The 288,358-nt window shown below is 41.0% G+C and overlaps 1 protein-coding gene and 1 long non-coding RNA gene across 6 annotated transcripts; one reads left to right on the top strand and one right to left on the bottom strand.

The window, feature by feature from the left end:
* Positions 1-63,121: 63,121 nt before the first annotated feature.
* On the bottom strand, positions 63,122-87,866 carry LOC128852930 (uncharacterized). 4 transcript variants are annotated; one of them, XR_008451074.1, is made up of 4 exons: positions 87,790-87,866; positions 84,383-84,581; positions 76,680-76,834; positions 63,122-66,563 (listed from the first exon to the last, which is right to left on the bottom strand). It is a non-coding gene; the product is annotated as an uncharacterized LOC128852930 (long non-coding RNA). The 4 variants fall into 4 exon arrangements; XR_008451073.1 differs by lacking the exon at positions 63,122-66,563 and adding an exon at positions 70,812-70,997; XR_008451072.1 differs by lacking the exon at positions 63,122-66,563 and adding an exon at positions 71,609-73,499.
* On the top strand, positions 87,712-283,008 carry BRINP3 (BMP/retinoic acid inducible neural specific 3). 2 transcript variants are annotated; one of them, XM_054073473.1, is made up of 8 exons: positions 87,712-88,053; positions 104,980-105,265; positions 196,851-197,041; positions 208,089-208,279; positions 227,201-227,306; positions 230,033-230,269; positions 251,187-251,409; positions 281,526-283,007. In XM_054073473.1, exons 2-8 carry the CDS (start codon positions 105,030-105,032, stop codon positions 282,640-282,642), a joined length of 2,301 nt encoding a protein of 766 aa, XP_053929448.1. In that variant the 5' UTR covers positions 87,712-88,053; positions 104,980-105,029; the 3' UTR covers positions 282,643-283,007. The 2 variants fall into 2 exon arrangements, with proteins under 2 accessions (XP_053929448.1, XP_053929449.1); XM_054073474.1 differs by lacking the exon at positions 104,980-105,265 and having other exon boundaries at positions 281,526-283,008.
* Positions 283,009-288,358: the final 5,350 nt, after the last annotated feature.

Below are 288,358 nucleotides of genomic sequence, written 5' to 3'. Positions count from 1 at the left end.
GTATTGTTGAATTTTCATTAATTTATAGAACCCTTAGGCCACTGGAATAGCGCTAAAATCCAACAACAGACTTCAGAGCAGCTTTTCTGGTTATATCATCAATGTCACATTTAATTTATGTTTATGCCTTGTAATTAAAGCTCTTTTTTTTTTTAATTTTCCATATTTGAAAGTCAAACTCACGTGTTCACATACTTAAAAATTCTCATTTGCAGCGGGTTCAACAAAGCATATTGTTAAGGAGCCAGAAGGTTTTCATATAGAACCTCCAGCACTCTCTCAGGTTGTCATTTCCAACAAGTTAATTCTTTCCGTCCGGGATCTTATCACCTTGCTACTTACTCTTCTGGCCAGATAACTTCAAGCATCTCATGCAACAGAACTGAGCACATGCTCTGCCGGGATTATTACATTATCTCCTTCGATCACTACCTGTTTCACTTCTATTGCTGTAACATTTCACAGTGCTGTAGAAAAGGTTTGTACTTTTTCCCATTAGGAATCCATCAAACGCAGGCTTATTTTTCATATTTCATATTAGTCAAATCTGAAAATCCTTTCCACCACTGCTGGTCTTGAAGGACTATTTGCTTGGAAATACTGCTAAGGTGTTAAATCCTCCTTACGATTTTGGGGGCAAATATATGTTTTTATAGAGGGAAAATCCAGTCATGCAGTAGTTCTCTATAAAGGGCTGCAAGTACCGAACGGTAGAAGCATGTGTTTTCCACGAGCCTGATCTTGTGGGAGAGAAGGAGAGGTAAAATCAAGTTAAAGGCCAATAACAACTGAAGTCATTTAAAGCTCTCCTAAAGTTTTATCATATAAGTGATTTTAAAAAATATATATATAAAAAAAAAAGACTACCCATGTCTCTCAAAAAGACAATGAACATCCACAATGTAACATCCACTGCTCTGTAACTCTAGCTTCTGTTTGGTTTTTTATCCCTTCTCTTTTCAAACTAAATCTTTCAGAGCTTGTTTCTAGCCTGATCTTCGTCAGAACTGGGCTTGTGCTCAGTGAATTTTCACTCTGAACATTGTGTGGTGAAACCTGGACTATTTTAAAAAGAAAACCAAATTGCTTTTCAACACAAGTTTGGTGTGAAAGATTTATAATTCATTGTTTCCCTTCCTCCAGTTTCCTGGAACAACTCATACCCTGGTGGTAAAAATGCAGTGCTGAACAGTGCTGATCAACTCACATGAGCTTAAAGCTGTTTTTCTGTCGGTCAGCACTGGCAATTTGGGGCTAATTACTGTTGTTGAAACTTCCCCTTCATCTCTTTATCATTGTCTATCAAACGGATACAGATAAATCTGTCAATTTTTACCAAGTAGCATTCTCAATGAAGAAGACTTTCTCTGAAAAATTCTGATCACCTATAATTAAATGTTAATAAATCCTGCTAATGTAGAAATAATAATTTCAGGACAGTCGAACCCACTTGCAGAAACAAGACTTTGATTATGGCCTTCTGATTTTTGGGTATCTTTTCAGAACCAGTATCTTCAGGCAAAAATAAGTAAGAGGGAAAAAAAAGCAACGCTCAGATATCCTAAAACTAAATTATTATATTATCACGGTCTCCCTACTGTGTTCCTTCATGAAGTAAAATGCCAGTTACTGGGGGCTTTATCCACATTTGAAGAAACTACAGAACAGCTGAAGAACAAAGAACAAATCAGAATCTGTCCAAAATCTGAGTAAGAAACAAAGCCAACTCACTTATTGCCTTCAACCGTAGATATTCCAAAGAAGCCCCAAGGAAAATGCTGGGTAATCTTGCCAAAGCAAGGTCAACATGACGCAGTAATTTGGCCAAGAGGGCACTCGCTTTAGCAGGAGGCAGATCTTCACTTTATCTTCCAACAAACCTGAAAAGCCTTAGGCAAACTGCACTGAAAGAGGTAACCACTGCAATATAAAAGAGATATCCTTCTGCAATCTAAAATACCATAGAATTATCTTCGTATTAGAAGTCTAAAAGTAATTGCTTCAGGTATGGATTGGTCAAAGGCAAGAAACCATGACAAAAGTAGAGCACATGTGTCCTTTAAAATGGTGGAATATCATGATGACAGAATCCCTTCCCTCGCCCTGCTGGTCCCACTGCTTTGGATGCAGACCAGGAGATGTTTGGCTTTCTGGGCTGTGAGCACACATTGTCAGCTCATGTTGAGCTTCTTGTGGACCAGCACCCCAAGTCCTTCTCCTCAGGGCTGCTGCCAATCCATCCTCCACCCAGCCTGTAACTGTGCTTGGTGTTGCTTTGACTCAAGTGCAGGACCTCGCCCTTGCCCTTGTTGAACTCCATGAGGTTTGCACAGCCCAAATTCTTCAGCCTGTCCAGGTCCCTCTGGGTGGCAATCCCTCCTTCTGGCATGTTGACCACGCCACACAGCTTGGTGCCATCAGAAAACTTGCTTATTCTCTAATAATTTAATGGCACTCATTATTTCATTTAATTTTAAGTAAATATTAATATTCCATTACTACAAACCGAAAACACAAATGCAGCTCTCATTAATGATTAATCCAAATGTGCCATTTTGTGGACTTGTCATTAAAAGACCTTTAATCTACCTAAAACCTCATTGATTTTTTTTTCATTAATTGCTAATGCAAGCTTCTTTGAATTTTGAGTTGTACACATACTTCTTTAATGGATGAATAAACAGCATTAAGCCCACTGAAGCCAAGACTCGTGAGATGGATGGGCTCCAGTATAATGCAAATAAGCAAGATTTTTCCCCTGGTCTCTATCACAGGATCTATACAAAACCAAAAGATGAACTGTCTTCAATTCAAAGACTGTTCTTTGAAACAGATAACAGAAAGAGAAGTGATGATTCTGCTAACATCAGTAGTCTAAGCTCTCAATCTTTACAGAGGAATGGTTAAAATTTAAACACAAGCACACGTATATCCATGATAATCACCGATGTCCTGATCATTTACTCATTTATGTACACGTAAACAAAATTAATATATACACTTTCCTCTTTTGACCTGCTAAAGCCATTACCTTATTTACATAATCAAATTACTCTGTGACCTATTTTATATCCTTTTTAATATTTTAGAGGTACAGAACAGCATATTAAAAAGAGTATATAATTGTATCGCTGAAGTAATATCTAGAAAGAATATTATTCCATTCAGTTTTTTAATAAAACAAAAATTATTAAAACATAAGTTAAAATTCTTTATACATTACATTTCATTATAATGAATATAATATAATTGTGATAAATTATATTAAAATCTAAATTTTAAACCTCTTATTATTTCAAGTTCTATTCACTGTGCTTTCTTAGAGCTGCAGGATAGAAAAACCTTGACTTCAGCAGTAGAAAGGTAATTGTAAAATTATACTGAAGAACTAGCTATGACAGGAGATAAAAATTTTAGTTTTACAAAGGGAAGAATTTTTTTTGGCTCTTTTTTGTGACTTTACCATACGCCTGCACACACACTGCTCAACTCACCTTGTGCTTGAAGATCATAGAATCGTAGAATAGTTTGGGTTGGAAGGGACCTTAAAGATCATCCACTTCCAATCCCATGTGATAGGCAGGGACACGTCCCACTAGATCAGGCTGCCCAAGATGCTCCATACATCTCTTGGTATTAGCATTTTCAGTAGTGAAGTAATACAGCAACATCAGCTGAAAGCAGTGTGGCTCCTACATTATTTTTAGAGCCCTTCTCCATCGCTTCTGCAGTGATCCTTGTGCACATCTGGCATCACTGGCCTCCGAGGGCTCCTTGTTAAATACACATTATTTGTGCTACTTGGACTGTAGTTAAATGTTAAATGACTTTCCTGAGTTATCATCATAGCTATTGGTGCTGAAAACTTGTCTTCTTTAGAGGATAACAAAAATTTGGCTTCATGGGATCAAAAGATCCCATCTATACTATTAGTGGTCAGTGGATTCTCTGGGACTTCAATGGTATTCAAATACCATTAGAAAATCAGATAGAACATAACTTCACAATGGTCTTACATTAATTACTGGGTTAGTTCATTGTTTTCTGAAGTGATTTGGTCACCTTCATTTAAACAAAAACATCCAGTTCTGGAATCCTCAACATAAGAAGGATATGGAGCTGTTGGGAAGGGTCCAGAGGAGACTACAAAGATGATCAGGGGGCTGGAGCACCTCCCATATGAGGACAGGCTGAGAGAGTTGGGGTTGTTCAGCCTGGAGGAAGACTCTGAGAAGATCTTATAGTGACGTTCCAGTACCTGAAGGGGCTTCAAGAAAGCTGGAGAGGAACTGTTTACAAAGGCTTGTGGGGATAGGACAATGGGTGTAAACTGGAAAGGGGCAGGTTTAGGCTAGACATAAGGAGGAATTTCTCCATGATGAGAGTGGTGAGGCCCTGGCCCAGGTTGCCCAGGGAAGTTGTGGCTGCCCCATCCCTGGAGGTGTTCAAGGTCAGGTTGGATGGGCCTTGAGCAGCCTGAGCCAGCGGGAGGTGTCCCTGCCCATGGCAGCGGAGGGTTGGAACTGGGTGATCTCTAAGGTCCCTTCCAAATGATTCTATGATTCTATCATCACAAAAGCATTCACTTGACTAACACAAGGAGAAACACATGGAGAATTTGCATGCTAATTGGTGAAAAAGCTGTGATTCTAACAAACAGAAATAATAATTGCATTACAAGATGTTGCATTAAAGAAACTAAAAATTGCATCTTCCAAATATCGTATGATAAAATATTGCATTCAATGGATCTGCTGTTTTTCTGTGCATAAATAATACTAGCGTTTTTTAAGGTATGATGTTCTTATTCATTTAAAATTATTTTCAATCAATGCTAGTCAGTCAACTCTTTTTGACTAAACACAACTAACAAAACTAGAAGTGCAATGCTCGAACACAGATGCAGCTCTGCAACTGAAATTTAGCCTGATCCTCTCTCCTTGCTGTAGCATTTACATGACATGCTGATTCCACACAACTGCAGCTCACAGTCCAACTTCTTGATTTTACTGTCAATCCTATTACCCCCAATCCTTAATTAAGTTACTGAAGTTATTAAAAAGCCCGTTGGTTGCAATGGGCTTTTGAACAAATGTTGAGTTCACCATGAAAATCATGAAAATAAAGTCTAATCAAAGTCTAGAATGATACCAAAAGTGCATTTCACTAATAGCTGAGCAAAAAGGTACAGCTCATTAAGAGATATGAGGTGAAAAACATCACTAAAAGTCAATGGAAACTAAGAGCAGAGCTAGAAGAGACAGTTTTGACTGCTCGCTAATTTTTTTTTCCTATTGGTCACTGAGAGCTGGAGGAATTTATTACAATTTTGTAACTTCAGAGAGTTGTTCCCAAGGTTTCATTTTCCTCTGTGAAAACCACGTGAAATTCTGAATCTCACGTCTCTAATAAAGATTAATACAAAGCCTGCAAAGAAATGAAAGCCAAGCAGATCCATTTCTTCTTTCAGTTGCGAACTTATTTTCTTAACTTCTTGATTGGTTCAGTGTGAAACCTGATATGAGCATTGCAATTTCTTCCTGAAGTCTTGAGCCACACATAAGTTCAGACTACAGTTTACCTCCTTCTAGCAATTTTCTATGTGATTATTCTTACTTTAGTTGGCCTGTTTTTATTTTGCTTAGTGTAGTGTGAGACAGGGATGTTTGACTGTAGAGCAAATGATATCAAAATTACCGGTTACTCTATCTTTTACATTCAGTTTTCTTCCTCAGGGCAGGCTGAACTGCTCTCCCATTTATCTGTTATGAAACTATGTGCATGGACTATGTGGATAGTTGTAAATAGCGAGAAACACAACAAGCAGAGTATCTGTGTAAAACTCCATTTATTGGGTAGTCTTTTAACTTCTCCCACTTTGCATCTGCCAGTTATTAATTTGAGGATATGTCTTCTGCCTTCTCATTGTGGCTGAACCTTCGTTAAGAAATTATTTCAACGATCACTGATCTCTGAGATACTTAAAAGCTACTTCAAAGGCTTACACTCATTTTAGTTATGAGTGAAGGTATATCCTGTACATATAAACTAAATTTATGAATTATGCTTGTCTATTTATGTCACCTCAAATACCTTTGAGTTCAGAAGAACTGGCTCAGTTCGTACTCACTCCAAACACTTATTGTGCAGAAATTATTTCAGTTAGAAGGGTGCCGTGAAGTGTAGAGGAACAAACCAGTGAGACACTTAATTCTTTTTGCTAAATAATGACTGTTTCATCTCTCACTGGAGGAAATACTTTTTGTCTGTAATTCTCCTCATCATACAACAACAGCTAATTTTGACAGGATGATCAAAGAAAATCAAATAATCTTTTAAGATATGTACACACTGGAATGTAAATGCTCTTCTGGTTTATTCATCTTCTTATTTCTGTGATTAGAGTATCAGGCTGACTGGCAAGTTTTGACTGAGAATTACCCAAATTAATTTTATACATAAATGTCCTGTCCTAAACAAAAAGTTTTATCAGACTCTTAGATCATGAGAACTTTGGAAGCTCGTTCATAGGTATGTCCTTTATTTCTTACTCATCCATTCATGAAAACTGCAATGGATTATTCATTCCTCTGGTTACCAAATATTCGATGCCAAGCATCTCTTCTGCTAGTGCAGAGTTAACGTTCTCACATAATTGATTTTGCTGCAGTTACATTGACGTGAAATCAATATATAAAGAAACAACCCAGATTTCCATTCCATCCATTCCACACCTTTGGCATCCTGTCAGAACTTTCCTTTTCAAATACACAATGTAAGTCGTGCCTTTATTTTTTTTTTCTTTTTTTGCCTCCTGCTCTCCCTTTTATTAAAGAGGCTACAGAAGAACTCACCACAATCTATTTTAATCTTGCTTCCAAAGTAAAATATACTGTAGAAGGTAGGCAAAGCGAGGTTTTTCCTGAGAACATTGGATACTATAGAACTACTCTGCAATGTACGTGCAAGGAGAACAGGCGGAATTTATAGCTCACTGTTGCCAAGCCTTCTCTTCTCATCAATGTTTAGGGAGGTTCTAAGCACTCTCTTAATGCTTAGCTTATAGAAAGAAAATCATCCCAAGCAAATCAGGAATAAAAGGGTCAAAAGAAGACTATAAGACAGCTTTTTAATAACTAACATCTTATTTAAAACTTAAAGATGAGAGACTCCCATCCCAAACTACAGAAAACAAGAGAACAGAAAATAAAACTTTCAGAAGTAACACATGGCTGAAATATAAAAAGCTTAAATTAGTGAATAGAAGCAAAATATATGCTCGGATGACAGAAACCTTTACCTTTTAAGGCTGTAGGAATATTTTGGTGGAGTGGCTTGGGATTTTGTTTATTTGAGTTGTATTGATCTGGGCATGCCCACCCTCAGATGAATTCCAGCCAGTCCTGGCATTAGAATTTAAATCATAATTTTATATCAACAACCACGGTAGGAAAACAACGATGTCATAATTGTATATTTTGAACAAGCTTTTTTCAGAAAGTTTGTAATCTAGATAATGTTAAGCAAGAAATGTTGCTTTCAGCTGTGTTTGCTAAGTCAGACTTTTCTCAGACTTCAGGAATGTCAGGAGCATCGTGAATTACAATAGTTACTTTTACTGTGGAATGTTTTATATAGCAACAGTTCCCAAGAACATGTGTCTTAAAAAGAAGTTTGAAGACATTAATAATATTATATTAACACCTCTAAATCATTTGCTATCTAAGGACTGAACTGCAGTTTAACAGCCTACGGCATAGTCATGGACCATTAAAATGTTCTCAGAAATGTTTAATTATTCATTAGTCATTAACTCACACCAATTGTTCTATCAAAACACTAAGTTTTTCACATAAACGGTGGAATTTCTTTTCATTTCACTATTGTAATGTCCATTTGGAAATGTAATGACTTTTTAATATTTAAATCTGAAAATATTCTCAACTGAAAAAAAAAAAAGGAAAAAGGATATAATACATTGTTAAAACCTCTTAAAGCAGTAGTTTTTCCATATTTCTAGTAGTTTCTAGAATGATGGTTGTGTCATCCTAACTGCACAGAATACTGTCTCAATGGACTCTCTAGTGAATAACTCCAGTCTATTTTAGACCATCACTTAAGTCTCTTCCTGTAGGCACCACGTTCATAATAGTTTGTTTCCTATCTCCACTGGCGGGTTATGTGCTGGATTCCTAAGTTTTACCATTCATTGTAGAAGGGTATAGTCTTTGATAATGTGTAAATGAATGGAATAATACATAATAATTTCTTTTTATTTGCAAATACGAGGTCTTTTCTGCCTGCTTTCAGGGCAATATAAAGATCCACAAAAGCAGAAAGCTGCAAGAATCGATAAAAGCTACCCATCTTTTTAGGCTATGTTGATCTCCCAAAATACTTTGAATAAAATTAAGTCTTCTTATAGCTACATAAACCTTCTGACTGTGGCAAAACCCAAAGCAGATTTCGAGCCGTTGGTGTCACACTGTAATCAATGACATTGGGCCAGGGTTTTAGCTGAATAGCAGTGAATTCCTTTTCCTATCTCAACTGAAGAGTCTTTGTAGCCTTTTACAGCAGAAGCAGGAATATCTCTATCATTATGTTTTATTCCAGTTATCACAGAAAAATATGTTTATTTTCTTTGCTCAGATCTTGTGTCGTAGGCAGTATGCTCCTTTTAGAATGTGACCAGGATCCTGTCAGCTCATTTTTATTTTGTCCCACAACTGATAATCTTTCCAACCTTTCTGAAGTAGTCGTTGTTGTTTTTCCCTACAGAGTATCATTGATCTAGCTGACATTTTTCTATTCTGTCTCCTACAGTTTAATGGATTCAGTCCTTTTTCTCATGTTCTACTTTTCATGAATTCAGATTTTTTTGGTTTTTTTGCTGTGTACTTTAGCTTGGTTTATAAACTTTCCTGAGTTACACTATCTTCCAGGACATTTTTATTGTGTTCTTCCTCTATTCACCTGTTTTGTCATCATTTTTAGTTCTAGAATTTGTACTAGCTCCCACGTAGGCAGATACTCCATCATTATCAACTATTTCTTTAGGCATAGGTCTAAGATTTATGCAAAGCAATATTTCCTCAACTTTAGCTACTTCAGTGTTTTCACTTCTTCCTTGGAAACACACAGTTTTATTCCTGTTAAACAAAGGTTTGTAGCAGACTCACTATGTGACTTTTCAACACAAGTTCCACTCGTCATCTGCTTGTATACACACAGCACACACAGCCCAAACCCAAGGATTTAGTTCAGCAAGGTACTGACACTTCTACTTTAAGCAAACAAAACAAAGCAACTATAGACAAACGGCCCAGATTTTTTAATTTTTATTTTATTTTAAATTGTGTGTCCTTTTTTTTTTAAACCAATCTAACACAGGTTCTCTGATAGATCTTCAGTTATGAATTATATGGGCAGTCTGACCCAGTGGGAGGTGTCCCCGCCCATGGCAGGGGGTTGGAACTGGATGGTCTTTACAGTCCCTTCCAACCCAAACTATTCTATGATATCTGCAGATCATGTGTTAATGTAATTGCAAGTCCATAATCAGAAATACGGGAAAACGGTGCTTTTAAACTTTTCTAGCATTTTGCTTGTGTTTCTTCTGACTCAGTCTTGATATACTGCTTCCATCAGTATCAGGATCAACCCCCCTCTCTTTTCATACAACAAATAACTTTCTTTTACCTCAAAGCTTCAAAACGTCCCAACTCAGAAGGGAACATTAACCAGTAAATACAAGTGATCAGGGATGAGACCATTCACTTCCTCTGGGCTATTCTCTTTCATTACACACATATAGAAGTCCATTAACTTGGATCCACCACACAGTAATCCGCATCCCTACCAATTACCCTGAGATTTCTAGTATGGAAAAGCTATTAGAAATCCAGGCAGAAGTCTCACAATCCATTAGAAACCTCACTCTCAGAAAAAAGACGTAAACTGTAACTACAGCAAAAATGTAATTGCAAACTGCGCCTTTCAGCATTTTCATTTGTTTGTTTTAATGAATTCGTCTTTCCTAATAAAAAAAAGGCATCAGAAAATTTCCTGAAATGCATTCTCCTTCCTCTAGCTAACAATATCTGACAGTGAATTATTGATGTTATAGCATCCTACTGTAGTAAGACTGGAGCTGGAGCATGTTGACACCTACATACGGTGTGTTCTACAAACATACAGTTAAAAACCAAAAAATCCTAAACAAAAAAACCCAAAAAGTCATTTGGAGAATGATTAGAATATCTACGAATAAATATCTGATGCTATAACATACATGCAAAGAACCTTAGTAGGCAAAAGACTTCAATTAGCCAAAGTCAGAAAAAAAGTGTAAAAATTTCTGAGAACTGTAGGCTTTAAGTCAATTAATTGCCGTATAAGTCCTCGTTAGTGTGCCCATCAGATTCCATGCGCAAAGTATCTATCGCTATCAAAAAAAAGCAGTTATATTACAAAAATTCCAGACTGGTGTTTTTTCCTGTTTCATCAATTTTCTAAAAAAAAAATGCTGGTTTTTTTGTTGCTTTATTTTTTTTTTTATGTCTGAGTTTCACTGTAAATGTGAGCTAAATATAAATAAGAGGTAAAGTCTATCTTTGATAGACCACTATCACTGATCACCAAAACAGAGTTTAACACAAGTAAATCTCCCTGGTCAGCGGATATTACTGTTTTTTTCTTTCAAGGCAGTGTTTAAAGCTCTTGAAAATATAAAAAAATATATATGTTCCTTATTACACTTTTCTCAGTCACTGTGTTAGAGTTATTTGAGCTTCTTCCCATCTGAAGTTTTCCCTACAGAAAAGCAGGTGTCCTGTTTTGGGCTGGGACAGAGTCGATTTTCTTCTAAGTAGCTGCAGCCTATTAGGTTTATTGCGAGAATAAAGTTGATAAACATATTGTTTTTAATTGTGGTCAGGCAACGTTTATTTTTACTTAGCATTGGTATTTTAAGCATTATCATTATTCTTGTTTTTTACTGCTTTATTAAAACTATTTTTATTTCAAACCAGGAGTTTTCCTTTCCTTTTCCGATTCTTCCCCTGGCTGGGGTGAGGTGAGAGAGTGGCTGCCTACGGTTTATCTGCCAGCTAAGGGCTAAAATGGGACACTAGATAATCATTTATTTTTTTATAATTCATTAGAGTGTCCCAAAGGATCTGGAACTTTTCCAGATCTTTGTTTCGTTTCTACATTTTTGGCAAAAGAGATAAAAAGGGGAAAATTTTATGCTGGAACAATGCCAAGAGTAGCCCATTCAATCAAAATCATGTCTCGATGCAGAGACTATTAGTCGGTCATACCCACATTCTCTCTAAATAATTAACTTGTAACACAGAAACTCTGAATTTTTGGCATGTCCTTGAGTTGCTCACTGGGTATGCTGCTCATATTGAATGGAAAAATATCAGACCTATTTTAAAAACTTCTAACGATATTGCATTAAGCTCTACATTAGACTACAAAGTGTGTAATCTGGAGATGAAAAGAATTAAATTAAGTTGCGCTAATCTTACTTGTTACTTCCACTCTGTAATTCTGCATGCAGTGCAGTCATGAAGACTGGTATGAACTTCTCCTTTCCTGCACACAAATTGCAACTCCCGCAGCATCAATAGGTAGAAAATATCCAGCAAATAAGAAATGGAAATACAAAAAATTAGCCATCATAACAACAAATGATTTGATGTGTTAACATCCTCTGAAATTACCTCTAAAAGTGAAGATCAAGTAGCTGTATTGTAGCCAAAATGCCTCTTTTAACACAGAATCATGGAATAGTTCGGGTTGGAAGGGAGCTTAAAGCCCATCCCTGGGCAGGGACACCTCCCACTGGATCAGGCTGCCAAACACCTTGAACACCTCCAGGGATGGGGCAGCTACAACTTCCCTGGGTAACCTGTGCCAGAGCCTCACCACTCTCACCATGAAGAATCACCTGCATCAGTAAGAAGAGCAGATAAAACTCTCAAGTACCCCGAGATGAAGCTTCTGCAAAGTCCTGTGTGTGGGGAGAAATGCCCCTGCAGCTGGGGGGTGGCTGCCTGAGAGCAGCTCTGCAGGAAAAGACCTGGAGGGAAACATGTTGATCTTGAGCCTCCACAGCAAAACAAACCAACATCGTAGAATCATGGAATAGTTTGAGTTAGAAGGGACCTTAAAGACCATCCAGTTCCAGCCCCCCTGCCATGGGCAGGGACACCTCCCACTGGCTCAGGCTGCCCAAGGCCCATCCAACCTGGCCTTGAACACCTCCAGGGATGGGGCAGCCACAGCTCCCCTGGGCAACCTGGGCCAGAGCCTCACCACTTTCATAGTGAAGAAATTCCTCCTTATGTGCAGTCTAAATCTGCCCCTCCCCATTTTGTACCCATTCCCTGTCATCCTATCTTGGCCTTATTGAACCTTATGAGCTTCTCAGAGTCCCACCTTTTCCAGTCTGTCCAGGTCCCTCTGGATGATGTCCCATCCTCTTGGTCTGTGTTAGGCAGAGTACTGACTGCTGGTTGAGAACACATCTGTATGAGATATCCAGGTCTGGACTCCCCAGTCCAAGAGAGACATGAACATACGCGAGTGAATCCAGGGAAAGGTCCACACAGATGAATAAGGAAATGGAGCACCTATGAAGAGAGGATAGGGGAAGCCTGGAGAAGAGAAGGCTCAGGGAAAATCTTATTCACATTGATAAATCCTTATTTGAGAGAACAAAGAAGATTAAGCCAGACCCCTGTTAAAGTTGCCCAGTAGCAGAGCAATGAGCACAAACAGAAAAACAGGAAAATCCATCTGGATACAAGAAAAGAGGTGTTTTGTTGGGTTTTTTTGGTTTTGGCTGCCCAGAGAGGCTGTGGGGTCTCCACCTCCAGAGAAAGTCAAAACCCATCCACACATGGGACCTGTTTTATCGGGTCCTGCATGAGCAGAGGATTGGGTTAAAGAGTCTCCAGCAGTCCCTTCCAACCTCAAGTATTCTGTAACTCTCCTTTTCAGGGATATATTAGAAGTTTTCAGAGTTTCTGTCAATTCTTTTCCTCAAACTGCATGAGGGCAAAAGATTTCATGCTATAAAATAGCTCTCTAGTAGGGGAACATAACATTTTTCTATCACAAACCAGCATGAACTATTTTTGAGGACATGACACAAGCCTTCGTTGTGTAAAGGCAAAAATAACGGTATTTATCAAAACTATATTGCATACCAAAATGCTAGGCAGATCAAACCGGACAGAACTAGAGCATCTAAGCTCTTTGTGCTTACAACTGCTTCGTTTTTGCTGTATATGAACCTTTGGAAGACTGAGCACTAAGAGACACTCAGAAAAGGAAACTTTAGCTTGAAAAGCTTCTGTGATCTGTGAGACCAAGTTTCAAACTGCATGGTACTTCAGGCTCTGCGTTTGTTACATTTTCCTTAAGTCACATCTAAATCAATTATTTTCACTGACAAGATACTGTGTTTATGGCTTTTATGTTTTTTAAACTGTGCCCTTTTAAAAAGAGGAGAATATTTCTAGTCATGCATTAGCATGATGAAAAAATTGCTGTTTCCACGCTACAGCAACTTCTGTGTCCTTATATTTTATTAATTATTAGAGCAACTAAACAACATTAACTTGCACAAACGCACCACGTGGAGAATTATCTCAGCTATTTGAAAGTAAAAGAAAGTCAATTAGTATTAATTATTAAACATTTGCCCTTCAAACACCTGCGGAGGACTCTGCATGACCTTCTCTTGGTGCTATGACCTTGTGAGAGACAAATGTGCACACAGTAATCTTTACAGATGCACTGTGTAAGAAAAGAGAACAGAAAGATATTGGTAGAAGAAAATATAGCTTTTTGCTTGGAGATACGTTATGTAAAATATAGATGAAAGGTAAACAAGTGACTGTGGATTAGCACCTAAATAATTTTAAGAAGTCAGTGACAAAAGGATAATGGTTGAATTGAATCATCAAAAGTAATATTCAAGTGATTGATGCAACAGGCAGGCCAGGAACTGTGATGTAAACAGAGTATGGTAAAAAAAATCTGGGGAACATCTGAAAACTCGACAGAAATGGCCTTTAAGAAAATAGTGGAAATGTCATTCATTCCAGAGTGTGTGCTCAAAAGACAGCTCTGAAAAGGAAGGGTATTTTCTTTCACTGTTTTCATTTTATTTCAAAATAGGGAAAAGCTAAGAAGGTTGAAGACCTGAAGAAAACAAAAACTCCACTGACATTCACGAACTAAGAAAAACTTAAAATAATGAGGACCTAGTCGTGCTCCTAATATCTAGGGGGGGTTGTTTGCTTTAGCTTTACTTAAAATGACAGCCATCAATAAGGTTGATGACAGCTGTGGTGGAGGCAGTCCTATGGTTATTAAAGAATTCTAGAACCATCTAATCTATCTAGGAAATTTTTATATGGAAGTTGATTCACTGTGTTTCTTAGCTGTTGAGTCTCATATAAAGCAGTGCTTTAAACATAACAAGCTATCATCGATTCTGTGGAAGCAAAGTATAGATAGGTGCCTCTTGTTAATATACGAACACCTAATTAGAGCTATAGTTTATACACAATCTGATGTGTTCCTGGCATTAGACGTGGAGTTTTCCTAAAAGCTATCCCAAGGATCGCCAACCTTCCCAGACTAGATGAAAAGCTAATGACTGTTCGAGTGAGGTCCCCTTGCCCTGTCTATAGTCACATTAATCAGCAGCATGGCTGTGCTAGCGCAGGAGTATTGGATAATTCAAAACACATGGCTGGGAAGAAATCAGTCAGCAGGGAATATCTCAGATACCAGCCAGTAAGATAAGCAAAGAGGAAATGTAGGAAAAGTATTTTTTGGTCCTTCAGTCGAAGATTATTTTCTTCTCTGCATTACAAGACACGATTTACTTTGTCAATAATACAAGTATTTATAAAATACTCATCAGGGAGTAAGACTAGATATCCATAATTGTTGAGAAGTGGAAATTACTGGTGAAACATGAATTTCAGATCCACCAGCAAATGTTTTCTTGCAAACCACCTTCACGTGTTTATTGTGTGTAGGGTTTTGCAAATAAACTACATTTTGAAATCTCAGAGACACTACCGAATTGTGATTCATGCCACACCACATTGATTCTAAATAGCAAAAACTCCCGTAGGAAGTTCTTCAACATAAAGAACTGATTTTATTCTGAATCTTCTTTGAATTATAATTGTAACTTCTAGTCCTAGTCCCAAAGGTCTACTTGCATAAAGATTCAAAACACTGAGAAATAGCCAGGGACTATATACATTTCAGCAAGTATATGTAGGTGAAAGAGTCTCTTGGACCTATAAAGTAGAACACCACTAAGCATGTTAAATTTATATTTTCTTGCCTTGAAACCAGATATAAATACACAAAAATAGCAGAAGTAGTGACTGTAAATATATATTTTGGCACCTTGTAGCTACGACTTGAATATTCCTTTGTAAGCATTTTGTAACATGGATATATAGATAATTATAATAGATAAATATAGAAAGAACATAAAATGCCTAGAGGACAAAGAGAAGCTAATGATATAGTCACCCAAACGATGCGTGGAAAACGTGCATGTGTTAAAATCTCCAAGACAATAACAAGGGATTGCATACAAGCGGGCAAGATACCTGATGGAACCAGAATGGACACTGCAGAATAAGGAAGAAAGATGCATAGCAAACCCAGAACAATTCCCATTCCTCAAAATAGAAGAAACAACGTTGGGACCAGACAAGATCACCTCTTTTCTTTTTAGAGGGTGATTAAACTAAATAAAATAGCAGTGATGAGAAAGAAAGATCGGGAAGAAGAAAAGGCCTGCTAGGATTCCACCTCCCTTTGACCAAGAGACCTCCAGCTTGATGACTTTGACCTTGGTGATTAAGATCATTGAGGACCACGGAAGCCTTACAGCATCAGCTCACCTGTATTGTATACTCACAGATAATTATGGATAAGCTTGATAATTGTTTGATGTGGTAATTAATCATTAATCATGGGTGAGAAAACTAATCGTTTACGATGGGTATGATTAATTATTATGGATTTAGTTAAGTGCTGTTTTGAAGTTTGAAACTGGCCTGGATTTTCAGTCTTTTAAGCTGTCAATCATTGTAATCTCTAATTCTCTGATACAAAAACCCCAAACCCAACACAAAACTGACCTTACCCTCCATTACATAGATGCATTTATAGATGCATATTCAGGTAGAACACAATCCTGTACACAATATAGTATCATTTCCTGAAAATACATAACATTCAGATTGAAGTGCTTCTCTTCATTCCCATTTTCATTGCAGAAGAATAAGAGGCGAAAGTAGAAAACACATTAGAGGTAACTGTGAGGTCTTTTAAATATGACATCATAAAATTATTTGATGTGAGGGATTTTCAACACACTATTAATGACAGAGAAAGGGAAAAAAAAATCAGCAAAATTATCAGCCATGCCTGATACTGATGCTACTTTCTCTACAGCAAATAAATAAATTATTCTCTTATCATTAAGAACTTCACCATATATTACACCAGTGTCCACAGAGCTTAATATAGATGCCTTGACCTTTTGCTAGCGTAATTTTGGTAACTCATCAACAAAAGGCATTGGGAATGTGTGTATAATTACGTGTTACTCAGCATATAAGTTGTGAAATTGCTGTGGCAGTTTCCCATTTTCCACCTTATGACTTAAGTACTCTTTATGAGACTAGTTTGTGCCATTAATCATGTTTTGATATGCACTTAAACTGTACTTCGACTTTCAAGTGTTACAAGTAGAACAATTGAGCTGAAGAGTATGGATCACCATATGCTGTCACTGCAGTACAGCAAATGCTCAGTACAAATTCTTTAATAATGTCTGATAAGACACTCCTAAGTAATTTTTGAATATTAGTGGTTGCAAGTGCCTTGTTTTATTATAACAATTTCTCATATGTTTTGGAGAACAAACTCTAATTTAATATGATTAAACATTTCTTAATATTGCAGAATAATCTCCTGAATTGTGAAAATAGAGACTTCATGGTTGAAGTAGCTCTATAAATTAGAAAGGAAAACAGATTTGTCTCCATATTAACTGAGTTTAAACACCCTTTGTTTCTTAAAACAATATCATCTTAATATACTCAAAGAGGAGGTTGTTCCTGCCTTCTCCTCTGAAGCTCCATTACTCTTTAGCTTCTAGTGGGTACATTCTATCTCTTCTCTTCCACTTCCACAAGATGGATATGATCTCAGAGCCACCATAGCAATTTATGCCATGAGTTCCTATTACTGAGCTACTAAGAGGAAAACAAGCAGGTGAAGCTGGAGAGGGCAGGAGGGTAATTCTTCAAAGCCACTGCTTAAAGGGTTTCTCTGAAACAAGAGCCATCTCCTGCACATACCGATTTCCCAGTACCTGAAAGTGACCTACAAGAAAGGTGGAGAGGGACTATTCATAGAGGCTTGTGGTGGTAGGGTGAAGGGGAACGGGTATAAACTGGAGAGGGGCAGATTTAGGCTTGATACAAGGAAGAATTTCTTCACCATGAGGGTGGTGAGGCCCTGGCCCAGGTTACCCAGGGAAGTTGTGGCTGCCCCATCCCTGGAGGTGTTCCAGGCCAGGTTGGACGGGCCTTGGACAGCCTGAGCCCGTGGGAGGTGTCCCTGCCCATGACACAGGGGTGGAACTGGATGAGCTTTAAAGTCCCTTCCAACCCAAACTATTCTATGGTTCTATAATCCTACATATCCTGGCCCTTCACTGAACAGCAAACCCATCAGCAGCAGGACTAATTATTTCAAGCTGGAACTTTTCAGCCATCTCTTCAGCTCCAGGGTATGGCTCTGTGTTATTCTCCAGGTAGGTAGCTATGTTGACAAATGCCTGTCACTAGGAGCTACTGAAATCTCCATACAGTGGAGCATTTCTTAATTTTACAGGCACAGATGTACAGAAAAATCTTTGCATTTAGTGATGGAGCAGCAGTCCCCATGTTTTATTTTATTATTCCTAGACCATAATAAAGACCAAGGTAAAAACAACAAGAATGCTACCAAAAGAATGTTGCTGCATTTTTACTCCTCTTTTACGTGCTGAGAAGAAAAAGGTCTCTTTATAAATCTACCAGTTACTGGAAATCAGGACTAATGCTCCTCAAAACTCTGTTAGCGTCTTTAAAGCAACACAATTCCTCTTCAAACTTCCAAACCTTTTAGAATCATATCAATATTTCTCTTCAGTTAGGAGAGTTAGCAGCGTACTTTTGAAAGGAAAAGATGAGATTCTCAATTGTCGCTAGCTCGAGAATTCAGAGATTTAAAATATCAGCTAGCCAGTCTCGTTCAAGGTGTGCAGTAATTTCCGTAGCCATGCCATTAGCTATCATAGTCTCAGTAGTTTAGAAAAACAAATTTCAGTCACATCTATTTTTAGATTTATTTTTATATTGTCAACAACAGAGAGCAGCAAAAATTTCCTGATTCTCTTTCAGATCCTGTGTTTGGTTTGTGTCCTTTCAGATGCTCGCAACAGCCCCAAGATGGCACTATGCCATAGAAATATTAAGAGAGAAGACTCTGAAATTACAATTAAACTATGGAAAATAGAAACAACTGCAGTGTTTTGTAGCATTGATAAAAATAGGATTGAGTGTGCATATTAAAATGAGGGTATACAACGCTAAAGCATTGCTAATATCATTCAATTAATGCAAATGATCAAATGGTATTTTCACTTAGATTTTTTTTTTTTGTTTTCTTAATAAGAAGGCTATTTTATTATAATGAATTTGAAACTATAGATCACTTCAAAGGGCCTGCCAGTGCCACTCACATTTCTCTGGGTCATCACTGTAGTAGACTAATCAATGTTAACTACTAATTTGATAAAAAATATATATTTTCTGGACAATTTTCTCCATGTCATATAGGTGCCTACCCGGCCAATTAATCCAAAGTGGATAAATTATCTCCTGTAATTAGTTATGAATCATTCAAAATCTGATTGTGGTCTGTATGAAGCCACGCTTTCTGATAAAATTATTGCTATGTGAACTACGTAACAAAAACGTGTTTCTAGGTTTCTGTCATCTCTTTTTAGTTTTCGACTGGTCACAACATAACATGCATATGGATTAAAACGTGTCTTTAAAACCAGAAGTGTGATACATAAAGACTTTTACAAGTGTAAGAAAATGATTTCTTCCTGCTCAGAATGGTTTGTTACAAGACCTACTGATGAAGCTTAAAGAATAGATGCATTCACAAGTGCAGATCATAAAAATGGGTATAAAAATGCAGATGAGCAGAGTAATGACAGCCTCCTTCTCCATGTAACAAAAGCAGAACAACGTCACACTGCTTATTCATTACAACCTGGTTCAATGAGCTACTCAAGCAGGCATGCAAAGTCCTTGCCTTCATTCACAGAAATATCTACACGTTTAAAGTAATATTATGGCGGGGAAAAAATGGTTAGGTATTTCATTAAACTGTGTTTCGTAAACCTCAAATGCATTCCTTTGTCTGGAAACATCTAAAGGTTCCCCAGAAAACCATATGTTATCAACATTCCTAGAATAAAATATTTTTAAGTTGAGCAGTTAGGTGTAAAAAGGGGAAACTGAATAACATCTTTCTTATCCCATTATTCTTTTTAATAAGATATTGAGTCTCAAGACCTATGAAGCCACTGTCCTCAAAAGCAAGTTACCCCTGCAGTGGGATCAAATGCATTACTTTACGTGAGTTCAGGATATTCTTCAAGTACATAGCAACAAGTTGTTATGCTACTATTGAAAGAGTTTCTCCTTCTTCCTGGATTTTACTTCAGGAAGGCGTAATAAAAAGTAGGTAATTGTTCACTGTAGACAATGACAAGACATCGCATGGAATTTGAATTATTCACTCGGTGAAAGGCTTTGTGACAACAGACAAGCAGAAAAAGAGATCAGCATGTCACAGTAGGTGACAGCACATTTTATCTGCGTATTTGGAGGATGAAGGACATAATTCTAAAGTACTGAATAGAGCAACATAATCACTCACTTTGAGTATCAGTGTTATTCTAGGTAAAACTGAAAGATAAGGCAAGAGTTTATGTTAACAATGCTTTTACTTCACAGGATCAGCTAAATTTCTGTTTGGTACTGAAATTCATGCAATGAAGGAAAGGCAAAAGAGTAGAAACCAATCTAGATCAAGCCTGACACACATATAGCCCAGGGCCAGTAAGAAACCACAGTCTATGTGCCACAGAAAGCACAAGAGTAGGTTTTAAGTGTATTATTTTTCTTACAAATACCTGTATCAAACTTAAGAACCTGAATTTTATCTTAAAGCCAATTGCTCCTAAAAAAAAACCCAGCCAAACAAAAAACCCCCAAATCCAAAACCCACACCAGATTATCCACTCCTTAAATTTAGACTGATTAGGGAACGTAAATTTTTACATTCAGCATGAGACTTTGATCAACCTTTTATTCTATAGATTTGGCTCAAAAATCTGCAGAGGCATTTTAAGAACTTTCAGCAGCTTATTCTACTGTCAAACCTGGCTTTTAGTAATGAAAGATGTTTAGTAGCTTTTCTGTACAGCCTTATCCCAGCTACCTTACCCACAAGCAGCTTAGCCTGCCAAACAACCACAGCAGGTCTGAGCCTTTTGGGACACACACCGTAACCAGATGTGTGGCTTTGACACAAGTGTTTAATGCTTATTTCCAGGCATAACGCAATAGGAAAGGTACCACTGGACAGGTTCCAGGGTCTCACTGATCACCTTGGATAATACCTGAGCACTCAGTGCACATGAGCTCTGCACATTTACTGAGCTTAGACATCCACTTTCTGGAACAGAGAATGCTTTCCTAAAAACTACTGAGATCTCCCTCTCACATCCACCACCTGTCTTGCTTAGACCATGACATCATCTGTAGCTTCACATGCAAAAAGGCAGGAGAAGACTGAACGGCTTCTCTTTGTCTGACAGGAGCAAACGTGCCCCCATGCAGGGTCAAGGCAACTGGTGCAGTCGGTGGAGAGAATGCAACAGAGCTGAATTGCCTTTGGCTGGAGGCACGCTCGTCTTGGGCACAGTGACCATGACACCTCTCAGCTGGGGAGGGGCTGTTTAAAAAGGCTTGTAGAGATAGGACGAGGGACAATGCCTATACACTGAAGAGGGGCAGATTTAGACTATATATAAGGAGGAATTTCTTCACTCTGAGAGTGGTGAGGCTCTGGCCCAGGTTGCCCAGGGAAGCTGTGGCTGCCCCATCCCTGGAGGTGTTCCAGGCCAGGTTGGATGGGGCTTTGAGCACCCTGATCCAGTGGGAGGTGATCCATGGCAGGGAGGTTGGAACCGGATGATCTTTAAGGTCCCTTCTAACCCAAACTATTCTATGATTCTATGTCACATAGCAGTAGAGACACATCCCCTTGCAGCTCCCCATAATACACACACTGTCCCCATGCTTTCCCTTGTGATGTAGCCCCAGTTTCTCCAGGGCCATGAATTCACCAGCCACCCAAGCAGAAGACCTTACCCCCACACTGTCACCCTCCTTGCATACTCCAGAGTCAGGCCTCTACATCCTGCTCTGCCTTTGCCCTTCCCCATTCTCTGTAGAGAGGATGCACCATTGATGACCTCGCGCCCTCCACACACGAGATATGGAAAGGTATTCCTTTCACATACACCTGGTAGCTATGGAAGTGAGGCAGCTGATGCATGAGAAATAGATTGGCATCCCTTGCGCATTTTTTTTTAAAAAGAAGGAAATGACAAATAAATAATAATGGTAATAAATATCCCTATAACCACTGGCAGACATATAACCATTTAGTCCCACCATACTGATTGATATATAAGTTATAGTAGGTTGAAACTCATCTTCTGTTCTGTGGTAAATCAATATTTCTGTATTTGTTTTGCTTCTGAACTGGCTTCTTTAATTTTACAAAGGCAACGGTTAAAAGGATTTCATTTGAGAATGTAAAACTTCATTCAAAATATTATTTGTCAGTTTAGTATTTTTCCATTATGGCACGTCACATCAGCAGTACAAGCATGTGAACAGCTTGACACATTTTACCCATCAGTGTCACAAATTCAAACCTATTAATCGCAAACAACAATCTGCAAAGACAGTTTGAAAAGGAAACAAATAAGACTTTTAAATCAGGAGGGACAATCTATTGACTTTGCTGATATTGTGGAAGCTCTCTACAAATGAATTTAAGGTAAAATATTTCAACTCCCATATTAAAACATATCGGGAGTTGACTCCACAAAATGGTATCACTAACATCAAAAAATTCTTTAAACATAATTGCCTTTAGGAATTTTATAAAATGTAAAAATGTTTTAAACTCTCAAAAAAGCCTTTTATGTACTTTCCCTTTTAGAATTACGTGAAAGGAAGTCTATTTCAATTAAACCAGAAATAAATAGTTCAAGTTAAACCCATTTTTACCCAGTCCAGGAAAAAAATAAATCTGTTCTTATCAAGATTTTCCCTAGTACTTCTATTTATTTGTAGTTGAATGGTTTTAATTTTGAGAAAAATCTGTCAAAAGTTTCCTTTAAAGTTCTTTAAACCAATTAAAAGTTAAAGAAGAGATGTGCCAGCTCTGGTTGGTCAGCTGTACAACCAGTAAAGACATTTTCATTGAGTCTAGAGCGCTCTTGTTCCACCTTGCCACAAGCAGCTGAATCAATCTAAAATACTCTCCTGTAAGCTTAGAACCAACGAGATAATTTAAACAGCATTGTCTTCCAAGTATTAAAGCTACTCATTGCTTCAACATTTTAGACAACATTGGCTGATATTAGTGCTCGGAGGCAAATTGTGATGTTTGTGAGAATCAGACTACTGGAGGATCCTGCTGGAACAAAGATCTCTTCAAGAACAGAGGTTTGTTTGTGCTTCCAGATAGGCTGTTGATGAGTAGGTATGGGGACAAAGGAAACGACCAGGACTCCTTTTGTGCTTACGCCTTCCGATAGCTAAAATTTCAAGGATAAAAACATATGAATGAAAGATTCTTACACTGGAGATGAGATCAACTTTTGTGAATTTCCAGGATCTGAAGCAATATAAAAGCCTCTCTTCAGAAGCTCATTTTATACAAAAGATCTACGCAGTCATCATTATGAACATATCATAAGCTAAAAACGACTGAATATTTTTTTCTTCTATGAATACCTTATGGAAATAAAGAGAGTAAGAAAAACAAGAAAGTTTGGGAGGGACTGTTTACAAAGGCTTGTAATGATAAGACCATGGGAATGGGTATAAACTGGAGAGGGGCAGATTTAGACTAGACATAAGGAAGAATTTCTTCACCATGAGGGTGGTGAGGCCCTGGCCCAGGTTGCCCAGGGAAGCTGTGGCTGCCCCATCCCTGGAGGTGTTCAAGGCCAGGCTGGATGGGCCTTGGGCAGCCTGAGCCAGTGGGAGGTGTCCTTGACCATGGCAGGGGGGTTGGAACCAAATTACTCTATGATTCTATGATGAAACACGATAATCAAAATTTGAAGAAAACTAATCAATAAACACAAGAAATAAGTGTTTCTGTAAGAGAGCACTATTTATACTTAAAATCAGAACTCTCAATGGAAAACCTACACTTTGTGAAGAGATCAAGAGAGAAAGACTAGTATGCTATCAATTATCTTTAGAATAAGAGAAATCATAGTAGAGGTAATAAATATTAGAAATAAGACTTGAAAACAATCATGAATAATAACTCTCAGCAGAAAAGAGAAGCAGGTGAAGGAAGATGCACATTATATCTTGAAAATGTATAGAAAAGCTAATGTAACGTAGAAGAGTAAAATAAGTTTTTGGAAGTGAATGGTTTGAGGAAAGCAAATGACATGGCACACAGCTCATATTGAGAAGTTACAGTAAGAGTATTTTCTTTTTAAAAGGGTGGAATTTTTCCTCTTAGAAATACTAAAGAGTTGTTCCTGGCTTTCCCTATGCCATACTGCTTCATGTCTGTTTATATAAAAATTCAGGCATGTAAATACCTTTCATATTCCATACATGATCCAGCCTCATGCCAGGGTAAGACCTGAGCCCTTTCAGGTTTGGCATTCAATTAAAGATACCTGCATGCAGGAATGAGCCACAGCCAATACGGACACACCGTGATGTGATTGGGATGACATTGAACAGCAGGTTACAGAATCTACCTCCCCTGAGACCCAGTTCTAATGGTTAGAAATACTGGGTGATATTTTCCCTCCTTCGCTAGTGATATAGCAACAATCAAAGGACAAGAAAGCTCATAGAGCTTCAAATGAAGTCAAGTTCAGCCTTGAAATAAGGCAGAAAATATCCATGTAATATATATATACAAATCAAACAAACTCTGGAACAAGGTGCCCAGTGAGACTGTAGAGTCTCCATTCTCGGAGATGCCAAAAATTCAACTGGATGAAGTCCTAGAAAACTAGCCCTAGTTAACCCTGCTTGAGCAGAGGTGTTGGACCAGGCAGTCTCCAGAGGTGCCTTCCAATGTCAGCAATTTTGTCACATCCTCTTTCTGAACTACATATTGATGGATAATAGTGGTTTCACTTTATAACCTCGCATATATGAATGCAAATATGACTTCATTAATTTCCCTTCACCCTCAATTAAAAGCACATTAAAAAGAATGCTTTTTTTTTTTAGAGGAGAAAGTGAATTTTGAGTCCTGAGAAGTCTTTTTCTTTGTACCAGAGGTGACAAAAACATCCACAAGTCTTCCAGAAGAGATCTCATGCATGGAAAAACATCTCCACTATGAGCTGTACAGACAATACTGACCAAATTTGCAGCACAACGTGCTGCTAATCTCCAAATGCTTTGGACTTCACGCAGAAACATGGGCTTCATTTATATATTAAAGATGTGTGCAGTAACCTAATAGGCTGCAAGTGTGAATTGAGTACTAATTATATATCAATAGTCTACCTCTAGTGCTCAATACTGTACCGAACTGCTTCTGCTGATCTGTCAATAAGTTGACAAGAACACTGTATTTCCCCACAGCTCTGTGTGAAAAGCCAGCACCTGGAGACTTCTACTGTCTCTTTCTGTTCCTTTCAATTTCCTGCCCGTCACATCTTCTGTGCGGTGGCCAGAGAAGTTTATGCAATATGAAATAATAGAAATTGGGTTTGGTTTTTTTTTTTTTTCAAGATATCTCATTAAAGACCAACACTACGACTGCTCTACTGCTGTTGCTCTGAGAATTGTCTGGTAAAAACTAGACAATATAGAAACATAAAAAAAAGGACAGATTGACAGAAAAAGACGGAATTTGGAGAAAGGCAAACTGCAAAAATAAGTAAAACACTGTTATTAAAGGGAAAGAGTCTGCAAAATTTGAAGAGGAGATGAATTGACATATTTCAGGAAGATACAGCATTACATAGGAAGAACTGTGTGGTAGTCACCTCGATGACCAAAAGCGTGAGATAACAACAGCTGGTAAGACAAGAGTGTGAGGTTCAGTGTTTGGATGGGAAATATGGGGCTGTCTTGAGGGGTTCTTACTACAAAACTGATCACATTAGAAGGTGGAATCTATGCGAGTGTGAAGGTGGAATTGGACCTTTTGGATATTAGTTATAAAATGGTACTGGGAACTCTGTAGGTGGTCACTAAGACTTTGTAAGTGTCTAGAATTGTTGTTTGTGTGTTGTATCGCTGATGGTGGTCATGGTTGTGTGGTTCTTGGTTTCTGGTTAACGGCGTGCCGTTACTAAATCAATATTCCACTTTAATCTGATTTAGTGTAATCTGCACAAATTGAGCAGCTTTTCCCTGCAAGAGTATGGAAGTTTAAAGTATTGACTGAAATTATGACAGAGTCTATGGTAGAAACTATTTGACAAGGCCATTCACCTGAAAAAGCATTTTTTGTTCCGGAGCAACTAACAGAAAACAAGGCATGAGGGACCTGCCAGTCCTGTGACTGCTTTCCATGTACTAAGAGACTTGAGTCTATTAAACCTACATAAGTATTGGTCATTTATTAGAAATGAATTCTTAATTGTACAAAGACATTTTTTATATAAATAGCAGAAAGCACCAGACCAGATTAATGACTAAGGAATTTCCTGCCAAACTTCTTATTTAATTAACGCTTTGTGGTTTTCACTTTAAACATGAGAAGAAAATGATCAGAAACTACTCAAAAGCTGTTTTCGCGTTGTGCAAAAATAGTTTTGCTTAATAATTTGATATAATACATTTTTTGTGTTTAAATATAAACTATATTAAAAAGTAGATTGTCATGCAATAGAACTTAAGATTCAAATTCTATCACAGAAAAAATATCCATTTATTGATAAATAAAATGCCTATAAATTATTATTCCATTACATTAAATGAAGTAATTATTTTCCACTTATTTGTTTAGATCCCACCAGAGCTGGGTTTTCCAGCAGCTCCACACAGACACCTGAAAATGTAAAACTTACCCAACAGTGTTAGGAACTAAACGCATGCAAAGTTGTAGGAGTTGGATTATCCCCATTCTACAGAGACCGATTGCGCAGGTAGGGTCTCAAAGGAGATTTTCAACACCTTTTAAACCACTTCTGCCTTGCAGTCTGACAAACTAGTCAGATGATTATAGAATCATAGAATAGTTTGGATTGGAAGGGACCTTAAAGATCATCGAGTTCCAACCCCGCTGCCATGGGCAGGGACATGTCCTGCCAGAATTATCTGGGTAACACAGCACACAGATAAAAGAACCAGTCCTGACTTTGGGCAACACCGATTCCAGAGGAAGCACACCAACATTATGAAGGTACCAGGTCAACACAGTGGAACTAAGGAACTTCAAAAAGGAAGCAGAACCCTAAGATCCCGCATTAAACACAGGTCTATCTTTTTGCGAAGAAAAGATCCATGCAGTTCCTTGCTTACCTCCAGTTAAGCTTTACACTGTTTGAAAGAGCTGAAGGCTCAGTCTCCCTTCAATATAAAAAGCTCTTTCGTACAAAGGTCCGGAAGGGACTCCAGTATATTGTGCAGTTATGCCCTTTCCAAAACACTTCCATGCAGAGCCCCTCTCAGGTGTAGACAGCCGTTGAGCCTGAGCAATGCCCCTTCTGCTAAAGCACAAGGCATAAAGATGTACAAGTAAAGAGGAAGAAGCATCACCTCCTTCAGCAACAAGAGAAGCAGAACCTTCTGATCCCTTTTTCAGTTCCTTTCCCAGGCCACCATCGAAATCCACAGGGCTAAAACCGAAAATTCTTTTCTCCAGTTCTTTAAATGAACCCCAGGCAGAGTTGTGGTGGTCCCAGGCATCCTGCCCCTAGGAAGACAGGTAACAGACAGTGGTGTTCTTCATCTTTTGAAGTTCAGCATACTTTGACAAGGAAAGTAAAGTGTAAGCGAGATTTCCTAATGGCAGGAGCTCCTCTTCAGGACAGCTACAAACCCATTTCAAATGTAAGACAATATCACAAGGGCAGAACAGAAAGAGCAATTTTTCTTGCATTTAACCCGATCCTTTTGGGGTTTTGCCCTCTTTTCCCCCAAAAACATCCTGAAAATGTTCAGCAAGGCTACAGAAGTGCTTCCATAAATGACAGTTTGTTGTTTGTCCAGGTGGATCACTAAAAGGACACTTTTCGGTTCTGAGGGCAGCATCACTCAGAGGAGTATCACACAAGGGGAGCCAACACATTAGAGCTTAGTCATTTGAAGGTCGTGTCAATCTCTTTGTGTTAAATCTCTCTCCTCAGCTACCTGCGAGACTTAACTTGCCTAAGGATCTGTGAGTACACTTTGCCTCTCAGCGAGCCATAATGCTAGAAGAGCTACAGCTTTAAAACAGGGTTTGAGTAAAATTAATTTATCTGGCATGCATATCTGTTCGCGTTATTACAGGATAAACTTCTCGGTCTCCACAAGCTACTTGGGTGACAGATCTCAAAGCCCAGACTTACAGCCAATCCGAGGCTGCCCCGGGTACAATCTCTGTCTCCGATTATGACAATGCAACAGGCTCTGTGGAGTTTAGCACTAAACATATTCTCTTTTCAGTACACAGTGAGCTGTTTAAAGTGATTAACACACGTTTCTACAAACTGGATTATTTTCATTCTCTTATCTAAAAGGGTGCAAGATAAGCTGAGGAAGTGTATTGGGGAGGGGGAAATGTTTTATGTATATTTCTCCTAAACCTTTATCACAGAACAACAGGGCCTGGAAGGGTCCTCTGGAGCTCATCCAGTCCAACCCCCTCTGCTAAGGCAGGGTCACCTCCAGCAGGTCTTTCTGGAGCTGGAGAGGCCAGAACTGGACACGAGACTCCTGATATGGGCAGAGGAGAGGGGGAGGCAAACTCCCCTCACCTTGCTGGCCACACTTTCCTCCATGACTCCAGGATACCCTTGCCTTTCTGGCCACAAGGGCACATTTATCTTCCCTGACAAGGTTCAGTGAGCTGTTGCTAGCCTGGTGACCTCAATCTCTGAGCTGAGAGGGGCAGCCTGCGCTACTGAAGCATGTTCCTTGTCTCAAATTCAGCAGCACCCTTGACATCTGTATCAACTACTCATCCTATACCTCTACTCGCTGCCAAGCTCTGACTGGTATCTTTCAGGCTCTCTTATGCCCTTTAACCATCAAAATCCAGTTCTTTAGTTTGATTCATTACGAAAGTTTCCAGCCCACCAGGTCTGGAGCCAGAAGCATTTCAACAACTCTTTAGTATTCATTCCATCAGGAAATTTATATCTGTCACTTATATTTGCTTTCTTACATCTCCTCGGATTTAATTTCATGCATTCTGATATATCGGGGAACGTCATACAGGAAAACTGAGACACATACTTCATTACACAAAACACTTGTAACTCTTCTGCTTCTAATCGCTGCACTTGATGTTGCAACCATGCTGTTTCACTAAAGACATGCACCTTTTGCTCCTTCACCTCTCTCCTGTTCTCAGAGACTCACAGTCACTGAGGTTGGAAGGGACCTCAGGGTCTCTAGTGCAGTTCAGACTGGGTTGCTCAGCATTCTATCCAGTCAGGCCTTAAAAACCTCCAAGGATGGAGAGGTGCAATCTGTTCCACTGTTTGCCTGTCCAATTTTCATGCACCTTGCCTCTGAAAAAGGCCCCAAAGCTGCTGTTTGCAGCGTACGCAGGAATGCTAACAAACCATCAGTGGAAGAATTTAAAGACAAAGTAATCACACATAAAATCCCACATATTTATATATGAAAATACACAAGGAAGCTGTTGAGGGCGACTACTAACACAAACGGTCTCTGCTTCAATGCCTTCCTTTCCTACTCTTCCCAAAGATTTACTGTTCTACAAAAGAATACATTCCGGGGATGAACCAGCAGTCCTTGTTTCCAACTTAGGATGAGAAGTCACAGGAAATGGTCTGAGATGCGAGGGGGGTCACAACACAACAGATGGCAAGTGCAATAGTATCGAGAAACGTGTGCATGTCTGCACGTTTACACATTTATCTTGTCATCTGCTCCTGAAATATACTGTACATAACATACACACACTCTGATCTACGGAAAGTCAAAGCAAATCTTTTGTGGAACCCACCCCAAATATTTTAAAATACATTATCTGGCACTTTTTGAAAAGATCTGTAGCTTCCCGTCGTCTTCACTGTTTGCGTCTTGCCTGTCATTGCTTCTCTATGCAGTATACTTTAAATATTATTAATGGAGAGTGGATAAATGGTTTTAAAAAATTGATAAAGGCTGAGTAAGCTTCCTCTGCCTGTTTACTCATTCATACACTGGGTAATGAATCAGCACCAATTCAGTGGGTAGTTGCATGAATTTTATGCAAGGTGCAACAAAACATGCATGCTGTACCAGAGATGCTTAATTATACAGCACCTCTGTGTTAATGACGTCTTCAGTAATGTGCTGCTGATATTTGATACAGTGGCTTTTCTATCTGGGATAAGCTCCATGGATTACTGGTATTGCACAGAATCCCAGAACAGGATGAGCTCTCTGGAGCTCAACTAGTCCAACCACCTGCTAAAGTGAGGCATCTCCAGAAGGTTCACAGGAACACATCCAGGTGGGTTTCAGTATCTCTAGAGAAGGAGGCCTCACACCGTCGGTAGGCAGCTGGTTCCATTGCTCTGTAACCCTCACAGGAAAAAAAAAAAACAACTTCCCAGGAACTTCCCAGGCACCTATTCACACCTGTTGCCCCTTGTCCTGTTATTCGGCACCACTGAACAGAGCCTGGCCCCCTCCTGCTGACCCACCAGATATCGATCAGCATTGATGGGATCCTCTATCTGCTCTTTTCCAGGTCTCAGACCCAGGTCCCTCAGCCTTTCCTCCTAAGGGAGATGCTCCAGTCCCCTCATTGTCTCTGTGGCTTCCACTGGGCTCTCTCCAGTCATTCTTGGTCTTCCTGGAGCTTGAGAGCACAGAATTGGATGCAGGACTCCAGGTGGGTCTTCCTTAGGGCATAGTAGAGAAAGAAGAGGATAACCTCCCTTGCCCTGCTGGGCACAGTCATCTTAGCACTGCAAGATTTAGAGACAACTTGGTTTTTGAAAACAAGGTATATAAGGAGTAACTACTTGCTATAAGTTTCACATTAACTATACATTTTCCTTTCTAATAAATATTTCCATAAACTGTTGAGGTATTGAAAAGCACAAAACTGAGTCTGAAATGCGATTTGAGAACCATTTTTACTGTTCTGCTAAGAATGTCAACAGTTATGTTAAAGCATAACATACAGAAATACTGTGACATACAATAGATAAAGTTTAGACTAGAAGATCGGAAACAACACAATTGATATCAACTGATGTATACTTTGTGCAGGGCGGCTCTTTGCAATCTCATTCTCCTGCATCTCTAATATTTTCAAAAGTAAACAGATGTATGCACCTTCACTGAAAACATAAGCTAAAATGTGTGCTCACCTGTATTTTTACATAATGGACAAAATGACTGTTTAAGGCACCAGAAGTTGTTTTCAGAAGAATGTAGGTTTTCTTTCCCAATCAAAAAGCAGTCTTTGCTCAGATTCAAAGTCTAAAGGCCACTGACACCCAGAAGAGCACATAAGCTTGTGTCTGGGTTCATGTACTTTAGGGAAAACTTTAAAAACAAGCTGGAAGGATCTCTTAAATTATAGCCTTCATGGTTTTTCAACTTTCTCTCCCTTTCTGTAGAAAATTCACTGTTGTGTCACACTTTCCTACTTGATTGGTAATTGTTAAGAATGTTATGAACCGAGATATAAGACAAAAGAGCTTGTGCTGAGCAGCTCGAGAACATCAGACTGAGGTTATCAGAGAAAGTTTCCTAACAGACATTTCAACTGCCAAGTTGTTTCCCAAGGGACATAACAGAAGCCTGGTACTAAAGCTATTGGAAACTGGCCATGGCAAAATCCTGGCACTCAGAAATTAAGGAAGACTCCTGCACTGACTCCCAAGGGGTCACTGGCTTTTGTGTTAAATAACTTGACTCTGCAGATAGGGTACAATTCACTAGCATTAATTATCTATCTTTTGCATAGAGATAAGAATTTAACCCATACCGTGGCATTAGGCTGAAAAGATGAAAAATTATATTAATGCTCATAACAACATCTCCTGACATTTTTGAGCTTCAAAGTCAGCATTGCATTAGTGTGCAAGAGCACTGAAATGCCGGTTCAGTCTTTCTGCACATTCTCTGTATACTCTTTGTTTATATAAAAAGAATATGTGCCGTACCCTGACTCGCATCATATATACGCATATGAAACGTCGCTTTGCTGTACAGCCAGAATCTACCGAAGCCGATGGGGACTTGCTGTTAGAGAATTCTACATCCTGAACTATTCCTTTTAAACCTCTTTCTTGAGCCAAACTATTTGTAGAAATCTCTCAGCATTGGTGTTTCTAACTATACCATCTGATATATAAAGTTATGATGTTTTGGCTTGCGCTGGAAGACAAAAAGGACAAAACTCTTATTACATCAGTTCCAAAACCAAAAACTCTGTATGGTTAGAGTTTACACTAAAACCAAGAGGGTAAACTTGATATATCATTTTGATTTCTTCATTGTCAAGAAGTTACTAAGCATTATCTCAGCTTTCTGTCTCTGAGAAATACACAGTAGATTATTCTTGGTAAATCTTTTTTAAAGCGTTAATTCAGTTTTTTTCAAGACAGAAAAAAAAAAAAAAAGAGAGGCAGAGGTCTAATTAATCCAAGTAGAATCCACTCTGCATTTGTGTTTTCACAATAGGTAACAGTTTTCATTGAAACAAGAAGAGAAGAGAAAGAATATTTAATCCTAACAACATCCAGAGAGCAGCAATATTTTCCTGGATTGTGGTACCTAACAGAGACAGATAATGTTATTTTACCTTCTAATGGAAAACTGCAGAAAGATAAAAGGCAATTGGAAAAAAAATTCTTTTCAGGAAGTGATAAATTTAACTCTCCTTAAAATATAGATAATTCTCCTAGCAGCTCCTTAAGAGGAATGATCATGTTTTCTGCTGCACTGACAATGAAAGGTAATCCTAGGAGATTATATTTTAGCAAAACATTGATCACACAGTTCAATATCTTAAACTGCATGTTAAACACAGAAGATGAGCCAAACAACCCAAATCTGTCACTGCTTAGTTGCTTTGGAAATCTGATGGGTTTTTTCCCCCCCTAGAAGAGATTAATGTATTTTTTCAGATGTTTATTGTGAAGCCATTATATCCGAGATCAATAGCAAGCATACAAATTTAAGTTTATTTCAATAGATTTCCCCCAATTCAAGTCTGATAAGCTAAGTCTGCATCAAATATGCTTTTACAAAACAAGTGTAGTACATCATTATAAGATAAAAAAAATAATGGGAAAGTATTTACACCTTTTGTTATAATTAGGGTCTACTTGGCCTATCAACACTTAAATGTACCACTGGGATAAGTGGATGAAGTTCCATAAAATGTCTCACCTACAGGCATGAATCCTAATAGGCCAAAAAAAACCCACGCGAAAAAGGAGACATTGAATGAGATGAAATGAAAAGGTGTGTTATTCGTGTTGTACAACCAACGGCTGTACAAAGATGATCTGTATGAAAATATAACAGGATTAAAGATGAAATTAATGGAGTGGTTTAATATGTCTGAAGGCTTAACGGATGCACTACCACACCTATTTTCTCAGCCTGTGCAATTGCAGGGCTACAATCTTGTTCAGATCATGGAGACATCGCAGGACGGCTCCCATGACCACTGAGTTGCAAATGAAGGATCCAGGCTATTTAAGAGGTACAGGATGGGAAGAGGAAGAGAAGGAGTTGCCTTTTATGTGAAGGCAGATGGAACGCATGGAGATCTGCATCGGATGGGTGAGGAGCCAGATGGGAGAAGACAGGTCAAGACGGCATTATAATGGATGACTGCTACAGGCTGCCTGACCAAGCAGAGACCCTCTACAGACAGATAGGAACAGCCTCATGATCTCAGCCCCCGGTCTTTGTGGGAGACCCGTCATAAATCTCAAGAAATAAGACACTAGGTGCCTAATGCAGCTACAGTTGCCTGGAACGCTGGCTAGTCCCCATCAGCCATAGGGGAACCTTGATTTACAGCATATTTAAACACAGCTGTCAAATTATGGGAAAATCCTAACGTTTCAATTGTTCTTCAATATTCTTTCAGGAAAACCAAACATTAAAGTTCACATAGAAGATGACAGCTTACAAAAATCCAAAATCCAAGTTTAAGCATTTTTTCATTTCTAGTTCTTCACAATTAATTGATGTTTTCAAGCTCCGTATAGTTTATAATAACAATCAGAAGAAGCTGAAATGTAGTTTTGTGATTAGGAAAACAAAGATATATTGAGAGCTCTGTGTGTTTATTTATGCTTTTGTTTATAACAGACCAACTAAAAAATATGCACCAAAATTAAATAGCTTTTTCAAGAGAACAAAAAAACAAGGGAGTGAAGTGTCAAGTGAAGTGTCATACTGTAGGTAAATGTCAACTAGCAGTCTGTTTCCACTAAAGTTTAAGTTTAAGCTCCTGCTTGAAATAGAATATCCTCATTCAAATTTGCTGACTACAGAAAAAAAATATATCCCCTTTACATCTGAGTAAGGATTTTTGGTAAAATGCAAGAGAAAACAGAGAAAACGGGTTCTTTGGACACTTAATGCTCCTGTCCACTTCTTTCACAGTCTATATGATCTTATTTTGTCTGAGTGCAGAACAAATATAAACACTTCTGATTAAATATTTTTATGTAAAAATGAGTCAAATGAATAACAAGTTTCTCTCAGAAATAGCAACACTACCAAATTCCGGCAGGATTGGTTCAGAGATGAGGTTCACAGCTAACTGGTGGTCAGTATTGTTCGACAGTCATAGGTTATACAGGGTTTGATACAGCAAGATGAGGCTGAGAAACATGATAACCTACGAGTTCTGACCCCACCTACAGCAAATATTTGCCTGGCTCCACCTGAATTTTTGGGAATAGAAAGACCAAACTTCCGTACTTTGCTGTGGCCGCGGATAGGGTTCAAACTACATCGCCAAACTACCCTCAGAGCTTATGTTCTCCTTGTTCTTTCTGTTGTTCCTATATCATCCTCTGGTTTCATTTTGGGAAGCAAAAAGGTGGCCAACAGCACACCTTTGGTATAGATTAGGAGGAGATCACTGAAAAATATGGGTATAACTATTAGACAGAAACTCCTTATGTTTTAGTACTTGGATCCTTTCCTAAAGTATTTCAGAGAGGAATTGAAAGGCTGAACAGGCTGGAAATCCAACAGACCCATTATAGGAGTAAACACTCTGGCTTAAATCTGAGGCAGTGTCATGTGTTGCCAGGCTTACTTTGAGGATTCACTGAATTGCTTCAGGGTCTTTTCTCCTTTTAAGAATATATATAGAGAAATTTTATAATCAGTTTCTGCTGCATTTCAGCCACTTAACAGATGCGCAGACTATGCTGGCTCCAGATCTTATCATCAATTCCCCCTCTCCCCTAAAGAGAGGACAAGCACCTTATTTCTGCCTGCATTAGCGACCACGCCACGGTCATTACTTGTCCCAGTTTGTCAGCAGTCCAGATTCCCTTCCGACTTGCTACTCTTCCCATTTAGTTTTGGATGAGTTTTTCACTTTTCTAATTCAGAATGAATTATGCTGACAGTAGTATATATACGTTAACAAAATAATGCATACGGGAATTAGAGGTAAGCCATATGCCAAATTCTGACTATAATTCTTCAGTACTGCATACTAGATGATATTCAGTGTTTTCTCCAGCCATTTAATATACTGTTTGATTTACTTTTGTTCACTGTTCTGGATACAGGAAAAAAAAGCCTCTTAAATGGAAGATGGAAAGAGAGCAATTTTAAATGTTTTGTAACTTTAAAAATGTTCTATTCAGCTTGGAACTCATATCAGAATAGAAAAGGATTCATCTCTATTTGTGCTAAAGGTAGTTTTAGCGCTTGTAGATGTATTTTCGTGTCGTTTATAAGACGGCATTCGTTTTGGGAACACTGGACATGCAAGCTAGAGATGATTGAGCAATAAGGATTCTACCAGTCATAAAAAGACAAGATCTACAAAAGCCACAAATATACACTTTCTGGCAATAATAGACATGGCAATGATGAGCAGCACCACCATATAACGATCTCCAAAGAATATGCAGACCTTCCCTCTATGGGAACTAACAACTGATAAATTCAGTCTATGACAAGATGAAAATAAGCCCTCTAGTCAACACACAACACTCCTAGCCTCTTAATTTGAAAAATCACTTTTCTGCACACTACATAAATATTAGGGTGGTAGTGCTACTAGTCCAGCTCCGAGTCTTTTTGTGATCATAGGCAGACAGAAAAAAGCTCCATCAGAGAGAAGACCTCAATGAGGAGAGACAACTGACACCTTAAAGGGCTTCGATTCAATTTTAGTTGTTTCCAGCCACAAATGCTCAATAGCAAGTAAAGGGCTGATTCGGCTCTTGCACTAGAGGGGAGCAGGCAAAATTAGCAATATGTGTTAAGAAGTCATTTGACAATTTGTTCCCTCTTGCACGTACACAGACATACAATTAAAGATTTTCCTTATTCACAACCAGGCAGCAATTCCTTGAATATTTTTCACATAAATATTTCCATCTACAATCCTGAAACAGAGCACCAGATTCACTAAGAAACACCAAATTTGGATCTAAGCATTCTGTCTCAGATATATTATTATATTAATATGCTCATATTTTAAAGTTTCCTTAAAAAAAACCCGCTCAGGATGAACTATCTAAAGTAAAGAAATCCTAACAGGTTAAAAGGACTGACATATTGCACCACAGGCTGACATATTCTTATTAAAAAGTAGCTACAGTTTTCTCAGAGGAAAGTTTATATATGAAGCAATGGAATAGGGAGATATAAAGTTTTCAATAAAATTACTGCATGCCTTGTTCTTTGGAGTTCTTTGAAACTACAATAACAATCACGTGCAAAATCAAATCAATATTCCAATGTCTCTGTAATTTTCCACAACCTTTAATGTAGTCAACTGAAATAATAATTTATCTAAAAGTTTAGAAGTAGAATAGGCAAAATATATTTATGAAAAGGATAAGGATCGAAGCTATAAAACCAACATCTATACTGGGATCTTCATGCAGCTGCTGAAACCCCGGCTAGTTTTTCATTTTATTACTGAGGGCAGAGTTAGCTGTAAAGTCCCCAACCACTAACCATATGGGCACATCCAAGCTGACACATATGAAAGATCTTCTAACTTTAATTGGGCCACTGGTAAGCGGACTGTTAAGCAACAATTAACTGTCTACTAGACTCAAGCCTAACTTCATCGGAAAAGCGTACTCTCACATTCGGAAAATACTAGGTACCGTACTTCTAGTCTTAAGCCATTTCTTTTCAAATTGAGTTCAAAACTTGACCCAGCAACAACCAAGTCCCATTTTTAGTGGATTCTACCCAAAATACAACAACAAATAAAAGTTAAATAAGTTCCAAAGTACATGTCTGTAATATGAAGGCTCACAAAATTGCCTGTGACGCCGATCTCATAATGAGCAGACAGTGATCATCCTGAGCAAACTAATCTGATTTGCCTTGCAGCCTCACAGTCCTTCTAGTTTAATCCTATTACAGGTTTTGGTTTTTTTCAATATTCATATCTATTATTTTGTCATCATATGTTGCTAAGCTACATTTGAGGATTCGGTGAATTATTTCTGTTTAGAACAAGATTAACATCTCAGCTGTAACTTATTTTATTTATGTATTTTTTGGTATTGCATCAGTCTCATGATCACTGCATATTTTTGTCTTAGGATTTTTGTTCTCAGAGGAAATCATAGCTAAGATATTGAACTGACTACTTGATTATTCCTCTTCAGCATTATGTTGTGGAAATGATGTCTAGTGAAAGCTGTTTCTTAAATGCAACTTTGGTAGAAAATGCAGACTTTGGAGCATGTCAGAGCAGGAGGAAACAGGGAAATAATTTTAAAAGCATAAATATACCCAAACACACCTTGGACTAAGGAAGTTCTGGCCAATACATTTAAAAGAATTCTTCATGAGCTAACAAGCTGATGAAGCTTTCTAGTGTGCCCGAGTTATTTGGGTGCCTCATATAAAGGCTTTGGAAGTCATATTATATTGTGTAGGCAAGCATATTAGTGAAGTAACAAGTACCTACATTAGAGTTTTGTTTCATTCTCATTTTGCCTGTCCTTTCTTGAATTAATTGATCACCGTACATTCATATATTTCTTGACCTCATCTGGGGTATTGGAGGCCTCATCAGGAATCCTCAACCTAAGGAGGATACGGAGCTGTTGGAATGGGTCCAGAGGAGGCTACAAAGATGATCAGAGGTCTGGAGCACCTCCCATAGGAGAGCAGGCAGAGAGAGTTGGGCTTGTTCAGCCTGGAGAAGAAAAGGCTCCGAGGAGACTTTAGAGCCACTTCCAATACCTGAAAGGGGCTACAAGAAAGCTGGGGAGGGGCTGTTCACAAAGGCTTGTGGGGATAGGATGAGGGGAAATGGGTATAAACTGAAGAGGGGCAGATTTAGACTAGACGCAAGGAGAAATTTTTTAGCGGTGAGGTTGAGGAGGCACTGGCCCAGGTTGCCCAGGGAAGCTGTGGCTGCCCCATCCCTGGAGGTGTTCCAGGCCAGGTTGGATGGGCCTTGGGCAGCCTGAGCCAGTGGGAGGTGTCCCTGCCCATGGCAGCGGGGTGGAACTGTGTGATATTTAAGATCCCTTCCAACCCAAACTATTCTATGATTCTATTCAGAGAGGATTATCTATTGATCAATTGATCATTCGAGTTGTTAATCTATTTATCAATATCCCATGTACAACAGAAAAGTATTATTTTCCTTTGTGTCTGCTTTCTTTTTTATTCAGTCACCTTTCTTATCCATTATACTTCAAAAACCACATAGCCTGAAAGCACAGTAAAATTAAAGTTATATTCTTGGCCAATACCGAGTATGAAAACACAGCATGAAAAGAAACTGTTGCAGAAGTTACCTTTCCTTTATTACCTCTGATTTGCAATAAGAAGAGAATAGTTTGGGTTGGAAGGGACCTTTAAAGGACATCTAGTTAAGGCCCCCTGCAACGAGCAGGGATGTCTTCAATCACATCAGGTTGCCCAGAGCCCCATCCAACCAGAACTTAAACGCTTTCAAGGATGGGGCATCCACAACATCTCTGGGCAACCTGTGCCAGTATCTCACCACCTCCTTGTAAAAAAAAATGTCATCCGTATATCTAATCTAAGCCTGCCCTCTTTTAGTTCAAAACAGTTTCCCCTTCTGTTGTTACAGACCTTGGTAAAAAGTCTCATTACGTCTTTCTTATAAAGTCCCTTTGTATATCAACCGGTCGCAATAAGATCTCCCTGGAGCCTTCTCTTCTCCAAGCTGAAGAACTCAAACCCTCAGCCTGTCTTAATGGGAGAGGTGTTTCAGCTTTCTGATAATCTGCATGGTGTTCCTCTGGACATGCTCTAACAGGTCCATGCCTGTGTTGCCCATAGCTCAATGTAGGTAGGGTCTCATGAGAGTGAAGTGGAAAGGGACAATCCCCCCTCAACCTGCTGGCCATGCTTTTTTTTTTTTTGATGCTGCCCAGGACACAATTACCTTTTAAGGCTGCAATGCCCGGTTTTTCATCCACCAATACCGCCAAGGTCTTTTCCTTAAGGTAATAGCTTAAATTCCTAGAGAACAAAATGACAACAAAAATTGTAGTCCATCAGCATCAGTTTATGTGTTTTCCGGGTGCTGAGGTGTTGGAAAAGTTGGAAGAAATTATTCCCGAGCAGGTTTATCAAGTTACTATGTTAGTACAAAGAAACTGCAGTAACCTTTTCTTAGGCTTTCAGCATATCAGTGACACAGCCATTGATCAGTGGCATAGCCATTGATATTATGACGATATCAAACCAGCCTTCCTCAGTGCATCACTTGGACAAATCTGCAGTCAGTCCAGAGCTTAAGAATTAATGTTGGCTCTAACAAGGGACCAAATCAAACATGGACAGCTTCCAGGAAAGCTTTTTCCTGTTTCCATATAGCGGACATTATTTACAGCTCCAACATGTTATACACAATTAGAATAGTAAATCTGCTTATTCACAGAAAGAATAATGGGTGCCAAGCAAATAGGGAGACTTACGGGTAAGTATTATATAAGCATTACTTTGCTTGGAACACAAAGATTAGATATTAACAAACTTTGTCTAATAAACTGGTTCCCTGAAAACTGTCCAGAGGATTAAATGCTAAACCTAGATAAAAATCCTGATTGAGAGCCTCATGTTTTAATTGTATAATACTTTCAGAGGACGGAGCAGTAGTAATAGTGATGTACTGTTGCTTTCCATTAAGGTCACATTTCAGTTGTGGGTATGACTGTTTCCTTTCTTCCCCTTACCCAGTTCGCAACTTTGATCATTCTTATACAATATATTAGTTGAGATTGGAAGGAACTTTTGGAAATAATCCAGTTCAACCCCCTTCATTAAGCAAAATCCCCAGGGCCATGTCCACTCAGGTTTTTAATATCTCCATTTGCAATGAAATAAACCCAAATCAACTCCGCTCCAAGTGTTTGTATGGCTTTATCTTTTCAGTTTAGTTTCAAACCATACTTCAAGAGGACAACAACTGTGTTTTGATGGTGAATCTCCACAAGCGTTAGTTATTTATAATTTTCACAAGCAACAACTCTCTAGATGTCAGGAATTGCAATCATACGTGACCACAGATACTACTGCTAATTTCTAGTGCAAAGTTAAAGTATTTCTGACATCTTTCCCTTGTAAGTAAAATGCAACTATGAAATAAAGAACAGATATCCAGGGCTAAAGCTATTTATTCCACAGTTAGCCATCACTCAAATGAGTGATTCTTAAGAAATTGTGGCAATTACACTATGTTCCAAGGTGATTTCAGCAAAAGCCCCTTGTGACTGCCAGTTAGCACAAACATGGGAAGGATATTCAGATAGCACAATTCTAACTCAACAGAAAAACACAACTTCAAAACTCAAATTGCAAGTCTGGTTTTATAGACTTTCAGAAAAACTGATTTAATTAAACTTAGCTGAAAGAAAATCACATTAGAAATACAAGAAAGGGATCAGGGGGAGATCAGGAAATCACCATGCTGAACTCTTGTCCCAAAATAGGATTTGTAGATAAAATAGTCATAAAGTATTTCTCCCAATTTAGTGTTAAAAAAAGACAATGATTCTAACATCAAAAAAATTGTTCAGGTATTAGAAAGGCCTAATCAATAAAAAGACCGCCGTCCAACTGTAGAATGTAGTTTTTCATCTATTTAATAATTCAGTGCTATAAAGCATCAAAAACAAAGTAGAAAACAATCTTAAAACAGTGACTACACAAAAAAAAAACATTAAAATATTAAAATTCACCAGAGGTTTGGGAGTATTTTTTTTTTGAGGAATATTTTATCAATGAGCAAATAGAAAACCATTTCCAAAAATCCTGCAGAACCATTGACGTAATTTCCTCAACTCGGTAGGACTATTTAACTTTATGGATCTGAAACCATGGGGTTACCTAAACTTGAATAAAATGTCACTTTCTGATATATGTGAATTATTAGGACGCAAAGTTGAAAACTGGAGAATTTTACAGGAACAAATTGCTGGTTTTATTATAAATCTATAAACTACCTCTGCCTTTTTAGCTGTACCCTGCCTCATTCATGTAGAATGCTTAGCTGCAGAGATACATCATTCCTTTTATTTTCATTGTAATGAGATTGTCAATGAACATTAAAAAAGGTTGCTTTCCAAATCTGTAACAGAAATAAAGCTAAGGAAAAACAGCATAAACAATCCCTTTTGTGTTTCCATCTTCCATCCCCTACCAGATCACTGAATTGGTTCTTGTATCTTGATCCCAGGCTATTGAACTGGATTACTATTAGAAAATGCAATTCAGTTATTTAAATTCCACCTGCCACCTTGGTGCTTCCTCGGATCGTATGTAAATACAAACAGATTCACATACAATCAGTGTTTTTAGGACTGCTGATACTCAGTTACATGAAATTGCAAAGCCACAAATTGCTGTGGATGTTGGTTCTTGTACATTCTTCCTTCCTTCCTTCCTCTCTCTTTCCCTCCTTTTCTCCTTCTACTCCCCACCTCCCTAAGCATTTAATTTCAATGACATAAAACCCAGTTCAGTTTTCAGCAAACAGTGATGTTAACAACCTATATCTCTACCAGGTATCTAGATTAGGAAGTGCATGCAAGTGACCATCCTCCAGGGAAAACATGACTCTGCGAGGTTAAATCACGCATGCTCTCCTTTTAAGCTCTCTTTTTTTAAGCTCTCCGGTTTACCCGCCACATAGTGAGCAGAAACAGACCATTAATATCATAGAATAGTTTGGGTTGGAAGAGACCTTAAAGCTCATCCAGTTCCACCCCCCCTGCCATGGGCAGGGACACCTCCCACTGGCTCAGGCTGCCCAAGGCCCATCCAACCTGGCCTTGAACACCTCCAGGGATGGGGCAGCCACAGCTTCCCTGGGCAACCTGGGCCAGGGCCTCACCACTCACACCATGAAGAAATTCCTCCTTCTGTCCAGTCTATATCTCCCCCTTTCCAGTTTATACCCCTTCCCCCTCGTCCTATCCCCACAAGCCTTCGCGAACAGCCCCTCTCCAGCTTTCTTGTAGCCCCTTCAAGTACTGGAAGGTCGCTATAAGATCTTCTCAGAGCCTTCTCTTCTCCAGGCTGAACAACCCCAACTCTCTCAGCCTGTCCTCATATAGGAGGTCCTCCAGCCTTCTGATCACCTTTGTAATCTCCTCTGGACCATTATATCGTAGTAGATTTCTTTTTAATGAAGGGAAAACACACCTCAAGTTTATCTATAGTACTCAAAGCTATCACTCGGATGCTAAACAAAGACTTCTTTTAAGACTACGTGTCATCCCTCAAGGAGTAGAAAGACAAAGACTTACTGTATTTGGAACTCAATTCTCCATCCATTTCAGCCACGTGGGGTAACGGTTTGTTACACATCCCAGTAAACTGCTGACAGCTGTAGAGCTGCAAAGCATGCAAGAAAAAATGAAGCTTTACTAAGTAAAAAAATCAACTTCTGAAAGATCTAATTCCACATAACTTACCTATGGTTTGTTGCAGCTGAATACAACCGTAAGAAGCTGCTGTAGGCAGCCTCCTTGAGAAGACAGAGCAGGCAACAGGTCCTCCCACCTTTATCCCTTTTGTGAATATACGCATATCCACGTGTCAATTAGGAAATGAGAGCTCAGTGGGGCAGAAGGGTTTAAGAAATTGATAAATAAGATCCATTTCAGACTTAAGGATTTTGCTAGATTGATGCTCATCAACAACACACATCGCCTGTTGTTGGTTTTTTTACTCAATAATAAACCTCAGCCCTACATAGTCAAACAATTAGTGATAAGGAGCCTTGCTCTGCAAAAGCAAAGGGGATGATGTCGTTGATGTTCTCTACATCCTTTGTTTGTATCTTGCAGGTTTTGCTGTTTGCAGGTGATTTCCTGAGCCCTATTTCTGCAATTGTATCCCAAATCTCTATTTTACTTCTTGTAGTTGCATATTATTTATACGTTTACGGTTGCCTGCATAACAAAATGCTTGAGGATGATCGTATTCTTAATAAAGCTATCCGGTTACAAAGTGCTGTCAGCGGTTATTGGGTTTTAGTGTCTGGTCTAGTTCTAAGGCAAGAAAACAATCATGCTCTAACGTTTCGCCCAATTCAGCTTCGAGGGTGCTGCGGGCACCTGCATTGGCTTTAGGCCAGTAGGAAGAATTTCCCAACTTCTGAAATGGTTCGCTGGAATACATTATGGACCTCTCCATAGTTGGACGCGTGTCTTCTTCGAAGTGAGAAGCCTGCTGTCACTGAGTGAATGGTGTATTTGTAGATCATCCACGTCTAGGACCCACGCATAGAACTTGTGGGAACAGAAGCCAGGTAAAAGTAAACACCTTCCTTATTTTGTTTCATGTAGAAAAGTGGTTAGTTCCACCTCATCTATATGATTTGAGTAAATACCCTGTTAATCTTCAAGGATACATGTGCAAACAATGATGGCCCAGACCCTGCTTCCATTAGCATTTTCAAAGGTGTATCATTAACTGGATATTAAATGTGTTAAAATTTATAGCCTGCAGTGTTCAAGTACAAGTAGAAATCAATTATTGTTTCCTATTAAAGTAGGAGTTATGGACTATTAAGCAATGTCTCAAATGGACCAAGGTTATTACGGAAAAAAAATTAATGGAAAACATTCTAACTCAATATGCTCATGAGCTCTCATAGCAAAAGCCTTAATCGTCACTATTTCAAAATGATGTAGCATTACTAATCAATACAGAGGTAAGAATGACCATCAGATTATATCAGACCTCTGTGTAATGAAAACTAATGAAGTTTATGGAGAAGTGACACATGTTCACACACTTAGAGATAGGCTAAAATAAATGAATTTGCTTCACAATAATATGTAATTAACTAGCAAATTGCAGGCTACATAAGACTTTCATTGCACAGCTCAGCTGCTTCTGTACAATGGACTTCATAGTAGTCTATAGTGCTCTCTAACAACTAATTGAGCTTCCAGGGAACTGGTAGAATTTAGAAACCGAGGTGGTCACTTACCACATTTTCAAACCTCAAGAGAGTTCATAGGAAAGCCAATTTAAATTAACTTTTCAATTAAGATCTTGAGACCCAGTAGTAAACGTATTGCTGAGATTCAAATATAATAAATATTTTAAAAAATAAAACTTTTTTTCCCTATAATTCTACCAGGGCTGTAATTATTCTTTCATTTTTAATCCAAATGCCACTTAAGGCAATTGAAAATCTCCCAATTGCCTTCTATGGACCAGGATCCGGCTCTTACTTTTGTTTTTAAATTAAGTTTTGCCTGGGAAAGAACATTGATATCTACTAAGTGGTGGCAAAATGAGTAACTACTGCTCAATATATATTTTAATATATAAAGTCTTGATCTACGTAAAATATTGTATAATACAGCTTTGTGTCCAGATAACTGAGAAGGGATAAAGAAAAGCTAAAATTGTTTTGCAAACCAAGTTAAACTGTTTTCAAAGACCTGTCTGTATTAAACACATTATTAAAAGGATTCATCATACTGGTTAGCTGAACAATTCTTTTACATGCTTTCCATCGATCAGCGGGAGATGGGATTCAGAAAAGCACATCACTTTTGACTTCAGAAGGTTAAAAAAAAGGTCACGTTATTTTAGTGAGCAAATGAGAAAAAGAAATTAGGAAAAAATGAATGAAAGTTATTATAAAGATGGAATACTCCCCTTGCAGCCCTTAACTGCAATATTCTAGCAAAGTTATCTGAAATAAAAATGAGTACATAGAGACCCTGCTCCTAACACGGTATCAAAAAGTACAGGGTGGCTCTATGGACTCTGGGTGCTCTGGCACTCATCCCTTCTGACTCGTGCAGTCTTCTCTTTCCAAGTTCTTCTCTCCCAAGGTGCTGTACAGGACGCTCAAATTGCAGGTGTGCACAGCATAGCCGTTGTGAACTGAATTCCTCAATTTTGCCAGGTCTATGGTATAATAACATCAGATACTTGTATAATTGCATACTGACAGATTTATACACTGGTGGCCAAGAAGGCCAATGGCATCTTGGCTTGTATCAGAAACGGCGCGACCAGCAGGTCCAGGGAGGTGATTCTGCCCCTGGGCTCAGCACTGGTGAGATCGCACCTTGAATACTGTGTTCAGTTTTGGGCCCCTCACCCCAAGAAGGATGTTGAGGCTCTGGAGAGTGTCCAGAGAAGAGCAACGAAGCTGGGGAAGGGGCTGGAGAACAAGTCTTATGAGGAGCAGCTGAGAGAGCTGGGGTTGTTTAGCCTGGAGAAGAGGAGGCTGAGGGGAGACCTTATTACTCTCTACAACTACCTGAAGGGAGGGTGTAGAAAGGAGGATGCTGGGCTCTTCTCCCAAGTGACAGAGGACAGGACAAGAGGGAATGGCCTCAAGCTCCACCAGGGGAGGGTCAGACTGGACATCAGGAAAAAAATTTTCACAGAAAGGGTCATCGGGCACTGGCAGAGGCTGCCCAGGGAGGGGGTGGAATCACCATCCCTGGAGGTATTTAAAAGATGGGTAGATGAGGTGCTCAGGGATATGGTTTAGTGGCAGATGGAATGGTTGGACTCGATGATCCAAGAGGTCTTTTCCAACCCGGTGATTCTATGATTCTATGCTAAGTAGACCAGTACTGTGTAACTTTCCACTGTTTTAAGAGTTCTCCTCACTCAAGAGAAAAAGATGCTAGAAAGCTAGATTTTTTAGAACAGTTTAAAGAAATTAAGGTGTTAAGTCCTTCAAATGAAATAAATGGTGCCTCTAGGGAGACCTGTGGGATTTTTCAGACACACAGAACACATGCTTACCTATATGGACCCTCTGCAGCAACACCAGTGAAGCGCTTAAAAATTATTTTCCCCTTTTAAATGCAAAGATTATGAGAGGAGAAGAGAACAGATGCACAGTAATGTTTCATGGTGTAGAAGAATTATAAGCACACGTGCTGCTTATTCTACAGGGACGAAAAAGGATGTGTCACAGGTTCAGCAAAAAAAAAGAAAGTTAAATCCACTTTGCAGGGAAGTAATCTCGAATGAAATAATTCAATCAATCCTATTAGGTATGTCAGGCAGGACTAGTCTGTGTCTTATTCCTTTCAGTTCTCCATAAGCTTAACAGTTCAATGCCAAACACACCGTGCAGCACAGTGTTCCTCCATCACCAATTTCCACTTTTCTGCAAACAGAAACAAGATTTTGTGCAAGTGTCTCTCTCCTTCCCTTGGCACAGCTACCAAGCTTCCTCCTGCTAGCACTGATTACCCTCCTTGCTGGACTGTGGAAGGCACTGACAGCTTTTATCACCAAGAACAAATAGCCCTGCTAATAACAGAGTCAGAAAGAAACTGCCTTTCTTTAGATCAGGAAAGGAACCTATCCCTTTCCGAAGCAGGTCAGGCTAATCAAATGAAATATTCAAAGAAAAAGTGTACGAAAATGCCTTCACCTTTACTCTTTATTTTTCACAGTGTTGATAACTATCTCTATAACGTATCATACCTGCATTCGGGTGATAAGTCAGTCCTCCTGCAGAAACCCGTGAAGGTATTTTGTACACATTTCTTTTAAAAGTTTTCTTTTGGAAAATAAAATGTCAAGAAGTTTTAGGAATCGTCGTGGAATCGTTGTGTTTTGAGACACTTATTCATGAGAACAAGGCCCGGAGAAACCTGATCTAATGTTCCAGTCAGCCGTGCTTTGAGCTGGAGGCTGGACTAGGAGACTTACCAAGGACCCAGCCAGACTAAACTAATCTGTGATTTTATGATTCTGCACTTAAAGAGTGTAATTGGGCAAGACACACATATCTTTAGAATTTTCTTTTACCTTAAAGGTACGCTGAATTTACCAAACAGATTTTATGACAGCCAGCATCGGCTCCTTTGGTTGTTCTTAGTTTGCTTGTTTCAGTCCTTAGGGCACAGGGGAAATTTGACTGAGTTTAAGAGCATTTCTGGTTTTCTGGAGGAGCTCGTATGTAGGAGAAAAGTGATTCACCTCTTGCAGTGGCTGTTTAAAAGTCACGACACAGATGTTCACAAGCAGGGGGATGCCAATCGTCTTCTTTAGACAACACAGTTAGAGAGTTCCTGAGTAAGACAAGGAGAGCAGTAGTTGATTCATGAAAGAAATGTAGCTGATCTAGACACTCAAACAAGTGGTTAAAGAAAAAAAGATGTGAAAACTTGACTAGCTTTCTCTCCCTTCCCACTGCCTTGATTTTTAATTTTACACATAAAATACCTTGGTATTTGACCTTTATTTGTCATGCTAGAAAGTTACATGGATGTGCCCCGCTCAGACAGAAGAAAACTAATTCTAGGAAGGGAGTGAGTCTATAGTTTCACACTGAATTTGGTCAAACTACTTGGCGACAGGAGTGGAGTTTCCCAGTACACACAGGGTTTTGTCTGTGTTGCTCAATTGCTCATAGACACCTGTGATTATATTTTTTCTACAAAGAGAACTATTGTTATATCACAAATGCTATGTATTCTTACAGTTTTTAGATCTCCTGGTGGTCATCCTCTTGCACAGCAAGAGCAGTTTTCAAACTTTGGCACGAGTAGCTCAGAAATTCACACATATGGGTCCGCTTGGAGGCTTCCAGGAGTAGAAGACAATACAAATGTTTAACTGCAGGCATTTTGTGAATACCTGCACTTGAAATGAAAAATAAATGGTCTGAATAGGGTATCAGTGGATGATCTTGCAGTTGTCCTGTTTCTCAAAAAACAACTAGGTGAATTCAATGACAATGAGTTAAGTTTTATTAAGCGCAGTAATTGAAGCACAGGGGTTAAATTTGTCAGATACGGTGGAAACACCCATTCACAAGCAGACACATGCTCACCTGCAGATATACTGGTCCTGGGTGCAGCCCAAGCTGAGTGCCTGCTAAAATCCCCTAGAATCAAACACCCCCAGTCCATTTTATATTTAGCATAGACCAGACCTTCAGGTGTCACAGAGGTGGCATATCTCGTAGTAGAAGTGGAAGATCCAAAGCTATTGTGTAAAAGGGACTAAAACAAAGATTACACAAAAAAAGATAGAAATTGCATACCAATGTAGAAGAATCAACCCATATCCTGTCCTCTTTTAATCTTATTTAATCTCATATTGAGTAATTAATTCAATGTTGTATTGTATCTTAACATTTCTCTACGTAATATCAAAAGCTTTCTTACCTACACATACTGTTGTTGGGAAGGGCTGGAAATCAGGATTACACTTCAAATGGTGTTCATACTTAGAAACACTGGTCTAAAAACCCTAAATGAAATGCAGTTTAAAAAGTGCATATGCAAATTGCTACACCTTGATGCAGACTATAATGGGAATATTAAAAGGGGGATGGCTAAAAGGTTTGCAAAGAAGGATCTGAGATTTAGAGAGTCTTATAGACATGCTGAAATCAATAGTACATTTCTGTTGTGAAGAGAAGAAAATATGCGATATGTGCTAAGGAATATGACATACCGAAAAAATAAACCAATCCTTCCACACTATTCAGCCCCTCTATGCTTAGGATCGAACACCTTCTCGGGGACAGGGAGTGAATTTCCAGAGTATTACAGTGTCAGTGAAGTCTGATTGGTCTTTTCAGCTGTCTAAGGCTCTCACTGTCTGAGTGTCTTGAGAAGCTGTGAGTAGCACTGTGATCTTGATGACCTGCTAATTAGGTGCCAGCAGCATCTGCTGTCTGTAGATCTCATCCTTGCTATTCATTCTCCTGTTTTCACACACTTAAATTCTCCCACATTCATACCTGCCTCAATGTTTCTGGTACAGCTCTCACTGAGGCAAGTTGTGCGGGCATATGCAGGATTGTTTTGTATCAGCTTGGCATAGATCAGCCATAGAATCATAGAATCACCAGGTTGGAAAGGACCCACTGGATCATCGAGTCCAACCATATCACTAACCACTTGATTTCTCGTGCAAAGAAGCACATATAGGCAAAGAAGCACATATAGGCAAAGAAGCACATATAGGCAAAGAAGCACGAACAAATAAAGATGGAACATCTTTACAGGCTGTGAAGAATGTATTTACACAAATGAATGAAGACCCTTGCACGTTCATCCCCCTCTAAGACTCTCAACATAAGGTAGGAGACTTCCAATATTTAGGAGGGAATAATTCAAATTTCATTGGAAATTTTCAGATATAATGCTGAACGTTTTGCTTGATTTTAAGCCCCTGAGATGGAGTCCCTTCCCGGAGTCTTATAACAATCAGTAGAAGATGTAGAGGGGAATGAAAACCACTGACTCCCTTTTATGAGGAAAAGGCAATGCTTCATTTTTTACAAGATATAAAATTGAAGATTATCTGATCTGAAATAATTTTGATTTGTGCCTGCTGAGGATCTTAATCATCAGTCATAGAATAATTCATAGGTTAAAAATGTGCAGATTTATCAATTCCTATATCCTGACTTACACTCCAATTGCAAAAATACAGTTCCAATTCTTAGACACATTAGTCTCTAACCAGAGCAGCAACCGTGCAGTTCCTTTGGTGTGACTGAAAGCTGAAGCTGCCCTGTTAACTCTGATATAAATGTTCATGTAGCATAAGACAGTTGGCACATACTGCCTTGAATGTGCCTCTGTAAAAGGTGATGTAGTTTCTATGTTGCTTTTAAAAATTTCTAAAGCGGCTGTGAATACTTTGGGATTAAATTCACAGTGCAATTCCTGCTTTAATGCTCTCAGTTCCAGCATAGTTTAACTAACAGCAAGATCCTTTTCCACTATATGCCGAAATGAAAAATAAATGTAGAGTAAAGATCAGGCAGAATCATAGAATCATAGAAACGTGGGTTGGAAGGGACCTTAAAGATCATCCATTTCCAACCCTCCCTGCCATAGGCAGGGATACCTCCCACTGGATCAGGACTCATCCAACCTGGCCTTGAACACCTCCAGGGATGGGGCAGCCACACCTTCCCTGGGCAGCCTGGGCCAGAGCCTCACCACTCTCATGGTGAAGAAATTCTTCCTTCTGTCCAGTCTAAATCTGCCCCTCTCCAGTTTATACCCGTTGCCCCTCATCCTATCGCTCCAAACCTTTGTAAACAGCCCCTCCCCAGCTTTCTTGTAGCTCCTTTAGGTACTGGAAGGTCGCTCTAAGATCTCCTGGGAGATTACTATAAACAAATCAAAGACACGGCCGAATTGCTTATGTCACCCTATACAAAGCAGCACAAGATGGATCTCATGGGGAGAACTATGGCTAAGAAACTATGCACTCATGTCCAGAGACAGATGCACATGGTACAGCCTTTCTAGGTTTTTACTTTCTGCTCAGTCTGTTTAAAGAGCATGAAGGTAGACAACAAATTTTTCTCTCAACGTTTAAAGTCAGATTCTAGATTTAGACTTGAGCCTTTTGGCATCTGGAATGAGGAAAACAGTTTTAACTCAGGATACAGAGACTGTTGTTATTTGTGCTGTCAGATTGTGGCATGGGATGGAAAGAATGTTTTCGTTCTTACTGAACATATGTTTGTAAATTAGAATCTGTGCAATTAGAAATTAGAAAAGTAAAGATTATAGGAAAAGCCAAATTTCACTCTCCTTGCTGATGAATTCCAGTAAGGCAACTAGTAAAGTACTATTTAGTCATAGAACATTTAAAGCAAACAACAGGAACTACATTAACAAAAAGCTTTTCTGCAGCCAATCATCTATGTCATACTTAGGGGGGGAAAAAAAAAGATTCAATGCTGCTTTCTTTCATGGAGTTATTCCAACACTGAAAGGTACCCATCGGAGTCAGTTGCCTTCTGCCTGGTCCTGCTTGGCTGTAAACTCTTTTTCCATTATTGGCCAAAGTGAAAACTAATAATCTTGAATACAGCGAAGTAGTTGTTTACAGATCTTAAAACAGGCTATATGTCCTCTATCCAGTGACTATTGACAACTATAAACTCAACTCAAAAAGTCAGGAAACAAAGTAAATCAAAGTTAAAAAAACCAAAACAATGGGAAAAAAAAATAGCAACCCTGAAGTAATTTAAAGGAGTAATTCTCATTTGAAAGGCAGCCCATCTCTTACAGCTCTACTGGGTTTTGATGCACAAACAACAAAAAGTTTGCTTATTTGTGCAAAGTTATCTTTCTTGTTATGATTTTACTGTATAAACCCACTTTTACTTCATATCCTTTCTGTATTGTTGTTTCAGCTTCTCTGAAAGGAAAAAAAAAAACATTAAAACATAACTGGATTAGCAATTAATCTCTTCATTCACTTTTACCCTCTTTAGTAGTTGACTATAAACAATATAGGCAAACTATAAAAAGGAAGTAATCCTTTCATACTATAGATATTCACCCTGACGTTAATACTTTCTTTTCTGTAAGAAAGAGTTCATATACATCTGTAGCTGAATGTTCTCTAAAACAAAGCAACTCGCACCACCAAAGTACATCTTCAGGCCGCCCTTATGGAAAGAATCAATCCTTATGTCCCACACCAAAAAGATAACACATTCCAAACAGTTCCTAATGGAAGATGAACAAAGCATTCTGATAATTCTAGGCCAAATTGTTCTAACTAATAAATAAATGCTTTATCTATAATTATTCTGAATGGAGTTGTTTTGAAAGCCCACAAGTAAAGAGGTAGGATAAAATGAAAAAATGCCTTCATTACATGCTAAACTAAGAAGAATCCAAAAATTGTCTTTATGTCCTTTCTATGGGTAAAAGTGCATTTGCTCCTAAAAACTGTTTTCGTTATTTTTTTTATTCTAGGATCAAAAGTTCTGATCTCTTTAAGCCAAACTCTGGAGGCCTCACCAAAAGACAATCAGGATCAAAGTCTGCCTCCCTGCAATGCTTCAAAAAGAGGAGGGCTAATCATTCATAACCAGAAAGCAGAGCCCTCACAGCAGAGCTCCGGCTGCTGCCTATGATGTATGGGGTTCACATGGGCAGCTACAAGAGAGTCTTGAACACAAAAAGCCCCTTTTAAGATTATTGTAGTCTGTAGAGAAAAATACAAAAAGATGAAGCGTTCACAAGTGTAAAAACACCACCCAGAAGTGGATTGAGTATAACTGCCATCAGGCTAAATGAGAAATGTCTTTTAGGTGTGCATCCCGCTATTGCATCCTATGGGTTAGAGAGGAGGAATAAAGGAGGAGTGAAGAAAACGTGTGACATGGGCAAAAGTGGGAGAGGCAGAGCAATATCATGTGTACAGGAAAAGAAAAGCCTTCTAGGTCCTCCTTGTGTCATGCAAGCATAGAAGATCTCTGAGAAATACCTTAGAGATGGACATTTCTGAAGTCCAAGGTACCCCTCAGTTTCTGCTGTGTTTTATTGCCTAGGATAGCACCATTGAAGGCCAAACATGACCAGAAATACGTTATTTACAGCATAACAACTCTTGAAATCAACTTTCATAAACTTGATTGACTCCATGGAGTTTTAAATTACCCTTAGAAATGCCTTCCTAATTTATCCTTTTCATCTTTGGATTCCAGGTTGGAGAGAAACTCCATGACTTCCAGTGAGTCTAGAAAAAAATTATTAAAAATATAAGTCAAGACATTTTTTTATATATATATATATATATATATAATTCCATTTCATCTTAACTAGTTATGAAAATCAGTGTATACATGTTCTTATTCTGCAGGAGACAGATTTTTGGTGAAAGAAATGCTGTGGTATGCCTGAGAGAAGGAGGGATTTCCATTTTAGATTTTTTTAGTGGTTAAAACAGACTAAATAATTGAACTGGACACCTACAGTTAAATATGAAATATTAATTCCACACAGTAATAAATAAAATAGCATCATTCTCAGTGGCCCTAATTACAAATAAGCCTCAACAATCTTCTAACACCACTTGTCATGCTTCACTAAAATGGTTCATTTGAAAACCAGTCCATTTTCATAGAACAACTGAAGCAATGAACTGCTCTATTTACCCACTTCTGAGGCAAAAAGAAAGATAACTTAACATCAGATATATAACCTCTTTTATTTATTTCTTTTAAATTAGCATAGAAGACACTTATGGTCCTGATAATCACAGATTTCATGGGAAAATAAGGCAACAAAAGGCAAATCTGCTGACTGCTCGCTGCGTTAAAGGGAGCTTCGCTTCATTTTGTGTCTCCTTTACTGTTCCCTTGATTCTGCAGGTAAATTACAGCAATCACCACCCTGTGGTAGTTCAGAGCAGGCAGACCTGATCCCAGAGAAGTACATCACTCTGGAGGGCTCCTTCTGAATGGCCCTAAACTGACTCTCTGCCCTTGAACCCGTCCTTCCAGACTCCCTGTTGGGAAAAATGGGCTAAAAGCAGTTGGCCTTACACTGCGAGTCCTGGGTTTAGAAATCTACCCAAGTATTTCTATCTTTTAGGGGCCTACAGGAAAGCTGGGGAAGGATTATTCATAAAGGCTTGTGGTGATAGGATGAGGGGGAACAGGTACAGACTGGAGAGGGGCAGATTTAGGCTTGATATAAGGAAGAATTTCTCTACTGTGAGAGTGGTGAGGCCCTGGCCCAGGTTGCCCAGGGAAGCTGTGGCTGCCCCATCCCTGGGGGTGTTCCAGGCCAGGTTGGATGGGCCTTGGGCAGCCTGAGCCAGTGGGAGGTGTCCCTGCCCATGGCACAGGGGTGGAACTGGATGATCTTTAAGGTCCCTTCCAACCCAAACTATTCTATGACTCTGTCTGAGGAGTTCCAAGTTAACTGTGCTGAACCAAGGACTCAAATTACAGAAAATTAAATTAAGATTTGAGGTGATTTTGCTTTTCACGCTCAAGCATCAAAGCCAAAGTAACAAAAGCATTGCAGCAGACAAGAAGCATTATGCCAGCACAGACCACAGAGGCCATTTCTATCTAGAAAGTCAGTATAGATTAAACAGTCTGTGGATTTAAGTTTAGTTTATGCTCCTCTAGATTAAGATGCGTAGAGCAAGATCCAGGGAGCACCTGTGCAGACCACCGCTTATGCAGAAACCTCTGCAGGCTTCGAAGGGCAAAACTTTTTGGGGGCACTGCAGTATGTGTCTACAGAAGCGTAATGATTCAGCAGAAACATCTGTTTCAGATTATGAAGTTATTCCTCTTTTTACTGACAAACTTTCTCCTTGAGCAGCAGAACCTGGCACAGCCTGTGAAGCAACCCGGCCAGAGGCAGGGAGGGACCTAAAATCAGGGACTTGTATGACAAGAGCTAGAAAATTAATATTGTAAGAGTATTAACAGGGTCAAAATCAGGACTTTGCCGTAGTTCAAATCACAGTGTAGCTGGATATGAGGGTTGCCCCCACGCCCACACCCTACGCACTTAGTCATTACCTCCTTGGTTGGTTGAGGAACTCCCCAGCAAGTGATTCAGGTTAAATCCGGAGGATTTCATGGTATGGCGTGACAGGATTGGTTTTGCTGGTACAACAGTTTGAAGAAATAAAAACGTTACAAGTCAAACACACTTTTTCAACTTTGCACAAATGGATAACAACATATTTTCAAAATGTTATCCACCTGAACGGAGAGTGTTTGGAGTTCTTGCTCTGGCAGAGCTCGATCAACTTCACTTTACCCGTGTGGTGCGTTTTTTTTAGTTCTCACACCTTCTTACATCCTTAAAGTCAAATATGATGTTCCAGGTGGATTGCACAGCAGTGGGGTAATCTGGCATTATTTCTGCCTTCCATCATGAGATGACTTTGACATATGCATCACAAAAACCATATTGGCACTTTTTCTTTCAGCTGGCATACTGCCTTACTGATGCAGATTTAATTTGTTGCCTTTTATGAGTTCTACTTTTCTTTTATGTCTCCCACGTCAACACTGAATCTCTGAAGTTTTGAAATAACTCTTCCTTAGGTGTATTAGCTTGACATTTTCAAAGTTCGCTCTCATTGTGTCACTCTTTCCTGGCTCCCAGTAGTGTTGGGTCCTTTTGCATTTCTTTTTCTTGTCCTTAACTTTCACTTTGCATGCGAGTGAGTGACCAAGGACCACAGCATTCACTCAACAGAGAGATGCAGCAGTTACGGAGAGCTGAAAACTGCCTTCTCAAAATTCTTTCTGCACTTAATCCTACCAGTCATACTGTTGCATCTTAAAAACAGCTGAGTTGCATTAAATGTAGTCTTCTATCAACAAATCTGGGTTTTTTTCTTATGATGTGCAGTTGACATACATGAAGTTTTCATATGTTGAGCAAAACATATGTTCTGCCTTTTGGTTGTTGTAAAATCTATTAATTTGCTAGTAAAAAAAGCAAGTTATTACAGGTAGACACTGTTATAACTGTACAGAACCCTTAAAATCAATCCTATCTTCTGACTGAGGTTAAGTAAAATTAATATAATTTTCACTATTTATGGAGCTGAAAAGTTTATTTCTCAGGAGGGAAATTTTCACTGAGGAAAAGGGAATACAACTATTGTGCGTGAGTTCAGCCAACAACACTAAGTAGTCTGTCTTTTGAAAACGAGAAGGCGTCAAAATAGAAGGAACTCACTGAACAGGGTTATTACTGCAGAGTATGTAAGGAAACACTTTATCTGCCAGTAGCTGGGATTTGGTGGCTGTACTCTTAGAAGAGATTCCAGCAAGATCATGGATGAGATGCAGGAATTACCATGAATGAAACAGAATCAGCAGTAGGAGAGAATCTGAGCAGCTGCGCTTAGGTACTCGATACCATTATTCTCGCACTGCAAGATTGATTCCATGGCTGGCTGGATTTTCCCCTAGACTTGTCTGATAAGTGATTTTCCTTCCTAGAGATGTATTTTGAGTTTATCTTTGTAAATATAGGAAAATTGTTTATCACGGCCTTGGCAAAACTCAGTAGCAGTTGCTCAAGAGAAAAGAATGACGTTATATTCATCTGCCTTTGGAAGTGCATGAAGTTCTGTAGTAGAATCTAATCTTCCCAAAACTGTTGTTTGTGTACAGTGCATTTTTCTTTTTTCTTGTACTTACCAGTCCCTCTTGTTCTCAAGTGCCTTCACTGAAGGCTACAAAGAACCTTCGTTGGGTTACTACTGTTTCTCAGCCTGACTCATCTCCTGCTATATAAAAATAACCTCTCTGAAGGACAGCCTGGTGGTAAAGGGTAAGTCTTTCAGTTTCTGTTAATATGGATATTGGAAACCTCTTATCACCAAACTGGGTTTTAATAAAGCAAAGGAAAATCCACAGGTGTGTGGCTAAACTCTTAACAAAGGCAAATCCCACCAGTGGACTGCACTTAGAGCTTTGGTTTGAGCTGAAGACTGAGTTTACTGTTTTGCTAGAAACACAGATGCTAGTGCTTCATCAAGAGTCCCTCTTACCCAGGGGTGAGAGAGAGAGTGGGATTCTTGTGAGTAGCAGCAGATGGCACTTCTGGCTATTTTAAAGCAGTCATATTAACAGATGCAATTGAGGAAAAACTGTGTGAAATTCACTTTTTTTTTTTTTTTTTTTTTTGTGATGTGTAATTTTGGACAGTTTTGTCAGCTGGTTTCTCCATGCTGTGAGAAACAGTAATTACGATTGTTGGTTAATTCTAGCTATAAGGTGGTCCCTTTGCTCAATTCTGATACTATGAAAAGAGCTTTAAAGGAAAGGGAAGCAATTCCGGACTCCTTCAAGGAATGTCTTAGGTATCTGTGCTGTGTCAAGGAGACCAGAACAAGACACACAGATACAAATTTCTTCTTTTCTCCTACCCCTGTCAGTCCAAATTTATAGTTTCTTAGGGTTTTCACCAGTAAATATTGTGTCAAAATGTATTAATCCAACATCTCTTTCTATCTGAGGCTGAACTGTGACTACATGTGTTTCAGAAAAAGTCTTTTGTAGGGAGGAATTTAGGAAGATGGTCCACAGTTCATGGAACTATTAATGCAAAATGGTTGAAGGGTCTTTGCTGGGAAGAAGCCCATGAAATGCTGAAAAAAGAAAGTGTTAATGAAGCATTGTGAATTTTCTCCTCTGTAAAAAAAAAAATCAAGACAAAATTTTAATTTCAGATTACATAAAGCCTTTTCAATACAAAGTTCAGCTCACGTTATTATTATTATTTTTGTTATTATTATCTTATTCAGTCATCTGTAATGTACGTTGTCTAAGTGACAAAGATGCACTGCCCTGTGATTAGTTCAGGGAATGCGCTCGAGCTTTAAGACTTTGTTATTCTTGCTTCCTGTCTTGCTTGAATACGTATGCAAAGAACTGACAGCTTGTTAATACATGACTAAGAGCATGCTCTTTTCTTCTGGCTTGCTCACTTGCCCGGGATAGCAAACACCGTGCCCCAGAAAATGCAGCTCTTATCATGTAACGTATGCCTGCCTATACTTGAGAGAGGAAAAGCGGCACAGATAGCTCTCTCAGGAATATAGGCAAGTGTATTATGTTCCATTAGTCTCTTTGATTTTATTCTCGCTTTCTCCAAGTGAAGCAGCCGTTGATACTGTACCTGTACTGACTTATAGCCCATTATACAGAGGAACCTGAGAAATAAATTTGCAGGCATTCACACATCCCTCAAACCACTCAGCTCTGAGATGCTTTACTCAGCATTATCTTCCCTGCAGAATCCATTAATTGACAAGGCTACTGAAGGCAGAATGTATGAGAAATTTAAGATACGAGAGGGAGGATTGAGGGCCTTTGGTGTCGTTGGACCGGTGTACAGACTTTCAGGCTCTGTCCCAGGGCTCTTTATCATGGGCTGCCCTGAAGCAGGAGCACCCTGTGGCTCGGTGGGTGCACACACCCTTAGAGCTGGAAATCTGGAAGCTCAGAGGGCACACAATGGACCATGCAATGGGTTAACTTACTGTTAACCATCTCATCACTAAGCTGAGCCTGACATGCTGCTTTACCACAGAAACTTTTAGCAAAAATCATCATAAAAGCCCAAACGCTCAAATACTCTCTGAAATCAAGTTTTACTCAAGTTATTTCAGCAAGAAAGGAAACAAATTATGAGCAGTGATCAACAAGTTAAAAGCAACAGCTTGTAAAGGCAATGTGTCTGATCATTACCATAAGAGGATAAATAGAGTGATTAAGAAAGATCCATCACCAATTGCTTTCTTATCATCATCTAGATCTGCAGTTGCTGGGGGGAGACCTTTCTTTTTTGCAGTGAGGATTTGGAGAGGCTGAGTCAGCAATCATGAAGCCCACACAGTGTGTCCACGCGTGGGTGAGGTCTCCAAACATTGCTGTTCAATACCATTGAACAAACACCTCACATCACCCTAAAAAGTGGAGTCTCTGGCTCCAGCTGCTCGCTGCCTCTCTTTCTCACGCTGTCCTGCACCAAGAATAGCACAGCACAATCACACTGAGAATAAAACACTTTCTCACGCTCCTACGTCTTAAGAATAGCACAGCACAATTCCACTGATCACAGGAGTGTGAGAGGTTACGGATGGAACAGCACACATAGCGATGCAGACGAATCATCCACGGGCACCCACACAGCTCTGAGGCTGGAGATTGGGCCCCGTTACTTAATTCACTTCTCTGACCCATGGAAGATTCCTGGGCTGGAGAAGAGCTGCCTGGAGGAGAAGGACCTGGGGGTGTTCATTGACAGCAACTGAACATGAGCCAGCAGTGGCCCAGGTGGCCAAGAAGGCCAATGGCATCTTGGCTTGGATCAGAAATGGTGTGACCAGCAGGTCCAGGGAGGTGATTCGGCCCTGGACTCGGCACTGGTGAGACTGCATCTCTAATCCTGTGTTCGGTTCTGGGTCCCTCACTACAAGAAGGATGTTGAGGCTCTGGAGAGTGTCCAGAGAAGAGCAACGAAGCTGGGGAAGGGGCTGGAGAATAAGTCTTATGAGGAGCGGCTGAGAGAGCTGGGGTTGTTTAGCCTGGAGAAGAGGAGGCTGAGGGGAGACCTTATTGCTCTCTACAACTACCTGAAAGGAGGTTGTGGAGGGGAGGGAGCTGGGCTCTTCTCCCAAGTGACAGGGGACAGGACAAGGGGGAATGGCCTCAAGCTGCACCAGGGGAGGGTCACACTGGACATCAGGAAAAAAATTTTCACAGGAAGGGTCATGGGGCCCTGGCAGAGGCTGCCCAGGGAGGGGTGGAATCACCATCCCTGGAGGTATTTAAAAGATGGGTAGATGAGGTGCTGAGGGACATGGTTTAGTGGCAGATGGGATGGTTGGACTCGATGATCAAATAGGTCTTTTCCAACCTGGTGATTCTATGATTCTATGCTAAGTAGACCAGTACTGTGTAACTTTCCACTGTTTTAAGAGTCTAATGTCTAATTGGTCTAAATTGCATCATCCATGGGTCACCTATATAATTTCAGGTGTGTTGATCAGGTCCTGTCCCTTCACATCCTACTTTTGCCTTTGTTGAAGTGAGGCAGACTTCTTTTTTTACAGTGATATAAAAGTATTAACATGTGTTTATGGCAGCAGTGCTTGCCTTAAGACCCCTGCCTCTTCAAAAAAAAAAAAGAAAAATGGGAAGTTAATTGAGTGCCAAGGAAGACTAAAAGTTTTTCATTTGAAATGTTTCCATGAGAAAGGGTGTTTGCTGCACACAGAAATCTAAGAATCATATAAATCTGAAAATTCATTTGAAACCTCAGCAGAGAGGCTAAGAGAAATGAGAGAACCTAATAGATAACCTAGTAAATTAAATGAAGAACCCGAGGAAAAGTTCTCACAAATGGAAAGAGCAAAAGCTTTAAAAAGAGCTTAAAACCCCATAATATCTATTTCCTCACAACTGCTTTTACCTGTAACTGAAACAAATCAGAGCCCACATAATCTGGCAAACAAATTTCAGTATTAACGATTTTCTCTTTTTTAAAAAATAGTCTTTCCATGCTAATTCTGGATCAGAATTATGAAGCATCCTTAGGGCTTTCTTGTATTTGTTTAATGTCAGTGACTGTTTAAATCTTCGTGGGGAAGTGAAAAAAAAAAAAAGTATGTTGTTGGTAAATGGGTAAACGAAGCACAAAATGGGTACATCTGTCCTTTTAAATCCTTTTTTGGTCAAAGACAACTAATAGAGTTTAACGGTCTGTAAAGCAAATAGAAGATATTGGAATCTAGCCTTACAGCTAATATTTATTGCCAGCATTGCTAGACCTGCCAGTATCTAAGGAGGTAAATACAATTTGGCATTGCTGCACTTTAATACAGTTCACGGCTAATTAGATTACCAGTATCACCGACAGGGCTAAATACTGCCCTTTTAACTATTTTTTTAAACTACAGTCTGTGTAGTATCTGTGTTTTTTAGGAAGCTACTTAATTTCCTTTCATTAAATACAAGTTTTAGAACATAACCTGAGGATGGAACTCGCTTTTTTTCACAAGCTATACGTGACCTATGGAAATATCAGCACTTTTTTACCTCCACTGTGAATTGTCAGCAATGGCTCTGTATTTTCAATACATATGTGCAAGAAAACATGAGCGCAGCTGTGGTAGCAGAGGCTCAGTGAAGGATCCAAAGGCTTATAGTAATTACTGTATTTGGGTTAGGAGACCACTCCACACAGAAGTATGGGTAGTTTTGAACTAAATGCTACTTTTCAACATCTATTTCATCAGTACTCTGCCATGTTCTGTTGCTCTGCAAAAAAAAAAAAAGAGGATACAATGATGAATTTGAAAGAACAAAGAAAGCAATAGCTGCATTTTCTTCTGGATGCTATGCATACCATTTATCTCAAATACAGAGAGTAGCTGAAAACGTAACGACTTCTGAATTAAAACTAGCTATCTCCTGGCCTTCCACAGGTGCTAGATCTTCTACTAAAAATTTAAGCTGCTTGTATACAAATGCTTTTCATGTGCTGTCTTTCTTCAGCTTTATAATATTAGTCTCCAGAGAGAGGAATCAATCCAGAAAGTGATGTATTACAGAAGATTTTGCCTGCCCAAATTACAGCAGGTACATTCACATCAACGGAGCTGTGTTTTTCTTCCCTCATCACTTTGCTAAGACAGTAAATTTTAAAATACAACAGTAGTATTTTCTCCTTTCTGAAGCTACACATTTATTTCGCACTGCCTAAAAAACACATCCAGCAGAGACTGCAGTGTTACAAAGTGTAAGTAAACATTTTACCACAGCCCTCTCCCATGGAGAAATGCATCAGAAAAGTGAAGCTTCATATCAAGCTCCCCTAGAATGGCCTGAACACATAATTAAATGATCCATTATTTTTTTTATGGTAGTTTAATTGATGGTATACTGCAGAATCAAAGAAAACATCAGACATTCATTCTCTTCACCTCTTCTTATCCTCTGTTTTTCACTGCTTGAGAAATGAAATGTGTAAAATGGAACTACCTATTAAAGACAAGCCGGCAGAATGGGAAGAGATTCCCTTTTATTTCCTACATAAAATCATGCCCAAGACAAAGATAAGGAGTGCCATAACCCTTGAAATATATTTTTTTATTGGCCAACTACAGAAGCGCAGGTTCTGCTTTTGAAAGCATAAGACCAAGCACCAGCATTTGAGTGACTTGGTCTCACAGAAACAATGCCTTACCCAAACACAAATTTTGTCGCTTTAAAGAAAAATACATGTTTTCTTCTTCTTTATTCCAGTTTTCCCACTGCCAAACTTGACATAGCAGCGGCATCCACTGTCAATGAAAGAAACCCTACTTTGTTCTGTGCATGTTGCAGTATTCAGGATGACAGAGGCAGGAGACATTTGCAGTAAACATTCCTAGTGACAGCCTTTCCAAACCTCTGCAGCCTTCCATTTCTACACCCCTTATCTATAACCCTATTCTGACTACAGGTGGGAACACAGATGATACCACCAGTAGAAGACTTCCCCAGGAACAGCTGAGTATTTATTTGCCAGTAGCCACTACAGCTTTGGCACGGAAACATTATTTGGTATTGATTTAGCTAGAAACATAATTTCAGCTTTAAAGTGAAAATTTGTGTGTATAGTCTAACAACTGAGGCTCCTAATTTTGACCAGTGAGTGGGGCAAACCTTGAAGCTTTCATCTTCGTAATCTGTCTCTCCCTCACCCTGTTAGCATACTTTAACATCTATTGATACATAAATAGATATTATTTATTAAAAGACTGCTTTACGATCTTATGGCATACATTCTATTTTTGTAGCAGATGGTACTTGTTAGTGATGCTGATCACATTTGTTTTCTAGCAGAAGATGTAACACTATCGACATAACAGCAAATTTAATATGTGAAAGTAAATTGAGTTCCTACATTCTGCATAGGAATGGTAAAGTCCCAGGAGATCTGGCCTTGTCGGATAAGGTACAACCTCAGACACACTTTTTTACAGCTATACTGCCCAAAACATTTGATCATGGCTTTCATCTTCAACTTTTCTTTCCCTCACAACAGCTTTGCAAAGGCAAGCTGCCAGAGATTATCAAATATAACTACATTGGGGATTCCACTTTTTCTTTCTAATCTATGTGCACCCTTCCCCCTATAACGTTTATTCCATAAATCCAACAAAAGATCAAGCTTTTCTCTTTCTATTTCCATGGGCAGTATTTCAAATGGACCTGAGGCTTCCCACTGCCTTCCCATCAAGCTGGTTTTTGTGGGCTATACCTACATTTAGGCATTTCAAACTTACAGATGAGAAAAAAGTATAAATAAGAATCTCACAAAAGCCAGAAGATAACAACTTGCATCCAAGATTGTAGGACAAGTCCAGAGAGCATTGATTTGCCTGTAGAAAGCTAAGGCAGTTGACAGCACTCCCTGGTGCCAGGTACAGGTTGTAGTGGCTTCAGCATCTCCCATCCCCTCCTTCCACCGCTGCTGGGTAGAAGGCTGTGCCTTGTAGGGGCAACAGTCCTACCCTGTGACTCAGAGGGGTGGTTGGTATGTAAAGAAAGCGGAAAATCCTTCTGTTTCTCTCCTGCTGTTCAGAACCCTCTCTACCATCTCTGCAAAATTTGCCCAGACTGCTGCAAAGCTGAGAGCCAGCTCTGCGCAGGGAAACTCTGCCAGAAGACAGCAGCCATCTACCGTTGCTTTTTCTCAAAGGGCTTTTTATTACTGAGAACAGGAAGCTTTTATTCCATCCCTTTTCCTTAACCCCTGTTCCGCTACTTACTGATCTTGGATTAGGAATTGTAAGACCTGAGAAGAAAACTAAGTACTCCTTTTGGAAATCAATTCCTTTTCAAAGGGAGGGCAGACCTCTACCAGTTTCCCTCTCAAAATCTCTAATGGCTCTGAGTTCTCCTAAAAAAATAAAGTGGATTTTTCTCTCAAGACAGTCTTGTTATGTGCAGCGGCAACTAGAGAAAAGTAGTCTATATAAAATTAAGATGTTTTGCTTCGGGATTATCTCTGTGCCATAAGTCTTTGCATAGAGGTTCCAGGAGAAGTTTCTTTTTGTAACCCATCATTTAAAGCTCAACTGTTCTTCCCCCACCATCATTATGCCTTTCATTAAGTTCTACTGCAAGAGTACCTTGTAAGACAGATCCTGAAATTTTTGTTAGGGGTGGATTTTACTGTTGAACTGCAGATTATGCCACATGCATACTCATCAAAGCTAAACCAGACCCATGCCAGAGAAGACCAATTGCTTTTTGAACCCATTAGCATGGATAGGTTATCTATAAGACAAATTTCTTTACTTTCCTAAAGTCCTTTCTCGGCACGACCTGGCTCTGGTGAGTTAGTAAAGTACTCCTTTGAGCTGATGCAGTCTTTTTTATTTTATAGCATGCAACAGCTACTTGTGCACATCTCAGTCCTGTCAAATTACTCTAGGCTACTAATCTCTGCCTTCATTTAGACCCTTACATGTTTGTTTTTCAATTAGCTGTTAGTGTATTTAAATGCCTTGCACTGGCATCTGTCTTTCTCTTTTAGGGTATTTTAAAGCTTAGATTTTTCTCCGAGGTCTCAGTTTCCTTTGCGCGTGCTGACAGGGTCTGGTTTCTCATTCCTTACGAAGCATTTCCTTTGTTTCTAGGGTTAGTCTAGGTACCTTCTGTCACAGATTTTTAATCTTTTCCAGTTTCGTATAGTCTTCATGTAATATCTCAAAAAGAAAAGCTCTGAGTATTCCACATGAGGCTCTTCTATTGCTTTCCTTGTGCATATTTAACCTCTGATTTATACATCTCGCTTTCAGAGACATAATACATGCTAAGTCTTTGTTTACCTTCCTGATGCTACCAGACATTGTGCAGATGGCTAATGCATTATCCTTAATCACCCTCAGGTCTTGCTACTGCTCTCTTTTGTAGATGGGAATTCTTATTTGTGCTATACAATTTGCATCATGTAGTTCTGGTCTTCATCTCCACTTCTCCTTACACAAGGGATAATCATATCTTATTGAGGACCGTGGCAAAGGGATGCTTTGCAGTATGGTTGCTTCCTTAGAACAGCAAGAAAAAGTTGCAAATGCTGTTTCTGCATTTTATACTCTCTTTCTCCCTCTTTTTTTCCCCCCCTTTTTTCATTCAGGGAAAATACGATGAGTCACTCCAGCTAATGACTCAGAAATCAAGTGCCTGAAGATGTTTGGGAATGTATTCCATATCCAGTAATACAGAATATAGATGTTTTATAGCGAATAACGGGCCTTATTAAACCAAGTAGTGCCAGGGGCCAGAGGTCCACTGTATATTTACGAGCCCAAAACTGAGTTGACAGGTTATGCTGAACTCAGAAGCCCTGCCAGAAGCCCTGTATTTGTGCCCCACACAGCCTGTATGATTTAATATTCAATTTCTATACACAGGAGCTGTCACAACATCTTTGTTTCTCTCCTCGCAACGCATTTTCTCACATAGGATGCCAACCACAGACTTAAGTAATCCTTTGTACAAGCTGAACTCTGAACTCGAGCTCCCTGAACACTGTGTTACAGAGCCCCGTGAGCAGCCCCGGTAGCCACCGCGCCCATGAGAGAACTGAGTGAGCGTTTATCATCTCTGTGGCCAAAATAATTCCAAAATCCCAGTTCCCAAACTCATTTGTTTGTCAGTGTGGTTTCAGTCCCTCTGACTGAGAAGGCAAGCAGGAAACCAGAGCAGCTCAAGCATAATAAGGGAGAATGTTTAAATGGCAGCTTGCTAATTCGTACCTCCCTCTCCGAAGCACCAAGACACCAGAAGAAATCTCCATTTCCACTTGAGTTCAGAAGGAACAAAACAAACCATTTACAAACAGCATGTGAATTGGCTGAGCTGTTAGGTCACAAAAAGTGTTCTGTTTGCAAAACATCCATTCAGAACCTCATTACCCCAAATGAGCTCCACCTGCACTCCATTATCATTGATTTTCTCCTTAACTTTTTTTTTCCCCCTCCCCGCTTCCTTTTTTGCTAAACTTTTATTTTAAAGCTAGGAAAATTTCACCTTATCTCCAATCAAGACTTTGAAACTGCAAGCAACAGTGTTAGATGAGCAAGTTTAAATTAAGGTTTAGTTTAGTGGATGAAACCCATAATGTAAAAAAGCTGTACATAAAACACTGTGCCATTATAAGTACTGGGGTCAGAGGCATATTGCTGTCTAAGTGTCTTCTGACCTCACTCAGCTCTCAGGCTATAGAGACATTTATACACAGAATGTATTAGTCATATTTTTGCCAGGAAACAAAACCACTTTCTCTATTCTGTTTCACAAGAAACTGATTCCTTTCCTCTGAATTCTCAAACAAAGCAAATGACAGTGAACAGAGACACCGAAGATTAACAAAATTCATGAGCTTTCTTCTCATCCCACTTCATTTCCCAAACACTTGCAGAGATGCTCAAGACACTGTTGTGAGAGACTGAAAGCATTTTCATTACACCCTGTTCTCTGATTCTGTGTTTTCCATTAAGGTTTTTTTTCCAATAAGCTATCCAAACTCAAAGGACACTTTAATGTCCTAACCGGCGGATATTCTTGTCTTTCAGCTTTCCACTTCTTTCTTACTCCTAAGAAGTTTGTCCTTTCACTCCCTTGCCTGTTGTGGTGTTCTACTCCTGCTCATTCACCCCTGTTTACAAACAGGTCCTGCTGTTTTCATGGTAATAGAAGTCAGTCCAGACAGTCTGTAAAGCTTCATAGAAGCATTTGCACACTGCAAGATGGAGGTGTTGCTTCTTCTAGAGAGTTTCTCAATGCATTATCATGTTTTCTCTAAGGTTTTCAAGAAATACTATGTGATATTTTTGTATTCCACTTAAAACATCAGAACTGATTTCAGTTTTACATCCCATGTCAAGTTCACTTTGAACAACGATCCCATACAACTCTCCAAGCTATGCATGGAACACTGTACCCTGGAAAAAAAAAAAAGAGATTTCCTGGGTTTGTTCAGCACTTAGATGAAATCAGGACATTTTGGGGGTCAATGGAAAAGTAAATAGTTAACAGGGTAGTAACCTGGTCACATAGATTGCAAATGAGACCCATGTGCCTTTTCTACTTAGTTAAGACTAAAGGCTCACATATAATTTCATATAGCCCTGATGTCTATCTGGCTACTATTCCCTGATTGTGAAGTCATGCAGGGAGCCCCTCCAAGACCTTTCATTGTGGAAATTCTGTCTGGGCTGGTATATCCCCACTGAGATATTTCGACCTTGGACAGTTTATAGAAGGCAGTATCATCATACTAACAAAGGAATCCTACGCAGCTCAACTTGAACATAATTGCATCTGAAGGGTTTGTGTGAGCGAGGGAAAGAGACTGCTCTCAGAGAAGATGTACAGGCATCAGCTAGTCGACGCATCAAGTACTTTTGATTATTAGCAAAACTATTTAAACTGTTTTACTTAAAACTGGAGTCCATACCCAGTTTTTGGGATCTTTCCTTGCAGAAGAAATGAATTTTTTCATTCATCCAAATACAGCTTTCCCTATACTTTACTAATAAGATTTTTACCCCGGTCTGTCTGAAGCACTTATATTACACACGCACAAATTCATTAATACAGGTTAGCTTTAAACCTGCCAATCAATGCAAATTATATCAAATGATATATGGTGGCTTATATATTTGGATTATTGCCACCACCAAATGAAAAAATATTCTACTTCAAAGCAGAGGTGACCCATGGCAGAGAATAATAGAAAAAGAGCCAAAGGGTTTATTAAATTTGACACCTAATCTTTCCATCAAGCTTATAAAAATAAGACTGTTCTGCAGTAGTGGCCTAGAGCATTAAAGTAGCACTGTTGCAAGATGCAGTGTTCTGAGCCGCTGCTGTAAAAATACTGTTTTAATCTAGATGGTGAGAAGCTAGTTCTTATTCATTTTGCCATGCAGTCCTGTGGTTATGATGGAGCACGCCGAAAAGCCGTTGCATTTAAGAATATGAACCATTGATGCAAGTCTGGGAAGATGGCTAAAAACATAATTAGAAGGTTCTTCACCTAAAAGCAAGAGGCTAGCGCTGCGGCATTAAGCATTGTGCCACTGATTTATAACACCCCACAGCCTTCCTTCCCAAGCGCAAGCTGCTCAGTCTCCGAACAGTGGCTACACAAAGCGCAAACCAAGAGTACCACATACCCAACGCACCCACTCAAAGGTTCTAGAAACACATTTAACATCAAGGGGACTCCGTGCTTATGGATTCCTCTCTGCAATGATGTAGTCATGGAGCATGTAAGTCTAATCCAGCCTGTTACCCTCAAATCAGGACTTCTATTGTCCCTTCTAGCATGGTGTGACTCTTGAATGATGAGCCTGACCACAGCGGTTCCTGTTGCTTAGTTTGGTTAAATCGCACATTTAACATTTGGTTAAAAGCACATTGGTGGGCAGTGGTCTGTCTTCCTTCTCAAACACCTCAGTTCCTCTAGGATTCCACCCAAGAGCGGTCCTAGGAGGTCCCATCTTGGGGCTGAGACCACTGGTGAAACCTTAACAATTAAAATATCGTGCGCATAAAGAAAAAATGCAGAGATGACAGTAAGTTCTGGCTTTAGTTACATTAATCTTTCAACTGCCTAACAGCCCAGATTGTCTACTTGCTACAGAAAAGCCTCATTAATAATGGAATGAGTATTATCATACAGAAAAAGTTGTTCCCAGCACCTCCTGCTTTGCTGTAGTGCTCCTTTGTCTCCTAAGGCTGACAGCCCTGGTGTTCCTCAAGGCTTAGGGAAGGGGAGGTTTATGATGCCTATGGTTCCTGGGAAGTTTATGATGCCCATGGCGAAGGCTTCGTTCTCCTCAGTTTTGAGGCTTTTATTACTAATAGTCTTTTTTTCTTTTTTACTACTAATGGTAAAAATTGTATCGATTGGGTTACAAACTGCTGAATAAGTTTAATTACCTAGTTTCAACTCATAGCACTTTTATGAAAAGCTCAGCTTTCACCATACTGTTTGGCACGTTGATCCTGTACTGATCTAAATGTTTTACTGAATTTCAATTGGTGTGTTTTTCAATATTTTAATTTCAGTACCTCAAGCGGGACAGATGCTCTGTTGGTTTAATCCACGTACTTCTGTCTAAGCCAATTAATCTGATATAATACCAGTGCAGGATTCTATCTACTACATTTTTATCAATCTACAATCAGGAAAAAAACCTCGACTATTTTTGCTGAGGATTGAGATAAGACATTCATTTCAAAGGCTTTCTATTTTTAACTGTCTTATTTTCTTCCCTCTTCATGGCTGAATTTTATGAGCTGCTGGATCTGTCAGCTGAAATGACAAATTTCTAACTTAATCTCTGTTAATTTCTTGAGATAGCTGAATGTTTAAAATAATGCATGTAAGTACAAAAATTACAGGGTTAGTGAGTCTGATTGCTATGCTGCTCCCATTCTAATTTCTTTTTCTCCCGCTCCTGTGGCAGGTATGTCCTATATATTGATTTTCATACCCTTTGACAACTATTGCATGACCTTAACATTGACATCTCATAGAGAATCTGTTTATCTTGGTTCCTTACAAAACTCTTCATTTTGATTGCCGGTTTTCACTTTTTACTAGTTTACAAATAAACTGGATTTTTAAAATAAACAAACAGCTGATTTTTGTGTGACAGCAGAGATAAGAGCTTAGGTGACTTTGTCTATTGTACTCAGCAAAAACATCTTCCTGGTAGTAGCTGGAGTTTTTTTTCTCTAGTAGGAAGTTATAACACAAACCCATATCTCAGCCTTCATGCCATGAAGAGGTCCCATTAATTTAAAAGCAACTCCCAGGAAAGGAAAGTCAAGTAAACACATAGTTGTGAGTCAAAGATATAATCGTAGTGCCTGCAATGAAGAAGTTGTCTATCTTATGTTTCTAACACTTCCTTTCAGAAACTATGATATAAATGAAATTATTCCTTTCTTACTCTGCTAATTCAGATGTTAATGGGTCTTTATAGGTATATACGGGTTAGAAAAAGCAGAACAAATATTTAAAACCAGAAGGGAAATCTGAGAAGTTACACTCCTGCTGAAGGTGGAGACAAAATACCCATTGCAAAGATATCGTTTGTGACCCTTTGACTTATTTTTCTTTCATAGAAGTATTTCCTGTACAGCTGGCTCCCCACAAGAAGCCACAGTTTTACTCTGGTATCCCATTTTTCCCAAAGCAACTAATCCTAACGAACAACCTACTCATGGCAGAAATGTTTGGACAGAAACTTGGAAAAAATATCCTCAGCTTATTCGAGATGGGCAGATGTTTCCTACAGTGTAGCACAGGGAATACTATGAGATTACTGGAGGGTGGTTTTTGTCAAGTTATACCAATACAGAGGAGGGAAAATGACTGCTACGTTGAAATTAAGCTGATCAACTACTTTGGAAAATGTATTTATGTTACAAAGAGCACAGTGGTTTTAACCCTGTCGAAGTCCAGCATAATGCTCAGGCTCCACCACAAGTTCTACACTCTGGGCTACAGCAAAACCAAAAGACTGAAGAAAACAAACGAGGAGGAGTGTGCTTATATGCTTTTACATAAGGATTAAACCCTTTCTGGATGGAGATGAGTAGTGCAGTGCTTAGAACATTTCCATAGCTTCCAGGAAAACGTCCCTGTGACTAGAAAGATGAAATTGCCGTTTAAAAAGAAAAGTCTTTGGACAACGCATTTATTTAAAAAATACAGAGAGTGAAATTGCGATGATAAGTGTCATGGTAACTCCTGTCATTTCGGTTTGTTCGTTGTTTTTTCCTGCAGGCCCAACCTCCCGACTGTCAGTGCTGCTTGCCTGCTGTTCACTGCCTGCTGTTCACCGCCTGCTGCCTTGCAGAGAGAACTCTCTTGCTGAATCCTACCAGGAGCAGCCTGGATATAACCACCTCAGGTCTGAGCCAGATGAGTGCAACCTGTACCACCCTTGTTTCCCTCCAACCCAGAAGGCCCCCACAAACACTGTCACGGTGCCTACGAACGTGTCGTTGTGTCATACTCCATTTGCTCCCGTATCTACTGCGTGTCACGCTGTTCAATGCCATTGTCATCAGCTGCGACATTGGCCTCTTGCAGTATCGGGTACTCTGAATTGGGAAACCTCAAAACAATAGCACGTCATAACCAAAACTGGGATTGCAGAGAAGCTCTCTATAAAAGCTATGGACGGTGCAGTCATGAGAGGTCGAAGTTCTAGCAGGGCATCCCCAAAGACAGGTAAACAAGACATGCTATCAACCTCCAGTCATATCATTATCTGGAATATCAATGAAACGGGGATTCTACAGGACCAGCACTTGTTCCAGAGGCTGCTTTCTGGATCATCTTTAATCCAATCCTGGGGGGAAAAAAAGCAACAACAAAAAGCAGAGCAAAGAACAAAAAGATAACTATGACTCAGTTTCCTCTCCATACATGTTGTGTGGTAGATACACTCAGTGTAACTCTGGAAAACACAAAGCAGATGAACGTGTAGGAACCCCTTCCGTGGCTTGCAGCATTCTCTCAGAGACCAGCTGGCTTTCAACCATTAGAAGTCCATCTAAATTACTGGATCTGTTAATGAAACAGGCCTAGTTTTAAGTTTCTGTGTAGAAACCAGCTCAGCACATCCCTGAACATCTCTTATAAAGCCCCTAAGAATCTGCACCCCTCCACTACAATTTTGTATGGCATTAGTTCTAAAGCAATTGCTTTACATAATCCAAACGCAGAAGCTGGGAAGACTGAATGCCAGCTGCTATACAACACGGAAAGGTGATAAGGACATTATGATTGTGAAAAAGCTAGAGGTAAATCAAGCACTGACAAGACTGACAGCAAACTCTAAGATTTGTCTGTCAATACAGGATTCCTACGTATACAGTGCATTGAGAAAACATTTAGTACAGGACAATGTACACATAAAGCTATTCCATGGAACATTCATTATTATCCCTAGGAGAAAAAAAAAACCCAAAACAACAAAACAGTACCAGAAGTGTAGAAACCCAAAGATTCAGGAGAAAATAATGAGATTTGTGGCTGGTTGGTGGCACTTATTTTATTAACTTGTCAGTGTTTCAGAGGTTAGGTTTCTCTGATCACTCTGTGCTTATTGTGCCTCCCAGAATGACGGTAGGCTCCTCTCAGGTCTCATAATTTTTGCTGACATCTAAATTCAATGAATAGGTGCCCTTGCTGCTTTTTTTATGCTCTAAGTAAATAAAACAAGGGATAACCGTTTGAATTCTAAAGTGAATCTGGTCACCATCATCACTTCATTGCACTTCGGTTTTCACTGTGGAGCAATCTTGGACCTCCCTAGTTGGAATCCTTATCAATAAAATTAAAGCAAGAGACTCATTGTGTGAGCAGTCAGTCCATAGCTCTAACTTGTCTAAAGTAACCTTACCCTGCCTCCTGAAACACGCACGGTGAGGCTTTCAGCTCCTAAATACTAACTCTTATTCTACAGAGCCCCTCCGGTTGTGCTACACTTTCTGGTAAAATAGATAGAGGAACTTCCAGCCCTCAAAGGGACATTGGTTTGGCATTTGGATGTCTCCAGACCACAAGTCCAACAATGACTACTCAAATGATGTTGGAAGACAGGCTTAGTGCCTTCGCTGGTGTGATTTTGCTCTATAAAACTAAAAGCAGTATGTACTGCATCCCTAAATCCTGAGCCTGCACTTTTAGCTCCAAAGTATTTGCCGTTTTGCGATTCCGTTCAGATCCAGCTGCCACAGAGAGTTATAGCCCCAGCCCCTCAAGTGGAGTGAAGCAGCACCACACGTACAGAACCAAGCTCGTGCTGTTCTGATTGCAAACTCAAGGCAGAGACCATCTGCTCTTTCCCTCGGACCAACAGTCCCCAAACTCAAAACCATGCTTCCAGAAGCGTGATTGCAAAGAGTGTTCTGAATCCAACCACAAAGGTATCCTGTTTACACGAATGTGAAAAACGTGAGTGAATACAGGCGCTATTCAGGTAGTTCTAAGCTGCTCAGTGGCAGTCCCTGTGCTCTGGAGGCAACTGGCTGAGGTTGAGGCATAGTTTTCCGCTTTGCATTGCCAGTGCATGCCAAAGCAGACAGTCCACTGCATGCATACAAGGCTCTGTGTTTTCCTCCTCTCTTTTGAAATCTTTATTCGTTGGTAGTGTTTGGATTTTTTTTTCTTAAACAGGGAGTGGAATTTACTTTCCAGTTTGAAATTAAAACAATCTCAGCTACCCCCTCCCTGAAAACCCCAAGCTACTCAAACTGCTGAGGTTTCCATACAAAGGAAAAACTCCAGATTTTCTCGTCATGTACTCGGTGCACCTCCCTCCCTCACTCTTGCCCTCACACAGGGAAAGAAACTCGAGACTGCTTTGCATCTTTTCCAGCATACCATGCTGCACTACATGTCCATGGTTTTACAGTAGCTGTCCTTTGAGTAGTGGCGCTTTATCCTTACAGTAATAGCCTTGTCATTTTCTTATAGGTTCAGTCTGGTTTGCACCGGACAGAAATTATCTTGCACTCTTAGGCTGATCTTTTATAAGGACTCAGAATAGAGGCAAATTAACAAAGCTGATAAAGTCCCAAGGAAAAGTCTCTAGTGCCTCCTATGGTGAAAGCTGAAGAAGCTGGCATACGAAGAAGAGGACCTCTTCTCTCTTGACTTTGTATTTAGTTCTTTGCCTACCTTGACAACTTACAGAATTTGCTTGCCAATTTTTTTCCCCCAATAATATATTTAAAATAAACTAGAACAGATTATCTTTCATTTGTGTATAGATTTTGGCCATATCTCAGGAAAGCACTCAGGCATGGGTTTGGATCCATTTCTCTTGAGGACAGCATATAAGCACCTGAGCAAAGAGAAGCACACAGGTAAGTGTTACAAGAGGCATTCGGTAGACGTAAAAATCTGAGCAGAACAAAGGTCTCTCTGCATCTAGCTGTAAGTTCACCTGGAAAGTCAATTCTCCTTCTGTTTTCCTCTTCCCTTTTCCTTCAAAGAAAAGATGCAAACAAAGCTGCCTACTTGTGGTGCCTTTCTTAAAATATATTTAAGAATGTGCAAAAATTCTGGACAGGTAGAGGAGTGAGGGAAAAAAGCATGAGAGAGCCCTGCAGACACCACGGTCAGTGAAGAAGGTGGGGAAGTGCCCCAGGAGCTGGGAATGAAAGAGTGAAGTTGAGTCCGGGGAACACCAGAGGGAGAAGGCACTCATTTAATTTTCTGTCTGTGCTTCTGATATCCCAAATCTGTTTCAACTGTCAATAAACTAAATTAATTTTCTCCCAGTATGTTTGGCCCATGACAGCAGCTGGTAAGTGATCTTCCTGTCCTTATTCCACTCTACCTGCTCTTTCATCTTACTTTGTCTGCCTGTCCTGTCGAGGGGCAGGAGTGAGAGAGTGGCTGGGTGGGCGTCTGGTTCTCAAGGTTAACCCACCCAAGTGCAAATTATTTCTATCACAGGAGATACATGGAACACTTTTAGTATGGTTCACACACAATACCTACCAGCTTTAGTGGCTGACAAATAGGTCATTGTGAATGTACTTAGAAATCTTGCTTTAATGATGAAACATCATCAAAAGAAGTTTTAAAGAAACTTTTCTCAAGCTACTCAGAGACTTACGTTTAAATATTTGTGATTCTTGATGTGAGGCAGAACTTACATAATTCCCTCCAGAAAAGGCTTTCTGTGACCAAAATAAGACTGTCTTTAAGACCGGACAGAGACATCTGTCGTCGCAGTGACACATTTTGGGAGAAGATTCTTTAAACAAAACGGGAGAGCATGTGAATAGGATGAGAATAACTTTGGGTGCAGAAGTAGATCATAGAATCATAGAATAGAAGCACACAATAGAATCATAGAATAGTTTGGGTTGGAAGGGACCTTGAAGATCATCCAGTTCCACCCCCGCTGCCATGGGCAGGGACACCTCCCACTGGCTCAGGCTGCCCAAGGCCCATCCAACCTGGCCTGGAACACCTCCAGGGATGGGGCAGCCACAGCTTCCCTGGGCAACCTGGGCCAGGGCCTCACCACCCTCATGGTGAAGAATTTTCTCCTGATGTCCAGTCTAAATCTGCCCCTCTCCAGTTTATCCCCATTGCCCCTCATCCCATCCCCACAAGCCTTTGTGAACAGTCCCTCTCCAGCTTTCTTGTAGCCCCTTCAGGTACTGGAAGGTCTCTATAAGGTCTCCTTGGAGCCTCCTCTCTTCTGGGCTGAACAACCTCAACTCTCTCAGCCTGTCTTAATGTGGGAGGAATTTGATGAAGAAGACGGTAGGATCACCCTGTGTGTCCTTTAGCTAACTTGAACTGAATACCTTACAGAAAACTTGTTAGGATAATGGTTTTCACTTCCCAGCACTGCAAGATGTTGCAGGTGATGATACAGTAATTACTGTGCAAGGAGCACATTAAGAAACAGCGTAACTTAAAATGACTTCATTGTTCCAATTGCTGATTTGAGAATGGAAAATACTCCCAGTACTATTATAAACAGTGGATACACTGGCAAACTTTGCAGAAGAGCTCTCCTTGCTGCTTGCCAACTTTACGGCCCTACAGGAAGAGAAATTGTTTAACTAAGCCACTGTAAAGTGCACCACAATTACCTGTGACAAGCATAAAATACTACTTTATTTACTGGGCACCTTTTTATCAATGGTTGCACACGGTACATTGCAGAATAAGATCATCTGCATCCAAACATATAAGATGAACAAAATGCAATGCTGAAAGAACGAGATGTTGAAAAATATTTGAAAGACACTTCTTACATTTCCATGGAAACATTTAACATCTGAAAAAACCCTAAGATCTGGTGACCAACAGTATATGTTGCTAAGTTCATTTCTTCACAGGCTTCTAAAAATGAAAGAGGCTTGTTGTTATAAGAATGAGGCATTTTGGAAGAGCTAGAAGATTCGAATCTGTATATGGGATTTTTAGTTTAATGGCAGGTTTATGTCATATGCAGTAAAAATACAGTCCTTAAAATATATTTACAATTGAAGTTGACGGCAAGTTGTCAGTGAAATGCCTGGTAAATCTTGCCAGCAATTGATGTATAGAAAGTAGAGGTGAAACAGAGCAAATTTTCTTAGACCTAGAGTAAAATTTTTTGTTAGTGGCCTTCTTCCAGTTACCCAGCGATCTGCAAGGCAGGGTGCAGAGGATCTGATCCAGCAACAAGTGTCTGCCCTAGGCGATTCAGAAAAAGAAATATTCAGTAATCCAAACACCCACGGACCATTGACATGATCTGTTAGCTTCTTTTGTCAGGGGAATTGTTCCAATTAAAACTTGTATGCTTTGGATTACTTCTCATTTCAAGCAAGTCAAGAACAATTTTACAATCTTATTTTTGCTGAGTTTACAAAAAATATGTATTTCATAGAATCATAAAATAGTTTGGGTTGGACGGGACCTTAAAGATCATCCAGTTCCACCCCCTCTGCCATGGGCAGGGACACCTCCCACTGGCTCAGGCTGCCCAAGGCCCATCCAACCTGGCCTGGAACACCTCCAGGGATGGGGCAGCCACACCTTCCCTGGGCAACCAATGAACTGTGCCTCATCACTCTCACGGTGAAGAAATTCCTTCTTCTGTCCAGTCTAAATCTGCCCCTCTCCAGTTTATACCCATTGCCCCTCGTCCTATCACCACAAGCCTTTGCGTATTTCCCTTTGTTTTGTTATATTTTAATGATTCTTTAGATAGAAACCACATAAAATAATTCCCAAGCTATAAACATCTGCCCTTACAGGTACAATCAATCTCCACGTGACAGCAGTCCACAGACTGGCAGCATCTTCTCTCCTTCTGCCAGGCTGTAGGGGAGCAGTCCTGGAATCCCGCAGGGGCCATGTGTGAAAACTTACAATGAAAAAGTATTCTTTAACCAGAAAAAGTTCTAGGCTCATCAGGATCAAAGTATAACAAGCAACGATAAATCAGAATAGCACGCAATGTGGATAGAGAACTAAAGCAATGATAAGACCCTTCAGTTTTACTTACGCGTTGTGTGCCCAAGCAGCTGATGAAGCCAAAGTCTACCCATGACCAAGCTGGACGCTGCACAATCACATCACGCCATACAGCACCGCCACGGGGTCCCACAGGCTCTTACTCACAGGTGCTGAAGCCTTTTAGGTTCCCAAATAAATCTCCACCTGCATTACGTAAAGATTTAGCTCCACTTAAGACGTCAAATACCAATAAATATCGTTATCCACCTCCAGCAGGGGCTCTACTTGACCTTTAGTGGGGTCACTAATCCCATAGGTACTTTATAGCAAAATCCCTGAGCAAAATGAGGCCACCAGAGCCTCCACGTTTCTGTGAATAGCTTATTTCTGTGTGCACCGAGCCACAAGTAGAGCAGCAGGATAAGTACAAATTGTGTGCAGTTCTCAAGGAAATAAATGAGCAAATGAAAGGACAAACACAAACAACTAAAACTCACCTAGTAGAGAAACATGACAGTGATTGAGAGCTACTTAGAGAGTGAAACATTGCAGCAAAAGCCAGCCTACTAATTTTAGTACTGTTTGTACGAGAACATACTCCTACCTTCTCAAGTTTTTTTTCTGTGCTTTCCTACATTTCTTAGGATCGCAGATAAGTACCTATTTGGTAGAACTTAGAGGAGTGAAATAGGAAAACTGGATGGGGCATTTGGCAGACAAGACTATTCTGTTTCAAAATCTCCACAGTGGTGAGGCAGAACAGCGTCTCCATTTCTGAGATTGGCTTTGGAGGCTGCGGTGGGCGAACAAACGGGGCAGGCAGCTCAGCCCCTGCCCACCCGCTCCGTCACCCTCTCCCTCCCCAGAGGCAGGATGGGGGAAGAGAACAGACAGGGCAAATATGAGGAAAAAATCACGGGTTGAAACAAAGCCAGATTAATAAGTGGAGAAAAAAACCTTCAACAACAGAAACAAAACCAGAAACCCCAGCTGACGCCAAGGCACTCGCTCATGTTCTCCCACCAGCAGACTGAGCAACGGCCCCCAGTTTTATTGCCAAGCATGACCCCATCTGCAGCTCCCGGAAAGGAGGCTGTGGCGAGGTGGGTGCTTCTCCCAAGTAATAGTGAAAGGACAAAAGGAAACGGCCTCAAATTGCATCAGGAGAGGTTTAGGTTGGATATTAGAATCATAGAATAGTTTGGGTTGGAAGGGACCTTAAAGATCATCCAGTTCCAACCCCTCTGCCATGGGCAGGGACACCTCCCACTGGCTCAGGCTGCCCAAGGCCCATCCAACCCGGCCTGGAACACCTCCAGGGATGGGGCAGCCACAGCTTCCCTGGGCAACCTGGGCCAGTGTCTCACCACTCTCATAGTGAAGAAACTCCTCATGTCTAGTCTAAATCTGCCCCTCTGCAGTTTATACCCGTTCCCCCTCTCCTATCACCACAAGCCTTTGTAAAAAGTCCCCTCTCCAGCTTTCTTGTAGCCCCTTCAGATACTGGAAGGTCACTCTAAGGTCTCCCTGGAGCCTTCTCTTCTCCAGGCTGAAAAAACCCAACTCTCTCAGCCTGTCCTCATATGGGAGGTGCTCCAGCCCTCTGACCATCTTTGTAGCCTCCTCTGGACCGAATCCAACAGCTCCCTATCCTTTTTACATTGAGATATCCTTCTCATGTTTCCGTACTTAAAGAGTGGTGAAGCCCTGGCAGAGGCTGCCCAGGGCAGTGGTGGAGTCTCCGTCCCTGAAGGGGTTCAAAAACTGTGTAGATGTGGTGCTTTGGGACATGGTTTAGTGGGCACAGTGGGGTTGGACTGGATGAGCTTAGAGGTCTTTTCCAACTTCAACGATTGTATGGTACGGAATATCCCTTTGGTCAGTTCAGGTCAGCTGGCCTGAGTGTATGTGCTTCCAAAATCTTGCCCAGCCCAGCCTATTGGCCTTGGTTGTAGGGGGGATGTGGGGATGTGGAAAGACAGCTCTGATGCCGCGCGAGCACTGTGCAGCACCAGCTAAAACATCACTGTGTTACCAGCACCGTTTTGGTCACAGATCTAAAACACGACACCAGACCCAGAACAGAAGCTTACAGAATGGTTGGACTCGATGACCGGGTGGGTCCCTTCCAACCTAGTCATTCTATGACTCTATGAAAGCAAAATTGTCTTAAGCAACCACTTTGACTATTCTATAATGAACTAAACCACATACCGAGTCGGTATATTTTCCAAGCACAATATTGGGTGATGAGGTCAAATTTTTAGTGGGGAACTTGTTTTGAAAGTATGGGAGTAGAGCTTCATTTGTTATACCTCACTGATCTTTTTTTCTCCTATTGTAACAGGAAAATCCACGTTCGAGAACTCCTTTTATTTTTGTGAGTAGAACAAGTTAAATAACCTCATCGTTGCTTTCCCATTTTTAATTATACAGAGAAAATTGTTATACTCATTCAGAAATCAGAGAAAAAGGTAATGTACTTTTCAGGTTCTTGTAACTGCATTTTTTTTTTTGCTATTTATGCACTTTTTTTTTTCACTATCAAGACAACAGTGCTGACTACAGAATTTGAAAATAAATAAGCATGCTATGGTTCTCTCTTAAGAGTAGACAATGACCGAAGTACCAGCGGAAAGGTAACGGTGTAAGGTTTAGATTGGTTAACTCCATACCAACTGTATTTGGATTAATACATATGCCAGCTTTTAGCTACAAAATTCATTCAGATTCTAACAGTGTTTCATAGCCTCCAAAACGCAACTGCCGATTACTTTATAGGGTGACACTGAATTGTCCAAATTGGTTGAGAAGACATTCTGTTGCCTCTAGGTGTTGCAAATAGTGCTCAATGAGAACCCTACCTTGGGGTTGTTTTGTTATCATGTTGCCGGTTTTTTACCTACCTGTGTAAGGGGCACAACTAATGGCGACACTGAGATTATCCTAGGTTAATATATTTTGTCCGTGTTGCTTTTCATGTCTTTATCTGCAAAAAAAACCCCAAGCAAATAGATGTCTGATCTTCTAGTGTTCAAAATAGGAATACGACTTAGTATTCTGCTGTTTTAGAGATTTCTGCCAAAAAGTGAATGCTATTTCTAAGGTTGAGCAAAATCAAGACAGCTAACTCTAAACTGGATGCACGTGTTTTGTGAATAAGGTTCTGAGGTTTTATTTACTTTCTCTCCAATGTCATTTAAATAAATGCAGCTGAAAACATGACTTTCCGGTAAAGACATTTGAACCACTTTAAATGTGTAAATTACTACTGCCATGTGATTCAGCAAAATGTATGCTAGAGAGTAACCAAAGACATAAAGCTATCCTTGTTTGTTGAATTTTGAAGTCCATGCCTAAATCCAAGCAGATTCCAGAGTGCTTCACAAAATACATTTGGGCTTTGTGCTCCACTGCTTTGACAAATGGAGAATGTAATCAAATAAATGATGTAAGAGACATCTTTTTTACTGCCTCCTTTCCTCTGTGACTGAGAGGAGAACCTGACATCTTCCTTGTATCAGTTCCCCACCAGCTGGGAAGAAGCAGAAATGTTACAAGGGTGATGGCTGCTGCTGACAAGAACACGTACCCGTTGTGCATGGTAATGACCCAACCCAAGCTCTTGCAAGACAAGAACTGTAAAAAAAAAAAAAAAAAAAAAAAAAATATACATTTATTACTATCACATCATTATGTTTGAGTTGGAAATTAGGCAAATGGAGTTCATCCATCCAAATTCTTCATGCTTTTTCTATCTCATTAGCTCCATGGCCCAGACAAATGATAAATGCCTGTAATTTTGCTGTATTTTAAATGCATGCTAAAGACTGGAAATGCCTTGAACAGACTGTTCAAGAAACTGTGTTGTTCTTCTTCATTGTCATTAGTGGCCCATGTATTTTGATTCTTATGAGGTAATGACATATAATAACAAAGGTTATTTTCAAATCTTACTACAGATTCTTGCTCAGTTAATTTCTATGGAAGATAACCACATCCACTGAGATAAGGCACCAGATGTTATTCAGGGAATGACTATCAATTTGAACCAATATCTGTAAAACAATCTATTTCCCAAACACAGGCTGCTTTCTCTACGTGCCCTTTTCTTCCCCGCATAACCACGCTCTAAAACTGTGCCTTTCTACTGTGTAATTCCTGGACACTGCAAAGAGTCAACTAAGAATGCCACTAGTGCCTGTCTGTTGCTCCTTTTTCTGTCCATGACAAATCTCTTTTATATGCTCTGGGAAACATATGTTTTACTTCTGCAAACATTCATAAAGGGAAAGTACATAGATTCTAATCAGGATTTCTTACTCCTTGAATAGAGATTTGCTTTTGCTATACCTTAAGAGTAAGTCTGTCTTTTGTACCAGGCATTAGATATAACAGAACTTCATTCGACTCTATCACCCTTCCAAAAACCCATCTTGTCTGAAAGCGGGTGTTGCTTTTCTATATGAGGAGTCTTCTGTTCATTTCAACACTTCTTCTGCGCTCCACTATAAGTTCAAACGCATTTCAGACTCTGACCTCTCTGGGACAGGGATTTTTTTTTATACTAATACCCTGTCTAGTCTGGAAGGCACTCAATTCTGACTATAAAGAAGTCACAACATGAACAGCTAGATTGAATTTAAGTCTATGTGACAACACTAAAATCAGGTGGGGATAAGAGGTTGATAGAAGATGCATGGCTTCTGTATTTAAACACAAATACACTAAAAATACACCTCTGCTCCTCTACAAATCTGCTGAAGTGTTAAGCAAGCGCTTCTCACACTGCTTGTAAAGTCCTCCATTTCATTTCCAGCCTATCAGCTACTGGAAGTACATATTGCACTACTTTCACAAGACCTTTCTTCAGGTACTGACTGACCACAGCAGTCACTAAGGAGAAATTTTCCTAAAGAAAACCAGGCATTTGACTCTCCACCATAATGCTTCAACATGATTTAAACTGCATCTCCTCCTTTACCTTCTTCTCTACAACGGTATTTTCATTTTCTTGAAAGTGACCAGGATCTTTTTTTGTGATTTCCTGAAGTCCAGCTAGCAGGAAAAAATGAATACCTGAGTACATCAGATGTTACTTTAAAAATGCCAAGCTCATATTTTTGGCCATTGCCCATAGAAACATACCCAAAATATGCCTTAACTTTAAAAAAATATACTTCCCTCCAGTAACGGTATTGTAACACATTATTATTGTTATGGTCTTCAAAGGCCCCTTCCAACCAGAACTGTTCTATGGCTCTGTGATCCTGTAAGGAATCTGATTTACCTACCAAGCCGTTTGATAGCAGTTGCCATTTCCTTTAGCTGCTAAGGAGAATTTACCGTTATAAACACTGCCTATTACAATATAGCCATGAAATCCCTCTGTTCACTCAAAAACGTACTTTCTGGTTCAGGCTGCTGTGTGTATTTGCAGTGCAAGGAGACAGCCTTGCATCACCCTACGTAGCACAGACAATAACAGCTGTAAAGGTTCTACAGAATAAATCCATATCTTAAAAGAAAAGACAGAAGCAGATTGCCAACCCCTAGAGAAGCTCATACCCCCACATCACACGTGTTACCGTGTCCTTTCCTAGCTGTGTCTAGGGCGCTCACGCCAGCTTATAGGTCTTGCAATTAATATCTTCTAAAAGCAGTAGAGAAGCACCATTGGTCTGCTCAAAGAGGATACCCTATCTCAGAAGACTGGTGTTTAACGATAGCAAGAGCCTGAAAAAAACCCAACCCTTCAAGTTTTCCTTCAAGTTTTAGCCAAAGGATAGGGCTAGCGAGCATGCAATCACTGTTAATGTTGTATTTCTTTGATCTAATTTTTGGGGAGACATTAAAGAAACGCTACAGTACTAGTCAATTCCCTGCAAGGAAATCCTAAAAATAATCTCCTCTGCAGGAAAAATAAAAAGTCAGTGGCTATAATTTCATTCGAGTGAATCATATCTCCGTTAAAGCAAAAATGCATAGGTCAAAATACGTTGTTGGTGGCCAACAAGCTGAAGGCAGCAACGTGCTGCTGCTGCAGCAAAGCAAACTGGATCCTGGGCTGCATCTGCAGGGACATTACCAGTAGAGGCAGGGATGTGACCATCCCACCCTACACAGCGCTTGTCAGGCTGCACCTGGAGCACTGTGCCCAGCTCTGGTCCCCACAATTCAAGAAAGAAGTAGACAGACTGGAGAGGGTCCAAAGGAGGGCCATAAAGATGATCAAAGGCTGGAGAACCTGCCCTGTGAGGAAATACTGAAGGAGCTAGGTCTTCTTTCCCTGGAGAAGATAAGATTTGGGGGATCTCATCACAGCGTCCAAGTATTTATAGGGTGGCTACAAAGAGTATGAAGGCTTTCTCCTCCCGGGGAGCTACAGGAAGGAGGCAAGGGACAACAGGTACAAGTTGCTCTGGGAAAGGTTTCATCTCGACATACAAAAGAATTGTTTTACAGTAAGAATAATCATTCGTGGGAACAACCACGCTGGGGACATGGTAGAGCCCCTGCTGCTGGAGGTTTTCAAGATATGATTGGACAGGAAGCTAGATAATCTTATCTAGGCTTTCTTTCCCATAAAAAGCTGGACCAAATGATTTTTTAGGCCCCTTCCAACCTGGGCTGCTTGGCAATTCCATATTCCTCTGGTACGTGTATGAAGCAAAACTCTGAATACAGCATATTTGTTTCTATAATGAGCAAATCCAGGACTTGTTTAGATACGCAATTCAATTTATGGATGCAAATAAGTAACCAGAAATGAAACCGTGGAATATGTGATACATTGTTTTCAAAGCAAAATATGAACACTGGACATAAGCTATTAAGCATTCCTTATGTTTTCTAGCTCAATATGCAAATTTGACATTCAAATCAGACTTCTAAAAAAAAACCCACCCAAGCAAAACCACTAAGAACATAAGCAGCCCAAAGTTTAAGCCTTTTTGCTCTAACTTTAATTACTTCGCCATAATTTCAGTTAAGGGCAAGGCACTTCAGTAGGTTATCATTTTGCTCCTCCCAACTGTTTCGAAAGTCAAGTACAGTTTCCCCTGACAAAACATGCAGTGGATGGAATTTTTAGATGGAGAATTTACAGCAGAGTAGCATGCAGAGAATTCATTATAGCGAGGAAAAGGAAAGCACTTTAAGGAGGTGACAATATTGTTTGCGTTATAGGTTTTCCTGGCTCTAAGGACTGGAGGACTCAATGTGCCTCTTCCCTTTCACACGAGGCTGCGCGGCTGCTGGGTTAACCCAGGTCCTCCGTCTGGATTTAGCATTTTCAGTGGGTGGTACGCGCTCTGTCCCACTCAAGCACGGTTTGCTCCACTGTTTGCAATGTTGGCGATTTGCCCTATGATGAAATTTTGTGATATTATATTATAAGGCCACAGATTATGAATACTGTTGCGCAAAAGCACCACACTCCTCTACCACACTTTAACTCTACTTCAGGACTATGTTAAGGGCTAAAACAGAACAGTGGTGGCAATCACATCTTGGAAACCACCACAGTAGAAGGCCTGCGTTGTTACACCAAGGTAACTTTTTCAGCCTTTGGGTAGTGGACATGAATTCACAAGTGAATATCACAATATCCTTATTAGATTTAAAGTGGAAAAGGACTGAAGAGGTGATACTGGTTGAGGAAATGAAGTTGTACTGCGCTCTGGATTAAAGAAGTTAGCAGGGAGGGAAAGGGGGCGCAGTGAAATACAAACCAGACAATGCTCACCGCACCTCGGGATGCTATGAGATGGAAACCAAACCTAATTGTGAAGGTCTGAGCAGAAGACTAGTGAAGTCAACCTTTTCTCCTTTATTGGGAGGGTGGAGTTGGTCAGACTCAAAATTATCCTTGGCTGATTCAAGCTGTCTTTGGCGTGAAGTGAGTGAGGAACAAGTTCAGCCTAGGACATCAGTAGGGCTGGCAAGAAACCTAGAGAAGAGCAGAAAAGCACTAGTATTTCAGCAAATCTCTTTTTATACATTCACACATGCGCGTATATATGTGTACATATAGGAAGGTCCGCACAATCTCGCTGGCGTTTGCAGCAACAAACACTATTAGGTAGACTGCTGCCTATATGCACCCTGGCACTGTTGGCTCATCATATTTCTCCACGATGCCTCCTTGCCTTTTGTTTTCGCTGGGATTTCAGCAGCTCTACAAAACAGACAGTGCTCCCTTATCGAGTGTCTCGCATCCCAAAGTCTATCTGATAGTCATTGCAGGCTTGATGTGCTTTGTGTCTTTGTTAAGTAACAGAGTGATCTTCATGCAAACAGGCTGACCTTTGTAACTGGCATTTTGTCAGGAAGGCAGAGGGAGAGACCAGGGGCAGAGAAGAAAGGGAGAGAAGTCTACACTACTTGTTGCTGTAAGAGAAAGTGTATTCTGAGGCAAAGAGGCGGACGGTACGGCCTTGGTTTTCTAACTGCATAATGAATCATACACATGCCTACATATTCAACAGCTATTAGACTGGAAATGGACACTGCACTTTTCCCTTCACTAACCGTAACATCCTTTCTTCCTTTTCTTCCCTACAAAGACAATAAACCCCAAAGCAGGCTAAATCATTGCTACCACCAGATCACTCCACAATTCTTTACTATAAAACTGATTAAACGTGCTGACAAGAGCAAACCAACGCGATGCCAAAGGAATTTTGGGTTTCTGCAGTCGCTGAACCTCTTACAAAAGATTCTGGAAACGCCAAACTGCCACATTGGCAAACGTACAAGGCCAATGGCTTCTTGGCTTGTATCAGAAATGGGGTCACCAGCAGGTCCAGGGAGGTTATTCTCCCTCTGTACTTGGCACTGGTGAGACCACACCTTGAATACTGTGTTCAGTTCTGGGCCCCTCACCACAAGAAGGATGTTGAGGCTCTGGAGTGTGTCCAGAGAAGAGCAACGAAGCTGGTGAGGGGGCTGGAGAACAAGTCTGACGAGGAGCGGCTGAGAGAGCTGGGGTTGTTTAGCCTGGAGAAGAGGAGGCTGAGGGGAGACCTTATTGCTCTCTACAACTACCTGAGAGGAGCTTGTGGAGAGGAGGGAGCTGGGCTCTTCTCCCAAGTGACAGGGGACAGGACAAGGGGGAATGGCCTCAAGCTCCACCAGGGGAGGTTCAGGTTGGATATCAGAAAAAAATTCTTCACAGAAAGAGTCATCGGGCACTGGAACAGCTGCCCAGGGAGGGGTGGAGTCACCTTCCCTGGAGGTGTTTAAGGAATGGGTGGATGAAGTGCTGAGGGACATGGTTTAGGGAGTGTTAGGAATGGTTGGACTCGATGATCCAATGGGTCCTTTCCAACCTGGTGATTCTGTGATTCTGTACCCGAGCAGCTCAGGGTAGTTCAACTGAGAGAAGGCAAAAATCTCCTTGATCAAAGAGCTGGACAGAAATGACAAGTCTCTTTGGAAGACCACAGGCAGCCCAGCGCACAAGGGCTGGTGGTCACACTGGTGGTCACTCCAGATTGTCCAAGGTACGCATCACATACAGGATCCTGCTGTGAACGCAGACAGGCTACCTGATTTAGTGGGATGTCCCTGCCCATGGCAGGGGGTTGGAACTAGATGATGTTTAAGGTCCCTTCCAACCCAAACTATCCTATGATTCTGTGATTGTACCTCGCTGGCTGCCAGGGATGCTACAGCCTCTCGCTGGTGTGCGGGCTGCTCCCTGGCGGGCTGGCTCTCAGCTCCACAGTGCCAGGCTCTCAGCCTGACTACACACCGGGAAATAGGTTTTTATTAGCCATAAACGTGTGTGGGGGGGGGCTCAGCTCCATAAATGCGGCGCTGCCTCCCCGCTCCCACCCACCCCTTGAAATTCAGCACACACTCCGGAGCCACCGTGCGAGGGAAAGGGAGATTTGTCCACCGAGCCAGCTCGTGATTCCCATGCAGAGAGAGCCCAGAAGCCGGGAAGGATGGGAGGGGAGGGGGGGGATGCTCGCACCCAGCCCTCGCCCCCCCCCGCAAGCGCTGGCGCCGCGATGCCCGCCCCGAAATAAAGAGCGGGGTCTCAAACAAAGGCTGGGGGCGCCGGGGGGGCTGTCAGGGGATGCTCCTACCCGGTCCTTACCGCCGCCGGGCATCGCTGGGCTGCGGCGGAGAGGGGGCTGCGGGGCCCCCTCGGTTGAGCCGAGGCCCCCGGCTGTGCCCCATAGCCGTGCCCCCCCACAGCCGTGCCCCCCCCCCCCCCCAGCTGTGCCCAGTTTCCCCTGCAGCTGTGCCCTGTGCCCCATTCCCCTGTCCCCTCGTACCCCCCAGCTGTGCCCCCCCCCAATCCCCCCGGCTCTGCCCCTCCTCGTCCCCCCAGTGCCCCTCGGCTGTACCCCATGTCCGTGCCCCCCCCCGCCCGCGCCCCCTCGTGCACCCCTGACTGTGCCCCATGCCCGTGACCTCCCTGTCCGTGCCCCACACCCCCCCCAGCTGCGCCCCATACCCACACCCTCTCCCCCCCCCGCGCCCCATACTCACACCCTTTCCCCCCAGCTGAGCCCCATACCCACACCGGCCCCCCCACCTGCGCCCCATACTCACACCCTTCCCCCCAGATGCGCCCCATACTCATACCCTTCCCCCCACCTGCGCCCCGCACCCTTCCCCCCAGATGCGTCCCACACCCCCACCCGCCCCCCACTGTGCCCCACACCCTTCCCCCCAAGCTGCGCCCCATACCCACACCCTTCCCCACACCTGCGCCCCATACCCACACCTTTCCCCACACCTGCGCCCCATACTTACACCCTTCCCCCCAGCTGTGCCCCACACCCCCACCCGCCCCCCACTGTGCCCCACACCCACACCCCTGCCCCCCCAGCTGCGCTCCACACCCATGCCCTCCTCCGCCCCCCCAGCTGCGCCCCACACCCACACCCTTCCCCCCAGCTGCGCCCCATACCCACACCCTTCCCCCCAGCCGTGCCCCCCGCCCGCCCCCGGTCCCGGCGGCCCCGCAGCACCGCCTCCGCCGCGGGGACTGAGCCGTGTGCTCGGCGCCCCCCGCCCCGCCCGCCCCCCGCTCGGCTCCCGGCGCCGCGCTTGGCTCCTCCCGGCTCGGCAAAGCCCCGCTCCTCCTGATCCCAGCAGCGCTGTCGGGATCGCTCCCTCCCGCCGCTCGCAGCCCGCACCTCGCTGCTCATTTCCTTGAGGATCTCTGCCGTCGCCGCCAAAAATTCCAGCTCAGCCTTAGCAAATCCGCTTTTCCCCTCCCTCCTCCCCTCTCCGGAGTCGCTCCCGCCCGGTGCATCCCCGGGGCGGATGGGCGGCTGCGCGGGGCTGCAGGTGGTACCCAAAGTCCCAGCGACGCGCAGAGCCCTCCTGTAGCCCGAGGATGCGCTCGGAGCCGGGATGCGCTTCCACCGCAGCCGCCTCGCTTCCTGCCGTTTCACCCGGTAAGTCGCTTTTTATTTCATCGATTGCTCGATTTCAACAAATAGGACGCTTAAAATAATAATAATCGAAAAAAAAAAAAGGAAAGCAAAGCAGGGGCTGGGTTGCCTCGCCTCCCTCCCGAGCCTCCGGGAGCCTGGCTGGCTCCACTTTCTGAACTCGGGAGGAAGGAGGCAGCCCGCATCCATTCCCTCCGTTTTCCCCGCTCCGTTCCCACCGCAGTCTCGCCTTTCCCATCGCATCGCGTTTTCGTTAGCGCTTGCACCAGGCGCTGCACCTGCCGCGTCCCCCGGTTTAATCCTTGCTCGTGGTCAGGATGCTGTCGAGGAGGTAAGGGGGGAAAAGTTCATCACTCTTTTTGAGCTTGGATCGCAGAGCGGGAAGCATTCTCCGGGAGGGATAGGAAAAGCATTTGCACCCCCCAATGAAAGGTGCTCAAGGGACGGGGGAGCCCGGGCTGCAGTTGCTCTCTCTCCACGCCCTTCCCGCATTCCTGAATCCCATCGCACCTCCTGGGTTCCTCTGCCTTCGGGAATATCAGGCTTTTTTGCTGGCTGGAGGAGCGCAGGAGGGAAGCGAGGAGCCGTCACAAACCGTACAGAGGGATCAAACATCATATAGGGATCAAACATCACTTAGAGATGGATTTACCGGCCACGGCGTGGAGCGTGAAATTCCCTCTGAGCCAAGTAAGGGCTTCTTTACTTCGGGAGAAAAATAGAGAATAGGGCCAAAGGAAAGAAATACTTAAGGTTAAAGAAGAGACAAACGCCTTCCGAGTGCTCTTTGAGGCTGATGCCTCCCGTATCGCTGTGTTTAGCGGCGGGGACCCACCCGCGCCCCGCGGAGGCAGCAGGGGCTCCTCCGGGAGGGACCGCCCGGGCTCCCTATAGCCCTGGCGTTTGGCGTAGAGGAGAGTGTATGTGTATGTGTGTGTGTGTGCAGATGTGTCTCCAGAGCGGCACATGCAGGGATCACAGGGAAGGCGCTGAACGCTCGCAAGCAGGTAGATGCCAGTAAGAAATAGAGGAGATCTGAATTTACTGCCTGGCAGCAAGCAGGGGACGGGAAGGATCAATGCCCCTTTGCAATACCCCCAAATTGCTGGCTGAAAGGGAGAGGGGGAAAAGCCCGTCATGAGCGAGATCCCAAATCCATCCTTCCTCCAGCTCCTCTCTTCTCCCAGCAGCTCGAACCCCTCTCCTTCCAACCAGGCGTCCTTCTCCCGGATTTTTTCCCGCACCCCACCCGGGCCGGGGAGGGGGGAAGGGGGGTAACCGCGTCCCCTCCGCCGCTCGGAGCCTCCCGCACCGGCTGCTCCGCAAAGTTTGCGGCTGCTCACGCCTCCTTGCCCTCCTCGGCACCTGGGCAAGAGCCTTCCGAAAGCCGCACCTGGTTTGTAATCAAAACCCAAACCACAAACACTTGGGGGGGGGGAAAAGCCCCGAGGTGGTTCTGAGGGATTGTGAGAGCAGCTGGACCGGGAGCATCACCTGCGGAGGGGATGGATGTGCCCCGGAGCGCGGGCGAACGCCCAGCGCTGTGGGTGCAACCCCCAAAGACACGGATTGCAGTTAAGGGAGGCTCAATGGGCGGCTGCAGCGAGCGAGCGTGACCGCTGCCGGTAGCCTCGCTGGTGCCTTTCCAGCGCCCGCGCGGCGCTGGATGACTCAGAGGAAAGCGGGGATGCCAGGCGGGAGCCGGGCTCTGCCTCGCTCCGCTCGCTCTCGCCTTTCAGTGCAGAGCCTGGCAGCTCGCCGCTGCCTCCCCAGCCCGGCTTTCCCCTCCATCACCTCAACTCCCGCTGCCCGAGGGCTTTTCCCACTTCCAAAGGCGGCGGGCAGGGCTCGGGATGGGGGGGCTCTGCCTTCCTTCCCTCGTTCGGGACTCCCACCCGCCCGTCCCTGGGTCCTGAGCTCCCGTCTCTCCACGGAACACAGCACCCATGACCACCCCCGCCTCTCTCCGGTCCCGGGACCCTCCCCTTCCTCTCTCAGGATCCCCCATCTTCCTCTCTTGGGATCCCTCCTCTTTCCCCCCTTCTTCTCCCGGGATCTCCCCCCTCTTCCCCTCTTCCCCTCTTCCCCTCTTCCCCTCTTCGGTCCCAGGACCCCCCCCCCACCAGATCTGAGATTCCTCCCTACACCCTTCCCCAGGGTCTCCCCCCTCCTTCCTCGGGTCCGAGACCCCTCTCTAACTCCCTCCCCTCCCCAAGACCCCCTCTCCGAGGTCCCCCCTCCCATCTCTCCCTTGCCTCTCCCTCACTTCACCCTGTGTCGCAGACCCCTTCCTCCCCTTCCACCCCTCCCCGGGTCTGGGACCCCTCCCCAAGGCCCCCCCTTCCTCTGCCTCCCCTCTCACCCCTCCCTGGGTCCGGGACTCCTGCCTTTCCCCTCCAGCAGGGCAGGAGTGGTGCCCCGCGGCAGGGAAGGGGTTAACTCTGCCCGGTGCGGGTCCCTTCTCCCCCTGTGTTAAAGCTAGTGCGGTGTGACTTGGTGCCCAGGGGATCTACTGAGAGATGGCACCCGCTGGGTGCCTCGCAGGGATGGAGCGAAGGCGAGGTTAATGGGAATTCACCACCGGCACGAAAATACGATGCGTGCGAGCAGTGAAGGATGCGCTGTTGGAGCGCCAGAACCAGCCGTGGGGCCGTGTCAAGGGAAGGCCAGCGTGAGATAGACCTGACTGTGGAAAAACAGGTGCAGAGTAATTCAGAGATGTGCTTTCTCTGTCAGACTGGCTTGTCAGGTACAAAAATAACTTACTTCCTAGGAAAGCCCGTGTCTTACTTCATTTAAATACGGCATCACAAAAGAGTGCTATAAAAAGAAGCGAAGTCAAACCCATACGAGCCTGTATTTTCAAAGACAACAGACTCTGACACACTCGGTACAGGGATAAAGCCGGAGTGGCCCTGCTTACGTCTACCAGATATAAGAAATAACTTTGGAGGAGCGATCCATTTGGATATCAGACTGTCAGTGCTCGGCTCCAACCGTACAAGGAATTACTCATTTTAAATAGGGGCTCTATCGGCTTTTACTGTCAGACCCAGTGTTGAGAATAGAAACGTTTGACTCGCAGCTCTTCCTCTCCATTGCTAAGCATAGCAACAGAACCCTTAGTTGCTGGCCTGTCTAATTATCAGAGTTCTGTTGAGAAACTACCTACAAATTCTTGCCTTCCGCTCTTTTTCTCTTTAAATCTTGTACATAATTTAAGTGGGGGGTGGGTGAAAGAAAGATGTTATATTTTCTGTAAGCTGATCCACCTCCAGTGACAATCGTCGTCCCCAACAGACGCTGAGTTCACCCAGAGTCGCAGTGTTTGGGGTGCTTGATCATGGAATGCTGAAACACTGTGAGTGGAAACGTTAACTAGGAAACATAAAAACAAGCAGCTGAACATTTTGCAGATCTTGCTGCAGAAGGCAGCATTTGTACAACAAGCCAACAAAACAACTTGAGGATCTTCGAGTGATGTAATCACCCCGTCTCATCCTTTCCCTTTTTTTTTCCTACTACTGTCTGAATGGTCTCGTGAAGAATTGATTACAGAAGTCTACTCACCGTTCGCACCAGGTTGTGTCTGGGAAGTTATTTCTTCAGTCACAGGGATTGCAGTGACTTTCCGCTCCTCTCAGTCGCAGGTAGAGACAATGATTTATGGGACTAAAATGTTTTTTACTTCATTTGGATTAATTTGAAATTGAGTAGTTGCATCTGACGCTGATCAGTCTAAGAAATTTCTTGCTTGAGGTGCGACACCTATTGAAAACAAAATCGAGCTCTTTTTACCAGCAAGCTTGCTTCTTCAGCAGGTTTTGAAAATCTAGATGGAACACTGGAAGATCAATCAGTTTATCTAAGGTTTTTTGCTTAGAAGAAAAAGGGAGTGGTGTGAAGTATTAGATGATGCTTTCTGGAAACATTTAAGTATTTTCTAGCTGTCAAATGTGCCTATTGCAGCCCTTCCTTATTCCTCCCAAAGCTTCCTCTCTCCTTACAATCAGAAGTAGGCATTGATTTTTTTTTTTCTCTTCCCCTCTCCAGTAATCTCATATGGGAGCAAAACCACCTGAAATGCATTTTGACAAACAGAGCCGAAATACTTTCAGAAAGGTCGCGTTAAGGAAAAGTGTCCTGTTAGGCTGCTGCAGGTAGCAACTTATCTTGCAAGTTGTCTTGCTCTTCGTCTCCATCTCATCCTATACCCTCATAAGAGAGAGTATTTTTAAAACTAAAATTGCAACCACGTTCTCTTTGTAGGATGGCTTTCCTGTTGTTTGATACGTCTGTTGTTCAGGGAGGGCCCGATCTTGCACAATTAAAGGAGATCAGAGCATTGCTATTAACTTCATTGAAAGCAAGATCAATTTCCCAGATAATAATTTGGAACCAAAAGGAACCTCAGATTTCAGAATAAAAAACCCTGACCATCATGAAGTTGCATGCCGCATACTGAGCACTGTAAACTTTCCGTATCTTAGGATAAATAGCATTAAAATACTAAAGAACTGAAGGATTTTTAACCTGACCGTATGTTGGTTTAGGTCTCGGTAGTTTATCCTCGCTGATAAATCGACATTTTATGTGAAGCTGAGGAACACCGAGAGCTCCGTTTTTTGGAGTGCCCCACTGAGCTGCAGGTGTTCGGTGCCTTGTGACTCAAGTCATCGCACTGCTGAAAACCATAATGTGAATAATTTGGTCTCCTAGCTCTGGCATTAATCATTTATATATACCACAGCGAGTGTGCAGACATAAACATAGTCTGTACGCGTGTGCACACAGATCTCCCCATACCCACCCCTCCACACCCATGGGATGGACGGTGACTCTTCGGCTCTCAGACCATGTGGTTGATTTTTTAGCACTCTTTTTCTTTCCTCTCTTGTGGAAAGTCTCTGCTTGCTCTGCGTGCCACAAAAGAACGCGCCGGCAAGAGGAAAGAAGGGCACTTGCTGCCATGTCAAAGCTTGTCATGTTTACCTAATGAGCCTCTCGCAAAGGCAACAGGTTTTGTTCCACCATCAAAAGAAGATTGACCGGGCAATATAGACTGTTCGCTAAATTAAGACTATTAAACTGTAGTGGTTTCTCTCATAATGAGGTGAGATCCTAAGGCTTGTCAGTCAGGTAGCTTTGCTGTAGCAGTCACATTAATGGTGATTAGAAAATTCTGCTAATTTGCAGTAACACCTTCACTACCACATCTACCAGCACTTGATTAATGTGAAAAGTGGTTTCTAAGGTATTTATTACACATTGCCAAATAGAGGACTTAAATCTAGGGAATCAGATACTCTATACTCATAATCCTGTACTATTTGTGATTTACTGAGAAGTCTGTAGAGCTAATTTAGCTCTTTCAGTACTTCTAAATCTATTTGAAATAACAAAAACATGTGGTTAACTGAACACAGATGACCACTCCAAAGTCAAATAGGATATTAAAATCCATTATAAATATCTTTCTTCTTCATCTTTCCTCCCCTCATTTTTAATTATCCTATTTGAAACCTGCATTTCTAAGGAGGTGAAAAACCCCACGGCATGCTGAAAAATGGTATTGAGGCAGCCCAAGAGTGTATTTTTAATTAGCTATTTTTCACCTAAAACATTATTGATATCTATTCATTAGCAATTTGGACAACAAATAGAACAAATATTTTTCACAACAAATTTTATCTTGAATAATGTTTGGGGTTTTTTTTTTGTACTTAATGCACAGCCCTAAAGGCTACAGTTGCTTAATTTTGAATATGAGGTTTTGTGTACATGTAGTTTATAGGTATATGTGTACTTTAGCATCTTGACAAGGATCAGATTAGCACTCATCTTTATTTATAGGAAAGATTTAAAACAGTGCAAGCAGAATGTCAGTGTTCACCTTCAGTTCTTCCATCCTGAACTGCTGGCTGATCTGCTGGGCAGAGCTGATGCCCACCTCTCTTTCTCAAGAACGTGTAGACGTGCAGCATTTCTTAGATTAATTGCCTTATTCCTTGATTTTGTACCCACTTTTCCAAAGATGCTTCTTTATGTAAAGCAGCATTGTTTATGCAAGTGGCCCCTCATCCTGCTGTCAGCCGCTGGAGACTATGAATTTATTTCACGTAGAGCCATTAGTTGGTGATGGCCATTAGTTGGTGATGTTCTTCTTTCTAATCACTGCTCCTATGGGATATGAATCTGACTCAATTGGCTTAAAAAGTAAACGCTTTAGCAACTTAACTAAATACCTTTTAAGCTGTTAACATATGTTTATTAGATTGATCCATATGATTTGAAGATACGGTAGTGACTGTTTTTGAAAGGTATTCTTATTTTTAAAAGAGTTTCATTGTACTGGTTTGTCTTGGCTAGGCAAAGCCTAGAACATTACCTTTTTTATCAGGCTGCAGCAAAAGAAAGGCTATAATAAAGAAAACCTATGTTCCTCATACTTGGAGAGACTGCAGAGATCTCTAATCTCTAACAAATAGATTGTGTCTCTTACTCTGCACTGAAAAGATACTACCTGGAAGTGTAAAGAGTTTCAGTCTGAGCTTACCACCTTTCTACTAAATCAGAAAGAGTTTTTCCATGAGCTCCAACAAGAAATAGTGATAATTTTGCACGAATGTGGTTTTAGACTAGCACGTACCTGAATTAAAACAATTGGGAGGTTGTAATTTGCGATGAGACTCTAAAGCCCAGACTTCGCATAACACGGTGTTCGCAAGCAAGATATCTTTTAGGATAAAGACTTTTTCTCCTCTCTATTTTTGAAATTTATTCTAAATTCGTCAAAAAAACAGGACTTTTGAGGAATCTGAGGAGTTGCGTGAGATAGGCTGCCCAGTACACATGGCATAAATATTACTCGTACAATCAAGTTTTGTGTATTATCCGTCCTGAGATGTAATTAGGTCCAGACTGTCTTGCTGAAGCTTGAATCTTTGCTCAGCGAGCCATAAAATCCCTACTCTCACTGTAAAAAATTAATAGCTGTAACATGAACATTTAAGAGTTCTGGCTACTGCCCATACACTAGTTACAGGCTAAGAATGTTGCGGCAAAGGGACTTGTGAAAAGTTATACAGCAGTTTACAGCAGGATCATAGGTAGAACCATGGTCTCTTGAACCCTCTATGGGTCCTGTCTGGGGAGCTTGTGCAACAGGTACACGTTGTTTCTGACAGCAGAACAGCGGTGGTTTATGTTGGTTTGTTTTGGGTTTTTTTTGCTAGCTTAAATAGGTTGAAGCTTGGGAACCTGAAAGGAGTTTTAACCATCCATTTACACCAGTTGAAACCCAGCTCCACCATCTGTGAAATGGGCTGTAAAATAGGCTTTGAGCTCTGGAGTACTGAAAAACCTAATAGAGGAGCAAAACAAAAGCATTACCATTCTATCCGATATCAGTGTTAAGAAATAAAATAGATAAACCCATCCATTCTTATTGCAATGGATCCAGAAAAGTGCAGTGAAAGAAAAATGTTACGTCTTTAGATCTTTTCAATGATTAGTTCCAATTGCTGATCTAAACTTTAACCACTCATTCTCACATGGAAAATAAGATCAAGAAGAGTGCAAATCCTTGGTCAGATATCACTTAGCTAAAATGACGGGGCTGTGTCTCATACCTGAGCCAGAGCTCTTAAACGGAAAAAATCATTCCTAGAAATCAAAAACCCCATTATTTTTGTGATAACATTTTGAAACACAAACAGGATTATGGGTTAGATTAGGCAATATCTGAGGGGATGGAAGGACATGAAACTAGGCTGTAAACTGGGTTTTGTAAATAGGTCCTGAGGGTTGCAGTCAATAGAGTTCGTTGCTTCTTTGCTCCTCTTCTGATGGCCGTAGAACAGTTGCACACCATTATTTGTTCTATTCAGTATTGTACAAACAATATTTGCGTTTCATGAGCTTCAAAGAAACTTCTGTTTTTGTCTGAAAGCGATAATTCTTCTCCATCCTTTTCTGAATAGAATCTCTAGAAATAGAAATTTGAAGTAGCCACAAAAGTAGTCGATCACTCTGTTAGTAGAATGAACGTCTTCCTTTTTATTTTATGACGTTTGTATCATCCAAGAAAGTTCTCTATAGATGTTATTCAGGCTTCGCAATACCCTTCTTTCCTGAGCTTATGAATAGAAACTATAATTAAAGACGGCTAAAGGACTTGTCAATGGTTATAAAGTAAAATCAGAGCTATACTTCAAGGTCACTCTGCTCCAGGTACTCTTCTTCCTCTGTAAATTGAATCTTCTTAAGCTTAACAATCTGTCGGCGAGCAAAATTTCCTCCCAGCCCATCTCAGTTGAGCCTGGTATGATTCCTTCTGCATTAGCCAGTTGTACTGGGATTGATCCTCAGACTTGAAACCCTAGAACTAAAGTCTTAGTGTACCGCCTGTAAATGGTTGCCGTTCTAGATGGCAACGGCTGAAACAGCTCTGGGTTTTAGAACTAGCAGAGGGATGAAACTAAACACATAAGAGCTGTTTGTTGCTCTGATGTAGTTTACTGGTAGTAACTAACTTATATGTGTCTTTGTAGGCACGCTTCTTTCGTAGCCAACCAATACTTAGCTGATAAATTGGGCCAGAAAACTGTCTGGGGTCTAATAGCTAGGGATGAAATAGAGATCTGCTCCTAGAATTAGTACTTCATGACTTTCCAGTGATAGTTTAAGTTTAGGCTCTACTCTTGGCATATCCTAAGGACATTGCCGTTGAAACACAACCAGTGGAGAACATTAAGCATTTCTAAGTTAAGCGTTGAGTTTTTAAAAATTCCAGTAAGCTGGAATGCACGTTTCTAAATATCTGTTTCCCATTAGGATTTTCTACAAAGTCGAATGCACCTGTATGCAAAATTTTATGTCGCAGTGATACATGTCAGCCTGTGCCTAAGGAAATACCTAACCAGAAACTCTCCCTGCACTGTTCTTTTGCTTTCCTGTGGCACAGATCTCAAACTTGTTTCAGAGAGAGCTTGTTCTGTTTCCATTCTAACTCTTTCATACCGTCAGATGCTCTAGCTGAAAATTCTTTGATGATTTGGGAGAGTGCTTACCATAACTTGTACAGTAGAAGAAAGACTTAAGACTGAAATGTCATGCACAGTTCTACATGCAAATATTTTTTTTGCACGTGGGACAGTCTGTGTGCACTTGTGCACTGGGAAAGATGAAGATTTAATTCCCTGTGAACTTTGTGATTGTTAGAGTCATCCAGCCTGGAACAGGTTTAAAGCTCTCAGAGCAGCAGGTTTTGCTGTGGCTTCATGGCATGTAGACGTTGGCCATCTGACACCCAGGGCTTGGTCAGGGTCCTGCTTAGCTGTTCCAGAGATTTTTAGCTCCCCATGCGATTCAAGGATGTGTTCTGCCTCCGTTTAAAGATATGAGGAATTGGGGCACCCCAAAGGCTGGGTGGTTTTCTCTCTCTCTCTGTTATCCACCTCCACAATTTGATGCCTCATGCCTTTCCATAAACCGTGTGGCCGAGGAGCACGGCTCCTCCTGGCCCTCAGTGCAGATTGAGGGCTAAAGCAGGAGCTGAGCTGTGACCTGGTGACCTCCAGGCATGTGGGGAGTTGCAGGCAGGTCCAGCCAGGGAGCCTGGGTGCCCATGTGGGGCTGGGGCAGTCGTACGTCGCTGCCCTGGCTGGGGGTGGAGGTCCAGGAGCCCTCAGTCACCCTAAGGCTGGGTTCTCCCTTCAAGCACAGATCCACTCGTTAGGGCAGAAAGACTGAAAATGCAATTTGGGGTCGCTGCCTTGTGTCGTCAGCTAAGACATGTAAGGATTAATAGATTGAAATTGGATTAATCTTGGATTAATAGATTGAAAATGCACCTGAGGGAATTTACACACCCTAATCTGGGCAACAGAGAGGGGAAAAAAAAAGTCTTTTACAAATATCAGACATTAAACCAGCTACTTCCACATACCTGGCAGCAGAGCATCCTCCAAGGACTGAGGAGACTGGCATGAGCCCTGCCGGGATGCAGCGTGGAAGGCGCATGGGTACATCCCATTAAATACTCAGAGGCACTTGCAGGAGTGAAATTCTGCAGGGACAGAGCAAACACCTTGGCACATTCCGTGGGCAATAGTTGTAACCTGCGGCAGTCAGCTCTCACGTTTCAGACAGACCTGATGATGGCTGCAGAGGTCGAGCTGACACACGCTCTCTCTTTCTGTGCATGCATTTTATTTTTGCTCCTCTGAAGGCTCTGATGAGGAAAAAAATAGCAGGATTGCTTTTACAAAAAAAAAAAAATAAAAATCAGGCATCCTGTTTGTTCTCTGTTTCAGTTTTGGGGGGTGTAGTTGTAGGGGTCTTGTCCTTGTCTCAGATAGAGAAGAAAGCTGATATCTGCAGTGGATGATGCTGTATTTGAACAAAGAAAAGGTGTTGCTTTAGGGTGTGTGTAGTCAAAGCAGATACCATGACCTGATATGAGGATTCCACTTGTTTTTCAGCCTGGAATATAAAACTCATTTAAGGCTGTTAGACCTAGAATTCTTCTTCTCCTTTCAGAATTGCCAACAAATCTGCTTCTGAGTCTCTGCTGAGGACAGTTCCTAGGTCAGAACTTATTGGAGCTCACAACGAATAACAGAGAACAAACTGAATCAGCCCCCCTCACTGAAAATCGTGTTGACAAATATGTTTTGTCTATCCAGATAGCTTCTATTTCTTGCGTAACAGCTCAAGCTGTACCCTGCAGCTTGTGTGTATTGGATCTGGTGGCAGGGAGAGCTCTCGGTTCTTTAACTCCCCAAGCCCCTGTTCTGGTTCTTTGTTCTACCAAGGTACACGCTGGCTCTTGTGTTTCTGCACGAGCCTTCTGGTGGTGGTTGAAATGCATGAAGCCTAACCCCTGTCACACAGCTGCCGATGGACACGTGACAGAATAATCCACCTCAGGTCACGAAGGAAGTTCAGCTTGGGAGAGTTTATTCGGTAGATTTGGGTATCTTCCTGTTAAGAACCGGAATCCGCGCGGTGACTGAGATTAAAGCACAAGCGAAACACTCGTTTGCTCTCTCCTGCTCTGTAGCTGATACTGATTGCACTGCGTTCTGCTCTTCTCTTCTCCGGCGTGTCATCAGCTTCCTGGCTGTTTCATTTACACTGGACTGGGAGAGGATGTCAAGGACAGGTGCCTCCCCAGCTTTCCTTCATTTAAAGTTGTTAACGTGAAAAATTGCTTTTCTGGGAAAAAAAAAAAAATAAAATCCCTGATTATAGCACAGTGTTCTTATGACGAGGTCCTGGAGTGTTTTGCAAAGGTGGACAACTTGATCATCACACTTCAGATGTGGAAGTGAAAGCACAAAGATAGAAAGTGATAAACCCATGGACTTACAGCAGATAAGGGTAATCTCTGAGACTCAGACTATTGCGTTATTCGTCATGTAAAATTTCTTTCAGTTTTTCAGTGTCAAGATACCTTTGAAAAAGCTAGTCCTGACTTATCTTGCCTTCTGTGAGCTTTGCTTCTTTCCATCCAGTGAATAAAACGTTGCTTCTTGCCATTGATTCAAAGTTGAAGTCTCTGGTAGCGTTCCTGAGGATTTTGTGCAATAGAAGATAAAGAATTTCCTTCATTCCAGTTTTCTGGGATGCACAATCTAAAAGAAATATCAGGTGTTCCTTGTTAAACCTAGTACGATATTTCATCACAAGCAGTGACCTTGAAATCCCTAAGACTCATAAGCGAATGGAGAGATGGAGTAACAAAAACCTCATAAATGATAAAATTATGATCTTACTGAAATCTAACAACCTACAAACAGACCTGGTTGTGTTCCCCTCATCTGTTCTCAGCTTGTTTTCTTTGTTTGATTTTAAAGGGATATATACTTATTACTTCGATTAGTTAAATAAAACTAGGCTTTGCGTTTTGCGCAGAAGTGCATCGTCTTAGAGCTATTAAGGTTTCTAACATTTTGTGAGAGATGAACATGGTGTTTTCTGATAACTCAGTTATTACTTTCCTTTGAAAGGATGAATCTGAGAATAACAATCTCAAGTTTTTATTTCATCATTATGGGAAGTTGCAGGCAGGAGGATCCCCCTTCAGCGTAGAGGAGTCTCTTCTTTCCAGGAAAAGCTGGAATGTTTCAGCATTTTCACAGAATTCTAGCGAGCATAAATACCGAAGGGCTTCAGAGAGATCCTCATCTTCTGCACCATCAGAAAGAGGCAAAGAAGAAGAGGGAATGAGGGAGCCAAGGATGTGCTTGTCTCTGTGATGCTGCCAGACATTGTGAGGGCATTGTTCCAAGCGTAACAGAGGGGAGGACATCTCAGACCAAGGCCACAGCACCTCCCAGACCTGTGTAACAATGAGAAATACTGATCTTATTAAAAATCTCTGTACCTATGCGTACAGTCATTTTCATTTTGGTTCTTGAGAACTGCAGGTGTAGATGTGGCCAAAAAAGACATAGGCTTTGTTGACTCTAGTCTAAAAAGTTACTCCACTGGTGAACCAAACAGCAGCTGTCTGCTGAGTACCTGTATCTCTCCTGCATCCTAGCTCATCGGTAGCTGTATCTCTCCTGCATCCTAGCTCATCGGTAGCTGTATCTCTCCTGCATCCTAGCTCATCCGTAGCTGTATTTCTCCTGCATCCTAGCTCATTGGTAGCTGTAGCTCTCCTGCATCCTAGCTCATCGGTAGCTGTAGCTCTCCTGCATCCTAGCTCATCGGTAGCTGTATCTCTCCTGCATCCTAGCTCATCGGTAGCTGTAGCTCTCCTGCATCCTAGCTCATCAGTTTTATACATCACTCTCACCTCTTAGGAAAAAAAAAAAAAAATGGTTGAGTGCAGTAAGGTTACCACAGATTTTTTTTTTAAGAAAATTTTATACTCTTGTAGGAGGGTTTTAAACTTGTTGCTTTTTCTTGAACATTGCCATCCACACAACTGAGTTGGCCCTATGTTATTCTGTATATCTTAATAACCGTGATTTATCAATTCATATTGTGTAAGGAGGAGAGTTCAGCCCACAAATCAAGCAGAGACTTCAATGTGTATTTCTATTTTAGCAGCAGCTTAGTGGGTTCATAAATTGCCCATTTGTGATTATATACCATTTCAAGTGTTAAAAAAAAATGTTTATATGAAAAAAGGAAGACTGAATGTGGTGGGTTTTGCCCTACAATAGGATGGCAACAAAAAGACTACAGAGTTCCTACATTCTTGTTCAGGACTGAAGCTTGATGAAATTTGTCTCAGTGGCCACAATGTTTGTTTTATGCTTGCTGGTACTGTATTCTCAGGTGGTGTAAAGGCATGGATTTAACCAGTCTTCAGCAGCCTTTACATGGTCATGAAAATTAGGCCTTTCCAAGAGATGCTGAGTTACATTCATTCTATGGTAAAGCCAGTGAGGGAACAAGAGATTTCTAGCAAAGAAGAATTTAGCCCGTTATGTTTCTTGAACTCAGTCTTGCCTCAGATTTTAGAAGGACTGAAAACTTATTAGCATTTGCAAGAGGCAGCTGGGTGAAACCCTGAGGACAAGAGAAAGTAATGGTGCTAAGCACCTATACCTGATAATTGTCCTTTAAACTAGTGCAGTAAAGAGGCAGCACGGTGACATGACAAGTTTTGTTTGATTTGTCCTCTCCATAGAGCGTCTTCTCCACTTTAAAATCCACCACCTCTGTTACTTAATAGGTACTCATTCATGTTTCAGCTTCCACATCCCTCCCTGAAACCAGCAGGTGCTCTGCCACAGATTTAATGCAGATCGTTCCTCCCTGGAGTTCGGTGGTGGCGGTTCTAACTACGACCTTTGTACGTTCCACGTAGAATCATAGATCGTAGAATAGTTTGGGTTGGAAGGGACCTTCAAGATCATCCAGTTCCAACCCCGCTGCCATGGTCAGGGACACATCCCACTGGATCAGACTGCCCAAGGACCCTTCCAACCTGGCCTTGAACACCTTATAGTCTTTTAAAAATTGTTTTCAGAGCATTTGCATTCATTAGAGAATTTGAGTATTTAAAATGTTGAGATATTTTTCACACCGTAAATTTAGGAAAATTCCTTCATCTGGAATGTTCTAAATTATGTTTCAAGAAGAGATACACATTTAAATCCCTCTGATGGTTTTAAAAAAAAAAAATCTTGGGCTTGGTCTTTTCATGCTTCGGTTCCATATTTCTTGAATCAAGGTAAAAATTTGCCTCCCGAAGGTGTTGTGAGAATTAGTGCTATGGGGACTGATTCCGGACAGTATGGACAGGTGGATAAGTATTAGAAGTGCACATATGATTGCACTCTCCCTAAAGACTAGCTTTGTATTTATATTCTTTTGGAAATTACCTTCTTTAAAACAAGGAGATTATTTTCTTCTGTACCTACAGACTCTAAAAGTTTTTTGCCAGTGGTTGATTTATGACATGCCAGGAGGTGTAGCAGTAAGGCAAGCGCAGCACAGGGCTCTTTACTCTTCCTTTTCAAGTGCTCATTTGGTTTAGTTTTAGGAAGATGCTACATATACAAAGTAATTAATTTTCCAATCCTAATATTATCATTTTAAATTCAAAAGGGACTCAATTAGTCATCATTACAGTTTAATGGCCTGAAACACTTTAGTGTTAATAAGTACTCAAAAAAGTAAACTCCTACCTCTTGTAATTTAAACCATTACATGATTTTTTTCAATAGAAAAGATAATTTAGGAAACACAGAACGTTATGTCTTAGCTAGCGGTTTTATAACAGCAGTAGGTATGAAAATTAAAAGTCTCATTTTGCCCTTTGTGGCTTCACATAATGTAAAGAAATTATGCTCAGGGTCTTCCCAGTCTATGAAAGGGTGATGGAGGGGAACCAGTACGCCGTGTGGGACAGGTTTTTCCCTGACTAGTCGAAAGGAGAGGGATGGAAGCATTTGTAGATTTTCACTCTGTTGTCATGCAGAGGGAGGTCTGGCCTGTCTCTAAGTGACCGACACATCTTCTTCGTTCTCATGGAGCTGACTTCTAACAGGACCTGGCAACCAAACCATCTTCATTGTTTTTATGGGCCAGGAGAGCAATCTGTTCCCTTTCTTATTTGCTTCAGATCTCTGCATGCTTTTACATATGATACCATGAAGGTTACGCTATCGTGTAAGCTACATGAACTGCAGCCTGTGAAAGAGTAAAAGCACCGGTCTAGGGAGAAGATATTGAAACTTTCTGCAGTATACGCCGATCTGCAGGCTTTTTGTATCTAAGCGATTGCTTAAGTGTATAAATAAAAGTTAGAAAGCTCTTTGCTGTAGGCTTCTGGGATCTCATTTTGAAAGGATTTATAAAATCAATGCAGTCTGTGTTTTATGATCATTTATGATCGTTTATGGTCATCAGCCAATGTAATCACTTATGGTTCCAACTCAGTGCTTTGTCACACACTCAGAGTGACGTACACCAATGGGGTCTTCTTTTCTTTAGCAGGAATACTTACACGTTTATTGTTTGCAGAATCAGGTCCAAATGTTGGAAACAATTGCATTTGTGCTAAGAAGACAAAAGACTTTGACTATTTCTTGGGTTATACGGACGGATGATTACGTTCTCAGACTGTAAATTCATGTTGGTTTGCATGAACTTCCATGCTTTTCTGGAGGCAGTTGACTTCCTGCAACTGACTCTTCAGAATACTAATGACTAGAATATATGCACAGAGCATATTTATTCAGCTACAGCATTTCCATTATAATGGACGGGTGGTACTGAGTGTGCAGTTGCAGAACTGTTCTATTGGAAGCGTCCTTCATTTAGGGTACACTTACAAATTAAATCACTGATGGTAAAGAAAAGTCTCACACCAAGAAAAAACGTAGCAAAGAACGCTATAAAAGTATCATAACGAGTGCTGTTTTGAGTGAATGTGAATTAAAAAATCATTTTCCCTGTAAATTCATCATCTAGAAAAATGAAAGCTCTCGCATTAATGTATTTAAATTAATTCTGTGCTGTTTTACCTTATGCTGAAAACTAGAACTGATTGTTTCTATGTATTGAGGAATTTACATGTCTTTTGGCATTTCCATATTTTTGAGAACTTCATGCTCTTGCACAGATGTTTTCAAAGAAATCTGAGCAGAGTTTGGAATCATTATCGCATTTCACTGGTATGGGGGTGAGGCAGAGAGGGAAACTGTGGCTTGTCTTCACTAAGTTCCTTCATGAGGTTAATCCTTGATTTTCGATTGGGCACCCGAGTAATTGTTTAGTCTTAATTTACATAGCGTTTCTGGGCTGATCCATTGGGTTGGAGTGAATGGGACTCCAACTCAAGTGCTGCTGTTACTCAAAACTGTGTCATCTGGAGCTTGAATAACTCGCTGAACTCCTCACTGTGAGTAGCTCCAGCGCTATTGATCACTGCAGGCTCTCCATCCAGCTGCGCTGGCTTGGACAGGATAGCAGGAATCCATTAACCATCTTCGTAGTGAAGGCAAGCCATTCAGTGACCTTTCTAAGGGCGTAAAAAAAAGAAAGCGATCTGAGTCTTCTGCCTATCATCTGTTTTCTGTCCAGTGTCTGAACTGCGACATAGACATTGCTGAATGGTTTTATACTGATGTTAACAGGCAATAATTCTTGTGTTGCTTATTTTTCATTAATGACTAGCATTATTGGAAAAAAGCCCCAACAATCCCTCCCCTGACAGTTTGTGAAGGTTTCCCTTCAACAGTAAATATTATCGCTGATGATGTTAATGAAGACATTAGCTTCACAGCATTTGAAGTACTGAAACACTCCACTGTTAACTAGCCTAGTGGGGTTTATGCTAATGTAAAATGTAATAAAGTAGAGGCCACTATCTCTTTAAGCTGAAAGAAAGGAAACTTGTTTCTACTTCCAAGGGATGCCTAGTGTGTGCTTATCTAATTGACTGTGTATTTTGTCTAGGTGTTGAGGGAAAGCTAAGAGAATGAAGGCTCTAAGTCCCCAATGGAAGCATGATATGGCGCTGCAGTGCTGGTGCTGAATTGTTCTCTCTGATGGCTCTATGGGAGTGGATAGCACTGAGTCTTCATTGCTGGGTTTTAGCAGTTGCTGCTGTTTCGGATCAGCATGCCACAAGCCCCTTCGACTGGCTCCTCTCTGATAAGGGACCCTTCCATCGCTCACAGGAATACACAGATTTTGTGGACAGAAGTCGACAGGGATTTAGCACAAGATACAAGATTTACAGGTATGAAGCAAAGGGAAAGCAATTACAGAGATAATATCCTTAGCAGCTGTAAATAATCAACAGGGGTTTCCTTAAGGAAAAGTTTCAGATGTGGGGACGATTCCATAGACGCAAAGTTCATTGCTGAAATATATGCAAGGCCGTATATATGCACTGTGTGTTACGCAAATGCCTGCTTGTGTTGTTTCTGTTTTGTTTAAAGAACTTTGGGGTACTGATTATGTTTGCTTTGGAAAACGTTGTTTATTACCTACCTCTCCTCTGCCCTAGTGACGTACTGAAAAGTGTCCTGAGGTATTCAGACACCACTCTTGATTGCAGAGGGCTAATGTGGAACACTCGTGACCATGCAGCAATTGCTTTCAGTGTGGCTCAAGACAATACGCTGAGACTTTAAGGATGAAATTGTGGTTCCATGGGTTCTGCTGGCAAAGCTTGGGCTTCATCGTACACATCGGGGCAGTTCAAAAAGTTTCACGTTAGTTTATAGCAGTGTTTTGAGAACCAGTTTTCTCATCCCTGAAGGACTGAGCAGTGAGAGCCACTGGGATATTTTTATAGGAGTTGCAGGTGTTTAGTCCACCACAAAACTCAACATTAGGGTCATCTGATTCAGACTGAATGGGGGAAAAAGAGAAAAACCTCGGTCTGCTTGGGAATTTGTGCCTCGCTGGAGAATTGCTTTCATGATACATTTGTAACCTGTCATTTTCCACTCTTTTTGAGACAGCACTAGTGAAATGTCTTCTTAATCATTTCTGAGAGGTATAGCTCAGTAACACTGAATAGATTTATCAAGGACACGGGGATGAAACGGAGAGTTCTGTTAATAGTAATGACCTAATGGCAAATAGGAGGGGAGAAATGGAGGAGCGTGAGAGATTAAGGACTGAGAAAACAAATCTGTTAACCGAGAGACTTTTTGCACTTCATTTTATTATAGATCCCTCCTGGCAGCAAAGAGAAAGGAGTGGCAATGGGGCAATACTTCCCTATTAACCCTCCAACCTATAAACACAGACCATTGTCCAAACCGAAAGACACACACAGAGATTTATTTTAAAACCAAGAAACCGCTTGTGCAAATTTCATACCTATTTTAAACTGTTATTCCCTGCCGGCACGCAGCTCTTCAGAAGAAGGTCAGGGTGATATATGCCTGTATGTATATCATATTGAATTTAATGTCCAGTGGCCTGGGACAAAGCTGCTGGTCTCAGCCTGTGAAGATTATATTTTTAAGGCACTTGCTTTATTTTCCTTTCCTAAATGCGTGCAGTAGAGGGCACTCTGTTGCAGGTCAATTTTGCAGTGAGCTCCTTTGCCATATAGAGAGAAATTAAACACATTTTGAAAATAAAGGGTGATTTGGAAATATGCTTGATGAAGTGGCTTGTCTTAACAGAACAGCATTGCCCAATATTTACTGCATTTTAAAAGCCATCTGTCGGGAGCAATAATGTAAAGCCAATAATGCAGAGACTGAGGCAGCATATTTTATTCCTATTATTCTGTATTAGTCAACACTGAACCAGAATTATCTTGCTAAAAACATCAAAGATGGAACTATATTTCATTTTAGCTCTTTCAATCAGGTATTTGATGATTTTTCTTGTCTCAGCCGTCATTACAGAAACATTGTTAAGTTTTCTGGATCCGTAATCATATCTATAATATTTATTTGGGTTTGTGCATGAGTTTCAACTGACTTGACTTTGCACAATCCAACAGAAAGTGTTTCTTGTGTTGAACCAGCAAGTCTAAAGGGGTGTGAGCTACCAGAATGAAAGGAAAAGCTGCATTCTTTGATTTAGTTCTCCGAACACGGACCTTACTGCAAAGTCTCATTGTGAAATACGGTCCCATTAGCAAGTAGTGCAGAACATGGTGACCTTGTTACGAACCACGCACTGTAAATTTAATCCCTGTTGCTTTCCTATGAGCTTTCCCAGGCTGAAGGATGGGTGAGTCTAATTGGTCTGTTCATTCCCTCAACTGTCTTTTACCTAATAAGAATGATCCCTCAGGGACGCAGGCCTGATTGGTGTGGGGAGATAGGGAAGGGGAAAAATCAGGCTGGCGTGGACGCAGCGGGATGATATGAAGAAGCAGGAAAGGTGCCACTCCAGAGATGCCAACAGGAGGGTCTCCTTTCCCTTTGCGCTTCACTTCAGCCCTTGATGGCCACAGCTGAGACCAGGCATTTTAAGAGTAAAGGGGAAGGAAAATCATCTCCCTCCATCTCTCCAGCAGCTGAGAGAGCTGGGGTTGTTTAGCCTGGAGAAGAGGAGGCTGAGGGGAGACCTTATTGCTCTCTACAACTACCTGAAAGGAGGTTGTGGAGAGGAGGGAGCTGGGCTCTTCTCCCAAGTGACAGGGGACGGGACAAGGGGGAATGGCCTCAAGCTGCGCCAGGGGAGGGTCAGACTGGATATCAGGAAAAAACTTCACAGGAAGGGTCATCGGGCACTGGCAGAGGCTGCCCAGGGAGGGCATGGAGTCACCATCACTGGGGAGGTTTAAAAGATGGGTAGGTGAGGTGCTCAGGGGCATGGTTTAGTGGCAGATAGGAGTGGTTGGACTCGATGATCCAAGAGGTCTTTTCCAACCTGGTGATTCTATGATTCTATGATTTTAATATCCATGCCAGGTCACGCAGAAAATGACTGAAGACTGTTTTTCATTATTTTCATTGTTTTAATAGCACAAATGTGGCAAGTAGCTGCAGGCTGCCTAAAGGCGCACCTCGCCTTTGGGGAAGGAGCTGGCTTCAGAATCACGAGTTGGGCTGTGACGAGCAGGAGCTCTATTTCCATGTCTGCAGGACAATGGCACCCAAGCCGTAAATGGAAGATGACCCATGGTATCTTTGCCCAAACCAAGTACTGCTGCCCATGGGGATGAGCTCAGGATGACCAGCCCAGCACTGGGACCGAGTGCTTACCATTCATAGGAATCAAATGGTCTCAATAACATAAAACCACCAGTAAGTTGCACATACTGCAGGTAGTTAAATACGTTGGAGGAGATTTCAGCAGGAGACTGCTGCATGACTTCCATTTTCCAACAACAGAACAATTATGCAGCAACTAGAATGATATTTGGATTCCCATTACTTTTTTTCCCCTCTTTGGCAGTCTCAGGCGAGGCAGTAATGATGTAGAAGGAAAAGAAAATCTCAAGTAGTTAACTTCCCTCACTTATTTTTTTTTTTAATTTCAAAATAACATTCCCTGTTCTAATCGAGATCTTATTAGAAAGCAGAGAATACGTGTTGTTCTGCTTTTGGTTAAATTGGACAGTGCGTATTTATGTAAATACCAAAATGCCAGAGATGAAGGCCTTCATTCCGCACCATTGTTTAACACTGATTTGTCTGGGTTCAGGGTCACATCCCACAGGCCCATGAAAGATATGGAATGATTAAAATCCAGATAATAAGACAGAGAACTGGAAAAGCAGGTATTAAAGAGGACATCAAAGAATGTTAAAATGAAGATTAAGCAAAACTTTATAGAAACATTGTCATTATTTCTCAGCTACTGAGTAAACCAGTGTTGTGCTACTTGTTTTATTCATATCAGCTGCGTGACAGGAGACAGATTGTTTTTAATGTTTAGTTTCACCTGAATATATATGGCAATTGTTTTCCATAATGTCCAGTTATTTTTTTCCATTCTTCACTTATATAGCTGTTTGCGTTTAGAATAGATGGAGTCCAATTTTTGTATCGCCCTGTGGATTCTGTGGTAGCATTTCTGTGTTTCTCTGGTGTTTGCATGCCAGTGAGGCAAAAAGCAATTGATTGTATCCACCATCCCTGATCGCTATAGACAAGGGTTCCTCTGACTGTGTGTTGTGAATGGTAGAGATGAAGCCAAAGGCTGGCACTGAGGAACACTTATTGACTGAGCCCGCTTTCTTATGAGAGGCCTTAAGTTAACCGTAATATGTTTTTTAAAGGTAAATTGGATTTATCTCCCTGTCTAGCCTACAGAGGATAGACCAACCACGGGATAAAAAGAACTGATGCATCCAGTATGGGAAGGCAGCAGGATGAAAAACCTCCTGTCCCCCGTATTTTAATCTATACGTTAAAGATCAGTTATGTCCATGGGCAGAGAAGCTGCTTCTGTAGTGTGCGTGGCTCCCTGAGGAGAGGACCTTTCAACTTCACAGGGTAGAACTGAAAGAGACAAATAGATATGTAATAATAATGGTTTTATGAGGTATTGCTGAACACTAAATAATTGCAAGTGATGTTACCAATAAGGTGAAAGTGGTGGGTTGGTTGTATTGATTATGTGGCAGTCTGGTATTCCCTCTAGTTCTCTAAAGGGAACCTCCTGCACGAAATTTAACAATAGCCACAGGTTTTGGTGGTGAGATGTTTTGGTGGTGAGATGTTTTGGTGGTGAGATGTTTTGGTGGTGAGATGTTTTGGTGGTGAGATGTTTTGGTGGTGAGATGTTTTGGTGGTGAGATGTTTTGGCGGTGAGATGTTTTGGCGGTGAGATGTTTTGGCGGTGAGATGTTTTGGCGGTGAGATGTTTTGGCGGTGAGATGTTTTGGCGGTGAGATGTTTTGGCGGTGAGATGTTTTGGCGGTGAGATGTTTTGGTGGTGAGATCTTTTGGTGGTGAGATCTTTTGGTGGTGAGATCTTTTGGTGGTGAGATGTTTTGGTGGTGAGATCTTTTGGTGGTGAGATCTTTTGGTGGTGAGATCTTTTGGTGGTGAGATCTTTTGGTGGTGAGATCTTTTGGTGGTGAGATCTTTTGGTGGTGAGATCTTTTGGTGGTGAGATCTTTTGGTGGTGAGATCTTTCGGTGGTGAGATCTTTCGGTGGTGAGATCTTTCGGTGGTGATCTGTGAAGAGAAATGCCAGGAAAGCACCTGGATGGCTGCTGAAAACCTCTCAGTTATTTGGGATGCTGTGTCAATATTTTATGAAAGGTGGCTCCTGTAGTTAACACCAGTAAATATTTTGGCAAGGAAAACTGAGTTTATAATTTGTTATTTAATACACAACGGGAGCACTGTGCCTCGTATGTAAATCAGCTACCCAGACAAAGGCATTTAGATTGAAACAGAATGAGAGGAGAAGTTACCAGGATGAAAAGAGTGATTGTAAAATTATGCAAAGAACCTGCTTTGTGTCAGAAGAAGTAATTTCTACAGAGATAGGGAAGTATTCATGCCATCAAATATGGTCCCGAGGAAATCTCCTCAGGGATACTCTGTAGTTTTGTTGAAGTGAAATGATTTAAAATCCAAAACAGATGTGAAAAATCAGGGAAAGAAGACCCCAGCTTTTTCTTTTAAGGTGGAAGTGTTTGGCACATTTCGGGGGCGAGGAAGAGAGAGATGAAAGAGGATACAATTCTGTCAATATTCAGATCATAATGTGAGGTGAACTATTAAACCAAAACACTGTCATACATGCGAACTAGCACAAACGGGCTGTGAATAAATTTAGACTGGCAATTCAAAAAGGGTTTCTAATCATTAAATAGTTCTGGGACAGATTCTGTTAAAAAAAAACTGACCAATCCTGTGCAGAGGCGGAACAGGTTATAAGATGCAGTGCTTATGATAGGGGGTGAGGTTTCAGTAGCCATTGAAGCCCCTTTGAGGTGAGTAACATGTGCTGAACACGAGGACAGGCTGAGAGAGTTGGGGTTGTTCAGCCTGGAGAAGAGAAGGCTCTGAGGAGACCTTATAGTGACTTTCCAGTACCTGAAGGGGCTACAAGAAAGCTGGAGAGGGACTGTTCACAAAAGGTTGGAATGATAGGATGAGGGGCAATGGGTATAAACTGGAGAGGGGCAGATTTACACCAGACATAAGGAGAAATTTCTTCACAATTAGAGTGGTGAGGCCGTGGCCCAGGTTGCCCAGGGAAGCTGTGGCTGCCCCATCCCTGGAGGTGTTCCAGGCCAGGTTGGATGGGGCTTTGAGCAGCCTGATCCAGTGGGAGGTGTCCCTGCCAAGGGGGGGTTGGAACTGGTTGGGCTTTAAGGTCCCTTCCAACCCAAATTATTCTACGATTCTGTGAGTCTAGAATACTAGTCTGCAAAAGGGAAGAACCAGAGTCTCCTGAAGAACGGAGTAGCTCTGTGCAGCATGGTATTCATGTCAGTTAAGAAGTGTTCCTTTAGAGGTTGTTTTAAAAGGGATCACATTTGTTCATGAACAAAGAAACAAACGAAAAAGATTACAAAATAATGCCATCAAATTAAAGATTATTTTGTATTAGGATATATTGGGTTCCTCTTATCTGTTCTGGATGCTCTGGTATCTGAACCTGCACGGTACCGTGAGCAAGACTGAGCCTGTGGTAGAACACCCACCAGTATGCTTTAACACTCGTGTGTGAAGTAGAGACAATATTAAAATCGGTGGTGGTTTTTATTCCCTATCAACATATTTTAGCCCACCGCTATCACTAGAGTTTTTCACGCATGTTTACTCCTGACAGTGAGTGTTAATGAAAAAATCTGGGGGGTTTAGTTGTGGATGAACATGCCAGCATGCCCTGATTTGCAATTCTTACCCCAGTGCGCAGTCTGAAAAGACACGTCCTTGTGCCCTTCCCAAGGTTGCTTTGAACTGATAGTTTAGGAATTTTAAGGCTTTAAGAAGAATTGTATACAACAATTTCTTCCAGTACTAATGCTCAGTAAAGGCTGAAGAGACATCTCGGCCATCATTCCTTTAAAAAATCTAAAGAAACAGTGGTATGGCATTTGTGATGCCGTTGTTTCCTATATATTCAATCACACTCTAGAAACCATCATCACTGATAATTTCATGGAAGGGCCATTTGGTACCAGAAGCTCCAGAGCTGTTGTATATTTTTGAATAAGAGTGTTTCTTAGGGAACAAAGACAGGAGCTCATTTCAGATCCACGGACCTCAGTTTCCTTCACACAACACATCACCTACCCATGAAAGGTGAGGGAGGTAATGACAGGGCAGAAACAAGATATATCAATGAAAAGAGTGAGGCATATTAGTATTGTAGAAATTAAGGAAGAGATGGGCTGTAGTCAGCAAAGCGTAACTCTGACTGGTGATGGTGAGGTGGCTTTCAACATGTAGCTAAGCAAACTGATCAACTATTACCTTCAGCTCTTCGGAGCCTTTGCTGCGTTGAATCACATGCACAATGTCACTGCTGGGCGACTGAGATGATAAATTTACCAAAGAGCAAACAATTTTGTCTTCCGCATCTGCTGTAGCAGAAGGGAATAAATAGGAGGAACAGTTCTGTCTGCCTTCCAGAAATTCGCTGTATCAGTGAGTTGCTCCTGGCCTGCATTGTACTTGGTTGGCTTCCTTTAGGGAATTTAGCATTCAGCCTGGTGGATAAGAGCTACAGGAATCGGATGGACTGTCATTCTCAGAATGTTTGCAAAAGGCTAGGCTAGTGAACGCACAAAGTCCTCATTCTAAATCCAGTGGCTCTTAGGCTGGGAACAGAGAGTAGCAACTCAAAGCGAGTTTTTTTGGATTGTGAGTTGATAGAAAAAAAATTGTGATTGTAGTCCAGTACTGTGGCCTCATTATTACAGGCAATAGAGGTACACAGGGCAAAGAGATGCTGATTTTGGTCTTGAGGAAGCAAACAGCAATAGTTTCTTACAATGGAATAATGGTTTAATTAAAGTTTAAAAAAAAATAGGAAAAAGTAGGACAATTTTTAAGAACATCTGGATCTGAAAAATATCTAGTTACATTTCTGAATTGTGATATACTTCAACAGCCTCTTGTAGTCTAGTTAGCTGGGCATAACAAACATATTACAGAATCGCAAAACCTCAGTGTGGTGGTGGTTGGAAGGGCCCTCTGGAGCACACCCAATCCAATCCCTGCTAAAGCAGGGTCACCTCGAGCAGGCTGCACAGAAATGTGTCACAGCAGGGTTTGAGTATCTCTAGAGAAGGAGACTCTACTCCCTCACTGGGAAGCCTGTTCCCCTGCTCCATCACCCGCACGGCATCACCCGCACGGTGAAGAAGTTTTTCTTCATGTCCATGTGGAACTTCCTGTGCTCTGGTTTGTGCCTGTTGCCCCTTGGCCTGTTGCTGGACACCACTGAGCAGAGTCTGGCCCCCTCCTCCTGCCCCCTGCCCTTTAGGTGTTGATCAGTGCTGATGGGATCCCCTTTCAGTCTGCTCTTTTCCAGGCTGAACACTCCCAGGTCTCTCAGCCTCTCCTCCTAAGAGAGATGCTCCAGTTCCCTCATCATCTCTGTTGCCTCTGCTGGACTCTCTCCAGTTATTGCTTGTCTTTCTTGAGCTGGGGAGTCCAGAACTGGACCTGGAACTCTGGATGAGTCTCCCTAGGGCAGTGTAGAGAAGAACCTCCCTCGCCCTGCTGGGCTCACTTTTCTCCATGTACCCCAGGATACCCTTGTCCTTGGCCACCAGGGCACAGTGCTGGCTCGTGGAGTTAAATGCGTTAAACTAAATCATGTGTTAAGAAACTGGCTCTGGTGAAACATACTTGAGCAAAAGAAAAGCTTTAAATGACTGTATTTCTAGGTCTAGCAATACTTGGACAATGTTCTCCAAAATGATTTGATATCCAGCCCTTTACTTCAAATGCAAATCTCCTTCATAAGGGAGCATTTGTTTTATCTTTAGGGTGTAAACACATATCAGGTAGTGATGCTTTACAGTTAGCAACCCCTTTTATCGAAATTGGATTCGTTTCTGGATCCGTTTATTGAAAGGATTCTTTGGAAGGTGCATGCTTGTGAAAAGGCAGGAAAAAAGGAACAGATGTTTTAAACGGAGGAACTATATATACATAACAGAAAACTTTAAAGAATGTTTTCAGGTGAATTTTAACCGGAGCCTCGTCTACTTTACCAGCAATCTCAAGGGGTTGGGAAGTACTGGAACAGATGCGCACAAAGGCAGAACAGTCTTTCACTGATGTTTCTTTGGCTGCCGCACATGGGCTGTCTCCAATGGCACTGGGAGCTGAAGGGCCCCTTGGATGGGTACCAGAGGTGCAGGACTGGACACCTTTAGGTCTGTCCCCACAATCCGTTATGCAAGAGTTCTGCCCCAGGTAGGATTATTGCCGCAGGCAATGATAAAGGATATCTCCAAGGGCAGTGTCTGAGCTCTTGTGGACAATTGTGGCCCAGAAAGAAGGGCAGAGAGACTTAAGGGCCTCAGACGTTGACTGGAAAGACCAGAGAGAGGTAGGGAGTTAGCGTTCCTAAAATGTCCCTCTCTTTCCAGCTCCATTACATATATGAGGCAGCACAACGGAGAAGTCATCTCTTCTAGGTAAAGGTCTAGCACTTAGCAGTCAGGAGGAATCAAGCTCACTTCTGACGCTGATCCACAGCATCAGTCTGCCTCTGGAAGTCCTGGGAAAAGCATGACCAGACCTTGAAGGAACAGCGTATTTTTAAGAGATGCTGGCTGCCTACAGAACCTTGCAAAAACCTCAGTGAACAGCAAGGGATTTTATCAGTGAGCCCAATCCCACACCGATCAAAAGCCACTGCCAGGGTCAGACCTGCCCGATATCCCCGCGCTGCATTGTGACGGCTCTCTCTTAAACGGTTGGATTCAAAACCAGGGCAGAGTTTCTCTGGGTGAGATAAAGAAGTGCCAGCACTGAGAAGGATACTGGGGAGCAGTGCTGGCCAGGCCAGCGGGATTAGAAGTGTTTTCAGGAGTCAGTTTATTTGACAGGAACACAGACGTGTTTCAGCTTGGCAACAAAAGAGAATATTGATGCCAAGATTGCCTTCTGTATTTCTTTTTCATAATACGCTGCAGGAGTCTGTGTTTTGACAATCTCTCTTTGTATTTCTTCTTATTTGTTTGGTGTATTTAATCAAAGATCCAAAGAAACTCAGATTGTAAGGAGGAGAGTGAATCTTATTTTCTGTAAACATTACTATAATCTGTTTCCAGAATATACACGCTTCCCAAATCTAATATTTCAAGGATAATTATTAAAGCAAACCTCCTACTGATATGTTTCCCTAGAACAAAGAACATTTATTTGGAGAATATGGTATGTCATTGCTTCAGTTAGTAAGTTCATAAATCATTTAAGTTGCCCCCCAAAAAATTAGGATAATAGAGTCTGTAACTTAATGGTTTCATGCAATCACTGAAGTAGTATAAAAGCTGTTTAACACTAATAAGAGATTCATTCTTCAGTCAGCAGGATCATCTGCCAGGATCTTGGGCATGAAATTAGGTCATTTTCATTAATCCTTTGAAGATTTTTGGTTAGTTGGGTCTTTGTTCTTTCCTTTTGATTTTAGTTGAACTATCCCTGCTGCTACTATCACTGGCATTCAAGATATAGGAGATTTCAAATGCTGATGACTTTCATAAAGGGAAAAAACAATTACCAAGAGCTTTTTAATACTTGAACCAAGTTCTCTGTGCTTTCATTGTAGCCCCAGTGTTGTTATTTTTCTTTATTGCTGCTAGGCCAGTAGTCATCTCAAAACGGAATGGCTCTCAGGTTTCTCTTTTTGTCCGTGTTTTAAGTCTCTGTGGGAGGCATGTTGTACCTTGCATAGAAAAAAAGAACTCAACAGCACAGAAATGTTTTCTGTATAGAAAGACAGTAGCACAGATTGGAATGTGGGATTCTTTGTATGGAAGGTTGCTCGTGCCTTTTCTGTGCAGAAAAAGAACAACTGATGCTAAATGTGCTCACTCAAGAATTTGTTTCATTTTCTTCTACCATCATTGACTTAAAGTCGTGGTTGATATCGCAGAATTCAAATCTTAATTGTCTTCTAGCTCTGATTGTTTGATGCTATGGGTTTTACTGGTCAATATGCTGTTGTGAGTTGTTGTTGTGTAGTGACAGTCGGTACCAACAGAGAACCTGGTGAAGAAAAACAATGCTTCGGAAGAATGTCTTGTTGCTCGATTCTCCCTAAAATCCCAGTATGATTGTCATGGATAATAGTATTCTTAAGGCCATTAATGACTCTATTGCAATGCATCTTCTGATGCTCTCAGTTTCTTCTTTATTTACGCAGCTTGAGAAGAGAAGATAGTTTTACTGAGCAGATAATTTGGTATATATAGAGCTCTGCAAATTGCACACACAGAGCCCGCTAGCAATTTCGAAGCTGTATATGCAGGTCTCACGTGCATAGAAAAGACATCATCTGGCTTAAGTAATGAATATTAATTGCTCAAGGGATAGATACATACATCAGGTATCGACTTGTATGAGTAATATGATTTAAAATCAAAAGCATAAGATATATTCTATCGAATATTCTGAAATATCAGCACAGTCTGAGACCTGAGGCAGTATAATTATTACTTTAAAACAAATACTTGCATTTTAACTAATTCTGAACTTTATTTTTACAGTTCTTGATATTTAACAAATAGGGATTTTTAACTTGCACCCTGACTACTAGTAGCAGAATTGGATATTTTGCTAGAAACTCAAATACGGTATCAGCTTTGCTGACTGATAAATATGCTGTAGTAACAGAAAGCAGAGGCAGCACATTTTTATTCAGTTACATCTAATTCATTTTATTTAAACCATGTCTTTAGCTATTAACATAATGTGCTGGTCAGCTCTGGATAGTGCCACTTAGATCACACTTCAGCTGTGGATTGTGCCACTTATATCAAACTTCAGCTGTGGTGTAGGATCCCAGATACAGATAATGAAATTAGTCTTGACGATATATTTCTGTGTGCGTACAGAAGAAATACATATGCATGTATGTGGCTACGTAACTCCCAGTATTCCACAGATTCCTTGTGTGATGATGTCATGTGAAGTCCATATGCCATAGATTTTTCACCTGTGTCTTCGTAAGCTCTCGACTCCTTCCTCGTCCACCCCTAGGTTGAGCTCAATCATTCCAGCTGTCCCCTCAGGTAAAGAGCAACCCCACCATCTCTCTTTCCTGGCCGGTCTTTTCCATAAGCACATGGTCGCCCACGACAGTGTCCCAGTCATGCCAGCTTTGCCACCGTATCTTTGTCGTTGCACCACCCTCAGTATAAAGAATTTCTTCCTTTTCTCTAGTATAAATCTGCCCTCTTTTACTTTAAGCCCATTGCTCCCATGAGGTGGGTGGGGACTCAATGATCTTTGCAGGACCCTTTCAACACAAACCGTTCTATGCGAATGAATATGTGAAGCCCCGTGGCTTTCATGATTCAGGAAATCAGGCAACACGAACAGCTCTCCTTTGCACCTCAACATTAGGAAGCAATATAGTATAGTTCTCATCAGTTTATAATTTCATGGGATGTGACATATCTTGACAGGTGAGAACCTCACCTGTTGGGTCTTAGCAAAATGTTCACTGGGAGGTGACTCACGGCATAGAACTCAGAATCGAGTACGGTTGCTATTTTTTCCGCTTCACTGGAAAAAAAATCATTACATTATTCTCCTGCCACAAGGGTAGGTAATACCTTTTAATCGGTGTTGAAATGCAGTAATGGAGCAAAGTGAAAGATGCTACAAATGCCCTGGGCGAAGCCCCTCTGGTTATTTACTCTTCAGCTGTTGCTAGGTCTGGAGAATCGGGGACCACGTTATCTCTCTAACAGCAGCGTTATGCAAAAATGACACATGGTTAACTGTAAATTAGTCTTCTGGGATAGTAAACTCACTGTCTCAGATAAAGTAATCCATTCGCAGTTAAAGCGAAGGGTCTGAACCGACCGACTGCAGAAATTTCTGGGTTTAGACTAGCATGAAATGTTATGTTGATCTTCATTGTAAACAGACAGGCATACACAGAGGAAAATTTACAGAAGTATAAATGTGTCCACTGTGGGCTTGATACTGAGGCTAATCCAGCAAAAGGATTAGGATGTTGGATTTATTTAACTCTTCTCTGACATAAAGAAAGATGTTTTTGTCACTGATAACAAATAGTGGAGTTCAGAACGGCGCTATGGAGATTTAATTCTCATGCTGTGAAATGAGGAATGGTCGCACTCCTCACAGGTAGAAGCAGAAGGTGGCCTTCACAACTAATGTGTTCAAGGATTATGCATTTGCTTTTTATGAGATCTTCATCTGCTAATGAATGGAGTACAGAAATGTGATAGGTACCACACTGGTTACTGAACCGTCAACGATTTTCCGTGAAAATACTTTCTTAATGGGAAGCCAACTGCCCATTAAATGAGAATTTCATACTTTTAAGCGTTCTTTGAAAATGTAAATTGAAATTTGAAAGCCAAAAAGAATTTATTCCTACATCCAGGATATGAGAAGTGTTCAGGAATTTACTTCTCACCGCCACCCACTGCCCAAAATGCCACTGACATCTATTTTTCTTAGATTCTAAACACCAGTAACTGAGTCTTAGTACCATTCCCAAAGGAAACTTGAATATAGAGTAAAAAACTACCCAAAGCTTTTAGTTTTGATTGCTGTTCTTGTCCTGCTCTATGGACTATCCCTAGCGTGCGGGAAGACTCTGCATAGAGAACTGAAACGTTGGAAGGTGATTTGCCTATCAGAGGAGAAATTTAGTCCCAGTGATACTGGTCCAAACGTAGTGTAAAATAACAATATAGGATGGAGCAGGTATTGATGCCATATAGTGCATTGCTCTTTAATACGTGCCGTGAAGCAGTTCAATTCTTCTGTTTTTTCACATTTCTCTAAGGTCTCTCCTCATTGTTTGAACACCTTTTTTTTTGTACCAAATAATATTGTAAACCAATACTTTCACTGTAGTCAATTAACTTTCTACTCAAAAGGAATGAACCTTTGTGAATGTGTAGAAGGACGTGTGTACAGATTTCGGAAACCATTGTGAAACTAATAGAATGTTGGACACGCACACGCTGTGTTTCCTCTGAAGTAGTTTGTAGTAATTTCTGTTTTCGATCAATTTTTAATGCTGATAAGCTAAAATTAGCAATTTCAGGAAAGAATACACCTGACTTATATAAACACCTCTGATTTCCTGGTCTTCTCTAAGGGGCTCATGTCATTTCGGCTGTGTAAATCTTGTCAAGCTGGTGATATTTGTGAAAGGATTCTGTATCTCTCTCCACTCTTTTGCCAGGGGTATTTGATTGTACAAGATGATTTTTTAATTCAAAAGCTGGCAAAGCATAGAGTAAGACACTGCTCTTTGCTGTCCATAATACCCTGAAGAGCAAAGGTAGTTCACCTTTACCATTTGACTGCAGTGCTTGTTCCTGCTTTGTTGTTTCCCACATCCCATAACTGCAGCGTGCAGTGGGCTGCAGGAACAGATTCCCTCCACCAGCTATAATTGACACTGCCTTTTCTATTTAATAATTGGCATTCTTTGCTTGGTGCTAACTTTCAGTCGGTGATGGGGCTTTTATTCATGTGTTGGTTCATTGGGAAAAGTGGTTGAATATTGCATGATGGTAGCTGTCCTGCTCTGGTTTTACTTAACCGGAAAAGTTAGCGGGACATGTCAGATGTAGAGTAGATAAAATTGCAAGAATATATCCTAATTTTCCAGTAATGTATTTAACTGATTTTGTAGGATGGCTGCTACTGAAGCATGAGACGTTCTTGTGTCTCACTCGTAAAGGATAAGGCAATTCACATTTTCACATCTTTTGCCCGGCTTTGACTTCACGTCAAAATACTAACACGGGTGGTGGAACAAAGCTGAGTTTCATATTAATCACTAATAAAGAGTGGCCCATGTAAATTCTTACAAATACTAAGCCATCTCTTGCTGTCAATATAGATAAAATTCACTGATCAGCAGCAATAGAGGCTCTTTAACTGCATATGCTTGTTACACATATTTCTAAGTAAGCATCTCCAAAGTCTAAAAAGCATAATTAAAGTCTATAATTCAACTATCTGGGTCCATTGATAGAAATAGAGTCACATTTTAAATGAGCTTTAACAGTTTAACAGCTCTGTGCTTCAAAGAAAAGTAGATTTATACAAATAGCCTGCAGGGAAAGATAAAGGCTCAGATCTCAGCAATCTGAAAAACTTTGCATTTCTATGGAATCCAATTTCAGGCTACACAAATAAAGTTAAGAGGATGAGTAAACCTGCTGCATAGAATATTTTGTTATCCCAACTGTTGTTGCTCATTGAATTAAATTTGATCATTCTGCTGAAGTTCCAATTTTACTTCGTTCCTCATGATACAGATATGTTGTGTCTTTGATGTTCTCTAAATATTATTGAAGCTAATGCCATATCAATTAAATATGCTGTTTAAGTGCTATTTTTTCCTCACTAGTCAATCTTCGTGGAAATTCTCTGTACGGCTTAGTATTAGCATTCGGCACCAGATTCTCATAAGAGCCTCATATTTCCTAAAGACTTCAGTCCTTGGTGTGACATTTGTTTATTTAGTTTCCTAAGAAGGCTGATAGCAGGACTAGAGGAAACGGATCGCCCATTTCAAATTCAAATTAGTAACTAGGAAGGTGCTACTGTCATTACTAGTCTGACATCTACGATAAATTCGTGTACAGCTGATGTGTTTAACAAGATTATGCTGAGTAGTTTGGATTAGTAAATTCAGATTCTGATGGCAAAATCTTTGGGAGAGAGAAAAATAGAAGAACAAAATAATTAATGATATGGGCTACAAAAATAACAGAAAAACAGTCTGTCAGGAGGAATCCTTGGTGGTTTTTGTGTGGCAGAGGAGTTTTGTACATGGGGACAAATCACTTAATGGGAAGTGATCGAGTACTGTGGGTTTGAAGATCCAGGAGCATGAAAGAGTTTGCAGAGCAACAATATTCATGTAGAATAATGAAATTAAGAGGCTTTCAAACAGAATTAGGGAAAAATTTACAGAGAGCTCAGATAAGAAAGCTATAATTGAACTGCAAATTATTTTTACTGTATGTTTTTGCATAGCATGAGGTGTATTGGTGCATTGCCATTTTCTGTAGCTTACAGCATCCTGCCTGGAGGAGTTTCAGCCACCTGTTGTGGCAGTGGATAGCATTATATCACTCAGCTAAAACCAACAAATTCTCTTTTATAAGTTTCTGTGTTGTTTAGTTACCTTTTGTTATGGAATGAGCAGATAACATTTCCCTCCATCTTTCCTAAGCCTCTGAATCTTGGTGTTGGTTTCTCCCAATGGCACTGACAGCATGGTTGACTTGCACAGAGGTATCTTGACCCAGTGTCAGGTATGGAAGAAAGGAGGATTCCTCTTCATTCTGGTTCCTAATAGCACACCCCACGTTTGAACAGCTGGAATTATGAATTCACTGCTTGTATAAGATGTGAACTCATGGGTAATGATGGGATACCTGAGTAATTCCAAAACAAATTTGGGTGATATAACAGGAAAAAAAACAAACCCTAAAGAAAGCAGTTTGGCTGTAGGGTGTTTATATGTGCCTGCTGATATTCCGCCTTAGCCAAGATAGTGTTCTGCAGCTGTCTGGATGGTGTGTCCGTTGCCTGTGTGCTTTTCCTCTCGGCCTTTTGTGAAGAGGTCAGCACTATCGTGAGTCTGGGTGAGCAGGTGTGTGTCAGTGTAACACAGAGCAATCTGCTCGATTTTTTTCTCCAGGATAAAGGGAAAATCATGGAACGGTTAGGAACATTTCAGCCAACTTATCTGCTTTGATTCTTAAGGTTTACCCTGATTTTATTTTACTAAAAAACCCAAACCAGTTTGTGTGATGGCTTTTTCAGTTGCTCGCTTTCTTCTAAGGACTGATCTACTGGTCAAATGTTCTGAAGACATCAAGAATTGTTTCTGAGAGAAGAACAGTTTGGCTGAAATTTTACTGTTGTCTGCTTAGCAGATCTGTGCATCCTTTATTTCCCTGTTGTAGATACTAGTGGTCTTGCATTCCGCTCCGTATCAGGGCGGTGGGGAGCATTTGACATTAACAGTACAGGAACACAGAGGCAGGAGAAAGCCATGCACGTCTTACTCTCTTCTCTAGAAGAAATTGCCAGATGGGAAAAAGGGATTAAAAACCCAAGAATAATGACAGCTAAAAGAGAGTGTGACAGTTTTTTTCTTTGTATGCTGGCCAATATACATTCAGTTGGGGATTGTTTAAGCTTTTAGTGTTTGGAAAATGTTGTCTAGAGCTGGATTCAGCTGAGTTAGTAATAGATGGGACTGCGGATGGCAGTGCCTCTCTTCCCAGTTGCCCAGAGAAGCTGTGGCTGCCCCATCCCTGGAGGTGTTCAAGACCAGGTTGGATGGGGCTTGGAGCAACCTGATCCAGTGAGAGGTGTTCTTGCCCATGGCAGGGGCGAGGAATTGAGTGGGCTTTGAGGTCCCTTCCAACCCCAACCATTCTATGATTCTGTGATTCCCTGTAGCCTGATGGGAGGTACCACAATAAAATTTTCCCCCAGGGTACATTTTTCTTCTGCTGTAACCACTGATTCGGTGTAGTTGTCATTAATAAGTAGATCTCAGTTCCTGTACTGAGTGAAAGTGAATTATGTATTCCTTGTGCGGATACTCGTTTGAAATTAGATTAGAGCTGAATCCACAGCATAGCTAAATAACTGGATACATTAATGGCAATTTTGTGGATTGTTTTGACACGGGAACATAAGCAGATACAAGGAAATTTGTACTGCTCTGTATGGGATGTGTCACCTAAGTCCAATTTGGGTAATAAAGTAGTGCTCTATCAACTTGCTATGCGTTATTAACTGAGAGAAATCAGTGGAGAATCCTTAGTTGTCATGGAGTGAGTGACACGGGCCCTGTGCTGTTTGAACACTCCAGCTCGGTCTTACTCTGCCGTCCGCACGAATGTAAGAGCAGGACGTCTGACCTGGTGTAGATCAGGAGAATAACCTGTGAGAAGAGGTGGGTGAGTGCTGATCACCTCACCCCTGAGCACGGTAGGAACGCAGGCACCACCAGCAGTCAGAGTATGCACCATCATCTTTCTCAGTCACCAAGCCTACCTGCTCACCTGGCTTTGACGCAGAAACCCGTGAGCCTGAATGAACAAGGCTGCTCGTCACATCTTAAAAGATTTATCTTGAGCTTTCTTACAATGCAGTCTGCAGATCAGATCCTTCTGGCGCCAGCAGGGCTGAGCACTGCCAGACTTTTGCTAAAAAAAAATGAGGAAAACCAGTATTTTTGTTGTTCGATAGGCATGGTGTTGGTGCTGTGCTGGGGAGAAGCTGGGCAAACAGAAATGTTGGTCAATTCAATCAAGCTTTAGAAGCTTAACCTCATTGTTTTGGGACAGCATTACTTTACTGTGTGTTGAGAGCCTTTCATGATTTTCACTGTTAGAAGTATACTGGCAGCACCCCAACCAGAATACTTGTTCTGAAATGGATTTGCTGCTTTAATTTGAGCGTATACATGTGTCTGTACCTGCATAATGCAGTTTTTCATCATCCCCGCTTTGTAGGATGCTTTATGTGGGCTTTGAGAATATCCTGCTTTCATATTGACTGCTACGGGGTTGTCATGTAAATGTAAAAAAGCTCTAGACTTTTCTGAAATGAGCTGATACTCATGAAATACTCATCGTAAGCGTGTATGCATATATTCACATATTCTCGTGTGTAGGTGTGTATGAAGAGACACCGTTCTGCAGGATACATTACATGAAGTTACACTAACGTCAACATCGTTGTTAAACAAAAGCAGCAGGAATTTGAACGGACTTTGGGAAGTTACTGCTCGAGAAATATTTCAGGAACCTGTTGATTCACAGCTGTTTCATCTGCTTGTTTTAAAAGAGACGTGTAGGACACTGCGTGGTGTCATGTCAGTAGCATAAGGCTGGAGTTCGGATGTCTCCCGTCTCCAAAGAGTGAATTGTCAAGTTGCAGGTTTCCTTGTGCTAGACTGTTCTTAATTGCTGAAGCCATTTTGCAAGGGATAATCAGTCATTAGCCAGACTGAGGAGCTCCCTTGCAGTAATTCATAGATACCCTCTGCTACTCTACAGCTTTTCCTCCAAAACCTGACGATGCCGACTCTGTGCCAATGCCGCCGCTTTGCTGAACGGCTTTAGGTGCTGACAGGAATGACATTTCTTTTGGAAATCTGAAAAACATAATGGGCTCCCTGACTGCCATCTCTCCCTCTATGGAAGAGACTCTGGTGCTGGAAATGAATGTCAAATATTCAATGCTAATAATTCCAGCAGTTAAAGATCGTTCCCCCAGTGCCTTTCTGCCATTTATAAGTAAAGTTATACGGACAAAAAGATGAAATACATGGATTAACATTTCTCTTAGTTCACTGGGTTAATGAAGTTATGCAGGCAGAAATAGTTACAGAAAATTCCAAAGAAACCAAATGTATTAAAAGTTTTTGCCAAAGCAGTCGAGATGATGTATGCAAAACCCCCTGCATTATGCAATGATTTTAGTTCTACCTTAAATGAAAAGGAATAGCCACTAGATAACCCCAGATTTGGAAGTGATATGTTGCTGTGCAACGTGCTGTAGGTGCAACCTGATTTTGTGTGAGTGTGGGTGGAATGGGGGAGCTCCAGAGGGCCCTTCCAAGCTTGGCAATTCTGGGATTCTGTGATACTGCGGGAACCTTTTATCCTATCCAAAATCCCTAGATATAGATTTTTCTCTGTAACCATCTGGATACAGCTTCCTAGAATTTTTATAAGGCACACTTTCACCTAACAGTTGAATTTAAATATAGCATCTCCATTGCAGACTTGTGGGACGTGTCATTTCACTGTAACAGTCAGCATATGGTACTTTGCGCCGGGAGAAAGAAAATGGAAGTTGAAGCCAAGTTGTCAGGAAGCTACTAGCATGTCTATAAGATAAACTGTGCAGGATTTCTTCAGTGCTTTGGGGCTGCTTTCTCACCTACCAGTATTCTGATATTTATATCTGTATCTGACAGCTTTGGAGAGGTCACAGGGTTTTCTTGGGGGGAAAAAAAAAACATCAAAACCTCTGATGTGGTGGTATAAGTAATTAAAAAGCTGTCCAGGCTATTACTGCAATTAGTGAGTGTCTCTTTCAAACTGTAGACCTTGGATGCAAATAGAGTACATTGAGCAGAGGGACCCCTTTGAGCACGGCTCATGGATTTGCTTGCCCATCTGGCCTCTCCCCATCACGTATGCTACGGATCCTGCAAACCACTTGGCAACACTGGGTGCAAGTCCAGGTTGAAACCCTGGACAGCCTTTGGTTCTCCATCTATCTTCTCTGATAGAACAGTCCTTTTTCCTGTTTTCTTATCACTTTAGTTTCCTTACAAAACTGGCTTTTAGCAGAGAGAGCGAATCCAACAGTTTTTCAGAGCAGAGGCTGCTCTCGCCCAGGATTACCATTTTACATTCCTCGGCATCGGCTTTGCTAGGTGAAAAACCCGCATTCAGGTGCAGTCACTCACCTTCCTGTCAAGCCCGATAAAGTTCACTGGAAGCCTCTTGCAGCCTTCAACCTGCTTTGTGCTGGGAAAGCTGCACTGATGGATGAAATGTGAACATCTCCTACCGTGTCCTGCTTGCAGCTTGGTTGGACCAAACATGGCACGTGCTAACACCACAACTTGTCCTGTCCACAGCTACGAAGGTGTTTACTCGTGGCTTTAATTTCAATGCGTTTGCCTCTCCTGAAATTTAGACTAGTGCTTGTGTAGCACAGCGTGTCAGACAAACAGCCTGTGGGAAGGCTGTTGTTTGAATACATTCTCCAAACCAGTCACAGCGCTGGCACTGGCAATGCCATTTTTGTTGGTCTTGTGCCATGGCAGAAAGTGGCAGTTCTGATTCAGCAGTAACCCCAAACAAAGTTTGTGCTGGTTTTAAGCTCTTTTATTAATGATCTAGATTGTGCAGCTAAGTAATAGTTCGTCTGAACCACAGCTTAATATCATTTAATGTTCAGGAGACTAATATTGAAAGCACTTAAAAATGATGTCAAAATTATCTTTTGATGTTAAAATTTCATTTGGGCACCTGTTTAAATCAGTGAGTTATTGAAAACGAAATACTTCTGCATGATCTAAATATAAATATCTCCTGAATATTTTTTCCATGGCAGTGTCTGGAATTATTTACTTCATTATAAAAACATCAGAAATGTGTGAATTTAATATGTGTAATGACTTGCAAAACTACCAGGTACAGAAAAGATGTTTCGTGACTCTGTAGGGATTTACATTGTGGGAAGTAGTCACAATTCTGATGAAAAAGTAATTAAAACCCTAATCTCAGGTACCTTCCAGAAAGAACAATCATCCACCTGTTTGTTTTAGTTCAGGCTTTAGTTTTACAGTTTGGTTTATTTAAGAATAAGAAAAAACACACCCACCAAATAATCCTTTATATTAATATCTAGGTAGAAAAGGAAAAAATAACATTCACGCTCCTCCCTTTCTTTCCAAGGTTCTATATCATACAGTATGAAGGTGATCTGAAGTCTTAATAGATGAAAGTTTTCATTTTAGGAAAGCTCATTGCAATTAATTCTCTGTAATGTTGAAACATGAACGCACTTCCTCTGACTGTTACTGCAGGAGTCAGTATTAGCGGTACTCAGTGCTATAATCTTCCCTGTTGTTACTGGGAATTATGGTGGTATTTGGGAAGAAAAAAACCCCCACAAATACTGTGAAAGGGTTGATTTGCTGTGAGCTGCACACCCCTTTTTCCATTATTTCTTCATCGTCAGTAGGACATCGGTAGGACGTGTCGGAGCCAGTGGGTTTTGACTGCTGCTCACCCGAGTCTCTGATCAAGAGTTTTGTTTGAGGCAGTTCTTGAGGTGTAGGCGTTCCCTACAATTCAGTCACTGACAGCAGCTCTCAGTGTGGGGAATAAAGGAGAACTACTGTGCTGCTGAAAATCTCATTTTTACATTGGGATAGCTATGCCTGAATAAAACAAACATCTTTTGAGTATGTCCAGAATCCAGATTAATGGTTTACCCGTGGGGTGACCTCCTTGCCCTCTTCAGCTTCCTGAGAAGGGGGTGTGGAGAGGGAGTTGCTGAGCTCTTCTCCCTGTGATCCAGGGACAAAATGCATGGGAATAGTTCAAAGCTGCGCCGGGGGAGGTTCAGACTCAATGTGAGGAAGCATTTCTGTACCGAGAGAGTGGTCAGACCCTGGCACAGGCTTCCTGGAGAGGTGGTCGATACCCCATCCCTGTCAGTGTTTGAGAGGCATTTGGACAATGCCCCTAATACCACACTTTAGCTTTAGGATGAAGCCTTCCTTACAACTCAAGGGCATCTCTGGATCACAGACCTTGGATTCTCATGGGATATTTTAACCTCCCTGACATCTGTCAACACAGTGGCATACAAGCAGTCAGGGCTTTTGGAGGTTGTCAGGGGTAATTTCTTGATACGGGTAATGAGCAAATCAACAGAAGTGATTGCAGACAGATCTCTTAGTTAACTAACAAGAAAATGCTGTATGGAAATGTGATGATTCATGGCTGTAATGATCATGAAATAACGACATTCAGGATCTGGAGGGGAGTGAGAACGGAGAATAGCAGAGTACAGACTTTGTGCTTTAGGAGAGGAGACTTTGGGTTATTCAGGGAACTGGAAAGCTCCTTTGAAGGCAAATGAGCGCTGGAAAGTTGGCACGGATAGCATCCTATAAGCATTCTCCAAGCACACTCAGGAAAATAAGTAGATGTATCAGGGGACCATCTTGGCTAAGCAGGGAACTCATGACAGAGCTTCAAAGCAAACATGCGTTATCAGGAGGTGTATAGAGGACAAGTTGCCAGGAGAAACTTGGAAACTGTCTGGAACATGCAGTGGTGGTGTTAGGAGAGCTAAAGCTTAACTGCAGTTGAGACTTGCGAGGGACAACAAGAGCAACAGGAAGAGCTCATACAGTTATGTAAGCAACAAAATGCTGAACAAGGAGGATTTGGGCTCACAGCCGGGTGGGGCAGGTGGTGTAGAGACAGAGGCACAGTAAGGCAGAGATTTCTAATGGTTTCTTTGCCTCTGTTGTTACCAACAAGGTTTCCTGTGCCTCTAAATGGAGTGAAGGGGTTTAAGGGGGAGAAGAGCTACCAGCAGAGACTGAGGGTTGAGTCAGGGTTTACATAAGAGAACTTCATGTATTTGAGCCCACGGGACCTTACAGGCATCCAGGGATGCTGAGGAGGCTGGATGATGTTCTTGTAAGACCTCTCTCTGCTGTCTTTGAAAGCTCACGGAGGCTGGGGAAGATCCAGGATGACCGGTGAAGGAAATTTTGCACCTATGGTCTGTGGGAAAATCATGGGTCAAGACCTTTGGGAGCACATTTCTGGGGACATGAAAGAGAAGGAAGTGGCTGGGAACAGCATGGATTGACCAAGGATAAATCATGTCTGACCCACGTGATCATCTTCTACGGAAGTGTCTGGGTTAGTGAATGGGGAGAGCACTGGATGTCACTCACCTCAGCTTCAGTAAGGCTTTTGTCACTCTCCCACGAGGACAAGGAGCAGGCATAAAGGGATCCAGTGAAGTTCAACAGAAACAAATGCATGATAAGAGTGCGTGAGACAGATATAAATTGCAGATTGGATGTAAGGAGAAACATTTTCCTCATGAGGACAGTTAAGAATTGAAGAGGTTAGTCAAAGAGATTGTGCCGTCTCCGTCCTTTTCTGAACTCAGGCTTGACCCCGCTTTGGGCAGGAGGTTTGACTACAGACCTCCTGTGGTCCCTTGCAGTCCTTGAGCCTATGATTCCTTGACCCTTACACAATGCGAGGAAGCTATGGAGCAGGTACCGACTACCGTTAGAAGTGTCTAGAGAACATGTTTTTGTCAAATGTCGACTTCTTAGTAAGAATGAAAACAAAAGTTACAAGAGGACATAATGGTGCTTTGAGATGACAATGGATGTGGTGTTTTTTTCGCTCCTTTTCCTCTTGGGATTGAGATTGCTTATCAGCTGTGCCACCCATTAAATGCTGCAGAGTCACGTTTGATGATCAGTTCAGTACAATGCTATGAGTGCAGCTGCGTCATGGGAGAAGTAATCTGTTGGTCACAGAGTACCAGTTGAGCGGACTGGGTCTGTCTGGGAGTTCCATGGCGCTGTTTTCATGTGAGAATATTTAAGCTTTGGCTGAACATGGAGGAACTTCTCCTCAACGTCCCCAAACTCAATGAACACCACTCCTCACTTTTTGAAGACACAGCTTTTCAGGAAAAAAAGAAAAGTGAAGGTCAGCGAGGAGGACACATTCTCTGTCTATACTTGTAACTGGTCAAGGGCATTTTCCCATTGATCTATTTTTAAATGCATAAAACCCCTTGTGCAACTTCACTGTTCATTTCTTGCAGAGAAAGACCATTCCATTGTATTTTCCTTACATGTAGCTCACATATATCTGTTTCACGAACTGAAAAAAATTAGGCAATGGTATGTGATTGTGTTCTAGGAGATTTAGCCCTGTGGGTTTAAAAGAGTAGAGACTGGTCTTTCCTCATGAAGTTCTAGAAATGTGCTGATTTATACATCTCATTAAGGGACTCAGAACTAACGGCTACCTGAGAAAACACGGGTGACGAATCTGTGCTTTTGTTTGAAAGGGATTAAGTGTCTAGGGCTCAGGGTGCTTTTTGCAACTTAGAAAACTTACGTCCAAATCCCTTCTTCTTTATAGATTCACTGTGTGACCATGCACAAATCCTTTAGTCTGCTTTTCCAGCAGATAAAACCACTTTCCTCTGCCTCACAGGAGTCTGTCAGACTGAATGCGTATCAGCGTGCCCAGGTACCATGGCAAGGGTAGACACATGGAGAGGAACAGAATGCCGCTTTGGCTGAGTCTGAGCTTGTTTCACCTTGCCCTTTTAGACCACAATGTGTCTCTCTAAGCTGAGCCCTCTGGATAGTACTATGCAATTGTAACCAAAATAATTATTATTAATTATCTGTATAACAATAATGTCCATGGTATTTTTTTTTTACACTGAGCACATGATCATCAAGGGGCACACATTCTTATTTCATCTTTATATGCGTGACAGGGGTTTGTTTGCTGTGTGTATTTATGTTTACTTCCTCGGGTGAATCCTCTAGAAATGAAGAAAATAGTAGGAAGCCGTAGCAGTGACTGTAAATTGAGTTCATGATTTACAAGTCTCACTTCGGTTAGCACAGAGGGAGGAATTTAACTTTTTCAATCATAAAAACATGTTGTATGGTTTAGTTACTGGTATTACAGCACTATTCTGATTTTCAGTGTCTGTTGGTACACTATAATGTGCACTGCGGGTTTGATTTCTACTTTAAGGTGTTGTTTGTAGAAAGAAAAACAAATTGATAGATGGAAGATTTCAGGACAAATTTTGCAGTCTTTTCACCCCTGAAGAAGTAGGGCTTCCAGGCGATGGCTTTGTGAAGGAGTGATGGTGAGACAAGAGCTGCGGATGACTTAGAGTTCAAATACAGCCCGACGCATGTCCTGTGATAAATTTCTTGCAGCTGAAGGTGATAAAGTGCAGGGTCACAGTGAAAGTACAAATATCTGATTAGAGTTTGCCCTGGACTAGCAGGGGGAAGAAGGAAGGTTTATCCCAGAAGTTGGCAGCTGAAAGGCACAAAGGATTACTGTGGATTATCCAATAAGCATTAGTTTCCAATGTAACCTGGTCACAAAATGCATTTAAGAATTTGTAGGTATTTATAGGACTCTGTCACTGTCTTCTGTAGACTGTTAGCAAGTAAGCGTTAGATCCCAAATGCTTAATTGGGGATTGGATATACCTAGGAGAGAGACTGCTGCTCAGCCACAGTTATCAGGAGGAATCTTTCTTTGTCATGGACAAATTACGAGGTAGAATTCACTGTAGTCGGCCAGATCAGACAAACTCGACAGGTCCTTCTGGGCTTAAAATCTTGAATATATCATATATATATAGTAAGGGTTGGAAAGGACCTTAAAGATCATGTAGTTCCAACCCCCCTGCCATGGGCAGGGACACTTCCCACTGGCTCAGGCTGCCCAAGGCCCATCCAACCTGGCCTTGAACACCTCCAGGGATGGGGCAGCCACAGCTTCCCTGGGCAACCTGGGCCAGGGCCTCACCACCCTCATAGCGAAGAAATTCTTCCTAATATCCAGTCTAAATCTGCCCCTCTCCAGTTTATACCCGTTCCCTCTGGTCCTATCCCCACAAGCCTTTATGAATATTTAGGAATATATGAAGCACTGAAAGAAAGATGCATCTTGTGAGGCCCTGGCACAGGCTGCCCAGAGCAGTAGTGACCGCTGCATCCCTCAAGGTGTTCAAGGCCGGGCTGGATGGGGCTTTGAGCAACCTGATCCAGTGGGAGGTGTCCCTGCCTATGGCAGGGGGTGGAACTGGACGGGCTTTGAGGTCCCATCCCACCCAAACCGTTCCATGATTCTATAATCTTGCCCATAGCTTATCACCATGTCACTAGAAATAAGGGAGATGGCCACACAGCGAGAGCATCTGCTGCACCTTCCGTATCTTTTTATACAGTACGTTGCTCTTATATTGCCTCCAGTATTTACACTTCATTCATCATTAGGAGTACTTGAGCACCATGTCGGCATAATCTGATGCCTACTTTTTTTCTGAGTCATTGGAGGCAGTTTGAGACAATGGGTGCTGCATTCATGTGGTTTTATTTTGTTGTGTTAAAACATGGGCCTCAACAAATATTGCACTATAGTTGAGAGAAATTTTAACGATTCACGTCCAGCGCTTTCACCGTGTTCACCTTTTGGATGTGTGTGTTATACCCAGGCAAAGTGATGACAACAATAATAAAGTCATTCCAGGATTCAGATATCTTTCTTTTGCAAAGAACAAGAGCAAAAGCAATGTTGATTTAATTGTTATTCACTGGACAGAAGTGCAACAGGCACAGCCTTGTGGTGTTACCAAAGTTTCATTAATTTATCTGGACAGCAAGGGTGAAGATTTTGCAGCGCAGGGACTTAAAATTTCAGAGACAGGCAGTACAAGGGAAAAAAAAAATCCTTTGTTCATCTCTTTCTTTGCATTTACAAGTTTCAACTTACCTGCAGTGGGGATTTGAGAAAAGGTGTTGCTTTTTCAAAGAAAAAATGAGTTGTAAGCATGAAGAGTTACTATGCCTCTGACTTAAAATTCATACGAGATGTAGGATAGTGAGGTGGGACCTTAGTAAGGTGAAAAGGACTGGCAGGTGGGCTTTGTGATTTGATTGTTTCTTTAGCACCCTGGTAGATGTGCAGAAATGGAGCTGGGCAAGAAAATGTTCTTCCATGTTTAGAATAGGTTTCAAATACTGGACTGAGCAGTTTAAATATAAAGAGGTGTTTGTGAGCCAACAATCCAAGGAGGAGTTATTCTGTTCAGCTGAAGGTCTTTATTGCATTTTTAAAATGTTGAATTTTGACTTTTTCACTTCATTACCCACCCTGTATACGCTTCCGAATATGCTGAACAAGAGAGATCCATGTTGGACACGTTTGTAATCTTCTCCCTTGTGTACAACCTTATCATTTTTCTCCTTGGTTTTGATTCCTGTGTTTTAGCAAGTTACTAATCCACTCGAGGACCTTCTCTCCTGTCCCAGTGAACCGTTGCTTCTTTATGAGACTTTGGCTAGGAAACTTCTCTGTTGCCTTTGGAAAGCTGAGTGCTCTAAGATTAAAGTGAAGCTGTTCTGTTTGGACAGGGGAAAGAACGCTCCCCGCCTTAATCCCCTCCAGAGGAGCCGTAATGGGACTATGCGCAGTGAGTGTCATTGCTACTGCAAAGTCATCAAAGCTGGACCATTTTTCTTTCCCTACTGCAGTGGCACCCTGGGACAAATCCTGCCACGGGCATAACAAATATTTGTGCCTCACCAGAGACATTCTGCCTTGTATCCACAGAAGGCTCCCTGCTGCTGTTGCTCAGACCCTGCTCCTATTTTCCCGGCACCTTTCATCATGGCTCACATCCTAGGCAGTAATAAACCTTTATCAGCTGAGCCAGCACAATTGACATTCCCGGGCGAGATCCTGAACCAAACTGAGGAGTCAGTGTTGGGTAAACACGTTTCTTCTCACCCCCCTGTGCTCATATCCTTCTCGTGTTATTTGTAGCTGTATAAGATTTAAAGTTTCAAACGAGGAGTGAAAATCGAGTTTCTAGTTTTGTTCTTCAGGCAAGCCGCATTGCCTGTAGCTTAGGAGCAGATGTGTAGTAAAAAAGGTCTTTTTCCAGTCTCATTGATGGGGTGGAGAAGTCCACGTGAGCCTTCCGATACCATGAGACAACAGTGGTATTAACAGGGAGTAAAGACATCACAAAAATTATGTAGAAGTTATATCTTCTTTTCCAGACTTCCAGCAAATAGTGATGTCTAATATGAAGAAACCACACTGAACGATTACAAGAAAGGATATTTTAAAACACCGGCATATATTCGTGTGCCCTTTCTCCTAATGCTAATGTGATAAATTTACTGTCCATTTTTTTATTTCATCGAGCTTATTTGGTACTTTTGATGGACTCTTCTTACAGAAGCCCTCTGTTTATGGAGCAAAGGAAGCTCAGGCACACGTGCAGCCTCCCTCTCTGGTCCTGGTGTTGGGCTCCAGTGGCTCTGCCGGGAGAAGAGAGTACAGGGGAAGAGTATAAAGTCATCTTCAGTTCAGGAGGAGCTCTCTGTCCTTGGAAGAATCCCAGCCAGAGAAAATTCAGGGCTATTACTGATAAACTGGCATTGAAGACTTAGAAAGCGGAAAATATTTTGTTTTTCAGTCACCTGGGGCTGGGTTTGTGATTGCAGCCTGGGTGAGGAGGGGCTCACCTTGCAGTTTTGGCCCTGCCAGGAAAAAAACCAGTAAAGTGACTATCAGCCCCCCCATTTGCAGAGTATTCCACAGATAACTTATTTTGATTTTGAATCATCACCAGCTGCCAACCTTTTAAGACTATTGAATTCCATTCAGACTGCCTGATGACACAGCCGCAGCTATGGTAAAAGAGCCACTTAACCTTGGAGAAATTAATATTTGAGTAAAGCATCTGCCTTCCACTATTTGACTGGAAACTTTTTAATACTTTCCACAGAAAACCACTTTTCATTTTTTTTCCCACATGGTAATCTCTCCTTTCACCCTCTCTTTTCCTCTGATGCTTTAGAATTTGTTATCCGTCCTCCTCTAGCCTATTTTACTGTTTTATTTGGGTCTTAAGAGGAAAAGGCACAGAATTTAAATGAGAAGAAAAGCTGTTGACAGGCTTTAGACTTCCTTCGGTTTCCAAGCTGTGCTGCATAAAGCAGCGACGCTTACTGAAAATATAAACCACATCTTGGACATCTCACCTGCATTTCAAGTCATTTTGCACCTGGCAGTGAGGTCAGGATTAAAAGCATATTCAAATTGGCTTTTGCAGAGCGCTGTCCCAGCTCAGTAATGATTCTCCCCAGTTCAGCAAAGAAATGCATCAGACGTTTCCCTTTTTCTTCAGGTAGAAAGTGAGAAGCAGTGTAATAGGTTGCATTGTTTAATCTCTCTGAGATTTTGCAGTTCATCACCACCTGGAATAACTTCATTGTTTATCTATTATTTTTCCATCCCATTTATTGCACCTTCTGAGAATGCTGCAATAAAATTGTCTCTCTGAGAGTCTGCTGAGAGCTTGGCAGGTACCAAGGGAAGGTGCTGCTCTGCCCTTTCTCTCCGCAAACGTAGCTGGCGTTTCTCAGGTGGGACACAGTGAAAGAAGGTGAAGAGAGGACTCTGGTACTCGGACAGGATTCTCCAGGCAGAGCCATGACTGAACAGTTGCATTTGTTTGGAATACTGAAAAGTATTGTTGGACTAGAGCAAGGATCTCTCACCTTGCAGAACTGACCACCAGCGTGGAAGGAAAAAAAGTGGCTGTCACCTCATTCCGCAAAAAAATCGGTCTCATAAGGAAAACAAATACCGTGGGGTTTTGACAGGGTGGAGAGCCTTTGGGTACAAAGACCCCTCACCACAAGAAGGATGTTGAGGCTCTGGAGCGTGTCCAGAGAAGAGCAACGAAGCTGGTGAGGGGCTGGAGAACAAGTCTTATGAGGAGCGGCTGAGAGAGCTGGGGTTGTTTAGCCTGGAGAAGAGGAGGCTGAGGGTGACCTTATTGCTCTCTACAACTACCTGAAAGGAGGTTGTGGAGAGGAGAGAGCTGGGCTCTTCTCCCCAGTGACAGGGGACAGGACAAGAGGGAATGGCCTGAAGCTCCGTCAGGGGAGGTTCAGGTTGGATATCAGAAAAAAATTCTTCACAGTAAGAGTCATCGGGCACTGGAACAGCTGCCCAGGGAGGTGGTCGAGTCGCCTTCCCTGGAGGTGTTTAAGGACCGGGTGGATGAAGTGATTAGGGACATGGTTTAGGGAGTGTTAGGAATGGTTGGACTCGATGATCCAATGGGTCCTTTCCAACCTGGTGATTCTGTGTGATTCTGTGTGATTCTGTGTGGGTGATTATCAGTGTCCTCCCATGAAAAAACAGAGATAAATAAAGTGATAAATAAAGAAATTTGCAGTAGGGGAATTTTAAATAGGCTTTCTGTTTCTTAACTTCATATCAGATGGTTCCTTTTCTCTACCCCAAACGTGCATACATGTTTTTCTGTCTGACCAGCACAGTTTTCTTTCTCTAGCCTCCGGTAAGCAATTATTGTGAGCCTATAAAATCCCCCTCCCTTTATCTTCTATGGAGATGCAGCAGTAGTTTGCAGCAGCTCCACACATTTTCAAGTCAGTAAAAATGGCACTTATTCTAATGTAACAATCTTAGAAACTGCATTTATTTAAGCAGTTAATGACTCTTGCTACAGTAAGTTTTCATTAGCTTGGGGTTTTTTTCACTTTATTTTCAAGTCCCCTCTGTTGTGCAAGGAATAATGAAGCTTGGCATCGTGGCAGAAGTTTTTGCTTCACTTCCAAGCTGCAGCAGTTCTCTGAATCTCTGATTCTATGGATCTTCTGCATCCCTGCCTTACCCATAGCACCGTGAGTGCCTCTGAGGTGCCACAAAGGATGGCGGGCTCACATAAAGTCACTCAGTTCTCTAGGAGACGATCGCAGTCTAAGGCATTCGAGAGCTTTGCCCGTTGAATCGTGCCCCTTCCCTTCATCCCAAAGCTATTACACTGTGAATAAAATCGGTTATTTTTGATTTTTGTTCCTCGATTTGCTTTAGCTGGAATACTTACAGATTTCAAGTGTCTTCTGCAAGGGCTGTTTTTGTGACTCTCCTTCTTACACTTGGCAGTGGGAGGCTGTGAATCAGTCATACGACAGTTGCTGTATGACCTTGGTTACTGACAACTGCAGATGACCTTAGTGCCGTCCTTTTGAAGGCATGGTTATCACCAAGAGGTAAAGCAAGGAAATGAAATGCGGCAATTATATAGCTAGATGTATGTGTAACTGCGTGTCAGCTTTTTCTCATACGAGATGGACAATTCAGCTGACTGTGACTCTTCTGCATCTAGATCACCCTGCCATTCCCTGGGAAAGCCTTTCAGCCAGCCTCTTTCTATGTAAACTGCTCCAAAGGCTCAGCAGTTCTATAATGTCACTTTACACTTTTGATGCAGGTGTAGCTTTAGTTGCTGCTTTTCTTCATAAAACCTCATATACTCCAGGACCTTCTGACAGTTCAAAGCAGGATGTTCTTCATTAAATACTCTCTGCCTTGGAAGTACCTTCCAAGCCACTTGAATCTGGTGGCTTTCAGAACTGTTTATGCATTGCTCCCTGCCTTTGCGAGGCTAGAAAGGCTACCAGGGGTGGGCTGCAGGAGGTAAATGTGTAACATCAGACTTTAAAAATACATTTCTTTGGTTTTCAGATGTAAATGTAGGTGTTTGTTTATGAAATAGGTAATAAACAGTGGACAGAATAAGAAACCAAAGCCTGTTTTCTGCAGCTGTAGCCAGGAACCGTATAAATATATCTAATATTGGAAGATATAATGTGAGACGCAGTATGAAGTCTTGCTTTCAGTTTAAGCCATACTGCGTTTTCTTATTAAAACAAGGAACAAGAAGTAGGTTGTGAATCAGAGGCAGTGTGTTTCCCGAATTGACCTCGCCTTTGGTGCCAGTAATAGAACCGTGTCTTTATTAAATCAGTGTGTGCTGTGCCTCTTCGCATGCCCAGCTGGGCCATGTCTTTTTCGGCACTTAGCTGTTTGCTTCCCAGTGCCAGGACATAAGAAAAAAAGTCCCGGGGCCATACAGCTGCCATTCCTTTAAACTGCTGCCACTCAGTGTGTTTAAGAAGTTAAGCAAAATATGGTATAGTAGCTTCGCTCTGTGAGCAGACCAAAGAATATAAGTTGACCCATTGGACTCAAGTGCAAAAAGCCGCTGTGTCCCTACCTGCTGCGGTGGAAGCACCTGCAGTGAGTGGAAGAGACGAAGGAAGCATCTGGCTGCCTGGGCAAAGGGCAGTCACAGCTCTGTTCCTGGGAAGAGAGGAAAGCCTGCGCAGCCCTCTGCTTCCCCAGCTCCCAGAACGGCGGAGGAGAAAGCTGGATTTCTTGTTGAGAACATGTAGTCCTCCAATGGGCAAGATGCTCTGAAGAGAACTGGTGTCTGAGACACCAGAACTTTACAACACAGCAGTGCAAGCCAACACCTCACTGGACACGGACTGGTGAATAAAGTTACCAATAAGCCAAATTACAGCAGCGTATTTGAAACAAATCTGTAGTGTTGAACTGTTACTCTGGTAGCTGTGAACACATCAGTTATTTCTTATTATAGATAGAGAGAAAAATGGGCATGTAGTTCAAACAAATCCATCTATAGAAATAATCGCACGTGGCTGGGAGACAGACGACCCGTAATCTGTCCGAGTGTCTTGGCCAAACGGCAAAGAAGTGTTAAAGGAAAGGGATGCGAGCCCCAAAGCCCATAGAATCACTTTCTATTCATGAAGTTTGTTTTCCCTTCAGTTTTAGATGGAGAAGCTATTCTTCAGTCCCTTGCGTGTGCCTGACTGTGCTGCCATGAACTGTTAAACGCCTCTCATCTTTCACATCAGCAGTTGTTCCACTCCAGCAGTGGATGAAGTGATTTGTCTGTGGACTCTGTATATATGTTAAAGTTTGCCTAAGAGTATAGTGCTGCTTTGGAGTTGAAAATTGTTGTTCCATATTAATCAAAGTCAAAATATTTACTATGTAAAAACGTTGCTTTATTCTCAGTGGAGGAAAATACACAAAGAGCATCCTCTTTAAGCCAAAAAAAGTGATGACTATGTCACAGTGTTCTCCTTTTTGTCTCATTTCATCACATTTCAATGTACTATCATGTAATAGCGTCATCACTACCTGTATCATTAAATTAGCTTGAGTCATACCCAAGCAATCAGTAAAGGGTGGTTCCCCCCTGCCTAGGAACTAGAACATTAGGAAAAAGTATTGCTGCTTGTGTTAAAAAATAAACATGAAAATCATTTTAGTTTATAGAATAGATTAACCAGGATAGTAACACATAAGAGGGTTATAAGCTTAAATTGCCGCTGGTATCGAAGAGCAAAAATAGAATCTCTTGGTATTTCGAAATAACAAAGCGGGAAGTTGTTTTTTTGTTTTTTTCTTAAGGCACTGCACTGGAGACTTTTTCTCCTTTTCCTTTTCCTTTCCTTTTCCCTTTCCTTTTTCTTTTTAATGTTGATGCAAGAGAAACAGTAGCATCTTGGGGCTTATAGTATTTGCAGTATATCTTGCAGTATGTGTAGAATATCTTGTTATTCAGGTTAAAGAAGACCTCATAGAAAACAAACAAGAGTGTGGCAACCAGTAATTTGCTCTGAGACATGAACTATATCAGTTCTTATCAAATTAGTGTGACAGAAGATGGAGGACATGAGATTGCTTGCATCTTAGCAGCAATCAAATGAGGCTAAGGAGAGTCCTGTGGCCACCACACGCCCAATGCTAAGCCCGCCTTAGAGATCGAAGCATCCAATAACAGCTAAGAATAAAACACTTGCTGTTGTTATTATTCAAACGTACATTGTTCTATGAGAGAAGAGATGGGGTTTATCATTTAGCCAATCTAATGGGAGAAGTTAGTCCCAGCGGAAGACCAGTGGAGGAGATGGGATCTAGGCGGAGTGCTCTGACTCCTGGTGCCCTGGTAAGTGATGTGTTGGGTTGCAAAGTGAGACGCTGAGCTCAATCCTGGCTGGGCTGCAAGTATTGATGAAGGATAGTGTTTAACCTGCTGAAAGAAATGTTTTTGCCCTACCTTTCTGCTCTGCCAGGAGTACGTGAGAGGTGTCGCAGTAAGCCTGATCAGGCAGGAGAAGACCAGGCACTTACTCCTTTCTCCCTTGCTGAGCCAGCCTCAGCCACTGCAGCACCTCACCCAGGCTTAGTGAGAGTTTGTAGATACTTCTGTCATGAAAACAAATAAAATACTTCTATTTATCAAGTAGGAAAGAGAGTCTATGAATGTTTGGCTCGATTTCCTGGGTAATACTATCGTTCAATAGTTTCTGAACCGAGCCTGTAGCTACTTCAGATATTTCCAGTGATGCCACAGCACAGCATACATTCAGTCAGCTGTGGGTACCAGTTTCAGTGCCTGGCATCAGGGAATCTGCAAGAATATTTTGGAATACTGGTTTTCAATCACCCACCTGAGGATATTCTGAGGAGTATTTTGTGTGATCCTAAAGTATTTCAGATAACTCTGGATTTATCCTTATGCAAATGAGTAACTTTGGCTTGTTGGCTATACTTTCAAACGGTTGGTTATTTTCCTTTTTCTGAAAGGAAATTCAATCTGGCAATTCTGAAATTCTTTATCAGCACATTTTATGGACAGCAATATTTTTTGTAATTGTTAATATCGATATATTTGTTCCTTCTGGTATCATCTTTCTACAACAACGCCTACCAGCACAGTGCATCTATAGGTGGGAGAAATGTGCGTTATGTACCTGAAACAAAGCAACACTAGAAGGCTGCACTTACAAAAGCTGTATATGATTTTATTAAGATAAAGGACATTGTTCTGCATATTTGTTCAATATTTAGATTCATTCAATTTCATCAAAATAAGATCTTTGATGCTATGTCAGATTAATATATACACCGCATAATTGTAAGAGCTTTCCCCTTTTTCAACTTCTGTTGAATTCAGAGAAAAGTTAATTTCAGTGGCAAAGTTTTAAACCTAATGTTATTGACCAGCAGCTGTATTTTCATTCCTGATTTTGATTTAGAAACTGGTTTTGCTTCAGGTACCTTAAAGAAAGCACAAAACACGTCGTCTTTCCTCTTTTCCAGTAAAATTACCGCACATTGTATGTGACATTGTATTCTGCTCGAGGACGAGTTATCGCTGTGACAAACCCATTTCATTGCAGAGACAGCTCTTTGTAAGAACGGAAATTTTTTTAGATAAAAGGAGATTAAAGAAGAGGTATAATATATGGCTATAATATACTATACAAAATGTATTCCTGGTAATATAAAGCAAAGAGTAGAAATTACTGAACAGTGGACAATAGGGATGTAAAATACAAAGCCTGGAAGGATTGTTTCACTTTCTTTCATTTAATTGCATTATATTTTTATTTCTTCATCTTCTGTTAGACTTCAGTTATTTTCATGGTTTAATCCCTCTCCCTATAGTAGCTAGTGGATGATATTATAAAACTGGAGTATTTAACAAAAAAAACCCTTAGGTTTATTACTTAAAATGTGCTGATAAGAGAAAACCCCTTATTTTGTGACCACACAAATTCAGAGGCTTCTGGTTTTGGTGTTTATGGATATACACATATTCTCACTTAGAAAAGGAATTAGCAGTTAGAAAAACTATGCAAAAATCCTCATTATCAGCTAAAACCAATGTTATTGAAAATAATTACATTGTAATTGTACTCTACTTAATGAAGTAATGTTTATTTTCAGAAGATGAATTACGTACTTGGAAGAATACTCTTTAATACTCAGTATGGGTAATAGTGCAAACCAAGCTTTTGACATGTTCTGGTAGCATTTGGGACTTCGTCTTTGAATACAAATGTTTTCCCACAGTTTGTGTGACCTTAGTAATGAACTCACGGAGCTTAAAGACATTCTGAAATCATAGCGGATACCTTTCTATACAGTATATCGTGCAGCTTGTCTTTGGCACAGGATGAAAGAGAACAGGATGAAGAGTTTTGGTACTGAAGGCCTCTAAGAATCATAGAATAGTTTGGGTTGGAAGGATCCTTAAAGATCATCTAGTTCCAACACCCCTGCCATGGGCAGAGAAGGAGCTGGATAATACTTGGGAGAGTGAAGAGCCCATGCTGGCAGTTTTGTACTAATTACAGAAACGTATTTCTGTCATGGGAGTTGAGGTATAGGACCAGTAAAACGGGAAATAGATTTGGAGGTGCATTGGGTCTTCAGCGAAGAAGTGGTCTTCAGCTGGAAGTGGTGACACATCAAGTCCTCCAGTCCCAGCAGTCTGAATCCTGCTTTGTCGTTTCTGATAAACGGCCGACTCATGTCTAGTTCTCAGTGGAAGAAAGGGATAAGCAACACAAGGTAGCTCCTTGGAGCAGCAGCCCTCTTATGCCGTTAGGTAGTGTCATCAACACAGTGAGATTTGATGGACTCATTAGGGCTGAATTCAGCTTCTAGAGCCTGTGCTGCAGAAGCAGCTGAATGCCTTCTGCTTGAGAGAATTCCAGGGGATTTTGCAGGGAATACACCAAAGTCAGAAGTGTTTTCATCAGTGAATCCTTTGGTAACATATATTCTCTTCTAAAACACTGGTTTGTGGTTAGAGAGAGTCTTCTTTCCTTCTGCTGTTGGGCTGCTGCCTGGACCCTCCAGCACAGCAATCCAAAAAGTGCTGGCATGGCGATTTCTTGCTGTGCCGCTCACCACTGCCGGTTATGGTTTTGTGCACCCAAGTGACCACACAAACTGTCGCTGCTTTCTCGTTCATATACGAGTCCTTCCTGAATGCGTATTACATTCTCTGTTGCCCAACCACAGTAATTACCATCCCATCAAAACGGACAAGACTTTATTTCTGTACTTTGTAGCTGGACCTGTTAAATTCCAATGTGTCTCGATTAATGTATTTATATTTGGAAACAGAGGGCTTCTTTCCATGCTTCTCTGTTGTGATGGTTGATACAAATTGTTTGTTCTGTGTTTTAATTCCCAGTGATAGGTTAAACAGATTTAGGATGGTTTATTGTGAAGACTGTGGAGGTGAGGGAAATCCCTTGAAGATCCTGGGAAATTTTGGCTGGGATAGAGCTCAGTGCTCTGTTGTGTACCTGTTGAATTGGTAAAATTGAAGCCAGAAGTAGACAGATAGAAAGCCATGTATAAAGTCATTTTTAATGTCTGTCTCCCCTTTCCAGTTGCTTTGAGTTTCTCATATTTTAAAAGTTGGAGGCATTATTTTTATTTATTAATTCCTTAACTATTTGCCCGCCTATTAGGAGCAAGACTTTCTGTATTTTTGGGGTAGCTCATATGAAGGAGAGGTCAATACATATTGGCCTCAAGGCTCTGTTCAGCCTGGAGCCTCGTGCCGTTCCGCTGCTGCCCACTCCGGAGGGCTGGCCTGCCTCTATGGGCAGATTTGGGCTCAGGCAACTGCATAACCTCCTGCTGAAAGAGATCGTTATCTTCCAGGATGAATTTGAGCATTGCAGGGCAATGTTTTGCTGGCAAGAATAGCTAACATCTCTTTTTGACTTTGAACAATATCAGTGTGTGTGCTTGCATAGGCTGGACTGACGTGGTATTCCTGACGTTAAAATAATACGCAGTGCACGGTCGTCTTGTAGGAAACACAATCAGGAGACAGATAAGCACAATTTAACTGCTACCAAGGTTTTAAAGTAGAACTCAATCTACTTGTTTCATAACGCAATAAAAAGGAGGATTTGCAATGAGCTGACATTAGTATCATGTTATTTAAAATTGGTATTGTTTTCTGCACGTACTTCTCTTGGGCTCCAGACAACAAACTGGTTTTTCACAAGAGGCGTTGATGGCAGTAAGCTTTTATTTCCGTATCAGGCCCTATACTAGCTCCTTATCACTTTCTAAGCTCGTTTCTGTTTTGATAAATTAATAAACACTAGTTCCCCGCTAGCTAATGTTCGTCTGTTTGAGGGAGGTATTGCAGATAACTGCAGCTTAAAAGGCTGGTTCACGAAGTCGCTCCCGTTTCCCATGCCTGTAGCTGCCCAGTGCTTATCATGAAAAGTTGCAATTATTTCTAGCAATACAAGATCTGTGGACATTTATTGCTGTTAAATAATTTTTAAAGGACATTCCAGTCCTTTTGCTTTCTGCCTGCATGAGCTGTAAATATCCCTAGCGGAGTTGAAGCTCTCTGGATCTCATATTTCCCATTGCATTTCTTTCTGTTACAGGAGCTGGTCTGCTTTGACAACAGACTTTTCATTTTCATTTCATTCAGCTCACAGGTATCCAGTTTCACAAACACTTCCAAGGGTTTTGCTGACCACTTTTCGTTGTGTATGATTATTCTATTTGACTCATTTGGAAAGAATTTCTTACTTTTTATACATTTTTCACTAGATGTAATTTCAATTCTTAAGATACTGTCTCTGGCTTGCCTTGAGAAACAGGTTTAATACTCAAAAATGCAATGAGTAAGACCCTGCTTCAGGCAGGGACCGCTGAACCCTTTTGATTCGTCCTGTGGCTGGAGATTTGTCTGGGAAAAACACTTTTCTTTGTGGCCTCGCAATAATGCGGGAGATGATTAAAACGGATAAAACTGTTATCTCCATCCACAGTGGTTTTCACCACTCAGCTGGATAAAGCTCCGAGTAGCCTGTCTGCCCTCAGAGCTGCCTTGGGCAGGAGTTTGCCCTAGAGGTGTCAGTTTTATGAGAAAAAAGTGACAAATGCTTAGCAAGAGTTTAACAGTTCATGTTAGTTTTCTGTAGTGAAGCCTGAATAATTTCACATTTATTTGCTATTATTCATTTTTTATATTTTTTCTAGCAATATGCTTTTTTTTTTTTTTCCCCCAGTTTTTGCAAACTGCACATCAGGGGCTTTATTTTGCTCAGGTCTTTCATTCACGGGTTATGCACAGAGCTACTCACACGGGTACAGAAGGAGGGAAACCTCTCTTCTTCACCTCTCAAAGAACTTTGTGCTGAGCTCACCTACCAAATACATCAGCAGGTACGGAGTTTGTTGCTGAACTCACTTTAGGTCTTTAGACTCAAAATTATGCCCGAGCCTTGCAAATGCCTCCCATAGGAAAAAAATACATTGCACCAAGAAATAAAAGCTGACTTGATCGTAAAAAGAAATAAGGACTCCAGGCTAGGTAGAGGCTCTCCTGCTGGACTTGCAAGAGCAACCTTTCCAAACCAGGAGAGCAGAAGAGACGTCACTGGCTGTGAGATAGTGAAGCAGAGTAGGTTTGCGTGTAACAAAAAGATGCCAAATGGAACGAATGTGTTTCACTTAACGAAAGCTGAAGCAGCAACCATTAGGAGACTGGGTTTGTAGTTTTTAGCCGATCTCTGCTTCTTGACATGCTTCGAGCTGTCATGACAGATTCTTTACCATCGTCCCTTTCTCTGATGCAGCGGTAAATACCGGTTTATTACCTCTGAAATGAAAACTTTGTACCTATGGATCCCAAAGCAGCAGACTGCACGCTCAGGCTTTGTTTGCTTTTTTTAACCTTTGATGTTATATACTTCGTAGCATCCGAGGGTTTAATATAATGAGATTGAGAATCTGTTATTACAAATACAACAAATTATCCACAGCATAATGGATGGAAAGTAATGAATTACCAGAACAGAAACCTATAACATTCATGGACAGCAATAATAGAAGAATGCAAGGCTGATTTATTACTTGCAAGTGTGTCTATTCCTGTTCATGATTTTTTAAATTATAGAGCACAGAAAAATTTAATTCAAGGTATTAAAATGAGAAAACTAGTTTCTGCTTTCTATTCTGTAACTACAAACAGATTTCATTTTCTCATAAATTTAGTAATAAGCATAACATTCATCAAAGTGTAAAGAACCATGTTAGACTGTAGCTTACTTTAAATCTCATATTCCATCAACAGAGAGGATATGATGTGGCAGAGAGCGCGAGAGTTGTGACCTTTTGAAAGTGGACCATGGAAAGGGATCATTTTCATAATTATCTGAAATCCTCATATAGACAAAACAGATTAAATCCATTTAGATATTAAAATAATACATATAATGTTGGTGTAGTGGCTTTATTTCCTGTTTGAGCCATGCCTCTTCGTTACGTTGGGTAAGTCTCCTTGTGATAGATGTCAGAACTTCTGTCTTTGCTGTGCTCTAAACTCTCCCAAAAAGCAAGAAGGACAGCAGTGTTTACTGCCGGTCGCAGTCTCATCAGGAACCATACCCGAAGGGGAACGAGGTGTCAGGAAAAAAATCAACTTGTATGCTTTCTGTCCTGCTGTTGACAGCTTTTTCTGGTTGTAGGAACATGGTGTTTGCTAGCTGGTAGCCAGAACCCAGGGAATGGCAGTGCAGAAGGGCAAACAGGATTAGAAAATTAGTAAGACTTGGAATATTCTCTCTGAAATTGCTGAGAGGCTGTCCCCTCTTTCCCTGGGCAGTGCTGTGTCCCGACTCACTCACCTATTCTTGGCACTCACCAGGTATGTAGCCAAGTGTGGCAGCCGTGGGACACGGGGTACACTTTCAAATGCGGTTGGAAAAGCCAGAGGCTGAGGAGACAGTGCTCTGATGTTGTTGGGTCTTACACTGATAACCGAGTCCACAACCTGTGGTTCTGGGACAGGCAAAGCCAGGTACAGGCAGGTCAAAGTACCAGAAGGAAGGGATCAAAAGTTGCATCAAGAGAAATTTCAGCAATTTCATCACAGCAAGAGTGGTTAAGAACAGAACGTGTTGTTCACAAAATGAAAATTTGAATATCTCCCTTCTTGGAGGTACTCAAAGTTTGACTGAGCGAAGCATTCAAAACACAACTGAAGAAGCCCTTAGCAGCCTGCGTTCGTGGGACTGCTTTCAGCAGGGGTTGGACTAACTGACCCCTGAGGTTCCTCTCAATCTAAATTACTCTGTGAGTCTAGGAAATCACACGGGTGCTTGAAACTCTTCTTTCAAAAACCTACACATGGTAATATATATTCTTTCTTTGATGCTGAGACATGATCCTTATCCAGAGAAGGAAAGACACTTGTAACAAAATATTTCTAACCTTACTACAATCCCTTTTTTATCAGACTACCCAAAAAGATTTTAGGGGGAAAAAAAAAAAAAAAGGTTTAGAAATGGGTTTCTCCTTACTTAATGGGTTTTTATTCACTGCCACTTTATTTTATTGATTTCTAGCCTTCCAGCAATTTGAATGATTTCTGTGATGGACCAATATGAAATCTCCCTCCAACCAGCAATTTCATTTTATTCAGGGAAGAGAAATCTAATTGGCAGTTAGATCAGCTTTCAGAGCCTGGAGTAAAAGACAAGCCAGTGAAGGCTTAGGTTCTCAGATAGTGCTCCGCTGTGATTTATGATCTTGAGTTAAACTTCTGCCCAGACTTGGGTAAGATTTTGCTACTTCAAGAATTCTCAGCTCTACTTAGGTGTTGGAGCTTTTGTTCTTACAGAGGGGGACTTTCTGCTGAGCCAAGGACATAAATCAAGCTTTAAGTTCATAGCATTCTTAGGGCTGCCTGTCCTCCTGAAAAGATTTATTAGCTTTTACTCCTACCAGGTAGCTGGCCAAGCTGCGCTGGCCGAGTTACCCGAGGAAATGCAGCTCTGATGGGCAGCCTGTGGAGAAGAAAAATGGTGAAAGGTTTGGTAAATCCAGGTAAGATAAGTGAGCTTAGAGGTGAAGCAGGGTCCTAACAAGTGATCAAAGGGTGTGTTAGCCCATACCTGAAGGAATGCACTTTGCCTACTTGTTGTATTAACTGGAAATGTGTGTTCCTTTGGGGCTTGTCCCTTTCTGGCTCATGGGTGATCAGGGTGGTTTCCTTAACAATACCATTTTAGCATAGCAGAAGATGAGAATTTGAATCCAGCAGGTAATTTCTCTTGAATCGATTTCTATCTTGTTTTCTTCTTATTTTCTGTTAGATCTTTCCTATAGTTCAACGTTCTGAAGCCTTTTTGTTCTACACCAAGGAAAGCTGGTGATAAGGCTATTAAGGCATCTTCTACGTTCAGAGAAAAAATATTCTTCAAAGAGAGGTGAGGAGAAATAGTTCATATAGGCAGACAAGCAGAAAAGGGGAAAAGATTGTGTGGGTTGACAACAACAGAATAAATACAGAAAAAGGGAAAGCAGCTCGATTGATCCATAGCATCTCTTATCTCATAATATTAAGGTTTTGACCAGAATACAGAGGGCAGAGCTCTGAATGCTGCATAACAAGGTCATATATTTTGAGAAGGAACATTTACCCAGATATATTGATATATGGTTATTAATTTATTTATTCATGCTTATTAAAATCTCTGTATTTAGGTAATTACGGCAGTGTGCTACTATGCACAAAAGACAGGTATTAAAGCTGTCTGTGCTTTAATGAAAACACCAGCATCTTCTGTAATGCACTTATATGAGAGCTTAGTATAAGCCTGTAGTCAAGGCCGTTCCAAAGGCTTTAGCAGCACTGAAGGACATGCTGAAGAGTTAACACCAGGGGTGAAAAGCTGTGGAACTTAAAATGCATGCAGAGTACTGTGACCACCAGGAAGCAATAAATGCACCATGATTCCTCTGTCGCAACGGAGTCCTAAAATGCAAGTTCCAGGCAGATTATTCCATGATTCTGCCCTGGACCTGAGTCTTCAGCCCAGCTCGAACCGGGTTTTTCCTCAGTTCTGAGTTTTGTATGGTGTGCACTTCATTGAACGCGTTCCTTTGTTTCTTCAATTACCAGCGTGTAGCAATGAGAACAACAATCACTTGCTACAAAATAAGCTCCTTTAGAAGGTACCAGCCCAGCAGATCCACCAGCGCGTGGCTCTGGTTTTCAGTGCAAGGAAACAGAACACAGGATCTGACCAGTCACTGCTGCCATTTCCAAATTGTGAAATTCCTCATTACTTGAGACAAAGCTCTCGCATCTTAGCAAGAAGCAAACATTTTGTCCTGAATTAAGAGGTTAATAGCATTAAACTCACATCCACCGTTTTCCTGCATTATTGCGTTACTTGATTCACGTTTTTTCTGTTGCAGTTTTTGTAGGGTGTCGCTACATGTGCATCACAGTAGAATGTCATAGCCCCTCGCTGTGCACGCCCCATGCTTCCTACAGCAGGACAAAGTCTGGGAGTGCTTAGTACCTGAGTGGGTAACAGTAAAACGGGAGCTGGGAAAAGACACAGCTCCCACCCCTGGTTCTTAGATGGCTGCAATGAAGCACAGGGGTATATATCAAAAGATACACAAAAGCTCCTGAGGGACTGAAAAACTGAACTCCTATAGGCTATCTGCTGAACTTAATGCTTTACCAGCACAATTCCTTTTCCTCAATTCAATAAGGAAAATGATAACCTTTAAACCAATGGCAGGAATATACGCTAGGCGGGGGACAGATCAACATCTCCAAGCGTAATGTCTGATTCTCTTAGAAACAGTGGCTAAAATGCAGCCATCTGGGTTAAATAGGGTCACTTGGAGAGTATGTCAACAGCCCATTTGGATTTACAAAATGCTCTATAGTTTTGCAAGCCATAAAAGCAGTTTTATTTGAACAACAGGTTTGTATCATTTCTAGCTAGGAATAATTCTTCCTTGAATATTGGGCACTCTTTAGTGTCATCAGATGTTTTGGGGAAATGGTTAATTTGGAGCAAATGGTTTTAAAGTTGTGTATGTAGTGATGCTGATCACACCTTAAGTCAGTGCGAATAGTGAGGTTCAGGTACTGCAAGCAGTGCACAAGTGGTCACCAGCAAAGAGATTAAGAAAGTATTTTTTTTACCGCAGTATAAATTCAAAAACTCATGAGCTAAAATAACAAAGTCAGCAATGCGAGCTTTCATGTAACTTACAGGAAAGTGCCATGACTTCACACATCTGCAGTAAAGTAAAGATAAAAGAGAGAAACCCATTCTTTTTGGTGTTGTTTCTGTCCCATCAGCTTTGTCATCTCCACAGATAAGGTGGGACAGACCGGCTCTCCTACCAGATGAGACACCTGAAAAGGCAAGCAGCAAATGACGTGCAAAGCTTTATCAGATAGCTGGAACTTAAACAATTAATCCATGAAGTCATAAAAGAATCTCAGAAAAATGTTTATAGACAACCTTTCAGGACACAATTTATCTTTATAACAAAACCGTTGATGCCAGTGATTTCCAGAACACTGATGATTACCTCAAAATCGACATAGAAAAGCTATAATGTTCACCGAAAGCTTCCTAAAAGGAATACATATAACTATGTTCATTGCAGCAGCTCTCTTAGTTTAATATTGGACCTTTAAAAAGTTGCAAAATAAAAATCAGCTTTAAAAAGCCTGGGCTTGGGTTTGCTTTCTGTTACAGACAGTGATCAGGGGCAAAGTCTTTCGGGAATAAATCATGAACTTGCAGAGGACACAATGACGTGGAACTTACCTGTGCATAATACATGAACATATATTCATCCAGTATAAATAAAAATACTTACGTCTAAAATTCTAGGCAGATTTTCTTGTGCTCACGTGTTTTATGATAAATCCTTACAAAACGATATACACACGTGCAATCTCTTTTTTTCTGTGTACCATCATAGAAATTCCAAGTTCTGTTTTCTGTTCAGAGCTGGATTCTGATACCCTAACTCGTAACAAATAATCATGTTTCATGTCTATCTCTCCCACCTGCAAAGATATTTAAATCAAGACGATACTGAAACATGTAGTATCGGTGTTACGTATTTCTATGGTAGTGGGAGGAAGCACCGGGAAGTGTCTACTATCTTTCTACTCAACAAGAGAGAATAAGCAGCAGAATCAGAATAATGCCCAAATCCTCAACACAGAAACCCTAATGTAAACTTAAATAAATTTCTATGTCTGCATGTGTTCATATGCGAATGCAACAGATGGAGAGAAAAACATTTTCCTTTGTATAAAACTATCCAGAAAAAGTTGCCTGACAGGTTTAGTAAAATTTATGACTATCCCTTACACCTCTGAAATCTGCCCTACTGCTCCGTGCTCAAGCCTATCCCCTGGCTGTGGCGTAGAAGAATTGATTTAAGTGCCCCTGTGGAGAGGTACTGCAGCTCCCTGTAGTCTGAAGCAGAGCTTGATTTCTTCTTAACAGGTAATATTATTAGAATCATAGAATGGTTTGGGTTGTAAGGGACCTTGAAAGGTCATCTAGTCCAACCTTCCTGCAGTAAGCAGGGATACCAACCACTGGATCAGGTTACAAAGTGTTGTGGGTTAACCCTGGTAGGCAGCAGAGCCTCCCACAGCTGCTTTTTTTTCATTTCCCCAGTTATGAGACTGAGGAGAGAATTCGAAGTGTGAACAGTGAGGAAACTCACGCATTGAGATAAAGACAGTTTTGACTCATAGAACCATAGACTCATAGAATAGTTTGGGTTGGAAGGGACCTTAAAGATCATCCAGTTCCCACCCCTCTGCCGTGGGCAGGGACATCCCACTAACATCAGGCTGCTCGAGACCCCATCCACTTGGCCTTGAACACTGGATATTTTTGCTTCTCTCATTTTTGGGCAATATATAAATGCAGTTTTCAGCTGTATGCTGTGCTCACTTCTTCATCAACCTCTGTCCACCACCTTGTTGTCATCAATTTCACTTCCAGAGTTTTTCAAATAATTTGAAGACTCTTGTTTTTTCCACTTCAGAAAAGTTTCTGTGGGTTTGGTTTTTTATTAATGTGCATGCCTTCCAGGTTGACTGTTACTAGTGTATGAATCTTTTATAAGTGTGACACTACATTTTTAGCCAAACCAAACTGTTAATCAGTGAGGCATACTGATTAAAAATTATTTCATTTTTTTTGATATGTCAATAAATTATTTTTTATAAAGGGAAGGGCAAGTCATAATTCCTAAAAGAGAATAAAAGCTCTAAAAGTTCCTAACTGAGGCATTGTGGCTCATATGATGACCAAAGTAAAACAAGGAATTAATTCACCAGTTCCAATCAGGTGCAGGTGTTCAGCCATCCCCAGGACAGCAGGGAACCATCACATGCGACGGTTACTTGGGAAGACAAACACCACAGCTCTGAATGTCCTCCCTTTCCTTCTTCTTTCCCAGAGCTTTTATTGCTGATCATGATGTTGTATGGTGTGGAATACCCTTTTGGTCAGCAGGGCCACCTGTCCCAGCTGTGATTTCATTCCCACCTTCTTGTGCACCCCCAGCCCGTTTGCTGGTGGGGTGGGGTGGGCAGAAAGGACGTTGACTCTGTGTAAGCGCTGCTCAGCAATAACTGAAACATCCCTGTGATATCAACACTGTTTTCAGCACAAATCCAAAGCACAGCCCCATCCGTACCAGCTACTGTGGAGAAAACTAACTCTGCCCCAGGCAAACCCAGTACAAAGAGACACACATGGTGTCCACTGGTGAAGGAGCTATGGTGAGCTTGCCCCTTCTCATTGAAATGCACAGTCTCCAGTTGGATGCATTGTGAAGACCATATAATTCAGCTTCAGGTCTGAAATATGTGTTTTGGCATGTTTCTGCAATAAACAGAGAGATACGTTGATGAGGCTCCTGATTGTGTGAGGCTTCAGTAGAAGTGAGGAAGGTCACTATATATGGGAAAACATTTTGTCTTGGATTAAAAGCAAGTTGACGTTATTGATCTCATAAAAAACGTAAATAGGTTACAGACTGAGCACCTCCACTTTTTTTGAGCAAGCTGACTGGAATCTAGTCAGATTCCAGACTTGCTGTAATGACATTAAATTGTAATTGCTTTCTCTGTGGGTATGATACATTTGCTTTAGGATACATTCCTCAGTAATTTCAGATTGTCTCTTAAGAGCCCTGGCATTCTCGTAGACCACTGCCCTCTAACAGGGTTTGATTTCGCCTCTGATTGCATGCTGTTACCATCCTGGGTAATTGAGGGCTGGACAGCTGTAGCGATGACCTTACATTGCTTAAACCAATGTTATCAACTGCTGAAGTCATGTTGTCAGCTTTGATGACCACTGCCATTCCCCTTGACTGAGAAAAAAACTGCTGGAATGCTCTGCTGAAATATTTAGAGCTTGCTTGGTTCTCAGAAGTGATTCGCACTGAAGTGCTTATAATCTGTTCACGAGTCTTGTGGGAGGAAAGTAGCTGCGAGCGGCTCCTCAGAGGATGCCTTTAAATGGCCTCCTGAATAGGTTTCTCCAACTATTCTCCAACTTTGCTTTCTAGCCATGCACCTGATTCCAGGAGAACTGTGCTCCAACTTGGGACGGAGAGTAGTAACACTTGGTTATGTTTTACTTTTTGGTGGCTTTTTGGTACAATCAAGTATATTCTGTTGCCATATGGACTAATGGATATTGCTCATACAGCTGAAAGCATCTCGTCCTGCTTTGGAAAATCATTGGCAATGGCAGACCAAGCTGTGACTTAGGCAATGAGCATTTTATGGATGAAATTTGACATCTCTTCAAAGCTGCTGAGGATGTCATAAGGCTGGTACATCCCTGTGTTATATAGTTTGTGCCAGATGGACCATTCTGGATTGAAAACTGTCCAAATGATAATGAATTGGAGGCGATAGATTTCATTCACTCCAAGAAGACAAAAGCAGAGGTGATGGGATAGACAGGGATTATCTTCATGAAATAATTCTTTCTTGCCTTCTCTGCTAGAGAGAACTTGTCTGAAAACCTATGAAGGAGATGAAGGAAAAGTTAAAGGCTCTCCTCAGTTTTTGATTGTGTTGTGTTATCGAATGCCTCTTGTAGTTTTGGAACCCTGTTCAGACACACAGTTATATCTGCTGACAATGCAGTAAATATTCACTCTGCTGCAATCTCAGAACTCAATTATTGTAATCACTCTATGTTCAATTATCAGCGAGGGTGGTCCACTGAGCCATAGTGTCCAAAGACAACAGTATGATTACACACTTCGCATTACTGCAGCTAAATTCAGCCTTGTTCTTGTACTTCACATTTGGCTCCTATTCAGTTTAAATTGCCATTTTTCATTTTAAGAAATATGGAATTTTTTGACAAGACCCTTTTTGTTTCACCACCTTGCTTCTGTGTCAATAGCTGAACATCCATGATAAAAGTCCATCTTTCATGAACTCACTGTTTCAGAAATAGATGTCTCTTGAAATCAAAACAATTTCATCTTGCTGTACCTCTAAAGAATATCCAGTATGATTTTTCCAGCTTACCTCTTTGTTTGTGTTATAGTCTGCTTGGTTTTTTCTTATTTCTTTCCAATTTTGATGACTGTAGAGAGCAATGTTTAACAAACAATTTTGTGTTTTGCTTTTGTTATTCAGCGTCTCAAACAAAACGACCCTATTGAGAGGCAGAACTGTTAGTTCGGGGTCTATATATAGGTGTGGCTATTTTGTATTTCTGTTCAGACTGTGAAGGTGAGACTTTAACAACAAATTCTTTTGAAAAGAAAAAATACTCCTGTAAAAGGAATAGTGTTTTCAAGAGTAGTCGTTCTTTCTCCATTAAACTATATCGTCTTATCTCAAGTATATTTCTGAGTTTGCCACTTTCAATTCTTGTTCTACTGTCACTGAATTAACCTTCTATACACAGTGTGATCTCAAAATCAAAGAGTTGTTAAGACCTTGAAGGTAAGATGGTGTGTGTCTTCAGAGAATTACTTGTCTGAAAGAGTTGTCTTCTTTTTTTTTTTTCCTTTTGAAGAAAGGGAAAAGTACATTGTAAAAATACCAACCTTCAGCCTAGTTGGGAACCTTGTCATCATTTCACTGGAGAAACCAAGTGCTCAGCTATCATGGAAAACGTGCTCTTCTTTCATTAGCAGAAGTGTCGTGTTTAGGACTGAGTTCATGTTCACTAATACTTTGAGTTAGCTTAACAGCTTTTAGTCTTTGCCTCGTGACGGGCTATAAAAATGAAGAATTAGTCCCTGAAGTTCTGTTTGTGCCCTCCAGCATTCTCTCTGCAGCTGCTAGCTACTACACCAACTGACTTAAGGAATGACTATCTAAATCGCTTAATAATTTAAATTAAATGTCTTATTTATGATAGAAATTCCGAATGTGCCCATTACTGCAGTATCTTTCAGTCTTTAATGTAGTCATTTTCAAATCACTTTGGCAAACAGGGTGCTATTAGGAAGGCCTTGTATAGGGACAGGCAGAGGTTCACTGGTAGTATTATATGTCATATAAATGAAATTGTTTATTGCTAAAATTAGCTAAAAAAAGCAAAAAGAGGAAAGATCTCCATCTCATAGGATAGCTTAAGGACTGCAGAGGATAAGTTCTCAAGGCAGTCTGAGGAGACACATCAGTTGCTTTTTTTCCAGTGTATTTTGTTTTCTTTCCGTTTGAAGTTTGGATCACCATGAAATCGTTGCTGGAAGTGACGGCTTTGGACTTGCATCAGTTTGATTTCTATCATTTTTTCAGTCTTATTTCCCTTCCAACCTCCAACAGGAACTTTGACACAAACTGGTGTGGGGGAATTTAGCGTAGAGAGAACAGAACCTCATCACTCAGTGTCCGAGAATCTAAGAACATATCAGCTTAGTGGGACTGGAACAGCATGTAGATAGCAATTTCCACTCTTGGGTTTCTCTCCTTGGACAATGACACAGTTCATACTTGTGCCTGCCAAGCCCACAGTTCTTCCAGTCCCAAGGTCAAATGGTCACCTTGGGCCTGAATCACAGAATCACAGAATCACCGGGTTGGAAAGGACCCACTGGATCATCGAGTCCAACCATTCCTAACACTCCCTAAACCATGTCCCTCAGCACTTCATCCACCCGTTCCTTAAACACCTCCAGGGAAGGCGACTCGACCCCCTCCCTGGGCAGCTGTTCCAGTGCCCAATGACTCTTTCTGTGAAGAATTTTTTCCTGATGTCCAACCTGAACCTCCCCTGACGGAGCTTCAGGCCTTTCCCTCTTGTCCTGTCCCCTGTCACTTGGGAGAAGAGCCCAGCTCCCTCCTCTCCACAACCTCCTTTCAGGTAGTTGTAGAGAGCAATAAGGTCTCCCCTCAGCCTCCTCTTCTCCAGGCTAAACAACCCCAGCTCTCTCAGCCGCTCCTCGTCAGACTTGTTCTCCAGCCCCTTCACCAGCTTCGTTGCTCTTCTCTGGACACGCTCCAGAGCCTCAACATCCTTCTTGTGGTGAGGGGCCCAAAACTGAACACAGTATTCAAGGTGCGGTCTCACCAGTGCTGAAGGGACAGGACACTTGCTCCACAAGCCTGAGCCCTGGCTGGTGGTTGAGTCCTGGTTGCAGTGGTGCCACTTGGGCTTTGCCTTCAAACACAGCCTTGGCTTTTCCTGTACAGAGTTTCCCACGGGTAGGCTATTGTTTTCACTCTTCATTGCTTTCTAAATTAGATTGCCAGCATAAGCCACCAATGGTCTTGCTAATCACATCTCTGGGCACTATTTCTTTGTTTCCCCCCTTATCTCACTGCCAGAGAGTGACCTGTCACTGTTAAAACACAAAGTTTTTGTGCAGAGAGGAAGAAGCCGGCAACAACAGATTCAGAAGGACTTAGGTTAACGTTAGCTGAGCTTTGCTAAACAGAAGCACTCTTTATAATATTTGTTCTGCCATCACAGGATGCTATAAACACAGAAATTGCTGCCTGTAACAGTGTAAATTTTCAGTAACATGGCATATGCTATTAATCTTGTGCTGCTAATGCTGATACTGGTATTCATCTTAATGTCTTGTGCAATAACGTCGTATCATGATGCATACTCTTATGAAATCAAAAAGCTGTTTCGCCGTACACCAGTATGAAACTTTAGCTTTATTTGGGAGCACTACCTGGCACAGGAACAGGTGATCTGCTGACCTGGTCAGTCCATGCTGGTTTAGCAGGAATCCAAGCGTTGTGGTTTACGTTAGGAATCTAATTTCAAGCCGTGCTCTGAGAAATGTCTGCAGTTGCCCAAAATGGTGGATAACTTTTTCTGGGGAGATTATATAGGTCAAGACTGAAATAGCAATTGTCTGGGAAAACAGAGAATGAGCAAATTTGAAGCATTTTTCATCTTGGCATTTCCAGCTAAAGGCGATTGCCATTTTGGATCGCTAAATCCAGAGAACTGGGCTGAACAAATGTTATTCTAAAGCTGTATTATTAATCTGTTTAAAATATGAGGTTATACAGTATCATATGCTTACTTGGAGGCGAGAGAAAACAGGAGAGACGAGATCCACGGCAGGAACTGTGTATGTGAAAGTCTGTGCGCAGCCAAATGTTAAAATTCTACGTTTTCTCTCAATGTTTGCTTCATAGCTTTTCTGAAACTTCATGGAGTTTGAAAGCTGATGCACAGCCGGTGAAATAAAGAAAATAAAATGTAATATATTTTCATAAATTGCCAGCTAAAAAAGAAATTCTGCCTTACTTAAAAAGGGAACGTAGAGCTAATATCCAACTAACAACTGCAGTGCCATATTCACAGAAGACACAGGGGTAGTGAGGGCGTGAGTTTAGAAGCACATCTCTTTAAAAGGGCATTTCGGTGCACAAGTTTGCTGTTGATGCTACCGTAGGACTGGATATTAACAGCATAGTATGAAAAGGCTATCAAAGGGTGTCAGAAGCGCGATCATGTCTCCTGGGGAATATGTGTCTTTCTGTTTTGGATAGCAACCTGATCACAGTATCGACTGCTGCGGCTAAGGCAAATATTTGTAGAAGTTTGAATTGGAAATGAAAGATGATGAGGTTTGATGCCCTGTGATGCGCACAGGAGGTGACACAGAACAACAACTACCTTTTTTTCCACTGCATTTTGTCATCCTTGAATTCCTACAGTGAGTCATCAGCACTTGTCATATCGTTCTCTTGACCTGGGAACCTCCATTCCAGTATTTGCTCTGTCTCCAAAACCACACAAATCACCTCTCAAAGCTGAAGGTTACTTTTGTAAAAAAAATCAATTTATATATGGAGATTTTGAGTCCATGGTAAAAGCTGATCGCAAGAAAAGGAAAAATCCAGTTTTAAGACCCAAGTTGACTGAAGTATGATCCATGTTCCTGAGAAATTATGCCATTGAGTATTGCCTTCTGTCTGCAGAAAAATATCTGAACACTGTAATAGTGAAAATACTGTACTCGCCTTTGTCTGTACGATAGAAATATGACAATAGTGCCCAAGCTGCAGCTCATCCTGCAGTGTGCGTTTGGAGCAAAGTCGGACCAAGGGATCTTCCATAGTTACTTTCCCGATACTCCTATCCCAGGGGCTGAGGGGCTTTAAGTGGTGCCTTCTTGCCAGGTTATGCTGCTTGGGGAAAAAAACTCTTCGCAGCTGACTTTGTCTGCTTCCAGGTGAAGTGGTGTAAAGGAAGTGAATCAGAGTGTAGAAGAAGCTGATCCCAAATATTCTGCTGCATTTAAATGTTAAGGCTGATTGAAAGAAACAGCAAACTTGTGTTTAGTCTAGTCATCCCTACCCTGCACTTCTGTCAACACCACCCAGAAGAATCCAAACCCTTTCTTTGTTATTTATGAGTGTAATGGAACACAAGTTGTAATTACCAGTTTATTTCTTACAGGGTTGATTTAGGTGGGTTGAAAAACTGTTATCGCACAGATGTGAGCAGAAGCAGCCTGTAATGTTTATGGAACAATCTGATGTAGAAATACCACTTCTCTAAACATTGTTCTACAGGAAACACACAAATCAAAACTATGGGCTTCCAAAAGATAACAAATGCCCTTAACTGTTTCACGGTAGTTGTTGCAAATCTGTGTGGGCACTTTATGATAGAGGACTCAAAACTGCAATATGGTAACAAAGCGTTACTTTCTTAGAATAAAAAATCAAGCACGTATTTTCACTGATGCCATAAAATCGTCTGAGAGTTGGAGATGGGGTTGTTCAGGCTGGAGAAGAGAAAGATCTAAGGAGACCTTATAGTGACTTTCCAGTATCTGAAGGGGCTACAAGAAAGCTGGAGAGGGGCTGTTCACAGAAGTTTGTAGTGGCAGGATGAGGGGCAATGGGTATAAACTGGAGAGGGGCAGATTTAGACTGGACATAAGGAGGAATTTCTTCACCATGAGAGTGAGTCTTCACCATGGCCCAGGCTGCCCAGGGAAGCTGTGGCTGCCCCATCCCTGGAGGTGTTCCAGGCCAGGTTGGATGGGCCTTGGGCAGCCTGAGCCAGTGGGAGGTGTCCCTGCCCATGGCAGGGGGTGGAACTGGATGATCTTTAAGGTCCCTTCCAACCCAAACTGTTCTGTGATTCTCTGATTTCCTCGCTCCTGCGCCATGCAGCATGACTATGTATGTACTTTCAAATTCCGAATGGCACAAAGGCAGACGGAGCTGATGCTTTTGACAGGATAAAAGCATTTCAGCCCATTGAGAAATGGCTGTTGTGCTCCAGTGAGTTAAGAAATACAAATCCGTAGTTTAGGATAAAGCAGAAATTGTTTCTCTAAAGGGAAAATTTCTTAAGTTCAAAGACTTGTCCAGCTGGCTTAGCCAAGAATAACTTGCTTTTCCTCATCAATATGTACTGTGTTTTATTCCAGTCACACTTGCACAGAACTTTCAGGGTATTCCCTTATTGTCTGAGATAATTTACTTCCAACTTGATCTTGAATAATGGGCCAGAGCTGGTTTTGTTCATCTGTGAAACAGAAGGTATTACATCAGTGCTAAAAGTGCTTATGGAATGCAAACACTGTGGAAATACCATCAAAAATATGCATGCATGAGAGTATCAGAACTTCAATTTTGAGCTGCTGAAGCAACCCATGTGAGCTTTTGAGGGGTTTTAGCAAGGGTAAGTTCTGCTTATTCCTAGAAAATTCCCAGATGTATATAAATAAGAGAGGCTTAAAATATACTGTAGACTGTGTAGGTCATCACAATGTTACAGTGAAGAGGAAATTCATGTGATAACTGCTCAGCAGTGGTAGTTTGTGACCAAGGTGTGGGAGGCTCGGTGGGTAAGAAGACCCAGTTGCAGAAGAGGGCAACCTGCGTGGAAGCAGGGATGCCGGAGACAGCAGGACTCCCTGCCAGGGAATGAAGTTTAACTTGGTGATGAGATAAGGAAGAGTCTCAGCATCGTCTTGCAGCAACCCTGGCATACTCAGGGGCCGCCTTTGGGCAGCTGGGTGGGGAATGGACCGAAGGCTGGGCTGAGGCACCCCATGGCACTGCTCTGGGGTGGGTACTGGTGCAGGTGGTGTTGTGGAGCTGGCTGGTGGCGCATCCGTGCATCTCCTTGTAGATCCGCGAATGGTGGTAGGGCTCTGCCCAATGCGGTGTTCATTAATTTATTTTTTAATATTTATACACAAGCATGTATTAAATTTGCCTCAAAGGGTACCATGAAAATTCCCCACCAACAGTCACGTTAATGTAAGGTCGTAAGAGACAAGTGGAAAAGCAGCTTTTTATGATGTCACATTTCTACTACGGATGTTGTCTTTTCTGCCTCCTGGCTGGTTCAGTTCTGCTTCTACCACCTTCCTTCCTCACTGCCCGCTCTACACGTATGTTATTTCTCAGGACAAAAATTTGCTACCTCTACTTCTGCTGCCCTTCTTTCAAGTTTACACCTGCTTTGTGTCTTATCACCAGAGCCTTCATCTCCAGTGATCTTCAAAGATTGTGGCTTTCTTTGGACTTTGCTTTTGCCTTTGTTCCTAATAACAGAAGATTTGAGATACAGTCATGAAAATGTTACTGGGGTCTTCATTAGGTAGACACTGGAATCACAGTTTTTTAACACATAGAGATATGTTTGATACAGTTCTATATAATCCTTGTTTGAAAAAGTGGAAAATAAGTCCCTATTGATTTTGAAGAGTTATATCTAAACTGAAATTCAAAAGGGAGACTGCAACTGAATTCAGAGAGTTTCACATTTAAAACTGCTTTCGGTGATGCAATTTTAATGAAATTGTAGCATGTTAAAAACAAAACAAAAAAACTTATTTGTTTCTCCATAATTTTAGAATTCTGAAGAAGACACTTCATTGCAAAAGTCTTGGAACAAGTTTATTCATAAGTAATATTTCTTTGGGCGCGTTTAAATGGTCTTCAGTTATAAGGCATGTCATTCTACTTTTGTTCTGTGTGTGAATTTGTCTCCAAGAATGCAAATACATGTGCATCCAAGGAAGCCATGTATGACCCTAGTGCATCATCTTAGGAACAAGTATTTCCCTAAGATCCCCTTTCAGAAAAGCAGATCTTCTCACAGACATTATCGTGTCTCAAGGGCAGTAAGAGATGACAGCTTAGAAGTAAAATCAGAATCTTACAGTAGCTGAATAGGATTTGAGTGCCGGAGTGCTTGCTCTTCTACTGAATTAGACATGCAAAATAAAGCCCTGTTAAGAGAAAGTAGGAGCTATGGTTGTTTGCCATCGAGGGCTATATTGCTACGGTATCCTATGGGAAGCTGTTGAGTGGGAAAGGGGACATACAAGAGGTGAAGAGATGGAACCCTGCAGGCAGGTATCCAGTTAATCCAATCAAAGTTTGTCTTGGGGCTAGTTGTGCTCTCTGGACTGTCCTTGTGGAATAAAAGATGGGTTTAGTTCTGTTTTTACAGAACATTTAGCAGTCTGGAGACCTGTCCTACAAGAGGTGTTTGCAGACATTGTCCCAGTAATGGCACTAATGGATTCGGTAGCACTATGGGAACAGCAAACCTTGATACATTACATAAGTGAGAGAGCGGAAGCCTTACCTTCATACATATCCATTCTCTGGTTCTGTCTTAAGGTTTGCAAGGAGAGAATGAACTTTACTCCTCAGTCACTCTAGAGCTTTCTTGTGATGGTTCAGGAAAAAAGCCTTTCCACTTTTGTATATTGTATGCAAATCTCAGCCACAATTTGTTCTTGCTTTGTGTAACTATGGATTTTTCACGGTTGATTTTCCTCTAAATCCAGGGGCTTTCCGCTATTCATCCCTACAGTTACATTCTAGAAGATACTGCACAAAGGAAACGATCTCAGCAATCATCCCAAATGATTTGTAATATGTTTGAATCCAACATGTATCTCATTCATGTTATACCTTATGCTTTGATTCAGATTTGTCTGACCTGAGCGTGTGCAACCAAATTCACACACGTACACTGAAATGAGGTCTCCTACCCCTCCAGGAGCTTTGAAAAGATGTAAGCTACTTATCCCATTTTTATTCATTGATCCAGCCATCCTTGAAGCAAAAGACATATCATATTTCATAGCTTCAGCCACAAGGACCTCCAGCCTCACTGAGGAATTTCTGAACCACTGACTCCAATTTCCATATTCTGGGGAGAACAGTGGAATGCATTAGATTAATATCTGAACTTAGTAAAGCATTCGCTATCCTAGCTGACAAGAATAATGCATGAAAATAATCTATCTTGGCTTGGCTATGACCCTTTGGAGGAATTTATACTTAAAAATGCTTAAATATAAATCTCTGTGAGGTTGTAGTTGATCTAGGGAGCGATCGGGCCGACCCCAGACCTCAGGATGAAAATAAAACCAATGCTGCTTGTGTAGTCCCCTATCCTGCTCATGAGATGAAGCATTTAGAGTCAATGTAGTGTTTGAAAAGTGTTTTGCTATAAGTGACTGGGATATGTTGGCTGGCGTTGTGGTTTTTAATAGTAACCAGTAAGTTTTAGGCTTACTTGCTAATAAATACAGGCTCACTTATTTCCCTAAGAGGCCTCTGGGTGCGTTTCATCAATTCAACGAATATTGTATAAACCATTAGCAGTGCTCTGCCAACAACTGGCAACAACGCACTCGATGCCAGAATAGTATTAAAGCTGTTGCAGTGCACCTCGTCTACCCGTCTTTTAAACCCCTCCAGGGATGGTGACACCACCACCTCCCTGGGCAGCCTCTGCCAGTGCCCAATGACCCTCTCTGTGAGAAGGGGAGTGGTGCAAGTTAGGAACTCTTATCAGAAATTAAATATATCATTTTGGTCACTTGTGCAGAAAGAAAATGGACTAAACAATAGATACTAGATTTGTTCTAACTCTCAAGTGAAAGTTTGAAACAGTAGGTTGTATTTACCTCATTTTTACTGCTGGCTTGCTTTTAATTTACATGCAGTCATAAAGGTGGATTGAAGGGCATTCATACCTATTAGGGTGACAATTTGCAGGAGTTTCTGATTTCCAGGAATTTCTTATTCCAGGAATCTCCTGTTCCCAGAAAGCCCTATAACAAACACATCTACTGCACACATAAGCTGGGGAAATCTGAACTTCAAGCTTCTTAAGAAGAAGGCTGAGCATGAATTTGCCATGGGCAGGCAAGTTTGATGCTTTCTAGCCTTCCTGTAAGTTTTAGTGATTGAGATAAATTTTGTGCAGCTTATTCCTATAAAATGATAGGAGCTATCAACTGCATGAGAAATTCAGCTTGCTGTAGCTGAATTGAGCTTTGTGTGATGGCCAAGTACAGCATCAGGGTCACTAAACCGTATCTTTATACTTTAATTACATGTCCACACATGTGATAGACTAAAAAATTGATAATTTTGACCTCATAGAAAACAAACAGCTTCAATAAAGGATACATCCTAGATTTTCGGTTAGTTGCCTTATTCCCCCTGCTGCAAAGCTGTAGGCAGCCCTGACGGAGGAGGCGCAAGGTTAATGGAGATGCTGACATTTAATGCTAGTAGTAAATATTTCAGCATATGGAAAGCTGATTACTTACAGCTTAAGCAGTAAGAAATTACAAAGCTTGTCTTTAAATCTTGTGGCTTCTTGGGTGCTGTTTATACAGGTGATGTAGAAGTATTCTTTACTGCTCTATTTCCCCTACTGCGTTCTCTGTAGACATTACTGTCTTGAGCTTTCTGAAGGCTCTCACAGAACACAAGGAAAAGTGGTTACTTAGAAATGCTTCCACAGCTATGATACTTTCTTTTTTAGCCTCTGATGCACCTTTGTAATAACTTTCAGCTGAAAATACTGCCCTTATTTCCTAAAGACTTAATTAAGACCTTAATTTATTTCCTTAAGACTTAATAAAGACCTATTTACCGACCGAGTCATCTGTAGGTATTGTCCTTTTTACAAAGCTCCCCACAAAGCCAGCTTGGACGATCGTAGGTAAAAGGTTATTATTTCAGGTAGCAATTGGGACAGAGCGCTCCCTGGCACTTATTACAAAGAGTGATGTACTGTAATGCAAGTTGCTTAATCTTTCAAAGAATTAGTCCCTTACATGCTTATCTGGGATTTTTCCTCTTGAGTAATGTGTACTCTGTATTGTTAGAAACAATATTTTATGAGGCCTGCTGCATTATGCTATTTTGCAATTAGGAAATCATACATTAGAAATCACATTGTACTTACCAAATCTTCATAAAATTTGAATTAAAACATCTTCTTCTATAGCACAAATCTATTATTATTATTATTATTACCATCACCACCACAACAATAATAATAATAGTAATTGTAATTTTGCTATTATTGATTACTTTAGTCCGTAAGGTCATGGTACATACCAAAGATAAGTAAACTAGGAATTTAGACAGGAATTTTGACAGCCTGTGAGAGTTGGGGTTGTTCAGCTTGTAGAAGAGAAGGCTTCAAGGAGACCTTAGAGCAGCTTCCAGTACGTGAAGAGGCTACAAGAAAGCTGGAGAGGGGCTGTTTACAAAGGCTTGTGGGGATAGGACGAGGAGCAATGGGGATAAACTGGAGAGGGACAGATTTAGACTACACATAAGGAGGAATTTCTTCACCATGAGAGTGGTGAGGTCCTGGCACAGGTTGCCCAGGGAAGCTGTGGCTGCCCCATCCCTGGAGGTGTTCCAGGCCAGGTTGGATGGGCCTTGGGCAGCCTGAGCCAGTGGGAGGTGTCCCTGCCCATGGCGAAGGGTTGGAACTGGATGATCTTTAAGATTCCTTCCAACCCAAGCTACTCTATGAGTCTATGAAAATAAAATGTTAGGTGTTTTCTTAGAGATTGTGAGAAACGGCTCAGAGATTTCTGCTGTTCAAGTTCATTTTTGCTGCTTGGTAGAACTAAAGGGATCGTGTCATCTCCCACTGTGCTTCCATCTCCCAGGCCTGTGTAATTGAGGTTATGAGTTAGGAAAAATGATATTTTGTCCTTTTTTTTTTTCCTTTGGCTTGACTTTGAGAGCCTTCATTCAGCACCACAGCTGGGAGAGGACAGATCTACATGAATTTTTGCTGTACAATAAGTGGTGGAAGGAAGACAAAAGGGGTTTAAAAGTAAAACCTTTGTCAAGATGAAGATGAAAAAAAACCCCACGTGTTTTATCTTAAAATCCTTTCATTCTCTGTTGTAGATTTTGGTAGGAAAAACATTACTGGTCATGTTAGTGCAGAACCCTTGCTTTGAACCCGAGCTCTCCAGTCTGTATTGCACTGATGGAAATTGCCAACATTCAGAACATTTTGAGCTTGGCTATTTTCCCCCTCCATCTCTCTTGCAGTCTGTACAAAGAATAAAGACAGAAAGGTTAAATGGCAACGGAAAGTTCCAATAAAAACATCAGATGAGCATGGATGTTGTATGTTTAAGATGTTTGAGAAATAGGCAACTTAATAATGGTCACTGAAATATAATGCAAGAAAACATAAATTAGGGACATTAAAAACTGCTGTAGATAAGAAAGGGGTGTATAAAAAAGCAGGAAGGATAAGGAAAGCCCAGAATTTTGTGGTGCTCTTAAATATTCAGTGTTAAACTCTCACTATAAAATGTTGGGGGATTTGTGTTGTGGTGGGTTGAGGTTAGGCAGCCTTCACCTGTCCACCCAGCTGCTCTCACGCTCCCCCTCCTCAACAGGACAGGGGGTGAGAATAGGATGAGAAAGCTCGTGGGTTGGGATAAAGACAAAGAGATCACTTACCAACCACCATCACGAGCAAAATAGGGAAAATTAATTTATTTTATTCTTAATTAAAATAGAAGAAGAATAAGCCCATGCAATAAAAACCCATAATCAAGAGTGCAAACCAGAAAACAAAGAGCTCTTGGTAGATAGTCCTTACTCTGTGTATAAAATAAAAGTAATCTTTATAACAGAAAATATCTAAAACTTTGGGAAAAAATGAACAAATGTGGGGGGGAAACCCCGTGTGACTGTATGTCTGGAGAAACAGCATTGTTTAAATCATAATTTAATACTAGATTTAATTAGGTGTGAGGGGTTCTCTTTTAATACAAACTTAATGCATATATAGTAACATTTGGCATTATTGCTACAGTAAAAGCAGATTAATTAAAATTTACATGTTCTTTTTATATATATAACAAAAAATAATGCCCCTACGACTCAAAATGAAAATAAAGCTGCAAATAAAAAGTTCTTTCTCTTACTGTTTGATGCTTGCTTTTAATCTCCCTAGATTTTTCTCAGTTTGTAAAACCTGTAACACCTTTCACACAGGTGACTGAGCAATTATTTGTACAGCTAAGCTCCTATAAAGCTTGTAAAAGGGTTGAGGAATAATTATTTATACACCTAGGGAAACAGAGTAGTAATCAGAGAAAAATTGACCTTCTACACAATCTGCTCAGATTACAAAGGGATTTCAGTGCTTTGCTTTAAAAAGTGGACAGAGCTTAAATTATGATCTTTTCTAAATATGATAAAACGTGAGTTTTAAGTTTAGTTTTTCTATGAAAAATCACTAGAGTATCAGATATTACCGTTTTCCTAATGTTGTTAATGTTATAAACGATGCAAGTGGTTTCCTAAGGAAAATTTCAGAACTCTTTCCAATGAAGCCCAAGTGGGCTTCCCATGCTGGTTTTTCCCCCAACCTCTCAATCTCGCCGTCTCGGCCCTGGGCTGCTCCTAGAGAAGGGATTTGCCTCCAGTTACTTCTTCCTGGCAGAAGTGATGATTTTCCACATCAGACACAAATTCAGTATTTCTGGTACTGTTTCCAGGCAATCTTGGTGTGGCTGATGCAGTTCCACAGGTGCTGCGGGCTTTCCAGCCTGGATCCCCTTCTGTCCTCTGTGTTCCCCTCCAAATATATGTAAAATGTGGCTTTCTCTCACATAAACCTCGTTAAACACCTGCAAAATCTGTCCATTTCTAGCAGCGCTTCCAGTCGCTTTTGTCCTCTTCTCACTGTGTTAGTTGTTATATCCAGCAATCCAGCTGGAGAAGTGGACCTGTGCGAGTCTCAGGAGATTCAGCAAAGCCAAGTGCAAGGTCCTACACCTGGGCCAGGGCAATCCCTGGTTTCAATACAGGATGGGGGATGATGTGACTGAGAGCAGCCCTGCGGAGAAGGACTTGGAGGTGCTGGTTGATGAGAAGCTCGACATTAGCCGGCAGTGTGCGCTCGCAGCCCAGAAGGCCAACGTGTCCTGGGCTGCATCCAAAGCAGCGTGGCCAGCAGGGCGAGGGAGGGGATTCTGCCCCTCTGTTCCTCTCTTGGGAGACCTCATCTGGAATACTGTTTCCAATTCCGGAATCCTCAACATAAGAAGGAGATGGAACTGTTGGAACAGGTCCAGAGGAGGCTACAAAGATGATCCGAGGGCTGGAGCACCTCCCGTACAAGGATGGGCTGAGAGAGTTGGTGTTGTTCAGCCTGGAGAAGAGAAGGCTCCCAGGAGACCTTATGGTGACCTTCCAGTACCTGAAGGGGCTACAAGAAAGCTGGAGAGGGGCTGTTCACAAAGGCTTGTGGGGATAGGACGAGGGGGAATGAGTATAAACTGGAGAGGGGCAGATGTAGACTGGACATAAAGAGGAATTTCTTCCCCATGAGAGTGGTGAGGCCCTGGCCCAGGTTGCCCAGGGAAGCTGTGGCTGCCCCATCCCTGGAGGTGTTCAAGGCCAGGTTGGATGGGCCTTGGGCAGCCTGAGCCAGTGGGAGGTGTCCCTGCCCATGGCAGAGGGGTTGGAACTGGATGGGCTTTAAGGTCCCTTCCAACCCAAACTATTGTATGATTCTATGATTCTAATTTCTCATGCCATGCCTGATGGTTTCCCGGGGTCTGCTCAGCTGCCCAAATCTTGGGTCAGGGCTTATTCATCTACCTGTGTACCTTAACACTACATGCCTAATTCTCTGGGCTTTTTTGAACATCTCAAGTTAAAAGACCCAGAAAATGAGAAACAGAAATGGAGCATTAAAATAATTATTACATTTTAATATCTTTTTTTCTTTTTGCATACTGCTGCACTTATCAGAAAATGTTTTGATAAGTCTAATGTTATTTTCATCTTTGTTACGGTATATTTAAATCTTCCTGACTGCAGACTAGAAATTTTAATGCCGCTTTTTACCTATTAGCAAGAAGACATGATGAGTGATTTCACAAGAACAATACACTGAAAGCAAAGGACAGCTTCGTAATCAGTCTCTACTTTTTTTTCTGTTATAAAAATATTTCCAAAGTCTCTCTGCTTTTGGATGTTTGTCATGTTTTTTTTGTTCTATAATCCAGTGCTAAATTAACTCCTCATGTCTCTGGCTGTGCGTGATGACCCATGTCATTCAGTCCCCTTACACTGTATCAAACTGCCTTGTTAGGAGGTGGACAAAAATGTGCCTCTGAAGGGTATAAACAAAACGTGACTGTGTTTTGCTTAAGAAGAAGCCACGAAACCAATAAAATATTGATTGTATTCTAATTTCCATCAGTAGCCATATACAATAAATATATGACAAATTTATTTAAAACTGGGTGAAACCTTCCATTTGTCTATGTCCTCTGATTTCCAGGACGATGACACTAAGGCACGTTATTGGACCGTGCAGCTAAATGTGATATCCCAGTGTTTCTACGAAAAACACTTACTTTGGTAACCCCACAAAAAGCTGGATTTGCCAGCTCCAGTTCAGTCATATCAATGCTGAAGAGTTAATGATACCAAAATGCCGAAACATCTGATCAAAAAGACTCCAGTGTACAATAAGCAACCTCAGGCAGATTGTACGGTCAACAGTTTGCAAACCAGAAACCTAAGCTTCAAGATCGGCCAAGGAAGGCAAAGGCTTTGAGCTTCTTGATGCTAAATTCCCACAAGGCAAACCTTGGATTAATGAGCTTAGTGGGGCTTGGGGCTTGTTACCTTTCAGCTGCAGTTGTTGAGCCGTTAGCTTTCAACAAGTTCCCCGTCATCCCGGAGATCTATAGATACTGTTCCTCTGACCTGATAGAAACCTGCGCATACTTATCATCCGATCAAGAATAGGTGCTGAGCCAGGAGTTTAATGCAGTCCTGTGCTGTCACCTTAATCCAGCCTGCAGAGGACCTGAGCTGGAGAGTCCCAGAGACCGTCACCTTGACATTGGTGCCGACTGTCAGGGATATAGATTAGCTTCCTGTGGTATTAAAATGCACCTGACATACTGTGGATACTGATCGCAGGAGGTTTTGCAATGAGCTGGAGCTTGTAGCCAGTAGCTTCACAAATGCCAAGTGCCTTCATGTGAACATCATAAATACTCAACTACCGCAGCAGCTTTTGCCTTGCATTGTCCAGGCTAATGAGACTGGAATACTGGTCTCCTGGCATCCCGTTTCCTTAGGCCATCAGATCAACTGGACTGATGAGACTTCAGCTTTAGCTAAAGCATTAAAGCAATGCTGATGCCTTTGTGGAACCCTGTACGTGGATGCAGAAACAGTGAGTCAAACCTCACAAAGGCTGGTTTTAGTAATACTTTAACGAGCGAAAGGTGTTGAACCACAGGCTGTATAAAAGATGTTCAGACCTGTGAAAAACTCGAAATGTGCGTTCTGCTCAGGTGCCCTGTGCCTGGCTGAAAACTCAGAAAAAAAACCCAAAATAGGAAATCCCTTAGCTGAGGAACATGCAGTTACCACATGAAAGCTGCCCAGCTGGTTGCCTTCTTCCTACCCGTGCTTAGACCAAGTTGTATCTTTGTATATGGCTTTGACAGCTATTAAATTCTCTTAGTATCTTCTTCAGTACCTGGAGCGGGAAGCAGGGGCAGTGGGGGATGCATAGGACATCGGAGAAGTACCAAGTATATTCTGCTTTCCAGAGCGAAATATTGAAACACCATGAGGATTAGTAAGCAACGTTAGGACGATTTTGAAGAAGGAAATATCCGTTACTATCATTTTATTATAACAATACTAGGAAAGCATTTACCTCTATATCAGAGAGCAGTTTTATTTACAGTCTTTATTTCTGCTTCTCATTTAACCTTATCTGGAAGTGCAAACTGCCAGCACAGAAAAGGGATAGACCAATTAGATGGGGGAAAATAGGCATTGCAGTCCGAGCACCTACTACTTGACATCACTTAGCCTTTGTTAATGCAGCTTCCCTTCTCGGTGTGTATCCTCTCGCTTCTCCCTCCCACCAGTTTGGAGTTTAAGCTTTCTCAGAGCAGCAGAAGCTATTCAAGTTCTGATTGATCAACAAAAAACATAAAAATAGGTCACAGCCTAGAATATCTCTGACACAGACCCTTCGTATAATAAGAATAATGATACTAAAAATACTTATTTTAAGAATCACGTAAGATGTCTAAAAGATTTCTGTTTGCCTGGAGAGCTACAGAACTCCAGCTCTTATTCCAAGCATTTCAAGATTTTGAAGGACTCTGAAAGCAGACATTCCTCCATAAAACGAAAACTTCTGTGGAAACTATTCTGGGATTCTTTTCCCCTTCTTATGGCTGTGCAGGTGTGATGGCTGAACGTAACCTGTGCACCTCGGTTTCAGGCGCTCGCCAGCCTCATGTGCCGTACCTGCACTGCGCTATTGCCGCTGCCCAAGGGAATGAATATCAAGCCTAAATATAGAGCAGTCGCATCCTACCATTTACCTGCCCTTTGTCAGGTATAGCACAGCTATTTAAACAGTGAAAAACAATCGCGCCAAAGCAACTGTTAGAGCTTTCCTTGTGTTTTCTTGCTTCCCTGTCTTTCATTAAAGATATTATCTATTAAAGATAGATCCGCAGACAGACCAGCTCACGTTATCCCTTCTTTGAATTAAGTGATCGTAGGGCAAGCAGTGTCTTGCTGGGCATCTGCAGGTGACACCTCTGACATGGAGAGAGTGCTTCTCGACTCTTGTCAGCTGCTTTCAGACGAAATGAGAAGAGTCAGAAGTAGACACGCTTCAGATTCAGATACATTTCATTTCTGAATAGAATTTCCTTAATGCGTTGTTTTGAATACTTTTATTACTTTGAGTGTTTTTATACTAATTACAGATCTCTTTAGAATTACTATTGAATTTTATGAGGCTAGAAACCACCTCCAGTCTCTCCTGGATACATGTGGGATTGGGATCTGATGGATTTGGCTGTCTGTCATTTGTCTGTCATTTGGATGATTTGGTTTCATCAGGGTTTCCACAGTGAAGCCATGCTACTTACTCTCAATGTCAAAAAAAACACCAGTCCATTTTTTCCCCAGTAGATATTGTGGAAAAAAAAGCAAAATAGCCCCACAACAGCTTTCCAAACATGCAGTGTGCATTTGCGTGCTCTAACATTGGAACGCATTTTACATGTATTCCATTTTCATTTTCAGTTGTTGACTCAACATTAGAAATGATGGAATTATTCAATGCTCTTGTCAGATATAGTGTTTTTAAGAAAAAGGAAAGAAAAGAGAGAAAAATCCGTTTTCACGGAGTATTTTTTAGTTGACTCTGTCATTCAAGAATATATATGAATATATGTATAAACCAAACCAAGAGGATGTGTGTATACACATGCATGTATATATCTGAGCAGTGAAAGTCAAATTTAAGTCTTTTTGTGTTAGCACTTTCAACATCTTAACTTTTATGAGTTCAAAGTCAAAATAACTGCTTTCTCAGAGGGCATTGCAAGCAGGTATGGGCGACCTGGGTCCATCTCTGTGTCCTGCATCGCCTCGGCCACTTTGCTTTTTTGCATCTCCCTTGTTACAGTGGCAGTCCTTTCTTGAAATATGTTTCCATCTGCTCCTGAAAGGCATGAGATATATTGCTGTTGTAAATACTAAACTGATTCACTAGTTTAAAAGAAAAAAAAGTCGTTGAGGATGTGAGAGGAAGGTCAGGATGGAATCATTGTCTAATTTAATACTTACTGGTTTGCCAAGTGACTGAACTTGGAAACACACCTCCCAGTATCCTGTATAACACTTAGTTCAGCTAAACATCATCATCTCATCACTGCAAAAGGAGAGTGTCGTAATGAATAAAAAGAATATATTAAAAATAATCTAATCTGTATGAAAGAAAATATCCCACCTGAATATCTTGGGGTTTTCAATTCTTGCTTGTTTCTCTGGTTATTAAGTACTGCATGATTTCAACAGCACTAGTTTTTCTGCTGCACTGTGTCAGCATTTCCATTGAAACCCTCATTTTAAGGGGAGTGCTGTTCATCTGCGAAAAGTGTGTCTAAGCAGAAAACTGGAACATCCAGGATCAAATTCAAGCGCACCACCAGCTGAAGAAGTATTAATAATTTTTAAAAGAGTCACTTGCTTCTTGAAAACACAAGTGTCAAAAGAGTTTTAGTCTAAATTTTGATGATTTGTTAAGCTTTGGCTACAAATCCAAATGGTCCATAAACCACTTTGTAGAGAAATAGCTGTTGTCAGGGGGAGGGAGGGGATGAAAAACTGGGAGGGGGAAAGAATGTAAATGTAGTAAATGTAGTAAAAAGAATGCATACAATTGGCTCTGATCCTGAGATGTTGCTTGGAATTTCCAAATGGAATCCTGAGGATGCATGAGAAGTGATCTTCAAAAGAAGTGCCCATAGGGCTGTTACCCATCACATAAGGTCTGATAAAGCAAGTTAGAAAATCCGGTTAGCCAATTCTGTAGCAAAAATACCGTCCTTAAATCGAAAGCAATCTGTAAAAGGCAGTAGTAGGAAACATTGATGGTGTATTTTGGCCCAATCTCCATCTATTCCTGAGCAGGATGGAAGGAGTAGAGGGGGGCTGGCTCTGATTCTGGCATAAAGATTTGTCATAGCCGTTACAGCTCAATTCATTGTACTGTCATCTAGTGATTTCCAGAGCTGCGTCCGCCCTAGAAAGAGGGAATAGTGCAGTTTCATATGGTGAGTTTAACTCTTAAGCTTTCAGGGATCTGGGTGTGGGAGATGCCATGATGTATGGAAGGCCAAAGGAGTTCAAAGCTGAGGCAGCATCTTCAGCTGCACCTTGGTGTCACTGGGTCTGCATGATGCCGACGCGTGGGCTCCATCTCTGCTCACGAAGCCAAGAATCACCTCGTGCACAGAATGCAAACGCTTTAGATCGCGTCACAGCTTGTTTCTCAGCACAAGCTTGTTCATACATTAGTTGCAACACTTCCTAAACATTTTCTCCCTAAGCTGCAGCCGTAAGAGCTCAGCCACCCAAAGAACAACGGCTATGATTGCAGATTTAGTGGTTCCTTCAGCATGAGCTTTTCTCTGCAATGCCCCCAGTAAGGATGGCTCCTGTGATCTGCAGCAGCTGTGGTGTCACCATGCGGGCTGATTGGTGGAAGGGAAGGGCACACTTGGCCATCTGAGCTGTGCCACGGCTCAGGAAGAAAAGAGAGTGATTATAATGAGAAACAGGCTTGCAGCTGAAGAACAGCTGAGTAAGATTATCACCCTACATGAGGAAGGTTGAAGTGTTTTGGAGGTGGGACCTTCCTCCTACCCCTGAGAGCAGCTCCTGGGAAGGACTGGCAACTGGCTATTGTGAGTACTTTTTGTGCCCTTGCTTGTTCTGTGATTCAAAGCGGATTTCCTTGTCCACCCTTTACATGTGGAGTACAGTTACTTTTGTCAGAGGTGTGTGTGTAATTGCCTCAATGCAGATGGAACTGGGGACCGAAGGAGTAACGCACAAATCCTAATGGCAAAAGAGAGTGAGAATCTTTCCAGTCCCTTCATCAGGGTGTACGTATTTCAGAAATGCTATATTTAAAAGAAGAGGTTTTTTGCCAAGCTGGAACTGTAGTGACAGGATACACAAAGAGAGCAAACAAACCCGGGGGAGGACAAGCTAACATTGAGGCAATGACACAGTTGCTGCATTTGCAGCACTCTCAGCACATTCGCAGTTGTGTGCTTGTTGTTTGCTGCAATCCTTCTTAGCAGATGATAATGAAATAGGAGGAAAATATACATGAAAGAAGACAGGAATATCTTGTGCCTGCTCGCAGGGAAGCTATCAAGCATAGAAACAGAGCAGTGATAAAGAGAGCACTTGGAGGAAGGTGATTGCTATTAGCTGCTTCTCCACTGTAAATTGGGCACTGGGGAAAAAAAGACAGAAGTTCCACTGAAGTGTAGCAGAGGGGAATATTAGCCACCGTGTGCCAACTGTGCAGTCCGGAATGCAGAGGAATGAACTGCAAGAGGCATTAGTTTTAGAAATCCATCTGTAATCGCTTTCTAGTGCAGAGGAAAGTTGTATGAATAGAAAGATAGTGATGAACGTAAGGGGCGATGCGCCTCTCGGTGCAGCTTCAACCACCTGTAGTTATATGTATGTTTTGCTTCTTTGCTCTTCTCTGTAGTCCCTGTGCTGGGTCTGAAGTATTGTGTTATTTTAAATTGACTTTTATAGACATATCTACTGCCTTATCACATCTCACGTACAGTCCTGACCTGGGTATCTTTTCAGCATCGGCGTTTACATTACAGTTTAATACCCTATGACGCGTGTAGTGTGTGGGTTGAATTTGACTTAACAAACAGACACAAAGGTAATTGGTCATATCAGGTTGTAGTACCTGTTGGAAGAGTTGCCTTCACAAGGGGATGTTCTGTGCATTAAGCTCATCCTGTATTTTGTAGTTGAATTTCTGGAGTAATAAGATAAAAGTACTCACAGAGCGTGCAGGTAATGCGATTGTTGTGCAAGATGGACACAGCTGGGTGGAATTCACTACTGCCTAGAAGTTACATCAAGTTTGCAGTTGAAGCTTGGTGTGTGTAGCTGTGACTGATGCTTTTGGCCATCTATACTCTTAATGAAACTTTAAATGCTTTTTAACCACTAGCATTTTGTCCACCTATGTCAAGCTTTGAACTGCTTCCTTTAGAAGTTGTTGGCCGACTTTAATGTGGAAGTTACAGTCAACAACTTTTCAAGTCTTTCCTGCAAAATCAAACTGTTGCAAATGCTTGGTGTTAAAGAATATGAAATTTCATTGCTCCATACAAAATGGAGTTAAGAGAAGACCGTACTTTGTTGTTTTTTCTTGCTAGCAGGCTTGCTTATTGTGAGGGAACTTCCAGAGGACGTGGCAAAAATACCGTACTCAATTTTAACTACTTAACGATACTGCTTAAGAAGAGGTGTGAGTAGTATCAAGAAATACTCTTAACAAACCACAGGTCAGATTGCAATGGAGAAACATATGGATTAACTGACAGTGACCTTTCTGAGTCAACAAACCTGCACTTTGAACTTCAAGCATTCTTAATTCTGCCTTTTTGCCTTTGGTTCTGACCTAGTACAGCTGGAAATAAATATAGATCTGTAAGCTAAGACGCGTGATCACTGAACTTCAGATGTGGCTTTCAACTTGCTTGCTAGTAGCCTTGAAAACTGGATGGTACACTACTGTAATCAGTGGGCAACGTTAACAGTCACACTTCTTCAAATTAATTTAGAATATGGACGTTTTCATTTGGGAATGTGTTTTATTTAACATTAGTCAGTGATTTTGGAGGGAGGGGCACAATTTCACATAGACCGTAGATGCATGCTGTATCATCACATGGTGGTGGCACAGTATTTGTAAGATGAGAGCCAAATATTTTAGTTTTGCTTATTAGTATATTGATAGAAGACTGCATGAATTCTAGTTGCAACTTGGTGTGACGTGTAATTTGTATAGCCAACATTGTTGATAATGTGTCTTGGAGTACTGCGACTGCTAAAATGTAAATAAGAAAGGGAAATTAATCAGCCTTGAGGGTTTTGGATATGATATATTCAGGCTGGCATTAAAAGGTCATTAGGTATTCTGTTAAAGTCATCTGAGATTTTAATTGATAAAGTTAAAGTGGAATATTTCTTTTCTGAAACTTGATTAATAAGCAGATACGCTATTTTCATTACAGAAAATAAAACCGTTGGCTAAAATGGAATTTTTTCTGTGCTTTGGATAAAAATGATATAATAGTAGAAGATCTTTTAACTGGAAAAACTGGAGTCACATCTGTTATGAATGGGGTACAGCTTTGGCTGTTGTTCACTCCTCCATAAATTCGCAGAGATCAACAGGAATAAATAAGCGAGCCAAACCAGTGAAGCTAATTTTAGTTGGCTGAAATCACCACCATCTGGATTTCTGGCCTTGGTAAATTTATATTGATCCAATTCTTCTAGAACAGTTTGATACCAGATACATAGCAACTTTTTCAGATTCATGATTTGTGATGGTCTGTTCAGCTGTGCTCTCCTTTGAGTGCTTCAGGTGCAGTAACTTTCTTTTCTTTGGTTGGAGTGAATAATCCTATTTTTGTGTGTACGGGGTAAACATCCTTCTCTTTGCCCCGTTTTGGAAAAGAAATATTTCAGTTTAAGCTGTTCTCTCCTTAAAGCCACAGAAACAAGTTGAAATGGGTAGATCAGCGTGTTCTCACGTGATGCAATTCAGCTGTGCGTCTGCTTGCTTATCAGTTATGTTAATCAAATCAAAGAAGATTCATGCAGCGATCGCAGTTAACTGGCGCTCTGGGTATGGTGTCAAGTAGGTACAATGTATTATCCCCAGTAGGAAATGCAAGCAAAATATTCCCACTACATTCAAATATTGAAGAAGCTATGAAAAACAATCTGCCAATGGACATGTAAAGCAAAAGAATACAAATTGATTGGGCATTGGTTGTGAATAATTTACTCAAATACAGTTTTAAGTGAGTTTTAAGACCAGCAGAATTGAAATAGCATTTAAAAAACTTCGTGGCGTGTGGATTTATTTCCTGGCTGTCTCTTCATTTGCTTCTGTGGGCTTTATATTGAGCTCTTATAGACTAGATTTACAGTAAAACGTTAAAATTGGGGTCCAATTTACCATTTGCCTCTCTAATTTTAGGACTCGATGTGGAATATACTGTGCATCTAGTAGGTTCTTTCCTCTGTGAAGATCTCTAAACGAAGTAAATCAAATGTTCTAACCTCATGGAATTGTCAGCTTTTCTAGCAGGTTTTCATTGTAAATTTAGCCATAGAGGCAGCAGGGTTATCCACAGGGCTCCCAAATGGCATGATTAGTGCTTAGTAAAAGTGTTTTAGTCTATGATTAGCGCACATATCCTACAGAAAACCTAAATATAGATATACATTTATTTATACCTATTGCAAATTAATAACAAGGCTCTTACAGATTCAGTGTTGGATCACTTTGACTTTGCGTATCATTATGTGGTGTCAGGACCACATGTAACAAGACAAGAGGGTCTTGAATCCTAAGGCTCAAAATAATCTTGCACAAAATCAGTGTTCTGAAGTATGTCTGTTAGGCACTGGGTAAGCCCCGAAAGTTGTTTTTCTTTGATGTTGGTATAAACAACAACTTCTGTCTCGTTATTGAGGACACCTCCCAGTGTGAGGAGGCGTCCGGTGGCTCGTGGCAAATTTGCATCCTACAGCAGGTGCAGAACAAAGTTATTAATTTCTCATTCCCTAGCGATTTCTGAACTGCTTCAGACACATCTTTATTTACCTCATTAGTTGTGTTTCCAAACTTGTGTTTGGAAGATTACTGGTTTATTTGAGCTATTGGAAGTATTGTGATGCTTCATCCTTGTGAAGATGCCTTGGGGAGAACTTAGGTATTCAATTGTTAAGTATAAATGAAAAGGATAGAAGAGCATTTGCAGTTTTTTAAAATCCCTATTTCTGATTCTTTAATAAATTAAATCAAAGGCCAGGTGGGAGATGGAAAGGAGGGAGAATTACAGACACAGCGTATTTACTTCTCACTGATGCAGAACTTGATAGACCAGATTTTACCTTAAACTGAAATTATTCTATCCTTCCATTTAATTGTTAAGTCTACCTCACTTCATGCTAGCAAAATTATTTTAGGTTTTGGCAAAATCCACTGTTTCCATCTTTTATTTTTATACTGTTTAGTACATTAGAATTACTTAGGACTTCCAGAGGCAGGTATTTCCATAGAATGTCTCTATTCTTTGATTTGTCTGGATTAAGATAAGATATGGGCAAATTACTCCCCCTCCCCTCCCTCCCCAGGTAAAAGCAAGTTTGTTGGTTTGTGATGTTTCCTGCAGCTCTGTGGTGCGTTTCTGGTTTTTAATGTTGCTTGTGTTGTTATGTGTGTTATATAGAAAGAGAAGTTAAAGTTATCACAGAAGTTTCTAAAATATCCAATAGTTTTTTTTCTTATCTGTCACAGAAGTGTTCCAGGGTTGGGTATGAGCGTTTGGCCAATAAGCACGAAGTGCCAAGCAGTTATGTTTGCTTTGACACCCATTGAGGTAAAAGATCTGCTGCAATGAAGGGCAGGTAGAAACCAAAAAGGGCTTCAGCAGGCAAAGGGTTATATTACTGTCTCTTTATTTTACCTTGCATAAAGTCTGTTTGAAGGATTTATTTTGGTTTGGGATGAGTTAGCTACAACGTATACGGCTGCAGTTTAAAATGAGTGTGTATACAAAATCAAGCATACCCTCTAATCTCAGCTCTGATGTGAATGATACACCTTTGCGACTGTCATCAAGTTGACTGACAGCTTGATGCAAAGATGGTGAAATCTACTGACCCATCCACCCATACCGCTTTTCACCTTCCTAATAAACTCAAGGCTTGTGTAAGCGATAGAGGTTATTTACCTAGGAAACTAAATATACTAAAATTTTGTCAATTTTGACTGTTGACACATTTTTGAATAGTTATAAATATGACTTAGATCATAGAATAATACAATACTAGGTTGGAAGGGACCTCGGGGATCTTCTGGTCCAGCCTTTTAAATCCTGTGATGCTACAGGTGCTACAGATGACTACCTTGCTAGAAGAAAGTCGTGCCAGCAGGTTGATATTCCTGTCTCGTTATCTGAGCGTGTGCAGCTCATGGGCCTGTGTAGAGCTGAACAGAAATGCAGATAATTGCAACTTGAGTGTCTCAAGGAGAACAAACAAGCTACAGCTGTTAGTGGCAGCAATAATTGCCTAGAGCTGGTGAAGCTCCGCTGCTGCGTGGAAGTGCAGTGAGGCCCCTTAAAAATACAAAGGTAGATACAGACTAATTCATTAACTGTTCCACCGAGTTTAAAGAGTATCCCCCTCCTCATTTAAAACTCTTTTTGCAGAAAGAATATGATGTTGGAAGAGACATTTAAAATCCCTTCATAAGCATCCTTTGTCTTTCTCCATCCCACACCCTGTATGTCATTCCCCTCACCCCAACACACACTTTGCTTTTTAGATCCCTAAAACATCTTCTCAGGCATTATCAGGTCAGGTACATACTGATTAGTTGTCTATTTTGTAACCTAGAATGCTGCTGGAAAACAGAAAATATTTATTCTGCTACTGCATGAAGGTATAAGGATATAAAACTCTATAAAGCATGTGCCTAGTTACCAATGAAAATAAGATCAGACTTCTTACAGATCTGGTTTTCAGTGCCAGGCCTTGTCCACTGTATAAAACTATTTGCATCCCAGTTGTTGGCTGAACAAATACAGTACAAAAATATTTTGATAAAGAATCAAAAGATTATTTAAGATAAATAGAATCTTAGAATAGCATTACAGTTATAGTCACTCAAGATAGTGTCATAAAAGATCTAAAGCAGAGTGTTCCTGTAAACGTTAGCACGTCTGTGATGTTTCCCCATTTCATCTCCGACAGCGAGCGTGTTAGCTCTGTAAATGTTTAATGACAGATCAGTCCACTCCGTTTCCAGTGATGGCAATTCCATTAGGGGATCACAATTATCACAGCCGACCTGAACGGTCTAAAACCGCTGTGCTAGTAAAAGCGGAGCGGTGGAAGGACTGTACCTTTCACGTGGGTTTGCTGCTGCTCATCCTGCTCTCTCTTTTGTTGTCTCCTGGCAGCGCATTTCAATTATGTCAATGTCTCAACTGGAAGAGCTATTTGTCACCCTGTCTCCAGCCGTCAGGGCAACCGTCATCTCCGAGTTACAGGCACATTTGAATTACGGACTGCCAGGCTGAAAGGGCAGGTTGGCTACAGCTGTAGTTTATTAAAGACCCACAGCAGTGCTGCAGAAAGTCTGGAAATACAGCTTCCTAATAAATAATTCTCCTCCAGTATGAAAGAGACCTCTTTTCTTTTGGTTTTCTTCTCACCGAGGGCATCACCTGCTTGCAGGGCGTTCCCCTGAAATAATCCTCAAAGCTTTTCATAATTTAAATGTTTGTAGGAGTTTTTATGACTGGCTTAATCGCTGATGGTGGTCAAGGCAGCAGTGATGGAGAAACACCGTTGGTATTTTATGTGCTTCAAGCAATGCTCATAGAATCATAGAATAGTTTGAGTTGGAAGGGACCTTAAAGATAATCCAGTTCCAACCCCCCTGCCATGGAGAACACAATAACACAACTTAGGTAACAGCCAGAGGAGAAAAAAAACATTTAACACAGATGAAGTTTTCTATTACGGGTTTTCCCTCCTCACAGAGGAATAACCGATGCCTTGGTAAGGGTCAGGCTGTGTATGAAGAACAGCAGATATACCTCTTGTCCTCGGCAGGACCAACTTTTCCTCTTTCTGTGATTTCGAAGAAGAAACCATTTCATGATTTCAGAGTTGAGCAGTAATTTTTCTTTCTGACTGTTGCTATTTATAGGAATATACTTATTTTTGCTCGCCTCTTCCTGTGTGTGAGGAAATGATAACTCAGCTATCTGAAAGTAGGCCTAGAATGGTAATAATAAAATTACACACATATATGCTTTTTCTTATCTTTAACCCCATAAGGATAAAAATTTTGTTATTTTTATGTTTTTAAAATTATGTAATTACGTTTAATTACACAACTTCCGCGTAATTAAAATGGCCCCTTTTTGATGCCTCCGACTCAACATGTGTCATATGGGTCTCAAAAAATATATGGGTCTCAAAAAATGTTACTGATCGAAAAATAATCTTGCAATGCTTTTAGTATAACTGAAAAGAACCATTTTATCTAAGTGTAGTAAACCTACTGAAATACTGAAGCAGCTGGTAAATAACTGCCTATTTGGCATTTTCAGTGAAAATAACGTTCTTGAGTGCATGGCTCTAGACTCCAGCTCCACTCTAGAACTTCACAGTGATGCTCCCTACATATTGTATGATGCGATCAAACCTTTATGACATATAACAATTATTATTAGCACTTTTGAATTTATTTCATATTCTTGTATCAACTTGTAGCCGATGCTCACCCTGTGCGAAATTTAATTAAACCTTATTCTTTTGCTGAAAATTCCTTATTTTCCTTCAGTGATAATGTTCCTACACCCTTTTCAGGAGATACTGTGTGGGGATTGGACAATAACTGCTGCTGTTGTTAACTTGTGTACTGGGAATCGCCAGCAGACTGAGGCTCACCTAAACTAGAGGACATACTGGCACTGAAGGTGCCCACAAGATGCTCGCAATGCTGGCAGTTGCTTGCGGTCTTTGTAGGGAGGAAGGGAGGATAAGGCAGATATCAGCAGAGCAGGGATGTAGCGAGTCGTGTGACAGCATCAGTCAGCACAATAGTTTTATTCGGATACGTAGTGCTGGATTTGCAGATATGTAGGGCTGAGGCAGATCTCGTGTTCAGCCTTTTTTTTCCCTAAATAAAGCTTTTTTTTTTTTCCCCCCTCGTAGTTGAGCAGTTGTTCACCTCCTTGTTCTGAGTAAAATTTTATATTAGAAGCCCACTGTCATGTCCTCCAGAACCTTGTACTCTCTTGAAAAAAACCCGAAATGTCCACCCTCTTCTAGTAAGGATTATCCTTTACCTTTTTTGTTTCCAAAAGTGTTTGAACAGTTTTTTTTCTTTTATTTTTCTGTACCTTTCTCTGGGGTCACCGCTCTCGCTGAAATCTGAGCAGAACTCTGGGAAGTGACGTAGCTATTTTGTTGTCATGCATACCTTGTTCTTACTTTATCGAGGAATTTGCTGTGAAATTCCAAGCGGATTTAGTTGAGTTTCTTAAATCCATTCTGTTTTGCCACGTTTCTGCTTGCTTAATTATTTATTTTGTGTATGTTTTCTATTTTTTAAGCATGGTACCTTGTTCTTTATCACATATTATCTGTCTGATTTTCAGCCATTTCTATAAATCTTCAAAAGTACTTACCGGAGCCTTTGGCTTGGTATCATTTGCATATTTTATGAATGTAATTTCTGTCATCCTATTCAATAATAAAAAATTCTAGAAGGACTAGGTTCATGATCAGTTATGTAGCTTTTACATGCAGGACGCTTTCTCACTTGACGATGTACCACTAAACAACACACCCTTGGAAAGGGATGGAGGTCCTACTCCTACTGTCAGGCAAACGACTGTAATCACTCATCCTAGGGAAAGATATACACAAGCTTCATCACTTATTGGGGCTGTGTATGGATAATAACATGAAATTGCAGCACAAAAAGCTCCTTGCTGAGGCGTAGCATGTAGCTGTTGACTTTGTGATGATTACCAGGGCTACAGAGTTCCCGTGGCAAAGGAAAAGACGGTGGAGGCCTGCAGTTAGAGCTTAAATTATTCTCTTAAAAACTATTTTCTTTTTATTTATGTTGCCAAATTGCTGTTTATATATATGGAATTATATATATATTATAATATATATATATATATTATATATATGGAATGCTACAAAAATTCCACTGCAAACCCAAAATTTGCATTAAGTTTCTGAAATGTTTTTCTCACAGCGGCCAAACTGGGCTAAACTATTAACAGGAGAAAACACACAGGTGAAAAATTACTGCATGTGTGAAAAGTCTTTGATTTATAACCACTTCAAGTACTTTCACCACTTTGAACTTTTCATTGGTTCAGTAAATTGGTATGATGTGAATGTAAAGATGTAAGGATCTTTTCCTGCATTTTCCTTCAATGTCAGTAATTGTGTTAAGTTTCCTGTGATGCAGCAATACTGCACAGGAACAAAAGCTACAACAAAATCCAGCATTTTATTAAAAATGGTTTTGTTCTAAGGAAAAATCAGAGAGGAAATGAAATCACCTCCTGTCCCAATTCGCATTTAAGTAGTCTCCCCTTGGCAGTGAGTTTTGTGGCCTTATTTAGGATAAAAAGGTGAAGAAAAGGTTTATTCCTATATGTGAAGCTGCTGCTGGGTCAAGTTTCTCCTGAAAGAAAAGACCCATGAGTAGAGCTTGGAATTCTGGCTGGGTTTCTCTGTCAGTGTGTGCTTCCTTGCAGCTCTGTAGGGAAGGGAAAGGACGTCTCGGTGAGAAGCCTTCATGAATACAGGCTTACATTATCCCCAGCGGGACCAGTAAACGGCTCCATGTGACACCACCTCTACCTTCTGCTGAGGAAACCCAATGCTCTTGATGGAGCTCTACGTTTCTCTTTGAAACCGGCTTTTCTGCCTTTTCTAGCTTGATTTCAGTGGGTTGAGGCCACTTTGTCTAAAAACCACCCCTGGATGTGGATGTCTGTGACCCCTGTAGGAGGGAAAGTTAATCGCCACTCTGAGGTGACCCTGCAGGCAGGGGAATTAGATCTCGGCCACACAGAACCGTCAGGTTTAAGATGAGTAGAAAGCAGGAGTAATTGAGAAGATAATTCTGTTCTGTCAGTCTGAGCATTTGTTTTAATCTCTTGTCACAGTGCTTGAACTTGCACCAGAAAATCAAGAGAAATGTCTACGTCTGCCTCTTTCTGCCTGGTGGAGAATTAACTGATGCGTAGGGGAGACTGAAGGCGGTGGTTGTGTAGCTTTGGTTGCGTGTGAACAGCTTCTTACAAGAAAAGCAAAGCAAGGAGTCTCCTGGAAGGGAGATTCTGTGCTGTGTGGCTAGCTGCTCATTTTCTACTGCTAATTTATTGCCATTTTTGTCATGCTTTTAGCTGATCTGTAGTTCAAGAGTGAAACAAATTACTCCACACATATGGTACAGTAACTCATTCTGACCTTGTCCAAGACACATCAAGAATTGCTGCTCTCTGCACCAGAGTAGGTCTAACCCAGAGGAGATGAACGTATCTGTGGATGGTGATGGTTGTGTGAGTTTCGTGCTAATAGGTATTACAGAGCAGCCTTGTACTAAGCCAACTCCGTGCATGAGCAGCGTTTGGTTTGGTGGAAGATTTTCCACCATCCTGACTTCTTTTCCACTGTTTACATTTTCTGAGACAGGAAGAGCAAGCCCTGGTATTATCAGTTTGCTGCGTTCTTTTCAGCAGGAGTATTTATGAATATGCTGATTATCATTATTATGTTCGTCAGAGATATGCATTTACCCTGGGAAGTGAAGTTGAAGTTGCCTTCACACTGGCCCCTAGACAACCATAAGATGGTAAAAACTCTTGCATTGTTGCCACCTTGAACTGTACTCAAGTCAGCAATCCGGAGGGGCAAGGTTTTGCAACTCATCATAGCCCCCTACTTGAACAGATTTACAGTAATGCACGGACATTGTTCATAAATACAATATAGATTACTTCAGTTACCCTCATACCTCTTCAATTTTATGCAACACATTCTTTTTAGATATAAAATACTGGACTCTGTTTAACACATAATCTGGATTTATGAGAAACAGCACGCACTGTGGAGGTGCACTGATATTTTTTCATGGCAGCATTGCAAAGCTGGCGTGTTCTGCAATAGGATGGAAATCAATCTGGCCAAGGCATTAATAGCTAAGGTTAAGTTACTGTGGCCAAAACAGAATCCCCAGTAATTGCCCAGGATTGCTTCTTACACAAAGAAGCTGGACAGAAATGCCATCCCGTCTGTTGGGCATATGGCCTGGAAAGCCAGCTAATATTGGCTCTGTTCTAGCTCTGTACAACCGTATCGCATCTTATTTCCTCCTAAGCAACATTTCTAGGAACATACTGTAACTTTCTGCTAGGCTGTCGTTATCTGAAGCATAGTGCAGAAGAGCAGCCAGAACAACTGGGTCCTGAGCACTGTTGCTATACTGTAGCTAACAATGTGAAATTATCGGCTAATCAACCTCAAACAAACTTACCTAGGACAGAATAATAATCTTTTTGCTAATTTTATTTCAGTAACTACATCTCTTCATTATTGCAACTGGCCTGCGTAGCTTACGCTGCCTCTCGCATTTGTTAAAACTCCTCAGAATCACAGAATCACTGGGTTGGAAAGGACCCACTGGATCATGGAGTCCAGCCATTCCTAACACTCCCTAAACCATGTCCCTCAGCACTTCATCCACCCTTTCCTTAAACACCTCCAGGGAAGGCGACTCGACCCCCTCCCTGGGCAGCTGTTCCAGTGCCCCATGACTCTTTCTGTGAAGAATTTTTTTCTGATATCCAACCTGAACCTCCCCTGGTGGAGCTTCAGGCCATTCCCTCTTGTCCTGTCCCCTGTCACTTGGGAGCAGAGCCCAGCTCCCTCCTCTCCACAACCTCCTTTCAGGTAGTTGTAGAGAGCAATAAGGTCTCCCCTCAGCCTCCTCTTCTCCAGGCTAAACAACCCCAGCTCCCTCAGCCGCTCCTCATAAGACTTGTTCTCCAGCCCCTCACCAGCTTCGTTGCTCTTCTCTGGACACGCTCCAGAGCCTCAACATCCTTCTTTGATGAACAAAATGAAAGAGAAAAGGAAGGAAGTCTTCTGAGCCCAGCAAGGTGTCCAGCAGCACAGCTGCATGCACGTGGCACTGTGCTCATGCCAACAAGCCACCACTTCTGATCATGGTGCTATGAGCTCAAGCAGAGTGGTGATGCTTAATACAGGACCTGGTGATACAGCACGGGCTTTTGCTCTGCCGTGCTGGCATAAAGGTAGTGACCCTGATGGGAGCTGAGTGTCAGGACAGGCCATAAAGTGCTTCTCTCAGCTGCTTGTAAGATATGTCCCTCTTCTGTGGTTCTTGTTCCTGTCTCTCAGGTGCATAAAGCCTCGCTCCTTCCCAATCTGTGTCAGTATTCATGGTATTATAAATAAAATTTAGGGTGTATATGATACTTATATGACATTATATGTAGTATTTTATCTCCCACTGGTGCTTATATCTCATCTGAAACTTTCCATAATGGCTTTCATTTTTCTCTCTCGGATCTATTCTACAAAGTTGTGTGAGGGATAACGAATGCAGACGCACAGAAATTTTATAATAATGCAGTAGTATTTCACAGTATATGCAATAGCAGAATTCAAAACGGAGCTTCATTCTATCTGAAGCTTCTTAAACACTTATTTGGAGTTTGTAGAGGGCTTAAGTATCCAACATTTTTTTTTTTTTTTAAGGGAGTCTGAGCTTCAGATTAGATCTACTTGGGTACAAAGTCTCCAACATATGCATTATAGGGTATCTTACAAGCTGACCTACGCAGTTTTATTCAAATTCGAAAGTAACAAATGTTTTGTTTCCGAGCTTGTTTCCTCATCATTCAAGGAAGACTGAAAGTAAAATAAAATTTGACAGATATATAGACTTTACTGATTCAGAAGGCACATTTGACGCTTAAGAGTTTCTGCTGCAGAAATTAGTAACTCTACTCCCATTCAGCACTTTTAGTTGGTTGAGGTCAGTAGGGAGGTCTGTGTTTGTAATCTGGAACCGTGCTGACAAGTTTATTGTCCTGATTCTCTGTTCATTGTGATTCCACTGGCTGTCTAGAGGTACTTGCAGTTTATCCCATTGGGAAGATTGATACTAGGGCTGCTTTTAGTAAAACAGAACTCCAAAGTTAGTTTGGAATTAAGACAAATAGTTGTACTAAACCAGAAGTATTTTTTGTTGTGGTAGAAAATAAAAATGAAACATTTTAATATGTTGAGTAAGAATCTGTGGCTTTGTTTTCTGTGAGCAAGTAGAGATGCATTTCTTGCTGCCAGTGCAACGACATTTGATAGGAGGGTGACAATGAGATGCGAAGACATCAGCAGCACCTACATGCAAGAGCTGAGCAGTATATAAATAACACCAGAGTATTTTCAGAAGATACTTTGTTGAAAGCAGTAGTATATAAACCAATCTGAATGACTACAAACAGTGTAGTTGTGTTATTTCACAATACCAAAGCAACATCTAGAGCTTATGCCTGTGGGATCCACGCTCGTGTAAACTTTGACTCATCCCGGAGTCCTGGGAGAAACAATTGTCTTTGTGCATTTGAGGTTGCGTAGCTGTTATCTGCCAGGGCTGTGAATAATACTGCTGGAACACACTCCACAAGGGCAGGGTAGAAGTAAATGGGAGACAAAAAGTCCTTTATTTAGAAGGATAAACTTATAAATTGTATAGAATGTGAGCATAGTCATCTGTGCTACAGAACGCTATTTGAGTTTATACCACATCCTTACTGGGATGGATCTAAATGATAGATGTAGCTTAGTAGATAAGGCTTTGCATCAATATTTGTTTGAGAATATATTGAGCATATATATTTTGTTTAAGGCAAATCATTTAAGGTGCTTTTTCTCAGCTCCAGGCAGGCAGGAGCAACATCAGCCTTTAGTTTGAGTGGATGGGAATTTCTGTAGCACTGAACCTAAGCCAATACTGATCATCGGGAACATCCCAGAAATGAACAAACAAATGCGTTTCCAAGGTTTGAAGAGCTTGCATTCTCTTCCTTGCTAGCCAGGTCATAAAGCTGTTTGGTCTGCTTTGAGTGTGGGACAGGAGGAGGTCGTGCCTGCTCATAGTTCTCTGAATGAGAAATAGGGTGAACAAGAAGCAGTGCCTTCAAATTTTGGAATTATTTATCACGCTTTGGGTTTGTCTCTGTTGCATGGTATAACAGATCAATTTTGTAGTTCTGAAACAGAAATTACAAAAATAGTAGTGAAAGACTGTTCAAAGACTATTAGTCGTAGCACATAATGATGAAGAATTTTAGTAGTTTGTGTTTCCCCTGTGATTCAGACGGGAGTACCCACCAACACTGAATCAACGAATCCTCTATTATGTTTTATTTTCTCCAACAGATCTTTTTGCTGATTCAGTCTTCACAAACTGTATTTTCTTGTGTTGATTCACGTGCAAAAAGACTTCCGCAGATTCAACTTTCTCTCTTATTCCTAGAAGAAATCCGCTTCCATTCTTTTTATTGTAGTTGGGACAAGAAGAGCAGGAGAGGAATCTGATGATGTTGTTGATTTTGAAGCAGTAACAAATACAGTCAAATCCATAAGGTCTGTCTTCAGCAAGAGCTCCAGAGATGTCAGAGTTTCAATTTCTTATAAAATTCAAGAGTCGTTAGGTTTTGTCCACGTACAGTCATGTACAGGAACAGGCCCATGATATCAATTGGCTCTTAATGTTAGACATGAAGACTGAAAATATATCTTTCTGCCTCTCTTTCTCACAACTCCCTTCCTTATTGTATCAAAAAACTCTCCTCTGAGGCAGACATCTCCCTTTTAAATGTTAACAACTGTTGTAGGTGTGAGTAAGGTGCCTGCTTCTGCAAAAATGTTCGGAGTGAAGGTAATAAATCCATTGTGGAAAACACTATGAACAACTTTTATACCACACTTACAAAATTTACATGAATTTTAGACAACATTTGCTTTGATAATGTTTGAAAATAAATGGAAAGAAGAACAAGAATCTAAAGTCAGAGGGATTGTTTAGATTTCATTGGTCTTCTGCAAGCCTAAGCAAATGCTCTGTTTTGTAAAACCTATTGCCAAGGTAATGAATGATTCCTATGGACAGATATGAACAGGATAAAAAGAATGTTTTGAGCTTGCTAAGGCTGTAGAAGAGTTAGATGAGCAATGCGGGTGTGAGGTGCTAGAAACTCTCTTAATGCTGCCAAGGGGAGAATGAACAGTTTTAACCTCTTGGACATGTGACAAACCATGAAGTCACTACTGATCTTCTTGCAGGGAAGAATGAATATCTGAACCGGTTATAATGAATAGTGACCTGGGCTTTTTTGTGTTAATTGGGTAGACAACTATTTGTGACTCCAAAAATGCTACCATCTTACCTAGCAGGCTGTGAATCCATATCATTACTATCATTAATACAGGAAAGAACATCTACTGGCTAGAGCACATCTGAGTAATCAAACCCCAGAAATATAAACAAGCTGCAAAATCCATGTCTTGCTTACTCAGACAGGTCTTGCGTATCCCAATCATTCTCTGTTTCAGATAGTCGAGGCAAGAGTAGGTTTTGCTAGAATCCTCCCTTTCCTCTCTGCTTTCTGTGACTATTAGCTTATGTAGAACTAATGAATTATTTGCTTGGAATTTAATCCTTGTCTTAAAAGCCTGTGCAAACTGGTGCAATTTAACAAGCTAATTCCCCAGTTCCCAACTCTTAGATGGACAGTTCACACAGATCCGCTGCAGTTTGGAAGCGTTTGCGCTCCACTCCTTCTTGCTCTTCATCTTTGTAGTCCTTGTGAGTGCATTTCTTTGTACTGCAACTGAACGCTGCTTGAGCAGTTGCACTTCTGCTGAGACAGAAGGTAAATAAATGTAAGTCACAAAGAGCTGTTAGTTTTGTGCAACGATCTTTGCGTGAATTAAGGTCCAGCGGGATATGCGAGCGGTGGGACTGGGTGAATTTTCACAAGCGTGTTTGAAAGTATATCACAAACTATAAATAAAAGGTCAACATAAAGCCTCAAGACAAAATACGGAAATGATTCCCTCTCAGACTTCATTAGAGGAGGAATTCTTTGCACGTTCAGTTCCAGAGGCTAACTATCTGTCAGACATGGCCAAAAGGAAAGCCACCTTTCTTCCTCTTGTTTAGTAAACACTTTGATGTTCATAATAGGTGAGATATTTCAAAACATTTATGTAGTGATAGCTGGGAAAATAATCTGGCTATGAGTAGTCATAAAAAGAAATACACTTGAGTGTGTATATATATATTTAATATATATATTTATTAAAATGTGGTCATAGATGTCTACACACTTCATATGCATAATGTGAGAAGATAGTGAAGCCGATACTAATGAATGCTAGTTCTAGAAATAGAATTTCAAGTGCTAGGAAACTGATCAGGTGAAAAACACGTAAGGCAAAAATAGTACTACTGTGTTTTAAAGTAGTAGTATATTAAGAGAAAAAGAAATCCTAATGATAATGTGTATTCATGGAATAGTTTGGGTTGGAAGGGACCTTAAAGACCATCCAGTTCCACCCCTCTGCCATGGGTAGGGACACCTCCTGCTGGATCAGGCTGCCCAAGGCCCATCCAACCTGGCCCTGCTTCATGATAAGGTGAAAACTAGTATAAATATAAGTGATAATATGGGATGTATGTGTGTTTAGCAAACGTTTCTGTTTTGAATTTGGGAAAATGCCAGGCAATTAAGAGGATATGGTAATGAAGAAATACTGACTATTTCAGGAGTAGGAAATATGTTAAAAATGAACTTAATGTATCTTGATGTTTTTTCTTTTTAATCACTGTGTCTGGATAATTGACATTTTTAAGAGACTTGGATAAGATCTTTTCTAATCAGGCCCTGCTGCTTCTTCTTCTCAAGGGAAGCAGTTTTGTTTATGCTGCCCAGATTGTAATGTTTGTCGTGATTACCATGTTTCTGTATAAAGGTAGATATTTTCAGAAGGCTGCGCAGCCAGTATATGACTAATTGCCGCCTTCTTCACCTTGAGTAGTAAAAAATCAACTGTAGCAAACATTTAGTAAGTGTTGCGGTAGATTCCCCATCACTTAACTGATTTTAAGAAACATTGAATATTGTGTGAGCTGTGCTGATAGATTCTTTTCACCTGACCCTTTGAGAGTAACAAAGCTTTGGTTATGACCTGATTCTTGTTTTATCCAAGTTTGGGTGTATCTTCTCTTTAGAAATGTTTGTTTTGTTGGTTTTTTTTTTTCTGCTGGCAAATATTTTCCATATTAATGCGTTACAGTTCTAGCCCTGCTGGTAGGCAGCTGCAAGGTAGTGGGGCATTGATACTGAGAGATCCTCTTTTATGAAATAGAATCATAGAGTAGTTTGGGTTGGAAGGGACCTTAAAGCGCATCCAGTTCCACCCCCCCTGCCATGGGCAGGGACACCTTCCACTGGATCAGGCTGCTCAGGGTCCCACCCAACCTGGCCTGGAACACCTCCAGGGATGGGGCAGCCACAGCTTCTCTGGGCAATCTGGGCCAGGGCCTCACCACCCTCACAGTGGAGAAGTTCCTCCTTCTGTCCAGTCTAAATCTGCCCCGCTCCAGTTTATCCCCATTGCCCCTCATCCTATCACTCCAAGACTTTGTGAACAGCCCCTCCCCAGCTTTCTTGTAGCCTCTTCAGGTACTGGGAGCCTTCTCTTCTCCAGACTGAAGAAGCCCAACTCTCTCAGCCTCTCCTCGTATGGGAGGTGCTCCAACCTTCTGATTATCTTTATAGCCTCCTCTGGGCCAGTTCCAACAGCTCCATCTCCTTATGTTGAGGATTCCAGGACTGGACACAATACTCCCGGTGGAGTCTCCCAAGAGAGTAACAGAAGGTCAGAATCCCCTCCCTCGCCCTGCTGGCCACGCTGCTTTGGATGCAGCCCAGGACACGTTGGCCTTCTGGGCTGCGAGCGCACATTGCCGGCTCATGTTGAGCTTTTCATCAACCAGCACCCCAAGTCCTTTTCTGCAGGGCTGCTCTCAATCGCATCGTCCCCCCTCCTGTACTAAAACTGTGGAAAATCTGTAGGAACGTGGCATGGTTGGGGTTGCACAGTGTGTGATCCACTCGGAGCCTGCTGCCCGTAGAAGAATGAGCTGGAATTCTGTTTCCCCAAACAGCGATAGCCGTAACCAGGAAAGGAGACAGAGTAAATGTGTTTGATAGTGTTAAGGCCCCTGTTGGAGCTTGTCCTTGATTTGTGACTGTGCCGCTGGCAGCTCACATGAGCCTCAGTCAGAGATCCCTGCGTGATGCAAATCATGAGTGTGATAATGTTTCATTGCCCTTCTTCTTCTGAAGTTCAGTATGGCAGTAGTTTCTTTTTATGTAGTCTTGGCCTTATTCAAGCTATGGCCACAGGCATTAAGAAATCCTCAGGCTTTTAAAGGAGGTGGTGGAGAAAAACACTATATATTCTCCCGTCGAGCTGTTCTGCCAACAGGTTGACTTGCCACTGCCTGGGAGAATATTGGCTTCCGAATTCCACTGCAATTCCAGCCCATTAGAAACACTTGCCTTCTCACCATCCAGGAGTGGAGCTGTCTCGTTTAGAAGTCATTAAGAGAAAGGAGCACCAGAGAGTTCTGTATGATTAAGAATGATTGAAGTTCGTTTTCCAAGAGTGCTTTCCAAACTATTCTTCACTACTATTCATTAACATTTATGATAACCAGTAGCAATATTGTTTTATATAATACCTGAGTTGCTTGTGATGAGGCCGAATGTCACTACTTTTGCCTTGGCGCTGTTTTGTGTATTACTGACCTTAGGGGAGGCTATTGTGGTTCAGCAGAATTTATCTCGCTCACTGTAAACCCCTCTGTAGGCTCTGACTTAATCATCTGCAACAGCGGAGAAGATATTCTCATTTCATGTCTTCTACACACTACAGTTTGAGAGGGTTTTTTTAAAATTTCCTTCAACTAGATGTTTTATAGAGAGCTTCCCCTGTATCTCCTCAGACCATATGATTTAAAATGTATTGAAATCAGTGCAGTGGTAGAAGAAAATGTATAATTTATATACACATTTGAAAAAAGCTATGACTTGAAATTCAAAAGAGACGTTGACGGTGGTGATTGGCCTGCTGCCCTAGAACTGCTTTCAGATCCTCTTTCAATTTAAGCTTCTTTCATGATGAAAACACATCCACAACTTCTACAGTACTGTACTAAGGGGTGTTTCATGTCAGAGCATTATTCTTAGATTAAACTTCACTCCGAATGTCATAGTAACACAAATAAGAAACAGTAGGAAATAACATGAGAAACGGTGTTGATATAAGAACTGTTTCTTAAACTGTGCTTGATTTTTATCCCTCACTGACTCCCTGACTGATTGTTTCCCAACCTAACTTTTTCTAAGCAGGACAAATGGCAGGAGACTCCGTTCAGCAGGCAGAGGCTGTGGCACGCAAGCAGTACAGCCGGTCAGAACTGGCACTGCTGCGTCTCAGGACTCTTGCATGTGTGTTAGCCAACCAACAGGAAACAGATTTTTTTGTGGGACATACACAACCACTGTTCTGATACGTAGGAAGGAGAGAATGATGCTCATGGTGTAAGATGAAGAAGACGATGCTTATGGCCTCTGGCACTACTTATGATAGTAACGCAGTTCCATTACAGGCTTCATCCTAGGAGCCACACTGACTTATTTTCTCTCTCCTGTACAAGCCCAGGAACTCAAAGCCATCATCCTCCCCAACAACAGGATGATGTTTGCCCTGAGCATGAAAGCGCTCTCTCCAGTGGTTAACATAATCTTTAGGCTGGAAATAGATGGGCAGCACGTGGAGTATGACCTGCGATTAAATCTTAGCTTCTTGATAGCACTACTACAGCTACTAGCCTTGACTCTTACACAGTAAAAGAGGAGGAAAGAATAAACTTCCAATGCCTATAGTGACTGTATTCAGTGCATAATTGGTTTTCTTGACCAGTAGCCGGCACTGTGCTATTCTGTGGGAGGTATTCTTCTGGTGAATGGTGCCCCTGTGACTCTGGAAGGCAGTGTTTTCTTTACTAAGAAGATCATTAACTCTGTCAGGTCTGCTAGTCTACCTTTGCAGTGGACAGGAACGTGATTTTCAAAGGAGAATAGTTGGCATTTGGTACAAAAATGGTTGAGGGCTGGAGAGTTTGTGTTAGAGAGAACGACAGCAAGACAGACGAGTAAGTAAAGTTTGAGCTTTACTGTGTGACAGAAGATGGGAGAAGGAAATAGGGGAGAATATACCACTGCTTGCGAGGTGGAATCAAGAAAGGAACTTATACGTATAGGTATATTTATGTAAGTCATATAAAAGGAACGTAAGGATATGATTTTACTTGTAGTGAAGTTTGTGAAAAGAGAAATTGGCTCTAATATCAGGATGGCAGTTACTAGTGACTCGCTTGTACCCAGAAAGTGTTTGTGAAAGCCTTCTCGCTCAACATACTAGAAATACCATAGTGCCAGCACCCCACACTGAACTCCAGTCCAGATTTCCCTGCTCCTACACATTACTCTCATAAACCCAGTTAATTATGAAGTCTGAAATCTCCTCTCGGGTTTCGTGTTGGATAAGCTGATAGTTGCTTCTTGCTTGTCCATATCTGGGTATCACTGCTCCTGCCACCAGGCTTGCTTTTGGTGTCCCGTGTCCCTCTTTTATCTTCAGAGATGAAGCTTCCTCTGGTCTCTCTCAGAGGCTTTAGGTCTTCATCTCTCCATGTTCCAAAACAATTCGTTTAGGAAAGGCTTCAAGAAAAGATGAAAGCTGTTTTGTAAGTTCTTTAGAAGCTTTAGTGCAGTCTGTGGCAGAGTTATCACAGAATCACAGAATCACACAAGGTTGGAAAGGACCCATTGGATCATCGAGTCCAACCGTTCCTAACACTCCCTAAACCATGTCCCTAAGTACTTCATCCACCCGTTCCTTAAACACCTCCAGGGAAGGCGACTCGACCACCTCCCTGGGCAGCCTGTTCCAGTACCCAATGACTCTTACTGTGAAGAATTTTTTTCTGATATCCAACCTGAACCTCCCCTGACGGAGCTTCAGGCCATTCCCTCTAGTCCTGTCCCCTGTCACTTGGGAGAAGAGGCCAGCTCCCTCCTCTCCACAACCTCCTTTCAGGTAGTTGTAGAGAGTAATAAGGTCTCCCCTCAGCCTCCTCTTCTCCAGGCTAAACAACCCCAGCTCTCTCAGCCGCTCCTCATAAGACTTGTTCTCCAGCCCCCTCACCAGCTTTATAAAAGCTGGTTATAAAACAGTCATGTTTTTTAAAACAAGTCACTTTCCGTGTTCTACTCCCTCGGTGACCTCAGCAGTGAATTTCAAAGCGTGATTACTTTCTGCACTAATAATTATTTCCATTGATATTCTTCAAATCAAAAAGAGAGCCAGAACTTTTACAAAAGCATTAGCCTACATCCTCTCTCTGAATGAGCATAAGCATAATATTCAGCAACACAGTCTTTCCATAGCAATAAAACTGTGGAAGGAATTCAAGCTTGCCTAACTACGGAAAAAGAAAGAAAATTCTCCTAGGACTAGAATAACTTAGTCCCTGGCTTCAGTAAATAAAGGATTTGTAGTAGAAGGACCTCAGCTTGGAAATGCTTCTGAATATGGTATGGATGAGGCTGTCGTTTTTAGCTTTATTTTTCCATGAAATCATTTGTCACTTTTGGAGAAGAGCTGTAAGAGGTGCTGTCGAAAACCACTGTTCACAAAAAAAAAAAACCCACAAAACAAGGCAATCGGCTTAGCCCAAAGTTAAGAGAAGATGCAGATAAAACCTGTAATTAGTTACGCAGAATGTAGTTAATAGAAAAAAATATTTATATAAGCGGCCTGACATATGTTGAAAGATCCTGAAACTGGAAATGGAAGTTGGCAGTGTTCAAACCGACCTGTGTTTTCGTATGTATTCCAGTGTAATGTATTCCACTCAAATACGCTCCAAAAGCACAGAATTTGAATAAAAGATGGGTTTTCCCGTTTCTTTTATCTTTCACTTGGAATGTGCATTTACAGTGCAGGTTAGTTCACTGGTTTTAGTGCCTGCATTAAAGCGGTCAATATGCCAAAGTCATTCTAGAGACAAAGAAGTGTTTATGTGTAACTTTTCTCATCTCTTTCTAGACATATGCAGTAGTTCCACAACAGCCAAAAAAAGGAGGTTATTGATTTTATAGCTTCTTAAAAAGAAACCAAATTTGTGCAATAGAACTTCTAAAATCTAACAATTAACTTGAAAAAAACCCGTACCTATCAAACGGTGATTTCCAAATACTCATTTAGGCACTGGTGATTAGCAAAGTCTTTAAGAAGCTGTAGAGACCTGTTTGGTCTCGTATTCTTCACCAGTTAATTGCACTACAGTTCAGGTAAGCTGCATAAAGCTCTTTCTACTGTAATACTTCCAGTTTGGTTTTAATAAAAAATAGTGCCTACAAGAATCTGAGAGGAAAGACAGCGGATAGGAGCTGCACCCAGTTGTCGCCTATTATGTGTGTGAATCCAAGCCAAACTGGGATAAGACCGTTTAGATCTGCCAGAGAAAAAGGAGGATGCTGGAAAGTAGAAGGACTATAGGAGAATGTAGCTATCCGGGTTCTGCTAATAGTTGTGGACTTAAAGCTACCAAGAAATATTAGTGTTGATTATGTGTTACATAGCTTTTCTGAGCCATTCAGCCACCCACAGGCCACTCTTCAGTTTCAGATATTCCTTAAGTGTTATTTGCTTGCTGCATCCTTGATTTTTTTGCCTTCTGTGTTTAATTTCGTAATGAATGTCGTACTATATTTAGCTGGGACCTTCAGTAGGATCTTTCGATCTCTCCAATCTGCTTGCTTTTCTGCAATCTTATCGAAGAGAAATCTTAATTGGCATAGCTGTCTGAATAACTCGACAAGGCGGTAGCTAAGCCACAGTCCACCGGTTGCCTTGGACTTAATTCTCACAGTACTGGAGTCTGTGATTAGAGCAGCTGCTGGTGTACCTTTCAAAAGCAAAGTTACTGCCAGTGCTGTGTCTCCTGGCTAGATTTTGAGGACAATGGGTCATTCCACTAATAACTTTATCTGGTATCTTAATTGGCAAGTAAAAGATGTGTTTATGGCTGTATAATTGACTTGTTTGTTTTCTCTGTTATCAGAGATGTATTTTGGAGAGGGGAAGGGGACAAGTCTGAATTAATTTATATCCCTCCTACAATTGAAAAGCCATCTGTGTTTAGCAATCAGCCTGACTATCTGCATATTTCCTCAAAATGGAGGCCAAAAATATAGAAAACTGCAAATGTCATCGTAAGACCAAGTGTGGTGTGATAGTTTCTCCAAATTGCTCCGATTAGCCAGCTCTCTTCCCAAGTGACTCATCATCAAACAGCAAAGAACACGGCCTGTTCCTTGAAATGTTTTTAAAATTCGCCTCGTGATGCTGAAAACACTTGCTGCATTCGATCCAAATTTCGGAAATTGTTCTAGGATTGTATTGATATCAGAGGCTAAACATAAACAATAGGACCAGAAGCATCCTAAGTGGTTTAGTTTTCTTTTATTTATTTCCAAACAATGATTTTATTATGGAATGCTGTCTCCAGAGCAGCCTAGTTTGCAAGTGAAAAATATTTGTCTGAGCGATATATTTCTAAGTAAGAATTGCTTTGTTTTGCAGAGAATTTGGCCGCTGGAAAGTAAACAATCTTGCTGTTGAAAGAAGAAATTTTCTTGGCTCCCCACTGCCACTTGCTCCTGAATTCTTCCGTAACATAAGGCTACTTGGACGCCGCCCGACCCTTCAACAGATCACAGAAAACCTTATCAAGAAATATGGGACACACTTCCTACTGTCAGCCACCTTGGGAGGTAGGGTTAACTCTTGGAAGCATTATGCACGAGTTTGGCGTGTTAGTCACACCTGATCTCTCCATAATACTATAGTGCTCCAGTCATCTCCAAGCAGCTGCGCTGCGCGGCTCTCCCTGGTTGGACAGGTATGGGAGCAGGTTTTGCCTACGAGCCTCCAGGGTCCTCCTTCTGCCGATGTTAAGCGTTCCTTTATTCATAGAATCATAAAATCACCAGATTGGAAAAGACCTCTTGGATCATCAAGTCCAACCACTCCTATCTGCCACTAAACCATGTCCCTGAGCACCTCATCTACCCATCTTTTAAACCCCTCCAGGGATGGTGATTCCACCCCTCCCTGGGCAGCCTCTGCCAGTGCCCAATGACCTTTTCTGTGAAAATTTTTTTCCTGATATCCAGTCTGACCCTCCCCTGGCGGAGCTTCAGGCCATTCCCCCTTGTCCTGTCCCCTGTCACTTGGGAGAAGAGCCCAGCTCCCTCCTCTCCACACCCTCCTTTCAGGTAGTTGTAGAGCGCAATAAGGAAGAAAGTTGTGTTTTTTGACCCTGTGTATACAACCTTAGGGTCAAAAAGATATGAAATCCCATTGCTAAGACTGAGGTATTGTCGCCGTCTTCCTGGTGAGCACGCTTCTGGTCTCTTGGAGATGTTTCTTTGCGCTATCAGGTCACTAAGACGAGGGACACTTTTTCTGTGAGAGGCCCTTATAACAATTTACAAGATAACAGATTGTACAGCCATCTGGGTACATCACAGTACTGCAGACAGAGCGAGAAAACCAGGAACAATCATTTCCAGTAAGTCTTTTCAGTTAGGAGACTTATAAACTACTTTGACTGCTGGGAAGTCTTTGTATTATCACTCTACCCTTCTTGGGACTCACTTAACCAGTGGGACTAAAAGTTTAAGAAAGAGGTGATGAGGCTTTACCGTGTGATTCCTATTACCTTAATGGAATCTGCATCTCTAAATCCCCGCAGAGTAATTTGGAAAGGGTAGCCTAATATATAATTGGGATCCAGTCACCAAATGGATTGAAGTAATCCAGTGAAGAGGCCTAATGTTCAAGAAAGAGCATGAATTGTTCCAAAGGAAAGATAATTAGTGCCTGCGATTACCCATCTAGGCATTACGAAATGAACTGACATTTTAGAAATGCAGATGTATCCCTTGATGGGTGATTATATTAAAGATAATTCTGGTGATTGAGTATCCTTCCAGCAGGACAACGTCTTGTCAAAATCCTTTATTCTCCTGAGGAATGGTTCTCTTTAATACATTTCATAACTGAATTCTAACCGTATATTAAAGAAATGACAGCCTTCCTATTCTCTTTTGGCTGATATCTGAGATCTATAACTGAAATGGCTCACAGGAGCTCGCTTTTGGAAAAGACTGTTCTAGAAACAAGGTGAATGTCTCACTGTAGTTATTTAAAATAATAAAGAACTAATTCCTATCATTATTTTGGAAATAGTGCTTCTACAGCAGACATATCACTATTAGAATTTTAAGAACAAATTACATGTGTTGACTGGTACTTAAGGACAAAATTTCCAGAATTTCTTTCAATTACTCAGTATATTCCTTTCATGCAAAAAGTGTACTTTGTATAAATGACTGCTTTCTTCTGCATACAGCACATAGTGCATCTGAGCAGCAAAACTAACTGCAGAAGAGTAAATGAAGTGTTTCTTTAATCTAAAGGATAATAATTAAAGGTTTAGCTGCAGCGCATGTCATACATTTTAGCATTTTTAGTTATTTGCTAATTATTAACTAATACATATTTCAATGCTAACGGCCATTAAGTTAATTTTCAAGTTGAAGTTGGACCTAACAACTCAGGGGAGGGAGTCTCACACAAGAACAGCTGCTCTTTAGAAGTCCAAAGCACCAGTGTCCCACTGATCACAGAGGAGCTGCAAGTTTGATGCCTTTTAGGAAATACGGCCCAAAACAACAAATAAAACTTTGAGGGCGCTTCTTTCGGAGGCGTTTGGAACTTGTAGCTTTAACATTCAGTGTTCTCCCCAAAGCTTCAGGATGCGCTACAGGTAAGCTGGGGTAGGACACCCTTTGCTTATCCCTCTCCAGGCCACCTCACAAAGGCCCAAAAATGCAGCTGCTGCCCCGTGCTTGCAAAATTTTTCCGCTCACAAGGAGATGGTGTTGACTTCTGGGCTCTGTCACTGCTTCATGATGACAAAGGGAGTTTTTGTATTAACTCTGGGATTTGATGTAGGTCCCTGTCCTCAATTTTTAGGCATGGTTTCAGGCACACCTGCTGCCTTCCTTTATCATTAGATGGATGCTGAATACTTTGAAAGATTGATTCAAATAAAATAATTACAGGGAATTAGTGATTTCTAAGAATGCTTTCATGAGTTAGCTAAATAGCCTTATACTTTCCTGCATGTTAGTTCTCATTTTTAGGTTAGAGTGAATGAGAATTCCCAGAGATGCTTGTCAACACTTTATTAACATGTAATTAGATTTTTTTTTTCCTGTCAATAATGTATTCATAGTTTCTTTTAGTTACAAGTTGTTTTATTCTGAAAGCTTTGTCACTTATGTAGCTCCTTAAAAGCAGAAGACCAGTCTGAGCGTGCATAGTACTTTTATTTAATGAATCCCCAGTCATCTGTATTCATGGACAGAAAGGAAGGGTTGGCAAACAAACGATTCTGTGGTAAGATTTGTGTGCCTCTGTGGCCATTTGGCTTTCATGAATATCCCTTTTTGACCATAAAGGGAACTCTCACACATGGTTGTTTGTGATTTGTTCCCCGGTCTTTATTCACAAACACAGAAATAATACTCCTCAAGGGCATTCCAAAATGAGAACTTAGGGAAGTTGTATTTTTCTTGCTGCCACAAGATAACGTGGAAAGTGCCATTTCTCACTGCTTCTGTTTCTTATGGAAATTTTGTCTTTTTTTGTAACATAAGCCAAATGTCCATAATAAGCAGCTTCAAGCTGTGTGATGGAAGGACCTTACGTAATCCACTGTTTGCACAGCAAATCCTGGGCTGAGCAGTAGGTTCTCAGGTGAGCTCACGTGCCTGTGCGCAGGAGTGGTACTTCTGCTTGTGTGTTGACTACCTGCAGCATCAAATATGCAGAGAAAGGAGAAGTGTGGGTGCTCATCTTTGCTAAATTTTGCACTGTGTTTGTCTGGGCCATCACTAGGAGGTAAGGAGGTGTCCTTCACTCCTCTCGGACAACACGTGTCCTGTTAGCTGTAGCAAAATTGTAGCTTTGCACAGCTCAGCTAATGCTGACCAGGACAGATTGATGGGAAAGGGAAGAGAGGATCATACAAGGAAACTCCATCCTTGTCCAGTAGAGTCTTCTCTCACCTTCAGGTCCCTGAGCATCTCATCTAATTACACTTGCTCTGAGCGGAGGATTGGATTGGATGACTGACAGAAGTCTCTTCCAGCCTAAAGTGTTTTCTATGAAATGTATTTCTAAATACTTTATTAGCTTTCAACTTGCAATTCCAAAAACCAAAGATTGTCTTTTAAGAGACAATATTCAGGATTATTTTTTTCCCTTTTGTTCTGTATTTGTACTTTTCTCTTTTGCTTGCCTACAGCATGACGCAGTGAAGGTCCGGGTGGCTGAATGTGCAAGTGCGTTAGCTGCTGTGTGCTTTAATGGTGGGCAGCAGTGGGCTTTAGAACTGGAAGTTATTGTGAAGTGTAAGAGCACGACTGTGGAATAAGCGTGGGAGGATGAAAATATCAGTGGATCCCAAATAAAGGCATTCACTTTACAGTTCTGACACATAGATGTAAAGGTTGCTCAGCAAACTTGGTGATGACTAAGTGACAAATAACTGACATACTACAATGAAACCCTTGTTCCAGGCATTTGGGTGATGCGAGTCTGATTTGGGTGCTTTGCCAGGTGAAGATAATGGACTTGGCAAAGGAGTCCTCCTTGCATCTGAAAACATGGCACCTGGTCTTAATAAACAGACCTGCAGGAGGTTGCCAGAGCTACATGAAATTAGTACCTTGTTAGGCCTTTGACTAAAGGGTGATCTCAAATGTTTGAGATGGGTTGGTTTGTGCTGTTGCTGTCAGTTGCAACTGCTCAAAGTGTTCCTTATCAGACCATCAGTGCATTCACCTTTCTGGGTCAGGAAGTATCCCTTGATAATATTGAAGCCTTTGAGAATCAAAGGGAAAAAAAAAAGCTAGTTTTCCCTTTACAACAGCCAACAGTTTAATGGGTGTCAGTAGCTGATCTTAACTCCAGCCTCTTGCCATTCCCCTCTCTACTGACTGCAGTTCCGTAAGTGGGTTTGGTAGTGACATCTTGGCTGTTCTATGCACTGAATAAAGAGGGTCAGATTTTCTGGCCCTGGTTAATATTCCTCTTGGGTGGTGTAGAACTCGGTGTACAGAGACAGGAGAAATTGCCAGGTGGTGTAAAGCAGTGAATCTCGATGAATTCTGAAGGATTTATGATCATTTACACTAACTGCTGATATGACCTTTGCTTTCCATAGCGCTTCTTTCAAAGTCAGACACAAACTATTTGCAAGTAAGGGAGGGAGAGTCCAATCCTGAAGGATTGATGTGAGGAAAAACTTAAAATTTAGCATCAGACTTGCAAACGCCCACCCCCAGGTATGGAAATTTTCCAGCATTTAATATTATGGATGCTGAGGGGAAGAAAAAAATGCAAAAATATATTATCTTTCTTTTCTCTCCCCGTCTACTCAGTGAAGACAAATGTCAAATCCAAAACCAGATGGGATGTACGGAATTAATGTGCGCTGTTATTCACATGAATCAGAGAAATGATACCACATCTGGCCTAGCATTAATTTCTATACTTTTTGAACCTGTGCGCTTCCATCAACATCTGCTTAAGTTTGGGAACATAACCTGATAAAACCCTAGTGGTACATTCTGTGATCCATGCGTTAATAAATTTGCCACTAGTGCTAAGCTGTTTGTTATAGCAAAGGCATAACAACTATAAAGCATTACAGCTGTTGTAGCTGAGATGTTTTACTTAATTAAGAAGCTTTGAGGAGTTCATAGGCTGGAGAACTTTATGCCTTTGTAAGATACATACGTGTGGATGAAGATAGAGCTCTAAGTAGGTGACTGTGGGTGATGCTTCGACTTACCTGTTATCCTTTTATTCCTCTTTCCTCACTTCCTGACACGAAATGTGAGAACTGCTTAGATCACTGCTTTTTCTTACCACTACCCAGTCTCCAGATGAAAATATGAAACATCAAGGCATATAATCCTTTCATCATTACAAAGATGTGGGTACAAGAAAACAAGCTTTCAATGACTCAGGCAGAAAATAACGCTAAGTATTTAAATCATATGAATATGTATTATTATGCCTAACAAAATATTTTTACTCCTTCAATAGATGGTTATATTTAGTTACAGTTGTCACGGCATTATTCCAGTTCTGCCATGTCAATGGTGGTGATTTTCATTTTTTTATTTAAATAATTCCTGAAGATAGTCTTAAGGCGCGCTCAAAATTAATTTCTAATTTCTGAATGCCATTTATAAACTGTTGTTTGGGAGTCTTACATTTCAGTGGCCGCAAATGAGCTGTGGTAAATTCTCTTGGTAAATTTACTCTTGGTAAATTCTTGTTTTATTTCATACTTTTAGTTTTTGGAAAACAGCATATGGAATATTTTTCTCAATGAGTTTAGCTTGTAAATACAAATACTGGAAAATATGTTCCTATAAACTTAGGAAGAATGGAATATATAGGCTAAGTTATAAGCTGGTAAATTCCTGAGCTTGCAGGGGTATTGACCATAGTATTCCAGTCTGTGGTGTGAGTGTAGGTCTCCTGCCCCAGAGAGGGATCTGTCAGTGCCAGCAGCTACATGGTCATAGAGCATCAGTGTGGGAACTCTGCACATTTCTTGAACCAGTTGTTTGGTGGTGTTTTGTGAGTGTAAACAGGGATTTTTTGTTTTTTATCCTCTTTCTTTTGAACCTGAGAAAGAGAAGTTAACTGGCTCCTGCATTTGGTGAAGTAGAGAGACTGCTGCTTTGAAAGCACAGCTGTGTGAGCCTGATGCTCAGGCAACAAAGCTGGTGAGGGGGCTGGAGAACAAGTCTTACAAGGAGCGGCTGAGAGAGCTGGGGTTGTTTAGCCTGGAGAAGAGGAGGCTGAGGGGAGACCTTATTGCTCTCTACAACTACCTGAAAGGAGGTTGTGGAGAGGAGGGAGCTGGGCTCTTCTCCAAAGTGACAGAGGACAGGACAAGGGGGAATGGCCTGAAGCTCCGTCAGGGGAGGTTCAGGTTGGATATCAGAAAAAAATTCTTCACAGAGAGAGTCATCGGGCACTGGAACAGCTGCCCAGGGAGGGGGTCGAGTCACCTTCCCTGGAGGTGTTTAAGGACCGGGTGGATGAAGTGCTGAGGGACATGGTTTAGGGAGTGTTAGGAATGGTTGGACTCAATGATCCAGTGGGTCCTTTCCAACCTTGTGATTCTGTGATGCTGAAGAACCATGTAGGCTTAGTACTCACCGTCATTAATCCTTTCCAGTTAAAATTCTTAACCTTGAGTAGTTCTCTAAAACACAGTTGTTCTTTAGCTAATGCTTAGATGTCACCTTAGCCTATTTCATGGTTGCAGACTGTAGGCAGTGAAATCTGAGATTCATCCATGTTTCAAACGTGGCAGAAGAGTCTCTTTTGGCATGGATTTAATTTTCTCTAGATTAACTTAAAACTGGGATTGTCTTCCACAAGTTAAATATGAATTGGCAATGATACTTTACACCCCTTCACGCTCTGGGAGCGTAGGGGAGCCCTGTTCCAGCCCTGCAGTGCCACGGATGCCCGACTCCCAGCCTACGGTGGAGTTTGCTGGGGTTTAATCTGTTTTTTCTGGCTAAATCAGCTCTGACAGATGGAAAACTTTCAGAACCTTTTAGATGCCTCATGAATAGCAGATATTTTTGAAACGTACCTGCTCACACCTGGTGTCAGCACCAACGAGACCAGTGATGAGCTCGGACTCGCTTGTTTGGGATGCTGTACAAATGGTGCAGAGATTTGGGAAGAGAAAGAGCTTCCTTAATGTTTACACCAAAGGCCTTATCGCTCCAGCTGCGTGCCTTTGTTCAGCCTCAAGAGTTGTAAGCTGATGTCATCTGAGTCAAAGCAAACATTCAAAATCATTTCAGCATGGTTACAGAGCAGGAAAAACAAAACAGATCTGTCAGGGAGTGGGGCTGGGGATGCTGGGGATCCTGCCTGCCAAAACACACCCACCAGCAACTGCCGCAGCAAGCCTGGGATCAAGCAGGACCAGGAAAATAGGATAACTCTTGAGGGGGCTCAAAGGTTATTTTCCTGACATTTTTTAATCAAAACAAAACACCACCACGCTCAGCACTCTCCTTTTTCAAGTGTTTTTTTTTTAAATGGGAGTTTTTATTGCAGTTCTGCTCTCCACCCCCAGCAGAACAAATTTTTTTGATGAGCAAAAGATAGACAAAGTCTCTTTTAATAACATAACTGACCAGAATCCTTGAGAAACAGAAGCAGTCCCACCATCTCAACTAATAACTAATACAGATCAATCAAAAGAATTTACACCAGACCAAGATGGAGTGATGTACTGGCTAATGAAACACAGAGAATGTTAAAAAAAAAAAGGCTTTTTCTCTAATTTTCTGAGAAATTCTGCAACATTAAGGGCTTGTATTCTTTTACCTTATAATTTGTTATAAGGTGTTTTCAGTGGAAAGCTGGTTGAGCTTGCACAAGTCCCTTTAAGTGCACTGGCTAAGACCTCTGGAAAAGAGGGAAGAATGGAAAGAAATCTCCCTGTGAAATTTTGCACCTTATTTGGCAGCCTGAACTGGTCCCTGGTACAGGGTTTACCCCTGTGAGTTCTGCCACTGTCTGCTCTGCAATGGCCGTGTCTTTATAGCTCCACAAACAGCTGCACAAAGCCTATGGCCCCTGGCACCAGTCTTAGCCCATTCCATTGCTTGTTGTTCCAGAAACATCTTTCATCCTGGCCGGAGTCAAAGGGCAGGTTTGGAAAAGTCAGGTTTTGTTGTGTAGGTGTAGAGAACGCCAGCAATGCTGGAACCTAGGCTGGATTTTGATGGCAAATTCCTCTCAAAGTACAAGCCGCAGGCTTTGTTGTGCTTTTTCCAGTTCTCTACTCATGGCAGTTGGCGTGGACGCAGTACGGTGGGAATAACGTCCCACCTGGCCACGGGACCAGCACCACCTCATGTCGGCATAGCGTAGGCAAAATGTGGCGCACCAGCTTGTGCTGATGTAACGTGCTCGTGCCCACCTTGCCAAGCAACCCCAGGCTGCTTTGCGTGGTGTTTTGGCAGCAGTTAAATAAATTGCGAACCTACGTCTACTTATTGCAGCCGAAAGATGTAACTGGATGGAGAAATGGTGCCTTAATGCCTGGTTCTTTGGAGTTCAGGCAATTAATCCCTGCTTTGAGGACTGCGTGCGCAGAAAAATTACCTCCTGCAAAACTGTAGGAGGAGAACCATAAATATAGTGGTGAAAGCCGAGGTAGGCTCCAGATGGAATAGCCAGCTGTCCTGGGCAGCAGCTGGCCGTTCCTGGGCAAAATGAACATGCTGGGCAAGCCTGGCAGGTCAAATTAGAGGAGAGGCTCCTGGATAATGGCAGTTGTGACTATGTAAGGTCTGAAGGGCCTGACTGTCCTCTGAATTTGTGAGAGAGTGGGAAATGCTGTAAGGTACGTTGATTAACGGAAACACACTCTTTTTTTTTCAAAACATAATGAATTTTGCAAGCCGAGGTCAAATTTGTCAGCAGATGTGGTCTCCTGCTCCGAGGCATGCATTCTTCATTTAGCATTGCTCACCACCAGGATTATCTCCCTTTAAAGATGATGTCATGTTTTCATCCTACATATTATCCCTCTACAGCTATATTTTTTTGGCACGTAAACATATCCAAAGCTGGCATCCCTTTCTCTGAATGGGCAAAATGCCACCGTAGCAGATGGGCGAGCGATGAAACTAGCACAAGTGGCAAGTCAGACCCTACCCAGGGCAGCTTCCCTTCCAGGAACAAGGAAACAGCATTCTGTGAAGTTGTTCAGCATCTCAAATAAAGATAGATGTTATTATCCCTTGATTCATGAGATTTATGTCGAAGAATTCAAGTTACCAAACACAGGCTCAGAGAGTGAGAAAAGTTGTTTTGTAGTTACTTCAGACGCAAGTTGTGCAAGAGGAAATACTGAATCAACTAATTAGTTTTCTAATTGATTTCCTGAATTAAAGAGTTTTGCCTAAGCACGGTACTAAATGAATGAATTTGTGCTTAGCCTGAAACACAGGTAAAAAATATCCATGAAATAAACAATGAATGTGGAAAATTCCTTACAGAGGTGCAGTTTCAGTCGATCTGATCTGGGACGGTTCACTCGTCACCTGGTTTACAGAGTGAGAATTTGTTTTGGTTTCATTTTCAATAATCCTTCAGGTATCAAAATTTCTCAATTAAGTAGTATTTCTCCATGTCTGTCTAAAGAGAAAGGAAGGGAGAAATACATAGTGTAATATCCTGGATCTTCACTTTTCTTTCTGGAAAAAGCATTTTGGGAGTTAGCAGACTGTTATTTATGTTTCTCTTTTTTAAAATAAACTGATTAATATCCTTACTATATATTTCTATACTTTTCAATTATATAAGTTTGGTTTAAGTCCCCTGTTATATCAGGTTTCAGACATCTTAGCATTGCTGAATTGATTAGAAAGGAGAGGGTTGCTTATAACTCCTCATAATGAGGTATCTTTATTGGAAGTCAGTTGTGTGAAGTGTTTTAAAAGAAGGAAACGAAACCAAAAAAGAATGGTCTGGGATATCACGCCTTTTTCATTTTCTTTTACGCTAAAATTAAAAACTAGAAAATGAAAGTATTAGGCAACCTTGGAAATAAGTTTTACACCTGGTGTAAATTGAATGGCTACAGAATTTCTCTGTAGTTAGTCTGCAGACTAATTCCCAGCGCATTTTAGGCCTAAATCTGTCCTGTTGTATAGCTGTTATTCATAGGAGGCCCCTAAATAAAGAATAAAATCCTAGAATAGTCTCTGTTGCCTATGTGCTTGCGCACCGCAGTGTCCATGTGAGGTCCTACAGCTGGGTTGGGGCAATTTCCAGTTTCAGTACAGGATGGGTGATGATGTGATGGAAAAGGACTTGGGGTGCTGGGGATGGGAAGCTCGACATGAGCCGGTAATGTGCGCTCGCAGCCCAGAAGGTCAACCCTGTCCTGGGCTGCATCCAAAGCAGCGTGGCCAGCAGGGTGAGGGAGGGGATTCTGACCCTCTGTTCCTCTCTTGGGAGACCTGAATTGGAATATTGTGTCCAGTTCTGGAATCATCAACCTAAGAAGCTGTTGGAATGGGTCCAGAGGAGGCTACAAAGATGATCCGAGGGCTGGAGCACTTCCCATACAAGGACAGGCTGAGAGAGTTGGGGTTGTTCAGCCTGGAGAAGAGAAGGCTCTGAGGAGATCTTATAGCGACCTTCCAGTACCTGAAAGGAACCTACAGGAGAGCTGGGGAGGGGCTGTTTGCAAAGGCTTGGCGTGATAGAACAAGGGACAATGGGTATAAACTGGAGAGGGGCAGATTATTTCTAGACTGGACATAAGGAAGAATTTTTTTCACGCTGAGAGTGGTGAGGTTCTGGCCCAGGTTGCCCAGGGAAGCTGTGGCTGCCCCATCACTGGAGGTGTTCCAGGCCAGGTTGGATGGGCCTTGGGCAGCCTGATATAGGGGGAGACTGTTCCTGCCCATGGCAGGGGGTTGGAACTGGATGATCTTTAAGGTCCCTTCCAACCCAAGCTATGCTATGATTGTTTGATCTGCATCTACTGTTAGCGAGGGAGCTCCAGACATCAGACAACAGCTAGGGAAAACGTTGGCCTGCAGTTTTATTGCTGGCAAAGTGAGACTTGCAGAAGCTGTCACTGATGAATGCTGTGGTTTCTGTTTCCTTGGTTAGGAGAGGAGTCACTCACAATTTTTGTGGACAAACGGAAGCTGAGCAAGAGGTCGGAAGGAAGTGATCCCAACACGAACAGCTCTGCGGTGACTCTGGAGACCCTGCATCAACTGGCAGCCTCCTACTTCATTGACAGGGACAGCACGCTGCGCAGGCTCCACCACATCCAGATCGCCTCCACTGCCATAAAGGTAGGAGAAGTCCTCCAGGACCAAACTGCAGAGACATTTCAGATTCACTCGCTGCCTCTCAGGAGAGGTGTGTTTTGATTAGCAAAAATAGATTTGTTAGCAAAATGATTTTTGTTCTGAACTTTATCTGAATCAAAGCATCCAATCAATAATTAAGGTTCTGGTTAGAAGTGGGTTGAATGCACTGAAGGTATTACTCTTGATGAGCGATACAGGATTTGGGTGATACAGATGGCTTTTACAGAAGTGTTTGCCCATCGAGACAGTCTTTGTTACAGGTGTGCTTAGCAACTGATAGGCAGGCTTTTGGTTTTTGTTTGTTTTAACTGACCTTTGGAACAATTTGGAACTCTTCATTCTGTAGTTTTGTGGAGGCACATCTAATGTTCTGTTAGGAACTTCTTTTAGTACAGTTTGTCAACCAAAGCATCCTGCCTGCTGACTGCTGTAGGTCACTCCTAGCACTGAAGGATGCTTGGCTGAGATCGGTGCCACAGCACCGATAATCATATAAGACTACAACTGTTCTTTTGAGCGGCTCTGTAGCCTCATGTTCTTTATTTTAAATGACCTCTCTCAGTCCATTTCCAGCATTGAAGAGCAAATAAAATTTTAACTTGCAGTTTAGTATTTTAACATAAGATGTGATTTAGAATCTGTTCTGCTCATTGGATCTTTCCACTCGTAACTAAGGTCTTCGTTAAAGACTGTCTGAAGCCAACTGGAGTTTGCAGCTACCTTGGCTGCTCCTTGAGTAAACAAAGATTGACCTCCTTGGGTGTGCCAGAGCCTTTAAGGTGAGGAGGAGACAATTGGAGTTTGTTGCTGTGCAGCACCGGTGCAATTTGGCTGCTGCTATGTGGAGGATATTCCTCCTGTGCCATCCGCCACAGCCTGGCAGCATAGCAGCGACCCCCTGACCATCCACAGGCACACGATGGGAGTGAGAGAGTGGCAGCACACGCCTCACAAATTTCTGTAGTTGAAGCACTTAACTGAACAAAAGAACTGTTTCTGTTGAAAATTAGGAACGCAAAAGCAAGCCAGGGAAGGCATTTTTTTGTTCTCTCCCCACATTGCTGTTTTTGAATTGGAAAACCATGAAATGAAGTTCCAGATCTGTGGTGTAAGTAGCACGTTTCAAGATTATTTATTAAAATATACGTAGTGACATCTGAGTTAGATCACGGGCTTTCCATGGAGCTGCAGACCCAGGTTGCTACGTTCTAGCAGGTCAGGCTGAGGGCCAGTTCGGAAGACATGACACTGGGGGGACTTGAGGACCAGAGTGGCCGGCAGCCAGCTCTGTGCCTTTCCCTCCTGGGCTGCCCCAGTGGGGAGAGTGAGCCCAGTGCTCTTCACACCAGTAAACTGCTGGGCAGCTTTTTTTTGGGAGATGAGAGTGGGGATTTGCAAAGAGGGGAGTCCAAGAGGAGTTCTCTCAGCTGACCATAACTCCCTTCCGACCAGCATCAAAGGAATCCAATATAAATGTGTTGGAACAGGTTTAGAAATTCCTGAAGCTCTGAATTTCTATTTGACGTTTACCAAGTGATACGCAATCATTTTTTGATGCCTCAATAGTTAACAAAAAAGAAAAACGGTGTTCGGAATCTCTTTAGTATTTGATACTGTCATTTTTATTTCACTCTCAAATAGCAATGCTGTGTCCTAAAAACAATTTGCTTGCACATGTAACTTCATTTCCTTAAAAACAAACAAACAAACAAATAGAAAGAGTCATTATCTGTTGAATAGTTTGTTTTCCTTTCCTTTTACGTCACTCAGTTTTGTTTACATTTTGGCTGTCTTTCTATCACGCAGTGTACTGACTCTGTCATACTAGCACAGTCGTCTATATTTTAAGAAGAGAGAGCTGAGAGTATTAATAATGTTTCGTATAAAACAAAAAAAATATTATTCAGAACAGGCAAGAATTAAAGCACAAATCAAAAGAGGTGGTGACTGGAGATAAATCATAAGACATCAATGCACAAATGAGCCCGGCCACAAAGGTATTCCTGGAGTTTTGGACTTTGAAGTGAATGGGAATCATTTGCTGATATTTGCTTGTTAGCTTCCACATTTCCTGTGACTGTGGGCAATCGGAAACTGCGGCAGTAGTTAGAAACAACTTTCAGAGTTCTTTGGACAGCCGTGTGTTTGCTGTTCTGAGATGACTGAACTTGATGGCTGTGACGCTCCCGAAAACATTCTTTGAGAAGAGAGATTAAAAATATACATTCCTCCTTCAAAAACACAACCAACCAAATAAAGCCACTGTATTTCATTCCTTTTAGCTCCAAAATCAGTATAACCCCCTCAAGTCAGACTAGATCACGCCTCACGTGTCTTTTTTCCTATAGTTGTACCTGCAAAAAAAAAAACAACCATGTTTTCTCTTAAAAAGCAAAACAGATAATACTTATTAACAACGCAGTGTGACTCCTAAGCAAGTTGCTGTCTGAATTCTGTGCCCCTTCTTGTGATTGTTCTTTTCTCCTGTCTATCTGCCTCGGGAAGGGAGGATTTTCTTTTTGAATGTATTGTAAATTGATAACTCGTCAAAAAGATTTAATGATCATCTATCAAGAAAAACGCAATAATAATATTATGAAGGAAATGTTATCTTGTCTACAGGAGCAGGAAACGGTCATTAAAAAACCTAAGCATGCAGTAGTAGAGGAGGGTCTTGAAGCTCCCTTAAAAGCACCCCAACAATGGATTTGTGTAGGACAGGAAAGAGGATGAGCATTATCAGAGCTATCGCAGCGATATTCTGGGATAGCAGTGAGCACCTCGCAGGTTCTCAGACCAGGGCTGTTCGGTTCCTTATGCTTCCAGCTGCTTCTTCTAGTGCTTCCTTAATAAATAAAGGCCAGTAGATGTTACTGATGAGGCATGGAGAGGGATCTGTTAAGTCTCTTGAATTACAGAGTCAACATCAAATATGGGGTGAGAATGATCCAAGCTCAGTCTGTCTTCCGGCGGGGTGAAAAAAAATTACCAGCAGTAAATATCTCTTTTCACACCTTCTAAGAATTTCTCTTTGGAAAGCAAAATACAATGATAGATTTTTCTCCCTTATGTAATTAAAATGATTGTTTGATCAATCCTTATATACTTCATTGAAATTAATTGAGATATTTAATAGCTGAACATTTTTCATACAGGTCTCGATAAATAATTTTGTGGGACTGGTGCAGGAAGATAATATTTTGATAAGCTTTATAATTAAGCTTTTCCATCAGAAATCCTAATTTAATGTCATAGAGAAAGGAAAGCACTTAGAAGGGGGAAGTGAGAATCCGTGTTAAAGTCTTCATGTTTCATTTGTATTTATCTAGTGAGAAACAGTACCATTCAGAGCAAAATCTGTTAATGTGCAGCGTGAGGAAAGGACTGGAAGAGATATATTACATGAATTTGTTAATCAAATTTGTTTGTGATCGAGTTTGTTAGCTGTGGCATAGTTATCCTTAAAAATGACATGAGTACAGCTGATTGAGGCTTCACATTAATCAAATGTACAAACAATGTACATTGACAGTACATTGTTTATCCTGTATTAAAAAAGGCAAAATCACCGTGTCACATTTTCCAACTGGAAATCAAATGTCCAAGGGAGCAACCTAGAGCCTACACCAATATTTAACATATTTAAAATCCCTAATACACACATTCTTTCAATGTTATTTTAATGCATGCATTTCAGTGTAAGTCGTTAGGCTCATATGCTAAATCAACAGTTTGCACCCTCAGGGGCCTCATTGGAAACTCACCAAATGCCTGAGGGCTGCAACTAATTTGCATATACATTTACATGAATGTACATCCTGTTGTGTTTGAAATATTAGTGATCCAGCATTACTTCCTTTGCATGCTCATTTGAGAAGCTTTTTCCTGTGAAGATTTCCCTTCAGATGCACTGACAGCAGTTCGCTCTCCCTGTTAGCATCCCTGTTAGGATGATGGGGTGTGCTCTCCTCTTGTTAATAAAATCCTGTCCGGTCACGGAAGCAGAATACAAATAAGTTCAGCAAATGTTTTTCTTCCCCTGTGTGGTATCTTTAATGAGCAATATTCTCAGCTCTTCCAACTCAGCGCTGTTCTCACTTCTATACACCCATGCTAGCGTGCACCTATGGAAGATCTAATGGTAGCTGAAGGCCAAAGGGAAGGTGAAATGACCGGACACTTAGGACTTTGCAATGACCTTAATCCGTATGACTGGCCTGTTTCCTTTGCTGATGGATGGGTGGTGTAAACAAGACGTGTAGGTCATGAATTGCTGTAGCCTCTACTGTGTCCTGCCATTGCCCACTGGCAGAATGACCTCAGTGTACCGCCCTGAGATTGTGTCTCCATCGTCCTAGCAGTTAATTAGGAGCCTTTTTCTATGGTGGGTGGGTGGCAGAGGGCTTTGTGTGGTAAAACAGGATTCCATTCTGCTTTGTGAGTCTAATGCACCTGGGAGACAACTGTATACTCCTGCTGAAATGACTCCAGTTCACGTTTGCTACAAGCTTTAATTCCACCGCTGTCACTAATGAACTTCTGCATTAAGCCCAAACAATTGTGCAGAAGACATAAGAAACAAATTGGTCATACAGCAAATAAAACATTACTGTATTTTCTCTCGCTGCATTCTGCAAAAGGATCACCGCAGTTCTGGTAGGTGGGAGTAACGTTGCTGATTGATAAAGCGAGGCTGTTACAGTCGTCGTCTTTTGGAGGATATCCTGTTCTGTTCCAGATTACATTTTTTTGCAGGGGAGCTGGGGCAGGTGAAGAGAGTGTAGGTGTTATCTTTGCGTCCAGCCAGCTGTGGGACAGCCACAGTGCAAGGAAAGAACAAGAGGCAATACAAGAGCAGATGCATAAATTGAATTTTCCGCCAGCTATTTACAGCCAGATTACAGCCCATTTATTCCATCTGAGTGAGAAAGAATAAACATCCTTGAGGATGTGCCCTCTAATTTCAATTAAATTTTATTGTGCAATTTGCTTTCTTCTTCCCCCAAAACACTTTTTTTGCTATGAGAGATTTAAGCACTTTTGTTGTCTCTGAAAACTTTAGATTACAAATAGTTTATCAGAACAGGGCTCTATTGTGATGGTAAATATCTCTGATTATCTATAATTAACCCATGAATGACTCATAGTGGGTTGTTAGAGAGGAAACTTAAGCGTAATGAAATTACTTTCTCACTCAAAATTCAGACTGAAATCCAGACCGGTTTTTTTTTGTTTCATTTGGTCTGAAAAAGGTCGCTTGTCTCATTTTTTTTTCTTTCATACCTCATACTTGAATGTGTTTTTCTGTGGATTCCAGTAATTGCTGTAATCAAAAGTAGAAATGCTGAAATACTGTACAGCCTTATGCTTTTGTCTGATTTCTGGCGAATTCTACATGTAGCGAGTTTTCCTGGCGTGGGTGAACAGATTCTGGAAGCTTTTGAAATCCAGATCTTGAACCTTTGTTGCCCTCACTTTCCGTGTTCAGTTTGTGGGATTTAGGACTATACAGCCTTGTAAAGGGCCAAAGCTTGGGAAGGTCAGAAAGTTGTGCCCAGCAAGAGCTTCAAGTTGGAAAACCACAGTTAGAAACACTGGGCCGAAAAGACCTGTAATGTCAGGTATTTGTTGACTCCATTGAAGAAATTAATAGAATCACAGAATTGTGGAATGGATTGACTTGGAAGGGACCTTAAAGCCCATCCAGTTCCAACCCCCCTGCCATGGGCAGGGACACCTCCCACTGGCTCAGGCTGCCCAAGGCCCATCCAACCTGGCCTGGAACACCTCCAGGGATGGAGCAGCCACCACTGCTCTGAACAACAGTAGAAGTAAGTTAGATTAAACGTACCTAGGAAAGTAAAAGCCAGAAATGTTTGTCCCTTTTCAAAGCTTTGTGGCTTCCTCAGTGTGTGGATGTGGTGAAATTACTGCAACACGTAGAGGAAAAGCACAGTGCAGATTTTCAAGGACAAGTTTTGTTCAGGTCCATTATGAACGTCCGTGTTCCTCACTACCTTCATTTGGCCTTCGTACAAGAACAAAGCTTGAAATTTTTCGAAGGGGGAGTCAAACGTTAATGTTTTCAGGAAATACATAGAAACTGTTTTCCTAAATCTCTGTCTTGATGTGGTAAACTCCCATAAAATTTAGTAAGGATTGAGTATTTTGCAGGTTACCTTGAAAATCTCGATTGTTATTTAAAGCTTCACAAACCCTTCGCTAATTATATGGCTTGGTATGGATTTTTTGGCCCTCATACCATGCAGGTAGGCATCTAAGTGCCATTATATTTTGGGCATCACCTCTTTTCTTCCAGTAATCTGAGTTTAACTGTGGATTTGGGTGGGCAGCCGGGATCAAAATGCTGGCATTCTGTTCTTCGAGCCTGGCTAAACCGCAGCACAAAGCACAGGAGCCGTTCTCTAGTACAGGTGCTAACATCAATAATGTGAAACCTAGGACTGTGTTTGGCTCAGTGTAACGTTGGTATATCTGAGCTTTTATACATTTATGTCTGGGAGCCGCTGGAGATCTCTGGGTCAAATTCACTATGGGTGTAATGAAACTTTGTGACAGTCGCGCACGGTCTGTTAGCTAATTCTAAGAATACGCCGAGTGTAAAGGTTAGGGATTTATTTCCGTATCTTATTCAAGAATTTAAGGCATTGATAATAAAAACAGCCTTAATTCATTTGGACAGTCGGAATTTAATTAACTTGGAACTCCAGGACTGCTTTCCCTAAGAGGTAAGGTAGCGGTCAGCTCTGCAGCTGGTGTAAACCCGCACAAGTCCTTTGAGAATCTGGTCCTCACTAGTCCAGAGAGTGAGAGAATAAGGGGGGAAAGGGACCAGCAAGTTAATGCAGTAACACGTTTTACTAAACACTCTCAGAATGCAGACTCAGCAGCATAATTGACACAATGCATCACAGCAGCTGCAGAGCGGCACTCCTAAAAGGATGGTTTTAGCAGCTCTAATATAGACTACATTGTCTCATTATATTTTCAGCCATGTGCTAGAGGAGTAATGAGTGCAAGAAGTTATAACATCACTAGCTAGTTGGAAACACAGCATGAAATGCTTTCAAAGCAACAAAATAGCACATAATAGAGATGCTGGGGTATACGTTTTAGAAAGGTTTTAGATAACTATTCTTCACCTTAAAAAAATATGAAACAACAACAATGGTTAGACTATATGACATAATAGGACACAACAAATTGAAGGACTTTGTTGTATCATTACGTAGTTCAGTCAAGAGAGAAGGGTTAAAATGCCCTGAAGAAAATAAAGACTGCCAAACCCTAAGCAGGTTAGACTGTACATCTGTAAACAAGAGACCTTAACAGCATTGGTAGAATGTTTGCCATTACAGTCATCAAAAAACCATAATTCATACTACCGTTCCTTAAATGTTTCATATTCTTTTTTTAAAAAGAATGTAACTTAAGTAAATAAACCCAGAAAACGGAGAAGGATTTTAATACTCAGATCCACAGTGAACATATTGAGCAATGTGGTCAGAGCAGAACATTCCAGCACTGGTTCGGAGGCACTCAGTTTTGTATGGATTTTAATTGGTCTTTATTCTGGCAGTGCAGTGGTTTGTGTAGAGTCGTGACATGTGCTTCAGTGCTCTCCATGTCTAATTGGCAGCTTCTGTCTGTCAGCAGGGCACGGAGTGTCAGGCAAGGACTATAAAATTCACAGAACCTTTCCCTACCTCTGAACGCTAAGAAATATGAGTTAGTACATACCAACAATGCGTATGAACACAAAGAGCAGGTTAGGAGGAATACCTCAGCATAACTGGGGCTGAGAGTCAGAAGAAATAAGCTTAGAGAATCATAAAAAGCTGTCAGAAAGGTTTCAGTTGTCCGTATTAAATTCCCTATAGAATTTATACCTATGATACATTTTCACACGGTTTGCTGTCGTAGGTTATAATTCAAACTGCAATCATCTTATACAGTCTGTTAATTTGATGGTACAAAACATCCCTGAAAATATCTTTGGTGTATGAATCCTTTATAGGCACCTGATTCTGAGTGACATCATTGCAGTGTTCTGCAGCTCACGATTCTTTTTACCTGTAAGGCTTCCCACGGCACTTCAGCAGGATTTACGTTTCTGACAGCAAAACTCTGATGTAACCCTTAACAGGAGAATGCTCATGGTGCCTCTACGTGCTGTGGCAGCTGCTGGGTTTAAGAAAGGTTCCGTTGCTCATCCAGGAGACTTTCTATGGTGCTGAGTGATTACTGCAGTGTTTTCAGATATTTAATGGCTGAAAAGGTGTCGGCCCCGTCACTGGCCTGCAGACTTTAATGCTGAATCACGTATCCGAAGTACCAAAATAAAAAGCGTTTCTGATTTTACAGGGTGAGGTTCTGACCTTACACAAAGAATAAACTCCCCTGGAATCAAAGGAGTTTCTTTGCCTGATTGATACCGCCAAGATAAAAGTTTTCTTCGTCCAACCTCAGCCGTCATCTTGCTAACTTATCAAACTGTTAATCGTTCTCTCTCTGGGTTACCCAAATGAACCCTCTCGTTCCCAGGGAATAGTTAATACATGTCATGGTCTTCGGGGAAACTGCAGCATTCCTCCTCTTATTTTTGTTAAAAGTAAAATAAAAGTTAAAAAACTTAAAAAAACCCCTCAAATATAAAAGAATTGTAGTGTTACAGTCACACTAGTCCAGAAGGGTCCAACGGTTACAATAATTTCCCTAGAGGATACCAGTGTACAGTCTCCTACCAAGTATGTTGATTCTTAAGGAAATAGTTTTCTTCAGGACTGCGCAGAGCCTTGAAAAAGAAAAAAACATTCCATGTTCTGACTTCATTTTTTCATTAAATCCCTAATGTGCACAAATAAATGATGACAAAATGTTCTAGATAATAACGTGGTTTGAAGAGGACCATCACAATATTTTTTTCTGTTGTATTTTAGTCCCTTTAAGCAGACTTCGTTCTTACTCCGGTTCTCTGCTTGAAATATGACATTTGCAGCAATACTGTCATAATGTAATTGTATGAAATAAATACCCGATGCTTCTTGAAGCGTGGCAATTTATATACTTAGTTAAATCTAACGATAAAATGTGTGGGGCTACTTCTCTTTTATTTGAGGATATCTGAGAGGACTGAATTACTGTGATTTTTATATGTTTTTGAATAGTTTCCTCTGCTCCTAAAGACCAATCTATTGAAAATAACCCTGTGGGAAAGAATTGGTATATTCCAGGAAGGAGTAAAATCTCATACCATTTTGTCTTGAAGTAAAAGACAAAGGTATTTCACAACTGCATGGCATCAGGAGGTTACAGTGCTGGAAAGACAGTAAGAAAAGTTACTTAAGATAATTGATTCAACTTTATCAACAACTTTGCTGTCGCATTACACTGGGCAGGATCTATCCTTCATGAAGATAGGGAAAGCTGGTAAGTCTGCTGTGTGCTCTGTAAAGAGGTATATATGGTGATAGCTTAGAAAGGATTGGGTTCTACTCACAAGATAGACATTCTAATAAATAAAAAGTCATGAAAAACCACACGGTGACAAATACACATTTCCTGCATTTATGTATGTAAGACCTATAGCTCCAACAGCAACTCCTGTCAAAGTATTTTTCACCCACCATATCATGTAAAAGTACAGAAATGCTTGAGTACCGTGTGCTATGTTTGCAGTTCTGAGTATTTTGATTATTGAATCAAACTCGGCAAACTTTTGATTCCAGTTTCACTTTTGTTCTTCTAAGTAAAACATTGAACTCTGATTTGAAGTTTCCACTTCCTGATGTGATGTGCAGTTTTGGACACTTTCTTTTCTCCTCTGTCAGTTTTTGTGAGTTCGTTAAAACCTTAAAGGATATAATGAAAATACGATGTACAAACACTTTCACTATTCACTTCTTATTCACTAGTTCTTATTCACTAAAGGCATTTTCTACAGTCTTTAGACTTTTGAGAGTTTGACATTTAAAGTCTCTATATTTAAGGATGGGTATAAGCAAAACCATCTCAGTCCTTACGCTGCAGGATTCTTCACTTGACTTGTGCGTATTTGACAGGACTTAAGTGTAAAAGAAATGTTCTTTTTTCCATTAATTTTGACAGGCATCAGACCGTATACAGAACACGAGTACCCGCTCTCATTTCCAACCAATTTGGACTGAAATGAGAAACCTGGATTCAGTTCTCCTTTTAGATCTATAGCAGAAAGGCAGTAGAATTGTCTGGAATGCAGCTGGTCTCAGAGGAATAAAAAGGGGGACTTATTCAGTTTTAGTAGAGGTATTAGGAGCTTATGGTTTATTTTTAACCAGACATCCGTCTTTCATATGGTTCTTCACTTGCAAATTTATTTCTTTTCTTTTGCTTTGCCTTTTCCAGTAGTTTTTTAAAAAATCTAGAATGCTGCTCATTATCAAGGCGGCGAGTTTTCAGTAAAAATTGCTACCTGAAAATTAGTTTTTATTTATACGCATGAAATTAATTATGAAAATGATTGCTTGGCTCATAGTAGAGAGTTCTACGTAGAACTGTATAAATATTTGTATCTTAACCAAATATACCTTCAGATTTGGTGCATTTACCCTCACCTCAGGCGTGCAACAAGTTGACCTGACGTAGAAAGCTAATATCCCAGATAAACTGCCTCCTTTCCCAGCGTCCCTTCCCTGGTGCTTCCTCAACTACTTGTGTCTGAAACCAGCCTGTCAGCGATGCTACGTTCCAGACTAGCAGTTGGGATGGAAACAGGGAGACTCTGGGAGACGCTTTCTGCTATCAGTAATTCCGTATGAAGTTTAAGTATGGCAAATGAGGAGCACTTATTTTTTCTCCTGTGACCAGTGGGGCTTAAATTGTTGCAGACAAACCCTGAACTGGTTCCTTAACATGCAGCACTCCACCGAATTGAGAAACGGTGCGGATGACAGCAAGCCAGGAGGCTACTAAGACTTCCTACATCTTGCGAGAATCTCACAAGTCAAGTCCTCAAAACTGCTTGGATGGTACAAAAGCCGTGGCTCATTTATCAAAGTAAGCACCCTGCACTCCTGGGTGTTGCAGTGACAGTGCTTGGAAGAGCTTTATGAGCAGTGCTCCTTTAACTCACTGTAAGTGAGCTAGAAGGCTCTCAAAGTCCTTTGTGGTTTACTATTCTTTACCTGATTTGGGTATAGGTCCTTGATTGGAATGCACAGTTACAAGGAAATATTTGAGGATGTTTTTTTCCTACTACATAATATTTAATAAGCAACATATGCGTTTAATTTTAAAGGTAAGTGCCAGAAATTTGATTTCTGAATCCTAAGTCTGTTTTAATTTATACAGTGAACAAGTTTGCCAATCCTATCAGCCTACTTTGAGTAAGAATCGTGTACTCTGCACCGTGCGTCACATATGTATTGACTGCAGTAAAACTTGGAATCAGATTCTGGGCTCAGATGTTCTTTCTGTGTCTTTTCATAAGTTTGCGAGATTTAAAAGCTGAGGATTTTCTTTCACCGCAGATGAAACTAGATGATAGCGATGGAACGGGGTAATCAATCAAAGTTATAGAGCAATATACCTGGAGTAGTCATCTAACGCTGAGGAGGCATCCATACGAAATGATGTTCAGAGCTTCGGTATAAAGGTGCTTTTCTTTTCTAAAATAAATTTAGGCAAGCGTTTCCCTCTAGTTTGAACATCTGTCAGCGATTTAAGGATTAATTGATCAATTATAATTGTTAACTCTGTAGGTAGGCCTTCATATACGTACGAAAACATGTAAAAACCATAATAGCATAAAAAGAAGAGTTTTGCAAAACTATCAGTTGAGAGTTGGCAGTACCGATGAGACAAAAAGGGCAAATGTGTTACAGTCATTTACCAGAGGGAATAAATGGGCAGGAAATAATGAGGATACAACCTAAAAATAAATCCCTAAAAACATACATGTGACCCAGGCGGAGAACAAGCCAGCAGACGTGCACGTTATGGACAGTAATGTGATTTCTTTTGAGAGGTTGGAATGACAAACCCACAAGGGGCAGTTTGAATGGACTATGGTAAAATAAAATGGACATGCGAAATGTCCTGCTGCAGATGTCACCGCGAGTGAGGTGCAGAGAGCTGGGAACTGTCGTGCTACTGAAGCGAAAATAAACCAGGCGATTACCTGCATTCCACGGGAGGAAATAGAACATCTGGAAACAGCTTCAATTAGTAAATCTTTAGAGACTAAATTCTAGAATTGCAAAGAAATAGATAAACATAGATAGGTTCTCTGTGGAAAATCTAGTTCTTAATTAACCTGTCCTTATTAATTTGATTTTTGAGCTTAAAGAGTTTAAATCCTTTTTATATTATTTTTAGATCCTAATGTTAACCTTTAATACTTATTTTTTCTTTAGCACAAATTATTCTTATTTTTCTCTTAAAATGTAAACGGCACACACACATATATACACACGCAAAGGTAAAATGTTTCCAAATTATCCAAATTTAATATTCACCTAGACTTATTTTTCCTGTCATTAACAAAGAAAAAGAGCATTTTAACTTTTTATTCTGATTCAGGAAGGATTCTACTTTTTTTTATGCGCAATTCCCCAACCTAAGAAAATTATTTTCCACTCGACTGCAGTATTATTATGACTAATAATATCTGCGAGCCTTACAAATAGCCAAATCACACCATCTTCTCGAAACTAATGGGGTCACGGTGAAAAATCCCAGTAGCCTCAGCAGTGCATATTGGAGCTGAGCCGAGAAGATATAAATCCTATTCCTGACTTGGGAAGTCATTGCATGGGATTTTGCAGTTGGGCTAAATCTAAGTAGGTAGACTCCCTTTACAGTATGTGCCTCAAGATTTCTTTGGAGCTTTCTGTCCTTTTTGTAGGGATGGGATTATGTCTGGAAAAGGACGGAGGGCTGGGAAGGGGCTTTCCTTCCGTAGTCTGCTCTGCTTTTGCTTTCTGCAGCTATCTTAGATTTTTATGAACGTGAAATATTATTTTAATTTGTGTCTGCGCTTTCCTCTTTGTTTCTAATTTTGTCTTTTAAACCAAATATATAGATTTCATTTATTGTTCGTTGCTCAGCTGCCTCTTTAGGCAATAAAAGTTGCAGGGAATTATTATTAGTGTTCATTTAAGAAATGTGCAGGAGTATCCAAATGTAAACTGAAACAAAATACTCAGCTTTTATTACCTTTTTTCTGCTCTTTCTCCGTAAGAGAACTTCAGTCTTGTCTATTCTTCAGGATTAATTGAGAGAGATAACTCGTTCTTTATGAGAGAATGCCTGTCTTTATTCTCTGGATGAGACTGATGCGCCCTTGATTTCTGAGAGCGCAGGAAATAAAGGCTCTGGTCGGGCTGCCTCGACTGGCTTGCCAACAGCCTCATTTCCTGCAGACTTCGCTCTTGCTGTACGTAAGGATGCGTGCGAACATGACATCAACATATAATGTCCTTAAAAACTGAAAACTGTGGCATCGATGCCAGAACCGTCAACCCTGCCTCACTTTCGATGGCCACAGGAGCGTCACGCGCTCTGCAGACACAGTGTTACAGAACAGCAGGAGGAGGAATAATTTTCTCCTCCCTTCCTGACCCCTGGAACCCTCTTTAGAAGTAGGTTCGTGTTTCCTGCTAGCTGAGAGTTGAGGCATTCCTGACTGTCTTGGTTCCTTGTCCAATTTTCCAGTGGCACAGTGTAGACTGGAAGACTTGTTCCGATATTCTTGTGGATTCTCCAGAAATTTACTGTTAAGAAATTGCTCTCTGAGAATAGACTTGACCAGAAAGGCAATCACTCCCTATCGCATGAACCTAAACAGCCTTCAAAAATCATAGTGCTTTTTAAAGAATGTAACAACAGAGAAGTATTCAAATAGTCCAAATTCATTTTCAGTTCATAGTGTTCCAATTTCTGAGGTATTTTATATTTTATTTGGGAATAATACAGTTCAAGTTCATTGTTGTTGCAGTGAAACTGAAAGTTGCCTCCTTGCTGAAAAGCTTGAAAGCGGTTCTTATTCCACTTCTAATGAAGTTAATGGAAATTTTGCAGTTTATTTCATTTGCTGAAAGATCACGTTTACTGTTTCTCTTCTATCTTACAACAGCAGATGACAGGAAAATATGATGGGAGTGATTCCAGGTCTCCTGAGTTAGTGGGCTTTTCAAATTAAAGTCAGTCCTCTGCTATCAATCCTGCTGCTAGAAAACACGTTGAAAATATTCCATGCCTATAAGGTATTGCTTTAAAATGCTGGCAAGTAAGAAAGGAAAAAAAAAAAGCATCATTAAAATCATTAATCCAAGCCCTGACATTGTGGTGCTGCTGGTTTGCCTGTACCTCCTTCAGAAATGTTCATCTAGCCGGTAGCAGGACAAACGTCAGTGCCTGGAACATTCAGAAGATTTGATTTATTTTAATAGCATGCTAATTAGTAGTAGTCTTTTAATACGCTCAATGACACAAATAGGACAGCAGAGCAGCAACTGTTGTGTGGTAAAGGAAATTGCTGAAAGAAAGGTGCTTTTGTGAAAAACTGTTGGGCCTGAAGGGAGGGGGAGGAAAAAAGGTAAGTTGGCAGGAGAGCCGCCTCTAACTAGAAAGTGCATTTCATTCCCATTCATTTGATCAACTTCTTTTTTTTGCTGAAATGAGCATTCACTGCAGAATGTGCAGGGGTGAGAAGGTGTGGGAGCATGGGCTGAAGGTCAGATTGATAGGAGAGTCATAACAAGAGGACCTTAATCACTTCAGGTTTCCTCTCCCTCCGTACTTTTGCGCATTTCTCTGTCTGCATCGATTGTTCAGAAGAGACCTTCTTCCATGGGCACTCATGTATATATGATGAGTTTGCTCTAAATCATTATTTTAATGCTAAAATATTAAAGAGGTTTATACGAACATAAATGCAGCTGCCTATTTTGAAGTGACTGCCATTGTCTCATTCCCTTTGTGTTGGCTTAGTTGTCTTCTTAGAAGCCAAATACATTTTTGAAGAGTCTTGTTGAGGAAGCTGGTCCGTTACGCAAGACCCCACACTACCTCTGCATGGGCATGTAGTTAGGAATACTGGCTGTGTGCATTTCAAAAGATGCCCCAGGCACAAAATCTCTGCAGAAATACATTTCCCTTTTATCAAGAAAGCCTTCTATAGGCTTAATTATTGCGGTCAAAAAAAGCACGCTTTCTCAGGGATATACTACCCACTGATATCGCAAGAATTCATCTCTGCTTAAGTGCTAGGAGGTATGTTCTCAGTGCGCTTACAATCGGGTCGTTATCACCATGGTTATGAGATTTAACTGACTGAAAACTGTAGGCATTTGTCTCATTAATGCCAAATGTTATAGTTTATTTTTGGGAACTGAAAACCCTGCTGCCCAGGGAAACCTGCTCTGTGATAATCTTTGAAAACAAGGCACTTGGGACTCGCCTGCCCGGTTCCTGTCAGATGGCTTCACACATATTTTGTTACTGGTTCTTAGGGGGGTTTGGTTATTAAATAACTTTGTTCTGTGGTATTTTGCTCAGGCTTACAAAACAGGCCTGTGGTTATGATGCTCTTTGCACGTAGGCCATCATTTCTGGACTCTGCTAGCATCCCAGCGTAATCTTTGCATTTGCATTTTGCCTTTCCCTCGCCTGTTTCTCATTTATCTTTTATTGTACACTTCCAGACAAAACATTTTTCAGCTGTGATTTTGGGACTGAACATTGTCACGCTTCTCTGCTTGGGAGATAATTAAAGAAGTGCCACTGCCTTTTCAATTTTGTTTCTATTGTTCCTGAAACAGAAACTATAAAATCATCAGTGATTTCAGTAACATTGGGATCAAACCAAAATTAATAAGTTTTTCACCTTTTTTAGTTAGCCAAAAATGAAATCCTTACATTTGAAAAATTTGAGGCCTTTGGTTACTGAGTACTCAAATTTTGTGTCTGGTTTATAATCTTTGCTGAGGACTTTTTGTTCAGGGTATAAAAAAGCATATGTAATTACATTGCTTAGACCTCTGAATTGAAGTGGCATCCATGGAAAGCTGGAATTTGGATGATTTTATCTGCTTTAGCCTTTCTTTATTATATATTGAGACTATACATTTTGATTCTCTTCCTGCAGTGCATTTTGTATGCAGAAGGTAGGAGGATCAGAGCAAAGGAGCTGAGAGAAAAAGTCTAGGGTACTCGGAAAAGTAAGAGAATGCATAATAGAAATATATAAATTTGAATGAAAACATAATGTTTGGATGCTTATCTATTACTCTATTTATGGAGTATATGTTGTTGTTATTATTATTATTTGAACAGTGTTTTACTTACCTAAACCAATCACGAGTGTCATTTCAAAATCTGAGCTCATTTTTTTCATATATGTAGTTTTCTTTTGACTAGGTGGATTTTTATAAAACCAGTCTCTAAAAAAGAAGCATAAAAAGCTATTTAATGATGATTTTTTTCCTCATTCCACCTCTTGGCACACCTAAATACACCAAGTGCTATCACTCCCATAATGAAAGCAGTGATAGTCTCTACCTATGTCGTGCATTATTCAGATGAAGATACAGGGACACAATAATTATAAAGCTACTTACTAATCTTCCTTATTTTGTGATTTCAGGAGGCGTAAGAATAATAAGGAATAGGAATTGTAAAATTTGCTTTATAGTTTCTGCATTTCATATAACCTTATGAAGCTTTATCACCATTTACACATAAATGGTTGAAAAGGAAAGAGATATCATGTAAAAAAACACCAAGACTAAAATAAATGGTTGCTTAAATAAAGAATTGCATAGATAAATGCTGAGCATAATCTTTCAGAAGTAGGATAAATCTCCTGACAACGTTCACCCCTCTGGCTATTGTCCTCTGGCTACTTATCTTTTTAATTATAGGTGACTGTCTTTGTTCTTGTACAAACAGGTTAGGATTCTGTACATGGGCTGGGGTTACTCCACAAAAAATGACATTTTAGTATGGAATATTAGACCACTTGGTTGGAGAAGGAGAGACCTGAAGGGTCACAGGTAAATGAAAATTGTCCTTCCAGCCATGTCCAAGCCAAATCTGATCCCCATGCAAGAGTCTTTGTGCTGATTCAGGATGATTAGGCAAAAATCACTGTAAATCTGGCCCAGGCATAACTATTAAAGATTGCCAAATGTGTGGAGGGATGAGACATCCTGACTCCATCTCATTTCCTTGTGCAGCTGGCACTCTGCTAACAGGTTTGGCTGGAGCCAGTTCTGCGTGTCCTCTCCACGGGCTGCTGGCATTGCAAAGGGTCTCCTTCTCCACTCTCTGGAACACTAGTTTGAAGTGACGGAAAGGCTCCAAGAGCTTGGAATAGGCTAAGTTTTTGCATTTACTTTGTGAAACTGCAAGAGATCTTGGAAAACTTGATGTCTTGGTGGTTTCAAGAACAGCACAGTCCGGGTGCAGGCACCCCTGGGTGCCGGTGGCAGCACAGGCTCTAAAGGACCCAGGTGAAAGCAGGGAGCTTCCTTCTGGTCCCAGGAATTAATGGTAGTTGTTGGTGTGTCAGTTGGCTGCTCACTGGAGGCGTGTGTTTTGGAAATGAGCTCCTTGACCCCGTAGCCTGGGCTTATTCTCCGGGAGATCCAGAGCAGAATACAATACCTCAAGTAACAGCAAACTCAAGGTTTGGACTCAAGGTGGAGGCGAGTCACCAAAGAAGGGTAAAGATAACCATGAGCTCAGAGAGAGTAAAAGGAAGAGAGCTAAGAATTTCCAGGATACTGTCTGGGACGAGCTTGGGAGGGGGTATGATAGAGGAATCGGTTGTACTTTGGCAGTAAAGATGACTGGGATGATATCCCAAGGCCAACAGTTCCTGCTACGGCTCAGTATTACTTTTATTCTACAATTGCTTTCTTCTTTCTACTTTATCTTGGTATAAAGGAGAAAGAAATATAAACCCATTCATTTTCTACAGCACCCAATCCAGTTTAAAGAATATGCGATTATGGTGCACCCGTATGTCCCAAGGGTTTGGGTTTTTTTGCCTTGCCTCCCTTTACAGGTGGAAAACCAAAGCTCCAGCGCTGCCTGGCCTGCTGCGGGGCTGCGGCTTACAAGTGGGGCATCACAGCACTTCTCCAGAAGGGCTTAAAAAAGAAATTAGCCTTTATAATTACTTTGTTGTCATTTAAGAATTATCTACAAAGTTCTGTGATGCATATAATGCTTTTATTCTACTGTATTTACTCATTTAGCTGACTGCCCATTGCCAAGCCCAGTCCTCAGCCGTTAAGTCTGAGCTTTCCTTGTGGCCATTTGGCTTTGATCAATTTAGCTGTATTTTGGTTCTGGGGTCATGGATCCAGTGATTACAACAGACAGGATGTCTAGAGTTTTATGTCTAATCCTACCTTAGCCCTGATGAAAAAAATACCCCACCGCTACCACAGTTATAAAGGCAGCTCATAAAAAGGTTTTTACTTCTGAATCCTGCTGTGCTGCGTGGGGAAAGTTAAAGTTGTTTTTTTCCCCATGATTTCCACAAGGAGTTGCCACGTGTACAAGTTTCATCAGTGAAAATCACAGTCCTGTTTTTTATGAACGCTCTTCATTAAACTCATTCTGATTCTCAGAGCTATGGAGAAATAAATTGTCTTGAGCCTGCTGGTCAGCTGAAGCGTTTGTAAGAGTTCACTGTGATGGAAACAGCACTCCCATAATTTTGTGGTACCAGTAAAACATTACTTTTGGTAATTAAATTGAGCTGCTTCACCTTAATTAGGTCTGAATTGTACCGCCAGCTGGATTAAAGAGATACTTTATGAAACGAACTTCTGAACTCCTTAGTCTGTCTTGAATAACACAGCAAATGCTTTTCCATTCCCTCACCATCAGGTAACAGAAACGCGGACTGGTCCTCTTGGCTGCAGTAACTATGACAACCTAGATTCTGTCAGCTCTGTTCTGGTTCAGAGTCCTGAAAATAAGATTCAGTTGCAAGGTATGTAGGTGCAATTTCATTAATTTGTTTTGGAACAGGATGACATTTATCACACAATTTGTTTTTCTTTCTTCCACCTCATAAAAGGTCATTTTCCTGGTTTTTGTGTGTGTGAAGTAAGTACGTTCTGGACAAAGTGAGGGAAATGTCAGTAACTCGTGTTGCCTTTGGAATGGAAACAATTTCTGTACGCATCAGGAAATAATTTGAATAATACTGTTAACATTTTACAGCCCTATTTAGCAACCACTTTCACCAAGCAGGGAGTGACATTTAGTGTGCTCAGCCCACTTTGCGCCTGCGGAGTGGTGGTTTACACCTCGTGCAGTCGGCCCACGGAGACGAGCGGAGTCACCAGTGGAGCACAGGATGGATTTTCAAAGACTCCAGTGGCTGCTCCTGGGAATTAAAATAAAGCCTGGAAGGTTGGGCATCTCGCTCATTAGAAAAAATAATAGGAGTTACGTGTTAAAAAAAGAAAAAAAGAGAGAGAAAGCTAAAGGGAAAAGGAAATAAAGGAAGAAGAGAGGCATCCTTTCTAATTAATTTTTTTTTTTGTTAATTCCAGTAGATGCATTTTCCAACCTGCATATTAAATACATAGATGTTTTTTAACGTTCACCCTCAAGGGCATTGGGCCCTCAATAATTGTTCTTTCTGGTTACACAAATACAGCTATGCTACTGCTGTGAAAACAGACCAAATTATCTTTAATTTATGTACTTGTGTATACCTCTGTGTATGTACAAGGGGACAAGAACAGTTCTTAATTTGCAGTTAGAAGGAGCTGCACAATTATTTCCAGTTTTAAAAGTTTTCTGTATTGGTCCATAAATCAGTTGGACATGGAGTGCGGAACTGTTGCTGATTATTGAGAACAGCTGTCAGGGAAGGATTATCTTCCTCTTTAAAACATCGCTGCTGGTTTTTTTTTTTGCTCTCAATTCTCTCTCCCCAGCATAGGTTAAAAGCCATAAAAACATAGAATTGTTTCAGAGATGGTATGTATTTATCTTGAAAAGAACTTGTCACTGTCACTGAGTGCAATGAAGCATCTCCAGTAGTCATTTTCCATTTTTAATGGTCTCCAGTGTATACACGCTGTTTGTCAGATAAAATTTGGGGAAATGAACTTTGCTTCCCTCAGACAGTGGTTTGGTCCATGCCATTGACTTGTCATTATGAGAAATATCTCATCAGAACTCTGTAAACAATATCATGGAAGGATTGAGCAAGACTCGAGGTTGCTTATCTGGGCTTGCTTTTCCTTTGGCAACGTCGAGGGTTTTCACAGGTAAAGGAGTGCATTGAAAAGTTTGCTCAGGTAACAACAGTTTTACAAACTCCGACATGAGGCAGAAGAAAGCACAGACAATTGTGATATAATTTTCAGCTTGGAAGGGTTACGAAATTACAACTATCATTTTTATGTACCTAAAAATAGGGGATAAATTGCTATGAAATTTTCCAGGTGCTTATGTAGAAGAAACCTACGTCACAAATAACCAAAACATATGCTGAGACATCACTCGGCCTATGAATAAGCTCCACTGTTTCCAAAGATATTTTTTTAATCACAGAAAATAATAACAAATAAAAATGAAAAATCTCTAATGTACCTTGTAGTGTCTTTTTGATTGGTTGATTACTATTGTAGCTAGAGTGATAGATAGCTGGTTAGTTAAAATACTTCTACATAACATACTCCTCACTGGGATCAGGTAAACAATGGTCAAAAGTTTCAGATGAGTAAGTTTTGATTTCTTGTCACTAATGTTTTGAATTAATGATTCACTTTTTCTGTTGTTTCGGCACATCAATGTGTCATGCTTTTGGGTGTCATCACAGGGTAAAGTGTGAAAACACTTTGCAAAAGGATTTGTGACATAGCAGGAGGTTTTTGAAAGACCACGCGAGCTGGACTTTGCACCCTTTCTCCATCCTAAATGTTTAGTAGATTTAAGAATTAATTTTCTTTTTCAAGGTTTTATAGCCCTACCCATTGTATCCCCATGACGGTCCTTTAATACCAATGTTATAAGAAATGAAATATCAGCCAAATTTTATTTTTCTAAATTCTTGCCCAGCTCCGTTTTTTCCATTCTTCTTTGTTAGTCTCTACTGAATCATGGAGAGATAACTGGAATTATTTAGCTGTATCTTGTTGTGTCAAATGCAACATGGCAAACAAGTCCAATATGGAATGGAACTGTTTCCCTTCACACCTATTTTTCTGATTATACTGTCTTTACTCTGCCTTTCGGGGTTGCTCTCCCTTCGTCAGCGCTCTCACAATTTGCATTAGCCGCTAGTACCAAGATTATAATTCAGCTGCATGATTCCCTGCTGCAAAGCTCTGACTGCTGAGGCTGTTCATTCAGCAGTTCTTTACGAGGAGAAGTTGATGTAATCCTTTCTTTCTGTTTCTGACAATCCCCTAGAAATAAATTACACCGGTAAATGCTCTATCTGAGAAATACAGGTTACTAGCTACTGAAATGGATATTGCACACCGAGAAGGAAATGTAAGGAATATATCTAAAATAAATTCTTAAGGAAGGAAATATGTGACAGTGAAAATGCCAGACAGGTGTGGAGATTGTTTGGAAAAAGCTGTGTAATTTTCTTTTTAATTTTTCGCTTGTTTGTTACATAGGTTGGGGAAGGTGCTTGGCTCCAACATTCCTTTACATTTAATAACATTATATTTACTCTGTTTCCTTCAGGTCTTCAGGTCATCCTGCCTGAATATCTGCAAGAACATTTTGTCCAGGCAGCTCTGAGCTACATCGCCTGCAATTCCGAGGGGGAGTTCATCTGCAAGGACAATGACTGCTGGTGTCAGTGTGGTCCCAAATTCCCAGAATGCAACTGTCCTTACATGGACATTCAAGCCATGGAAGAGAATCTGCTCCGCATAAGTGAGACGTGGAATGCATACAACAGTGAATTTGAAGAATCTGGTGAGATGCTTTGTAAAGATTTGTCTGTTTGGGTGTACCTTGTGAAAAGTGTTCATACAACAGACTCCATCCGAGTTCTTCAGGTTGGTTCGGATGTCTAAAGCTAAACATACTTAAATGCATCTTGGATCTAATTCTTATTTATTATAAAATTCTGATAGGCAATGCTGTCCTCACCTCATGATGATCTGCTGTCTGTAATTACAGCAAGATCTAGGCAGGCTGTGTTCAAATATTTATCTGTAATAATTTGTAGAGTCCAGGGCTGTGAGGACCTGGTCTCTATGGAGCAAGAAGTGTTCTGGAGGACACGCCTTGTGAGAGGTGGCTGAGGGACTTGGGGTTGTTTAGCCTGGAGCAAAGGAGGCTGAGGGGAGAGTTCATCACTGTCTACAGCTGCCTGAAAGGAGGTTGTAGTGAGGTGGGTGCTGGGCTCTTCTCCCAAGTGATAGGAAATAGGATGAGAGGAAACAGCCTCAGGTTGCACCAGGGCAGGTTCAGACTGGACATAAGGAAAAATTTCTTCACTGAAGGAGTTCTCAGGCACTGGCAGAGGCTGTGCGGGGAGGTGGTGGAGTCCCCATCCCTGGAGGGGTTTAAAAGACAGGTAGATGAGGTGCTCGGAGATACATTTTAGTAGTAGACAGGTATGGTTGGACTTGATCTTAGAGGTCTTTTCCAACCAAACAGTTCTGTGATTCTATGAGGCATAAAGCAGAACAAATGAGCAACAAAGTCAGGTTATACACTTTATATATTCTGTGGTTTTATTCTGCAATGCATCTGCTGCTTTATTTCACATCCGTTTTTCAGTGTTGGGTCAAATTTTTTCCCGTACTTCCCGTTTATCCTGTCCCTCCAGGGACACCATGAAGCTGACTTGGAGAGCACAGCTGGCCCTCGCTATACCAAGTAGTTAACAGTTAATCCCATCTTAGTTGACAGCTTGCTTTTTCGTACGGTTTCTGTTTAAACTGGACCTATCCATGTTGTCTCCATGTTTACCAGCATTTGTGCCACACTGGTTTTCTCTAAAGCGTCAAGGTTTGCTTCATGTATCATTTCACTTGTCCCGATCATCAGAACTTCCAGTCCCATAAAGAATGGGAACCACAGGTGTAATCAGCTCTGAGCCACTGTTTTCACAACTCACTTGCTCAGTGATGTCAGTAACAGCTGTCTAGCCAGATGGTGGGAAAAGTCAGGAGAGCTCAGCAGACCTGGGAGAAATCACCGAGAAAAACAAAAGAAAAGAGGGAAATAAGGAAGAAGCAGAAAAACACAAAAAAAATCACAGTTTTTCGTGAGTTGTGTCAGACAGGTTGTGTTTTCCCAGTGCCTGTTTTGATATCTTTAGGCTTTTCCAGACTCGTGCTATAATTTGCCACTTTCCAAAGTTGGAGAAGTGTATTAACGGAAGGGTACGGTTTTGTTTGACGTAGTTTGTCCTATTTGAATGGAATGTGGTGCTGTTCAGCGATTGAAGAATGCCATTTGATGGCGCCGACATAAGAGCAATTTTAGTTAAGCTGAAAAAGCCCACATATCTGAATCTATGGAGGAGTCTTATTGCGAGCTCTATAGGGGCATCAAATTACTTCTGAGTTTGAATAGCTGTCAGCTCCGTGTATAGTCCTGTGTTCAGGACTGAGACATGAATGTCAGGAGGAAAATGGATAAGAGTTAAATTCTGTGCTTTTGAAAAAGGCTTTTCAGCTGTGCTGTGCGAATCATGAAAATGGCAACTTTGCATATGTCTGTCAATGAGGCAATCGCTAGTAGATGTGGTTACTAAGAAGTGTGAAATACAGATTAATAACTTCATTAAGTCATATGCCACAGCCACCCTTTAGCCCTTGAATTATTTGAATTATTTTTTGTCTAAGAAATATACAAAGCGTGATTTCCACATCTCACAGGTACTTTAGCAAATCTCTGCTATTTACTTATAAATTGCTTTGCGTAAAGCTATTAGTGGGAAGATGAGGTAGATGACCTTGCCTGTGTATGGGTCTGCACTTTGTTGAAAACGTGTTGGCATGTGAAATGTTGATACATCGCTAAGGCACTGCACATTCAGCCTCCCTCCATCAATCACGTATCACCGTCTGAAAACTCTTCTGGTTCTCTCACACGTGGTCTGTGAGCATTTAAAGTGAGTTCAGAGACATATTCTGAGAATTTAGCTCGTGAAATATTTAAATTGTGAAAAATACTATTAACAAATCTCAGCATGATCTCATTCATGTTAATAACATGTTCTGAGAACAGAAGTGCCCTTTTTTTAGACAAAAGTAATGTTTTAAATAGATATTGTATAGTTCTGCTGTGAGATGTATATCCTCTAGGCTTCATCCAAATCGGTGGCAGTCAGCTTTTGACAAAAGAGGGTGTTGCTTTATTCTAGTTAATTTATAAGGAAAACAAATTAGCTCTACAAGAGTAGGGTGAAAGCAGGCCAGATTATTTTAGTAATTTAGAGACCGAATGGACAAGGGACTGGACAATCCCTGGCACTAACTACTGGCCTCTGGTCAGCTACGAACTGCAGAGAAATGAATGAATGAATCTCATTCTTTGACGCTATGAAATCCAGATTCAAGTAAAGTTAAATACAAGTGTAGTTACTTCTAACTTTTCTGCCTTTCAAACCTTTCCTTGCCTTACGTATAACAAAATAGTCCTCTGAATCCAGAAACAAATTTTATCCCTAGATAATCACCTGTAAAATTTACTGGGTTTACTTGAGGTCCTGTTATCTGCAGCCAGAATTTAGCCTAAAGAGGAAGAAGTAAATATTCTATTTAAGACGATTCATTTACTGGTGGTATTATCTCTCCTTTTGTTTGTTCAAGATTAAAATAACCAAGGAATAGAGTTTTTAAAAGAAAAAAATGGCAGTTCTTCAGTGCCTACATCCCATTTGAAATCAGTGGGTGGCTAAATTTAGTTTATGCTTTTGAAACTCTTAATCTGAATTTCCAGAAGTAAAGAGAAGGGGGAAAGGAGTAGGGGAAGGCAACAGGACTGCTTTCTCTACAGCCTACCCATCTCTTCCAAATTAAGCAATTTACGTTATTGTGTTACCTTTTAAATCATGACACATGAAAGAAAAATGTGTGTCGTTAGAAGTCAAAGGTCCTGTACACTATAGATACAACTGCAAAAAGGCAATCATTTAGTATGACCGCTTCATGCATACGTGAACATCCCCAGGCACCAGGACCTGCTGGGGGCCAGAAAGCAGCTTGGCAGAAAAGGACCTGGAGGTCCTGGTGGATGCCAGGGTGACCGTGAGCCAGCAAGGTGCCCTTTGCCGCAAAGAAGGCTGGTGGTATTCTGGGCTGCATCAAGAGGAACGTTGCCAGCAGGTTGAGGAGAGGGAATCCTTCCCCTTTCTTCAGCACTGTTGAGGCCACATCTGGAGTGTTGGGTCCAGTTTGGGACTCCCCAGTACAAGAGAGACACGGACATTCTGGAGAGAGTCCAACAAAGAGCCACAAATGTGGCGAAGGGACTGGAACATCTCTTCTATGAGGGAAGCGTGAGAGTTGGGGCTGTTCAACCTGGAGAGCAGGAGGCTCATTGGGATCTTATCAATGTGGGTGAATACCTGAATGGAGGGTGTGAAGAAGACGGAGGTGGGTTCTTTCCAGTGGTGCCAGTGACGGTACCAGAGGCAGTGGGCCCAAACTGAAACACAGGAGGTTCCATTGAACATCAGGAAACACTTCTTCACTGTGAGGGTGACAGAGCAGTGGTACAGGCTGCCCAGGGAGGTTGTGGAGTCTCCATCTTTGGAGGTATTCAAGAGCTGTCTGGCCATCACCTAGGTCAGCTGGGTCTGGGTGGCAGGGATTTGAACCAGAGGTCCTTTCCCTCAGCCATTCTGTTACTCTGTGATCAAAATCTTTTCCTGTTTTCACATAGGACGACTCGGGTCTGCAATTTGCGTGTGCCGGTGGCGATAATTCTCTTTTGAGCAACTACAACTATTGCAGATTAGCTGACCAAACTTATTCCCACTCAGAATTTGTAATTCATTGTTATGAGCAGATTTCACTCAGGCTCCTCTGTCACCATTTAACAATTCAAATCCCATTTTAGAGGACGTGGAGCAGTATGCTATCATCTCCCAGTAAATTTTGATGGCTTTTTCATCTCTCTATCCACCCTCTAAAAATACATAGTTGATCACTGTTAGCTCAATGAGCTTCCTATAACCTCTTAATATCAAGGAATGTACTAAGTTCTCAAAAAAATTACAAGAGCTACGTTAAATTGTTTACTTGGAATCAACTGCTTATTCTTTATCGTATCTTGTGGCCTTCAGACTCAGCTACTACCCTTGCATATGAGCAGCTGTTTCCTCGTCAAAAATCCGTACTAAACCTGTTCCACCTTTATTAAGAAATTTCATTAGTTTCTTGAGGCTTTTGAAGCTCTGTTCTTATCTAACAAATGGCCTAAAAATATCACCTCTAAAGGAAGCAAGCAGTGTTTTCTTTACCCGTTTGTGTGCATGAAACGAGGCTTTCACAGGAATTTGTAGCCTAAAAGGATAACCTGCTGTTATCCCAAGACACCACATTTCACTGGGTTCCCAGAAGATGGAGTCCACCCACGTTAGTTAGATTGAGGAGCTGCAGTCCTTACTTGTATTCCTGTAGCACGCTCGACCTTTTCAATGTGGTGTTCTTTTAATATTACCAGTTATCCTGTACCTTCTGTCCCTAATCCCAGGAGCATGGAAGTATGTAGCTCCTCCTCCTACCTCATCCTCTTACTGAACTTTATCTTTCCATTTCAGGAAAGTGCTTTGACCCAAGCACTCAAGTGCTAATTGGTTTCACACAGTAAGGAGCACCAAATGGTTTCTTGAAAACCATTCCTACATTTTTGAAGTACATAGGACTTTCACCTATTATAGTTACAGCAGTAAATGCTGTTTGAGAATATGTTGTCTTGTCACACATCACTAATCTTGGACATTTGGGGCACTCTCTTGGTATGATAATATAGAAAATAAGCAAATTCTGCCCTGCAACTCAATGCCTGCCTGGCAATTCCGTATTTTAAAGAGATTACGGCCCACTGCTCCGAAACACCAGAGGCGTAAGGACCCATAGAACCATGCAAAGGCTCTGGATGCTGACAGCACAGATAAGAATTTGATCGTGCGTTGTCTGTACCATAATCCAGGTGTGGTGTGGTTGGCTGCTGAGTGCCGTTGAAAACCTGTCCACCTCATTTAAACAATTTAAATGGCAGCAATTTTCTTTTAAGGCACTCTGCTCAGTGACTTCCAAACGAAATTTGTAGCAGTCCGTGTTGCAACTTAATTTTATTTTTCTAAATTAAAAAGGCTATTAAAATAGATAAGGATGTGGATGATAGGGTTGTTCAAACAATATTAGATAACAAAAGGGCATTTTCATAATTTCTCTTTTTTATCACTAGCATTTATGAGAGCTCCTGGAAATGTGAAAGTAAAATCTTCCATGCAAGCATTTATTTTCACATAGCTTATGTGCAGTGGCAGCTTGCTGCCTTGTCTCCAAGTGCGGAGCAGTTGATATTTTTTCCCCTTGAAGGCAACAAAATCTCTTTGTGAATATTTCCTTGAACAGCATGGGATGAGATGTGCACAAATATTATGAGCTATATTTTCAAAGTAGCTTTGAAATGGAACTTAAATTCTTTCAAACGTTTAGTTTAAATACAAAATACTGTGGAAGGAAATAGCACTCCTACAACAAATTGGACAGAAGTTTTACTGTCATAGTTGAGCTTAAAGATGATTCAGTGAAGCACTGAAATATGTGCTTATTTTAATCATTTGGAGCCCATTAACTTCGTAGATTTGACTTGTGTGCTTAAACGTTCAGCATCAGCTTAACTAGGTCAGAGACGGAGCGGTCTAGGACCTTGAAGAGCTGGACCCACTGAACACAAAATCTCTTCATGCTACCAGACATGTGGCTTCGCAGGTGTAAGTAAACATCACGAGTCATCCTGTAAATGTTTTGAAATGTATACTTCCACAGCTTTAAAAGAGAAACTTCGATGCTCAAACTGCAGAGGTTGATTTTTTTTTTCCAATCACTTCCGTATCTGCCTTACAGAGATATTTCAGAAGGTAAATTTCAATATCACTGAAAGTGAAAGCAGTCTAAATCCAGCCAAAGTAAATGGATACTAACTTTCACTTTAATATTTGCTGAAACTATTTTTCATTGTGCATCCATTGCTTTGACTGCAAAGTACTAGATGAAGTGAATTGCTGTTGCAAGCTATTTCTTCTTAAATCCCTGGATTCACTGGATTTGGACTTCATGTCTAATGCATTTCATAATTCCCTAATAACTGCAGGATGTCTTGCTATTGAGCATTGGTTAGCCTTTACATGTACTGACTTAAAATCATCTGAAAAAATCCAGTTTTAAAAGGTTCACCTAAAAATTAGATCTGAATCCTCAGTTAATGCATAGCACTACACAGAAAGTTACCAAAGTTTTCTTGTTTGCATCATAGCATAGATTGCTTTTGAGACTTTAAAGTCCTGCTTCCTCAGTTCAATTACATTTTTCTATTTCTTTATAATGATTGAATTAATGATGTTCCCAAAATCCCTTGTATGAAAGAATTGGATTTAAAAGGCTGAAGAAAGCAGGTTCTAACAGAGGAGATGATAAGCTTATTACTGAATTAAATATCAGTAATACCAAAGATGAGGGAGTTCAGGCATCCCATTCTTTTTTGGGGGGTAGCATTTGCATCTTATATAATTACTTTTATGTAAAATCTACAGAAAGTAATAGGAGAAAGCATCTCCACCATTCCGTAATCGTTAGTGAGATTTAGAGAATTATCCGTTTAATATTGTCATGAATTTATATCTCCATCTTGTAAACGGCAAAATGTCATAGGAGTGGAAAACCACCGCATTTTGATGATAGGTTTTCTGAACTGTCTCCCTTCTCCTTCAGTTCATGTTTTCCCACGTGAAATACGAGCATACTGTAAAATGTCAACTTGGAAACAAGAAAGGCTCTTTCCATTAAGGGCATCTACTTCTCTAGTCTGCAGATCTGTTTTGTGAAAACCAAGCACAACAGAAACTCAGAGCTGGGCGTTAGTGTTCTCTCACTGTTGAAGTTAATATAGGTCTTAATCAATTGAAACTTCTACGCAAAGTTGGCCATTATTTTCACTGTTGAATATTAGTAAAAGGCAGAATATGTTTCAATTCACAGTTTGCGTTTTGGGATTGTTGACGTTCTTGCTGTGTAGACATCTGAGTTGTTTGAGTCACAAGGGTCTCCAGTGATTGCCCAGCCGTTTGTGGTCAGAATGTGTATCAGTATAAAACCGTGTGCTGATCCCAGGCTTCAAAACTGTTCTGCTGTTTGTTGTGAAGAATGGAGATGCTTACTCTCACCGTGAAGGCGGTTTCCAATACTCCGGCTGCAAACCATGGTAAAATACAGTAAAATCAAGACTAGAGATTACGATTGGCACTGACGTGGCAGTGCAGATGCTCAGAGGAGAGTTCTTTACACCCTCTGCTAGCCTCATGAATTTGCTACAGATGGGCAGCGTTGCCTTTATGATTATTGAGGCTGTAAAGAAGCTGTAAAGGAGGAATTGTAAAATTGTTCCAAAGAAGTCAGATATTGGCTATGACAGTCACACAGTCAACACGTGTATCCAGAGAAAATGATCGAATTTGATCTCAAAATCTACCCAAATCTCTGTTTCTCAGAAAAGAGAATTTTACAGTTCTTACTCTTGCACTTGGAAACTCTTAGATGTTGAGCACACAGTAACACATCTGTGGAGTCTTTTTCCTTTCAGTCAGTTTGAGGAACAATTAAAATGGTAGAGTTAGCCAGAGTAACCAGACTTATTTAAGCTACTAAAAAGAAACTGAAGATGTCTCTGCTCATTGCAGGAGGGTCAGACGAGGTAAATTTAAAGGTCTTCTCGAACACAAACTATTGTATGATTCTGTGAAATTTTATGCTTCAATAAAGCAGATAAAAAACTAGTCAGTTAAACAAAATTTAAAGTTAAATCTTTAACTTAGATTTAAAAGGATTAAATTTAAGGTTAAAGTAAAAATAAATAAAATAGCGTGAATACTTTTAAATGGATTGTCTGGGGTTGAAGAGATAGATCCTAGATGTCAGGTTGCGAGAATGTATTGTGATGAGAGCTAATGAAAAAATCTTCGAGATGAATGTGAATCACAGCAAAAAGACACAGGAAACCTGGGGGAAAGAAGTTGGCCTAATCAGATAAGTACTAGCTTTTTTATCACTTCATACACTGTTGTAAGTTGAAGGGATGCAGGAGGTGTCCTTCACGTGGTTTTTTGTTCTCCCCCAGACAAACATTTTAATGTATTGCTGTGATTACAGTGTGTTTTTTTTCTGATGGGTGACTCCAGCAAATTTAAAGCAAGTGTGAATTGAGTGTGTGATGTTTAACAATCCTTCTGTTTAGCCAGAAAAATCTAATATAACTTTGCCATTCCAATAATATAACTTTGCTGTCCCTCTGGTGTCAGTTCTTTCTGAAAACTGCTTTAGCAGAAGTGGGCGCTCTGCGGTTCGTTTTCATTGCCTCTCACTATCTTCAAAGCAAAGTCACCTAGTTAACATGTAAAAATGTGGGGTTTTTCCAGTTGCCAGGCCTGCAGGTTTACTACATCATGTAGGCATCAAGCAGGTTTCTGGCCTTCTCCCTTACCACCAGCAGTAATGACAGCCATAAGAGCTAAACAATGTCCTCAATAACTCATGAGTAAACCAGAGTGATAATGTTTTAATTTTTTTCAGACTGCCATTTAATCACTAGGTGAAAATTATCTTGTGTCGGTAGGGTTCCTTCTGAACTTTCTAGTACAGGAGGGGGGAAAAAAGAGAATCTGCATTCTAAGATAGACAGTTTAAACCAGTTAGTGTAGCAAGTGTCCAAATTGCTAAAAGTGAGTAAAAGGGCAGAAAGGAACTGCAGGTTTAATTTGGAAATGTCAATTTAAACATAGATGTTGCTATACGTGCACTCAGATTGGAAGAAACTTCTTGCAAGTATAATGGCAGAAAAGTGCCCAGACTGACTTTCAGACTCTGTGTTGAGATTCTGAGTCCTAAATAACGTTGCAAGATGTCTAGATTTGATTTGGCACCACAGACAGGCTGTAGATTTAGAGTCCCACACTGTCATTTGCAGTGAAGACAGTTTCTACTAGAAGTTCTCTTACCACATTCCAGTGCCATGTCACTGCTTTTCCAGGTACTGTGTTTCAATTCAAACACGTGCGTCATAGGCTTGAAAGTGAAATCTGGAATTAAAAGTGAGCACTGGAGGATTTATTCAATTTATAAAATCAACAGATTTAACCTTGCTCTCTAATAAGCATTGTTTTCATGGATTCAGAAGAATCGGAGAATGTAGCTGTTGAAGGGCCCTTGCAAGCTCATCGAACGCGGCAGACACAACCACGATTGCACAGGTCATTCAGGTAGCACAGTCTGTCTCTCTGTTGACTAGAATAGACCGATGACAACACAAAGTGAGTCTCATTTGAAATCTTAATTGAAACACTCCTTGTGAAAAGTCTGAACAGACTCACTGGCAGTTGAAGGTGCTTTTTAATCACTGAGAATAAAGACTTCAATCAATATGGTTCAAACTATTTGCCCCTGAGCAGTAGAGCGGTGGTTTGTTTTAAAACAGTGCTTACGGCTTCAGGCTCAAGGCCAAGAAAACTTAGCCCCCTGAGTTCTTAATATAATTATTGTTTTCTCCATTATCTGGCAAGGGTGTTAATTTGCCTCCCAGTAATTAACTTCCCTGTGTGGTTGTCAGAAAGTTTAATCAATGGCATGAACAGTTACAGCAAGCTGTCATTCCTTCTGTGACCAGTGCTCCTCTCCCACCCCTGTGGAGGTGTCACTGTTCGATAACAGGAACAGGTGGAATGTGCATAATTTCTTCAGAGTCAAGGTCTAAATTGTGCATCTTCTACTCCAAAAATGAAGGCACAGCCAATCAGACCCCGGCAATGTAATTGCCTCTGTTCCAAAACTCAAAGCGTTATACGACTCCTGCTAAAGCAGCACCTGCTGAATGAACTTATTAAAGTCGTACATGGCATTGCATTCTCAGACACTTTAAACATTGCCATGACATTGTAATAAGAGGAGGAGCAGAAGGCTTGATCTAATATAATTCCATTTATGTCCACTATGTACAGGACATAATGTAATTCCCTTCAAAGCTAGTGACAAAACCCCTCTTTCTTGGTGGAATTCCAATCTGCCTTGGCAGCTTTGGACTTTCTTTATTAAGACGGATGTCACTCTGCGGTCTCTCTTTTCTTCTAGGGCAGCGTTGTCTGTTCTGATTCGTAGCTTCTTAAATCTTCTCTCGGAACAGCTTAACACTGGTTATTTACTTCAATGCTTTTTCCAAGAACGCTATTCAGCTCTACTCGTTTCCTTCCCTGAACTGCCCTGCTGTGATGCGTTACATATTTATTTACCTCACTCCATTTCAAACTGTAGGAGTTACTCGCACGATCAAGAGTGAGCCAGGTAACTTTTGGGGTGACAGAGGTTATGTCTAAATCCAGACATAAGAATTCTGTCCCATGTGTTATGTGCCTTCACAGTGCTATGGTAAGATAATAGCTAACATTGGGCAGAAATGGAACGTCCATCCTGCAGGATGGACGTGTGGTCCTGTAGTTTATCCTGTGGTAAAACAATCAAAACTTTTACCAAAAAAATCCAAAATAACCCATAGATAAATTTACGACAAAATTTTTTTGGGGTGTTTACAGTGAATTCCAAGGGGCACCCATTTTGAAGGGTAGTAGGAACATGAACATCCTTACAAGTGAAAGGAACCAAAGTCACACCCAGATGAAAAACTGACAGGATGAAAGGAATGTCCTTCAAATGATGGGATTTACAGAGACAGCTCCTGGAGTCTGTTTTTTTTTTCCTCTGAAAAGTGAACTTGCTGTCAAGGAAATATTTCAATTGAGAAACAAGTCATTTCTGGATTATAGGAAATGTGAGACCTGTGAGTTTGCGCCAGAGTCTAGGGAAAGTTATTATCTCCTGCCTACTAAAACTGCTGAATTAATCCCTGATTTGCAGGATGATGATATTCTACCTTTACTACCAAGTATGACTCTGCATTTTTTTCCTCTTAATCTGAGGAGAGGCAGAATCCTAAGGCCTATGAGGAAAAAATCTCGGTTTTCCTTTTCCTTGTAGCAGGTTGACATTGCTTGTGTTCACTACATATGCAAAAAAATACATGTTTGAGGTCTGTATCTCCCAGAGCGCACACGCTCCATCTTCTGTGTCCTTCAAAAAGTTTAAAGGAGGAGAAGCTTTTGGAGAAGCAAATGTTCTAATTGTAGGGAGAGCTGAATGATTTAACCTGCCTGGGAGCAGGGGTGGAATTCAGCTTTACTCGCTTTTCTGTGAAGAAATAAGATTGTTTCAAGCTGAAGTCTTATGCTTCCTTGAACTGGATTGTTTTCAAACATATATTTCTTGGAACACAGCTGCTACTTCTTTGACAAATAAGTAATGTGTCGTGAGCAACTAAAATTCATTGCAGCATAAAACCAAATATATGTTCATTTTAGTACTTTGTTTTCTCCGCGCTTTTGAGTCATGGTGAGATGTTTTAAGGAAAAAACATGTATCTTTTATAAATCTCTTCAATAATATCTACACAATATTGAGGCAGCAGCTGTATGCAGCCACTGGAGAGGGAGCTCCTGTTGCTTCTTATTCTACAACCTACCAGCTTGGTGGTTCCAGGTTTCAGTTTACAGCTGACTCTGATATTTAACTTGCAGTCATATTTATTGCCCTGATTACAATTAAAAGCATCGTTATGGGAAAGGAATGGTAATACCATGGTCACATTATTAACGTGGAAGGGTTTTCGCGCACAGTACTGTTAGGGAAAAAGTGTGGGAAACACTATGAGGGAACTATGAGGTCTTTTCTAGCAGAATTCTTGCTCCTCACACTAATTGCAGCTAACATGGGGGATACCAGGGAGGGTGCAGTTGACTGGAGCCGTAAGCAAATGTATTATTATTATTATTATTATTATTATTATTATTATTATTATTAGTTATACATGGCAACAGTTAAATTTGGGGTCTATTGTGCTAACTGCCCTATAAAGATATAATGAGAAAGACTCTTCTCTGAAGAACTTCCAGTCGGAACAGAGCAGACAGTTGATGGGCAGCAAAGACAAAGCTTTATCTACAAAATATTACAAAAAAAGAGCAGCTGTTTTCAAAAAAGCTCCAAGAATAATCTTTGAGTAGTTGCAAATCAATGTGGGGTTTTTGATAGAATACAGTAAAGCATTCTGACCTTCATTTTGAAATGTTTTTTTGTGTCATTTCTTACTTTATAACCTTTATGTTACAATACAGAATTAAAGGTTGACATAAAATGTAAAATTTCTGTTCTGTCAAGGTGAAGTATTTTGGCTTACTCGAAGTGGAGTAAAACAAGAGAACCTTTTGCTGTTCCTTTTAGAGGTTTACAGAGGACTCAGAAGCGTTTGGAGAATTTTAGAGAATTTCAGAAGATTTAGGTTGCATCCTAATTTTGGAATGCTGGAAGTCCTTTCACAAAATGGATTTTCTACGCTCTGCACAGTTCTACTTAAGAGACTTCTTTGTTGTGAAATGAATAGCTTTAGCAGCTTTCCTCAGCTTTTGTGTGGAATTAATTGGTAGTTTTCTTTCCAGCTTCTAACCTATAACAACAAAAAATTTATATTCAATAGCAGCTTATTTACAGCATCAGCAGATAAGGTCAGCGCTGAAACGGGCACAGAGGTTAAGCACATGGGCAGAGCAGGGCTGGATGCTTACTTTGCTGCTGTGTGTCATCTTTTCTGTAGGTAAATAGATTACTGGAGTTACCAGAGATATTTCCTCGGTGGTTTTCAATGACAGCTTTTGGTCTATATTTCTTGCTGGCTCCGACTGTTGCTCATTTTCCTTTTGCAATACTATCTGTTTTTTTTGGCTTGCTCTTAGGATGAATTGTGCCAAAGGAGTGCTGGAGTCCTATTAAAACCACGTGTAGACAAAAGATTAGCATAGACAAGGAGACAGGTTATGTTGAAAAAACCTCAGCCCCTGAACTGAACTGAAAATACAGCTGAAACGTTTCTTTTCATGTAAATTTTTGAGTTCCTTTAAGCAGTTATTCGTCTGACAGGCAGCAGTCTGGAAAGGCATTACTACAGGCACCTGCCTTTGGAACCTCGTCTCATGAATCGCTCTGCAAAGCTCAGGGGAAGATGACAAAAAGAGAGAGTATCTGCGCAGAGGCGCTGCAGAGCTGAGCACGCGAATCCCCAGGCGTTGGGTGGGCAGCGCCTGCATTCCAAGTGGTAAATGCAGAACGTCACGGTGGGGGAACGGGAGGCTGACTGCTTCTGGAAGCAGGAAGACAGCTCCTTTTGCACTCATAGATCTGTGACTGCAGAGTAGGTTCAGTGTTCTGGTGGCAGAATGATGCCTCTGGGGAGCCACCAGAACCGGCCAAGCGGAGCCTTCGTGCAGGCACCAAAGAGCAGTGGGGGACAACATCTAAAGATGAAAGTGCCCCTCTGCCAACTCAACCTGCTCTCTGAGGAGTATTTCTGGGGGCTTTGATCTGGGATTTTGAAGAGAGACCAGTGAGGCTCATTTGGCTCATCTTAGACTATTATTCCTTACTGCTTATCTGTATGAGCACCAACAATACTGCCAGAGGAGAGCTGGAGTGCGTCAGCAGCAGCTCCATGGCTGAGGTCCATATGGTGTCTTATTGGTTCTATTAAGTAAAGAAAAACTCTTCCTTAGGAATACATGGTGCAGGATGACAGTAACTGTCACTCTGCAGGGGAAGTTGCTGGGGTGGCCTCTTCTGAGAAGATGCCAGATGCCGCTCCTGCGTCAGACAGAGCCAGTGCCAGCCAATTCCAAGCAGACTGACTGCTGCCCAAAGCTGAGCCCTTTGGTGATGCTGATGGCACCTCTGTGGTACCGTATTTAAGAAAAGATAAAAAACAATGTGCAGCAGCTGTGAGAGGGAGGAGCGAGAGAAACAGCCCTGCAGACACCAGGGTCCGTGAAGAAGGAGGGAGAGCAGGTGCTCCAGGTGGTGGATCAAGCATTCACCTGCAGCTTTTGAAAAAGTCCATGGTGAAGCTGATTGTCCTTCTGCAGGTCATAGAGGACCACAGGGAGCAGATAACCACACTGCAGCCCATGGAGGACCCCACATGTCAGCAGGTGGAGATGTCCTGCAGGAAGCTGCAGCCCATGGAGAGGAGCCCGTGCAGGAGCAGGTTTTCTGGCAGGACCTGTGGCCTTTGGGTGACCCATGCGGGAGCAGTGTGTTCTTGAAGGGATGTACCCTGTGGGAAGGATCCATGCTGGAGCAGTTCATGAAGGACTATATCCTGAGGAGGGACCCTGCACTGGAGTAGAGGAACAGTGGGAGGTGGAAGAAATGGCAGAGAGGAAGTGTTATGAACCGACCACAGTCCCCATTCCCCATCCTCCTGCATTGTTTTGGGAGAGGAAGTAGAAGAGTTGGGAATGTAAGGACTGAATTAGAGCCTTGCAATAAGGAAGGGCTGGGGAGAAGGCGTTTTTAGTTTTGGTTTGGTTTGGTTTTTTCCCTCCCTCACTGTCCTACTCTGTTTCTAATTGGCAACAAAATAATTTTCCCCATGTGGAGTCAGTTTTGCCCATGTCGGTAACTGGGAAGTGATCTGCCTGTCCTCATCTCAACCCATGAGCAATCGCATCTTATTTTCTCATCCTGTCCTGTTGAGTAGGGGAAATGAGAGAGCAGCTGGCCAGCATTAAGCGAGCATGAGGGACGTGAGGAAGAACACGGTGACAGAGTAAATCATGTCTGACCCACCTCATCCTTTCAATGATAAAATGTGGATTTATGGGTAAGGGGCAAGCGATGGATGTCTTTTACCTGCATTTTGGTAAGAGACTAGATATGGAATCTGGCCATACAAGTGGATTGTCACCTATTTATTTGCCCTTCCATCCATCCAGGCAACAGTCATAAAGTAGAAAATGAGGAGTTCGGACTGTAGGTAAGGTACAACTTTCTCTCCATTAAGACAGTTGAATCTTGCTTACCCAAGTGTGTCTCCATCCATGGCAATTTCTAAGGCTCTACTGGACCAAATCCTAAGCAACTTGGTCTGGTGTCAGAATAACCTGCTTGGAGCCCAAGGTCCCATCAAGCCCAGATTAACTTCTGATTTGTCATTGTGATTTAATAAGAGAGATGGGCTTCCCAAAGTAGCAGTGGTCATAAAGAGTGGTGGTAATTTGCAATTAATTCTCATTGCAAGTATGAGAAACAATGAAATGCAACATAGAACATGAATCCATTTCAACTAATTTTGAAATGGTATCAGTCGCTCTCGTTTGGAGTAGCATGTGAGAATATATCATTTATTGTGCAGACGTGTACTACCGCACCGTCACTCATTAAAGACTGATTGATTTTTGTCAATTTGCCTTGAGCCCACTCTAACACTTTGTTCAAGCCTAAGCAGAACAGTTTTCCCATGAGATATTATGTACAGACAGACTGTGATGGCAGAATGTTAATACCTTTAGAGCAAGTTAAGGAGGTTGATGGAAAAAGAGGACGTATGTACAAATGACAGATTTTACAGACAAGGCTGAAATGTCACAAATGCTGTCAATCAAACTAATGATCATACACCATCTCATTCACTGCAAAATTTGTCAAAGATTTTTTATTGTTATTCATAGATAAATAGGGAGAAAAATGTTTCATTAGAGCATAATTTAGAGAAATGACAAAACAGCCCATTTCAATTGCTGTCTAATGGTAGATTTTGACATGATAATATGATGTAAAAAGTGGTTTTCTCCTACAGAGATAGTTTTACTGAGTTTTATTAAATGGAAAAACCGCTGCAGTCCAAATCCTTATTCATTTTAGAAAATGCATGGACTGTACATAAGCCTATTGTTGATAGTGTGTCTCAGCCAATAAAGAATTCTTGAACCGGACAGGCAAACTACCTTTTCGGTTATTGTCAGGCTGCTTTTGCTTGGAAGATATAATTGCTTTTTCCGCGTTTGGATGTTGGTAAAAAAATTGGAATTAAGTTTAGGTTAGACTACATAATCCAAAATTAGACAGATTTATATATTTACTGAAACATTATGCTGTGATTTCCAGCACTGAAGTTTTGATGCCATAAGATTAAATTGTTTCGTTTTAGACAAAAGAGCTCATCAGAACATGACATTAAATTAAACGACGGAATAAAACTTGATGGAAAGTCAGCTCCCCAGAAACAGTGATTTCTAGAGGCTGAGGGAAGGTGGCTGAAAGGTCTTATAGTTTACTTGGTTGTGAAAAAAATATCTTTCTTAACTTCTCAGCAAATGCAGGTTAATTTCAAACCGTGTTTCATTTTATGTTCTCCTAAATGGCGTGTAGAATGCCCCCTCACTTCAGTTCTTCACACGGACACACACGGTGGCATTGGCTTCAGCTGTGATACAGAGCCAACACGAAAACCAAACCAACACAACTGTGTAATGTTTTTTCTTTCCTAGAAATCTGTGTAAAATTTAAATTTTCCTATTTAGCAGGGAACTTGGGAATTATGCTCTTCCATAAAGTACATTCTGAGACCTCCCTAGGCACAAGCTGGGGCTGAAAGGAGCTACTGGCTCGTTCTGCTCGTGCATCCTGACTGTGGAAGCTGAGATTGTTCTCTGCCTTTGCACAGAGGGTGTCTGGGGCTGTGAGGAGGAAATAGCTCTGTTTCCACTCCCTCTCTCCCTCCCTGATGAGAAATAATCTGTTACATTGACTGAGTAAATGATGGCCATGGCATTTAAAAGAAAACTTTTAGGAATGACAAAAGCTCAGTTGTGGATTTGCTGTGTTTAATATAAAGAAAAGAGGAGAAGAAAGCGCAGTGAGATTATGCAGCATGTTAATGTTGTTGGCATTACATTGTGCAGTCAGATGTTAGCCTGTGGGGCTGTTATTAACCTGGTGTTCTGAATCCCCAAGATGGTTTAAATCTATTGACTTCCCAGACGTTTCCAGAGATCCTCCAAGAGGGCTCTTAGGAAACAAGCTCACACGAGATGTTTCGATAGCCTGTAGAAGTTTCAAACCCTGCTTGGCCTCAGCTGAAAAGCAAACAGCAGTTGTGCCATAGTTTGGGTGCTGTGAGAGTCTTATACAGATCTGGTAATTCAAAATACCAGGGATATGCAGAATATGCATAGCAGAGAAATCAGGGGTCCTGTTCTCTTCCAACACACGGCGGGCACCTTTTTTTTCTTGTAGCAGAGCGTTGTTAAATCCTGTGATGAGGCTTACTGCATTTTTATGGTCTTTGCTTGCTCTGTATGCAGAATGCTAATCATTGCATTCAGCAGTGAGCCCTGCTCAGATGCTGAATAACGCTGAGAATCCACATTACAAGCTAAGTAGCTCTAGGTATTTCCTACAGCCTAAATATTTCTGATATTCATCTGATTTCAGCAATAATATTTGCTTTCATTGTGATATTTTTCGTTTATTCTTTGCTACAGAGATGTAGAATGCCATTTCAGTCTCGAGACCGGTAATACAAAGAAGATTTACCTTGCAGAAAGGGGGAAGCGAAAACCAGACATGACTGGCTCTAAAATGAAACTTGAACAAACTTGTTTGATCAGTCACAGCATATAACATTTTGCGTTTCCCCCCATTATTTACGATTAGTTAATAATATGAAAAAAATGATATTGTATGTGCTGCTTGGGTGAAAATAGATGAGGGGGTGCTAAAACCGTACTGCATGTAGGGTCAAGTATCATGGTTTAAAAGTCTCAATTTCTATGGCCCCCAGCGCTGCAATGGTGGCTGTTAATCCTCAGGAAGGCTGGGACAATGTGTTGATTAGAGTGTAATAGTTTAATCATCTCCCAGCGATAGGAGTTCGTGTTGCCGTTTCACAGATCATGAAACGTGTCTGTTTAAGATACGAGCACATTATCTTTTCTTCGCTTTTTTTTTTGGCGGAAGGCACTATGTAACCATGCTCATTTTATCGCTGTCTCTTTTGCCTGTGTTGTGGTGCTCATTATCGTGGTGATACAGGGCACGGGGATAGGCAAAGGTGGTGTTTATTACTGGGAGAAAAAGAAGTGTTTTCCTTCTGGAAATGCTTTTGCATTGCAAGGTAAGGAGTGTACCCCCTCCCTATTGGCTCTGAGCACTGCATCTGATTAGCTGTGAGCTGGAGACCTTCTTGCCGTTGTGCTAAGGACGGCAAAGTGACAGCGGTCCTTAAGTAAGTAATTACAGCAGTATGAAAACTGAACGGGCGTGTTCTGAGCCTATTCTCTCCTAAGGGATTTGGGTTTATTTTTGACTTCGTGAAACTGAGTTTAAGCAAATATAGCAGTGTCTCCAAAGACCAGAAGGGAAATGAGAGGTTAGCAACTGAAAACAGGTCGTCAGGAACAGGGCTCTGCTCCTCTCTAGGCGTGTTAGTGCACTCCTCTGATGTCAGGGGAGCTTCCTCAGTTCGTGCAAACTGCAGATTGGCCCTTCGCCGAAGGACTTGTGTAACAGTTATGTTGACCTTTTCTCCTAGTCGTTTGGTTTTCTTTTGGTTTTGGGTTTTTTTTTTAATACTATCAATTTATTAAATTCGCCCATGTGTTCTTCAGGCTTTGCCAATTTGTTTTCTTTTGGTTTTCTTTTGGTTTTGGTTTTTTTTTTTAATACTATCAATTTATTAAATTCGCCCATGTGCTCTTCAGGCTTTGCCAAGCCAACAGCGTGTGCCTCCTTTGGACCAGGCAGCCATAACCCTCTCCCACAGTGTCTGTGCAAGCCTCGGAGGGAGCCGAGCACTGGGATGCGTAGTGTGAGGAAACAAAGGCATAGTTGTCGCTTGGGAAGGGCAAAACAAGGAACTGGTTTTCTTAAGATTACAAAAAGACTCACAGAGGTACTATTCTGGCAATGAATTTGTCAAGTACTTCTATTAATTGCAATTTGTAAGCTACAGATCCCAAAACTGACACTTTCTCTTTTTGGACAGAGGATAAGAACCAACCTCTTAGAGAAAATCAAAGAAGGGAAAAGTTAAAGGATAAAAGGTCTGGAGTACTTGATAAAATAAAGAAGCAGTTTCTTTCCTCAGTCTCTTGATTTGTACCCCAGGAGAGCAGAGGAGCAGGGAGAGAATAGCGGGCAACCAATACCCAAAGAAGAAGGGATGTGGAGAAAATTAATAACACATTGCCAATAAGCTCCCAGATGAATTATTAAAACCACTTTATTAAACATAAAATCGTCATCTTTGCCCTTTGCCTTTCATTTCTTACCTTCCAAAAGACCTTTCAATGCCTTTTGTCTCCTGATGAATCTTTGTCCATCACAGAAAATGCTATGCCAGAATATGCCTGGTTTATTTCATTCGGCCCCATGTCCTTCAGGATGTGGATCAGGGACACTCTATCTCGCTTAGAAATATCCTTCCTTTCTGTCCATAAAAAAGAAAAAATTTTTCCCCTTGTTTTCCATAAAAATGTTGTTTAAAAAAAACCTAAACTGAGATGAAGCTAAAGATAAATCGAAAAGCCTTACAAACAATGCTGTTAATGGAATATTCTTTCATGTGAGCAGATATTTTTCCCAATCAGCCTTCTCCCGCGAGCAACCTAACATTATAGCAATGTTAAATATTATGATTAACTCTAGTTTGACGCGGGAGGTGCTTCAGTCAGTTGGATCACTGCATTCACATCATCTGCTGAAGTGCAGACTACCCAAAAAGAGCATCTGGTGGGGTGAAGGGCAAGCGGGAGAAGTGACTTTACTGCAGGAACAAGCTGAAGGGAAAAATGGATTGTGAAGGCTGGGAAGATAGCAGCGGGCAGGGGCGCAGGCAGGGGAACGCTGTTACGTGGAAATAAGGGAGATAAAGGACAGGCGCGCATTCAAATCTGCTACTCATTTTTGCATCCCCCCTCAGTAATTAGAGCCCTTTTAAATGGAAGTTTATTTAGGTTCAAAACTTACCAACTTGGAAACTATCCTACTTATAGAGTCACTAGAGTAATTCTATTAATAAGTTTCAGTCTTACGTGAGCTGAGCTACCAGAAAAAAAATCTCAGGTTGTTCACAATAATGGTGATCCTGTGATTTGAGAAGTCCTTTTTACCACTTTAGATGGGGACGTGAGTCAAAAAGAAGTTATGGGAGACATTCTCGCAGTATCAAAGTACTGTAAAATGCTTTGAAAGGCTCTATTTCCATTCTGAATTCTTTTGGAAGTTTGACCCTTAATGGCTTGTCTGAGGTGAAATAAATAACATCTGAAAGAAAGCTGGCGTGTAAAATCACATTTACTTGCATTTCCGAAGTATTGGAATATACTACTTTTTAAGAGAGTTTCCTGGCTTCTCCAAAATGACTCAATATATACTGATCTTTAAATGTGTATTTACTTTCAGATCCTACATTTGAAAGTAAGAAATCCTAGTTCTTACTTAATCTTTATATTCTCCGGGTTGAGAAACAATGACAGTGCTTATATTTCCTTTCAACATCAATTTAATAAGTATATAAATATTGACTTTTGCTGGGTTTATTCTAATATTACCACTAAAACTGAAGGTACCTTTCTGCTTTGAAAGCGTTCCATTCTAAAATGGCAAAAGTTCAACTTTTAAGAAAATCAGAAGTTCAATAAATGGCAAATTAAAGTTAATTTTTGCTGCAACAACAGCCATAACTACATAATTAACGCCTATTAATTTTTTTGCAGATGAATTCAAATTATTTATGAAAAGGCTACCCATGAATTATTTCCTGAACACATCTACTGTAATGCACTTGTGGACAATGGATTCTAATTTTCAGCGTCGCTATGAGCAACTAGAAAACAGCATGAAGCAACTCTTCCTCAAGGCACAGAAAACCGTTCACAAGCTCTTTGGTCTCAGTAAGAGATGCCATAAACAGCCGCTCATCCGCGTGCCCAGGCAGAGGTAAGAAAGCCTACGAAAAGCTGAGAAACTCAAACCTTAATACCAAAGTCTTAATAACAAAATCTCCTTCAGGACAGACGTGGGGATGTGTGCAGAAAATGGGATGTCTACAGGATGCTGTCTTTATATCTGTAGGAGTTGGACAATCCTAGCTTCCGCTATCGCTCTGTTTGTGTTTTCCTAAATATGATGGGAAAGGTCAAAACTAAACCTGAGTTGTAGATGGCTGTGTATTTTGTGAGGCAGCTTAAAAATAATGTGAGCGTACGGATTCATCCCATTTCCTCTGCCTCTGCTCTACGAATCTGTATTTTCGCTGGAAGTTGGCCAAGTGTAACGGTGACAAATAATTGTATACTGAATACTAAATACCTATTCTGAAGCAGGCGTAGCTATTTTAAGACCTTTCCAGGTCATTATACGGTATATACGACACAGTATTGATTTCTTGTCTCGTTTGTCAGATGTGAATCAGGTTTGAAAGAATGCCTAAGGAAAGAAAACAGAATTGTTTTAGTCCTTCCTAGAAACAGAGAGATCCCCAAAGCTGGGTAGTCCAACCTGTATTAACACAAACTGCTTAAGAGTTTACCGGTGATGGAAAGTGGCTTTATTGAAATTAGTGAAATGACACTTGAGTAAATCTGAAATGAATGAGCTTTTAAGGACATTATTCTTCTGAGCGCAAACATTGTGGGCCTAGTCCAGTGACTCCAACATTTACCATGTATCTCCTTCGATTCTGAAGAAATCCAGTTTAGGTTCAGTGTTCCAGAAGTGCCAGGGGTACTTTATTCTCCACTGCTTTCAGCTTTTGTTTTGCAAGCTAAGTGTCCATCAGTCCCTCTTTGCCTTTTGATGGCTCTTGGCTAAACCTTCTAGCAGACAGCTGTTATGGCCCTTATAGCCCCCCTTTCCTACATCTTATGTTTTACTTTGTGGTCTGCTAGTTAAGACAAAAAAATGTATTTTTGAACTGCGGAGTCACTTCATAATTAGAAAAGATTCCCCAAGAAAGGTTACATAGTCACTGCAGTGCTTTGACATCATCTCTTGTGCTCCTTGGGGACGATCTGAAGGAGAGCTCTGCCAAAGGGGCAATTCAACATGAAAGATTTCAGTAGGAAACCAGAGCTTTTGAAACCACAAAAAAAAATAGAATTCAACCTTCAACCTCACTTTTTTTTTTCAATCCCGTAGCAAAATTTAAAATAATCAGGTTTTCCAAAATAATCACTGTAAGTTTTGGGGTAATCTTTGGTTCCTATCGGTAATGGCAATGGTAGAGTAGAGATGCGCTGAGATATAAAAAGCAAAGTTTGTTTGAAATGATTGCTCAAAACACGCCTCTCTTGTTTTACAAGGGATATTTTTTTTTCCAAATACAGAACTTGTGAGTTCATGGTTTGTCTGTTAATAGTAAGCGTTAGTAGGAATGACTTTGTCTCTTTTACAGGGAGCTGAAATGAACTTTCATAACATTCATTTTGCGACAAATCTCTAACTTATTTTTAAGATAGTTATGTTCCATTTTAGTGACTGCCCTAAAATTTTTCCTAGCCAGTACAGGGGGAGATTGGACATATGATGACATAATGATGATCAATAGATGGCTCAAAGATCAGCTCTGAAGGCAGGTTTGGGAATACTTAGCCAGTGGGATGCATTTGCTGAAAGAGAGCATTTTCAAAGGCTGGATTCCATCTGACTATCTGGGAAAATTACCTTCAAACATCAGGGCTTTTATGGTTGATAAGAAGAGCTTTAAATGGAGAAGTGAGGGGAAAAGGTCAAAACAAACTAGTTTAATTTCCAGACCTGCTTAAAAAAAGTCTAATATTCAAGATATAGGAATGGATAACAGAGCATCAACGGCAAAAAGATGAATAATGAGGAGAAAGAAGACACAGGTATTGACAGAACTGGATTCAGGTACTTCTCATGATGAGAATATATCTAATCCAAATAAGGTACTGGGTTTTTTGATCCAGAACTGCTAACAGGTAGGCACACAAATGAACAGCAGGTAACACGATGCAGAAATAACCTGAGTAATGCCAGGGAGAAGCAAGAATTATTGCTCAGGCTGTAAAACTAGACATTTCAGCAGAGAGTGAGTGGAATAACAGAACCAAAACCAAGGACTAGAATGTCTTGTGCTTAAGGGAAAGACAGAAATAAAAGGGAAAACAGCAGCTTCATATGCCAGTGAAATTCCGGCCTCCAAAGAAACAAGAAGGGGAATTGGAACGAAATTTAATCCTTTCCAAGGGCTTTCCAAACAACTCCTTCAGATTAGTGTTTGGATTCTGCTGTTGGTAGTTAGAAGTGAATTTTATTATGGAAAGAGAAAATAGACAGACTCACTGGAGGTATAAATGCTGTTTTGACTTACGTGTTATAGGCATTTGTCATTTCAGATAAAGGTTTAAGAGTCAATGCTTGATTTTTTAATAAAGACCATGGTGCTGGCAGTGAGTAAAACCAAAGTAAACAAAGTAACTGTGCTAATATTTAAGTTTACCCTGTATTTCACCAGTCAATATAAAATATATACAAAGGATTTTTAGAGGAAAGTGTCAAAAATGAGAGCTGTTTTTTTTTTTTCTTTCATGAAGCTGAGGGGTATATCCTAAAAGTTTAGTGTAATTTATGAAAACTAGTCTATGAGACTCAGTTTTATAGGGGTTTATCTGTGTAGTCTGCCAGAAAGGTTTTTGTCACACTTGAAGGAGCTCCTCCATACGTCAAGGTTATAATCCATTACTGAAAATACCAGTCTCTATTCACTGGCCTCAAAATTTTGTTACTGAACTTGAAACAAATTGTTGCTTGGTTGTTTTTAAATGAGATTCAATTAATCATTTAGGCAGAATTGCTTGCAACTTTTTCCCGATTTCCTGAAGAACCAAGCCACTTAGTATACATAAGACTAAATTCCATTTATATTTTGATTTTCTAATCCTTGAACCAAATTGCCATTGAATCCTCTTTTCATAGTAGAAAAGAATCAATTAACTTGCAAGTTAAAGAAACTACGTTCCCGTGTCTCCATTTTAAACACAGTTTGTATTCTTCAGCTAGAATCATGTATAAATAGTTTTCTTTCAGCCTGCACTAGCGATGAGAACAATGTCTTATTTACTGCAGCACTTCGGTGTACACTGAGGATGGGAATAGGATTACTATATTTATTTTATTCCGTTCATCGCATATCTTTTCAAGTTCCAGATGTTCTTCCGAGATTTGAAGCTTTCTTTCATTAACATGAAGCAGACCGTTGTCCTTCTCCTGAAAGTCAAATCATGCCAAGAGACATCAAAAGTCTGTAGTTTCCCATTAGAAACCGTTACGGTACTGCTGAGTGTAACTTTTAAAATTCACCTGAATTAATCAATGCCCTTTCTATAATCAGTGAAGTATTTCCTGCTTGTTAAAAAAAAATACCAACTGAGAACTCAAAACCAGCAAGCAGCACAGAAATTGCTCTGTAGATAACCTGTTCCCACACTGTATATAGCGTTGGAATAAGAAAACACTCAATTTCAAGAGATAAAGAGAAAAATAAGACTTAAAAAAAAACGCACGGTGAAAAAAGAAACCATATTCTGTGAAATAATGCTACCAGGTGAGCTACGGCCTCGATTAATTTGAGGCTCTGCTGCTGCAATAGGCTCAACTAATGTGTTCTCCTTGCATTGACACATCAGCCGTAAAAACTTGCAGTGTCATATGCTCGTTCATTGTGTTTGCCTGGCCGGAGCCCGCAGCGTGCAGCGATTGTTATTCCACTAGATGGCCAGCTCTTGCTGCGGTTTTTATAAAGGAAGGTTGTTGAAAACAGCCAGTGGTACGATGCGTTCGGCTTGGCAGGAATCGGTAGGTGTTGTAAAATGTATAGAGGAGGGTTGCTGAAACAGCGCGAGAAGCGCAGTACGTTTGGCTTTGTAGGAACCGAGATGAGGTGTAAAACCGTATGTCTGCTCTAAGCTCACCGTGCTGATTTCTGTATTAGGAGCGGGAGGTGTAAAGAACAATCGTTAGTCTTCGGAAGCGATTTGCGTAACTGTGGGCTAGGATATCCACCCTGAGAAAAGGACTGACGTAGTCATTAAGTGAATCCAAGCTCTTGATTCCAGTGGCACCTTTCTCAAATGAGGTGAGAAAGTGGTGCCCTGTTCCAGGCAGAGAGGAGAGACTTCTTCACTGAGCGGTGCGACTCACGCCTGCACTGAGAGGTGAGGATTGTGCGTCCTTGATCTCATGACACCTCCGGATTGAATCTTCTCATTTTTCAAAGACAAAAGAGGTGGCGGAATAGAGAAATATCAGATTTGCTCAATAGGGATGTCCATGTAGGATACTGCAGCTGGCGTATGGCGATGGGAAGAGATGGAGCAATAAGGAAAGTTGTGGTTATGCATCTGTCACTGTGTTATGGGGAGGGAAAGTTGGTTCTGTTTCTGTTTTGGCTAACGTGACACTTAAGGTGTCTTCCCAAACATAATGAGTATATTCTGAGAAGCTGAAAATCACCAGAACAGAAGGCTTTGATCCTGCTCACAAGGTGCTGTCGGTAAAACACCTGAGGTGAACCAGAGCTGAGGGTGGGCAGCACTTACATCCACCCAAATTACGGAACCAAAACCAGAAAACTGGAGTATCAATGCTTAGAGCGTAAAAGAAATACAAACTGTCTTGGCAGAGCAGGAGTCTTTACTTTTCCAAATATTTTTCAGTAAGGGTGGCAATGATTTCCTCTGATTGTATTTAATATCCAAACACTACTGAAAGGCACTGAAGACAGGGAAAAGCTTTCATTTCTTCCTTCAGAAGTGCCAGTTTAGCACTTCATTTGGTTCTTTTCTGTGTCATTCAAATTGGTTGCTTGGCTAATGTTACCCATTTGAGTGAATGCACTCAGAACGGTGCATTACTATATGTACAAACCTTATTTGTAGGCAGTTTAAATCACTTCATAATGAAAAAGCATTACTTGAGGCCAAATTTAGCCAGCACAACTTCTGATTTAATAAAGACATAGACAAAAATATTAAAAGGAGAAACGTAATATAAATACAACAGTAAGCCAGTGGAAAAGTTACGTCTTCCTTGGCATAATAACAAAATGGAAATCTGCTGCAACAAACTGCAGCTGAAAATTATGAGCAACTCAAGTAAGTAAGAATTTTCATTTTAGAAGACCAAGGTACAGCACTTGCACAGAAAATCATGTAATGTTCAATAAAATGTCAGTATTTTGATTTTTTATAAGACTGGATGTTTATTTTTACCATATAATCTACAGCGATGATGATGGCTATACCCAACAGTCTAGCCAGTTCTTTAAAGGATCTTCTTCTGGTGATGGAAGCTGAAGGCAAATATAGACAGAACCACTCGGTAACCTTTAAAAGATATTTTAATGAACATATAGAAGTCCTTATTTCTGAGAAGAAATCCATTCTCAGCAGCCTTATGCTCATCTTCAAAAAGGACTTTTTTTGCCAGTGTAGACTGAGGAGTTCATCACCAGAGACAGTGAACGGCTGCCTCAAACAGAAGAATCTGGTTTTCAAAAACAGAATTTATTCTAGAATTTCCCCTAGAATGCACACAGGCACGTCTAAAGGGAGGAAGAGCCATGAATTTGCATTTTCTCATTTTTCTCTTTTTTTTTTTTGAATTATACAGAGTGAACAAAAAAAAATCGCACGCCTTAGGAGCAAAACATGGCCTGGGTATTGTAAAAGCACTTCAGATAAGGGACTTGTACCTTAATCTTCTCTTCAGTCCGTGTGCAGAAAAAAGATTACGATACCTGACGTTTTTATAGTGTCTATAACACAGACCGTCAGAATACCGAGCGCTTCAAACCTGTTCTCTTTGGAATGCTTTGGAATTAAATACACACAAAAAAGACAATGTAGCTTAAACCCAATGCCCTCAAGATGTTACACAGGATTAGTTCCTCACATCCCAAAGCTCTTTAGATTGCTTTGCTATAAGGGTGATTGATGCATGGGCACAAAGTTACTAGGGGAAAAAAAATCTCCACCAAGGAAGCCACAAAGTTCAACACAAGGAAGTTTCATAGTACCTCTCAGAGAGATTTCCATTTTCAAAGCACATTTGTGGCATTGCATGCAAGGGAAAAATATCTAATTATCCATCATGTAGCAGACTGCTAGAACGCAGGTGAACAGTGAGCCTAAGCAAACTGTCTTAGGGAAAGACGATGTAAGGCAGCAGAAGCTCAGGGGGATGAACTGACTCTAATGCATATGATGCTTCCGAAGAAGAGGTGCTAACACACATTATTCTGTCTGGTTTTAGAACATCTTCTCCTTTTAATAGAGTACAATGTATCATCGAGGTGTTTCTAAACAAAAATCATTCCAAGAAAGAACAAAGGAAAATGTATTTAAATTGCACACAATTTTATATTATTTTTAAAAAAAGCAGGATTTTTTTTTTATCTGCTTCAATTAAGATATTGCATGTGGGAGTTAAAAAGGGATTTGCAACATTCGATGTAAAGGAACGACTCTCCAATGGAACCTTTGATTTAATCTAACAGACCAGGTGCACATCTGAAAGTTGCGTGCCATAGAAAAGGAAGGTGACGAGATGAAAGTATCTGAGATAAAATGAAGGTCAGCTTGACAGCAGTTGCTTTACTAAACCGAATAATAAGTCTGCATCTTTCCTCAAAGGAAATAAAGTGATCCGCTTTGAGGTGATACCTTTAATTGGATTGGGGATTAGAGTTATTTAAAACTAACGTGACAAACATAACAATATGATATACAGGCCTGCGAATAATAGTTCTGATAACAATGGCAAGCTAAGATAAACTCTCGTGTATATGTGTGTTTTCACACCTATTTTAATAACTATATATACATAGGGGCAGGCTGCTCTTGGCACCTGCCCTTGTAATGCATTTGCTCTCAAGGAGAAACTTCATCACATACTCGTAGAGGCTGTTCTTGATCACATGCTATACAGGAAAATCTTCCCAGCCTCCTCACAATTCCACTTCTGATTTTTTTTTATGAATAGCAATATTAGAAGGAAGTAATTTCACCATATCCTAGAGCGCTGTGAAACTAGTAGATGGGTTATATTAATGTCATGGAGCAGGATTATGCTTCTACGCTCTGGAAATATCATCTGTGCAATATGTGGATTGAAGTCGCATCTCTCATGCCAGTGTTTTGTTCTTTTAAGGTATGGACTACTTACTAGTTACAGTGCAACTGTACCCCAGTGGCAGTGTTTTGTCAACCTTATTTTACATTTTGTCATATGATGCAAGATGTTAAAAGAAGAAAATCTGGCATGCATCATCTGACATGAGTACCAGTATAGTAGTTTATTGTATTAATATAATACTGTAGGATGTTGTGTTTTACCTTATTCTGAGACTTGCAATATCCAAATATGATTACTGAATCACTGACCACTGCAAGAGTCTGTACTTTGAAAGGACAGAGCATTGCATTACTGCTTTAGTGTCCATCTCTGTGCGGTGGCTTCTCTTCTCAGAGTGACAGGGTGATAGGAATGGAAATCCCATGTACTTTTGGAAGGCCACTTTCCTCCACAGAGTCCAGTTCTGAGAAGTAGAAAGTCAGGCTCAATTTCCTATTCTCCGTCATGAAACAATATCTAGAGTATCCGGGATTTATTTTTTTTCAGATCTGTTGATGCTCATTCCACTACAGATTTCCTCTGTCCCTTCCACCTACCAAACCCCCTTGTTGTTTCCAACCCAAATACCCAGACATCCTTTTTTTCGCAGGCAAATTTTGTAATGTAATTGGTGCTATCAGTACTGGAGCCTGAGAATGTGTAAAAAGTAAAACACAAGCAGCTTAAAATAGCATTTCTTTTATAGATGTGGTATTAAAAAAGGAAAGTACAGTTTAAGAAAAAGCTGCTATTTCAGCTATAAAGATGTGGTGTTCAGCACATCTAAACGCCAGTGCGGATCCACAGTACTGAAGGGCTTGCTTTTGGCCTTTTGGTTTTTACTGTGAGCAAAATGCTGTAAGAGACCTTCCCTCAGGCCAAATTTAAAGATATCTTAATCACTTATCCACACGAATCACTTATAGAGACAACATCAGAGCCAACACTGTGGTGACTCACAAGGCTTGCAAGCCTACACTTAAGAATGAATACTCAACGTGTGGATGGATACTGGCACACGTTCCTGGGCTTGGCAGCTTCTCTTTGCTCCTAGCCTGGTGACCATCTGTCTTTGTAGTCATGACGTGTGTTGCGATGCCTGTGATCTTCTCTAGATATCACCCCCCACCTTCGTGAACCATGATGAAGTGAATTATAAATGCATTCGGAGGGCAGGCAAGGACACCAGCGTGAGATACGGGGTCTTGGAGCACCCTGGCCTTCAGGCTATCCCCAAGTCCAGAAAGTTGCAGTATCTTCTAGATTTTACCTGTATAATAAGAGCATATTTGAGCATCACTTTTTCTGATCTGGAGGAGTATAAAGCGTACCATAAGGACATGCCTTTTATCATCTGTGAGTTATTAAGTAAGACAGGACAAAAATAAGAGGGAATAATCTTTGATATTTGGTCTGCAGCATCGGGTTTCCTGTGTGGCATCACAAAAGTCCCCTGCCTGTGCCCACCATAGCGCAACAGGACTGACAATAGGCTGACAATGTCACCTCTCCCTTGCTCTCTTTCGTCTGTTGTGTTTCTTTCGAGCGATACGCAGACTTGTCTCTCGCTCTGTGTTTGTGCAGCACATGTCGCAGTGGGGCCTCAGCCACGGCTCAGGCTGGGCTGAATTGCTGTAACACAAATGCTTTTCTGGTCTGTGCAGCTTAAAGTGAAAACGTGTCTCCTGTGAAGTAAAAACGAGAAGGTGGTATTAATGCAAAGCACAAGAAAGCTGTGACATGAGTGCAGAATAAAAGGGAGGGTGAAGGTTGGACTTGGAGGGGGGTGGGACACATTGCCATGCATATCCGTATTTGAGGCAAAACCTTTCATTGCTCTGATGCCTCACTTTGACAAAGAGGTCTCTGCCTGTCAGGTCGTGTCTGTCAGCGCTCTGAGAACAAGCTTTTCAGGCTCTGAATCAGAAAAAAAAACTTCTCAATTAAACAAGTCAAAGAACCGTGAGATATGCATTGATGTAGAAATGGATGCGTACAAGCAAGTGCCTGCTGTTTCTCACCTGTGTTAAGTCATAGGCAATTTACCCTCTTAGGTCGCCCGGGGGGCGGGACGCCAGCTCTCCAAGGGGACATCAAATGCTAGACTTCAACCTTTGGTGTTGTGCTTCAGGTATCTTAGCTAAAGCCATATAATAGCTTTGTCTTTAGATAAATTTGAAGATTGGATAGTGTCAGGCTGCAGATGATGGGTTTTCAAGCTTGACAGTGCTGTAACCGTGCATCTGAATTGGTTGTGTTGGCTCCTGTTTGCTCCTTTGTTCACTTTGACAAAAAGATCCTTTAGTTCCAGCGCGCAGAATGCACCAATCCCATGGTGGTTTAAGTGCTTCCAAATGACATAGTTCTGGCAACGAGTTTCCTGTCTGGCCAATGTGTACAGATATGATCGTGAAAAGATGTACACAAAGTTTGAGATGGCTGTTTCATAATGTGGTGTTCTTCCATTTGCAACATAAAGAACAAAATAACTTCAAAATATTAGCTTCCTGCTCATTCAGAGCTAGTCATTCTCTTATTTACTGCTTGTCCTGTCTTTTATAAACCTAAAATACTTTCAGTTTAGGTGTATTATGTTCTCTATATTTTCTTACGTTGTCTTGATAAGAGCAAAATAAATGAATAGAAAGAATAAGTTGCATATTGAAGGTTAAAGGTCAGGGAGATATTTAATTTTTCTGAAATTGAACTGCTAGACGAGAATTCAGCATGTGCATAATTGCAATGGCTGCTGTCGGTGGTAGAGAAATTTATAGGCAGAAATACGAAAAGATTTTACATACAATCATGGTTAGTATTGGAAACATTAAATTAAAAAAACCTTTGAAAAAAACCCATTCAAATTATGAATTCCCTACTGGTGTCATAGGATCATAGAATAGTTTGGGTTGGAAGGGATCTTAAAGATAATTCAGTTCCAACACCTCCCACTGGCTCAGGCTGCCCAAGGCCCCATCCAACCTGGCCTGGAACACCTCCAGGGATGGGGCAGCCACAGCTTCCCTGGGCAACCTGGGCCAGGGCCTCACCCCTCTCATGGTGAAGGAATTCCTCCTTATTTCTAGTCTAAATCTGCCCCTCTCCAGTTTATCCCCATTGCCCCTCATCCTGTCACTACGAGCCTTTGTGAACAGCCCCTCTCCAGCTTTCTTGTAGCCCCTTCAGGTACTGGAAGGTTGCTGTAAGGTCTCCTTGGAGCCTTCTCTTCTCCAGGCTGAACAACCCCAACTCTCTCAGCCTGTCCTCATATGGGAGGTGCTCCAGCCCTCTGATCATCTTTATAGCATCCTCTGGACCTGTTCCAACAGCTCCATCTCCTTCTTATGTTGAGGCTTATGTGATGCTTGTAGCCTTATACAGAGTGGTATAGATGATATACAGTTCATTTACCCTAAAAAGTACCGAGTGGTAAACTCCACACCTCTACTGACAGCAGCGCCATGACATGAGCTGGGAACTGTCTGTGTCCTGTCCCCATGTCCTTCTCCCTCCCTGCCTTCCCCAGTTTTGATTAAATCTATCTCCCCAGAGCGGTGGGGGCAGACGGCTCGGACAGGTCCAGCCCTCTGATGTGCTCTGGAGAGATAGGATCCATAGCAGGACCAGGCTTGCGCTGTCTTGGCATCACGCCTCAGCTTTCTCTGGGAGGGATCGTGGCTGGAGGGTGTGAAAGCACATCCACACAAACAACAAACACCAGAGTGGTTTAGTCCTTGGCTTCTCGCTGAGAGCATCAGCAAGGGCGCCGGTTGTGGGGGTGACATGTGCTGTGCGGACAGATGTCACCCAGGGAAAAGCTTTTTTTGTTGAAGTATTCACCTCATGGTTTGTGTTGTCAGAACATTTAAATTCCTGACGGATTTCATGTAAATGAAATGTTGCTGAAGGGCTGCACCTGCCGACTCCAGCCAACACAAATTAACCCCGAGCTTCCAGTCCAGCCCGTGTCCGGCGTGTGGCGATGTCTAGCACGGTATAACATTGTTTTCCATGTCCTGATCTACAGCTCAGGTATTTCTTGTATCTCAAAAGATATTCCAACTAAGCAGTGGATTATCCTCCTTCACACTGGGTAATATTAGAGTCAGAAATATTTCAAGAGTGGGTTTTGCTACCCTTACCCAGGTTGACCAATTTGCTTGCATTATAGCCAGAATTGGAGCAATTTGCTTTTGTTCTCCGTACTAAACAAGAGAGCAGAAAGTGTAAAAAGCGACAGAAGTTGCCCATTTGAAATATTAATTTTCAATGCAATCATTTAACTCCCATGGATGTTTATTGTCTGAAAAGAACTCATTATCTTATTGGCATGTAAACTTAAGTTCTGGCCTCGTTTGTATGGTTCTGGAAAGAAAAGCTTTTTTCCCCTATTGTGAAGCTGCTTCATATCGGCCACAAAATTTATTACCTTCAGGCTTTAGTTAAAAAAAAAAGAAAAAACACCAAACCCCAAGGTTTTAAATTTTTTATTTTCCTTTGATTATCTGTGTTTTGGTTATTCAGGATGTTCGATAGTTCTTGTTCTACCCAAATGGCAGGAATGACTTCAACATGTGTTCAAACCTCTCCTTATTACGTAGAAGTGCAATAAATGTCAGGATTTGTTGCACCAATTACAATTAATATATACATCCTTGTATTAACAAAAAAAAAGCTTTGAAAGACATTTACTTTTCCAGATCATACCCTTATAAAAAACAGCAATTAGAAATCTCTCCAAACATTACTTAGGCTGTGTTCATTATATTTCTTAAGACTCTCCTTCCTTCTTTTAAATGATATTTCCAATAGAATCTCATTTCAGGGTTATTACTTTAAACTTTTATTGTTTTTTTTAAAAAATATTTTAACTTTAAGAAACTTCTGGTTGATAGTTAAGAAGAAATCCTGAATAATTCTTTAATTGACGTTAGAAGAACGCAAAGACATCATGCCCTTGAAACTGTACGTATATTATTTCAACATTTTTGGACAAAGTTGCCTTAATTTTGGGAAAAAAAATGGGAACAATAACTGATGATTTTTTTAATGTAAGTTGAAAGCTTACCATCTGTGTAGATTGCTTCATCAGTGTATTATCTGCAGAAAGCACTACTGGTTTAGCTAATTCCTGGAGTGATGGCTAAGATACAGTATAAATATAAATGAGACAGTTGGCAAATATGGCCAAGATGCGAGCAGGGCACTGTGAAATGGATAGCTAAGCTGCTGACTGTGTTGTCCCTAATGTTTCTCTACAAAACTTCGGTTAAATAAGCTCCGAGTAGCGACCAACGTAGCAAATCCCGAGCCAGCAGGCGGACTTTCTGTTTCATCAATTTAGCCCTCAATACGTTGCAAAACACTTGAGCAGCATTTTCTATCTTGCTGAGTCCAGTCCGCAGTTGAACGAATCTTTCCACTGGTGTGAGGTTGTTCAACATTAAGTGATTTCTTTCTATTTCTTCTGCTGACCATCTGCTGCATAACGCCGACTGCTTCTCTATGTATATCCACATTTGGATATAATGTCAGCTGCGTCGGAGAGGAAGCATTTTGCTCGTGGACGAAGAGATGAGCAAAAGTTCATAAAAGCCACAAACCTCAGTTTTGAATGATAGAAGTAGAGAAACAGGTTTCCATCCATGAATATTTAAAAGGAAGTCTATACAGAATATCTGCATCTGTGCTTCTAAGTCTTGCTGCAACTTGGGGTTGGATTAACTTCAAAGATAAAAATAGACCCTCTGTCTATGGAAATTTCTCTGTACTGAATAGAGATCAGTGTCCTGACAGAGAGGAGAGAAGCTTTATAACGCAGTTTTCTACAGGAGGCACCTGTGAATCTTGGCAAATAATGATTCCGAAGCCTGTTTCTTCTATTTGCTGAATAGCAGGCAGTCATCTGGTTATAGAGCTCTATAGACAAACTCAGATGAATGGTCCTGTGCGGTTGTGAGAGCAATGACACTGCAAGCCTCACAGGCTCTGGGATCACACATCTCACCTAAATTTGCGAATGTATTTTACAAAAAAACCCATCTTTTAATCTACTTCATCTTTGAAGTTTGCGAGAGCATTCACTATATCCTTTCCACCCTTTTTGTGAAGGCAATAGTGAAATGGAACCAATAGTCTGTGTGTATGAAATTAATCTAATTTTTGTGTAATCCCTAATTTAAACGTCTAGCCTTGGTAGTAAATCTAAGCAGAAATGCCTTGCGGTGTTTGCAGATCATAATCCCTAATTGTCAATACAAAACGTATAGATTTTCTGCACACAGGAAATCGTAGTCACGCATTTACAGAAATGCAATGAATAAAATTAAGGAGAATATTTGCAGAACTCTCTCTTGAACAGAACTGTACAACTTGCCTTCAAAATTGTCAAACAAATTTCTTGTGCACACAAGCTGAAATTCACAAAACTTTGCCTCTTAAAAAAAAATAAGTAATTGGTTTCATAAATCCCCCTCCCCCCAGGAATTGTACAAAATTCTTCTGATTTGTGGTGGATTTTGCGGTCACACTCTAAGAAGTGGAGGGTCTAGGAGGGTCCATCACAGCTTAATCCTAAGAGTCACAGCACTTTCCACGCTTGGGAAGAAAAGGCTCCATTTCGCAGCATGTCCTTGGTTCTGATCTGAGGGGTTGCCTTGAAGTTTAAGCAGAAAACTGGAGTTTCCGACTATCAGGTAAAAAGTAGTAACTAGTTACAGTACTTTCGTCTCCTCCTGACCCTGTTACATATTCATTTTTAGATCTGAACTCAGTTGCCTGATCACAGTTCAAATCTACCATCACATCAATAGTACCACCTCTGAAAAACAGAAGGGAGCAGCTCCAAGTATTTATTTGCTTGTGGTCCTATGTCTGCAGGCTCCCCCAGATCTTAATCAGACTTTGATTTCCTTATTGGCAACACCAGCGTAGCATGGGTTTATTCGTCTGAACCGCAGATAAAGTAATCCTTCTCCCTGCAGTGATGTAAGTTATAACCACTTAGTGTTACTTGTGCCCAGTATGCTCATGGAGAAATGCATACGCTAAGTTAATTCCCATAATCTGTAAAGAAATAGACTCCTTGAATTTCTTTTTTTAGTGTGGTTAACACTTTATTTTCAGGTATGGAAGCTGGTGAGCTTCTGAGGTTTCGTTCGCTTGCCTCGATTTCCAGGCTGTTCTGCGTATGTTGTTGACATCAGAAGGTGCTGAAATAACATTTCCACTGAAGGAAAGGGAAAGATTGAGTGCTTAATTTCTTGAGAAGGTAGCTTTTAAAATGCGGTTAAAGCGTGCAAGTGCCAGCATTAAGGCACCTGAATGGCAGTTACACTTTGCATACTTTCAGGCTGTAAAGTAAAACTGAGTATGATTAATGGGATGGCTTTACACATAACAGCACGTCTGGGGATTGTGTTATTTTATATTCACCTTCCAAACTCTCATAAAAGTAGATTATTGTAGCATGGCACTTCTGAATAGTTACGTGGTGATTGGAGCCTTAACAGCTCCCATGTTCTTCCAACGGGAAATCTACTGCATAGAATCTCGGTCTCACTCTGTGGAGTTCGCCCTTCAAGGAGGACGAGGAATATAAAACACTGGAAGGGTGTTTAGGGGACACACGGGTGATTATACAAGTACTGGAAGAGATGTAAATACTTGATTGAATATGGCAATACAAGAGCAGAGTGTCTACTTAACTCTGGTGGCCCGGATGGACTGAGAAGAGGTGACGGTGTGTCTGGGGTGGGGGCAGCTGCCTGGTGGGCACTGCTCTGATGTCCACCATAATCCATGTGCTTGACAGGGAAGGGATTCACCACAAAGCCATGGCTGTAGTGTGAAGGGAGTGCTTATGTACATTTTAAGGATGGAGCACATATTCTTTGTGTCATGTCTGAGCCTGAAGAGATGTCCCAGAGCGTCTGCAGCACTGGTAGCAGCATCTGTGGTGGGACCTGGACATGAGCACCCGAGTAACCTGAACAGCAGCGGAGAGGTGATGGTGTATTCACAACTTTGAATGAAAAGGATATAGGACTTACGGTTGTTATTGCCCACTAATTACAAGACAAAAATCTGCAACCATCTAAATTCTGCTGAAACCCAGCTGGAATTAGAGATGCTGCTGTGTGGAATCTCGCTCCCAAAGGAAGCGTTCAGTGGGCTGCTGGCGTCAGCCTGAAGATACCTCCTGATCTCATGATGTAAGAATGAGTTCTCCTTTATAATGACTATTCAAATTAAGGTACTTTTTATAACAGGGTTTTTTTCCTTGATTGCCTCTTTTTTTTCAAAGATATTATTAGTTGAGACACAAGAAGAGAAATTTCTTATTGCTTAGCTTCTTTCCTGTTCCTTTTTTCTGTTCTTTATAAGACGCTAAGTTTACCACTAATAGAATATTAACACCTTATTTTTGTTGATTTTAACTGTATGTATAGGGAAAAGGATTCAGTTGGATTGTGCAGCAGTGATCATATCGATCTGCAGGATAACTTACTCTCAGTCTGGCAGGTAGCAAACAGATACAAACAAAATCAACAATAAAGAAATTATAATTTTCTGAAGTTTACAAAAGTAAAATTTCCTGAGTAGGATTTTAGGGGTTTTTTTTAATTATTTTTTAGTAGAAGAATAATACTAATAGAATGCACGTTACTGACCTCTGTGTTCTTTGATATGTAAGGACAAACAAGCTGTTGACGTGCGCTCAGGTACTACTTTCCTTTAATCTTTTGTAATTTGTCACAGATATGTTAAGCTCCCAGTGAACAAATAAGAGGAAATGTCAAATGCATTTTAAACTCCATTATTTTCTGTAGGGAATTAACTTTATTCAGCTGTTTATTTACCAGTATATGATATTGTGTATCTCTGGGAGGCAATGCCTATGTACTTAAACACTGAATTATAGTTATTTCAAATTAGGGGTATGTTTTGGTAGTGGACATCTACGGCTGGACTTGATGATCTCAAAGGTCTTTCCATTCCAGAGATTCTGTGATTCTAAGAACCCCAGGTTCTTGCAAAGATCCCTGCCAGGAGAAACTTAACATTTGATAATGAATACTTTAGTAGTTCAGAAGGACATGAATTATAATAGGTAACGTGTCGCTTTACCTGACAGCAAGTAGGAATAATGCAAATATACCAACCAAATATTTAGCAAGACCATATGAACCATAAATAACGTTAACACATATTAAAAAAAAATTGTTCTATGGTTAAAATATGGTTAAAATAAAAGAGTTAAATGCTCTTTATGCTTTAAAAAATACATCTAAGTAAGTTTTCACTCCAGTTACTCCAACCCTGACAAACTGCTTTAGAGAACCATGTTTGACTGTGAAAACAAGGGTGTTCTTAAAAAGCATTCCCCCTTGCAATGGTTCAGGTTCAGGAGCAGAATTGGAGGTTTGGGGGTTTTTTTCTTACTTTTTTTTTTTAATCAAGCCATCAGGTTAGGGGTTGCTAAGTCAGAAATGGAACAATCATTTTACCTATCTATAGTAAGTCTCTAAAGTAGCAAACAGAAAAAAATAGTGTGTGTACACAGTGATCTTGTGGAAAATTGCAAGTTTAGCAACAGATGGCAGAAAATGGAATTTGCTGTCTTATCAGGACAATAAAGCAGAAAACAGTTGGGGTAAACTTGTTACAAAGGAGAAAAAAAACTTAATAGAAAATAGAACAGAAACTCCAGCTCACATTTATAGATTCTATTAAGGACAATCTGGTTTTAATTGGAGAGGGCTTCCTGAGCCTGTAAATGTAGTATGCGTGCTCATCTAAAAAAGTATGTGCTATTTATTGTCATGCTGAACACAACAAGTGCTATTCATGCCCTGAATTAGATTTGCCGCTCAGAGCCTACATGACTCCAGCAGCAAAACGGGAGAATCATGAGTGGTATCTGAAATATCATCTTCACAAATCACTTAGGTTTTAGTGGAGCCCGAGTAGAGAAGCTGCATATTTCTACAGCTGAGCTCAATCACTGTCGCATCAAAGGTTTTGAAACTTTATTATAGAGATGACAAGTATATTCAACATGGTTCAACACAGACTGGAGTGGTCTGAAATTCTCTCCAAAACCGAGTGAAAAACATGAGATTCATGAGCCATTTTGCGTGCAAATGAAAGGAGAACTGGTTATGGGAACAGACAGCTAAATAAAAGATGACTCCCAGTAGGTGCATACAATACAGGGAAATCCCAGGTTTAGTGGCAACCCCAAATGTTTGCACTCCTAAACTTTGGAAGATTTATTTCCTTATTATTTTGTTGTTGTTGTTACTGCTGCTCTTTTGTTTTAAGGTTGATATTTGACGAGGAGAGGAAACGGGATGAAAGGTGTAATGCTGTGATTGTTCACTGTGATGTGACCTCATATTTACCTTAAAAGTAGCTTTGGGTCACCTTATCCGTGGCAGAGTACACTTTGGGGCCAGAAAGTCTTATCCATCAGTCATTTCTGATAAAGGTTTCTGCTCAAGGAGAAAAAGGATTACAGCTCTGCCCAATATCTGAACTAGGCATTGGTAAAAGAGGAATAAAATCATCTTTTACCCCACACCTTCTATCTGATGTGAGGACAACACGCCACTTCCATGCTCCCCCCAAATAAGAAAGCTATTCCATAATTCCCCTGGGTCTAGAACAAGCTGTTCCTCGGCAAAATGTAAGTGATATGTTTTTCTTTAATATTTTTCAAGTTTCCCTAGGAAAAAAAGTTCATAGAGCGTCTTCTTTTTACTAGTAATAAATTTCCCAGTGATAGTTAGAGGAAAACTTTGTCAGTGGTATGTGTGAAGTGTTCAATAGTAGCACTGTGTTTGTATAAGAAATTGTAACTATGTTTTCCGAAGGAATCGTACATAAATGAAAAACAAACAGGAATTAAAAAATAGTCAAGAAGAAACTAAACAACGCTTTCCACATTACAAAGGTGGTAATTCTCTGCAGAAGAGTGTGAGAGTTGAAAAAAAAAGATTATTTTTCTAGTCGGTGCAGCACTGCTAAAGCCAGGCTTTGCAGAGGGCTTTCGCTTTTTTGTTCATCTGTTCTTCACCTTGATTCTGTTTTGTCTGAAGTCAACAGTGCCTCTGTTCCTGAACGGAAGTTCCCTGGCTCAAGATCGTGATTCGTGCCTTAGCAAAGGGCATGGGAATTAGCTACCTGAGGCATCCTGCCAGAATTCAGTCAGCCTTTCTGCTCTCTGCCTTCTGTTCATGTGCTCGAGAACTGTACTTGACTTTAGGATTCCCTGAAGGATAACTGTCTTGATTTGGGGGTGGGGAATTAAGTCTTGGCATCATAGATGTTGCTTTAAAGCTCGTCCTTATGGATTGATGTTTTACATGCTTAACAGCATTAACTGGTTGGCTAAAAAGCATAATCATTTTTTTCATGGTGCACATTGTAAAAGACCAAAATATAAACTATATTAAACAGCTCAAAATGTAAACGGTCTGTGAAACAACTTCGTTGACAACTGCAGTACGCGGTTTTCAGTAACATCAGTAGAAAGAATCAATCAAATTGCGGATCAGTATGAAGCAAAAGCAATAACCTCCTTGGCAAGCAAACGAGCCTTTCTCCCACAACAAGTGAGATGAATATCCCTTTCCTCCTCTCTTCAGAATGGATACTTTTACCCCAATACCTTCTTCCTATCGAATTTGGGAGATTGTTGCAATTCTCCACCTGCAGGATATAGTGGGATGCGTTAGAGATTATGCCATGGCTCTTCAAGTTTTTTCACCTATCATCTCACTTATTTATCCTGGGAAATTAAACGGTCTTATAGTACCCCCAAAATCCTAAAGCTATAGATACTTCATTTAGGACTTCAAATTCCATATGTGGACAGGCAGTCGATGCAGCAATCCAGTCTTACGTGAAAAATAATAATTGAAATGGTTTCCATAGCAACTAAAAACAGCCAGTGGAAACTGCTAGATAGTAATAAAAGAATTCAGTCAAGTTATATTTAAATAAACAAGGATCGTTAGCAACATACTACTGTTCGCTAAGGTAGGTTGTATTCAGAAATATTTTTAAAATTATACCATTTTGCTGCAGCTTTGGGTTGGGTTTGTGGGTGGTAACAGAGTTCCGGGCTGGGATCAGATACATTGGGATTATATGTGGGTGAGGAGGGATGCCCTGAAGATAAAGGGAGGGCAGGGGGGTTGTCTCTTTAGTGAAGCTGTCATTCTTTTGAGCAAGTCCCTAATGAGGCGAATTAATAAGTTAAGGGAGTAATAAGCATTGAGGTAAGAGTGATGCGTGGCAGAGCTATAGTGCAATAAGTGGCACTGGTTGTAACCCTCCGGCCAGGGAACATTGGGCTGCGTTCCTTCTAGAGTTTGGCTTTCATTGAGGGGGGGTTTGGTTGTGAGGAGTTAATGTCAGACCCAACAAACGAGAGGCATTTGAGCAAGGTCAATTTTTCTTAACTTTCTGGTAATGTCAATTCCAGCTATAAACAAGCATCGGATTAGTGTGGGTTTGGGCTTCTGGAGCTGCTTGCCCGAGGAGACCGATTGTGTTGCAGAGGCAAAGTAATTACTCATCAAGGTGAGGGTGGTTGTCTTGGAGCCTTGCTTACTTTCCTAGGGACGAGGCTTCTTGCCTTTGCTGTCAATCAAAAGCACCATGAAATGGGAGCTGCTAGAGATGAGGGACAAGGCACTAATGCATTGAATGAAAGTGCCGTAGTGAGCAGGCTGAGTATAGCGACCTTCCAGTACCGGAGGGGGACCTATGGGAAAGCTGGAGAGGGGCTATTCCCAAAGGCTTGTGGTGATAGGACCGGGGGAATGGGTACAAACTGGAGAGGGGCAGATTTAGACATTAGGAAAAATTTCTTCATGATGAGAGTGGTGAGGCCCTGGCCCAGGCTGCCCAGAGAAGCTGTGGCTGCCCCGTCCCTGGAGGTGTTCCAGGCCAGGTTGGATGGGGCTTGGAGCCCCTGATCCAGTGGGAGGTGTCCCTGCCCATGGCAGGGGGTTGGAACTGGATGATCTTTAAGGTCCCTTCCAACCCAAACTATTCTATGATCTCTCTGCCCCTGTAAATGCTCCTTTAATATAAATGTGAAGTCACTTTACCCACCAAGATACACGTAAAAGATATCTCTGAAACCCATGCAGATGGATTGTACATTGGGTAAGCAGGAGAAATAATGGATTGTATGTTTACTTATATATATATGTGTGGACGTTAGAGCTATTTTTGTGGCTATTCCTTCTTATTCAGTGTTATTCCCTGTGCATAGTAGGAAATCCTCTGCAGGACAGAGTGAATATTCAAGCTCCAGGCTGCTCCTTTACCTACTGACTCTGCAGTTATCCACCTCCAGTCCTCATCATCCCCTCACTACATTTGTAAAACCTTTGTGAGCTCATCCTACATCCTCTTTTTATTCTTTTTCTCTGTTTTGCAGTTAGACTGGAAGCTCTTCAAGGCAAAGACTCTTGAGACAGATTGGCATTTTCCATGTGGATGGTGCCCTGAGGCTTTTTCTGTTGTGACTTTTTAGCATAAATTCAACAGCAAGTACAATAGCACTTGCAGAGTGTTGCAAAGAATGGATGGAATTCTTTTGGGGGCTTCTTGGTAATGCTGTTACCCTAATAATTAACTATTTTAAAGTGGTCACAATGACATTATTCGTGTTCCATGACCTGATTCACAATCTTAAAGTATAGCCATCCTTTCTGAGCTTAACTAGTTAAAAATGCAGAGGTATTGAAGTAGCTATGTATAGATATGTATACAGAAAGCACGCTAGAGACTTTGTTAATGAGAGAGTTCCTCCAGAGTCTTTTAGTACATAACAGTGCTTATAATCAAAGATATTTAAGATAACTGTTTTAAGAATGCTAAATAAGACTTAAAACATATGCTGTTGTAGGCACTGAAATGTTATATCATTTATCAGAAGAATATATTCTTCAACTGAACTTTTTCTTTCCCTACAAGGAAATCTTTTGGTTATTGACGCGAAAATTCAGGAACTGTTTGTCAAAGACAGGCTTCTTAAATTAATTCCTTCCAGTAGCAACTTGTTAGTTTCACTAAGGAGGAGTTTAAAAGGGATTGAAATGTTTGTGGGGTTTTTTTTACTTTTTTTTAAACTGGAGTCCCTTATTGCAAGGCATTAAGGAAGCTGTTTGGCACGAGGAGATATCCTTTCTACTCTTTAGTATTATGCTGTATAAAACCATGTAATAACGAGGAGGGGATTAACTCAATAGAATGAGATTGAATATCTAGATAAATAGTGTATCAGAAGTAATATGTTCTTTCTTCAGAACACGACTTGTCACTTCTTTGGGGTCTGGTTCACAGCTGGTTCCCCTTATCTACTCTTCTTAGGGAAGAGACGTGCACACAGTCATAGAACCACAGAATAGTTTGGGTTAGAAGGCACCTTAAGGCCCATCCAGTTCCAACCCCCTGCCATGGGCAGGGACACGTCTCACTAGATCAGGCTGCCCAAGGCCCATCCAACCTGGATGGCGATCCAGTGTCAGCCTTTCTATCAACTTGTACATTGCATTTCAGGCTGTGGGCTGGTATGTTTGTTTAAGGAAGACAAAAATGTCAGAAGAGATGCAATTACTTGAGATTTGCTTATAAGCATTATTACTAACAGTCTCCTAATTTATATTATATACATGCAACATCAGGTCATTTATCTTAATACTTTCCTTATTTGTGACCATTCCACCAGTGACAGCCTATTACAAGAATAATACCTTATTAAGTGAAATAGATACTGTTTTTAAAAGCAGCACGATACAACTTTTTCTAGACAGCCTTTAATTTTCCTTCGGAAACTCAAGGGTATCCTTGCAATTTATTCAAACTTATCATGGCAGGAAAGCCAAACCTCTCTTTTGTAACATATTTTGTGCCTAAAACTTTTAAGGGTTGGCTCAAAGTTATCTTCTTTTTCGTTGAAGTTATTTTCAGTTATTATAACATGAGGGGGGAAAAAAGCACGCTGAGCTCAGAATCTGATTTTCTATTGTATTGTTTAATATGATGATAAGTGAGGTATGAATACAGAACTGAATTTTGTATTCTTTAATTAAAACCATTACTCTTTACTGGGAGATTTTTGCTGTGATAGAGTGCTTCTGATTCTACACAATAGAAGCAAATGAGAGATTGTTGCTGTTAATATTACAGTAGGATCTAGAGGCAACTACATTTATAACCCAAATAGGTAAACAATAGGGAGAAAAATAAGATTGTTATAAAAGGAAAAAAGCAAGTGACTTGTTCGTAGTCACGGACATACAGAAAGATTGTGAAGGAGCCAGGAACTGAAGTCAGATTTTCTCTACCTCCACAATCCCAGCCGTAACAAATTCTGCAGGAACAGAAACAGATTGTGTTTTTTTTATTAATTTCAGTTATTTTAACTGGGGATAAGTGTGCCTAAATTAGGAATAGAGGTCCTGTCTCAAACAGTAGGAAAATAGGAAGATAGTAGTCTCATATCTGTTTCATGGATGTAATCATGGATTGCCTTTCTGCTGCTCCCTCTAGGCAGAAGCTTTTCTTTCCTTTATAAACATTTAGAACAGTGTCATATTCCTTCTCTCCCTCACAGTTTGGTTCCCTTGTTTTCACCATGGGCCACGGAGCTGACCCAGCCCTTTAGATGGGCTTTAAAGCTCCGGTGGAGCCAGCTGTGAAATTGTGAGTACGGAACAGCAGCACTGCTCCTGTTTATCATCTTTTGGAGCAGGATTTGCAGCTGTCACTGAGAGACTCCCTGACATACCTGTACCAGGAGCCGCAGTACAATGATTCCAGGCATCTTTATTTGAGTGATGGTTATAGCACTGCTTTAATACCGTGAGGCTGAATAAGCTAACGACATTCATTCTTCTAATCACTCACTGGCCTTCTGTTGCTGTACAGTCGGTAGTTTTAGTCTGACTCCCAGAAGAAAAGTGCATTCGAATAAAGGCCATTATCAAATTCAGTAGCAATTAATGTTCTTGTTATGAATCACAGCACAGAAACAAAGTACTTGGACTCTCACTTGTCCTTCCCAAGAGGTGATCCCACAAGATCAAGAGTGGGATGTTTTAGAGATGCCCATAAGTGCATTTGGTGTTGGTGGTGCCAACAGATTTATTCTGGAGACGGCCTCTATAGGAGGGAGAAATAGGTAATGGGTATTTTACTGCCTCTACACTTCTTGTTAAATTGTCTTCATTTTTTTACTTAGCATCTGCCTCACTGAGTACTCATCATCTGCTACTGAGCCATCTGATGTACAACAGATGTTAAGCACTTAGTGAGGCAGAGAAGGAGGTAAAAGTGTCATATCATGATTAAATACTTGATACAGCTATTATATAGGGTGACCATGCTGCTTTGTTCTTACATTTAATGTTACAGGGTATAGAACAGGAGTTCTATATCCGTGTTTCGGGTTAAAGTTGCAACTGCTATTGCTCAAAGAAATTAATTTTCTTTTGAAAGTCATTTCATAACAAAAAAAATAGACTGCAAAATACTTGAAATACACTTTAGAATTAAGAATTGGCGAGCATTTCATAAAGAGATAATGCAGTTCAACTTCACATAGAATTATTTCACCTACCAAAACACTTAAGATTTATGTTTCTCATTAAGAAGATTCTCATCAGAAACTTGGCTCAAGTAACTGATGCATCACCTTTCCCAGGATTATCCTATTTTTTATCATGCTTGTGTAAATATGAGATCATACAGCAGGCTTTCCTTACCCTGTAAGTATTCCAGCTGAAAGTGGAGTGGTCGGCTGCTCGGTGCCTCCTCTGCAACAGAAGGTTCACGCACAAGAGCCTCATCATCCAGCAACAGCAGGCTGATATTCTTGGAGTATATCTGCAAAGGGTGGATTGTAAGAAGGTGGAGGTGAAGCTGTTATTAAACCATAATTAGTTAACAATTCATTTCCCAGTATATTTCAAGAATCGAGAAGACTTGTGGAACGTTGTCACACGCAACTAAGTAGAGTCATATCAATGTATGCGATCAAACAAATTCAGTAGGGATGGAGGGACATGTCCATCCGCACAAGAGACGTGGTCCACAAGAAACTGTTTGCAGTAAAAAGCAAGGCAGATACCTCAGTACAGTGGAGATTTCGATCACTAAATATCAAGAAACGAAAAACATTTTAAGAAAATTCTACAGACTTTCCAGGGAGATGTAATTCATTATATAATTTGCTAAGAAGTACCCTGTATTTACTGAGTATTTTATTTCATTCAATTAAATATTAATTTGTTTCTAAAGTTATGATTTCAAGTGTGTGATTCACTAAAAATAGCATTTGATTTTAGCTTATCAAATAAATTTGCATGATGGTGAAGGCATAGATATTTCAGGGATCCCATTTTGATTTGAAGCTCATTGAAGTAACAAGAAAGATTCTCGCTGCTGTCACTCGGTTTGGAAGTCAGCAGTTCTGTATCTCAACACTTGGAAAACCAACACATCCGTCCAGTAAATATAATTTTCCAAATCAAATAATAATGTTTACAGTGTCATTAAAAGAATAATTGCAGAGCTCTTTCCCTCAGAAGCTAATTGTCTTATTTATTAATTTCTGTAAACAAGAAGCAAATGGTCAAGATTGGCAGTCTTTTCCTCGAACCCTCCATTAACACGATTAGAATATAAATGATTAAATAAAACCGATCAGAGGTAAAGGAACACTGGCAATATGTGCTGAACAACGTGGTGGAGAATGAGGTATCAAGAATTTATTACACCTGAAGAGAAGAATAAAAGTATACTGAATTTTGAACAAAGCATCTTATTAACTTTAACGGGGACTCGAGGGACTTGAAGTCAGAGTTTCAGATTCTGTCCCTGTCATAGCAAAGAGTTTTTCTTAGAGGGTTCTACAGACCTCACATATTGAGGCAACTACGAAAAAGGGGAAAAAAAAAAAAGATATAGTGGGAGAATAGAATAAAGTCGAATGACAGAGTTAATAAACATTTTTCTTTCTGGCATCAGACTAAGGAGTGGACCTTGATATGTCAAGTGGTGAATAATGGAAGGAAAGAATCAGGAGTGGTATACTCAAGTTTGCACAGAGTACTTAGACAACCAAGCACTAATTTAGCCACATAACAGAAAATTAAAGAATAATTAGACCTAATGTAGAAAAAGGAAAGCTAATCATAGAATCATTTCATTTGGAAAAGACCTTTAAGATCATCAAGTCCAACTGTAACCGTAGCACTGCCACCTCCACCACTAAACTGTGGCTGTAGGCACCACATCCACACAGCTTTTAAACCCCTGTGGGACAAGCCTAAGCTCTGCCTATCTGACTGTTGACCTCGGAGAGGCATCTGCTTCTCACCAAGCCTTTCCCCTTGACTGCAAGGTCCTGACTTTTAACGATCTTCTATTTCTAGGAGAAAAAAGAAAGCATTCAGAACGATATTCCGGTGTAAATTTCTCTAATTAAGGATGAGTGGCTTAAAAAAGTAGGTTCTGCTGACATTTTATGTACTTTCCCTTAATTTACTTCATTTACTTGAGTGAAAGCAATAAATTTACAAAGAGTAAAATACTTCTTAATGACAACTTCTTAAAAAAAAAGCAGTTAAGCAAGGCAATTTATTTTATTTTTTTTAAAAAAAGAATTTATGCTTTTAAACTGATTGAAGACATACAGGTATAATTAGAACTTCTTGAAACCTCGCTGGTTAAAACCAGGTAAAAAAAAATTCAAAATAAGTTAAAAATATTAGAAACTTATTGTTTTGAACTTTGGAATAATGAGAAAACATTTTCTTCTTTAAAATTCTTGGTCTCCTTGCAGCTGCTAATGATTAAAAATATAGTTGTTTTAATGAGCTAAATATGAAGTTACAAACTGATAACTAAGTTTTGGAAAGGAAAATTAATCGTGCAGCTGTGTGATTTCATGCAGGCCTTCAGACTGCTTCTTCCATCCCCTAACAAAGGAGCAAGAAGGTAGGCTCATTAAAAATAAAAAGAACAAAAAAATGACGTTAAATATTTTGTTTCTCATAATAATTTACTGACATTAGATCACTGAGGGAAAAAATAAAAAGTTTTAAAGATCCTGTGAATGGAGAAAAGAGGAACGCAAACCAAATCAACCCTTACCGGTAAATTAGTTTTGTTGGTTTAAGTAGGCTTATTTGGACAATAAATATTTCTCCTCGTCCAACAGTGCCCTCTTCCTCACCAGATCGCCCTCTTTCTATCGCCTTTGTAGACCAAGAGACGCCCTTTCTTTTTCCGAAACCTCTTCTGTATGTAAAAACTAACGTGCGGAACATTCTTTGATTTATTTCAATGCCAAACGATAAGCAGAATAATAAGTACTAATATCATATATAAAAAATGGATTCTCATTTTGAGTAGGTGGAAGAGGAATAAAGGGTTGATGAAATATGGCAGAGATCAGCTTAAAGCTGATCTCCCTTACCTTATGTGGTGGGGTTGAGCTGGGCTGGCTGCCAGGTGCCCACCCACCCACTCTCTCGCTGACCCTCTTCAGTAGGAGAGGAGGAGGAAATAAAATTGTAAAGCTCATGGGTTGAGATAAGTACAGTTGGTTGGAATTGTTTGGAAACAGTTGTGTCCAGTATGGGGCAGTCTCTGTCCTCACAAAGACATTACTGCGCCTGCCCCCCACCCCTCCACTGCCAAACCTTTGCAGTGAAACCAAACACACTTCAACGAAGCAATAGTCAAAATTCACTCATTCTTATCTATCAGAAAGTATCTAAAATTAGGTTCTGAAAATTCATAGCTGGTGTGTAATTTAAAGCCAGCTGTGCCTGAGCTCCAAGTCAGGATAAATGCTTATCCTACAGGCCGTACAGAAATTTCTTGTCCATACTGGCATTATACCAAATCCAGGCTACCAATCTCTGCCGAAAATCTAACATAGTCATGTGGCTTTCCTTGGCTCTGGAAGCTCAGGCACCGTTAGCTTTCTTCAGACTGGAACATATCACACAAACACATTCGTAGATGCTACAAACTATGCAGCGCAGTTGATGTTTTCTGCGAGTGAGCCGAGCGGATTTTGTCTCTATGGTTGACACTTTGTGATATAAAGAAAATATTTACTCTAAGTCTTCAAATGTTTTTGCTCTACTGAGGTGAATACAGAGCCCCAGCTGTAAGCTCAGAGTTGGTCTATGCAAAATGAAGTTTTCTGGAAACGTACTCCTAGTACATGACCGAGCTTTTCAAAGGCATGGATTTCTATTCACAGGAGAAGAGGAAATGGATGCTAAAATTCCCATTTGCAAACCTGATCCATATCAGCTGTTGAAGCGCTCAACCTTGATACAGTAGTCATGCGGTGCCCAGGGGTAGTAACCCTACAGGCAGAAAACTCGGAGATTAAAACGCAAATGACATATTCTTGAAATCTGCCTGGTTATCTGTCCAAGATTACAAATCAAAAGAAGGTAACAACTTTACGAAGGCTGTTGTAAAGCAAATAGCACAACCCAAAGTAAAGTAAAAACCCCAGACTTCTATATCACATGTCCAGCAGATTTTGGAAGTCAGTATCAGTTCTTAAATAAGCATAGAGACCCATAAAGAGTTAGGAAAAAGCCGTAATGAGAAACCTTTGAAAGGTTAGCTTTGATCCTTTGGACAAGGATCTTTTCTGTTTCGATTGCTGTGATGCATCATAAGGGTGGTAGCAATAAGATACACCACCTGGCTGGAAAGCGTATCCTGCAATGGGAAAAAAGGCTCTTAACACACCCGAAACGTGGTTCCTGTGAGTTGTCAGGGCAAGCTCAGTAGGTACAGATTACTCACAAAACAACCCAAGGTACAGGAGCTTCCTGTTCTACTTGGGAGAGCAATAGCTTTAATGTTCTACTCAGTTTTGGAGTAACTTCTATATCGTGACATTGACCTTGCTTGTGGAATGGACATTATTTTTAATCAGGAAATTAAGGAATAAACTTGCCAAAGTATTTTTGCTTAACGCTGGCTTTCAAATAAGCACACAGGAGAATGGTGTTTGGGCACTCATGTCATGGATGTTCTTATATTTGCTTATACTTCTAGAAAATGTTAATAGTCTATATGTGTGTGTGTATATATATATACATAAACACACATCAGCCCCTAAAAAACATGATTCCCACTCCCAACCAAAAAAAGCGAAAGGAAAAAGATTAAACAAAGTCACCAAGGTATACACTGATCTAATTTTGCTGATCTTTCATGATCAGACTTTGAGATTTTTAGCTGTAGCAATTATTATATAGCCAGGAAAAAAAAAAAACCCCCAAATTTAAGATAAATTAAGAACTATTAAATTCTCCAGACAAATTCAGATGTGACTTACAAAGTAAGTCATCGGTATATGAGGTTCTTTTCTCTTTCAAATGATTCCATGAAAAGGGAAGAACCCTTACAAGCATCGTCATTCATGTGGCAACAATAGATCTGACTGTGCTGCAGCCAAAACAAGGTCTTCAAACTGTGCATTAATGGGATTATTAAGAACTGAAAAATACAGACAAAGAAAGAAGATAATTTTTCTCCTGACTATTTCCATCTAAGCCTGTTGTTCCCATTGTCTGTCTTCTAGCAGCTGTGCCTCAACAGCCTAAAATGTTGGTTTCAGTGTCTGCTTTCCCAGTGTGATGTAGGACATAAACGGTGAGATGACAAGAAGACCGTTAAAGTGATCTTTTAATTTCATCTCTAAAGATGAAAAGTAAACACAGCATGCTCATACGTGGTTTCCTGTAGGGATATTCTTGTGCTGGAAGACATTTGAAGAATTAAGACTGAATCTGTTTAGTGCAGTGCAGGGTCCTGTTTGATATTCCTGGAAAGCATTTTGGCTCATTGTCTATAAATCAGAGAAGCTCCAGTCAGTTACAACAAAGCCTGCGAGCTTACAAAAACCTTCATAATGAACGAGTTAGATGGTACAATTATACACAGTTCGATACAGACAAATCACCACCTTGATCAATTAGGAGGAAAAATAATCTAAACTACATAGGATTTTAAGATATTAATCTGAAGATTCGTGGTTTCAATACAGGATGGGGGATGATGAGATTGAGAGAAGCCCTGCAGAGAAGGACTTGGCCAGAAGGCCAACAGTGTCCTGGGCTGCATCAAAAGCAGCATGGCTGGCAGGGCGAGGGAGGGGATTCTGACCCTCTGTTCCTGTTTTGGGAGACCTCATCTGGAGGATTGTGTCCAGTTCTGGAATCCTCAACACAAGAAGGAGACGGAGCTGTTGGAATGGATCCAGAGGAGGCTACAAAGATGATCCAAGGGCTGGAGCACCTCCCATATGAGGACAGGCTGAGAGAGTTGGGCTTCTTCAGCCTGGAGGAGAGAAGGTTCTGAGGAGACCTTAAAGCGTCCTTCCAGTACCTGAAGGGGCTACAAGAAAGCTGGGGAGGGACTGTTTACAAAGGCTTGGAGTGATATGACAAGGGACAATGGGTGGTGGGAGGTGTCCCTGCCGAGTGTAGGGGGTTGGAACTGGGTGATCTTTAGGGTCCCTTCCAACCAAAACTGTTCTACAATTCTAAGTCAGTTCCCGAAAAATGGCTGTTAGGCTGCCGTGACAGAGATACAGTGAGTGAGAACAAGTACATGAACCAAATGTTCCTGTTGTGCCTGTGAGTTTATAAGGAAACTTCTGTGATTTTGCATTGTTAAAAGGCAATTTATACATGTATTCATCTGACAGCAGATGCTATCATCCGACTTTAGTGCCTTGATCTGTTACTGAAAACAGCTTTATATTTCTCTTTCTGATAAAAAATAACAAGGTTGTGTTTATTGTGTACAGGTCTCTCCTTGGGTTAAAATGAGTTATTTTAATGTTGCAGATCTTCCAACTACTGGCTCAACCGCATCCAGTCCTTTCTCTACTGCAATGAAAATGGCCTCCTGGGAAGCTTTTCTGAAGAGACTCACACATGCACTTGCCCCAATGACCAGGTTGCCTGCCATGGGTTCCTTCCCTGCACGGTTGGAGATGGCTCTGCGTGCTTGAGCTGTGCTCCTGACAATCGCACCCGCTGCGGAAGCTGCAACGCCGGCTACATGCTGAGCCAAGGCGTTTGCAAGCCTGAGGTGGCAGAATCGACAGAGCACTACATTGGCTTTGAGACTGACCTTCAAGACCTGGAAATGAAGTATTTATTGCAGAAGACGGACCGGAGAATTGAGGTCCATGCCATTTTCATCAGCAACGACATGCGTCTCAACAGCTGGTTTGATCCTTCTTGGCGCAAACGGATGCTCCTTACCCTTAAGAGTAACAAGTACAAGTCTAGCCTGGTCCATATGATACTGGGCCTCTCTCTTCAAATCTGCCTAACTAAAAACAGCACCTTAGAGCCCGTTCTCGCTGTTTATGTCAACCCTTTTGGGGGCAGCCACTCTGAGAGCTGGTTTATGCCTGTGAATGAGAACAATTTCCCAGACTGGGAGCGGACTAAACTGGACTTACCCCTTCAGTGTTATAACTGGACACTGACTCTGGGCAACAAGTGGAAGACATTTTTTGAAACTGTACACATCTATTTGAGGAGTCGAATAAAGTCGAATGGTCCAAATGGCAATGAGAGCATCTACTATGAACCCCTGGAATTTATTGATCCCTCAAGAAATCTGGGCTACATGAAAATCAATAACATCCAAGTGTTTGGCTACAGCATGCACTTCGACCCAGAAGCAATTCGAGACTTGATTTTGCAGTTGGACTACCCCTACACTCAGGGATCACAGGACTCAGCACTTTTGCAGTTGTTAGAGATACGGGATCGTGTAAATAAACTCTCTCCACCTGGTCAACGTCGCCTAGACCTCTTCTCTTGCTTGCTCCGTCATAGACTCAAACTGTCTACCAGTGAAGTGGTGAGGATTCAATCTGCTTTGCAGGCCTTTAATGCCAAATTGCCAAACACAGTGGATTATGACACAACCAAATTATGTAGTTAACCATAAATGTGAAGCACAACACAAAACCTTGAAGGAGTTTTTACAGTGCTTTTGTGGAACAGTTTATGTTTGGAAGAGTAAATTTAAATTGTCTTTTCAATATCTGTCTTATATCAGTCAATACTGTTGGATGGCAATTTACACACATGAACTCGCTGACAATGAATATATATTATACCTGCAGTTTTGGTTTATGAATGAAATAAATACTGACACCAGTCTAGAAGACATTCTACTTTTTACAATAAATTTCATTTGTAATTTTATATGTTCCGTGGCAATGCTTTTGTGCATTACATCCTCTAGAGGGAACATAGAAGGATACCAATAAAATTTTGTAGTTGAACACTTATTAAAAAGAAATGCTGTGGGATTATTTTTTCTTACACAAAAGTAATAACTTTAACACACTTTTGTGTGTGCTGAACACAGAGGGTGTAGGTAAAGAGGAGGTAGTCCCTCAAGATTTTAAGAAGAACTGTAGGAAAGTCAAAGCTGTGGAATATTTTTATCCTTAGGACGTGGATCTAAATGTTGATGCTGAGCTAAAGTCACAACTGTAATGATGCTTTACTTGCTATACCTGAGACTTTCCTAAGACGGCCCTTTTCAAGGTGCTTAACGTGGCACTCGTTAACGTGATATCCCGTGGTTTAGGCTGGGTAGGAGGTCAGTATTGAGGATGCACAGTAACAAAGGGTTGCATTAGCTCCACACGAACGAGACAGGCGAGAGGCTCTCTTTGCAACTGATACTCCTATACAAAAGAAACAACCTTGCCCAGCCAAAGCACTCCATAATCCTTGGGTTTGCATATTTACAGAAAGAATTAAGCATATTTATACATTACCTCCTCCCAAACACACGCACTGTAACATTTATCAACAATTACCTTTTTTGAACTATTTACATAAATGCCATCCATGTTGATAAGATTCAAATTAATTAAAAAAAAAAAATTCCCTGACAAAGCAAGTGTTTACCATGTGGATATGATTTTCATTGGTACAGATAATACCCTTTCGGTGCAAGATTTTTCAGTTTTAAAAGATATACCCTTTTACAGATATATGACGGGTACCTAAATCTAGTTTATAGAGCTGAAAGTGCAAATAAATATGCCATTATCAGTCAATGAAATTAATTAAATGGGCATGATTATGGATCAGGATTAGGTATTTGGGTATTTTACATGTTCTTCTGTGTACAGATATCACTTATTAAGCAAACTATAACCCTGGGTGGCAGTGCAGATAATGCCAAGAGAGGCGTCTGTGGCTTTCTGAGACCATCTATGTTTCCAAACTTGGCAGTGTGGCCACACCAGATACTACACGGCTTTGGAACCTAGAACTCGTGGAGGAGCAGGAGTCATAATTTCTGCGTCTCCTCACCAAGCCTACAACACTGATGTGTGAATTATGATTATGATTAAGTTTTACCTCCCAGAAATGGTGCAGGATTTTCCTTCCCTACAGATTATTTCTGGGGTAATAATGTGCATCCAAGACTATCTCTTGTCAACGTGCTTACATATTCCTCTTTATGGTATATTTTGGTCCAATGTGTGCATATGTGAAAGAGAAATACAGCTAAATGACAATGCAAGGAATGATAGCTGATGCAGGGTTGTCTACTCTCTGGACACAGCCTCACTAGTTCTTGTACTTTTGCCTATGATCTCCTTTTCGACATAGATTGAGCAGAGAAGAGGTTAAAACCACCCGTGAGGCAAAGATGATTTTGGTCTGAGAACAACAGTCCCCTAAGAAGGTCTAATCCAGAGCATGACCGCCTTCCGAACACATTACAAAAGTTTTCTCTTTTTTTTAAAAACAAAACAAAAACGTTTTGTCATTTCTTAGCTGACACGAAAGGGGACGGAGGAGAGGGATTAAAACAAAGCTGGGTATGTACGTATCGAACTATGACTCTTCTGTGGGGAAAGGGGGAAGAACAAAGAATCTTTGAAGTCCCTTTGGGATCTTATCACAGGTACATAACTCCCTTTAAGAGCATTTAGATAAAACAGGCATAAACGCAACAGAAGACGAGAAATACAAAGATTAGGTACAATCGCTTAGCACGAATGTGACACAAGAAAATTGGCCATAATTAATTTTGAACACAAAATTCTGTCTTACATCTTTCACTTGCTCTCAGCAGAGAAGAAACTTTATGCACTCCATGTGCAGAAACGAATAACGAAAGATAATTGATACTATAAATACGTAGCTCTTTTTTATATCCTTTTTATTGCCCCCCCCTCCTTTCACTTCTGTTACTGTATCAGTTAGGTATTAGGATGTAACTCCTATTCCTGCATAATTAAAGCATTGTAACGTGAGAGAAAATAGTCATCACGTGAGTTAGATTTCCAGATAATTTTAAATAACTGTATGTCTTGTGTATAATCATAATTTTTCCAAGTAAGTCCTTCCTCACCATTAACAACAACGAAGAAAACCCTAACCCCCAAACTAATAAAATGTAATTAAAATCATTTCTAGGAGGAGATGGTGATATACAATGTATACATCTCACTCAACGAACACTATTAATTCAGGCAGTTCTGTTTGCAGAAGCTGAAAGCAGTTCATTTTCTGTTCTAACAGCTTAACAAATTTATCACAGCATTTATTAACAATGTGAATTGCTTTGCTGCAAATAAGTATGTTTTTAAAAGACACGCCATAGACTATAACTTCAACACTCTTATCAGTGATCTGGAAACTATCCTTTTAAACTGGTCTCGTCCCAGTGACATTCTATGAATTTTATCTCGCTATTTCTGTCCAATGTTTAAGATTTCACTACCAAAATCAGTATTTCTTGAAGGGACTAGTTTGACAGCATTAGAAATGAAAGGTTTTGTTTAACAGTAGGACATCAGATCACGTCACAGCTTTTTTTATATTTGGATCTATAAAGTTAAGAAGACAACAGAGCTGATAAGCGTTTTACAATGCTGTGTCGTCACACAAAATAAGAAATAGCAATTCTTAGTTAAAAGTTTTATCTGGTCCACTGATCCCATTAAAGTCTGTAGCCAACCAGAATTCAGTTACAAACATGGAGAACTACCGAGCATTTATTTGCACGCATTATCTCTCAGCTTTTAACATTTCAAGAGATCAAAATTGACAAATGCAACTGATTTAGATTGAAAATAAATCAGTATTATTTCTAGTGAGTCTTAGGTTAAATGGAATGTATTGACGACAGTTTTTTTCCTTTATCAGAAAAAGCAATGTAATCCCTGACATGTTTTCTTATTAGAATAAAATGGAGTAATTTTATCACTCCAGTTCTTCCCAGATATATTTGACATTTTTTAAGTATTTATTAAAGTAGCTGGACTACACTCACAAACACACACACAGTCATGGAACTTGCCTAGTGCCTTTGTTTTTTTAAGAGGCAACTATTGTGTTTGTTGAAGTTGGTAAAAGCTATAACATAAAGATCTCAGATACATGGAACAGTAATCCCCTGCAAGTCCTGATATTTGACTTTAAGATTAATAGATGTCATTTCCACCTGAGCACTCAAGGAACAAGAAGGTGAAGTTGCTTTGTGAGCAAGCTCTTTGTGACGCTGGTAGGAGGTAGCACGTTTCAGATGACCAATGCCAGCCATGGAGGCATTCATCTGGTAAGCTTAAGATATCTAAAATTAGGGTTTTAATATAGAAGGATAAGCTGCTTCTATTTCCAATAAAGGTCTGAAAGGAGATTCAGACATCACAATAGCCTACACCTGTCCACCAACTACGCAAAGATCCCAGACTCCTAACCTAGGTTCGATGTAAAATATTGGGCAGCGTGAACAACCAAGCCATGTATAAAAATGGGCAGAAGTCCTTGCGCTGTTATTTATGCCGACTATGTTGAGCCTAGGATAGTTCCCCAGGAAAATCAACTATATAAGTGAGAGACTGGGAGGGACGGGAATCAAAAAAAAAAGAAGAAAAAAGATCAGTCATCAAAAGAGGCAGTTATTAAAAAAAAGAAAGAAGCAGTAAGAAATTATTACAGATCACATTTAGCCACTTCATAATAGTGCAGGAAGCTTCCTTGGTCAATGTGCTAATGTTCATCCAGGTGTGACGTAGCTTAACCTGAAGACTACTGCAGAATCAGGCCTTCGGGAGGTATCGTGAAAGATCTTATAGTGACCTTACAGTACTTATAGGGCCTCCAAGAAAGCTGGGGAGGGGCTGTTCACAAAGGGTTGTAGTGATAGGACGAGGGGGAATGGCTATAAACTGGAGAGGGGCAGATTTAGACTGGACATAAGGAAGAATTTCTTCCCCATGAGAGTGGTGAGGCCCTGGCCCAGGTTGCCCAGGGAAGGTGTGGCTGCCCCATCCCTGGAGGTGTTCCAGGCCAGGTTGGATGGGCCTTGGGCAGCCTGAGCCAGTGGGAGGTGTCCCTGCCCATGGCAGGGGGGGTTGGATCTGAATGTTCTTTAAGGTCCCTTCCAACACAAACTATTCTATGATTCTATTTTTAAAACACTCGGAGTAAATGTAAAATCAGCTCATGAGATATGATGTTTGGATTTACAACTGAGTTTCCTGTGGTAAATTCTGTGAAATTTCCCTAAATCAAATTAAACTCAGGGATCTCAGCTTGCCTCATAAATCACCAGTCTGAACGAGGCACGCTTCAAGCGATGCACGTTTGGGTCGGGAGCACGCGGATAAATTTGATGACATGAATTGAGCCTGCGGATCTGGATAAAGCTCTGAATAGGCACTTTTTATGCCTTGCAGAGACAACTGCAAATGAAGCCTGTTTCTGTAAAATATGGGATGAAGTGTCAGCATGTGAAAGCCGTATTGCTACAGCCTCACTTGATCTAGTTGCAGGGGGCAAGTGTAGAACAAAGAAGACACTGTAAATGCAGTCCCTTCATCTTAAGAAGTTTGTCACTGGAGTAAGAATGAGATCTTCTTTCTCCTTAAAATATTATCACTCATTCCTAATCTAAAGCTCCAGTGTATGAGTGTACAAGACTTAATATACCATCAATTAAACACCGTGGAAGGCATCAGTAGGCAGCTTCCACTTGCTAGGAAAGCAGCAGTGGCACTCAGCAGGTAACTGAACTTCACCTGGGAGGTGTCTGCAGAATTCTTATTCTTGCAAGAAAAGACCTCTTGGTGTCAGAAAACACCCATGTCCAGCTCCTGGTTAGTATTTACCCATCATGTAGGGAGCACAGTGACCTGGAGTGCTGCAAAGACGGGCTGCCAACAGGGATGCGGCTGTTTGCTGCACCCTAAACACAGTTTAGTGTAGGGTGGGGCAAAATATCCCAGGCTGCTGCTGAGCTACTTTGAGATAGTAAAGTCTGCGCTAGTGTTCTGGTAGGAAAACTGGTGATTATTTCAGACTATTGTGACGCAACACAGGATACTGCTCCTGTAAAAAACTCTTGGGCTGTTTTTAGTGTATTAGATGCACCAACTCAGCTGCTGAGGGAAGATGTGGTCAGTCATTCAGGTGATGGGCAAGTGCCTGGTGCTCCCCCGGGAGCAGAGATTGGAACGATCGGTTGTAAAACACAGTGAGAAAGAGCAGAAGTTCTAAAGGGGAAAATCTGGAAGGTTCTGGAGGATGAATTCTGAAAGAGTCCCACTGTGGGTAAGGTACTGCCACAGTGAAGAATACACGTGAAGAAAAAGGATGGGCCAGTAATACAGTTTTCC

Source organism: Cuculus canorus, chromosome 8, assembly GCF_017976375.1.
Source record: "Cuculus canorus isolate bCucCan1 chromosome 8, bCucCan1.pri, whole genome shotgun sequence".
Classification (NCBI taxonomy): Eukaryota; Metazoa; Chordata; class Aves; order Cuculiformes; family Cuculidae; genus Cuculus; species Cuculus canorus.
This window is presented reverse-complemented; position numbering and strand designations above follow the sequence as displayed.

Coding starts and splice junctions, on each gene's coding strand:
- BRINP3 (XM_054073473.1), top strand. CDS start 105,030: ATGATATGGCGCTGCAGTGCTGGTGCTGAATTGTTCTCTCTGATGGCT. Junction 197,042..208,088: donor ACTGTCAGCCACCTTGGGAG/GTAGGGTTAACT, acceptor TTCCTTGGTTAG/GAGAGGAGTCACTCACAATT. Junction 230,270..251,186: donor CAGTGAATTTGAAGAATCTG/GTGAGATGCTTT, acceptor ATTTTTTTGCAG/ATGAATTCAAATTATTTATG.